General features: G+C 36.0%; 18 protein-coding genes, 1 non-coding gene and 2 pseudogenes across 36 annotated transcripts; 13 read left to right on the top strand and 8 right to left on the bottom strand.

The window, feature by feature from the left end:
• The first annotated feature begins 16,843 nt into the window (after window positions 1-16,843).
• Window positions 16,844-21,252, top strand: LOC122277322 (ethylene receptor 2-like). 2 transcript variants are annotated; one of them, XM_043087289.1, is made up of 4 exons: window positions 16,844-17,493; window positions 17,627-17,774; window positions 17,914-19,801; window positions 20,245-21,252. In XM_043087289.1, the coding sequence occupies exons 3-4, from the start codon at window positions 18,050-18,052 to the stop codon at window positions 20,785-20,787; spliced, it is 2,295 nt and encodes a 764-aa protein (XP_042943223.1). In that variant the 5' UTR covers window positions 16,844-17,493; window positions 17,627-17,774; window positions 17,914-18,049; the 3' UTR covers window positions 20,788-21,252. The 2 variants fall into 2 exon arrangements, with proteins under 2 accessions (XP_042943223.1, XP_042943217.1); XM_043087283.1 differs by lacking the exon at window positions 17,627-17,774.
• Window positions 21,253-37,987: 16,735 nt separating this feature from the next.
• Window positions 37,988-39,610, bottom strand: LOC122277311 (AT-hook motif nuclear-localized protein 20). Its single transcript, XM_043087271.1, has 2 exons — window positions 39,358-39,610; window positions 37,988-39,080 (listed from the first exon to the last, which is right to left on the bottom strand). The coding sequence occupies exon 2, from the start codon at window positions 39,012-39,014 to the stop codon at window positions 38,196-38,198; it is 819 nt and encodes a 272-aa protein (XP_042943205.1). The 5' UTR covers window positions 39,015-39,080; window positions 39,358-39,610; the 3' UTR covers window positions 37,988-38,195.
• A 12,366-nt stretch (window positions 39,611-51,976) lies between these two features.
• LOC122277297 (bet1-like SNARE 1-2) lies at window positions 51,977-56,674 on the bottom strand. Of its 2 annotated transcripts, none has more exons than XM_043087251.1 (6): window positions 56,537-56,674; window positions 54,234-54,390; window positions 53,570-53,626; window positions 53,434-53,493; window positions 53,246-53,331; window positions 51,977-52,386 (listed from the first exon to the last, which is right to left on the bottom strand). In XM_043087251.1, the coding sequence occupies exons 1-6, from the start codon at window positions 56,551-56,553 to the stop codon at window positions 52,359-52,361; spliced, it is 405 nt and encodes a 134-aa protein (XP_042943185.1). In that variant the 5' UTR covers window positions 56,554-56,674; the 3' UTR covers window positions 51,977-52,358. The 2 variants fall into 2 exon arrangements, with proteins under 2 accessions (XP_042943185.1, XP_042943193.1); XM_043087259.1 differs by lacking the exon at window positions 56,537-56,674 and adding an exon at window positions 55,402-55,617.
• Window positions 55,810-60,722, bottom strand: LOC122277270 (protein PSK SIMULATOR 1-like). Of its 5 annotated transcripts, XM_043087233.1 has the most exons (4): window positions 58,404-60,722; window positions 56,849-57,033; window positions 56,537-56,753; window positions 55,810-56,279 (listed from the first exon to the last, which is right to left on the bottom strand). In XM_043087233.1, exon 1 carries the CDS (start codon window positions 60,313-60,315, stop codon window positions 58,573-58,575), a length of 1,743 nt encoding a protein of 580 aa, XP_042943167.1. In that variant the 5' UTR covers window positions 60,316-60,722; the 3' UTR covers window positions 55,810-56,279; window positions 56,537-56,753; window positions 56,849-57,033; window positions 58,404-58,572. The 5 variants fall into 5 exon arrangements, with proteins under 5 accessions (XP_042943167.1, XP_042943159.1, XP_042943149.1 ...); XM_043087225.1 differs by having other exon boundaries at window positions 55,810-56,309; window positions 56,537-57,033; XM_043087215.1 differs by having other exon boundaries at window positions 56,537-57,033.
• Window positions 60,723-67,916: 7,194 nt separating this feature from the next.
• Window positions 67,917-68,547, bottom strand: LOC122277259 (uncharacterized protein At4g14450, chloroplastic). The gene has a single exon (XM_043087202.1). The coding sequence runs from the start codon at window positions 68,471-68,473 to the stop codon at window positions 68,144-68,146; it is 330 nt and encodes a 109-aa protein (XP_042943136.1). The 5' UTR covers window positions 68,474-68,547; the 3' UTR covers window positions 67,917-68,143.
• A 12,602-nt stretch (window positions 68,548-81,149) lies between these two features.
• Window positions 81,150-82,001, top strand: LOC122300405 (protein FAR1-RELATED SEQUENCE 9-like). The gene has a single exon (XM_043111039.1). It carries the CDS (start codon window positions 81,150-81,152, stop codon window positions 81,999-82,001), a length of 852 nt encoding a protein of 283 aa, XP_042966973.1.
• A 7,150-nt stretch (window positions 82,002-89,151) lies between these two features.
• Window positions 89,152-93,366, top strand: LOC122277251. The gene is made up of 5 exons (XM_043087190.1): window positions 89,152-89,405; window positions 92,355-92,469; window positions 92,586-92,675; window positions 92,766-92,864; window positions 92,988-93,366. The coding sequence occupies exons 1-5, from the start codon at window positions 89,338-89,340 to the stop codon at window positions 93,087-93,089; spliced, it is 474 nt and encodes a 157-aa protein (XP_042943124.1). The 5' UTR covers window positions 89,152-89,337; the 3' UTR covers window positions 93,090-93,366.
• Window positions 93,367-95,240: 1,874 nt separating this feature from the next.
• Window positions 95,241-105,295, top strand: LOC122277203 (1-aminocyclopropane-1-carboxylate oxidase homolog 1-like). 3 transcript variants are annotated; one of them, XM_043087142.1, is made up of 3 exons: window positions 95,241-95,896; window positions 101,752-102,073; window positions 104,932-105,227. In XM_043087142.1, the coding sequence occupies exons 1-3, from the start codon at window positions 95,355-95,357 to the stop codon at window positions 105,181-105,183; spliced, it is 1,116 nt and encodes a 371-aa protein (XP_042943076.1). In that variant the 5' UTR covers window positions 95,241-95,354; the 3' UTR covers window positions 105,184-105,227. The 3 variants fall into 3 exon arrangements, with proteins under 3 accessions (XP_042943076.1, XP_042943061.1, XP_042943068.1); XM_043087127.1 differs by lacking the exon at window positions 104,932-105,227 and adding an exon at window positions 102,212-102,733 and having other exon boundaries at window positions 95,250-95,896; XM_043087134.1 differs by lacking the exons at window positions 95,241-95,896; window positions 101,752-102,073 and adding exons at window positions 102,453-103,698; window positions 104,453-104,774 and having other exon boundaries at window positions 104,932-105,295.
• Window positions 105,296-116,117: 10,822 nt separating this feature from the next.
• LOC122277193 (1-aminocyclopropane-1-carboxylate oxidase homolog 1-like) lies at window positions 116,118-119,916 on the top strand. The gene is made up of 3 exons (XM_043087116.1): window positions 116,118-116,711; window positions 118,459-118,780; window positions 119,387-119,916. Exons 1-3 carry the CDS (start codon window positions 116,170-116,172, stop codon window positions 119,636-119,638), a joined length of 1,116 nt encoding a protein of 371 aa, XP_042943050.1. The 5' UTR covers window positions 116,118-116,169; the 3' UTR covers window positions 119,639-119,916.
• A 16,667-nt stretch (window positions 119,917-136,583) lies between these two features.
• On the top strand, window positions 136,584-139,520 carry LOC122277192 (annotated as a pseudogene).
• Window positions 139,521-142,076: 2,556 nt separating this feature from the next.
• On the bottom strand, window positions 142,077-142,150 carry TRNAN-GUU. Its single transcript has one exon. It is a non-coding gene; the product is annotated as a tRNA-Asn (tRNA).
• Window positions 142,151-142,236: 86 nt separating this feature from the next.
• LOC122277222 lies at window positions 142,237-146,147 on the top strand. Of its 3 annotated transcripts, none has more exons than XM_043087169.1 (4): window positions 142,240-142,776; window positions 142,902-143,047; window positions 145,708-145,744; window positions 145,863-146,147. In XM_043087169.1, exons 1-4 carry the CDS (start codon window positions 142,768-142,770, stop codon window positions 145,893-145,895), a joined length of 225 nt encoding a protein of 74 aa, XP_042943103.1. In that variant the 5' UTR covers window positions 142,240-142,767; the 3' UTR covers window positions 145,896-146,147. The 3 variants fall into 3 exon arrangements, with proteins under 3 accessions (XP_042943086.1, XP_042943103.1, XP_042943095.1); XM_043087161.1 differs by having other exon boundaries at window positions 145,680-145,744; XM_043087152.1 differs by having other exon boundaries at window positions 142,237-142,776; window positions 145,708-146,147.
• Window positions 146,148-148,960: 2,813 nt separating this feature from the next.
• On the top strand, window positions 148,961-154,060 carry LOC122277242 (annotated as a pseudogene).
• A 1,574-nt stretch (window positions 154,061-155,634) lies between these two features.
• LOC122277175 (1-aminocyclopropane-1-carboxylate oxidase homolog 1-like) lies at window positions 155,635-160,176 on the top strand. 3 transcript variants are annotated; one of them, XM_043087075.1, is made up of 4 exons: window positions 155,635-156,255; window positions 156,739-157,060; window positions 158,594-159,183; window positions 159,846-160,176. In XM_043087075.1, the coding sequence occupies exons 1-4, from the start codon at window positions 155,711-155,713 to the stop codon at window positions 159,910-159,912; spliced, it is 1,524 nt and encodes a 507-aa protein (XP_042943009.1). In that variant the 5' UTR covers window positions 155,635-155,710; the 3' UTR covers window positions 159,913-160,176. The 3 variants fall into 3 exon arrangements, with proteins under 3 accessions (XP_042943009.1, XP_042943016.1, XP_042943026.1); XM_043087082.1 differs by lacking the exon at window positions 159,846-160,176 and having other exon boundaries at window positions 158,594-159,308; XM_043087092.1 differs by lacking the exons at window positions 158,594-159,183; window positions 159,846-160,176 and adding an exon at window positions 157,593-158,058 and having other exon boundaries at window positions 155,643-156,255.
• Window positions 160,177-161,795: 1,619 nt separating this feature from the next.
• On the top strand, window positions 161,796-171,851 carry LOC122277142 (CASP-like protein 5B3). Of its 6 annotated transcripts, none has more exons than XM_043087056.1 (4): window positions 161,813-162,405; window positions 169,756-169,888; window positions 169,989-170,129; window positions 170,574-171,851. In XM_043087056.1, the coding sequence occupies exons 1-4, from the start codon at window positions 162,275-162,277 to the stop codon at window positions 170,586-170,588; spliced, it is 420 nt and encodes a 139-aa protein (XP_042942990.1). In that variant the 5' UTR covers window positions 161,813-162,274; the 3' UTR covers window positions 170,589-171,851. The 6 variants fall into 6 exon arrangements, with proteins under 6 accessions (XP_042942997.1, XP_042942990.1, XP_042942956.1 ...); XM_043087022.1 differs by lacking the exon at window positions 170,574-171,851 and having other exon boundaries at window positions 161,824-162,075; window positions 162,215-162,405; window positions 169,989-170,537; XM_043087048.1 differs by lacking the exon at window positions 170,574-171,851 and having other exon boundaries at window positions 161,824-162,075; window positions 162,211-162,405; window positions 169,989-170,537.
• A 15,182-nt stretch (window positions 171,852-187,033) lies between these two features.
• On the top strand, window positions 187,034-189,879 carry LOC122277132 (WAT1-related protein At5g07050-like). Its single transcript, XM_043087011.1, has 8 exons — window positions 187,034-187,169; window positions 187,268-187,519; window positions 187,834-187,896; window positions 187,981-188,097; window positions 188,194-188,425; window positions 188,958-189,116; window positions 189,195-189,346; window positions 189,501-189,879. The coding sequence occupies exons 2-8, from the start codon at window positions 187,311-187,313 to the stop codon at window positions 189,655-189,657; spliced, it is 1,089 nt and encodes a 362-aa protein (XP_042942945.1). The 5' UTR covers window positions 187,034-187,169; window positions 187,268-187,310; the 3' UTR covers window positions 189,658-189,879.
• Window positions 189,880-190,860: 981 nt separating this feature from the next.
• Window positions 190,861-193,627, bottom strand: LOC122277137 (transcription factor bHLH104-like). The gene is made up of 5 exons (XM_043087015.1): window positions 193,431-193,627; window positions 193,185-193,256; window positions 192,473-192,550; window positions 191,982-192,144; window positions 190,861-191,237 (listed from the first exon to the last, which is right to left on the bottom strand). Exons 1-5 carry the CDS (start codon window positions 193,529-193,531, stop codon window positions 190,989-190,991), a joined length of 663 nt encoding a protein of 220 aa, XP_042942949.1. The 5' UTR covers window positions 193,532-193,627; the 3' UTR covers window positions 190,861-190,988.
• Window positions 193,628-226,172: 32,545 nt separating this feature from the next.
• On the bottom strand, window positions 226,173-227,826 carry LOC122277128 (RING-H2 finger protein ATL16-like). The gene has a single exon (XM_043087008.1). The coding sequence runs from the start codon at window positions 227,361-227,363 to the stop codon at window positions 226,305-226,307; it is 1,059 nt and encodes a 352-aa protein (XP_042942942.1). The 5' UTR covers window positions 227,364-227,826; the 3' UTR covers window positions 226,173-226,304.
• Window positions 227,827-242,398: 14,572 nt separating this feature from the next.
• Window positions 242,399-243,315, top strand: LOC122303093 (ethylene-responsive transcription factor ERF096-like). Its single transcript, XM_043114658.1, has one exon. It carries the CDS (start codon window positions 242,520-242,522, stop codon window positions 242,925-242,927), a length of 408 nt encoding a protein of 135 aa, XP_042970592.1. The 5' UTR covers window positions 242,399-242,519; the 3' UTR covers window positions 242,928-243,315.
• Window positions 243,316-249,287: 5,972 nt separating this feature from the next.
• LOC122303086 (ethylene-responsive transcription factor ERF098) lies at window positions 249,288-249,773 on the bottom strand. The gene has a single exon (XM_043114643.1). It carries the CDS (start codon window positions 249,771-249,773, stop codon window positions 249,315-249,317), a length of 459 nt encoding a protein of 152 aa, XP_042970577.1. The 3' UTR covers window positions 249,288-249,314.
• A 25,043-nt stretch (window positions 249,774-274,816) lies between these two features.
• Window positions 274,817-275,821, top strand: LOC122277123 (ethylene-responsive transcription factor 1B). Its single transcript, XM_043087003.1, has one exon. It carries the CDS (start codon window positions 274,874-274,876, stop codon window positions 275,597-275,599), a length of 726 nt encoding a protein of 241 aa, XP_042942937.1. The 5' UTR covers window positions 274,817-274,873; the 3' UTR covers window positions 275,600-275,821.
• The last annotated feature ends 12,537 nt before the right edge of the window (window positions 275,822-288,358 follow it).

The raw sequence follows: 288,358 nt of genomic DNA, 5'->3' as shown, positions 1-288,358 counted from the left end.
TCAAAGCCACATAAGTATGGTTGAGGAGATGTAGCTTACCATCACCATTGAGGACTGTCAGGGCTGCCTCACATACATCATCTCCTATAATATTCCAAGATTGCTGAAAAAAGCAAGCCCCAAAGCCGTTTGGTCCAGGAGACTTCAGTGGCCCTATCATTTTCAGAGCTATCTCAACCTCAACTCTGGTGAACTCCCTCTGCAACTTCTCATTCATGGAGTCTGAAACTCTTCGATCCATTGCCCTCAAGCAGCTATCAATATCCTCTCTTCGTGGCTTAGCAGTTTTATAGACCCCCGAATAATGGCTTACAAAAGCTTTCTCAATATCTCCCTGAACATTCAAAAAACTGCCCCGAGGGTCCACTACTGACCTTATTTGATTCCTGCTCCTCCTTTGATTGGCACAAGCATGAAAAAATTTCGTATTCTTGTCCATTAGCCTATACCAGTCCTTCTTAGCCCTTTGTTTCCACTTTGTGTCTTCCTGTTCAAGCAAGATTCCCACTTCTTTCTTTTGTCTCTTCAGCTTCTCATAATTCAGCAGACCCTCTTCTTCATTCAGCTCTTTTATTTCCTTTGTAAGCTGAACTATTTTCCTTGGTCTATTTCTATCTTTCCCTTTATACCATTTAACCAATCCCCCACTACATTTTTTTAACAGTTGCTGGACTCTTATCACAGGATCAGTAATCTTTTGACTTCTATCCCAGACTTGCTTCACCACATCCCCAAACCCCTCCTCTTTTAGCCAGCTAGCCTCAAATTTAAAAGAGAAACCTCTTCATAGTCACTAGCAATGGTGCATGATCTGAAGTTCTAGCTGGTAACCCTTCCACCCTTACCTCCCCAAACACTTCTCTCCACCTATTATTCACCACACACCTATCCAGCCTCTCCTCAGTGAATGAGTTACTCCAAGTAAAGGGGTAACCACAGAAACCTGCATCAGATAGTCCATTATTCACTAAGACCTCACAGAAACTACCCATTTGTGCTTCAGCTCTCTGTCTACCACCTCTTTTCTCCTCTTGGCTTGTTATCTCATTAAAATCCCCCACTACACACCATGGTAACTAGCCCTTTGGGTTCAAACTAGTTAACAAATCCCATGACAAGTGTCTTTTCCCTGTTTCAAGGTGTCCATAGAACCCTGTAAAATACCATTCCACCTTTGTTTCTTCATACCTAATCCGTGCATTTACATGCCACTGAGAATAGCTCAAAACTTCCACTTCATTTTCTTTTTTCCAAAACAATGCTAAACCTCCTCTCCTCCCCTCTGGATCCACCACCAAACACCCTTCCATTTTCAACCTGTTTTGTAAACCTTCTATCCTGCTCCCTTTCACCTTAACTTCAATAACAAACACTAATTTGGGCTACTTTTCCTCCACCATAAGGCAAAGGTCCTGAACTGTTCGAGGGTTCCCAAGCCCTTGACAGTTCCAACAAAGGAGATTCATAATGCTTGGCGGGGCTGCCCAGCAGTCACCGCCAATTCCTCTTTTCCAGTAATCACCCCTCCCTCTTCCTTTCTAACCTTCTTCCCAACCTCCATTCCTTCACCATCCCCCTCCTTACCTTCCTTATTCTCCTCCAATACCTCAATGGGCCGTTTCACTCCCAAGACTGGTTGAAAACTGCCCTGACTGTCAATTAGCTCCCTTGCCCTCCTCTTCCAACTACTTTTTTTAATTCCTTTTTTCTTTCCCATTCCTTCTCCCACACTCACCTCCCATTTCAACCTCAACCCTTCTACCCCCACATCCAATTCCAAGGGACACTGAGCTGCAGAATTCACTACTGCATTAACACAAACACCAGATCTGCCCCCCGTCCCGACAGAGTTTTCCAACCTCAACTGATCCAGTACTTTGTCCCTTACCTCTACCACTACATTCTCCTTATTTTTCCCCTCATCCCTTCCTATCTCACCCTTTCCCACTCCCGAACTCCCCTCTCGACCCACAGATGAACTCCGGTCTTCAAAAGAATCTCCAACCCCCTCCTCCTTACTTTGGTCTCCTTTCCTTACCTGTTTCTTCCGAAATACAACCTTTGCTCTAAGCCATGGTCCATATGGTTTGTCCACCACATCCACCTCTGTGCATTCCCCTTCCCCGTGGACCATTTTGCCACAATTAAAACAAATTCTTGGTAACTTCTCGTACTGGAATGGAATCCAGCACTTTTTTCCATCTATCTGCATTGTTCTCCCTCGAGCCACCGGTTTCTTCACTTCGCATTCAACCTTAACTCGCTGCATTTTCCCCCAAGCTAATCCATCATCCTGTACATCTACCGCGGAGACCTTCCCAACTGTGTTCCCAATCTGCACTCCCATTTCCTCATTCATAGATCCCAGCGGTAGGTTGTACATCTAGATCCAAAAGAATTCTCGTTCAAAATCCATTTTGCTCACTTGAGTACTCCCATCAAAATCCTTCAGCACAAAAACAAAGTTATCGAATAGCCATGGACAGCCTTCCATAACCTTCTTCTTGTCACTAGTTTTAATGAAAGAAATCACGTAACAGTTCACTCCAATCTCTTTGACCTCTAATGGCTTCCCTACCTTCCATATTTTCTCCATTGTAGTCCTCACTACCTCCCTTCCTATCCGCCTCTCAGACCAGATTCTACCAACGATACTCCGTGCTTCTTTGTCCTTCCCCCAATTCTTCTCCCCCTTACTCACCACGATCGGACAGATTTCCTCCTCGGAAAGTTTCATACGCGCCCATCTCTCCTCCATCTCCTCCATACCTCCCCTCTATCCACCACCGTGAATAGATACTTCCACCCTCCTCCGTCGTAACAGAAAGTACTTCCTTCGCTACACCTCAAAACGCTTTCGAGAGAAAACGGTTGAGAGCAGAGTTATTTTGTTGTCTTTTTCTTGATCCTCCTTTTGGGATACGTATCAACTGTAAAGAGAGAAAAAAGTAATAATACGAGAGAATTGAATGGTCAATACCATTGAATTGAGCTTGAGTACGTACAGCCTGATCCTGATCCTGATCATCATAATCATGAATTGTCTAGTTAAAATTAAAACTGATATCAATATAACAGATCAAGTATTGTTAATCGCATAAACCTAATGTACATGATCACTGTAATATTCCTAGTTAGTCATTGAGACTGAAAATAATTAGTCATATATCCTCTTCCTTAATATTTAACTTGATCGGTTCCAAGAATGGCGGGGAAGTGAACAGTATCCGACAACATTTAGGGACTCTTCCCTGCTTCGTTTGTAATTAACTTTGATAGGTTCAAATTATTCAATTTATAATGCACACACACATTTATATGTATATATATATATATATATATATATATATATATATATGTGTGTGTGTGTTATATTTTGTGAACGGGCGAGGCGGGTAACTAGCTAGCTAGGTTCCCCTTGAATACTATAGTAGTACCTGGTAAATCCTGCATCCCACGAAAATTGTTTTCAAGATTGAATTGCTGTTAGCTAGATACATATGTGTTTTGTACGATTTGTAGCATGCAGCTGTGTTGATGGGTTTTGATGGCTATTTTTAGGGCTTGGGTGGCCATGATGTGGATCGGGGGTGGTGTACGTTGTTATTAATTAGGATAGAAGTATATATGTACCATATCCTCTAGATGATCTATTCTTGAGATACTAAATAATTTCCCCTCAATTAATTAATACGGATTTTGTAGTATATTTAATATTTTATTTTGTTTGAGAGAAGGTTCCAATTGAATTCATGAGATGGGGCTTCAACTATTTTGAGTTTTATCCAAATAACATTACAAATTAGAAGACTTATAAGGAAGAAGACGAATTAGCAAATTAAAGGATATATTTTGCCAACAAATATGAAGTCATAGTACGGTTGTTTAATGCCTAGCAAATCAGGAAAAAAAATGAGGTTAAATTGTCTTCTTCTATTCTGGACAAGGCAAAGGCACGAGGGAGATGTTGTTTGGTTGCAATGATCATAGTAGACAAGGTGGTCAATAGAGAACCCTTTAAGATGACTATGTCATGGATTTGGCAAACTCATATATTGATATGGGTGAAAATAAGTATTTGATTGAGTTTCAAAAGGAAGAGGACTTGCAGAGGGTAATCAATGGGAGGCCACAATCTTTTGATCAATGGCTTGTGTGTTTGCAGAAGTTTGATGGATGTTTATCTTCAAATGAAGTCCCTTTCAACAAGGAAGTCTTCTGGTTACAAGTTCATAATATCCTTTTGGCATGTATGACACAAGAAGTGGGAATGATGATTGATGAATGTGTTGGAAAAGTGGTGAAAGTTAATGCAGATTAGTGGAAACTTGGATGGGGAAAGTTCCTAAGACTGAAAGTAGAAGTAGATATCACAAAAGGTGACTCTGATGAGGGTACTTTTTTAATCGTTGGTGGCCAGCAAACTTGGATCCAATTCAAGTATGAAAGGCTGTCAAATTTTACTTTAAATGTGGGGGTGAAAGCACTCTAAGAAATCCTGCCTCAAAATGACAACAACTAAAGGTGATGAAGCAAGTCAGTCCCAATATGGCCCACGGTTACATGCTCTTGCTACTAATCTAAGTGGGAATAATCAAAAGAGATATTGTAGGACAAGAGGTCAAGCCGAGAAGGAAGGGGATCATCAACAGCAAGTTAGTGGAAGCGACAGGGATGATGTCCAAAAAGAAAAGTCCTCATCGCATGAGCAATTTCAGGAAGTTACGATGGAAGGTTTTGGTCAAAAGGGAAGAGATGCAGATAAGGAAGGTGAGCATAAGTGAAGAAAGGGAGAGGATACAATGTTTTTTGAACCTCCGAGAATGGGGGTATTGGAAAAGGAAACAATTTCCAAAATGGACGAAAAAGAGGCCAATAGGGAAGCCAACCTTTCCAAATGTGAAACTGTTGCAAACAAGGAAGGTCTTAACGCAGTGGTGGCATATACTAATCCTAGTCAAAGAGCTTACATAAGTGGGATCCATCAATCGGAATCCACGTTGGCATCCCAAATAAGTTCCTTAGTTCAATTCTTGGCTGACTAGGTTCTTGTTTTGGAAAGATAAAAAAAGAAGGCCTATTGGAAAATAGAAGCAGGGGAAAGGTTCTATGCAAATTTTATTAATGAACTTTGTGTAGAGCCGGGTCAATGGTAAGGTCATTTAAGTTATTGCCTAAGGCCCCCATCCTATATAAGGCCCCAAAAATTAAAAATAAGGTTTTTTTTTTTTTAAAAAAATAAAAAATAAATAAAAACTATTTCATTAAATAATATTTTAAATAAATTTTATATTTTTCAATGTGTGCAAGGCCCCATAATACTAAATTTAATATTTAATATAATGAATTACTTATATTTTAAATAATTTTTTAAGATCTTGCTAAATTGAGATACAAAATTTGCATTGAAACCTCATTTTAAGTTGTAATATTCAATATAAATCCAAAAAAATTTTATTTAAATATTTTAAATAAAATCTCATTTTATTGAAAATTTTGAAAATATTTTATATAATAATTTATATTTTATTCTATTATAATTATGAATGATTAACTTAAATTTTGTCTTATGCCTCAATTTGTATTGAGCCGCCTCTGCGTTATGAACAAGTGGAGGATACTAGTGCAAGGAAAAGGAGCAGTGAAGCAACAAAGGAAGATACTTATATCAATAATGCTCTTAAAAAACAAAAATGTGTGGGGATAGATGGGATGGACTCAAGTGATACATAATTGGATAACAGCTCCACCAACTGTTATGAATTGTTTAAGTTGGAACTATTGAGGGCTTTAGAATCCTGAAACAGTTAGAGATCTTCACCTTATGGTGAAAAATAAGATCTCAAACTTGTTTTCCTTATGGAAACAAAGTGTAGAAAGAACAAGATAGAGAAGTTAAAGAAGAGATTACAGCTGGAACATAGTTTTGTAGTGGATTGCAGAGGTCTTAATGTGGGGAATGCTTTCTTATAGAAGGATGATGTTGATGCCAAACTGGAGTCCTACACTCCTAACCATATTTCTCTTAGAGTTAAAAATGTGAGTGATGAAAATAACTAGATACTCACTGGTTTCTATGGAAGTCCATCGACTATTAAAAGGTAGGAATGTTGGCAACTACTCAGAGGTTTGAAACCTACTTCTGATTTGGGGTGGGATTTTAATGAGATCTTGAGCAATAGTTAGAAGTATGGGGAAGCTTTGATACCTTATAGACAAATGGAGAATTTTAAAATGGCAGTGGATGATTGTAGATTGAGTGACTTGGGTTGGATGGGCAACATATTTACTTGGTCTAATAATAAATATGGGGATGGTTTCACAAAATAAAAAGGCTTGATAGAGCATTAAGTAATAAATTATGGTATGAATGGTTTCCTAAAAATGTGGTCCATACCTTACCTACTCAAATTTCTGATCATTGTCCTATTCTTATCAATATGGACAATGATCCTAATGATATGATCATCAACCAAAAACCATTCAGGTATGATGCTAGCTAGGCACAAAGAAATGAATATGCAAAACTTATTGAGGATGAGTGGAGAAAGCCAAGGCTAGCACGCAACAAGCTCAACTATAGTACTGAAGACTAGAAGAAATGTCAGCATAAATTGATGACCTGGAGTAAGTAGCAAATAGGTAACTCAAAGAGAGTAGTTCAAAACAAGTTAGCACAGATTTCCAGTTTGCAAAAGTTGAATAAAGGGGATGTGACTAGTAGGATTAAAACACTGCAATGTGAAGTTAATAAGCTCCTTGATCAAGAAGATAACATAAAGTGGAAACAACGTGTCAAACAGAGATGGTTGAAGGAAGGGGATAGAAATACTAAATTTTTTCATCAATGTGCATCTTAAAGGAGGAATACAAATATGATAAGAAGACTGTTTTGATGAAAATGGTTAGGAGATTACATCACTAGAGGAAATCTGTCAGCAATTCGAAGGATTTTTTAGGATCTCTTCACTTCCTCAAATCCAAAGAACATTGAAGAATGCTTGGCAGCTCTGCATGATAGAGTGAGTGAAGACATGAACAAAGAACTGATTAAACCTTATACTGTCCAAGAAATTGAAGAAGCATTGTTTTAGATGAATGGCTTGAGTTCACCGGGCCCTGATGGCTTTCCAGCAGCCTTCTATCAACAGCATTGGAGTACAATGGGGGAGCATGTTAGTGAATCGGTGATATTTGTGCTTAATTCTAAACGAAGTATTGATGACATTAACAACACTTTTATTGCTCTTATTCCAAAGAAGAAGAACTCCGCTAAGGTGTCTGATTTCTGGCCTATCTCTCTATGTAATGTCATTTATAAGCTTATTTCCAAAATCTTAGCAAATAGGCTGAAGAAGGTCTTCTCAAGCATCATCTCTCAGAAACAATCAGCCTTTTTTCCTGGAAGGCTCATTTCTGACAACATCATAGTGGCTTTTGAGACAATGCATTCAATGAAGTGCAAAATGGAAGGGAAAGAAGGATATATGGCAATGAAGCTAGACATGAGTAAGGTGTATGATAAAATTGAATGAAAATTTCTCAGATCAGTGATGTGCAAAATGGGGTTTGATTCAAAGTTGATAGATTTGGTGATGAACTGTATTGAATTAGTGACCTACTCTATATTGGTAAATGGCCGGATCCCACAAAACTACTTCAAACCATCAAGGGGCATTAGGCAAGGTGATCCCTTACCACATTACCTTTTTAATCTGTGTGTTGAAATTCTGAGCACTATGATTAGAAAAGTTAAGGATGATAGAGTGATTACTAGGGTTCCTTTTACTAGAGGAGCAGTTAGACTCTCACCCATTTTTTGCTAATGATAGCCTCTTATTTTGCAAGGCTAATTATATAGAATGGAGTAGGTTGTTCAGCATCTTGAAGGCCTAAGAAGAAGCCTCGGGCCAAAGATTGAACCTAGAGAAGACCTATATCGAGTTTAGTAGAAATATAGCCAAGGAAACTCAAGATTATCTTTTCAGAATTGCTAGTGTAAGATCAACAATGGCATATGAGATATATCTTGGGTTTCCAACAATAGTGGGAAGAGCAAGAGAGAAGTCCTTTAGAAGTATCCTGGATAGAGTGAGAATGAGAATAAGCAGTCAAAAGGTTAAAACATTGTCACAAGCAGGAAAGGAAATTTTCCTGAAGGCTGTGATGCAGGCTCTTCCAACATATGGCATGAGTGTTTTCAAGCTGCCTAGCAATTTGTTAAAGAATATCAATAGTGTTATGCAAAATCTTTGGTAGGACAGCAAGAGGTTGAAAGGAGGATTCATTGGATTTCTTGGAGTATTGTGGGGTAAGTTAAATCAGCAGGTGGTATAGAATTTCGAGATTTGGAGGGCTTTAACCTTGCTTTGCTTGCTAAACAAGGTTGGAGGCTGATTCAACACCCTTATTCACTAGTAGCTAAAATTTTAAAGGCCAAGTACTTTCAAGAGTCTTCTTTCTTGAATGTTAGACTGAGACAAATGCATTCTTCTATTTGGAGAAGTATTTTGGCAACTAAGCATCTAATTGAAGTTAGAACTTATTGGAGAATAGGCAATGGTGAAACAATCATTATTTGGGATGATAAATGGCTTTCAAAGCTTACACCATCAAAGGTTCATAGTCCTTTAGTGCTACTAGACACAAGGCCAAAGTTAAGAAACTGATTGTAGAAGGTGAGAAGCAACGGAGAACTGAGTTGGTGGAACAGGCTTTTGAGAAAGAAGAAGTAGATTTGATCATACAGATTCCTTTTAATTCCTGTAATAGCCCAGATAAGATTATTTGGAAATGGACCTCTATTGGTATGTTTACTGTGGAGTGCCTACCACATGCATCAGGAACTAATTTTGGTAGTAAAGGGTCAGGCTTCGATCAGTAATAGATTTCAAAAGGTGTGGCAACTGATTTGGAGCTTGAATGGTACTCAAGGGGATAGGGTTTTCCTTTAGAGAGCATGTTTAGCTTCACCTACCCATATCAATTTGTTTAAGAGGAAGATAGTGGATCATCTAAAGTTTCCTATATGATCAAGAGAAGAAGAGATTGTTGTTCATGCTGTATGAAAATGTGAATCTGCTAAAGATGTGTAGTGTCAATGCTAAAAAAGAGTCCAAAAAAGTTATTTCCCTCACAAGAATCTGTTGCAACTAATAGATTGAGGCTATGCCAAATACAATGGAAACTGATTTGTTGCAGGAGTTTACAGTGGTAGCAAGAAAGATATATATGGTTGAGAAGAAATGAACCTATTTTCAATAAAAAAAATTCAACCACCTAACAAAGTAGTGAGTGCCGCTAATCAAACACTTCAATTGCTACATGAAGTGGAAGAGCAAAAGAGTCACACCTCAGAGTCAAGTAGCAGTACTGCAGCATCGTGTAATCCTCCTCATTTGCACACTTACAAGTTAAATTGAGATGCAATTATAGATAAAATTTAATCTAGAATTGGAATTTGGGGTTGTGGAAAGGACCATGCAGGAAGGATTATTGCCACTATGAGGAAAAGCATGTGTACTTTTCCAAATCCATTATTGGCTGAAGCATATGGAGCATTGCAAGCAACAAATTTTGGTCTGGAGTTGGGACTAAGGAAGATTATTTTTGAAGGAGATTCACTTCAAATTATATAGGCCTTGAAAAAGAAGACACTATGTAGACTAGTGCAGGAATGTTTGTGTTTGAAGCTAAGGAAAATTTACATAATTTTGCTAAAGGGGACGTTCTTCATGTTAAAAGGAATGTCGGCTACTGAGTCGGTGGTCCTTCTCTTCTCTTCGAGGCAGAGTAAGGTTCAGTTTCATTGAGCTTGTAACAGAGAGCTAAGATTACAAACAAATTCCTGTGAGTTGAACTAGTATAGTAGAATGGCTATGGAGGTGGAGGAATTAGAAAAGAGATGGGAGAAACTTAACCTGTCTAAGGAAGAGAGTGATGTATTCCTAGTATCATCTGAGGGAATGAAAGATATGGAAAATAGAGGAAAACTATGTATTGTTGGAGGGGTGATGTCAGACAAGGGAATCAATCGTGAAGCATTTAGAATAACTATGTCAAAAGTATGGAGGATGGAGGGATGGGTGAAGTTTAAGGAATTGGGGGATAACATGTTCTTAATTGAATTCCAATTTTTATCTGATAAGGAAAGAATTCTTGCTGGCAGACCGTGGTTTTATGATAAAAATTTGCTGTCATTACAAGAGGTAGATGAAAAAACTCCAGTTGGTGCAACACAGTTCACATATGAACCTTTTTGGGTTCAACTGCATAACCTTCCCATGTCTGTAATGAACGAAGAAGTAGGAACACAATTTGCTTCTTCAATTGGAGAGGTAATAAGAGTTGATGCTGATTCAGAGGGTGTAGCATGGGGGAAGTGTCTCAGAGTGAGAGTAGCTGTAAATTTACATAGGCCACTTGTGAGGGGAAAGTGGCTGCAGCTAGGGAATAAAAAATTTTGGATATCTGTCAAATATGAAAGATTACAAAACTTTTGTTATCATTGTGGAATTCTGGCTCATAAGGGAAGAGTGTGCTATAAACAAAGAGACAATAGTCAATTGGAGAATACAACTGCTCTACAATTCGGACCATGGCTTAAGACTCAACCTATGACATCTGCTAACTTGGATAATCGAAAATATGGGGGTGTAAACAACTCAGCTCAACAGAAAGAAAGACAAAAGAATGAGGAAAATAGTGAATACTCTGAAGAGGTGAAGTTTGGTAAAACTGAGGGGGTAGAAGGGAGTGGATTTGAGGTTACTAAGTTGAAAAGCAAAATCAAAATAGAAGATCAATCAGAGGAAGAGAGGAGCAACACTGAGGAAGTCACTATATGTCAACCAAAAAAGCCAATAGATGATACAACAGAAGGGGACTTACAATGGGAAATGGAGCAGGAGATGTATAAAGAAGAAATAGACAGTTTACAAAAGCAAGCGGGTATACCCATCTGTAGTAAGCCTAGTGAAAACAGTGGGACTGAATATGTGAACCAAATTGCTCCTCGAGTAGGACATTACAAAAATAGTGCCACATGGAAGAAAAAGGCAAGGGAGAAAAACAGTGGAATAATAGAAACAAAAGAGGTTGGAAGCACAGAAAAGAAAAAGAGGGTGTTATTCAGTCAAGAGAAGAATGATAAGAGTTCAAAGAAGAGAAAGGGAGATTCAACAACAGAATTGAACAGGCTTAGTCCTGAGTTGGTGGAGGCTGCTATGCAGCTCCATCAACAACAATGATAGGCCTTAGCTGGAACTGTAGAGGGCTTGGGAACCCTCATACAGTTAGAGAGCTGCATCGGTTAGTGAAATCTAAGTGTCCTAATTTTGTATTCCTAATAGAGACTAAATGTGGTAGAAATAAAGTAGAAGAGATAAGAAATAAGGTGGGGTTTGACAGTAGTTTTGTGATAGATAGTAAAGGTTTTAGTGGAGGTTTGGCTTTTTTGTGGAACAGCAATGACAACTTCAACCTTGAATCATATTCCCAGCAACACATATCACTTAATTTGAAGAAGGAAGAGGTAAACACAGAAATTCAGTTCACTGGATTCTATGGTAGCCCGTATACTGCTAGAAGGAAGGATAGCTGGAATTTAATGAAAATTTTGCAACCCAGACAAGACAAACCTTGGTTCTGTTTTGGAGATTTTAATGAGATTCTTCACCAACATGAAAAGAAAGGGGCAGCTTTAAGACCTTACAATCAAATGGAGGAGTTCAGAGAAACAATGGAAGCATGTGGTCTGTCTGACTGTGGTTTTGAAGGACAAAAATATACCTGGAACAATAACAGAGAAGGTAATCTTTTTACTAAAGAAAGATTAGACCGTGCCTTGGGAAATTTGCCTCTAATAAGTGTCTTTTCTGAGATAAATATTTTTGGTCAAGTTGCCTACACCTCAGATCATTGCCCTCTGGTGATGATTATGGGAAATGAAGCAAGACAGGCAATTTTAATAGAAAGGAGAAGGGAAAAGATATTTAGGTATGAAGCAAGCTGGAACCTAAGGGATGAATGCAGCAATCTGATAAATACAAATTGGTCTCAACAACAAGAAGGGGAGGGGAATCAGATGAGGCTAGTTCAACAAAATCTACTGACATGCAAGGAAGGACTGATCCAATGGAGCAGGACTACTCTAAGACACAACAATAGGGAGATACAAAGGAAACTAAACCAGATGGAGAGGATGCAGTGCATGAACATGGGATTACATACTGTGGCTTTAAAACATTTGCAAAAAGAAGTTGATTGCTTACTGGAAGAGGAGAACACTAAGTGGAAACAAAGAGCCAAACAAAATTGGCTAAAAGATGGGGATAGAAACACAAAGTACTTCCATAAATGTGCAAGCCAGAGAAAAAAGACTAATGAAATCAGATCTATCATGAAAGAAAATGGTGAAGAAGCTAGAAGAATGGAAGAAATCTCAGAAATCTTTGGGCAATATTTTCAGCATCTATTTACTACCTCCAATCCAGTTGGCATCGAATCTTGCTTAAATCAAATGGAGGAAAAGATTGATGAGTCCATGAATAGAGATCTGTCCAGAAGTTTCACATCAGAAGAGGTCAAAGAAGCTTTATTTCAAATGAAACCTTTGGGAGCTCCTGGACCAGATGGTTTCTCAGCAACCTTCTATCAAGAACATTGGGACATCATTGGGAGAGAGGTGACTAAAGCTGTTCTAGAGGTACTAAACTCATCTGGGGAGGTTAGCAAAATAAATGAAACTTACATTGTTCTCATTCCAAAGATTAAGAGTCCAAAGTCAGTGGTAGATTATAGGCCTATTTCTCTGTGCAATGTTTTATACAAGATAGTCTCCAAAGTAATTGCAAACAGGTTGAAGAAAATATTACCAAAGATCATCTCACCCACCCAAAGTGCTTTTGTTCCGGGTAGATTGATTCTTGAAAATGCCATTGTGGCTTTTGAAACCATGCACTCAATGTCTATAAATAAGAAGGGGAAACATGGGTATATGGCATTAAAACTAGATATGAGCAAGGCATATGACAGGGTAGAATGGGGATTTCTAGAAAAGGTGATGGTGAAGTTGGGTTTTTGTGAGAAATGGATAAAGCTGGTTATGAGATGTGTTTCATCAGTATCATATTCCATTATTTTAAATGGATCTTCTCAAGGCTTTTTTAAACCATCTAGAGGTATTAGGCAAGGGGACCCTTTGTCCCCTTACCTTTTCATTCTGGTTTCTGAGGTGTTAAGCTCGTTATTGAAACAGGCTGAGATAACAAAAGATATCACTGGTTTTTCAATGGGAAGAGGAAATGTTAGCATAAGCCATTTATTCTTTGCGGATGATAGCTTGTTGTTTTGTAGAGCAAATGCAATGGAGTGGTCCAAGGTACATGGTATGCTAGATCTATATGAAAAGGCATCGGGGCAAAAACTAAATAAGGATAAAACTTCTATATTTTTCAGTTCTAATACAAGAAAGGAGACAAGAGATTACATTATGGCCATTGCTGGAATCAGATCAACAAGGTGTTATGAAAAATACTTAGGATTACCTGCTTTTATTGGTAGATCAAGGAAAAGTGCTTTTAACAATATTCTGGATAGAGTGAGAAACAGAATTTCTAGTTGGAAGTCAAAACTCTTATCTCATGCAGGGAAAGAAACTCTTTTGAAAGCTGTTATACAAGCTCTTCCCACATATTGTATGGGTGTTTTCAAGTTACCAAAATCTCTTTTAAAGGAGATTAATAGACTGATGAGTCAGTTTTGGTGGGGTCAGAAGATAGAGGAGAATAAAATGCATTGGGTATCTTGGAATCAAATGGGGAAAGCTAAGAAAATTGGAGGATTAGGATTCAGAGATCTTGAAGTCTTTAATCTCGCCCTATTAGCTAAACAAGGGTGGAGAATATTACAACATCCAGAATCATTAGCAGCTCAAGTTCTAAAATGCAAATATTTCCCAAATAATCAGTTTTTGAATGCCAGAATGGGTTCTAGGCCATCTTTCGTGTGGAGAAGTATCTGTAAAGCAAGGTTCATAATTGAAAAGGGCTCTTTGTGGAGAATAGGCAATGGTATGAACACAGAAATATGGAGGGATAGATGGCTGCCACAACCAACATCATATAAAATTCAGGATCCTGTTAATACTTTGCAAGAGGATGCAAAAGTAGCTGAACTTATCAACCATGAGAATAAGCAATGGAGGAAAGAGGTAATAGAAGACATTATGGGATCTGAAACTGCAGCAATAATTCAGAAAATCCCATTAAGTCAGACTGGGGCCAGAGACAGATTAATATGGTTGGGTTCTAAGGATGGGAGCTATTCAGTGAAGAGTGGTTATCATTTTCTGAAAAATATGCAAGACAATGCTCAAGGACAGTCATCGAATGAAAGGCAATTACAAGAAAGATGGACATGCTGTTGGCAATTCAATATTCCACAGGCTGCCAAAGTTTTCATGTGGAGAGCATGCTTAGAGGCATTACCTACACGAGTTAACTTACATAAGAGGAAAATTCTGAAGTCACCTATGTGTCCTATCTGTTTGAGTGAGGAAGAAACTGTAGAACATGCTTTATGGAGCTGTAAATCTGCAATGGATGTTTGGAGTCAAGGACCAATTGCAATACATAAAAGTTCAGACAGAGCAGAAAAGTTTAAAGATATATTTGAGAAACTAGATGCAAAATGTGAGCAGCAAGTTATGGAATTCTTCACCATTACTGCAAGGAATATTTGGCATAGAAGAAACAGGTTGATATTCGAGGGTCTCTTCCAACATCCAACACATATAGTCAATCAATCCAAACAATCCTTGGAGGAGTACAAAATTGTTCATAAAAGAAGCAGAACAAACAATAGAGGAAGGCAAATGTTAAATACAAGTTGGAATCCGCCACCTGCAGGTTTCTTGAAGATCAATTGGGATGCTGCAATCTGTGAAGAGAAGGGTATTATTGGACTGGGTTTAATAGCTCGTGACCAAGGAGGACATGTGGTAGGCACAAAGAAAATAACACAAGCTGGTTTTAATGATCCTCTTTTGGCTGAAGCAATAGGAGCATATCAAGCAGTTAAAATGGCTATGGAAATGGGCTATATTTGTGTTTTATTTGAAGGGGATTCATCCCAGGTTGTTAAAGGTATCTATTCTCAAGTAGAAAGATGGGATAGAGTGGGAATGATTTTCTCTGATATTAAATTGCAGCTAATGGTTTTCTCTAGTTGGAAGTTTCTGTTTATTAAGAGAAGTGGAAACACTCTAGCTCATAACTTAGCAAAATCCTCTCTTAATGAGGAATCAGATGTAATGGCTTTATTGCCAGAATGTAGTCATGTAAACTCTGCTGTTTAAGGTTTATAGAGATGTATTTGATTTCAAAAAAAAAAAAAAAAAAAAAAAAGGAATGTCGATGTTCTTGCTCATGTATTGGCAGGAGATTTGCAAGCAATAAACCTCCTCCACGTATTTCAGATTTGATTTAATGTAAAAGCTTCAAAGCTTCTTTGAAAAAAATCAAAAAACAAAACAAAAAGGATTTAAATCTGGCTTAGAGTTAGAAACTAATAATATTTAAATTTTTTTCTAGTTAAAATTGCATTAATTAAATATAAGAATATAAGAAAAGTGGAAGCTGGAGAGTCTGATCCCATGCATGATATTTGTTGCTCAGCCATGATTTTCATATATATAGTCCAATTTGGATGTAGTTCAAATGGGGGCTGCGTGTATAACGGTACGTACGTACCCCATATTACTATTCTAATGCATGTGGTTTATAGTGATATAAAAATTCATTACTTCTCTTAGATTCGAATCGGATGATATTACCCCATATTATGGTTACTGACAATATATAATATCGACGCGAACTGGTGCTCACACGTCTTAGGAATGGAATGAAGCAAGGCAAATTTGACAAATTTGAATTGCGCAAGCATGTGAAACTCATGTATCAACCCTTGTACCTGAGTTTTGAAGATCAGTTGAAATAAAAAAAAAAAAAAAAAAAAAAAAAAAAAAAAAAAAAAAAAAAAAAAAAGAGTTTTGAAGATCAGTGGCCGATCGAAGAGGGCATTATAAATTCTATATTACAATCCACAGAGAGCCAAGAGGGGTTGGGGGGCGAGAAGGGAGGCCTCCGATCGATCGGAAAAGGGGAGTCGGAGTAGGAGCTTAATTACATGAACTTCGGAGAGAGATATATGAGAAGAAGAATTAAAGGGAGATCAAGGGAATTTATTTATTGTCCTTCAGTTCTGGGTGTGTGTGAGAGAGAGAGAGAGAGAGAGAGAGAGAGAGAGAGAGGGGGGGGGGGGCACTCGACCAGTTAAAAAACATGAAATCCGTGAACACCTTAATTACAAGTAAACAACAAAAGCGAAGAAAAATTCTGAGATGCTGCACAGCAGAAAGGGCAGTAGTAATGTGTGACGTGAATGGGGGGAGTGTATGATATTATTCCAAGCCAGGCCACAAGGACTCCCATTCCATCGGAGTTGGACCAAGAAGGACGTTAGCAACTCACGCGCCCTCACTGCTATGTTTCCACCGCAGCTCTACATTTATGCCACGTTTCCCTGCGACAAATATTTTATAAGGCCACGACCACAGGCGGGTTTGGTTTCGTAAAGCAAAGAGAGAAAGAAACGTTTCAGAGAGAAAAAACCAAAAACTAAAAATAAAAGGAAAAACAATTTACTTTTTTCTTTATTTTTTTTTGGGGGGGCCCGGGGGGACTGACTCGGACGTTATGTTTCGAAAGAGCGTCCAAGTTCTCTTCATGTAAACCCCCCCCGGGTCCCACACCACCTCCCCCACCTTGTCCTTCTTCTCTCCTTTATTTTCTCTCCCACCCCTCCCCCCAACGAAACAACGGCGCGGAAAACCCCTTCTCTCTCTGTCTCGCTCTGGAATTCTGCTAAGCGTATTATTTTTGGGTTCGTCTGGGAATTTGGAAACGAGGAGAGAGAGGCGCAGGAGGGAAAGTTGAGGATGGAGAATATGAAAGGGTCATAATAGTAGAATTTACTTTTCTTTTATTGCCATAAACAGGTAGCTGAAGATTAGCAAAGAAAAGGAAGTAAAAAATAAAGAGAAAAAAAAAAATAAAGTCCCTTTCGGTTTTGGCTTTTGTACGTGCTTCAGCTAGTAGTGAAGGACCTGCGGCTTACGCGGCCTGGGCCGGCCGGTTACTTGGTTGTGGGATTGCCGGGTTTGATAGGCGTATTGGGATTTGTTTGTGTGCTTCTTTCACGTTTTAATCCAATGGAGGAAGAGGAGGCGGTAGTGGGCGCGCTGGCGGGGGAGGGGGATTTCTGACATGGACGGTGTGGATTTTGTCCTCTCTTCTTGATGAAGAGAGAGCAGAAAAGGATTGGATTAATGGGCTGCAGTGTCTAAAGCCTCTGCATGTGGTGGTGAAGGAGGATAAAGATCCGAAGCTGCGCTTGATTGCAAAATCCGTAGTTGTGGGTGTGGCTCTTCAGGTACGCTTTCTACTTCTGGCCTGCATTTCTGGGTCTTTTCCGGTCTTTTGCGTTGTAAAGGTTAGTGGGTATTTCTCCGGTTTCTAAAATATTTTCTTGCTTGTGGGTTTTGTTTTTATTTCTTTCCCGGAAGGTCTGTGGCTTGGCTTCTTCTTTTGGTATATTATTTCGGTTGAGCAAAATGTCGTCATCTTCATCACTGTGGTATTCAGAAATTTACTATAGTATCAAAAAGTTATATTTGACTGATTAAGGACATATTTTGGAGAAGGAGAGTTAAGGTAAATTGTTCGGCTTTAAGAAATAAATAGCTTTTATAATTTTTTTAGGCTAGTTGGTGTGTCAGATCTTGAAGCATTGCAGTTAAATTCTTCAGATTTGTAGTAAGTATCCTATTGTGTTGAACATGTTCTTTGACAGGAAATGAGTATTGACGGTTGGAATCTTGAGGTTATAGTTGAAGACATTTCTGTTACAGAGAATTAGTCTGTACTGGGGGGTTTGGACGATTCAAACTTTATTGTTAAATGGACTGAAGAAGCAGTCTTTGGATGCAATGTTAAAGGCATTGGCATCTGGGCTGTTGCTTTTACTGATTTTTTTATCGGTATCTGCGGCTGATAATGAATTTCCCCGATGTAATTGCGAAGATGAGGGTAGCTTGTGGAGTTTTGACAGCATTCTACAGTGCCAGAAAGTGAGTGATTTCTTAATTGCTGTGGCCTACTTCTCGATCCCCATCGAGCTACTTTACTTTGTCAGCTGCTCGAACGTCCCTTTCAAATGGGTTCTCTTTCAATTCATTGCCTTCATCGTTCTGTGTGGGTTGACCCATTTGCTCAATGGCTGGACTTATAGCCCACACCCATTTCAGCTAATGCTGGCTCTCACTGTCTTCAAGATTCTCACTGCTTTGGTCTCATGTGCCACTGCTATAACACTCATCACTCTCATCCCTTTACTTCTCAAAGTGAAGGTGAGGGAATTCATGTTGAAAAAGAAGACTTGGGATCTAGGACGAGAGGTTGGAATAATAATGAAACAGAAAGAAGCTGGATTGCACGTTCGGATGCTTACTCAAGAGATTCGGAAATCGCTTAATAGGCATATGATTCTGTACACAACTCTTGTGGAGCTTTCTGAAACTTTGGGTTTGCAGAATTGTGCAGTTTGGATGCCTAATGAGGGTAAAACACAGATGAACCTGACACATGAAGCTTATGGGAGGAACTCTTCAGATACCTATAATTCTTCTATATCAACTAATGATCCAGATGTTGCAAGGATCAAGGGGAGTGATGAAGTGAATATCCTTAGTCCTGAGTCAGCACTTGCTGCTGCAAGCAGTGGAGAGTCAGGTGAACCAGGACCCGTGGCTGCAATTCGAATGCCAATGCTTCGGGTTTCCAATTTTAAAGGGGGAACTCCTGAGATGAGACAGGCTTGTTATGCAATATTGGTTTTGGTTCTTCCAAGTGGACAACCTAGATCTTGGAACAGCCAGGAAATTGAGATTATTAAAGTTGTTGCTGATCAGGTTGCCGTGGCTCTTTCCCATGCTGCACTCCTTGAAGAGTCCCAGCTCATGAGAGACAAATTGGTAGATCGAAATCGAGAATTGCAACAGGAAAAGATGAATGCTATGATGGCAAGCCAGGCAAGAAATTCCTTTCAAAAGGTAATGAGTGACGGGATGAGGAGGCCAATGCACTCAATTTTGGGTTTGCTTTCAATGTTGCGGGATGAGAATATGAGCAACGAGCAGCGAACTATTGTAGACACAATGGTGAGGACCGGCAGTGTTCTATCAACCTTGATAAATGATGCAATGGACAATTCTAGGAAAGATAGTGGAAGATTTCCAATAGAGATGAGATCATTTCACTTACACTCCATGATAAGAGAAGCAGCTTGCCTCGCAAAGTGCTTGTGTGTCTATAAGGGCTTTGGCTTTGCAGTTGAGGTTGAGAGGTCACTGCCTGATCATGTAACGGGTGATGAAAGAAGGGTTTTCCAGGTGATTTTGCATATGGTTGGGAACCTGTTGGATGGCAACAATGGAGGGGGATTTGTGATACTCCGGGTTTTCTCTGAGTCTCGAAGCCAGGGAAGGAATGATCAGAGATGGTCAACCTGGAGACATAGCTCCTCTGATGCGGATTTATATATTAGACTTGAGATTGCAATAGAAAATAGCAGTTCTCAGTCGGAGGGTTCAGTTTCAATTGCACAGCCTGGCGGTGGGAGGTACACCAGTGATGGTCTTGAGGAGAGTTTGAGCTTCGGAATTTGCAAAAAGCTAGTGCAGGTGAGAATGATAGGTTGTGTCCACTCTTGCATGTGATGTTATTGAGTAATATAAGACTCAGAAACACTTTTCATTTTCTTATTAATGAAATTCTTTAAACAAAAAAGATAATTTTGAAGAAGGTTTCCGCTTGTAAATTCTTTGATTGGTTATAAAATTGAAGACAAGTTATTCTTAAAACAAAGATATTAGCTGCTCTTATGATGTAAACTTTTTCATGTATTGAGACTGCTTGGAAAGAATAAGGTTTGATGCTCTTTTGGATACTGTGGTACTTCCAGTTCACATGATTTGTTGGCGTGCAAAATTTCTTAAAATTTGGGGGACTCTGGTAATCATTGTTGCGATTGTTCCGTTTGTAAAGGGGTCACTGCAGTGTTGGCGTACAAAAGTTCTTTAAACAGTTAATATTTTTATTGTTGACCACTCTTTTATTGTTGCAGTTGATGCAAGGCAACATATGGGTTGTCCCAAATCATCAAGGTTTTGCTCAAAGCATGGCACTTGTTCTTCGGTTTCAACTGCGACCATCCATTGCAGTAGCCATCTCAGAACCTGGAGAATCTTCAGAGCACCCACACTCTAACTCTCTCTTCAGAGGCTTACAAGTTTTACTGGCTGATGATGACAATGTGAACAGGGGTGTGACGCGAAAACTTCTTGAAAAGCTAGGTTGCATTGTCACTGCTGTTTCTTCTGGATTTGAATGCCTTAGTGCTATTGGCCCTGCAGGCTCTTCTATCCAAATCGTTTTATTGGATCTTCACATGCCCGAGTTGGATGGGTTTGAAGTTGCAATGAGAATTCGGAAATTTCGTAGCCGTAGTTGGCCACTGATCATTGGCTTGACAGCAAGTGCTGATGAAGACATGTGGGAAAGATGTATGCATATTGGAATGAATGGAATCATTCGGAAACCAGTTCTGCTGCAGGGTATTGCCAACGAGCTTAGAAGAGTCCTGATGCAGGCAAACCAAGTTCTATGATGAGTCTGATGAGACAGGCCGTAAGTTATGAGAATTGCAGCTGTCAGAATTCTTTCGCATCTCTTCGGGTTCATGATAAAATAAGCAAACAACTTTATTTGGCTCCCCCAGTACCCGTACAAGCTTCCAGCACAGAGATGTTATTATACACAACATTCATAGTCAAAATGCCATACAAAATTAGGTCACTTCATTGACGTACCTCTACGTGTTTGAGTTTTGTTGTATTGCATAGATAGTTTCGTATCTAATCTCAGGTAATTAAAACTATCTTCAATACACCCTTCTAATTTTTTCTAAAGTATCTTGGAAAGTGTATGAAGTTGGTTTGCAGGTTTTTCATACAAGCGATAGAGCAGCTAGGAGACATTACCGTACAATATCTTGAGCAAAATATGCTACTTTGGAATGTTTGTTGACGGGTATCTGAAAATGAACCAAAATGTATAGTTATCTTTGCAGAAATTCTTTTCTTCAGCTGGTAATCAATTTATTGACAATGATAGGAAGGCTGTAACTTGAATTTGTGAAAATGGATCACGGTGCTTTCCTTGAAAACAAATTATAGGGACTATCGTTCGTAAAGAAGTTCGATTCATTGTACCATAACTTCTGTTTTGTGGCTAGGAGAACCTTTTGTTTTCGCCAACTATAATTCATTAGCGTCTTGGCATGCAATGCAAAACGATCCGAGGAATATAAATTGTTACTAATTGTTGTATTATATTTGTCATCTTAGTAATGCAAAAGCTTTTTTATTTAATTTCAAGGCCATTGTTACTTCTTGTTGGTTTAATGCGTGCAAAAAGATAAATCATCCAATGCCTTATTTATTTTTTCAAGGCGATGTAGTAAAACCGACAAGGTATTAGTTAATCCAATGCCTTATTTTATTCGCTGTTGTCCCTCTCAGAGAGAGAGAGAGTACTAAAAGCATGATGACAGTATTCCAGGTCCGGCAGCAAAAACAGCTGACACATAATATGCGTAATAAAAACACCTTTGCCCAGAGAGAGAGAGAGAGAGCGCATAACACTTTCTGTTTCAGTGGTAATGAAGCTATAAAACAAGGTTTTGCATAAGGTAAGTAGATTCAAGGACAAATTAGCTTTGATAACACATTAGCCGTGAATGGCGATGAAATCTAGAATATACATGTACGTACGGGCGCTCCCATCTAAGACTTTCGGCAGGCTTCGTTTAATAAATTGGTTGTATAAGCTTCTCTTAATAGTTGCAAGATGCCATTATTTCCATAGATAATAGATTCGAAAGATACGGCCGGAGACTATGGCCGGGGGGGTCGATTAATTATCTTCGTTGTGGTTACTTGTTCTCTGAAACCATGCAAAGAATATCAACACGTACATGGCCTCTTTCCTTTTTGTTTCACTTTCATATTTCGTGGACCCTTCACATACCCCACACGACACAACCCCCTATCAACCCAAGTTGGCTTTTAATATTTCGGACCCCCCAAAAGGCCAAAACAGGAGCTTCCTTTATTATTATTATTATTTATTATTCTTATTGTATAACACCACTCACCGCAACCAGTTAACCCCAAAAAGAAAATTTTCATCGATCACCATTATTATTTCTCGGCGACTTGACGTTTACATCCTTCAGGACTATTGACTAATTCTCCCACACATAATTTGTCATTTGCCATCTATCGCTTTTGCCTATGATCTATCAATTGCTACTACGTTTCTTGGAAAAGTGGTATTAGGTGGTGGCTCATTTTGAATCATTAGGTTGGTGAAATCCTTGTCAACATTATGCCATACATCTTAGGCATATAAATCACTCTCCATGAATCCTGCCCAACACCCACTTCTAATTATTCCCCAAATCCAGTGGGCGGTTAAAAAATAAATAAAAATCTTTTATCTCTCTTTTTAACTTTCTTCAACGCAAATAACGATGTTTTTATTTAATCCAAATTCATAAAATCTAAGGTACATATTCAGGTCAAATAATAATAATAATAAAACATATGAAAGCAACTCGAGAAACTCTAATGGCAATCAAAATCTGAAGCACATTAAGCAGCATGTCTAGTAGTGGTTGCATGCATGGAGATCCAAGATAGAAAATAGCATAAAATGTGTATTGTGCTGTTGTCTATTGGGAAGCAACGAGTTGGTCAAACCTGTTGGTTCGAAGAAAAAAACCAAATAATTTGATGTTTGTTGCTTTGGGGATGACGATGGATGGGCATCAATCCTATCATGCAACTTGTCCAAAAATTGTATTGCCTAGTAAACATCCACTGTCGGATAAACTAATAAACAGTTCCAGGGATTTGTTTTATCTGGAAACAGAGTGTTATGCCAGGGGCCATGTATCCCAACAAAAAATAGGATAAAGTTGGACTTCTCATGCATTGGGTTGCATGAAGTGAATCTAGAGTCCTCTATTCTTTACTTTTTTATTTGTTCTGCGAAAAGTGCGTCCTTTATTAAATCTATTATTTCTTTTTGCAGCTAAATCTACTACAACTTGGGTGGAAAGGGAGAAAGAGATGGGCTTACATACCTGTTACCTCGAGCCCTCATGCCATTACTTTAAAGTCTTTATTCGTGGGAGGACCCAAATTAAAGTCTGAGTGAAAGGGCTCTGTATTTTGAAAAGGTTTGACAGGTTAAAAAAAAAGATATTAGAAACGCATAGGATTGTGTGTGCCTGGAAGATTGATTGGTCATAATTTCAAGATTGGCATAGAGTGCAAATTACGCAACTAATCCTGAAAATCAATTTAATCCAGTTTATTTACAGATTCATATGTAGTTTGTCTTGTAGCAGGTCCGAGCAGCGTCCTGACTCCTTCCTATTTCCTAAGGTGTCAACACTCGTACTAAAACATGTTCTTGCCCCAATAATATATAGATATTCTTAACACAATTTTCTTCTCCGTTTTTGACAAGTAGAGATAGATTCTAAACTTGCTTACAAGCAAATTATCTTAAAAAAAGGTAGAGGTTTCTGCAGCGAGTAATCTCGACTTTGCTTATAGTCTATAGATTAATGATACACCGTTTGATTATGACTGGGCCTAGCCTCGTAATGGTTTCAAGAAAGAGTTCGGTGGCTCAAATTGCTAGCAGTCACAGCCTCCATTTTTTAATTGGTTAATTGGCCACTGGACGAAGTTGCCATTTCTTTTCCTCTTTTGCCAGACGAGTTTCCGGACTCCTGAAAGTCCGTCGTAATTAATTAAGATTATTGTAAAGTGTAAGGAAGTAGTACACAGTGCTCAAAACTCGAGGTATATTTTTTTTTAAGGAAATAAAAAACAATATGATTGGCGATTTGAAGACTTATCGGACCTTAAATTTTAAAAACCAGTGGGACAATCAACGAGATCTAAAGATTTTCTAGGTACACAAATATGAGATTCATACCAAGAATATTAACATTACAATAAAAAAAATTTAGGCCCAAAATACTAATAAATTAAAGAAGATGTGGGCTGATGCATCATGCAGTGCTGGTTTTCTAACTTCTAATTGCCTTGGGTTTAAAAGAACAAACAAATGTAGACTAGATTGAGGGAGTTTTGGCATCCAATCCAAGCCCATTCAACACACAATTTCCTAATTAAGCCCCATGTTAAAAACTTCAAATGTCGAATATAAGCCTCTAATTGGGCATCTCACGTAATGAATGAGCCCAAGTGTTTGAGGTTGAAAAACGACAGCATTCGTTTAGCTTTGGGATTTAAAAGAAAAAAAAAAAAAAAAAAAAAAGTTTATGATTCCCGCTGCCCAAAATTAATTGTATCAGAAGAAAAAAAGAAAGTAAACGACGGAAATAGAAAATAAAAAATGGTAAAAACGGAGGCTTGAGATGAGAGAGGATCTTATCATATAATTGTTAAATACCATTATATTTAAGCAAGTGCTAAGATAAGTAAGGTCTCATGCTTGCAATATCTATGCAATTTCTTCCCCTCGATCCAGTTGTTTTGTTGTTTTATAAGTAGGAAAATTTAGTAATTATTTTTGAGTTTTGCTATAAATAATTATTTTTAAATACTTTTTACAAATTTCATTTATGTAATTAATTAAAACAGTTAATTTATATTAAAAAAAATGATGCGCGCAAAAGTAACTACACAGAATTTTTTATTATTTTTATAATAATTTGATCAGATTATGGTCTGATCAATTAACATTAACAACGCTGGCCGGCAAGGACGTCGATTGATGTGGCTGGCCGGCATGACCAAAGGTCAAAGACTAATTTGGTTGGACCAATTATATTTGAATTCGGACTTAATTATTAATTAAACTAGACTAGCAGTAGTAGTGCATGCATGTATATATATCTGGTACTGATCATTCCCAACTTTACTCCCCCATCGTAAGCAACAAGGAAATAAATCAAACACATGAGAAAATTGGGAATTAGCTAGAGAGAGCTTTCTAATTATGTTTATTTCTTCAACAAATGGCCGTATTAAAGTCGATGATATAGTTACATGCATGCCAATTCGTCAATCTATGATAGACTAATAGCTAGGGAGCATGCATGCATTTCGAAAGTGGAGTAATTAATTAGGATAGATTTATTGAATCAAGTGATCATCTTTTTATAATAACTTATTATAACAAATGTTTCACTGATTAGAGATTCCCAAGCAATTTTTTTCCCAATACATCATATCTAAAAACTTAAGGAAGTCACACACGCATATATATATATATATATATCTTTATATATATAAAGTGGCTATCTAACGGAATTTTATTGGTTTAACGGTTTTTGTTGTTTTACCGTTAAAATTAACGCCGTTAGTTACATGAATAAATTAAAGTGGCTCTCTCTTCTTAAAAGTTCTTAATTTTTTAATCTCTCTCTCCCCAATCACTTATGAATAAATTCATAATTATTAAAATTCATGCAGCATGCATAATCCTGTAACCTATGCATTGATGATCATTTATTTATGAGGTATATTAGATATCTATATATATATATATATATTCTATTATATATATCTATATAAATTATATAAATATATATTCTATATTCTATTATATATATATGATCTTTTATATAAATTATAATTTATATATCAATTTATTTATGTGATTTAAAATTTTTATTCATTCCTTATATAAACAAAGAGAAATGTAAAATAATTAAGTTTAAATATATTTACCAACTACATTTATGAATACAATTATCCTAATAAAATATTATTTATTTATCAATTTAAATTCATTATGAAACATTAAAATCAAATAATAATATCTTATAAAAACCTTAGTATTTTATTTCTTTATAAAAATTATGTTACTTTTTAAAAATAATCGCTTTATTAAATTAAGAAAACGTGCTATGCACGTTCCTTTACTGTTAACAGTTTATCTCCTGTGCTGCACATGTTTGTTTCAAGATTCTTTTTTTTTTATAAATTCTAAATGCTTTAAAACTGATTTAAGTCTATTTTACTATTTGATGTTAGAATTTATATATTTTTTTCTAAAAATATTACATTATTATTCAAAATTTTTTCTTTAATAAAAATAATATTTCTATACACTGGACGAACGTCCCTTGGACGTTGCCCAACTACTAGTATGTATATATATATATATATATATATAAATATAAATATACACACACAATTAGAAGTTGATTCCCGGTCGAGTAGGATGCCCCTATGCATATATATTTCCCTTTATTAATTCATATTAAATCCATACATCCACCCTAATGGTCATGTCACCCGGCCCGGGATGATACAACTTGTATTAATTTATAAACAATTTGCTTAAACAAATTATTGCAATGGTTTGAAAAAAAAAAAAACACATTTGTAATGAATTATTTGTCATGAAAATAGATTTATTTTGATAAAAAATAATCATTTTCACTAAGAATAACTGATTTCAAATAAACAACAATTTTCTTGTAACTAGCTAATCACAAGCGACCTCCAACCCAAAGTTCCATGCCTCATAGTCTCATATATACTACGTAGTACATACTCAGATGGTTGGTGATCATGACTATTCTCTATCTTGAGACCTATCCCATTCCCATGGTTTGCTACTTTGTTTCCTTCTCGGGCCAATCCAATTAAAAATTAGGATAAAGCAAGGATGACTATTAAATATACCGACTAGATGTACAAATAATTTTTTTTAATAATTTTTAAGCATCCTTAACTATTAAGAAAAAAATAAAAAAAATAAAAATTTACTAATAATTACTTCTTTAACTATTAAAAAAATAAAAAAAATAAAAATTTACTAATAATTACTTCTTTAACTATTAAAAAAATAAAAAAGAAAAATAAAAAATATATAAGTGAACATATTTAATAAATATATTTAATAATCATATTATCATTTTTTTAAAAATTAATTACTTCTCATTCGAAGAAAGAATTGAAGTCATGATGGTGGTCCTCATCGATCATGGAAACCATTAATCTTTTTGTTTTTTGAAAGCATAGAAATCATTAATCTTAAGGGTTAATCTTAATCTTCATTACTTAGTCATTATTAGTTAACACCGTATTCTAAGAGCAGTGCTAGCATGAGACAAGTTTCGAGAAGAGCAAATAGGTTTTTTTTTTATTTATTTTTTTTATCTTTTTAAAATCTTTTTATGAGAAAATTTTCACAATATTATTAAAAAAAATTTAATTATTAAATAAAAAAATCGAAAGAACTCTTTTGATTAATTATTTTTGACAGCATAAGAGTATAAAAAGGTTGTCTTCATAAAAAAAAGAAAAAAGGGCAAAAAAAAATGGTTGTCGTTACAGAGGAACCCGCGGATTTGAAGGGGCTGAAGAGTATTTGTGGCTGCCACGTGGCCGCATATGATAAAAAGAGTGGTCAACATTTCCGTTTAAGATTCGGACCGGTGTCCCATCTGGTCCCACCACCTCGAGAACCGATCTTGCCCCCTCTGTTCTCTACGTCATGTTTCCAACTTTTCACACGCCCTCTTTTACCGTTCGTTATTTTTTTCTAGGTATATGTTTACGAGGACAAATTCAGAAATGGCAGTATATAATTGTAATCTTTCATGAACGGAATATATTTTTTTTTAATGATGTTATAATTTTTTTTAAATATTTAAAATTATTTAAAAAATACATAAAAATAAACAAAATTAAATAATATAAGTCGGTGGCTGTAGACCAGTCACCCTTCAAGAATGTCGACACTGTTAATAACAACTTGCAGTTTCAGATCATAAGTACAGTTGCCATATTAAATTGTGGGAAGATGACATGATGAGCTCCTTTGTTGCAACTCGACAAGTTGTCATGCACTAGATCATGCACACAATTGTCAAACATTAATTGAGATATATATAAGATATTTTAATGAAGTGTTTTCCTAGTTATCACAAAGTAACAGAACTGCTCTCTGATGCATGTACGTGCATGCGTGACTACATCGATCGTGCTAATTAAATGATTAAGTGGAATGCATATAATTTGATGAAATGTTAACTAATTGGTTATGGGAACAGGTCTTTGGGTCAGGGAAACCTTAGGGAATTAAGATTATTCCTTAACCCAGAATTGGTTATGGGAACGCTACTCATCATTAATTGTAGCTAGCTAGGTCTGTGCCGGCCAATATATATATCGGCCTTGAAAGATAGAATTGTAGAAGAGTAACAGCTAGCTAGGCTAGTCATGGTCATTGTAACATTACTGTAGGGATGGTAATATATGACACGATCTATTAATTCAATATGAACATAATAAAATAATAGCAGATTTGAGTTTAATCTTAATAAATTTTGATCAAAATAAAATGACTCATTAAGATACGATTACTTAACGGATTAATAACAGGTCAACCCGTTTTGACCCATTAAGAAAATTAAAGTTACAATTATACTTTTTATATCTAAAAATGAAATTGTTGAGATTTTAATTTCGATATTTTTATTGTTTGGATTTTAATTTCAAAATTGTAGTTAGTTTTATATTTTTTTATAGATATTTTGATTTTAATATTTATATAAAATTATGATAAAGTTAATCAGGTCAAATGGGTTAATTTTTGGTCTGTTTAATTCATTTACATAAACGGATTGAAACGGATCAGGTCGGGTTGTGTAACCTATTTCGTAGTATTCATTAACGGGTAGTTTCGTGTCAATTCATTATGTTAATGGATCATGTTAGGATTTGATATTTTGATACGATAAACGTAACGGGTCGTGCTTGTATTGACCTATATAGTATAATAGACATACATTGACAATACAAACACGACACATTAACAAGATTTGACAACCAATTAAGTATTAATTCAAGTGTTAATTTATATATGCACGTGGTTGGTTCTTATAACACCCAATTTGACACGTACTTGTATATACAGTACTACTGGTCTTCTACAGAAAAACGGCCAAAACCTCTAAGAAAAAGAAAAGGAAAATACATACAGCCAAAACCATGAATTAGTGTATATATATACAATCTAACTCTATCTTCAAGCATGTTTGGGCACTAATGCACACGAATTAATGACATGGCATGTGTTCAATAAAACGGTGCATTGGGCATAAAACTGAGAAGCTGAGAAATGGAACAAGTTTGGACTCTATCTCTCTCGAACGTGGGAAATATAATGTAAAGAAAATTAAAAAGCTCTCTCTCTCTCTCTCTCTCTCTCTCTCTCTCTCTCTCTCTCTCTCTCTCTCTCTCTCCAACCTAATTTCTGTGCTCTCCTTCACTTCATCTTCTAGCTCTTTTTCTCCCAATCTGATTTCAGCATGTAGTGGACACATGCTTCATCTTTTTCCTTTCGTGTTCAACATTGTTGTCCCCTCCGAGCTTACATAAGAAGAAAATTCAAAACAAAGACCATGCAGCAGAGCACGGCACGACGGAGCTGTCGATTGGTTACAAGGAGATTGTGATAGCGGATCGCGGTGGTGCGGCGACACTACCGTTGATCTAAGTGGCTAAGGGAGTGAGAGAGAGTGATGAGAAAGAAAAAGAAATTGGAAAGAGGTGGCAGAGCAGGGCACAACGGAGCCATGGAGTGTGCAACAGCGGATCGAGTGGTGCAGCGACAATACTGTCAATCTGAGCGACTGAGCATGGGAGTGAGAGAGAGTGATGAGAGAGAAAGAGAGATTGGAGAGAGCGGATTGAGAGAGAAAAAATGGAGGGAGCTCAGCGTGTACTTACAGAGGCGGTGAAAGGGCCCAACGGTGATGGTGGTCGACGGAGGAAATGGCTCACGAGTAGGAAACTCTATTTTTGCATGGCTCGAACAGAGGAGCAGTGTTGGGATAGTGCTCTGTTTCAAAGCTTTGTTATGACTGAATATTCTTTTTACTTTTGTTCTAAGTGTACATCGGTGATTTTGAAAGAATTTTCATCTTATGATTTTTCTCCATTTTTTCCTCTCATAAACAAGAAAAAAGTGCTCAAACAATTACAAGCTTTTGATTTTAACAAATTTGGCTCGTCTGAAGAGCTAGTGTTAACCACAAGGTTACATTGACAGCAAAATCTGAAAAATGAGGGAGAGACATGATAGATCTAGGCTGAAATCGATTCTTCTCCTCCGTTTGTTCTCTCCTTTTTCTTTTTTCTTTTTCTACCTTGTTTTTTTTTTTAATCCCACCACGTAAGCAGGGTCAGCAAATTCGTCCATGATTCGCTTATACCTAGCAAAACTGATATATATATATATATGGAAAAGTACGCCTATTAATAAGGGTTATGTATATGTCTCTAATAATCGTTAATTTATTTATTTAATGCATTTTGCGCCCTTGTGGTTCAACGACATTGTAAGGATCGACTAGTCACAATTAATATGCGTGTATTTAGCTACTTATATAAAGTTGGATTAAAATATGTATCGATCGAATGAGTATATATATAATGTGTGTATTTAGCTAGTTCACTATACATGAGTAATGATATAATATTTTAATTCAAGTGATATAAGATTAGAAAAAAGGACATGATTTATAAGTGGAGCTATATATATATATATATTAAATTACTATATTACTCCTCTTTTTCTAAATTGCATATATACTAAACTATCACGTTTTTTTTTTTTTTTTTGGCGCTCCTAATTACCAAAACAAAGAATTTGCAAACCGCATCCTTTAGTTTGCACCTCACGCGCGTTTCAAAAATTCCCTTGCTAAAAATTAAGAATAATAAAATAAAAAGAACAGAAACAAAGAATAAAAACAAATAAATCTTATTTTCATCATTTATATATATATTTTTTTATTATAGCTGAAGGGTCATGTGTATATAAATACATAATTTGGTATTTGTAGAAAAGTCATTTTAGACAATTTACTAAAAAATGAATTATTTCACTAGCTATATGCAGGGTGCATATTGAAAGAATATGGTGTTTTGGGATGTAAATTATTCTTAACTTTGATATAGTTTGGGATGCAACTTTAAAAAGTAGTATTTAGGGTGTAAAATTAAGCTTCTCCATATGTACATTTATGTTAATTTTCACAATAAAATATCAACGAAACTCAATAAAAAAGTGAACTTGAATTTTTTATATGTGTGTGCACTAAATGGCATCTAAAACATTATACTCTTGTTCACGTAAAAAAAAAAAAAAAAAATTAGTTGACACACGATCTGAAAAATATGATTCCTAGTAATAGTTCTAATATTTTAGGTTTAAAAACATCTAGGATACATGTATGATCTTCAACTTGTTGGAAGTATAAGCTTGCCAACATCAAGAACAACATATTTTTCTTTTTAAATAAGTAAGTAATTGTTTAAGTAAAACGAAAATCAATATATACAATGTAACGACTCAAGATAGGCCTAAGTGCCTAGCCACATCTAAGGTCATACTGCAAAAGGGCTGATGAACAATCTAATTGGAGTCACTTGAAAATCATTATAGATATCAATAAAGTATCTCTCCTAAACAATATGGAATCTCATTGATCATCACCTATACTCACTCAATATGGTGTATCACATACAATAAATTGCACACTGAGTAAATTGATCCATGAGCCTTTTAAGTATGATACCACCTCTTCCTCTTAAGTGAGGATACAAATAGGAGGAGGATTAACCACTTGAAAAAGATCAAACCCTATAAGGGTGTTTACGGCATATTTGGGATATGCTATAGTTCATTTTACTCCTAGCTAGCTCCATAACTAGAACATTTGTAAGAAGATTCCTCTTATTCTTTTATTTTCTCAAAAATACCCATAAGGTGTCCGTAATTAGGAAGTAAATCATCCTCTACTTACTCCTTATCTTACAAATACCCTTAATCCTCTACTTGCCCCTAAAATATATGAGAACTTTAGACTTTGTTAGGATCAAGTGCTTAGCACTAAGCCAAAAGCAATTGTTGTTAGCAGAGGCGCAACTTTACTTCCTTATACAATTTAGCAGCACAGAGCCCCACATCTATACGTGCTGCGGGCAGGTATGAGGGGCTTTGCAATGCACACAGGGTGCACCAGTGTGTTGGGCTATCAAGCACAAATAAATTCTCATAATTCTAGCGAGTCCCTAAGGGAGATCGTTGGATCACATAATCTAACATATGTGATCCAACAGACTTATTTATTAAGCCTCCAAGTTGAATGATACTCTCTTCCCCCCCCCCCCCCCCCCCCCCCGCGCCGCGGGGAAACAAAAAAAATAAAAGATTTGATCCTCCAATAGATCAAATGTCTTCCTTTCTCAATTAAAAGAAAGCCCCCATTTTAGGCTATTGGTTGATCCTTTAGTGTCTTTTCCTTTAACTTTCCTAGTTACCACATCCTGGTTGCTATTATATATCCTTGATCTTCATACACATGACTCGAGGTGAATTGGTATGAGGAAACTTTGTAGTAGTATGCCCATGACTTTCATGCCACAATATTCTAGGGTTCTTTATCTTTCGACAATTATCACCTATTATAAAGACTCTTGTTCATCTTCTAACACGTCATTATTGCAAAAGTTGCCTTTTCACTCTCATAAAGAGATGTTGATCAATTTTCAAAAATTAGGTTAAACTATGACTCATTAGGTCTAAGACGACGTGTGCTCCACGACAAGGGCAAAGCAAGATTGAACTTCGGCATCAACGTAGACTTGAAAGGATAGCGAACATGTTCCGCATTTCTCTTTGTGATGTTTGCCTTTGCCCCATCCATTGAAACTTATTAAATTTCTCCCTCTAATACAAATGGTTCTAATGGGTGGCCTACATTTCATTAATTTAGACTTAGTGGATTCCCCCTAAACTATTGAAATTAAATATGAATTCTCAGTGCTATCTCACAAATAGCGATGTAACTTGCAAGAGGTAGTGTGCTTACACCTAGAAAGGGATATTAATTATGGATCAAAAGGGAGAATATATTTGTTTTTAATGGTGTTGGATGATGATTATATTAATGAAAGGGCTAATACATCATTGAAAGCAAATGGGTCCGTTGTTATTGCGACTTTAGCGTTGGAATGTTGTATCCAAGTTGCTAAGAATTTTATATTAAGGTTTATTAGCTATGACACGTGAATCCATGTGAAGAGGGTCCTCCATGCTGCTATACCTCTAGGATCCTTTCGGTAGAACACATCTCTTTTTGTGGGAATTGTTAAATTATCTACTACTATGATATCAAATTTTTTCCCAACTTTATAAACTTTGGAAATCTTTGGCTGGCTCAAGGAAGTGACTGACAACACACATATTTTAATCGATATATGGGAATTAATACCATTAATTTACTGCTTGTATTTTGTAACTTAACTTGTTTGCGAGTTCATGAGTGATAGTATATTATATATATATATATATATATCACGTGATCAATGAGTAAAAAAACTTTGTTATCCCTAATAATAAAAATATGCAAAACAACTCATGATTTTCTACTAATGAAACGATCATGCATCGGCCCGGCCTGATCCTATTTCGATCTTAAATGAAAATAAAAATATATATATATCAAATGAAAAAGACATTACATGTCCAATCTAGCACATCATGTAGCCAGCTGGTTTTTAATAAAGAACAAATACGTACATCATGTAACTACGTTGCGCAAAATCAAAAGTTGGTTTGAGGATCCTGAAACGTACTTTTTAAAAGTTAAGGGTATTTTAATGGCTTCTTCATCTTATTTTTTAAAATATATTATTAAAATTTATTTTTTTATTTTATATACTAATTTTTATAATATATCGTATATCAACTTAATTATTTATTTTTTCTTTATATCATTTAAATATTATAATTTTTAAAATTTATTATTTATTTCAAATATTTTATCTAATTATCAATGATATCTTCATATCTTTTTATATTTACAATATCTCCTCATATACAATATCATATAATTATATTCTATTTTAAATTAATCTAAATTTATAAGCTAAACCAAAATACAAATTGATTAAAAAAAAAAGAGATTATATTTATGAGACTATTCTCAAATTATATTATGAAAACAAGAATGGCAATACACAAAACAAGTACCCTTCTACTGTATACCCACCCTCTCATCCGAATATGAAAAAAAATGCTAGTCATAGAATGTAGCTACACTCGAAGGTGCAATATTTTATTTTTACATGAGTGATGCCATGAAATGTTATTATGATACTTTATTTTGAAAGTGCAATCAAAAGATCCAAAGAGGCCAGGACCTTTGATCATGAGCTAGGTAATCGGTAGACGCACCCGTGAAACCCAAAACTTATTCGGCATCAAACACAGAGGAAAAGTGCATGAATGAGAGAGAAGGGATGAAATGAAAATATGATAACTTTCAAGTAGTGGGAAAAGAAACTTAGAGGAGAGAGAAATTAATTTAAAATGTTTTAGAGTTATGAATAGTATCCTCTACGTACATCTAACGGGATTATAGTAAAATGTATAATAAAGATGAAATACAAAATTCATTGGAATGGACTTTAGAGCAACGTCACTTATATTTTACAAAAAAATATATTTTACAAAAGCTATTATGAATGCTCAATACTTTAATATGAATCAACCAAACAACTCAATTTTATCATTAAAGTGTTTTTATAGCTATCTAAACATTTTTTAAGTCTCCTAGCACAACCCAAACAAACCCGGCCTGAATTAAGCTAATGGCCCATCATGTGATTCCCAATATTGTCGATGATCCATTGCATCCATCTTGGGGAGAAAATGCACACAGCAACAAATTAATAGTAGTGTTAAGAGTAATGCTAGATATATTAATGAATTATGCAAGTACTATGCATTTTTTTTTTAAAAAGAGTGAGCTTTATTATTAAAAAATTAATTTTTTTTATATAAATTTCATATTTATTCAATTTTTTTAAAAAGTGCGCGCGACGTTTACATATTCTATTAATGCAAATATCATTTCTCATTATAAATTAAGCAAGTAATGTATATTAGAATTTGTTACTAATTAAAATATTGTGCTTAACTATATATATATATATATATATATATATTTAGTACTGTTAGTGATGATCACTTATATGCCTCATTAGTAAACGTGAAAGCTAAGATGTATCATGACCCGCAACTAAAATTAGAAATTGTTATAAAATGACCAGCATGTTTGTGGGTCGAGTAGTAATATATTCATTGTTTAAAAAAATGATGATGCAAAAATTAGGCCGGAAATGATTGCATGATTAACAAATCGTACGTATTAGGTGAAACGATTTTTGGCTTCCGAGAGAGCCTGGCCTGCATGAGGAATGAGGATCCTTTCTCAAAATGCACATATTAACATAACGTGATGCCCATAAATATATATATATATATATATATATATAGGTTGGATCGAAGAAATAAATCATACCCGAATTATCAAATCCCATTGCGTTTTCAAACCTAGCTAGCTATCTGGTACTACTATACCTTCAGTACGTAGACAAAAACAAAAATGCTAAATAAATTCTGAAGCTAAAATAAAATAAAATTAATAAAATCCCCGGCCGACTTATAAATTAAGAAGCTTGTTTATGGTAATTATTTGTGGTGCTCACATGTCGCAAATTACTTGTTAAAATATGCATATTTTATAATATTTTTTGTTAATTATAAAATTAGAACAGTACGGAAGTAGTAATATAATAGTACTACATGAGTTACTAGTGCTCATCGAATTATATATGTTTGTTAAAATATAAAGACAGTATTAATTGAGAAATATTAGGAGATGGTCAAATATCAAGTGAATAGATTAATTAAAAAGATACTCCGATATTATATCTATCAATTATCGAACCAGAAATATTAGAATTGCTTGATTTGCTGACTCAATAAAACAGCCCCTTATATATGATATTGTTCTAATTAGTTAATTTGGATCCGCCTTACTATGTTCATATTCAAAAGTAAAGAGAAAAGAATTATCAATAAACGGATTGAGTAATATTATCTATATATAGATAAGTACTTTAACCACAAAGAGATTATATAAAAATAAATCCACAATAAAACGAGTAAGAGCTAGCATGCCCATTAATGGGTTATGTAAAACCTATTGGAAATGTAAAATTTGAAGAAAATAGCTCAAAACGTACACCCATCCCCCTGATTATGTATTTTAATTTATAATTAATTTCCAATTTGCAACAATACATTCTCTACATCTAATGGATACTGTACAAAAATGTATAAATTTTTAATTCATTTCTCTCTTTTAACTTTTTTCTTCACTGTGGAAAAGTCACTTTATCTCATTCTAGTCTTGTGAGTTTATTTCGCGCCATCTTCCCAGCTTTCTCACAAGCTAAGTCTGGTTCTGCTGCTCGTCGAACTTTTACGATCATGATTTGCGAAGGGCTTCAAATCTACAACACAATTCAAACATCCCATTGTCTGCTAGAGGTAAAATTTCTGAAAAAATTCTCCCCGTTGCTCTTCCTTTTCTAAGTGGGTTTTGAGTATGCTTCAAGCTCTTCTCTCTCAATATCTTGAGAGTATTCTTTCACAATTATAAAAAATGAATATTCTCATAATATACTTTAAGAATATTTTCATTATATAATATTTTCTTTTTATTTTTTGAATTAATTTATATTTTGGTCTATCTTATAAGTTTGGATTAATTTAAAATAAGACATAATTATATGACATTGTATATGAGAAGATATTGCAAATATCAAAAGATATGAGAATATCATTGGTGATTAGAAAAAATATTTGAAATGAATAAAAAATATTAAAAAGTATAATATTTAAATGATATAAAAAAATACATAAACTGATATGTGGCATATTGTAAAAGTTAGTACATAAAATAAAATAAGTGAGTTTTGGTGATATATTATAAAGGATACGATGAAAAATTCATTGAGAATGCTCTAATATCAATATTCCGCAGATCGATACCATTCAATTTGCATAACTGAGCTCATTACTCCAACAGTTTGTGTCTGGCCATCCCCAGCCTGGCCTGGCCTGTCAAAACCTTATACATGGTTGAACTTTGCCTTTTTTATTATAAATTTATAAGCAGTATTTGTGTACGTAGGAGAGAGATTGCACCCTCAATTTAAAATCAGACGTTGCTTACAAAGTATTATAATCAAATATAATATTGTATATCTACTACTAAAAAATGCAAAACAAAATAACAAATGGAGTGGATATCTCCTCATGGGAATCGTTTTTGACAAAAGAATAAAAAATTAATGATATATTAATGGACAAAGAAATCATTGATACATTTCATACACAAATTCTTTGTTGAAATGAGACACACTTCAGCGGAAGGCTTCCCCAAGTGAAAGTATATTTCCTTTCATCCCTTTTTCCCTTTAGTTTGTGACTAGTGCAACTACAAACAACTTGCAAGCTTTATATATAGAGCAATCATTCAAAAACCCTAGTTTTCATACATGTTCCTCCAAACGACAACTAAAAATAAATACAAAATCGTATATTATAAAGCGATCAGATATTGCAAAGTTAAAACAGATCGACAAGAAAGTTTGCTGATTTGTGCAAACAGTAGTAAACAATATTCTAAGATAATGCCTCTCAAAAGACCTGAATTCCTTTATCTGCAAGTGTTAGCCGTAATGTCAGATTAAAATGCACACCTCAAATCAACAACAATACTACTAGAAAAATATTATATGCATATTGAATACGAAATCCAACCTAAAAAATGGATATCACGAACACTAGACAAAGATTTAATAATTCAGTTTGTGCGGTTAAAAAACTAAAAAGACAGCGGTCATATTTTTTTTATTGCAAACAGAGATCAGGATAACAAAGCTAGACAGATAAGAAAGCCTAATATACATTAAGAACACCCAGTAGTAGTGGTTTCTCTTCTTCCCATCTTTTCTATCTCCATTTCATTCCCTAACAATCAAATAAAACAGAAGAGAAGATTGATATATAATATCTCTTATGGATCTAGTAAGGGGGCCGTGCATGAGTCCAAGCATAAGCATCGTGCCCCATCTGTGAACCGTTGGGGAGTAGATTTGGTGTCAAATTATAAACAGGCAGCGATGAGGGATCGGGCAGCCCAGAAGGGTGTAGCTGTCCTCCGCTGCCGCTGCTTCCAATTGCGGGTGGGGAACTTCCTGCTGCGGCACCCTGACGCCCTCCGCTCCCCGCCTCCTCATCATCTTCGAGAGGCAATCTCTCGTATGTTGCAGTAGCAAACGTTGCGGCCATGACCATGACTGGTCCAGCTGCAACCAAGGAACCTACCACGCTTCCTCCCACAATCTGTCCCTGACCTCCTGCTAGGTACACCGTGAGCCCAGTCGAGCCAGGTCCAGGAAGGAAGGCACCAGTCAGAGATAGAATCTCAAACCTTCCGTGAAGTGCTACGACAGCGCCAGGTGCTGCAGGTTGTCTGAGGGTCACGTTGGCCACGAAACCAGTCCCACTAAGCACACAAACCCCTCGTTGACGCCTCCTAGCGAATTGCGCAATGCTTTCCGCTATGTCAGCATTCCCAGCCACCTCCATAACATGGCTCTTGAGCACGTTTGGGCTATCGCGGGTCACAAAGATTGGTGGTTTCGGTTTGTTTTTAGATCCGGGAGGCCGGCCTCTTGGTCTACGATTGCCAATCTCAACCGCTCCCTCTCTAGGCTCCTCTCCGTTGTCTCTATCATCATCTTCATCTCCTCTTTCACCGCTACTTCGACCGCTGCTTTCGTTCATGGAAATCTCGCTTTGGCGTTTGTTTAGCACAGAAGAATTTGCTGCCGGGTCCATGCCCGGCAGCCCCAATTGCCCTGTCCACCACGGATTCGCCAGAGTTGCAAATTCAGGCAACAAAAACTGGAAAATAAGGGGACCAAACAATTTAATTAGTCGTCTTGTAACGGGCGAAGATGGATTGCTCTTTGTCCTATTCACTTCTTCGAGAATTTTGAGCTCAAAACGTCATAAACAATAGTTGAACAAGAAACTAAAAGTATGGGTTCTTCTATGACCTAAAATAGTCACTACGAGGGAAGAGATCATGAGAGAGAAAGAGAGAGGGAAGAGGACGAGAAGAGAGAATTAGATTCAATTTGCGCAGAGAATCAAGTAAAGAGAAGGAAAGAGAAAAAACCCTTTAGCAAGTGAAGCTAAATTAATAAGATCAAGAACCCAGAAGAGATCGATCTCGGCTGAGAGGACATGGTACAGATGCAAAACCCTTGGTAGAATCAAGCACAAAGAGAGAGAGAGAGAATAAACAAAAGCACCAAGACATTTGTGTATTATATGTATAAACACTATTTTCTTTTTTGAGAAAAAAAAGTAACTATAAACAAAACAATCAAGAAAAATGTTTTTTCTCTTTTTTACTTTTGTATGTTGTCAGCTCTTCTCTGTTATGATTTGGGCAGCTATTTATATATTTTTTTTCTCCCATCTTTTTTCCCACTTTTCTAGTAAGCTCTGCTTTTAGGGCTCTTGGAAATTAGGGTTTCGTGGGGTCGCGTGCGCGAGGGCAGGTGGGGAGCACGTCGTTTTCTTGGGGCCTGACATAAACAAACGTATACATGATATATATATTAGTATGCCCCTCAATTATATATTATATGCTTCCTCATTTTGATAATATTTTTTTAAAAAATTTACTTTTGCTTATTAATTAAGTAAATGATTATTAGTGTATTTATAATTTTTAAAAAAAAAATATTTAAACATGTTTAAAAAGTATTTAAGATAAAAATTACGAAAAAAAAAAGAAACTGTAAGTTACTATAAGGAATTGAGGGATATAGTAGCACCGCCAATATATATATATATATATATAGATCAATGGTAGGAGGACCCAGTACCGTTACTGCTACTGTCTATCGATTGCTCAGAAAATTTTCCATGCCTCCCCTTGAACATGATCTTTGTCGGCTATTTTGAGTAGCGATAATATTTCACTATTATTTATTATTTTTATTTATTTTTTTAATATTTAATATTATAATATTTTTTTATTATTTTTTTATTACTATTTACAAAATATCTAAAATTACTTGATGACTACCAAACGCAACTTGAATCCTGCATGCGTCACATTTTTGGTGTGGCTTCAAGTGCATCCCCTTCCATCCATGTATATTAAAAAATGTGGTCTTTGGTCTATGCCTCTGCAAGTTGCTACAGATTGAAGTTTATAGCATAAATACATGCATATATATATATATATATAAAAGTTGGTTCTTGGCCCTATTTTCTTCTTAATATGCTACTAATTATTAGTACAAAACTTGCACGTGATGATGGAAGCTGTGGTTTAGATAACTTTATTAATATAGCCAGCTCCCCATGCGCCGTGGTATGTATAGTTCACCGAAATCTTCAATTTTTCGTTCGTAATTCTTTTATCCATTTGTGTGATAATTGCAATTTGCAGGAAGTTGAGGAAAATAGAAACGTGGGAGAAGTTGAGAAAATTAAGAGATGTTTTCAAGCTGTAGCTAGCGGTAGTACTGCTGTTGGGACTTGGGAGAGTCTACTTTAATTATTAATGTTTTAAAACAATAATTGACATTGCATGACTTACTAACTCCATTTTTAAAATCCAATATAAGAATTTAAGATAAATTGTAATTCATTAGTAAATTAACGCTATAAGAATCAAGAACTTATATAAGCAATTATGATGAGCTTTCTTAGGAGTTAGCTAGATCTAGCTAGATAATAAAATCTTACATAAAAGTCCAATATAGCAGCAGAAATATACACATGAAATTAATACGTGTACATGTTCTTCAGTGATCCATTGATAGAATTTCTTGTTTAAAAAAAGAAGAAAGAAACAATATATGATCTAGTACCTCGATTTTTTTCCAAATTACTCATGAAATGCTATCAAACAAGCTGGATGGCATATATAATATTTATCCACAGTGGACTCAAAATTAAAACACTCATCATGTACTGTTGACGGCCTCGATCGGTCTTCATATGATTTCTTCAATCAAACGGCCGGAAGTGTATCCGAGGTTGTAGAAAGGATAATTGGTTTATTAATCGCTTGGTAGTACTGTCATATTATAATATGTGATTAACTTCTAAAATTATTTGCTTGCGTTTAATTAGTTTAGAGAAAAACCGTTTAATCTTCTTAATTTGCTTGAAAATACGATAGATATATCATGATCATGGAGTTATTATAATTATTCGATCGTTCCCATCCAAGTATAAAGCTTTATGTGTATTATATAATAATATTGAATTAGGTTGGATTAGATGGTAGTAGTTGCATGTTCTAGTGTTCATTCAATATTGTTGTGTATTGCTAGCGTACTAGTAGTCTAGAACATGTAATATATATATATATATATATATATTAATGCTAGATACAGTCGGCTTAGGGTGTGCAAGCCCCACATACTCCATTTTAAAAAAAGTGAAGTTTACTATTAAAAAATTATTTTTTAATGAGTCTCAGATTTATCTACTTTTTACAAAGAGAATACGTAGAATTTGTACACCTTAAAATTATACATTAAAATTGTATCGACTAACATTACTCATATATGTGTGTGTGTTATGCGGGCGGAAGTTTCAGCTTCCATATATACACTTACAACTGAACTATATATCTAGCTAGCTAGATGAATCATGACTGATCAAATAGTGGTGTAGATCAGAAGAACTCTAATTGCAACCGTGCATGCTGTATTTTATTTATTTTATTTTTTTAAAATGGGAGATCAAGTTTACAAAGTATATACTTCGCTTTTTATAAAACACGTGTTATCCGAAAAAGAAGAAAAAAAAAAAAAAGATTAAAACTCTTGTCATGGATCCTTTTATAGTGTTTTACTGATTTTTTAGATAAAAATTCTTCCTTTTTTATATAAAAGAATTTTAGAAAATAGTTCCAAACAAACCCAATTATTAGCTGTCTTGCATGCCCGCACGGTTCAAACTCAGAAGTTATATATAGTTATGATCTTTCTCTGAAAAGAAAAATAGTATAGAATAATTAGAGCTATATCATGCATAATATATATAGCCTAATTAATTATAATCGTACTCGAGATATATGTAAAGAGTTTTGCTTTGGAGCGGATGTGCTATTCTCCTAGGATTAACAAACACAAATAACAAATGGACACGTAAGCACTCCACATAGTAAGTTAATGAGCCACATCAAAGGAGATTTCTAGCATATGATAAAAAAATAAAAATAAAAGCCTGAAATTTCTTTCTCATGCATGAGTTGCTGCTTGTGTTTAAATTTTGCCTCTCTCTCAGCTCACTCACTCCCGATGAAGATTTCTTTCTCCACTCTCAGCCGGTACGATTTTTTCTTCCCACTACTGTCAACCATTCGATGCCACTGGGACCATTTTGCTGCCTCAACCAGACCTCCACGGAGCATATATTAAATAAAAAGACCTTGCCCCTAACCTTCTATTCTGCTCATACAATATTCAAACAACCCAACAAGGATCCCCTCCCATGAATTGTAGTCTACTCCAACTTATGAGATGTGGCATTCTCACTTTCCAGAACAGCTTTGAATTGTAAAATTTGAAGGCTAACAAGAAATGTAGTCTGCAACTTATGAAAAATTTGAAGGCTAACAGGATTGTAAGATTCAAAGGCTAAAACTTATGCCAAATTCGTGGCGGACTTTGTGACTTCTCAGCCCCCAAAATTTGTGATTTCTCAACACAAAATTCACACAAGTAATTTTCATAAAGCAAATAACAAAAGGAAAATCAGTGACTTACCACCGCAATAGCGGTGAACAGAGAGATGTTCCCAACAACCGATGGGATAGAGAAGCGTGTGTTTGGGTCAAGGGAGGTTCTAGGTGGAGGGACCTAGTTTTATTGTTCTTGCCATAGACCCAACTACAACTGATAAAAGTCACTTTTTCACCTTTCTTCTTACTGCAGTTTGCAGACCCATGAGTTCCTCAAAATTCCTTTGATATGTCTTTTTTAAAAACAAGTTGTGTGGTAAATTTATCATGCAATGTGGAAGTTTATGGTGGTACTGGAGATGGAACATAGGTTGACAAATAGTTCATCTTTCTTTTTGACATTTCGGCATTTTTAATCAATTTCTGATGGGCTCTTAAGGAGGGAGGGAGGGAGGGAGGGAGGGAGAGAGAGAGAGAGAGGGAGAGAGAACACTTGTAGGTCTGCGTCTGGGAGTCAAACTCCAATAGCAGAATTATTCTGCGTGCTGCGATCTATTATTTTTTCCATAGGTGTCCTACATGGCAGGAAAACATTGGCTGCTGTGACTTGGGCATTTGCAGAATGACTTGAGAGAAGATTTTTCCATAGGTAAATAATATCATGCATGTGTGTGTTGAATAACACACCCTCCATTTGAATGACGTGATAAGACTTGTTTGTAAGAGATTTAAAATTTAAAATTTATCTTGTAAAACAAATCTTGCTATGTTAATAACATTGAGTGTGTGATTTACCCACCACCTTATAAATAGAATTTTTCATATATTTTAAGAGTTTTGAAAAATTATCTTGCATGGTCTAGCTTCTGAGTATGACTCGAAGATTAGGAATATATCTTATTTGTTGGTACTAAAGGAAATGTTAATAATATCAATATCGCATTTGTTTATTTTTCCAGCTGCATAAACGAATAAAGAAAAATGATTTTATAACAAAAAAAGATTAGAAATTTATGATTAAATGATGTGACGATATTATTATTATTTGTTTAGAGTATTGCTAGATGCTGCTATGTAGTTGTACATATTAGCAGCTTCTAGTAATACTCTAAACAGAATAATATCTAGATATGAATGCCACCACTGGACTATATATATCTTCCACTAACTTGGCACGTTGTGCAAGCAAGTGAGCTACCTCATTATTCTATCTATCAACATGGAGAACCTCATAATCTTGAAACCGTTGAAAGGGAAGATAGATTTCCACAACCAAAGGACCCTACTTAGAGAAATTAGGTTTCCTATATATTATAGCTTCAATAATAGTCAAGGAATCTCCTTCTAATATCAAACCAAAGATACCTACATGGAAAATCATATGTAATCCCCATAGATCGAGCAGCCAAAACTTCTATTACATCCACATCAAACATACCCACTTCTTTTTGACTCAAAGCTAACAAAACTTCTCCTTTATTATCCCTTAAAATGACTCCAATTCCTACATTTTTAGATTGTTTCAATAAAGGCCCATCAAAATTCAATTTGGATTTACCCGATGGTGGAGGCTTCCAAGATAGCAACCTCTCCTTCCTTATAATCAACTGATTAGATTTAGTAGTATTGAAACTCTCAACATACCCAAAACAATTACCAACAACCTCTTGAAGCACACAATCAGAATTTTGAAATAATCGAAGCTTCCTATATTTCTAAATACCCCACGGAATAGTGAGGAAATAGGAATTGTAAACGTATCAATTAATCCTATTAAATCCCACAGCAAAACCTCAAACTCAGTATCATGATACTGAGTTTCATATTCCACAATTTCCTCCAAAACTCACAGTTGCCTTGTGAATGGGAACTTTACACTCTCCCCTCAACATTTAACAAATCTAGAGCAAAGTGGTACCTAGACTTAACTGAATATGCTCCACTTTTATTATCGTTCCAAAAAAGTTGATCATCATACCAAGAAAGCAAAGTTTGAATTATTTGCTCCATCACAAAATGAGGACAACGGGCTATCAACACATCCTTTCAAGTTCTTGAATCCTATTAAACAACTCACTAGCTATTGAGTCTGGATGTAGAAACTGAATCCCATCTATCATGCCAAATATTAATTGAATTCCCTCTTCCAACTTGCCATATACACCCTTGAAGCAAAATTTTCTTTGTTGCACAAATGCTTCTCGAAACATATGAAGAAGGTTAACTCCTTAAATTCGACTTCAAAAGAGTTGTGTGAGGAAAATACTTTGCCTTAAAAACTAAAACAGTAGAGACTGAGGCTATGCAATAGCCGCCCCCCCTGTAAAGCAAGCAAACACAAATTAAATACCCCTAAGTTCTTAAAATCCATCCCTCCACGAAGTTTATTAGTACACATTTTATTCCAACAAACCCAACGTACCTTACATTTTGATCCACGTTGACCCCATCAAAACCAAGCAAACAACCTTTCTAAATCCTTACAAAAGGATTTTGGAAACTAAAAACATCTCATTGTATAAGTTGGTAATACATGAACAACTGCTTTTATTAAGATTTCCCTACTATCTTGTGGAAGTAGATTTTCTTTCCAGCCTTACAATTTTCTCCAAACTCATGCCTTTAACTCTTTAAAAGTATCATTTTTGGAACAACCAATGAATGAAGGGAGACCTAAATAATCGAAAATGGTAACATTATAAGTAGAGCTGAGCAAAAATTTCAAAATCTGACTCTGATTCTGACTCCGGACTTTGACTTTGATATTGTAGATGTGAAAAATACTTTTCTATATATTAATTATATATTTTTTATATAAATAGAACTTATATAGTTAGTTAAATTCAGTAATATACTAGTAAGTAGTATGAGTTAATTCTTATAAAATAATATGCTTATATTATAATATAAATAGACTAAATTGAATAATAATAGTTTAGTATATGTAAACAATGAACATCATAGTATTACTACCATGTAATACTAATGTATAATAACAGTAATGTAATAACATATAATGCTAAGTCTAGTATATAACTAAGTTAGAAATAAGTTAGACACTATTATAATAACATGTGATACTATGGTATAATAAGTTAATTAATAACATATAATTAAACACTATAGTACAAGTCTATAAAAGGAATAAATTAGACACTAGTATAGTACAAGTATAATACTAATGTAAAATAACACTAGTACAATAACATGTAATAATAAGTCTAGAATATAATTAAGTTAGACATAAATTAGACACTTTTATAATAACATGTAGTTAAATACTATAGTACAAGTCTATAAGAGGAATAAGTTAAGCACTAGTATAGCACAAGTATAATGAGTTAATAAAATGCAATATTAATGTATAATAACACTAGTATAATAAATTTTATTTAAAAATTATAGTACAAGTCGATTTAAATAGTAATTGTTAATAATCATTATTAACAATTAAATTGAGTAATAAAAAAATTTATAAGCACTATAAATAGAATGAGCAATACTAACAAACTATAGTATGATAACATATAATTAGACATTAGTGAATTAAGATTTACTAATAATCAATACTAACAATTCTAAAAACCATAAATAAAAAATTAGGGCTAAAGCAAAAATTAAGATTAAAATGAACTTTAAGATTTAAAAAGAACAGAGTTTACTTTAGGGTTTAGAGAAAAATATAAAATAAAATAAAAAGAAGCCCAAAACAAGGTTTAGAAACCGAAATACAGAGCAGGCCAACTTAAAAGGTGCTACCAGCCCAAATTCAGTCAAAGCGGCATCATTTTTCCTCAAAAAAATGGTGCCTTTTTACTAAATGGCATCGTTTTAACGACATCATGTTAATAGGAAAGACGACACCATTTTGACTACATATTCTAAATACGTTTAATTCTACCCAACCCACCACCCTCCGGGCGCGACCTCACCCTCATTTTCATCTCACTCAAGTTCTCTTAGAAAACCTTAGGTCCTAACTCAGCCCGTCACCTCTCTCTGTCTTCTTCCGCTGTGCGACTGTCGATCGACTCCCCCTCATCTTCCAACTCACTCACTCTCAAAGATCTACGATTTCGTTTAGGATATTAAGACATCAAGAACTGGTAGAACAACCAACACTACAAGCACTGTCGATCGAACGATGGAGCACACTGATATGAAACTGAAGCAATCAACACCCTCTAGCTCTAAATCTATATCTCTCAATTTGTGTCAATTTTTCTGGGTTTAATTTGTTGGTTTTAATATGAGTTTACATTATATGCATTTTGATTTTATTTTTTAGGTGATTTTAGTGATTGGGTGGTTGTGGATCCAACTCCACTCTAATTTCAACTTCGACTTGTTGGAACAGAGTCTACAACGGTCAGAGTCTCCGTTCCAACAAGTCGGAGTCGGAGTTGGAATTAGGGCATATTAACTTCGATTGAATATGTGCTCGATCAGCTCTAATTATAACAATAATGAAAAATGAGTTTATGTTTATTTATATATTTATGCGTAATTGAATTGGAATAGTAGTACTTGTTTCTCTTCTTGTTTATTTTATGTTTCACTCATTATTGATCAATGTGTTCCAAAATTTTATTTCACAATAGAATAATCTTTTTTCTACTTTGGGGCTCTATGAATATTTGAGTGTGAAGCCCAAAATGTTTTTGATCTATTAACTTCTGTAAAGGCAAAAATTGGCTAGGATTAGATGCCTAAATGATAAGATTTATCTTATCATTATTTGATTAAATTTGGATGAATGATAAGGTTTATCTTATCATTATTTGATTAAATTTGGATGAATGTAAAATAAGTATTGATTTGTATCTAAACAATATTGAATCTATCTAGAAGTTTTAGGAGTTGTTTAGATAAGTCCCTGAAGTCAAAATCGAGTTCTGATAGTTTTGCCCTTATCCAGAAGAAATCTGAAACAGAGTTTAGTATATATCAGAAGAAGTTATCACGAAATATTAACAGTCCGTCGGGACGCATTTTCGCGTCTGTTGCTAACCGTCAGCAGAGTCCTACTACAACTAGAACTCTTTTCAGACTTTCTATTTAAAGGGATTCAGTTTTGTATCTTCGGAAGGACTTTAAGCCACGAATTTTACAGAGGAGGTTCTGAGCATTTATGAGAGAAAATTCACTTGAGAATTTTTATGGGATTTTTCATATCTTCTTGAGTGTGATCGTGCTTTGAGTGTGAAGCAACATCGATTGGATTTCAACCTCTGGAGTTCCAGAAGGGAAGTCAATATTTGAAGATCGCCAGAGGTTCTGGCTGCTACTGCGGTAGAAGACAAACGGGTCGTTTGTCTAGGCAAGTAAGAGAGTCGAATTGCAAAGGTTTTGTAATTGATTATTGCTTGTAATTGTTCTTCAAATAATAAAATTGACTTTCCTGGGTTTGGCTGCCTCGTAGGGTTTTACCTTTAAAGAGTTCTTTAAAGGGTTTCCCTTCGTAACCAATCGTTGTGTTTTGCAAGTTTGATTATTTATTTTAAAGTATTTGATTCGTTTCATAATCTTAATAATTGAGATATAACTTATTTGTTCAAGGAAATTGGTAGACAATTTCGTTGTTTTACAGGGGTACGTTGGGAATTTCAACTTCAAAATTCATTATTTTTCCTTAAACTTTTTGGAGTTCTCACTAATAATCCATTTGAAATTGATGAGTTTTTTAATCGAATCATTCATATAATATATCAAAATAGACGAAACAAAGTGGCAAAACTTTTTATAAAAATAAAACCACAAGCAAATAATTCCAGGATATAAAATAATCATGTCAAATCTTATTTATTATTTTTATTTAGATGGAGTCCTTGAAAGATGCATACACACCGCTATGTCAACCTTGTGTCATTCACACTGCTAAGACGAAAATATTTGATTTACACTAGATTTGATTTTTAATCTGTTACATTTGAAATATTTATGTACGTTATATCAACTGTATAAAGAATGTTTTTCATACTGGTTTATAAGTAAACTATTTTAATTTTATTTTAATAGTTGATTGGGTTAATAACTGAAATATATTAAAAAATAACTATTTTATGTGTTTTTTTAATGTAATAAATTAGAGAGAAAAAGTAAGTAGGTGTACTCCCTCATAAAATCCTCCCCTCCAGTTCTCAACTCTGCAGTCGAATGTCCGCATTCGCAGAATGAGGTGACCAAGTGCCTTTAATAGGCGCCGTAGAAGACGTGGTGGTGAAAATAATATAAAATTCCAAGGGGTAAGATGCGTGAGGGAATTATCGTGTCCGTTAATTTTTTTCAAATGCGGCTGTGAGCGGCTGATATTAAAAAACTATTACTTTTTTTCATGTTATTTCCCTAGCTAGCTCGCAAGAGCGGTGGACATTAAGTGTTTGGACTTTGAAATGGTGGCCACACTAAGTACTGTTTGCAATTTAATATTCACTATGTATATGAATTAAAAGGCTGCAGCCATGATTTTCTCAATTGACGATTATTCTTATATATATATATATATATAAATACTTTTTTATATAATATATCTTAACTAATTTGGAATCTATATATAGGAGTGATACACGTGGTTCATGTATTTTTGAAACGTTTACCTAATCTCTAATTTTTTAATAAAGAATAATATTACTCATCATCTCTTTTATTATCATCCTTGCATCATTTTATAATGTGATATTAAATTATTAGAGATTATTTATTATATTTTATTTGTGAGCATATCGTTTAATGCACATACATCAAGGGATATTGTTGAGAAGATTATGATAAAAATGGTTATAAATAGATTTTTCTTTTAAGAAAACGATCGAATATGATCATGCAAATGGCCCATGACATGCATGTTCGGATTCACAAGTCTTGTTGTCAACTATAACACTCATTAATTATTTGATATAATAAACTTAATTCATTAAGTAAATAATGGTAAGAGTTTCACATAAATTTTTAGTGAGAAAATCAATACTTGTAACACATCATGATTCATGAGTTGTGAAATTTATATTAATGACTATAATATATATATATATATATAGTGGAATTTGAACCAAAGCTTGAGAAACAATGATCATGGTCTACTATGTATATTAGATGGAATTGATAGGTCATTAGGGTAAAGTATAGTAATCTTATCACAGAGCACCCCATATGCGAATTATGAATGAAATGACATCATTATCAAAAGTTGACATCATTAACATAATACAACTGTAGGTTTGTAGGCAAAAAGCGAGGGAGGTTCAAACGTGGGAGCGTCATGAGCTAGAATAGTATAAAGAGTACAGGAGATTCTTAGCTTTGATTCCAGTTCTAGTACTAGCTAATTTACCGCAACTTGCATGGTTCGATTTGCCATACAGACGTAGCTTTGCCAGTAAATTCAGAAGCTGAAGTTGCCTGCAGCCGGATATCCAATTGTTGCTTTGACATGAATGATCATGTTGGATGCTTGTAATTATAATATTCGAGTATATATATAGTAGCTTTTCTTTTCCTCTCTCTCTCTCTCTCTCTCTCTCTCTCTCTCTCTCTCTCTCTCTCTCTCTCTCTCTCTCTAAATAATTTCAACAGAAATTATAATATTCGAGTACATATATAGTAGCTTTTCTTTTCGTCTCTCTCTCTCTCTCTCTCTAAATAATTACAACAGAAACATAGAGCACGTACAATGTCGTTGTAATATCCACAACATGTAGTTGAAGGTATTCTATTGTACGTGTCCAAGTTCCCGCGATGTAAGAACGTATATGCATACTGCCATATCCACAGTAGAATATTTTAGAGGCAATTAGGGACTGGTAATAGTACTACTCAGTATTCTGTCTTCTAAAGACAAAAGGGGTTCCAAAGTAATCCTGTGTAATCTTCGTGCTCCTGCCCTAAAATCATGTCTATATATATTACGTTTTGGTAGCCTCATTCATTTTATAGCCAAGTCATCATATATGTATATAATATATAAGGGGTAGGTAGGCTCCCAGTTAATGAGTAGTTCACTGTATCTCATAGATGACCACCTCTCTGCATTAATTACTCTGCACGAGTTATGTACACCATCGATTCATCCAAATAAGGTAACCCCTATATTACCCTTTATATAGGATAACAATTTGGGGGACTTTAGATTCCTACAAATTAAGTACCTGCATGCAAGGGGTTGGAAACCCTGCAATTTCATTAAATTCGTAAGACTCTACGCAACTTTTGTTATACCGACCGAATGAGATTAAAACAGATCTATAACCCAATTCTGCAGGCACAAAAAATAAAAAAATAAAAATAACAATAAATAAATAGAAAGAGTGAGTTTTGGGCCTAGAGTTGGTTGAGCCCGAAATCAATCTTGGGGTTACGCGTTTGAGATCCAACAAGAATCAAATTCAGGCTCCATCAGTAGGGGAACATATTGCCCATTGGTTTGTAATACCTATCACCTTGTTTCCAATTTCAACCTCTCGGGCATGCATTGGGTATATAGGCTATACAGACGGAGATAATTCCGGTGAAGCAAAAGCGTGATCCCCAACCCCAATCTAGTTGGATGCCCAACCAGTACTAGAACAACTGACTGATAAAGACCCTTTCTTTCTGTAATTGGCCAGAGGAATTTCGCAGGGAAGGTGGGATTCAACGTTTCTTCTCTCACTGAAACAAAATGCAAATGCCGCTATAGCATACCGCTTGGGCCAACATGCACCAATATAATAATGCCTAGTGTGTCAGTGGTGTGGCCTTTGACCTTCGTATGGGAAATAACTGAAGGTTAAGGATCCAAGATAAAAGATGGATGTGAACACAGGCGATTGTGGCAGAGTTGAATTGGTTAGGGTTTGTATTGGCAGTGTGCATAAGAAATGAGGATGGCGACTACAAATAGGGGAGAATGCCAAGAGACGGGTTGGGAGGATCCAACGGAGATTTCAAGCCACACGTGGCTCAGTGGTTGGTCTGTTGGGTTACGGTAAATTCACTTCAGCTCGATATCTAAACTTCTAAATTTTGAAATGGCCTGTGTTGGAATTCGAATGCATAGAACCAGGGTTAGGTCCACAATATCTGGGCTGTTGAAGTCAGATCCTTAGATAATCTAATCAATTTATGAAGAAATATTGGGGGAAGAAGCTATGGGAAATCCTCAGTTTGCTTATTGGCCTGATTTCAGTCCCTAATTAGAAACACAATAAATTCTATTTAAAAAAATATATATTGTCTTTAGATTCGACGCACAGCTTCAAAACCCAATCAGCGGGAGGCAGGCTGCCTATACCTTCAGCCACTGGCCATTGGAGCTAACATAGAACCTCTGTCAATCTTGTGGCAGAACAGCAGAGAAACCACGACTCGATCCCATATCAGTTTCTTGTCAGAAGAAAGAAAGGATTAATACACGGTGATGCACATGTTTTGTACTTCACAGCATCCATCGACCAAGGAGCAAAATGGATTCTTAACAATAGACTTCAACCAAGCATGAAATATCTGAGGACCCTGCAAAGAAATAGGCCAATCAGCATCAAACAGACAGAGTTGTTCAAAATACTCAAGAGTCAAGTTTCATCTCGATGTCTAATTATTATGCAAGAAAATTGATACCACAAAACCTATATTACAGTTGATCAAAGAATAAGTATCAAGCTCTTCATGAGTGTGACTATCTTCATAACACAACGTCAGCATGCACGGAATTATCAAGGATGGCTACTAATGAAGCCCTAAAATGGCATTCATGCTTCTCACTGATGCCTTGACACGGCAAGCATGGAAACATCAGAGGATGCTGCTAATGAAGCCAAAAAAACAGCATGCAACTTCTTCCAGATAACAAGCATGACAGACAGTGGCATGTAAAACTTGAAATTCAAGCGCGCCCCAAAAAGAAAACTAGTTTCATGATGATCAAATTCGAGTTTGGAAAATTTTTCAGTCCAGATTGTTAAGGAAAGCCTATAACTAGTACTGCAGTAAGTAGGAATTATTGTATCGAAGATTAAAAAAGAATTGTAAGTTTATAATTTAAGAAATTATTAGACTCCCAGAGTTAAACATAAATACATCAGAACTCCATATAATTGGCAATTGAGTATATAAACCATAGGAGAGACGATTTCAGTCTATCAAAAAAGTCCAAATATTTCTGTTGCAAGAAACATACAGTTAAGAAGATAGCATACCATAGAATAGGTGAGTGAGTATAAATACCATAGTTACATAGTATGAGCATCTCCACGGAGGTAGACCATTGAGTTTACAACTTTCAAATAAATTTAAATAATAATTGATATACTCGTCCCTTTTGTACGGCATACAATTTGCAAATGACACTAATTACCACATTACAATTATTTACCTCATGAGATAAAATATAACTAAGAAGGAAACCACGAAGCATGCAACAAGAGTACATGTTCTCCTGTTTGATTTCTTCTCAAATACCTAAACAGCAATGATATCACCTTAGTCAACCATTATGACAGCTCTGTAAATAAAATAAAACAAAAGACAAGCAAGGTGGTAGAGTAGATCTTGTCCATGTACCATTTTGAACCGATCCATGGTTCCTGACATTATGCCCCTTGATGAATCCATGTCGTTACCCTGATTTTAAATAGAACTGGTTTACAACATAGATGAAACAACTTTCACTCGTATGGGGTGTCAGTAACACACTTACCATTCGGTCAAGCAGGCGATTATGACTCTCCACCTCCTCATGTATATCCCCTGTTAACTGTTGGTAGGTAATATATCAATAAGAAGTTATTTTGTAAGGAAATTACATCTAAAAAGAGAGACTCTAATCCTTTCTCTGATCAACTAACTCATTAATACACCATCGCAGTTCTGTACAGCAGAAATAATGGCAGTTTCAGATACAAGTAAGAAAGCATGCAGTAATCTGCATAAAGGTGCACAAATATGTAATCCTACATAGTGACAAAAGAAGGTTTGATGAATTTATCTTTTGGAGAGTACTACACAAGCATGAGCCAGGTGACATGGCATATAGAAAACTGTGCCTGTACATAATGTTGTTCAAAACGATGAGCATGCTTTCAGGGCAACTCTTAAAACAAATATTTGCTTCCATGGTAGTCCCCAACAATATTGCCCTAAAGAATATATAAACCACAAGGAATTTATCCAATGAATGAGCACTGTAAAACATTTATGCATGCTACTGGATATATATGTTTTTTTATACGTATGCATGCTACTGGATATATTGGGATTGCTAGGATTATAGATGACAGTTTTGGAGACTCTATTCATCACATGAAACTCATTGCCAGAGAACTCACCAACACTGGTCATCCTTTTTCCTATACCGAACTTACTTTCTTAAGAAATATAACCCTATCTTGCAGACTATCTACAGCATTCTCATTGTCATGATCATTAGTTCCATGGGAGTGTGATGAGGACACCCTAAGACCACCTTCCTCAAGGCCATCAAAACCATCAAATAGAGATGCTCTGGAAGCACGGTGCTCCCTGTACAGAAAGAAATTAAGACATAATTATGAACAAAAAATTATACCATACATTATGATGGTTATCTTTCTGTTTACATACACTTAACAGAGACTTCTGCAAAACAAGGAAAAAGCAGTACCGGGAAGATACCAATTTCAAATGCATATCGATATACAGATAGCTTTTGAATTACCGTAGGGTTTTTACCGTCCAACATTTCATAGAACGGAGTCTTGCTCCCACAAGAGAAATGTTAGTGAGAAAGTTTTAACAAAGAAACCCACTTAATGCATCTCCTGCTTTCTAATAAAACTTTTTGATAATTTTACACTCCAGGCAGACTCACATTTACATGCTTTCACGTACATGTTTAAAAATAATCGCAGAGGAATAATAAAAAAGCTATAATAGCTTGACACCTGTTGTCAAGAGATTCCCAACCATCACATCAATAATAATCAGTCCCGACTCCCCACCCCCCACCCCTCCCTTTCCCTTCCCTCTCTTCCAGGTTGTGTTGTTTCTTTTGTCTATTCTCCTGTGTCGTGCTTGCAATTTTCCCTAAATGGTTGATCGCGTTCAGCCAAACTAATGCAATTCTAGATTCATACTAATCAAGGAACGAAAATCTGAATTCAACAATACGCGAGTGACCGCGTTTATAATTTACGGATAATGTTGCATCAAAGAGCATTGGTTCTCGACAACCTCAAGTCTAAGTAAATTCACTCCCCCCGATCCCTACACCTCTACTCAAAATCAAAACCAAAATTAAGATTTCAATAACCCACATCTACGAGAAACTCAATAAGATAGACCTGAATTAAGCAAAAACAGAAAAACTAAAAAGAAAACAATCAACCGAGTTTGTTTGAAATTCAGATCTTCATAATCAAGAAAATAAAGCAAAACTACAGAGAATTTGAAATAAAATCAATTGAATATGAGGTTAATTGCGTCACATTGCGTTAAAATGTTAGATGTGTAAAAGAAAGATGAATGTAGCGATAAAAGGATTCGCAGCAGAACCTTCTGGAACTCATTCCTAGAAGGATTCACAGAGTCGGCGTTCGTTTCTGCTTCCAAGGTTTCAGATTTTGTGTAAGAATTTTGATAAAACTGACGGGCCGCGGGTGACGAGCCGAGTTCAGAGAGCGGCCGCAGAGGTTTTACATACCCGACGCTCCGTTTTTTTTTTGCCAAGGAAAACGAAGGAAAAGAAAATGTACGGCATCGGTTCCTTTCGGGTCTAGCTGGTGGCTGCGTCAATTGTGTTTCGAAGCCCATTCAAATTTCAAGCCCGGCCAGGTTTCTAGGCCCAATCAAATAACTAAGATCTTATGAGGTTAAAGCTGTTTATCTAAACCAAGAGATATAGACCAATGAAATAGATTTTATTATTCAGAGGAATACTGATCACACTAATAATGTAGCAGATTTTAAGTCGTTTTATATATCAATACCCTTAAAAAAATTGAGCTAGGTTTGTCTATTTTGAAACTATACGAAACATTACTCGCTATCCCATCCGAAAAAGAAAAAAATAAATAAAAAATACATAATTTGCTAAACACGATTGCCTCTGCTCTGTTTAAGAAAAGAAAAACTGCAGAATATCTAGTTTCCAGTAAAATGAGGCTATATTATAATTTATACAACTGAGAACTCGGGGGCTAACTTTCAGTGTGTCAGAAATCCCCACAAAAATTAATGACATCCAACCACAAAATTGAAGGCTATTGTATTATCATAGTCAATGACTCAATGCCCTCTTCTACCAGCTTAATGCCACGTGTTGGCACATGCTTTCCTTGTTGGACCAACCAAATTCATTGATTATCTTTTAGGCTGAAACTTGGCTCCACGGTCAAAACCACAGCTCCTTCATCCTCTGCCTGTTTATTACACTACCATCAAATGATTTTGACTCAATTTTGCTGTCAGCATTTTATAAAGGAAAACGTCTATTAAAAATTTAAGCAAAAATTAAAAAGCAAAAGAACCCATTTTGCTATGCACTACAACCAGAACCATAGGAGAGCTTGCTATGAGCCTCTTAAAAACTCATACACAATTGATATGAGATCAAAAGTAACACGCATATAAAATGTATCTAACAATTTATGAGGGTTTCTAAAAAAAAGAGAGAAGAAGATTAACTAACTTGAATTCGCATATCATTCTTTACAGGTCAGATGGCATGCAGTACTTTCATATGAATTTTGACTTCTCAGATGATCATGTAATCGTTGGCTATTGTTCACCAAATGGGGACAGCGAGTGGGCTCTGCATTGCTTATTAGCGACAACAACAAGAGATGATGGAGGTCAAGCCACGCAGGAGATGGTGGAGGAAAGAAGCTGTGGCGAGTGGATCCGCTCTGCAATGTTTTGGTTAGAAAGAATTTTGCTGATGTGGTCAAAATGCTGGTTGTTTATTTCAAAATATCAATCAAGATTAATGAAATCGAATCACCTGTAATGCCCTATACATTGGAGAGGATCCGGATCCCAGTGTCAACGGCATTTACACTAGAAACGCAATGCCAGGACAAGCAGAGACTAGAGGTCATATCACAATATGTAACTCAGCCAAGGCTAAAAAGTACCAGATTTCAGGCGGTTACTCGAACAATGGTACATAACACTTCTTCTCAAACCCTAAAGGATATATATGCACATTGTTCAATATATATCCATCCTACTCATGCTAAAAAAAAATTATATTAAGTCTCCGTGTTGTAAAATTGGAAAAGGAAAATTAACCTTTCGCAAAACGCATTTGTTCTCCTACCCATTTGGATTGCAAGATGTTCTTATATCATCTCATCTCAACATCCAAACACCATAAACGCAAACACTTTTCAATTTCAACTTTTTTATCTAGTCATTACCTAATCCATTACAACTTTATCAAACTTTCAAATAAAAAACAATTCAACTTTTTCAAATCTCATAACAAAAATTATACTAAAAAATTATATTATAACAATATTTTTATTCAACTTTTTCTTTTTTATTTTTCAAAATCCCATAAAACATCTTAACTCAAACCATTTCAATATTATTTACAAATTATTTCACTACTATTTACAGATCATCTCATCTCATATGACTATCCAAATGAGGCCTAAGGATGGTATCCTGATAAAAACATCTTTCAATATGAAATCATAAAAATATATGAATGTTTAGCTTGGGATAAGAGCATTGGAGAACATACTCGCCCTTTTCATATAAAACTTTTATAATGTATGTAGTAGAAAACTATTCCAGGTCCTAGTAAACACGTTCATTTATTTATTTCATAAACAACCAGATATAAAGGAAGATTTGCTTAATATTAAGAGGATCAGAAGATGTCAATACAAGAGGATTAGAGGAACCAACCATACTAAAGAGATGTATCAATTAGATAAGTAAATTCAGGACACCCGAGTTCCAAGATGATAAAAGAGCTTTCAAGTATAATTTCTGTTACTTATACTAAAAGTTGAAGAGAATTTATTCAATCTTGTATCAAAGCACTGGTGGACTGATATCTCCTTAGGAGGGGATAAAAATTGACACTTACAATAGCGGCATAGTAACCACACAATTCGATTGGTACGCTGAGGGCAAGTTTTCTACAGAGCGAATAACTATTCAATACATAACTTCAAAATCCAGTGAAAGAAATAGTTTTAGCTACAAGTTTTAACACCAGTAAGGATGCAAGGGTTCCAAGATGATTTCAAGATGTCATCATTCGTAAAAGAGGCACGCACCATACGGGATTTCACACAAGTCATGTGCCGAAGTGAACATGTACATAACCATTATATAATAAATGATATGACTCCAACCATTATATAATAAATGATATGACTCCATGCATAAGAAGTAAAAATTGCAAGCAATACTGGCATTTTGAAAAGGAAAAACCACTGACTCATGTATACAAACATATATACAAATCTAACGACTAAAGAAAACGATACTTTTGCATAAATAATTGGAATTATGTACTTCAGAATTCAAACTTCTTGTACCTTGCAACATGATACATTAGTAAATCAGTCTTCAACAATAAAAAGTCTTCAGTGTACGAAGATCAGATACTCACATCCTGTTGAACTATCATCTGTGAGTTCATTGTTGTATCAGGAACTAAGAAAAATGCTCTACCACCCAATTATAGATTCATGATATCCAATTTGGTCAATGAAGGTAAGTAGCTCCACATTGCAATTGCCATTCCATGCAATCCTCAAAATCAAAACTGCTGGCACAGTCTAGTAACGCATTTTGCTGATGCTCGTAGCGACATATGTAATTCAACCCAACTAGAAGCTCACATACTGCTGCCTCTGTCTTTTCCCTATCGGCAAAATAGAGTGTCTGAAGCAACAGAACATTTGTCCGCGTAACAATTTGGTGTTGCTCAAAATTTCGCTCACTTTGCCACCTGATCATATTATGTGCAAGTGGCGCAAGCCACTTTAGAATGCCATCAAGATTGTCCTTCCAATCATGGGCAAGAGGAGCGTCATATATTGCCAGATTCTTGACATAGGACTTGAGATTAGACCTCAGAGACATTCTTAAGCTCGTAGGTAACATCTGATACAACTCATCCCTAGCTTCCTCGCCCACAAGATGAGGGTAGCGAAGCAACTTCTCTATGATAATTATGACATTTGCATAATGCAAGGCTAAAGCAGAGCCTCCTACGGTGGTGGAAGGAGCATAGACCGTCAACCGGCTCTTGGGACCACTTTGCATCACACCAGACTTGTATTCTTGTTGATCCCCACTAAATGGAACACCAGTTTGGGATCGATTAACATGATTAGAGTAATTCACGAGCTCTCTTTTCAAACCAGCATTGCCAGAGATACAAACTCTTGAAACTCGGCTAATCCGGTCGTCTCGATCACCGTCATCATCGTCATCATCAAACTTGGAAACCGAACTGCTTAAGCTAAGGCAATCCATGAAAAGCCTCCCGGGGCTCGTTCCACACGGGAAACTAAACTCTTCAGGTCGAAACAGTGCTACCTCACCCCTCCGAGAATCAAATTGAGACTTGTAGCTTGTCACCTTTTTCTCCACCGAATGGCTCTCACTACTCCTACTGAGAACCCGTTTCAATGGCTCCGCGCCCGAACCCGTCTGGAGACGACGATGCATATCAAGCCCACTTTGGCTGGTCTTCGTTTTCATTGCAGGGTCCCCAAAGACGATACAAATCCTAGAGTATATTGTGCACACCGTCCTGGCCAAGAGCTCCACAACCTTATCGTACGTCTGGTTCCAAAGAGAAATCTCCTTGAGATGCCTCACGTCCTGCCCCTGCCATATCAGTTTCTGCTCGAAAGCCCTCTTACTCTCCTTGTGCTGATTGTGCTGGAACTTCTTCGTCGCCTGCTCCAGCTCATTCAACACCTCCATTTCAGTGTACAGGTTCGCCGTCGCATTCACAAGCCTCTCCATCTTCCTCACCATTCCCTCCATATCCTTCACCAAAAACCCCAATTCCCTCACATCAATAACCCCACTCACGACGTCCCCATACACGTGCTCGAACCCTTGCAAGGCCGGCTCGATGCATTTCTTGCCCAGCCTAGACACCACGCTGGAGACTCGGTTCAAGTCGTCGAGCTTCTCCGACTGAGCGAGCTCCAGAAGGTGGACCTCGTCGGAGGACACCAGGTTCAACACTCCTTCGGATTTCAAGACCTTGGTCTTAAGCTTGGAGATCTCGGAATCGGTCAGGGATTTGTGGAGAAGAACGGTCTTTGACATAACGGTGGCTACCTCGAAGGAAAGGATGCCTATGGTTTGCTTTGGGACATTGTTGTTTTTGGGGCTCTTCCTCTTTGAAGGTTCAAGAAGGAGCTTGTGTCTGATATTGGAGCTTACCTGACTACCTATCTTTACAATCCAAGGCTCCGCAACCATTGCTCCCTTCAACCCCAGGATTAAAAAACAAAACGAAACGAAACGTAGAAGCGCAGAATTCAAACCATAAAAGCCAGATCTGTTGTAATCATATATCGGTACACTACACTCGCGTGCTGTAGAAAAGTGAAGGTGAAGATAGCTCGCGTGCGGCGCATTTGAGTAGGCGTGGAGAAGAAAATGGGCGTGCGAAATCGAGACACAGAAGAAGAAGATGGGTTGGCTTGTATGGTTAAACAATGACAGCAAAAGGGTTCTGACTGAGAGCCGCACACTTAGGGAGTTGGGAGGACTGAATGAGAAGTGGTGAATGAATGAAGGAAATGATTTGCTTCAAAAGGGATTTGAAAGTGGTCCGTCCGGTCCGACGGTGAAACTCCCTTCCCTTTCAAAGTACAATATTACCTCTGCTACTCTCAATATTGTTATTATTACTTTCAAGATATTTGACAGATTTCAAAAAGTAAAAAGCCATCTGCAATTTCCCTCGTTGAATATTTGCTGGTACGGGTAGTCGGACCTTCTTTTTTCTTTAAACCAACCAATATTTCATGTCTAATTATCAGTAGAATTTTACCAATTTTGAGATTTTTTTTTTAAGAGGGAAACGTTATTCTATTCATTTATATAACCGATAATCATAACTTCTTATTTGAGAAATATAAGTTAAATTTTAACTTTTTTTAATTCCTCAACATACAAATTCTTTTATGGCTAGAAGGGCCATGTCATGCACCTCTAGACTAACCATATGAGAAATAGGTTTTTATTTTAGATTATCGTCTAAGATATTACACAAAACTTTCACTCATATGAAGTGGATCACAAACTCTACAGAACTCTAGTACTAGAGATAATATTTTTTATTTTTTAATTTTTTTGAAATTTTATTTTTTCCTAATACAATCTAAAACAAAGAAAACTGAAAATACATGAAAAATACAAGAAAAACTTAAAGAAATCACAAAACAAAACAAAAAATCGAGGTTGTATGGGTGCGTGCAGTGCCTTGGAAAAATGGCAAGCAGCAAATCTGAAACGCCGGTCACCCTGTACCCCAAACAACCACGGGTGGCAGCAGAAAACCTCCCTGGACAGATACATGTAGCTCATGCGCCGCCCATTTTGGCAAACTCAAACTTCTTCGTCCATCTAATAGATCGGCGCCTTGGACATCTGGTGGTGTGGGGCGTGTTTTTCCTGATCCCTGGAGAGCTATAGATCGATGTTACGTCATCCTCAACTTAAAAAAAAAATAAAGAAAAACAAAAGAAAGCTTAGAAAGAAAAGGGAATGAAAAGGAGATGAGGGAGGAGCTGAAGCTCCCCCTCCGTTAAGCAGATCGAGCGCTTGGTTTTTTTGGAGAGAAGTTAGAGAAAGAAAATAAAAATTAATTCATGACTGGCTTTAATTTGAGAGATATATTATTGAACTTCATAAAAATGGTTAGAAAAAAATAATACATTATTTAGACAAAAGTTATTCAGATGTGTTCTTATTTTTGTTTATTAAACTGGCTTGGTAGATTTAAATAATTATTTGAACAAAATCTTTTTAAAAACTTTTTCTACGTTTTTGTGAAAGCTGTTTCAAATTTTATGTTTTTTACAGTAATCTAAATAAATAATAATAAATGCGAAGGGTGAGAATCAGGTCAGTCCAAAAATTAATTAATTCCGATTTTGAATATAAACATAGTTGATTAAAATGATACAATTTCTGAATTGAATTTCATGTTGGATCGGACGGACAAGTTTGAGAGAGAGACAAAGGTAAGTTTTTGTTTTCTTTTTCCCTCTCAGGTAAAGGACAATTTTTAGCTCAAATCTCTGGATCAAGTATTAATTGCTTTTGGTTTTTCTTCGAAATTCTACGTTTGCTGCTCCTAAGATAATGCGAACTTGCCACTGCTACATCTGATCTTTTTTCAAATATTTTCTAGCTCAGGTATCAAAAGCCACTGTAATGTAACAGGTGGAAGAAAGGACACGTTACATTCATACTTGGATCGACGCCCTTCCCAGTGGGAATGCATCAAACTTTGGTTGGATTTTACTTGGGGACCGCGTTCAAGCATTTGAATCTGGGCATGCAATATGGCATGAAGAAGTGGATCAAAAGCACGTTTGACTCTCTAATCTCCCTCCCCATCTCCCCCAAATTAAAAGTCAATTTAGTAGGCAAACTGCTATGCAATTTGGAGTTTTAATGTCAAAGCGTACACATATGGCAGAAGGAAGCAGCTTGTTTGTGTTTGAATCTTAGTTAGGGAAGCGTAAAATCTTCACTTATCTCAAAGTTTAAATTGTAGTGTGCCCATCATGCATATGCTGCTGGGTCAATCTGAGGAGGAACTTCTGTGGTTTGCAGGAACTGCAAATTACGAGGAAGAGTTGGTGTGGACTAGCATTGTTAGTGGTTTAGAAATATGGTAATAGTTGGCTTACAAGTTTGCGACTAAAGTGTTGGGTTAATTTGCTTTAGGTGTCACTTGCTCCTCTTCCAGCGTGATCCTGCATGCATTTGCCTTGCAAAAGTACAGCCAATATGGGGGTGTGTTGGAAGTTGAACTTCCCCTAACAACTCATGATAGTTCCCTTTCCTTCGCTACTTTTTCCTAGGCACAAAAGAGAAGAAAGAGCAAGAAAACAAAAGAATCAATTAAAGTGACGTGAATATAGGAAGATAATATAAAATGCTTGTATCTAAAGTCCCTTTCAAGCTTGTAGCTTACAATTTAAGACTACATTGGATTAGCGTTGTGAATAATATATATATTATCTTGAGAAAATGATCGTGTATTTGGATGAAATGTGACCGGCTAGGAGGGGATTTGTCAAAAGGTTGGACTAAGTGGGAGTTGGTAGCTTGTTTTCCTTGAGACAGAGCTTACGTATGGGCAAAGACCAGCCACATGGAGATTCGGTTCATTACAGAGAGCAACCAAATAAATGACAAGAAGAAAGATGGGGGGGAATCAATTAGAGAGTGGAGGCAAGTTCACTGTGAGAAACAACTGTTATTATCGTTATGAAGAAATCTATGGAAAATTTAATGTGATGTATTTTGTTTGTTTATTAGGTAATTGGATGGTAGCGCGGCTAGGCCTACGTACCCCTTACTTTGGCGACAAGGAGAGAAGAAAAATTAAGAAGACGTACAAATCTAGTATGAAAATTAGCCATTTTCCCAGCCCCTTACTTAATTGGATATTGAGGTGGGCGCTTTTTCATTTCAAATCAATGGTTAAGTTATGTTCATTTCTGGACCTAGGAGGGAACCCTGAACAACATATCAAAACTCCTGTGCATGTATGTCAATTCATTCAAATGGAATCATTGTATATGAGTATGATTGCATGTGCTTGTAGAGACTTTTATTTAGGAAAGAGGTGGGAAAAGGATCATAACAAGGTCTTCAAAGATACGTTAGATAAAAGAAGACGAGAGGAAAAAGAGGCCAGAGAGGTTGATGCTTACGAATTCCCGCGCATAATATATAGCATGTTTTGTTTGTCAGTGTCGTATACGTGAAGGTGGGGGTGGGTTGTGCTTTTGTCTTAAGATCTTAAAGAGTTTTTGACGCGCATTTGACCCTATCAACCCCAGCTGCAGGTCATCAATAAACTTGTTAACAAACTAATTAATAATATCAATTGACACAAAGATACATACGGAACAAACTCATTCGATAGTGACATAGCGGCATGTTTTTTGCGTAAGAGATTACGTGCATTCATAAAATCTCTCGAGTTTACATATTTTGTGGGCTTTAATTGGCAAAAGTTTTGGACTCCTCTTTTCGTTTGAGAATAGTCAATTCAGTCCTAAAGATATTAGGGTATTGGGTAAGGCAGCAATCAGTTGTCGATGTATTTGGGACACAAGCCAGACTCGGCCCAATCTTAGCAGGCCATTACGACTCAAGCCCCACTCTAGTATAAAACGAGCTGTACTAAGCCCAGCTCCTTGCAGTTAAAGGACTCCTGGGAACCTCCTCAGGACCTCAACTACCTGCCTATGTAGTCCCTCTGTAGCTCGTTCATTGAACCACTCTGGAGTCTGCACTCAAACACGATTGAAATGAAATCAGGCATCCAAATCACGTTTTCTTTTTTAACCTACTGTTGTCTCCGGTTATCAGATATACGGAAATACCGCACTTGGGATATTATTTATATTTTCATGGCTGCTCTTTCGTTCTACTTTGGAACTCTCATAAGACTGCAAACTTTGAAACTCAACCTTATGCAATATTTTATTTTTTATTTTTTATTTTCTCTAGTTAAGAGACTGGCTGGAGTTTAACGCAGCAAATAGCAAACCCTCTAGGATCTAGATTTATCGCGAATAGTCAGAGACGACAAGCGCTGTATGTTTTGCATATTTAGGTTGACGTTAAATGTTTGGTCTTGGAGTTTCTAGAGTTTGCTTTTTCTCTGAACTGGTCTGGATTTGAGGTGTCCTGGCTCTAGAATTCCCCCAATCTGTCCAGCAACAACGACTTTTCGCCAATATTAAATCAATGGGCCTCTGGTTGTTACTTGACAGACAAAGTTTCTGAAGATGAACCACCGCCTGGTCCCTCCAACTGGAAAATTATGTCCCATTTGAAATTAACTGGCATGCAACACAACTTATAATATAGACTAATTAAAGAGAGAGAAGAAACGCGGCACTTAATTTGAATCTGTGTTCACCTTCAAATCTACGCTCTTGACATCATTGAGCGGAGATTATAAACGAGTAGATAACCTAATTAATCTTCTAGCTAGGATTCATTATTAATCCTGGACACCAATCATTTCTTCACGCCATTAATTTAATTCTTCAGCGTTAATCCAAAAACAACGTGACAGCGATTTTATGCATCATGGAATTATATTATAAAATGAACCCCTTAGTTCCCTCAATTTTTTGACCTTTCAGACCATGATTTAAAGGGGGGGAAAAAAAAAAGAATGCTACATGAAGAATATTTGACCATATTTTTGTATTTTGGCAAAATATATATACATATATATCTGTGACCATTCAATTGAGCATGCATGTATGGTGTAGAATTAATTTGCCCCGTTGAATATCTTCCTTTCCTTTATTAAGAATCATTTTTGTTGCATCTAAATTTATAGTGTTTTCTCGTATATTAATGGGTCCTAGCAAGTTTGGTCTGCCAACTGTTGCTTTGAATAATAATGATCTTTCAAGTACTGAAATGTCAGAAATGGGCCGCGCTAATAATTTTTGTTTTTATTTTTTCACCGATGGTAGGTAGGCATTCATAAATTGCTGTAAGCTGAGATTGAACATAAAAAACGCAAACGAAACATCGAACGCTTTGGAGGAGTGTCACGTGCAGGATTAATGCAGGCTGGAGGCAGCAGGAACTACTACTGTGCAGAGCATTAATTCAAGAAACAAAGTCAGAAATTAACATATAGAATTATGCAGACATCATGCATGTGTTTATGCTAAAAACAAGCTTATAGCATACAGGAATCTGGAAACACTTTTTAACATAGAATATGGGGGAAATGGCAATACGTAGAAAGCAAGCAAAGTAAAGCAAAGAAAACAGTAGTTAATTAAAAGCATTAATTTACTTGGGAATTACCTCTTGCAATTTTGGGTATTGTGATAAGTAATGTTTATAAAAAATTTTATATGCAGTCATTTTTACGTATTTTTTTATACATTTTAATAATGTGATTGGTTATGTATTAAAAAAATTAATACAATTAATCACATTTAATCACATCAATAGAATGTATAGAGAGTATGTAAAAGTGACTGTATATACTATTACTCTTATTTTAAATTTTAAAGAGTGAGATAAATTGACCTTATTTTTAATATTTTAAAATCAAGGGAAGGCCGAATAATAGATCGATCACTGAGGACCACATTTTACCCAATAAACTAATAAATAATGCTATTATCAAGAAAATAAATAAATAACATTGAAGTAATTTTAAAATAACACTAGTAATTTATTAAAGATGAGAAGGACCAATTAAGCTGCTTGGCATGCTTGCTTGTAGATCAGACAAAGAACAGTTATCTATATGCAAATAGAATATATATTTTCTGGCGTAAGCTTGATGTTTGCTTTTATTAATTTAAACATGCATTATTGCTTTTTCCAACCCTTTTGGTTATTCTGAGTGCGACCATTGGAATCGGATCATATCGATCTGTAGATACTGAAATAAATAATAGACGATATTTGGTTCTAAATAACAAAAAAGGGGTGTGAGAGTCGGTACATAGACGGGTCAACTGCATGACAATTTGAAATAAAACAAATTATTATCACACAATTAAACCTACCCAACAGTGACCTAACTTTTAATGAGGCCAATAAAAAAAAGTAACATAGAGCCAAAGATTGTGAAATAAAATAAAGATGCCATATTGCTTGATCGATTTCTCAAAATGAATCCATTTAGCCCATTTGGATGTTTGAGATGAGTTGAATTATTTATAAATAGTAGTAGGTTAAAATGGTAGATCGGTGAGTTTTGTAAGGCCTACTTAAAATTAGTTTAGATATGTTTAATCATTAAAATGAGTTTAAATGTATTTAAGAAAGTTGAAAAAAGTTATAGATCTCACGTATAAAAAAGTGTTGAGTTGAAAAATATTGTGAATCCCACATATAAAAAGATTTTGAATTGAAATGAATTTAGTAATTTAAGAGTTAGATATTTAGAACTTTAATCAAGACTATAAGAGAGTTTGGTGTGATTATTTAATCAAGAAAACAAATATGTACAAAGTTGAACAAATATAGCGAGATCTAACTTAAAAGAAGACTAGTTTACTCTCATTAGTGGCTAATCATTGTTATTATATAAACATGTATAAATAGTGCCACACACGTAAGCATAGTTTGTGAACACTTTATATAATTATGTTTGAAATTGAGAATATTCATGTATAATAATGTTATTTTAATATAAAATTTTATTAATGTTTTATTTATTTGAAACAAAAAGTTGTATGGGTGTAATTTTCTTTGTGAATAGTAACTCCATTCATAATCTAAAAAATACAATTCATATGATTAATAATAGCACTATAGCAGCACCACAAGTCTTACCTAAATTTCTTATCTTCAAATCACTTCAATCAGTGTGAATAGAAATACTAAATTCAGAATAAAGAAGAAAATTAAAAGCTCGTCTTCAAATTACAAAGCAGCCTAAAGAGAATGCCGATAACAACCTCCCTCCAGCTAAATTCACTGTCAATCAAATCATTGGCCGCAAATGAAATTGTAATAACCACTCGGTAGCACCATACGTATCTCTCCTCGCGGATGATTGATTTTCTCAGCTTCCAATCACTCAAAAGGCTTCCATGGGGAAAAAACCATTGAAAGAAGTAATGATTGATTAAATGGTGAAATAAAATAGACAAATGCAAATCCTTACAAAGAAAGAAGTTAGTTCCGACCCAGGAAAAATCCACTCAAAACAAGTGATGATGAATAAAAGAATGGCTTGTCATTTCACTGCAATTATGCCATGCCGCACTATCTCCACCCATTGGGTAAAAGTAAAACAATGCCAAAAATACGAAGACGATCAAGGAAATTCGTTTTGCGAACCCAATTATATTAAGAATTCTTTGTACAGCTTACACAAAATCAATGTTAACGTTGAAAAAAGAAAAACCCATCCCCAGGCACACCGTTAGACTTGCATACTATTTGCCGATCGTACAATCCTATTCTTCCTATCTCCTGTTCTTTTGCTTTTTTTTTTTTTTTTTTTGGGTGGGCCGCCCGGGGGGGGGGGGGGGGGGGGGGGAAGGTCCATTCCTCTCTACACGGGCACAAACGGCCGGACACGCGGAGCCGGCTCGTAGCAGAAGGGAGCCGCGGGGTGCTGCCACCTCTTGAACGACACAAGTTTCTCCGGCTCTGAGCACAGCTGCCTCGACTCCTCCCTCGGCCTCATATCCACCGTCCGATCAGTGACCAACTTCGGCGAAGTCGGCGACGCAGCAAGCGGCGACAGGAGCGGGATGGCCACATTCCAAGTCGAAGAGGGAGTGCTGATCTGCAAGGACGCCGGTGCTCTCCGTTGCAAGCGGCTGGGCTGCCGCCGGTTTGCCACGCAGGCGCTGGATTTACTTCTCTGTGAATCGGCCATGGATGGTTTGCTTGTGTGGGTGATTTTCTCAGGGAAAGTTGTGATAGATACACGTTAAATACAGGAGGGAGGTACGTGGGGGTATATTATATATATAGGGGTCTGCTGAGGAACACACGTTCCTGGGGTCCAGAAAGAGTCAAAAGTAGGCAAAGGAATCATAATATGTATTGTAACGCTCGGCTCGGCTTTCCAGCTTTTCTTTGTTGTTAATGACTGATTCGCCATTATTTTTTACTTTTTTTATTTTTGTTGACCATATGTTCCCTATCCGTGTTTTTATTTTATTTATTAGATTTTAGATTTGAATTTTTCGAGTTCTTCGACACTTTGATAGATTTACTTGTTGAAAAATAACATTTTTCTATATTTTACAACTCTATTTTAAATATATGATATTTTTATAAATTAAACTTATTTTTAATAAAATAGCACAATTATATTAGTTAGTTATAAAATAAACTGTCAAACAGTTATTAATTATTGATGTATCATTACTGATTATCTGTTATAACTAAAAATATAATTTTTTGTAATTTCTTTTTTCCACCGTATTTTTAGCATATAAGTTTTTTTTTTCTAATCATTCTAAATAGGGAAGTGCTTAAACCATAAAAATATTTTAAAAATTAAATTCATAAACTGTGATGATTTTATATGATACATTATATATTCTATAATAAAATATAGATTTACAATCTGACATACCATATAAAGTCACGTCAATTTGTAAATATATTTTTGTGATATTTGTTTGTGTCTATAGTATTTATCCTCTAATTATAGTCATGATTAAGTCTCACGTATATTATTTCTTTATGATTATAATGAATAAATTATATACGTACAAGATTATAACTTACAATTAAACATTTCTCTTAGTAATTATAAGAGGATGACATACCATTTTGATCTAAAGCTCAACCGATGTTCAACATCATGTCTAGCACGAGTTGGGAGTTTTTCTTTTCCTTTTTTCTATTTATATTATAACTTTATTGTAAATGCCCTATAAGTTTAAAATCAAATATGGCATTGGATGTTCAATAGCACTCGGGGTTTTTGTCCTTTATTATGAACAATAATTTATTTAAACACTACTAATTGACAATGAATACTGAAAATATGGTTTTTGTAGGTGTGTGGAATTTTAACATTTAAGTTTGTTGATATGATGCGAGATTTGATATTACTGTTGAGATCGTGTTTCACGGCCCGAGCAGTTCCACAAAACCTACGCTTGGGGGACCTGCAAGAAGAGCAAAAAGGAGACTTCGATGGAGTTTATGAATCCTCCGATGACAAAGTCAGTCGAAAACTATCAGGTGGGTGAAGTGTTGAAGTGAAAAGAAAAAAATTCACCACTCTCGTGGATGGGTCGGGGTATTTATACATGATTTGGACTCTATTATCGAGGGGTATCATGGGGTGTTAGGCTGTGTCTGGGTCAGACTTGCCTCACCTCTGCCGCTACAGTGTAATGCCATGCTGAGGTCATGTCATCCCAAAGGTGCATCGTCGCTTGTTTGTGTCTCCTGATATGCTTTAAATGCAATGTGTCTCTAATTAGGATGCCCATGACCAGGCATGTCGAGTGGCCGGCATACCACACAGTCTCCTGTCTGTGTACCTTATGTCAGGTCCTAACTCCCTAATGCGGCCTAGGGTGGGCTGAGCCTGTAATGGGCCCCTTGATCAGCTATGGGCCTTGACCTAGGGGCCATTTAGTGAGGCAGAGGGAGTTATTGAGGTGGGTCGTGTCCTTCCTCTTCCAACTCCCCATGTGTGCCGTCAGTCGGGCCCCTACCCCAGGCTATGACTGATTTCCTCATTCACTTTGGTTTGGGGTTACCAGAAGGTTCTAGGTCGGGCCGTTGGGCTTGGGGCCCGTTTCCCTTCACAATTATTATTACTATTATTTTTCTACTTGAGATTAAGAATATTTGTGTAGGTTAGTTTGTGAACAAATCACTTCAAACTTTTTTTTTTTTTTAAATGGAAACTATCATAATTCATTTATTAGATAAACTTACATCCATAACCGAACATTATGGGATAATGAAAATTATTATTACATTAATTAGACTATAAGAGATAACACTCGCTACCTAAACAGAGATTCAATCTTTACAAAAAAACGTCAGAGAAACGAATTCTTTTTTTATTATAATAAAAAATAAGGAAACCAAAAAGAAAAAGAGTAAGGTATATGTGAAAAAAGATAAATTACAATTTAGACTAACTCTGATAAATTTTAGAATCTGCGATGGTTCGTGAAGACAACACACTTGTCTCGTTTCAGTTATAAATGTTAGATCTAAAATGTCTGATTGTGGTGAGTCTGGCAATCTGGCACATGTGTCGAGAAGAGTTACCAGAAGAAAACCACGTGTAGTAGTTTTGCAAAACCAACACTTTCCTTCGAACAATTTTTAACATGTGAATTTGCTTGTGTCGTATGTGTCTTTTAAGAGTTGTTGGAAAACTGTAAATTTTTTTATTTTTATTTTTTTAACCTTAAAGAGAGTAAAATAAAACTAAATAAAAAAAGTATTAATAGATAAAATGGGTGGATGAGAAAAAGAAAAGAAAAAAAAAATGAGAGGGAAGTTACCCCTTAGAAGAGAGAGAGTGAGAGAGGGAGAGAGAGAAAGAAGAGGTGCTAGCTAGGTTTCTTAACATTTCTTCTGAAATTCTACATCAAACTTTAAAAAAGTGCGAAAGGGAGCAACTTTTTCTATAATTTTGATTTATTTTAAGAGGAAACGACAAGAAAGAAAATAATATATTGATCAGAAAAAAAAAAATAAACTACTATGTTTTTTAAGCTACCCTAGCATTAGAATAATTAATAGGATTTAAGGATATATTGAGATATTTTATTGATGTAATGCATTTTAAATTACTTTCTATATCAACCAATCAAATAAAATCCTAAAATCGAGATTCTCTAAAATCCCATAGAGATCGACTTCTAACATATAAGTTTCCTCAAATTTAATAATTATTTCTTAGATTGAATAGTTTATATATTATAAGAAAAACATTTAAAATTTGAGTATGAGAATAATCTGTCTATAATAAAGGATAAAAAGATAAGATCCGAATGGATTGAAATTCTGGAAAATAGTGTATATTATTAGTTCATATCCATCCATGCCAAAATATTTGAGTTTTATTAGAGTTTTTTCCCCCCATTGTTATTATGTTCGTATTTGCATCTAAAAAATAAAAATTATAATTTATTGCCACACAAACTTGACCATTTCGCAAAATGGTAAGAGTTCCTTCTCTTTTTTTATTTTATTTTCGAAATATGACATTATTAAAAGGCTGTTTTTCTTTTGTTTCTGTGGGCCGAGTCTAAGCTGGGAAGCTGAGCCGAAAGTAAAACATTTGAAGCCAGCCGAGCCGATATTGGAAACCATAGTTTATTATATTAATAAAAAGGGTAACGTTTACATATAAAATACCACATTACTTTAGAGTCAAAGCCGGAGTTGGGTGCGTTTTTGACGGTTCCTTTAACGGACCCCACAACCCAAAAATCCATGGGTGGGTTTTTGGTGGTCTCTAACTTGTAACTCTCGCACAGTCCCAACCCCACCACCGGGTTTTGACCCTTTACGCTTCAAACGGACGTTACGATCACATTCATTCGTTAATTAACTCCTCCCCCCCCCCCCCCTCCCCCCCCCGCCCCGCGGGACAAAACAACTCACCGTAGATTTTGTTTAGCCCCGTAGAAATCCAACGGCTTAACGCCCGATAACGTGGTCAATCCTCAACCTTTTACACGAAAGCTATGTTCGACACGTGTGTGGCCCCCATCTGTTGTTATCTATAGTCTTGTCGCTAGGAATCTTGTACCGTCCTTAAAGCATCCTTTTCGAAATAAGTCCTTCTAATTTCAATTATAATTTTATGCCGGTTGTGACGTAATGACATTGTGGTATTTAATTTAAAAGCCTTTTAATTTTTAAAATTTGGTTAATAAATTAAATTGCTATATATCAGCAACATCGATTTTGTAAATAAGACTTTTCTTTTAAAATACCATTTATAATTTTTTTTATCATATGATGGAACATATGGTTTGATGTACGCGTAACGCGTAAAATACTGTGATTTTTCTTTTCTGAGAGTAAAATATTGTACATCAATTGTTGTAGTAGAGAAATCCTGGCCGTTCGAAAATCATTCGCTGCTTGCGTGCTTGGACTTGTTTCATTATTCCTACAAGGTGTCGTGCCCAACGGCAATTCCGTTTTAGTAGTTTGCTAACGTGGACCAAATCTAATATATATAAAAAGAAAAATATAATTACAAATATAATTATGTATTAATTTATATATTAATGTGATATGATTAGTTAAAAAATAAATTTTATTAAAAATAATATTAATTTAAATTTTAAATATAAATAAATTAATATTAATACATATATTAATACGTGACTGTACTCGTATATAATAAAATTCTATATAAAATATAAAGGCTACGGCTACTTGTAGAAAAGAACTGGTAACGGCGGTGTGGTCGGCCTCATTAAATAACCCAACTCAAATAGTGGTGTCACGCAGCTTTGCAACTACTTAAGTTAATAATAATTATAATGTTGGTTGAATACCTTTTCCCAATGAACATTGCTTGGGGGCACCTTAGACATTTCGGCTTGATTGTAAAATTAAATTGTAATTCATTTAATTTAATTTAATTTAATTTTAAACTGAATTTAATTTTAAATTATTAAATTCATCTAAATTTAAAACTTAGGATCCTTAATTTTTTTTAACTCATTATATTTTTATATTTGAGATTTATAATTTTTTATAAATAATAAATTCTACATAACTCAGTCTATTTATTTAATTCTTTATTATTTATAAAAAAATTCAACTTAACTCACCTTAATATTGAAACCCAACTTTAAAATCAAGATGCTCTATTTTTTTTATTTTTGGTTTGTTTTTGTCAATTTTTCCCCTGTAAGCCGCGAAAAATTCTTCTTGTTATCCTTACACTTCACACACCAAATTTATTTTAATTTTTCTTTTTATTTTTTCTATAATAAATATATAGTATGTGAATAATAAATAAAATAATTTAATTAATTTAATAAAAATAAAATAAAATAAAAAATAAAAAAATATTTTAATATATAAAATATATAATATAAGATAATGTATAGCATTATTCGTAAGCCGCATGTGCGGCGCCTAAAGTTGTTTTAAAATAAAGTTTGTACAATGGCTAGGCAGAGGAGCTGGAATTCCGCGACATCCTAGGCCCAGCCCAGTCAATATGCTTTTTAGGTTAGGATATCAATTAGACTGACTCTGTTGGATCCTCGAAAAACCCAATTACATGTGTTGGTTTTAAGATTTTGACCCACCCCAATCAACATCGTCTTCCCCGGCATCATTGCTGCCAAAACTGATTTGGATAAATTCTGGACAGTTTCGACACTTCAACTGCCAAACGGAGGAGTACAACTTACCTTTCTTTACTGACGAGACTTCTCACACCAACTATTCGTTTTTGTCCAATTTGTTGAGTTCGCTTCTCTTCAATAGCACTAGATTTCATCACGGTTGCTAAACTTATTTAATCGTACAGTTAGGGTGAGATAAAATATTTTATTAAAAATTAAATAAAATATTATTATAATATTAATTTTATTTTAAAATTTAAAAAAAATTAAATTATTTATTATATTTTATATAGAGATTTAAAAAAGTTATAATAATAAAATGATATGAAATAGTTTAGATTTGAATAAACAAATAAGATCTTATAATTTCATCCCGTCCTAACGTACCAGTCTGATGCCGGAGTTCCAGGAAGTTAATTCTTATTACCTATAATTAACTTCAACATTTTGAATATATTCTCCATATCCAATATATTTATAAAGACTCTACATCAAACATAAATTTCTCTAATATAATTAACTATACATACAAATTCATCAAATTCTCAATACAGTAACTCAAATAAAATAGATCAACTTATCCACATGTCTCAATTAACATAATAAAATGAAAATAGCTTACATAAGTCTTCATAATTATCTAAATATACTGAAATCCATTTACAGAATAAATAAATCCACCAACAATACTAGTTCCTAGGTACTTAACTACTATCCTCAGCTAATCTTTGCCCACGTACTCTATTACTGATCCTCAACTGAACTATCAAAAGTCATATGAAATATTGTGAAAATAAAGGAGGGAATTATCACTTAGTAAGTACAGTACATATATTAGTATGTAAATATGAGCATTTACATAGTTCAAAATAGGAAACAAGATATTTACTTTCAAAATACAAAATCAAACATGTTACAAAATATGAGAGCAAACTTTTTAGAAGACATTCTTATTCCAAAATTCATTTGGCATATTAAAATTTGAGACATTATCTTCATATCATATCAGAGCATCATATTGAGACAAATATCATGTTTAACCCATATGGTAGGGTTATAAACTACCATTATACTCGTGGCTGAACCGTATATCATATTTAACCACTATGGTAAGATTATAAACCACCATTATACCTGTGGTAGGGCCGTATACTACTATTATACCCATGGCAGGGCCATAATCACTATTATACCTGTGTCAGGATCGTATACCACTATTATACCCGTGGCAGTGTCATATACTACTATTATATTATTGGCAAGACTGTATACCACTATTATATCTATGGCAAAACTTTAACGTAAACAGAACAAAAACAACATTGGAACCAGATGATATTCGGATACATAATCAAAATTCATGACAAAGTTTTCAAATGACACATTGTATCAAAATAGAGTACTGAATAGCTCTAGATCATTTCACATATTCAAAATATCAGAATCAAAGCATCTTCATTTAAACAAAGTAAAACTTTTTGGATCTTATATTCACTAATTTTACAAAGTTCAAAAACAAAATGTCAAAAATAAGTTCATGTCTATACCAGTCATTACAAAAATACTTTTCTTTTTCATATTGATTTCACGAGTAATGCAAAACAAATAACTAAGATTGTTTTGACATTTTTTTTCAAAACAAAACATGCATATTTTAAAATCAACCTCAGTCTTTTTCTTTTATACAACATATAGCATAGGAACCTCGTTTACCTGACTGTCATATATTATCTACATCTTGAGTCCGCACTCTAGTCGCATCAAAGTAACCTAAATAAAAAATTAGTCTCTCATAAGTAAACATCAATACCCGCACAAAACTTATCAATAAAATTTTCACAAGCTTACACTAACAAAACACAAGCCTCTAACCAGTTAGTTTATAACCAATCCAAACAGTCATATCTCTCATTTAACCAACACATAATGTTACAGTAGTCACTCCCCACGTGTCACAACAAAGCCACCACCAAGCAAATACTTCAATCCAACTTGATCAACCCAATAACAATCAAATGGTAAACCTGGCTAGCTCCATATCTCAACCTAAACAACCATGCTCATTAATCCAAAACAACCACCATTCACTTTGATATCCAAACACAACAAGCCTACTCCACTCCAAAACTCCACAAATTTTGAGACCTCGACAAGCCAATAGTAATCCAACAAGTAGCATAACATTTATAAATTTTATTTAAACATATCCTACACAAAATATCCAGAAACTTCTAACCATCACAACACACACATAAAAAAAATATCAAAGATGTAACCTAATATCATGGATCTTTCCTAATCCTGTGTATGTGGCCCATGGAATTTAAGAGCGCAACAACTATGTTTACGTAGTTGGAGACGTCCTGTGATACAAGGTTGTAATGTTAAAATTCTCTCAAACCTTGGGTAACATACACAATGGCTAAAATTGAAATAAGGCCTTACCTACGTTGGTGAGGGGATTTCAACGGTTCCAAATAGCCAAGATACACATCGGCGGAAGGGAGCAAATCACTGTCAAACAATTTTCTTGCGTGTGGTGAGTAATAAGGGTGCATAATGAATCAATAATAACAAAAACTACCCAAAGCTCAGAGACTCACCATTGTAGGACAGAAACCGTAGCAACAAAGACCCTCAAAATTTAATGGTGTTGCACGGCTTGCAGTGGGGGAGAGAACTGAAAATGAATACAAAAAAATGAATGTATAACTCTCGAGTGAAGGGATGAACCAATGGAAAAAGAGGTGGAAATAGGCTTATTGACTTGGAGAGCATCCGACAACAGTGATAACAGTGGTGGGTGGCACTGCTCGATGGGGAAGAACAATTCGTGGAAAGGATTTTTGAGTGAGAGTCAAAGTGTGTGCGTGTGAGTGAAATGAGAGAGTAAGTGAGTCTCGTTGAGTGCGTAAGTGTGTGTTGTGTGTGTGTGTGTGTGAGAGAGAGAGAGAGAGAGAGAGAGAGAGAGAGAGAGAGAGAGAGAGAGAGAGAGAGAGAGAGAGAGAGAAGCAGAGATGCAAATCGACAGAGGGATATAGATGAATTGGACTTACTTGCTTTGTGTAGGTGGTGGAAGGCATTGACGACGAGCTTAACGAACGGCGACGATAGTGAGTATCCCCCAATTGAGAATTCGCAAGGAGAGAGGCAGAGAGCGAGTGAGAGTCTGTTGATTGATGAATTTTGACGAGAGAAGAATTGGTATAGACGTGGGAGGTTTGCATCAGGGTGGATGGATTCTTGGATCGTAGAAAACTAAGAAAAATGTTATGTGTAACCGCCTTGGGGAATCGGCGCCCACATGGATAAAAAACTCAACATTTCATTGGACTATTCCCTCTCAACCTCTTCCTTTTTTTTTAACTCTATTCCCATTCCCACGAAGGCCCTTTCCCATGAAGCCAACCCTTGCCAAAAACTTCTGAATGAGTTCTGTAGCCTTGGAACAAAGCAAACTGATCCACTGAAGTAAAAGCCCTGCAAGACCAAGGAGTGGGAAGAAGCTAATGGCAATAGTTCTTCCAAAAAACATTGATTGGAAAATGCGAGATACATCTGTAAACCATCTGCAAATGTTTCTTTCATACGTAAACCATCTGCCTTGTATTTCCTTGACAGTAAATTAAGTGTTGTTTGTTCAAATTTGAGCCTGTATGAAGTGATGCCGTTGAAACAAAAACTCTATTTTTGGGGTAAAATCTGAAAGCTTTTAGATTTGAGTTGCGTTTTCGTGAATTTTATCTATCACGGTGATGATTTGATGATAGTAGTAACGATTTTGTGTTAAAAATCTCAACTCTTGTTTGAAAGTTTTTGTGTTTTGCCTCAGATCTAACAACATGAGGAAGAAGCTCGATACTCAATTTTCTACCACTTGGATTAAAAAGATAATGCAAGTTGATGAGGATGTTGGGAAGATAGCGTTGGTGGTGCCAGTTTTAGCTTTTGAGATCCTTAAAATTTCTCAACAACCAGAAGTGTAGAGGAGAAAAGAATTTTCTGCATAAATCTTTCTAAGAAAATAATCTTAAACATTATATTGTTTGAGGGAGCTGTTTGAGAGAGTCGAGGTTGTCGGAACACTCTGTAGAGAAGAACAACAAGTGGGTGATGAAGAGCAGAGACTTTGAGTCCATCTTGTGAGAGAGAATCACTAAATCAAGTTCCTAAGTTTTTAATTAATCAATTCTTCTATATGCAACCGGATTTGCGGAACCGGTGCGACATCGGCTGACGTGTACTGCCACGTCATCTAAAATTAAAAAAAAAAAAAAACAAAGCTGAAAAATGAGAGGGAAATCGAAATAGAAGGATGAAATGTGGCTGAAGCAGAGAGAAGATTCAAAAAGGGCCGAACTTGCTGAAAAATCTCGTCAGAAAGTCGCCGGCGTTGGAGCCCGTAGGCTGGTGAGGTCGCCGTCCGTCACTTGTTAGCCCCATTTCCCTCCAGCCCCCAACTTGCAATCAGTTCAACCCGCGACACTAGAAAGCTCGGTAAGTCAGAATGTTCTGGGTTTATCGCAAATATGAATCTTTATTTTTTTTTTTTCTGTTGTATTCTTTCCGTGTAGATCCGTGTAGACAAACCTGGATCCTTATTTAGTCGAACCTGGATCCGTGTAGACGAACCTGGGTTTATCCGTGTAGATCCTTATTTAGTCTTGCTTTTAGACAAACCTGGAGATCAGTCCGTAAGCTAGTACAGAGTATAAAATAAGGAAAAGTTTATTCTGAGATTCAGTGCAGTTTTTTTTTTTGTATTCTTTCCTTTTTGAGAAACCTGATTTAGTCTTGCTATTTGGTTACTACATATTTTTTGGTCTGTAGTAAGGATGTTTACGGGTCTCCAGTTTTCGGGTGTTGATGAGAGTCCTGTTTCAGCTTACGGGAAAGAAATGATAATGCTTATTCCATTACATCTACATCTCTATTTTAATTTTTACAACTACAGCATACATGGATTTTGATGCCATAATAAATTTGGTTCTATGATTAAATTTAAAGTTTTTAATGAGCATGAAAATCTGTTAACAGTAGGGTAGTTGGTTAATTAAATTTTTGGATGAATTCATATTTGCTTCCCACTGTAGTATTAAACCGTGTGGCTTCAAGCCTCTTAACTATATCTAATGATGGTGAAAACAAATTTATAGCTATTTATTGATCTGTCTCATGAGCAATACCTGAACTGAGCGTCTAAGCAAAACAGATTTTCCCCTACATAAATTGCTTTATGAATTAAAATAGAGCATGCCACTGATTATTTAGAGATCAAATCCCACGGTGAGTAGGATTAATATTTAGAGATTAAAGAGGGAAAAACAAGTGACAAGACATTTGAATGTTTGCTAGAAGAAGATTTTGACAACTTGGTAAACCATTGCTATTGACAATTCATTTGCCTCCCTCTTAGCATGGGAAATGGAAAAGAAGACCTGTGTAATGCAGAGCCATCTAACTCAAATCCCCCACCCGCGGTATGTTGTATTATGTAATTTATCGAAAACATCATTTGTTTAGTAGTTGATATTTTATTGTCAAAATTCATCAATAACTTATATAATAATATTTTAGGACATACCATCAACGTGTCCAAACATCCCGAATTACATGCACGGTTACTATGGACCAATGCCTGCGTGGTCACCAGCTTTTTTATCATATCCTAGTGCCAACCAATATCCAAGCAACCTACAGGTGATGATGTTATATCAAACATGTTTAATTTTAATATTTAGAGATTTTTAAAAGAGTTTAATTGCATTGTTTTTTTCTTTTTGCCAGCATGGTGGTTACCCATTTCAACATGGCATGGAAGACCCGGTATCTCGCATTAGTACAAGCTCTAGTACAAGCAAATTCCAAGGTATAGAGGATAATAGACCCGATGGTTGGGAAACCGAATCGCCATGTACATCCTCTAGAGTTGATGAATGTGTTGCGGATAGACCAGATGCACAGGATAATAGACCCGATGGTGGGGAAACTGAAACCCCCACCACCAGTGCCGGAGCATCTGAGAAAGTGCAAATGGATGGTGATGGAGTGCCAAAGTCCAAGATGGAGTTTAATTCGTTAGAAGATTTAATGAGTTATTATAAGGAATATGGTAAGAAATGTGGGTTTGGGGTGATGACAAAAAGGAGTGAGAGGGGAGAGGATGAGACTGTTAGATATGTCACACTTGCCTGTGCCTGTGGTGGGAAGGCTCGGAATCGAATTTTGAACGTTGCCAACCCTCGTCCGACAGGAAAGACAGAATGTAAAGCAAAGATTAATGCCTCAAAAATTGCTGATGGAAAGTTTCGGCTGAATACAGTTCACAATATCCATAATCACAATCTGAGCCCAAAAAAATCACGCTTCTTTCGATGTAATCGAGAAGTAAGTGAAACTGTAAAAAGAGTCATTGATACAAATGATATGGCTAGGATCCGTATGAATAAGAGTTTTGGATTTCTTGTTGTTGGTGTGGGTGGATTTGAGAACCTCCCATTTTTGGAAAAGGATTGTCGTAACTATATCGACAAGGCACGACATCTACGACTGGGCGTAGGTGGTGCTGGGGCGCTGCAAGACTAATTTTTAAGAATGCAGTACAAAAATCTGGGGTTCTTTGCATTGATGGACTTGGATGATGATGGGAGGTTAAAGAATGTATTCTGGGCAGACCCCCGGAGTAGAGCTGCGTACCAATATTTCGGTGATGTGGTCACATTCGACACCACATACCTGACGAACCGATATGGGATGCCCTTTGCACCATTTGTTGGTGTAAACCACCATGGGCAATCAATTTTGTTGGGAGCTGGCTTGATTTCCTTAGAGGATACTGAGACCTTCGTGTGGTTATTCCGGACCTGGTTGCAGTGTATGGATGGTATAGCGCCAAAGGCTATTATCACTGATCAAGACAGAGCGATGAAAAATGTCATTTCAATTGTTTTCTCCGAAAGCCGACATCGATTTTGCCTTTGGCATATACTTAAGAAAGTCCCTGAAAAGCTTGGAAGCTATGGTTCCTACAAAACTGGAATGAAAACTACACTAATGAAATGTGTGTATGACACCCAAACTCTGGAAGAGTTCGAAAATTGTTGGGATCAGTTCATCACCACGTACAACTTGCATGAGAATGTGTGGTTGAAGAGTCTATACACTGAGCGTGAGTATTGAGTACCGGCATTTTTGAGAGATGTTTTTTGGGCTGGAATGAGTACAACTCAGCGGAGCGAGAGCATGAATGCCTTTTTTGATGGCTATGTTCATGCTAAGACAAACTTGAAAGAGTTTGTCGATCAATATGATAATGCCTTGAAAAAGAAAATTGAGAACGAAAATGTAGCGGACTTCCCCTCATTTAATGTCACAATTCCCTGCATCTCTATATCTCCAATTGAAAAGAGATATCAAGATTTGTACACCAATGGGAAGTTTAGAGAAGTTCAGCAACAACTTGCCCGCGTCATCGACTTGGACCTAGTTTTACTCAAGGTGGACGGTACAGTAAAGACCTATGTAGTAGAGGATGAAGTTTGTCTCGAAGAGTTCATGAAGTTGGTTACACATTCAGTCCAGTTTAGTCAGGAAGATACAGGTGCTGCAAAGTGTTCTTGTGGTTTATTTGAAATGAGGGGGATAGTGTGCCGGCACATCTTCGCTATTTTCAAATGTAACGGGGTTAAATCATTGCCAGATAGGTACATTTTGGATCGATGGAGGAAGGACATCAAAAGAAGATACATGTTAATCCATAGCAGCTACGACACAGTACATCAACGGGAGGATTCTATTGCTTATTCTAGTCTTTTGAACATCTGTTATAAGATAATTACTCATGCTGCGGGTTCGAGAGAACATACTTTGGATGCAATTAATAAGTTGCATGCAATGATTGACCTCTATTTTGGCAATTTGGATCCCACAGCACATGCAAGTGATACCGCAAATGTTATAGCAACTGTTGGTTCTTCAAAACAAGTTCTCAGTCCACATATTGTCAGAGGGAAATGGAGACCCCTATCTCTGAGGAGAGCATCCAGGATGGAGAGAGACTTGCGAAAAGTTAAAGAGAAGACCAAGCAAGCGTAGGGAAAGGGAAAACGCAAGCAGGTGCTGATATTCTATTTGATTTCTCCATAATAGATGCTTAATTTTTTTATTACTACTTGAAAAATTTTATATCTTATTTTCAGCAAGACGGAGAAGATATATCAGTCGTAGACGTGTGCAAGAATTTATTTGGTGTCGTGCAAGTAATATATTCCATTTAAATTTATATTTGAATTATAAGATATTTGAAATTCTGTTTGAACATCGTATTAAGCATTGTTTTAAATTTTGCCTGTGCCGTATAATCAGACTAAGCTTGAAAGCATACCAGCTGCTAACCCCATAGGTGCCCAACCCGAAGAAAGACTAATGCAAAGCCAAGAAAGTGTACGTGAATCCCAACTTGTGGTATGGATGATAATTTTAATACTAAGTTTGACATCAGATGGTGTTCATGAATTTTATTGGTCTACAGATGCAATTTGGGTTGGTTGGATCACAACCGCTAGAGGCTATATTGGATGGTTCACAACCACGAGAATGATTCAAATGATTGTCGTGGGTATGCCTTTCCGTGGTTAAACATGCTTAGGGTGTTTTTTGTAACAGTTTTAATGATTAGGGTGTTCTTTGTGAGTTTTAATGAAGGATTTGGCACCAGGCTTAATTCATTTGTTTTCCCTGTAGGTTGATCCCGTGGTGTACCAGCTACTGACAAATTTTGTGATGAGTTGGCCATACAAAAATATTTAAGTTACACAGATGTGAATATTAATCTTGTTGTTGGTGGTATTTTGGGAATATTTATACTTGTTGGTGTAAACATTTAATTTTGCCTTTGATGATGAGGGGGCAATATTAAAGCAAGTTATTTATTGAGGTGGTGAAAATTTTGTCTTGCTATTAAGAATCTATTGTTGATTATAAGGGATTATAAATTTGTTGGTGGGGACGGTACAGGACGGTACTTTGTTGTTGGGGAGTAATATGAAAATGGTTTATTTGAAATTGGTGGGTAGGTGGTGAAAATTGGAGATGGATGCTTGAACAGAATATGGGATTTTATGGCGTTGGTTATTACCAGAATTCTGTTTGATTGAGTTGGTTCTGTTTGAACTTGTAAAAATCATCAATGTTTTGGTCTATATGGTACTCAAGTTGGATTGGCAACCTAGCCAATGAGAGGCCTCTTTGATAACAGAATATTATTGCAGGGAACATCTTTTGCTATAAAAATACTGATTATTCTGACTTGCATGCAGCGGGAACAAGTTCTCGTTGGATTTTCTTTAATCACGCATTATCTTTCAATTTTCTTAGTCGATCATCCTATATCTGTAAGCAAGGTAGTATTGCTTATTCTAAACATTGACTTGTTCATGCAAGAATTACATCACAGCCCTTTGCACGTTTTTTTAGAACATTACAGATGTTGATTTTAGAATTCAACATCTGAAAGCACAATTCAGTTTATGAATGAATTCTAAACATCCAGCAAGCAAAATTCTAAGGTCCCTCTTAATACAAGAGCCATACATGTTAATAACAGAATTCAGGTCCCTAACATGTTAATACCAGAATTCAATACAACAATCATCAATAACAGAATTCAGTTCCCATACATCAATAACAGCATTAAGTACTCAGTTTAGAACAGAATTCTAAACATACAACAATAACAGAATTCAGTTCCCATACATGTTAATACAAGAGCCAACGTCCAATACAAATTAAAAGTACCACTAATGCAATCCCACAAGAATGTTTTCCCAGTCTCTGCTCCCTCTTCATATCAGGTTCTTGTGTCTGCCGCAGCAACTCCTTCTCAAGGTGATCCACCATCTTACGCAGGTCAATCTCCCTTTTTTCGAGGAGGTCGACTATTTTTGAGAGATCTTTCTCCCTCTGTAACAGGTCATTGATTCTTTCTTGAAGCTGGAGCTCAGTCACTTGGTGATGATCTGCCCACTGGAAAAACTTGCAGAAGGGTAATCCCTAAGCATTAGAACACAATTAGTTAATGAACACTGAAATAAATGTTAACAGAAAAGAAACTACACTAATTACCTCTGTGTTGTACTTTGAACACCCTAAGAATGGCCGGCCAGGATTTTTTGCTGTAGTTGAAAATTTCAGTGTGGCTTTCACCCCACAGCAGCACAATGGTTGCCCCGTGGTACGTTTAGCAAAAGATGAAGAAGACATGGATGAGGACGATGACATTTCTAAGATGAACCAAAGAAGAGAAAGCAAAAACTAATTTCCCACAATTAGTTAGTAATATATATATATTTCAGAAGAGAAAATATTAGTGCTCAAAATCCAAAACTAATTCATCACAATTATTTGGTAAGAAAACAGTGTATAGTTGGTAACAACGCAAAATATGCTATTATTTTGTAACAAAACAGTGTCTCCATAAACCTATAAAACAAACTTAGTCCCACGGAACATAGGTTTGAACATGACAAATGATTCCAAGATTCCCAGTTCATTTGACACTTGACAAATCAATGGCAGTACATTAAACATTTAGTGAAAAATATCATCATTAAAAAATAACTATTCAAAAAGAAATGTTTATAATAAGCTTTGTTCATTCATAATGATCCCACACCTAGTTTTTCAATTCATGACCTGTCATCTCATTTATAGCTACAAATTGAGTTATGGATTGAAAAACTAGTAGTATTACTTCAAATATTGAATAAATTTTTATTCAACAGTAGGGTCTAGAGATCAAAATTTTGAGTTGAACCAATAATTGTTTTCAAATGATGTTCTGAATTTTGTTTTAAATATTCAAAAGATATATAACATTTTTTGAAATTATCAATTATGTTTGGTTGACTCGACGCAATCAAAGTAGATAAACAAATCAAAGTGTTTGTGTGGAATTGACCATGAATTTTGGTTAGGCATGTCAAATTTGGGTTAGGCCGATTAACTTGGATCAGTTTATTGTCAATTCATAAATACTTTCGATTTTAATGACCTAATACTAACCCAACATGACACAACCTGATTGTAAGCAACCTTCACTATCATTGATTAATTACTACAAACCCATCTCCATCTACACATTCAGTTCTCATACACTAATTTCACATTATTGTGAAATTATTATAACTTAGAGGAGGAATAATACAAAAAGGGACCTGTCAACCACAAATTAATACACATTTTCAACAAAAAGGACCTTTCAACCACTAATTCATATACATTTTCAATAAATGAAGCAGAAGACATTCACTTGTTAGCTAATGCAAGAAGTCTACAATGGAGTGTCAAACGGGCATATCAAATTTAATAGTATTATTATAACAAAAAAACAAAAAACAAAAAAAATAACAATGACACATGACCAAGTATGTATAGCATGAGAATGTTGGAAAAAAACCAAAACATATCAAAAGGAGAAATCTAACCTGATTTGAAACTCTGTGTTAGGGTTAGATTTTTTGTCGATGTTAGGGTTAGAGTTTGGGTTTGGGTGAAATGTGGGCTTCACATTTCAGATCTAGTGGAGAAGAGGACAGGGCTTTGTGGCTCTGGTTCGTGGGTTCAAATCGGGTTTGTGGTTCGTGGGTCTTCGGTACGAGATGGGAAACGTGGGTTTGTGGGTCATGGGTTTGAGTGGAAGACGAAACCCAAGTGACTACGGGGACTGCTTTCTGACCGGGCTTTAGATATCAGATCTGGTGGAGAAGATGACAGTGCTTACAGGCTCTGGTTCGTGGGTTCAAAACGGGTTTGTGATTCGTGGCTCTTCAAAACCAGATGTGAAGCTTTGGGTTTGTGGGTCTACCGAGGAGAAGACGAAGAAGAAACTGCCGGCGACAAGACGAAGAAGAAAGTGCGCTGCAGGCGACAAGACGAAGAAGAAAGTGCCGGCGACTGGGATGGAAGGACAAAGACCAATGGAACGGGCTCTTCAAAACTAGATGTGAAACTTTGGGTTTGTGGGTCTACCGAGGAGAAGACGAAGAAGAAAGTGCCGGCGACTGGGATGGAAGGACTAAGACTAATGGAACGGCGATTGGGATGGAAGGCAGAATGGGAAAGACGAATGGGGAAGACGATGGGAATCGGGAGGGTCTCGCAGTCGTACGTGTGTCGGCTAGTTTGAAAGTGAAAAGCAAAAGAAAAGTTGAACGAGCTGGGTTTTCAATTAAAATTAAAATCTAAACGGCACCATATTGGAAACGTGCCACGTAGGACACGATGACGCCGGTTCCCCAAGACCGGTTGTACGTAGCAAAGTCCGGTTATCACCTCCCTAAATTGGCATCGTTTGGAGCTTCAATGCTCGGCCTCCCGTGGGGGGGCCATAGGTGGAGGCCTTTGTTGCTCACCTTTTGAGCTGGCCTTGAGTGTTAGAATTGCATTGTACTGATCATGCACAAAAAATACCAGCAAGTAGCAACATGGTATCAACCTTCGGTAATCCCTCTAATTAATAATGTGTTCTGCTGATCATAGACAAATTAAACATACTAACATATAAGAGTTTTAAGAAACGCTTGGAATTAATTACTTCCTTCAAGAATCTACCAATGAGAGATGCCACATACAGTGCATTATTATTATTATTATTTTTTTTTTTAAAGAAGCGTAACTTTCTCACCTACTTCTAGATAAAAAAAATAAAGAGTTTTGCTACATACAAGTAAAGTCGCGCACTAATCTGCGTACTAATACTGATGTTTTCATATTTAAAATTTAAATTAGCACTGTTTTCAATAAAATCTACTTTTTGACCAATTACAATAAATTAGTACACATATTAGTACACAATCATGCTTGCAACTAGATTTTTTCAAAAATAAAAGGGTACGTGAAGCCTGATCCAAGTTAAGACCCCTCCTCCCACCGCATCTAAGTTATAATCGATTCATAATTAACTGGCCGACATACTTCATACTTGGAGTAATTGTTAATTTCATAACGAGCTACGTACCTACTCAAAATAACAATAAATGGCATTTGAATGATATATATATATATATATATCGGATGATGAGATTCATCATTATTCATTGGATGTCGGATCACGTACGAGCTGACTAGTTTTTGTGTTTTAGAAAATTTTCTTTGATAATGAGATAAATAAAATTAATATATGAACCTAATTATATACGGTATTTAATGTTGTATGTGCCTACTTATTAATTATTATGTTTAAATAAACTAATACTAAAATAATGTATATAAATATTAAATATATTACATTAGAAACTCATTGCCCGGCCACTACCGTCTCTGATAGCATGCAATCGATAATACAGACATCGTGAATATATATAAAAAAATATGCAGTAAAAGATCTACACATAACGATAATAAGTACTAGTACTCCGAAAATTATAAGAAAAATAATTCTAAATTAATAAGTATTGGATGTATCAAACCGTCAAATATTTTCTAGGAACAACGTCATGGGCAGAATAATCTTGGATAGCATCCAGATTCATTCTTAATTTTAATTTGTACGTGGGCTGTTCATTCACGTGCAGCTGCATCAGATGCTCGATCGATGAGATGGGATGCGGAACATTTTATTCTGCATTGCTGGGTTTCTGATCTAAAACAAAACATAACAAAAATAAAATATATATAGAAAAAGAAAAGTGTAGAGAAGGAAAAATACGTAGTCTGTAGAGAGGTCGGCCACAAGCCTGGAATAACGGGTTCCAGGTAGGAACGTGGTGAAGTATATGCCTGGCTGTCTGGCTGTCTGGTTCATTGCTTTTGTACGAAGTTGACTTGGATTTCAAATCTCGCAAATTCTATGTAAGTGCCTGTGAATTGGCAACCTTTTACCTTTTTTTTTTGGTTGTTGTTTTTCTTTTTCTTTCCGCCCATGCACTATATATTTTCTTTACATATTAATTAATGTGGGAGAGGCTGATTTATTTTATTTTTCCTTCGGATTGCTGATCATGTTCTTGGCAAACAAGTACAGTTTGCTGAATGCGATTTGATTGTTTAGCTAATTTTGTTGGCGTTCATGGACACATGAATTAGGCCAGCTTCAACCTTCAAACAAAACAATCATGGGTCTTTTTACCATTCATGCTGCTACCAATTCATGGAAAGCTCGCGACAACTACATTTTACCTACTGAGGAATGCGGTCATGATGTTCAAACTGGTTGAAATGACTTATATTAAGATAACAAAATAAAACTAGGTCTAGATGCGATTCATGTTTAGTCATAAATTCTTATATAAATTACTCCTCTTACCAAATATTTCAGACAATTTCTTAGAAATGCATGCATGCCCTCAGTCATTCATATATGGAAAGACTGAATAATAATCTTCTGGGGTCAAAATCTACTTGTTGTAGTAATTACATAGAAAGGGTTGGTGGTTTAATGGTAAAATTCCACGTACCACACGACATTTTGTGGATAGGAGAGTACTATGACTAAAGTCTTAAGATCATGATTCAAGTCGTCATAAGTCATACACAAATCTTGATTAATAGCATGCTTATCAATCACATTAGTTAACTAATATTTTTATTATTTATTTTCTTATAATTAATATGATCTTACTATAAATGACGTGTTTAGAAATATGACTTTATATAAAATATAATTACGAATAATAATATTATTAAAATATAATAAAAACTATTTTAATTAAAAAAAATTTATAAAAATAAATTTATAAATTAATATAATTTGACGTGATAAGTTAAATTATAAAATTATTTTTTTATTATAAAATAAATATAATCTATTATATGAAATAATATTTTCTGAACGTAATACTTCTAGAATGCTCTTGCTACAACCTTTATTACTCCCTCCTGATTACACTTTAGTTGGATGAATGAACGGCCTGTGATTGATATTAGAATCCCACCTTCGATTGATTAATGGCGAGCTGGGGAAGAGAAGGGTGAGGGCGCCCTCATTGTAGAACGTACGGCTCGTCTGAGAACAAATCAGATACATTCAAATGTACACACTCAATTCTCGCCTCCCCATTCTGCCACGTAATCAATAATAAATCGAATCCAATGAATCCCATTGGCTGATCATACGTGTTACCCTTCATATTCCACCACTGCGACGCAATTACCGCGAGTTTAACCTCGTTAGCGCACACTCGCGAGTACAACTACTACGCAGGACTTTTCGTTTTTATATTATATATAGCTTAGGCTAGCGAGAGCGGTATAGCCGAAATTTGCAGACCCAATTTAGCCGGCAAAAGCGCGCACACGCTTCTCTCTCTATTCATTACGACGTCGTTCCTTGTCTTGCTCATATTATCTCTCCTTGTCTGTCTCCGGTCTTTTGATTCAAACCGAACAAGTTTCGAATCTCTGTCTTCATTTTTCGAGTCCCGTCCGTACAGCTATGGCCTTCGTCTCGTTCGTCGGGAGAGTCCTCTTCGCCTCCGTGTTCATTCTCTCGGCTTATCAAGAGTAAGCTCTTAGATCTGCTTTTTTCTCCTTTCCTCATATTTTTGTTTCCTTTTAGTGTGTGAGATATGCTCTGTTTAGCTGGTGAAAATGTATGGGAAATGAGACGGGCTTGTTAGATAGTTGATTTTTCCGGTGTTCGGGGTTCGGGAAAGTATAAGTTTTTACTTACGGGACTCTGAAGCGGCCACTTGTAAATCAAGAACGCATGTTCTGTGTGACATATATTTAGACGTGTTTGTTTTTGTCTTTTTAATCTGTTTTCGCGATGAAATAAATAAAGTTGTTTCTGTTTTGGGTACTGGTTGCTATAGAAAGAGTTATTCTGGTAGAAAATATAGGGGTTTTGAAACTGCTTTATTGGGTGCCTTGCTTCTGCTGCTTTGAACTTTGAAGCCATTGGATCTGATATAATTGATAATCGATCTAGACTTTTATCATTGGAATAGTATAATCTGCTACAACTCCTCTTTCACGAGTTTAGAAACTAGTGGTTGTAAATTTTGTTTCTCTGGCCATCCTTCTCTTTCATTTTTTTTTTATTTTTTTTATTTTTTTATTTTTTCTGGTTGATATTTATTTATTGATGTTTCTGATATTCTTGTTTATCAACGTTTTGTTTCCATTCATTGCGAAAAGCCTGTCTGTATTCTCGATCTGCGCGTTTGTGGTTTCTTTTAAAAGAAAATTGTGCAATTATAACGACCTTCAGTTTGTGGATCTAAAATAAGGTTATGCTTTATAGAGCTTTACATATTTGCTTGAAGGACTGGACCAGGCGTTCGCAATGATGTACTGATAATGGGTTTAGTAATGTTTATTATTATATTTTTGGTTGACTTGTCTTTTCATCATAAAACTTTGTATGATTTTTCCAGAAATTGATCTTGAAAGCCACATGAGGCTTCTAGTCAAATTTGCAGAAGTTGACGTTCTAACAGACGACTGACTGGTAGTCTGGTCATTCAATAAGTTTAGTGGATTTCATTTTACAATTTGATCAAAATAAGACTGCAACTTAACCTTACCAGAACTTTGGTGACGGCAAGAAACTGTTTAATTAACAGTAATCATTGATACTGAATTCTTCGCCTTTGGCACCGATTCCTCATCTGTGATTAATCCTTTGGTTGGAGGTGGGGAGTAGAGAAATCGGCCGCTCAGGTGGTAAAGGCCTTAGGCTCGATGGTATGCTTTGCTCAGGTCTAAGGCTCAAATCCCCTTGGGTGCAAACAATCTTTAAGGGCAATCGGATTGAGAGATTTTTCTCTTGAATTATCCGAGGTATACTTGCGGGAAATTCCTTGCCAATAGACTGTGCACCCCTAGGATTAGTTAGGACACTGTTCTCAGACACCTAGTGCCAATAAAAAAAAAAAAAATGGGTTGAGGCCCTAATCTGGATATTTTCGTATCTTGAAATCTATATTAGGTCATAAGCAAATTAAAAAAAAAAAATCTATATTAGGTCTTTTCCCTACCTTGGAAACGTTGAATTTTTGAATACTGTATTGAGTAATAGGCTCTGGCTGTTGTTTAAGATTTATATGATTGCATGCATCATCTTAAGTTGATAGAAAATGGTATTGATGTTTATGAAAGATACTCTTTGTGATGAGATTTCTGATTGGGAAGTCATGGAAGTCTTCTCACTTCAGTATTTTCTTCAAGAGGAGTAAGGTTCTAGTAGAGAAAGCTATTTGCAACATGTTTGCTTCTCTTAGTTTTAACATATTCGATTTTTACAATTTGGTGTTATAGAATCCTTTTTGAAAATAATATGCATTACGGTCATTGGGTCATAATGGTTTGAGATTGGATGTTAGTCTTTGGAAAGCTTCCTGTTTCTTTGGAACGTTCACTTGGACCATCCATTATGGTTTTCGAGGTTACTAATCTTCTTGCAGTATATATAAGGTGTTTTGATTAAAGGGAAAATAATGTATGGATCTGGAAGAATCATATTGATTTCAACAACAATTAAGTGCCAGTGTGCCCCTTTTCCAATAAAATCAAACCTATATGGATTAAAAGAGCAGGAGAAAGAATAATGAAGTATTCTTGACACTTGTGATATAATTTGTAAACAAATGCATGGATGTCACCTGGCCATGGGAGGAAATAGGAATGTTTCGCAAACATGTTCCTACCAAACAACTGGTAATTTAAAGCAATTATTTTCTCTATAGCAAAAGCATTTTTAACATATCTTAGGCTGAAGGACGTTTTTCAATAATTTAGTGAGCCCCCATCAGTGTAATATGTTCTTCACTGGTGCTATATGACTTTCTGCTGCTGTGCTTTTGTTTGTTAGGTATATTCACGATTTGTAATGTTCCAGCTTTGGGGTTTGAAATAAGTTCTTTATATGTAGGAAGAGTTATATAAAATGAGACAGTATCCCAGATCTGACATTGTGGCGAGCAATTAAACTAGGCAATAGTTTATCTTCCAATACAATTGGTGGGTTTTTGGACCGGCCCAATGGGAGGTTTGTGTTGCTGATTTTTGTGGTACAATTGAAGCTGCCCTTGAAAATTTTCCTTAGATATATTTCTGATTTTTTCCTAGATGATGCCTGATATCTTAGCAGAATATACGGGTGCTTTTGTGTGATTAGTCTTATTTAAGATGATGTTGCCAAAATAGGAGTCTTTGTGCTTGGTCCCACCAAGAACAGGGGGTGCAGTAACTTCCGTTGTTTGAAACATAAAAGGCACTTTTAAACTTCTAAAAATTTTAGATTACATAGTCTATTACATATTATGTTCATGGAATTATATGAATTGGCATATTGAATATTATCACTCAACTAATTAGCAGTGGCATTTAGCTTTAAATTGTTATAACTGTCCAAAGTGTACATATCGAAATCTTGCAATGTATACTATCAATTCTTGGAACAAAATGATTGTTCTTGGGGTTGGATCAAATTGTTGTTTCCACGTACAGGTTCAATGATTTTGGTGTTGATGGTGGACCTGCAGCAAAGTATCTGAGACCAAAATTCAATGTTTTGTCAAATCACATATCATCTCAGACTGGGTTGCAACTGCCAGAAGTTCAAGTAAGAGAGGCCTTCTTTTTCATTTTATCATCTTGCCATTTTGTTTCTGTATGGTCAATTTTCATTTGCGTTGTAAATTTATTTGCACGAATTGTGACTGTTGGAGTTATTGGCAGACTAAACATTTAGTGGCTGCTGCAATAGCATTGAAGGGCTTTGGGGGTCTTCTTTTCATCTTTGGCAACTCTCTTGGAGCTTTTCTTCTGGTTTGTAATCTTTGCATTCCTCTTCTTGCTTCGTACCTTCAGATCCACTAAAATTGCAAGTATTAATTTGTTGTTATTTTACTTGTACAGCTTCTGCATCAGGCAATCGCTACTCCAATATTGTACGACTTCTATAACTATGATGTTGAGAAGAAAGAATATACCCAACTCTTTCTGAAGTTTACACAGGTAAGAGTCTTGCTGCGTTTTGATTAGGCTTGTCACCTGGTAAGGGAAAGCCGGGGTGGGGGTAATATATTTTCTCATGTGAATTGTTAATTAATCTTTTCCTTTTGTTTTGGTTTTTTGCAGAATTTGGCATTGTTGGGAGCATTGCTCTTCTTCATTGGAATGAAGAACTCCATGCCAAGGAGACAACTGAGGAAAAAGGCTCCCAAATCCAAAACAGTGTGAATGGAAATTTTGGTAATAGAAGGGTTATGCAAGTTGATCGGTTCAACGATGCCGCTGTATTGTTCAGGAACTAATTTTGTATGTCATTCAGTGCTTCTCTTTCAAAAGATTAGGGTTACGGATTTGGGATAAAAAAAAAAATCCATCTTTGTTTTGAGGGGTGCTGTTTCCTATTGAGCCTATTTATGGACATTTCAATTTTGGTTTTGAAAGATTTGCAATCTATGGATGTGTCAGAACTTGGATTGATTAACTGGGTCGGATATGGTGTTTCTTATATTGGGTGCTCTGTGATTGTTAGTTTTGAATCCTTGGCTCTGCCTTCCTTGCAACCAACAAAAACAAAAGGTTGAGAGGAGCCAACAATTCTCGATTTCATTTAGGTATCCTCCCTCAAATGCTTTGATGAGTTTTGGTCCGTTCCTAAATTTTTTGAAGGTTGGTCAAATAAATATCGAAGTTCATTTTTAATCGAGGCCTTTCGAGCTTGATACTAAAAAGACTTGTGACCTCTACCGCTCAATTTTGGCTATTTGGCTACCCAAAGAAGCTGGTTTCCGAACTTAAATAATCTAAACTTTTCCCCTTTTGGCTTTCAGTCATCTGAAAGGTGACGAAAATTTCCTCGAGGAAAAAAACAAACCGAGTAAATAACACCCGATGTAGGCAGAGTTAACGAACGACTTCAATTGACGCATTGTTTACGAGAAAACAAAAAAGGATTGAAGAAGGATGATATTGAGTCTTTGACTACTATTGGCATGTCTTGTTCGTAAATCTTAGTATATATAGTTGTTAATCTGAATTCATTCAAACGACATTATGGATTTAAAATGTATGTAATGCCTAAGATGCTGTCGGAGTTGTTTATCAGATAAAAGATTTAACGGTATCAATTATCTTATAATCATTCGTACCAAGCATATATGCAATTATGAAAGATGTACGCATAGCATATAAATTCCATAATGTTCAATTATGAGGTTTAAACAGCCTACGATGTACATGTTTAAACTCGATCTTCCCTCCACAGTGGAATCAATTTGTAGATTCTTGATGCTTTTATTCGTTTATTTATTTTTATCAAGGTTGGATGTATGGTTGCTTGATTTATAGTGGTGCTCGAAAGGTGATTTGTTGTTTAGTTCAGTGTGTTTATTTAGAGCTTGAAATGGAAGTAAAGAGCAGAAATTAGAACAATGAGAGAAACGATGAGGTCCCTGTTGCCTGGAAAGTGAAGTCTCCTTTGCCTAGAAGCGGGAATTTTCATTGCCTCATGGGGCTTTCTTTTACCGTGGTAAATAGAGGACGAGAAGTTGGGGAAGTTAAAGTTGAGGTCCCTGTTGTCTGAAAGTAAATTCTCCTTTGCTTCTATCTCTTGCATTTCCTCAAGGCAAATGCTAGAACCACACACGAGAGATTTCGACATTGTAACATTTTTTTTAATTAGTAATTAAGAAAATATTTTTTTAATGATATTGTAAATTTTTTTTAAAATATTTAGAAATATTAAAAAATAAATAAAAAAGGTATTTTTTTTATTTTTTTATTTTTATACTGTTAAAATCCCCGTGTGGCTGTAGAGCCCCTCTTCCTTGAATATAAGTGTCTCCCCTTGCTCTCTCTCCCAAGTCCCAACCTTTTCTAGCTGCTTTTCCTCTTATTTATATCTTTTCCTTGTCAGCTTGCAGCCTCCAATCCTTGACATAAATCAATAGGACGGAATTATTGATAATTAAGGTAGCCGTTACAGTGTAATAATGTTAAATATAATTATGGATGGTATAACTGTTATATATATTTTTTTAAAAAGTAAGATTTATTATTAAAAAATTAACTTTTTATATAAATCTTATATTTATTTATTTATTTTTAAAAATATTATACGACCCTTGCACATACTTCTCGTGCTTTTAACATTTCCCTTACCAAAAAAATATTAAAAATAAGAAACGATCGAGCGGTATAAGAGTTCCATCGAGATTTAAGTAGTGTGCAATAATGCAGAGTCAATAGAGTTGGTCCAATGACACATACAATGAAGTGGAATTCCACGATCTAATATTCGGCTCCCGGTGCATTGGATTCTGTCCCGAAAGTCAATAGAAATGGGCTGATTTATTTTATGTTGCTTGTCCCGTCTAAGATACAGCTAACCTTACCAGAAAAATGATGCTCTTTCCACTCATATATAATCGGCACCATATACTTTGCTACCTAAAAGAAATTCAAGAGCTCTAGCAGCTAATTAAACAAAAAGGAAAAATGGTGGTCACCAACACATCTGAAGTTTCGGCCTCAGTTGAATCTGACTACGACCGCGCAACTGAACTGAAAGCTTTCGACGAGTCCAAGGCCGGGGTTAAGGGACTCGTAGACTCTGGAGTTACAAAAGTTCCTCGGATATTCATCCGACCACCCGAGGACTTGGACAATCCTACCGATCCCAACAAGCCCCAACTCAATATTCCAGTCATAGACCTCAAAGGGTTCGATACAGATCCAATCCAACGTAAAGAGATTATCGACAAAGTTGGAGATGCGTCGGAGGCATGCGGTTTCTTTCAGGTGATCAATCATGGTATCCCTGATAGCATCATGGAGGAAATGAAGAATGGGGTACGCAGGTTCTACGAGCAAGACAACGAGGTAAAGAAAAGATTATACACACGCGACATCACGAGAAGCTTGGTGTATAATAGCAATTTTGATTTGTATCATTCGTCTGCGGCTAATTGGAGGGATACTTTTTACTGCTTTATGGCTCCTAATCCTCTCATGCCTGAAGAATTGCCTGAGGCGTGCAGGTACGCGATGACTTGAACCTATATATATATATATATATATATCTTTCCAAAGTCCAAAAATCTAGGCCTGTACAGTACTCTGTTTTTTTTTTGGAAATAATTCCTTGTACTTTTCATTAATCTTCTCTTCTTACATCTTTGTCACTCTTCAAACATCCTTCTATACAAACTGGGACATCATCAATTCATACAATTTCTTCATCTATAGTTAGAGCTTTTTTTGCTAAAGTATGTGCTACTGTATTCTTTTTCCTAGTTACAAAATGTATACTCCACTCATATTTATTCTTAAAATGAAGTCTAATGTCCTCAACAATAGGACTGAAAGATGGTAGGTCTTCTTCAGCTTCCTGCACAGCCTTCACCACTACTTTTGCATCACCTTCAAAGATTGCTTTCCGAATGTTTAAATCTGTGCAAAGATCCACTGCCTTCCTTAGTGCTAAACATTCTACCACAGCTGCATCCATCACGTTTTATCTCTTGTCACACACTGCAACCAAAGCCTCCCCATGTTCATCTCGAATCATGATCCCTATACCCATTCTGTGCTGTTTGATATCCATACATGCATCCCAATTCACCTTAACATAGTCTTTTGCTGGTTTTTCCCATTTCAAGCTTTCTGTCAGATCAGATTGAATTGCTACCTGTTTAGAATTAGTAACCTGTAAATCTTTGAACTCTTGTAAAGCTGCCCTTGTGAAAATTATCTCTCTCCTTGGGCAGGCTTTCCTTTCCTCAAAGAGCCAATCATTTCTTCTAAGCCAGACCTTTTTGAACAACACAACAACTTCCTTCAGTTAGTTCTTTGGAATTCTGTTCTTAAGCTTTCCCCACATGCTCATGAAGTCCTTCTCAGATCTATCCCATTTCGTAACACCACTTTCATCATTCCCCTATATATCATTTGCTGCAGGGCACTCCCACAGCACATGCATTATGGACTTCACTTTTGTTTCACAAATAGGACACCCCATATCCTCTGTCACCTTTCTTTTATGTAGGTTTTCTTTTGTTGGCAACAGGTTACTGGCAGCTTTCCAAAGAAACAGTTTTGTAGCATTAGGTACCTCAAGGTCCCATATGCTCCTCCACCTTTCATCTGCTTTCTTCTCAAGAGATCCTTCACCTTTATTTCTCTCTTTTATCTCTAAGTCCAGGAAATAAGCACTACGAACAGAAAAAACACATTTTTTGGAGGGACCCCATATCAACTTATCCTTCATGTTGCCTCTGCTTAGAGGGATACTTAGAATTAACTCAGCTTCATCTTCTGTAAAAAGAGTTCGAACTTTTACTTCATCCCACTCCTCTTCCTGAGTATTAATAAGTTCTTCTACTTTAGAGTCTTTCATCATCTGGTTTACTGGGATTGGACATCATAAGATATTGGTTTAGGTATCCATTTTGACCCCCAGAGTTTAATTTCCTTTCCATCCTCCACTCTCCATCTCAAACCTTCTTTCAATAGATTTCTAGCGTACCAAATACTCCTCCACGCTAATGATGGCTGAGCTCCTAGTTTTGCCTCCAAGAAACTTCTATTCCTGAAATATTTTTCTCTATACAACACTGCTGCCAATGAGGATGGATATTTGATCAATCTCCATCCTTGTTTAGCCAGAAGGGCTGTATTAAAGCTCTCTATGTCTCTGAACACGATTCCTCCATTCCCTTTCTGCATACTCAAACCTTCCCACTTCCTCCAAACTATTCCCTTCCCTTCCTTCTGCTTCCCCTACCATAATTTTGAAAACATCACATTAATCTCCTTGCATAATCTGTTGGGTAATTTGAACACTCCCATAGTGTAGGTAGGGATGCCTTGGAGAACATCCTTGATTAACACTTCTTTCCCAGCTTGAGATAAGAAAGTGTTCTTCCAATTGAGCATTTTCTTCTAAATCCTCTCTTTTATGCTTCTAAAAGTATTAAACTTTGACCTCTCTACCATAGTAGGAAGGCCTAAGTACTTCTCATATGTTCCACACACAAAAGATTGACTAGCTTCTTGAATAGCCTGCTTATCTGCATACTTGGTGTTTCTACTGAAAAACACGGATGTTTTTTCTTTATTGAGGAATTGCCCCGATGCTCTCTCATAAAGCTGCAAAACTTCTTGAATCTTCCTCCATTCCTCAATGTTTGCTCTTCCAAATAAGATACAATCATCCGCAAAGAACAGATGATTTATGCTAGTTCCCTTTCTAGCAACTTGGACCCTTTTGGTAAAAGCCCTTTTCTCATAATAGTCAAGTAGGCTACTTAAACTTTCAGCACAAACAAGGAAAAAATCTAGTGATAGGGGGTCACCTTGTCTCAATCCCCCTTGAGGCCAAAATTTGCAACCAGACATCCCATTTATTAATACTGAATAAGAAACAGTTTTAACAAATTTCATCACTAACTCCACCTATTTTGCACAGAATCCCAATTTTATCATCACTACCTCCAAGAAACTCCATTTCACTCGATCATAGGCCTTAGACATGTCTAATTTTAGAGCTATACTCCCCACTTTCCCCTCCTTCCTCTTCCTGATAGAGTGCAACAACTCAAATGCCACCATAATGTTATCATTAATTAATCTTCCAGGCAAGAAGGTACTTTGAGTAGGTGATATTATCTCAGCTAAAACATGCTTAAATCTATTGGTAATGACTTTAGAGACAATTTTGCACATGACGTTGCATAAACTTATAGGCCTATACTCGATTACTTTCCTGGGCGAGTTTGTTTTTGGGATCAGTACAATGTAGGTATAATTGAGTTTTGGGTCTATAGAGTTACCATTTAGGACTTCCAGCGCAGCTCTGCTCACTTCTTGTGACACAATGCCCCAATGGTTCTGGTAAAAATAAGGCCCAAGACCATCTGGTCCTGGGGCCTTTAAATGGGCCATTTGCTTCACTGCTTCTGCCACTTCTGCTTCTGTAAATTCCTTTGTCAGCCTATCATTCATCTCAGTTGTGTCTCTGCAATTCATGCCTAGTAAGCACTTGTCTATCTCATCTACTCTGGCTGTGAAGATTGAAATAAATTCCCAAAGTATCTTTTGAAAACTGCCTCCACCTCCTTGTGTCCATTAACCATTCTGCAATTCTCATCCTCCACTTCTTTTATTCAATTTCTTTTCCTTATTTGATTAGCACACGCAGGGAAATACTTAATATTTCTATCCCCATGCTTATACCAATTTCTTTTAGCGCGTTGCTTCCACCTGAGATTTTCTTTTTCTAGCAGTACATTCATATATGAGGTTACCTTCCTAAGTTCCTCCACATTACTGCTGCATTCTTTAGCTTGTAAAACTTTTAATTGTTTCGTCTTTTCTTCCATATATTTCCTCTCCCTCTGTCTCATATTCTTGCTCCATCTTTGCAGGACTCTTCTACTCTGATTTAGTAGGTCTATAATGCTCTTAAGCTCCCTCTCATTCCTCCTCTAAACGTCAGTCAGAACCCCTCCACAATCCTTATCTAGAGCCTAGTTGGCCTCATATTTAAAGCTCATTCTCTTCTGTTTTAAAAGTGGCTTATTCCCATAATTCTGTTTGTTTAGATGTACTAAAATAGGCTTGTGATCAGAGGTTCTTGCCACCATTACCTCCACCCATACCTCAGAGAATAGATCCCTTCATTAAGGGTTTGCTACTGCCCTATCTAACATTTCCTTTGTAAAAATTTTATCAGTATGAGAATTGCTCCATGTGTACTTGTCCCCCTTCCAGCCCAAATCATTAAGGTTTCCCACACTCATTACTTCTCTAAACAATTCCATTTGGCTCTTGGGTCTAGCCTTCTCACCCCATTTCTCATCATTAGTTAGAATCTCATTGAAATCTCCAACTATAAGCCACCCCTCATTCCCTTTTGGTTTCATGGTTTTTAACATTAACCAAGCCTCTTTTCTTCTAACTATTTCAGGTGGACCATAAAACAGGTCAGGAGCCATCTAGTCCCACCATCACCTCCCAACCAAGCATTTATGTGTCTTTGTGAGAAATTTGCAATTTCTAATTCAACATTTGAATCCCATAATAGCATTAGTCCTCCCCCTTTCCCAACAGCTTCCACAACAAAACATCCTTCACATGCCAACCTTCTCCTTATTCTTTTGCTTTTCTATTTTCTGATCTTAGTTTCTATAATGAAAACTATTTCGGGTTTATTCTTCTTTGCCATAGAGTAGAGATCTTGAACTGTCCGAGGGTTCCCCAACCCTCGACAATTCCAACTTAACAGTTTCATAATGATTGGCGGGGTTAACACTCAGCCTCTGCCATTACCTTGGTAACTTCCCCTTCTACTTCACCTTTCCCTTTCTTGTAACTCCTATCCCCCATCATATCTTCCACCTCTCCCACCCCTCTCTTTTTTTGTGTTTTCTCTGCCATACCAGCCCCTACTGGTTTAATTTTTGCCCTTGCCCTCCTCTTCCATACCCCTTTCTTTTTTTCTTGTCTCCCCTCACCCATATTTACTTCTGCCTCAATTAAGTTTGCTAGAGTTTCATCCCCCTTAGCATACTGGACAGAGACCTCCTGCAACAAGCTGATACTCTCTTCATTTGGTCCTTCTATAGCAACCAACGCCTTCTCAACATTTTGGCTCGTTTCACTCAGACCCCTGCTCACCTCCCTCACCATAGATCTTTCTTTCTCTCCTTCCTTACTACCCTGCCTTTTCCCACTCTCCCACTTACCATCCTCAGATTCTCCCCTTCCCTTACTACCCTCTTCCTCAATTTCTTCCTCAATTTCCTTCTCCTTCCTCCACCAACTTCCTTCATCCTCTCTTTTATTCATATTACTGAACCCTCTATTTCTTTGTGCCTGCACTGCCCTTAACCATTGCCTGTATTGATTTTCCTGTCCTACTACCTCCCATCCTCCTTTGCAACCTCCCTTCTCATGTTCAGTACATCCACAAGTGAAACAGATCCTAGGCATTTTCTCATAGCTGAATGGAACCCAAACTTTATGTCCTTTCACTATCAATGGTCTGCCTCTAGCCATCGGTTGAGTGATGTTCATGTGTATTTGGACTCTCAGATGGCATCCCCACCCACTCCCATCTTCTTGTACATCCACCTTCTCCACACTTCCCACTGTACTTCCTATTTGTTCTCCTCGCTTTTCCGTCATACATGATAAAGGCATATTGTGGAATCTCACCCAGAAACTTTCTAAGTTAAAATCCACTTGTTTTAATGGTGTATCCCTAACATAATCTTTCAAAAGCAATAGTTGGTTATCAAATAACCAAGGTCTTCCCGCCCACACCCTCATTTTATCAGCAACATTATTAAACACTATGGCAAACACATTTGGACTAACCTCAGTGAACTGAGCTCTCCTGCTGATCTTCCACAACTTTGCTAGAGTGGTTTCCAGTACTTCCTTGCTTATTAGTCTTTGCGAACAGAATTTTCCCAGTAGGGTTCTTTGCTCCTTCATTAACAGCTCCCTCAGCATTTCATCATCGATCTCTACGGTTGTTTTCTCCTCATTTAACAATCTAATTTCCTTCCATTTTTCTGCTAGGTCCTCCATTGCTTTCCTCTCCAAGATGCTCATTCCACTGCCAAAAAACTTCCACCCTTTCCACCGCAAGCAGCCCTTTTTTACTGTCCCCTAACCGCTGTACCCCTCCAAAACCTTCCCAACAACGGCCTGGACACCACCTCCTGATTCCCTCGCAACCAGTATAACCGTCTCACGTGCCTCTCTCACTCCTTCCCTCCACTTCTTTTCCCAAGAGAAAACAAAGGAGACTTGTACAGTACTCTGTTAACATATTATATACGAGGCATTATAGTTTATTCTGTATGATTCATTGATGGAATTGCAGAGGTGTTTTGATGGAGTACTCGAAGCAAGTAATGAAATTAGGCTTTTCTTTGTTTGAGTTATTGTCCGAAGCTTTGGGCCTGAACCCAAACCATCTCAATGAGATGGACTGCGCTGAAGGTCTGGCAGTCATTTGTCATTACTATCCAGCTTGCCCCCAGCCAGAACTAACCTTGGGCACAAGCAAGCACTCTGATAATGACTTCCTCACAGTGCTTTTACAAGACCATATTGGAGGCCTCCAAGTTCTTCATAACAATCAGTGGGTTGATGTTCACCCTGTGCCTGGAGCCCTAGTTGTAAACATTGGAGATCTTTTGCAGGCAAGTCTATGGATCTGCTTTCTCAATTTTACTCCCAACTTCTAAGAAGCAATTAAAGGAGCCTCTCTTCTACTTGTTGTTTTTCAATCTTTATCGATCCTAGCTAATGCTTTTCTTTTCTTGTATTGGAATGTTCAGCTTATATCAAACGACAAGTTTAAAAGTGTAGTACACAGAGTACTGGCGAGCAATGAAGGCCCTAGAGTGTCGGTGGCATGCTTTTTCAGCACAAGTTTACAGCCATCCTCGAAGCTGTATGGACCTATCAAAGAGCTCTTATCGGAAGATAATCCACCGCTGTATAGGGAAACTACAGTGAAGGACTTTGTTGACTACCTCGCTACAGATCGCATTGATTCTCCTTTGCGCCATTTTAGGCTGTAAATTTGATTGCAGTGCAATGTTGGAGATGCAGATCTGCCGGCATTAGTGGCTTGAGATTTGAATTTTATCCAGTTGAATTTAAAGGAATGTATAATTTGAGGCCTGGACTGTGGATGGCCATTGAACCCCAAGGTAATGTGATGTCAATTTCGCATATTGGGCACACATGATCCTCCTCAGTCCTCTCGGTAATTTAAGAATATGGGCAAGATTTAGTTGGATTTTCTAAATCTCCAAAATAAATTCTAATCCAATTGACACGCTGGTTTTGGGGTACGTAAGATATTTTTGTAAGATTTTGTCTATTTTTGGATTTAAACAGAAATCTAAAAATATGATTGGACGAGGTTTTGTACAGTTAAGATCAGGATTATTAGTGTACAACTATTTTACACCTTTATAATAAAATAATATGTTCTTAATTCAATTTTTTTTCTTAAAAAAAAATTAATATTGTATAATGTGATTGTATATTAGTTGTGTATTGGTCATCCTTACCACTTCTGTTTTTAAGTTTTTGGTGGTATTTAAAGAATAATTGATTTCTTAAAAATTCTGGTCACCCTGATCATCTCTTTTTAAATAAAAAATAAAACCTCTTCTCTATCTATCTCATATCATCAGATTCTTCTGGTCCTAATTTATATAGTACATATAAGATCCGTTCTCTGGAACTTCAACGGTTACCAAGCTTAAAAGAGGAGGAAAATGGTGAGAGACGAAGTTGCAGACTATGATCGAGCAAGCGAGTTGAAGGCGTTTGATGACACGAAGGGTGGTGTCAAAGGACTAGTAGATGCTGGGGTTATTGAGATCCCTCGTATATTTTATTTACCACCGGATTGCTTCGGCAAGATAAACTCAGTACCTGACGTTTCTGATGAAACCGAGTTGAGCACCATTCCTGTCATAGACCTCGAAGGCATCGAGAAATATGTAACAAAACGAAAGGAGGTTGTGGAAGCGGTTCGTGATGCATCAGAGACGTGGGGTTTCTTTCAGGTGGTGAATCATGGGGTCCCTGTGGATGTTCTGGAGGAGATGAAGGAAGGGGTACGTAGATTTTACGAGCAAGATACAGAGATTAAGAAAGAGTTCTATACCCGTGATCCCATGAGACCGGTTGTGTACAACGCTAACTTCGATCTCTACCATGCGCCCACTGCTAATTGGAGGGATACATTTATGTGTTCTATGGCTCCCAAACCCCCCAAGTCAGAAGATCTTCCAGCTCCATGCAGGTATGTACTCACGTGTACGTCCTCTGCAATTTGTAATCTTTTCTGGATTATTATTGCTATATTTTAACAACGACTTTCAATCTCGATTGACCATCTATTTTGGTATTTTTGGATTATTGTTTAGGAGTGATTGCGGCAATCATTTTTTTGAGTTAAGTTTTTAGAATTGATTGCCATCATTTTTAAACGAGATGTTTGAAATCGACTGGAATTGGTCAATTGAACTGAATTTGCAAGCGGGTCAAATGGTTTGGACAATGAGAAGAGATAGTTTTAAATAAAAGTTGAATAAAATATTATTAAAATATTATTTTTAAATATTATTATTGTTTTGAAATTTAAGAAAATTGAATTTTGTGTAAAAATTTAAAAAAATTATAATGACGAGATGGGATGAAATATTTTTACTATTTAAAATGAGGCTGACACTTCACTAAAATCAATTCGATTTTTGATTGATTCAAATGGAATGAGTTGAATTGATTTGAATTGAACCCTTATTCTTTTGCAAGCCACGGAACAATTTATTCATATCTTTGAATGAGATATTTGAGGGTGATGTTAAATTGGGTGATATTTTGAGAGTATTGTGTATGATGTTCTCCTAAAAAGTTGAATTGTGAAGCACTCTTTTTCTTTTAATAAATTACATTTCATTTTTAATAAATACTTTCATGCAATTTTACGTCTAACATAGAGACCGAAGAATAACCTATATCACCCTCACACACACATGTATATATACGTGCTGTAGAGATATACTAGAAGAGTACTCGAAGCAAGTGATGAAGTTGGGGATTTTATTGTTCGACCTATTGTCGGAGGCTCTTGGGCTAAACTCAGAGCACCTAAATGGCATAGATTGCGCTGAGGGGCTCATGATTCTTTGCCATTACTATCCGGCTTGCCCACAGCCAGAGTTGACATTGGGCGCAACCCAGCACGCCGACAATTCCTTTATTACCGTGCTTCTGCAAGACCATATAGGTGGCCTCCAAGTTCTTCACCAGGACAAGTGGATCCACATCCCCTCCGTGCCTGGGGCTCTTGTTATCAACATTGGAGATCTTCTACAGGCAAGTCTTCACCCAATTCATCATATTTTTAAATGCATTTTAGCTAAATTTATTGGTATTTCTCAATTTGGATGCATGCTTCAAAATCAAGACTTGCCTTCATTTTCTGTAGCTGCTAATTTGTAACTCTTTTTTCTTGTTCCTCTGGTCTTTCCAGCTTATAACAAACGACAGGTTTAAGAGCGTTGAACACAGAGTATTGACAAGCCGGTCAAGTTCGAGAGTGTCTGTGGCAAGCTTTTTTTGCACAGGTCTTCGGCCGACCTCAAAAGTTTACGGGCCCATCAAGGAGTTATTATCAGAAGACAATCCTCCAAAATATAAAGAAACTACGATTAGAGAGTATTCTACCCACTACAAGAACAAGGGCCTTGATGGAACTTCTGCGCTGCAGCATTTCAGACTTTGAACTCTTGCAAGAGACATAGAAAAGTGTCAAATTGAATATATATGTTTTGATCAGTTAAATTTCCAATTTACTTTTCAATCTTGTTTTGGAGCTACTCAATGTGGCACTTTTCTGTGGTTATTAATTAGTATATTTTATTATGAAAAGAGTTCAATGTTGGGGCCCCAAGTCTACCAACCATACATATCTAAGAGTGTTACAAGGGGCGCTCAACAAACTCATATGGAATTCCTTCGCATCGACACTTCACATCCCCGCATGAGAACGCGTAAAATATATAATTAAACGAGGAAATGTAGAATTAGACTTCGAATTCAGACCTTGACTTGATATAATATAAAATTACTATTTATTTTAAAAGCTTAAACGGATGAAAATATATAAATTTAATTATTTGTATTATATTATTAACAGATTTAGTTGATTCAAATTGAATTGATTAGAAATTAAATCGATTTTAGTCAACTTTTTGAATCATTCATTGAATTATTTTGACCGATCAATTTAGGCCAATTTGTGCCAAATTTTGACCAATTTGAACGTATTCAAAACTATATTTATTTTTAAGTTGTCTAATAAATAATATATATATATTTTTAATTTCTTGTACAAAAATATGATAAAACAAAACATATATTACCATTTTTTTTTATCATTGTATTCAATAAGAATTGCAAAATAATTAAAAGATAAAGTACATAGTTTTTTATTTTCTCTAGTTAAACAAAGAAATTAAGAAATGAATGAGTATTTTATATTAAATTTATGGTTGTACATTAAATACTACATTTGTCATGTGCTTATAACTTAATGATGTTTATCTTCTTTGTATATGAGAAAAAAAATGTCGACAATTGAAGTTGAATAGATAGATTACATATTGATTAAAACTATTTATATTCATATTATATTTTTATTAAAATTAGTAGATAAATTGATATTGTTTACTTTTTTATAAATGATATTAAATATTTGAGTTACATTATATATAATTTTTAATATATTTTTAGCAATATAAAAATAATCGATTTAAAATTATAATGAGTCGCTTAATTTAATTTACTGAATTCTTCGATTAATTCATTCGATCTTTTTCGGATTCCAATTTTTCGAATTTTTGGTTTATTACAGTATTCGACAATGACGGATGTTCTCCCACAAGCCATTATTGACTTCAAACAATCCTATATAGCCTACCAAATGTCAGCACCGATTGACCTGGTTTATGGTCTATGTGAAATGGATTTCTTTAGATTTTTGGTCGCTCTCTCCATTCCGAAAATAAAGACTTTTTATGTTTTAAAAAAATAAAAATAAAAATAAAATAAATATATATATATTTTTTGTCTCCTATTACGCACTGCTGGGTCTTCATTTATACAAAAGTTTATCTTATTGAGCAGAATTCCAAGGATTACGGTGACCACTGACCTCACAAACGAAGGAAAATCATAAAAAAAAAAAATATTGGAAAGATACGTTAGAGTACATCATACACAACAAAATGTGTACAATCAATGATCGCTCTCTCATAACTCATCATTTCTGTTGGATGAGATGATGTGATCTGATGGAATTCAATGGCCGACAATGATATGGAAACGATCCCGTATATATATGTACCAAACATTTTGTGCCGAAAGTCATGAATATAGCACGTAGACTCCACATTATTAATCAATGATAATCGTAGTACTCAACATATCTCGCGGCTGCCGTGTTTTTAACATTCTCATTGCTAAAAACAATTAAAATGAGGAACGATCAAAGTGGCCCAACATTTTACCAGGATTCAAGTACTGGGCAATTCCCGTGATCTAAGATTCCCCCCCTCCCCAAAAATTCAATGGTGCATTGGTTTTTGTCCCGAAATTCAATAGAAGTGGGTCAATTTAGACTGTATTTTGATGTCGAGGCGATCTCAATTGATCAAAATTGATAAGTAAATAATAATATTTTATAAATTTTATTGAGATAAATTTAAACGTAAATAAATTAAAATATATATTTAAATATATGAAATAATTAAGTAGAGATAAGTTTAACTATTCATAAAAATAATAATAAATTTTATCAATAATTAATTTAAGATAAATTGAATTGATTTTGATAGCCAAATACAACCTTAATTATGCAGGATGTATTGTTTATAAGATACAACTAATCTTGAACTTTACATAAAAAGATAATGCTAGGGTGCACACTGAATATGCACGCAAGTCAAGGATAAATGATTTTTTAAACATTCTTGACTATTAAGTAGGAAAAATAAAAAATTACAAAAATAAATTTATTAATAATTACTTCTTTAATTATTATAAAAAAATAAAAAATAAAAATATATTAGTGAGCATATTTAATGAACACATTAAAGATTCATATGAACATTTTCTGTCCTAAAATTATGTACGTATACGTCCTTTTCAGTCCTCTAATGATCTGCACCATATAATTTAGAAAAATCCTAGAGCTCTAAATACTTTTTTCAAAAAAAAAAAAAAGGAAAATTGATTGATCTAGCACTCTTTTACCGTTTTTTATAACTTTATAATAAATTAAAGATAATTTTATAAAATTAAAATTTATTTATAATAAAGTGACATATTTGTATTAATTAAATATAAAATAAATTGTAAAAAAATTATAGATATGAATAATGATAGCCTTACTATTATTTTATTATTTTTTTTAATTTTTTGATTTTTTTAAAATTTTCTTTTACTTAATGATTAAGTAAGTAACTATCACTAAAATTATATATTTTTAAAATTTTTTTTAATGACTAAAAATATTAAAAAAATACTTAAAACAAAATAATAAAAAAATAAATATACTATAAATAATAAAATAGAAATAAAAGAATAATAAGTATATGATTATATACGATTACAGGAAAAATGGTATCTCCTAGCTAGCTATCTATACTTTCGGGCCTCGGCTTTGGTTGAATCTGAGCACTGCAACCACGCATGAGCTGAATTGAAAGATTAAGATTAATCCGGCCACGTAGACAGAAAGGGACACGTAGACCCTGGAGTTGCAAGTAAGTACTTCCTCGGATATTCATCCGGCCACACAGTGACACGAGACCTTCGACAATCGTACGAATCCCATCGAGACCCTAATTACAAATTCTGGACAAGTTAGATTTGTAGATAGTATTAAGATAATTTAAATTAATGTTTTATTAGATTTTGAAGAATAATAAAAAAAAATTGAATAAAAATATTATAAAATAAAATTATTATAAAATAAAATTATTATTAAAATATAATTCGTTAATATAATTTTCAGAAACGCTTTGGATCGGAGGATCTTATAAATAGAGAATAACGGAGGCCAATCACAGTTTGCCACGTAAGAGGTACATTTTAAAGTCTGTACTGTGCGATGTAGGGAATAAACCGACTCATCTTCGTTGCTTTCGTGTTGAGCTGAAACTGGATACCTCTCTCTCTCTCTGAAACCCTAACATTAAATCTGAAGCTCAATCGGAAGCAAGCAATGCAGAAAAATCAGTTTATCCCAAGTTCATCAAGGTTTCTGTTTTTACTATTCTCGCGTGCTTCTATCATTTTTCAGTTGGTGTTATTTTGTCTTCTTTCAAGCTTGTTTATGCGTGAATATTAGATTCACTAGATTTACAGTAGGAATCCCATGGGTCATGATGGGTAATGACTTGAAAAAGTGTTCCACATAAAAGGGATTTGATCTTGTAAAGTGTCTTGCAAACAAGCTACTACTGTAAAGGTGTTTTTGTTAAAGCAAAGGTGCAGATCTTGTAAAGTGTTGCAAAAGTTTTCCGCATTAATTAGCCCAGGTGCCCTATCTTGCAAAATGAGTTTTATTCGATTATATTGTAAATGTCTATTTCTTGTTATCTAAATATTAAACTTGTATGTATCATTAAAAAGGTTCCTATCAACCATGAATAATTTCAATGTATGATACTTAGAGGCACTATTATTACTTGAAAAGTTGCTAGTAAATTGATAGGATCTTATGAAACAGGCTATTGTTTTTTTCACCAATACCTTGGATGAAGAATAGTCACTTTGTTTTTGTTGTAGGGTTTTGGCTTCAATTTCCCACGGTTCAAACACCGACGCACCTACAGTTAAAATCATGGTATTAAATATGTTTGGTAATATTATTTGGATTCAATATTGTACATATAATATTCAATATGTAATATATATAACATTGTTTTATGTTGGATGAAGGATTTTGGATAGAGTTCGGATAGTGATGACGTTGACATAGTAACGAGTAGAAACTGTCCACAAGGCATTGTAAATGAAATATTTGAGGATGAAACTGTGGAAGAGCAATGTGATATTAGCATGGGAGATGGATTGGACATGGAAGACGTCGTGAATTTGGGAGATGGTGATGGAGATGGAGTGAATGTAGGAGATAGAGTCAATTTGATTTCACTTCCAGTAGTAGAAATTTTGAACCATTTGTTGGGAAAGAATTTGATGGGGTTGAGGATGCACAAGCATTTTATAAAACATATGCAAGATGAAAATGTTTTGCAATGAGGACCAACCATACGGTATTATCGAGAGAGGACAGAAAATTACAAGGAGTACACTATGTTTGTACAAGGGAAGGGTTTAGGCGTGAAAGTCTAAAATAAAAAAAAATAAAAAAAAAACTCTCGAACATGCTGAAATAAAAATTGGGTGTAAAGCTACTATGTGTATAAAAAAGGATGGTGAAAGATGGGTAGTATGCAAGTTTATGCCTGAACACAATCATGATCTACTCACACCAAGAAGTACCAGCTTGCTCCGTGGGCATAGAAGAGTGACATGTGTGCAAAAAAACTCATTCTCACTTTGAATGAGTCCGGAGTACCGACAAAGAAGATAATGTCGGTGTTGAGTAAAGAATCATGTGGTGATTTTAACATTGGTTGTATTAGTAAGGATGTCGAGAATTATTTGGAAAATAAAAGAAAAAAATTATTTGAGGAAAGAGATGCACAAAAGTTGTATGCATACTTTCTTGATCAACAGTGTAATGAACCTAGATTTGTGTACTCCATGCAGGTTGATGAAAACGGGTGTATAGGAAGTTATTTTTGGGCAGATGCAAGATCAAGGTCTGCATATCAATATTTTGGTGATGTTGTGACGTTTGATGCGACGTATCTCACAAATATTTATAAGATACCATTTGTGCAGTTTTCAAGAGTTAATCATCATCACTAAACTATAATGTTTGGTTGTGCATTGTTAGTTAATGAAACAGCTGAATCTTATATATGGTTATTGAGAACATGGCAGGAAGCAATGCTTGGGCGTGCCCCTTCAACTATTATTACTGATGATGACAAAGCCATGATCATGGCCATTGCAGAGGTACTCCCAAATACAACTCACCGGTTGTGCTTGTGGCATATTTTACAAAAAATTTCAGAACATTTGGCACATGTCTACAACAAGTTTCCTGAATTTTCAAAAGAATTCCGTCATTGTATTCACGAGACAATAACATGTGATGAATTCGAGGAGGAATGGAGTTCAATAATGGTGAAATATGATCTAGTTGGTAATGATTGGCTACAAAATCTGTATAATCGACGGGAGAAGTGGGTTCCAGCTTACTTGCGAACCACATTTTGTGCGGGTATGTCAACCACACAAAGGAGTGAGAGCATGAATAAATTTTTCAAGAATTATGTTCGTTCAAACACGATAGTGAGTGATTTTGTGCATCAATACGAGAAAGCCTTAGATGCACACTATTTTAAGGAGAAAGAGAAGGATGTGAGAATGAAGTCAACTAGAGCGGTTTTGAAAACATGTTGGACAATTGAAGAAGAGGCGGCAAAAGTGTATACTAGGAAGTCTTTCGAAATATTTCAAGATGAGTTATTTAATAGCCAACGATACAAAACTACCAAAGTTCAGAAAGAGGGTGAAAGTAAGATGTATGAGGTGGCACCTAATGGCAAAAATAAACATATTTATTATGTGAATTTGGAGAGTAGAGAAGCGAAAGCAATATGTACATGTCATATGTTTGAGTTTATTGGTATTGTTTGTAGGCATATCCTATGTGTCCTTGCAAAAAAATCAAAATTAAATGTGTTGCCTTCTCACTATGTGGTAGAGAGATGGATAATCAACGCTAAGAGTCGAGCAATACTTGAAATACCAGTTTTTGAGGGGCATGTAATGACACAAGAAGATCCGGTAATGCGAAAAAATAAGTTGATGATGCAGTTTTACGATATTGCAGAACTTGGCTCACAATCAAGTTTTAGAATGAACCACCTTTCTCTTGTCGTAGAGAAGGTACACAAGGAATTGCTTTTGATGGAAGATGTTGGAGAAATAAATTTAGAAGCCGGAGAAATGTCACGTAATGATTCTCCTATGTTAAGATCACAAGTAATTTCAAATTTTTCACAAACTGTACAAGATCTTCAACGAGTGCCAACGAAAGGAAGACCGAAATCTTTTAGAGCAAAGAACCCAAAGGAAACTCAAGCAGTGAAGAAAAGGCGTTGTAGCATTTGCAAGATTGAGGGTCATACAAAGAACAATTGCCCTTCGTTGGGGTATAGTACTTATCTAAAAATTTTGATTTTGTTTTAATCTAATAAGTAATGATTTTTATGTTTTTATTGTCTTCCATGTAGGAATCTTGGGAACATAAATGAAGAACTTGGCTCACAAAGGGTGGATCTTGAAGAACATGTGACATGAGGTTGGTGAATTAGTTGGGTGTTGTTGAATTTATGTGTTTATTACCATGTGTACTTATTTGATATTTTTAATGCTACAAGACTTCAATATGGAAAGTGATGGTGCTGTTGAATTTTTGGGATCAATGTATTTGGATCTATTTATTTGATGGTATGTATTTGGAGCTATGTATTTGGTACTTTCTATTTGGAGCTATGTATTTGGAGCTATGTGTGTACTTGGTAATATATGGTTTTGACCTCTATGGATTTGGTACAAATTATTTGGTAGTATGTATGAAATTCTGTTACTTGTGATTCAGCAAGCTTCCATGTAGCAAGTGTATTTTTGTGATAATGTAATTAGATATGAACCCAGTTGCTATGTTTTTTTGTGCTCAGTTTTTTTTTTTTTCTTAGTCCAGGTGCTCTGTTTTTATTATGTGAATTTGGTAAGGGAGTTCAATAATATTTGAGGCGTGAAACTTCCCAGTATTCCTATCTGTGCATCCGAGTATTGAGTTCTTTTTTATGTTTGTTGCTTTGAGAAAAGTGACATCAAAAGGGTAATGAATTTACACATCCCAATTAAATTTACTAGATTATATTGCAGAGTTTCGGAAAGCCAAGATGAGAATGATTGTGCTTGCTGACCCACTCAGTTGTAGACACTTCTAGTTGCTTTATTGATGGCTTGCAGAAATATTTGTTATTTTGTTTGAGACAATGAAAACAAACTAGATTGTGTCCAAGAATTGATTACTTTTAATCACATCGGTCTCCAAGAATTGATTACTTTTTCTTTGTTTTTGGTTTTACGAAAGCGACTTAGACATGATGTCTCCCCTACACAATGAAACTGATTTTTTTTTTTTTTTCATTTTCAAGAACCCCCTGTTTTGATCAATATTCACAACTTCCCAGTTCAATATTCATAACTTCAATTCAATATTCACAGCATCCCAGTTTGACAAACATCTCCAAGTTAACCAAAATACAGACCACAACCAACAACCATCAACCAATATACATCAAGCTCATTTTCAAGAATTACATTCATTGAGCTATTTATCGTTCAAACTTCAACATAATTACAGCAAAAAGTACAACAGTACAGAACCATAACAAGAATAATGTCCTCTTATACTTCTTTTTCATAGCTTTAAACTTTGCTTCTTCAGCCAGCCAACGTTCTTGATTGATCCTGTCATTTATTCTTTGAGCTAACTCCAATGTCATTTTGCAACAAGTGTTTTGTTCTATTTCAAAATCAACCCATTGAAAAAATGAGTATTGTTTCTTCATCTTATAATTCGGACAATTAAAAAACTGTCTGCCAAAACTAGTATGTTTGGTAGAAATCCTTAACTTTGAAGGAATTCCACAATGGCAAAATGGCCTCTCCAAAATAGTAGCTTCATCTTTTGCTCTTGAAGTACAAGAACTTGAACTAACATTGCTGTCATAGTCATACTGCATTTGACAAGGACTGAATCAGTAAATGGCAAGTACTAATTATGTATTTTTAGTGCTAACTTAAGCTAATAATGCTAATATGTATTTTGAGAGGAAACTTGTTTATTGGTGTCATCATTTTAACCTTGTATGTTTCCTCTACTCAGAATTATAAATTGTAACCTAGCTAGCGAGTGCTAACTCCAATATCTTTACTATCTTACAGAATGCAAAGTTAATAAGGGGCATGCAATATTTTCTGGGTGAGATAGGAAGCTAGTTAAATGAGAATTGTTTAAGATTGTGTATAGGCTAGGGTTTCTTAGTGTCAAACGAGACAAAATACTTATCAAAATTTCTTGCTAATATTGATTTAAATGCAACATACAAGTCGTGCAATATAAGAATTTGTTTCAGATGAAGTACATTACTATGTACCGTTGTTCCCTACCATCATATGTCATCATTCATCCACAATATTGAATCCTTTTAGTTGAGATTCAAAGAAGGAAGTATAATAATTACAAATAAAAATTAAAAATAAATTATCTCCAAAATTCAAAGCGTTTAAAGTAAATGAGTGTTGGACAGAAAATATTTATACCGTATGTATTCATCCTTTCTTAAGTTAACCATATTCCACAAGCAGTTGGAAAAAAATAATTCAACGACCAACTCCAACGCAAACAATCCAAGAAATAACCCACAAACAGCTGAAAAATAGTAAACTTACATTCATTCTGTTTTTCGTGATTTCTTCTTCGATTTTATTGAGATCGAGAGGGAGAGGGTTTTCGGGTTTCGATTTTATGGAGATCGGGAGGGAGTGCTTTTTTTGGGTTTCGTTTTTATACAGATCATGAGGGAGGGGGAGGGTTAGGGGTTAGGGTAAAACTAATTTTATGGGAAATGATTTCATGGATGGGTTTCGGTGGCTAGAGAGATGTGTACTGCAAAGTAGAAAAAGCAAAGAAAAATAAAAGATGGCTGCAAAGTAGAAGGTGGAACTCGTCTTCGATCATACGTAGAAGATGGTTTGAAACAGAAAAGACTGGGTTCGGAAGGGAAGCTTGGGTTCGGAAGAGAGAAGGGGGACTTGTTTCAGAAGGGAGAAGGGTTCGGAAGGGAAGTCTGGGGAAACAGAGAAGATTGATGGTAGTTGAATCACATGAAGAGAGAGGTTGAGAAGGGGGATTTGTTTCCCTGCATCACGGCAGTCAGAACCTGTTTCTGTCTTTCTGACGTGTCTATCACCTATTAGCCTCCGTTAAATGCGAGTTGTAGGATTGTCCGGTTTTAAGTTATTCCCTATAATTTTTATTTAAAAATTTGAAAAAATTGAATTATTTTTATTTTTTGTTAAGAATTTTGAAAAAATTATAATTATTAATTTTAAAAAATTGTAATAATTAACATTTATGTTTAAATAATATTTGTGAAGAAGATAGATGAGATGAAATAAAAAAAAATTTTAAGATAAAATTTTTTTTCCAAAAGCCCTCACTATTCATGTTATAAATTTCAAACGTACGCTTCGAAATATTTCAATCCAACGTAAAGTGATTATCGATAACCGCGTCGAGCAAGCTTGTCCAAAATTTATATAAACAAGTTGAATAATGTTATTTTATCCTTTTATTTTTATTTTATTTTTTGAATTTGAGTGATTATATATTTAATTTTTTTAAATATTTTTTTAGAAAATGACTATTAATATATTTTTTTAAAATTTTTTTAAAAAATAATTAAAAATATTAAAAAAAAAAGTGAGTGCTGCTTGTGAGTTTTGCTAGAGCACGGCACCCTTGCAGCACTCAAAACAAGTTTATCTGTAACTACGTACTTATAAAGATCTGCTTAAGAAAATTTTATAAGATTTGGTCTATGTTTTGAACAGATCAATCTATAAATATAATTGGACGAGATTTTGGACACGACTTCAAAGATTATTTATAAGATTAATTTGAAAGGTCAATAATGCTAAAAAAATATATGAGGGAATATATATGTTTAAAAAATGAGAATTGCTATTGGAAAGTCCTTTCACCACACATCTAAATGGTATAATATAATTTATAATATTTAAATTTTAAAATTTTATTTTTTGATTAAATTATGTCACGTGAATATTGTGTGTTGTAAAAAATTTCAAATAGAATAATTTTTTTAAAAAAATTAATAGTGACTTTTTTTAAGATATAAAATTAAATAATAAAATTTATATTTTCTTATTAGTTTTAAAATTTTAAAATAAATGATAATTTTACATATTCTCAAAATAGATGTTATAAGTTTAAATTTAAATTTTATATTCTATCTCATTTAATTAAAAAATAAAAAAATTTAAAATGTGTATGGCCCAATCATTAAAAAAAAGTTTCACAAATTCAACCTATTAATTGAAACAGAGTTTCGCGAGGAGTATTAAAGATAAAAAAATTAAATAATAAAGTCTACTTTATACTATCAAATTAAAATTTTAAAATAAATAATGATGCTGACTAGTTTTTTTGTCGTTTGCATAGTTACGACAACTGGATCATAAATAATGGTCCAGCTCGTTATCACTAGCGGTGCAGGTGTTAATTTATACAGAATTATTAGATGTAGTCGTGTAAGTGGAAGGTAAACTGTTTCCTAGAATGAATAAAAAAAAATTATATAAATTTTATATTAATTTATTTTTTTTAAAATGACTATATGCTGTTTGTATAATTACTATAAATATCATTTGGTAAGATCCGTTCTCCCCTTACGACTATAAATATCATTTGGTAAGATCCGTTCTCCCCTAACTTGTATTAGATCAGTTACCAAACAAGTGGAGGGAAATGGTGAGAGCCGAGGTTGCAGCCGCACCCAAGCCAGATCACTACGATAGAACAAGTGAATTGAAGGCTTTTGACGACACAAAAGCCGGTGTCAAAGGGCTAGTGGATGCTGGGGTTACAGAGATCCCTCGTATATTCCATTTACCACCGGAGTACAGCTTCAACAATAACTCAGTTTCTGATCATGACAATCAGTTCACAATTCCTGTCATAGACTTCGAAGGCATTGAAGAAGATGTAACAAAACGCAAGGAAGTTGTGGAAGCGGTTCGTGATGCATCGGAGACATGGGGTTTCTTTCAGGTGGTGAATCATGGGATCCCTGTGGGTGTTCTGGAGGAGATGAAGGAAGGGGTGCGGAGGTTCTACGAGCAAGATACTGAGATTAAGAAAGAGTACTATACCCGTGACCTCATGAAAGCGGTTGCGTACAACTCCAACTTCGATCTCTATAGTGCACCGTCTACCAATTGGAGGGATACGCTTGCGTGTTCCATGGCTCCTAATCGCCCCAAGTCAGAACAACTGCCAGCTCCGTGCAGGTATATATATACCTGGTATGCAATTTATAATTTTTTGGATTATTGTAATTTAAAAACGATCTCATAGGTTTGCATGAATTTTTAATTGCCTGATCATTGCTCAACTGAATTATATCATACGCATCCAGTTTGAATTAGGAAATTAAAGAATCTACCAAGAATTGTTTAATGAGATAATGGGTTTCGTGCCTTAAGTTGATTATCTGAATAATACAGGGTTGTATTTGTTTATTTTACTGTTCAATGGTTAGCCAGGGCATGGAATTAATGCGTAGGAGTGAGTACTCGTAATCCTTGGCTTATATTTAAATGCTATTCTATTTTTTGATTTATCACCTAATTTATGAGGATTGTGATCTTCATCTTATCCACCATTCAAACGGTTCTAATTCGTATCATGTGTAGCCCATAAAAATATCATTCAGATCAACATGACAACTCCATATTTTTTCTTTGGATATTATTATAGCATTTTCTCGATGCTGGGGATGATTTGTGGACGGTGGTGCTTACGGTAGTGATACACATCTATGGCTCGACCAAATAAATGAAATACAAAAAACAAATGAAATACATATTTTACATAGTTCAGTAATGTAGCATGAGTCCCCATGGCGTGGGGGAGAAATTTCACCATGAAAGGAGTGAAATACAAACTCTCAACTCTGGGTTTTAGGTCTCTTTCGCACAATATTTTTGTCTCAAAAGAAGAAGTTGAAGAAGTAAGAGGGAAAGAGAAATGAGGGGGGTGGGGGGGGGGGGGGGGGGGGGGGGGGGGGGCGGCAAGATTCAACCCGTCCTTTCTCTTTGTCGTGACCTACCTCCTCTTTTGCCTTGCTGCCCCATGCATCTAACCTTTTGTCCTCCATTGCACTTTTTCTTTTTTCAAGTCATGTCTAGTTTCATATTTAGTTTTTGGCCTTGATTTGTCACGTTAACATCGTGTTTCGCATGCTCTTTGCTGGGTTTCAGAGAATTGGGCCTTTATTATTGGGCCTGCACAACACAAAAGAAGAGGTTTGAGGAGGGCGACCTAGGGATGGGAAGCTTCCGATACCAAAATTAGTAAGAGTTGCAAATGTTGGCCAATAAAATTTTAGAGAGAGATGGGGAGATTCAGAGAGAGTTTTCCTTGTACTTGAATGTGACTATTTATACCGGTGCTCAGGGGCGGTACCAAGCCTCTATGTCTTCGTGGACACTTGCACCCTTTTCATGATTCCTTACTCAGTCTCATTAATGCAGCGCGCCTCAACGGTAACACCACTGATGCAGCGCTTGACTTTGGTTAGGTTGCCATTAATGTTGCATTGTTCTTGTCTGATTTGGCCCTACTGTCTTCTTCTGTGGCCTGTTGATGAAGTTGTGATAGAGATTTAAGGGTTTTCCCTTACTTCGTGCTTGTCTATATGGTCAGGTACTCGAAAGTCGGATGTTGTCCAAGGAGTTGTCTGGTCAGCGCACCCCTTTCTTAAATTTTGTCTGTGGGTTGGGCTGATGGGACTCCTTTCTGTCGGGCCATGGACCTTGCCCCTTTCCCTCCTGATCGGGCTGTTGCCAGGCCGAAGGCTATGAGGGGAAAATCCCTTACTTGTCCCCTATAGATTTCATAAAAATTGAACTACGAAATGCTTAATTTTTTTACTCGATCACCGGCTTCTAATAAATATTTGTTTTTAATCTGGAGACTTTAACATTTACGTAGAGACAGGAGAATGACATGTGCCATCTTAATAAATACTTGTAGAGACATACTGGAAGAGTACTCCAAGCAAGTGATGGAGTTGGGGATTTCATTGTTCGAACTATTGTCTGAGGCTCTTGGGCTAAATCCAAAGCACCTAAATGGCATTGATTGCGCTGAGGGGCTCCTTATCCTTTGCCATTACTATCCGGCTTGCCCACAGCCAGAGTTGACATTGGGCACAACTCAGCACGCTGACGATTCCTTCCTAACTGTGCTTCTGCAAGACCATATTGGTGGCCTCCAAGTTCTTCATCAGGACAAGTGGATCGACATCCCCCCCGTGCCTGGGGCTCTTGTTGTTAACGTTGGAGATCTTCTACAGGCAAGTCTCTTCACATGAATCTTGTACATGTTTTCTCGGTATCAATTGTTATTGGGGTTGGACATCCTTATTGCATCTTCTTTTCCTTTATTTTACTAATGACATGCCCTTCATATGTGTCAATGCATTGTAATTACATGCGTATAATCTGTTGGTCTCACGGACATTGCACTTCCAAATAGTTGCAGATTCCACCAAGCCAGGTCATTGGCTTGAGCTGTGCTCTTTACTCGTCGTCTCTTGCTGGGGACCTTGTCATTATATATTATGATTTATGGAAGTGAACAGTCTAAAGTACAAAATTTAATAACGAGCTGTTGTTCTTATCTAAGATATTGGCGATTGGAATTGACGTTAATGTCATGGGACCCAGGTTGGTTCTGCTTTAGTGTCAGAACTTTCTCATTTAAGAACTAATGAGAACATTCTACTTTTGATACTAATTAAGTACTAGTGATACAACACTTCCTACTTTTGTTTACTTCAATTGGTGTGGTTCAGTTAAATCTCTTGGTATTTCTCAATTTGCTCCAAATTCAAGACTGACCTTCATTTTCTGTAGCTGCTAATTTCAATTTGTTAACATTTTCCCTTTGGTTTTTCCAGCTTATAACAAATGACAGGTTTAAGAGCGCTGAACACAGAGTCGTAGCAAGCCGGGCAGGTCCAAGAGTGTCTGTGGCAAGCTTTTTCTGCACAGCTTATCTGCCTACCGGAAAACTTTATGAACCCATCAAGGAGTTATTATCAGAAGACAATCCTCCAAAGTATAGGGAAACTACAATAAGTGATTACTGTGTCTACCTCAAAACAAAGGGCCTTGATGGGACTTCTGCACTTAAGCATTTCAGGCTTTGAACTCTTGTAAAGAGAGATGAAAAAGTACCGTTAGTATGAATGTGGGTTTTTTGGGTTGGATTTCCCAATTTCCCAAATTACTTAGTATGTTTAATTGCTATATTAATATCACAAGAATAAATGTTAGGGTCCCAAGTCTACTATATAAAGGAGTGTTACAAGGGCAGCAACTTTAATTATATGTACTCTAGAAGCTCTTTTATTATATGTAGCCTATAAACTCATATGGCAGTCCATGCGGCAATACCGCATAAATAAAAAAGATTCATACGGACAAATCGTGTCTCTTTAGTGATGATCGATATGTGAACTAATTAGGAGGCATGTTATCATCTTTTGGGTTTATTACAGAATTCAAGGTGAATTTTTACATTTTTATAATTGAGACCTAGATTTTAATTTTCACAAATTGGTTTTTTGAATTTAAAACACTCACAATTAGATATCTCAATCAATTTTTCGTTAGTTAACAATTTCACGTGACGTTAGTTTGAAAACTCATACATCAATTTATAAAAACTTTTCCAAACTCTTGCATAAAATACAATAAATAATTTAAACTTTTTAAATAAAAAAATATTAAAAAAAATATTATAACAATATTTTATTTAAGTTTCAACTTTTATGTTATCTAATCTCATCTCTACTTATTATCCAAATCTCTCAAAAAACTCATTTATTGATCGATTTCATAATTAATCAGAATTTTTTAGTAGTCTAGCTAAGAACTATTGTCTAAATTAGTCATTTTGAGAGTAATCGCAAAATAAATTACTGTTATTACTGTTTGATGATGAATTGTATATTTCTTTTTTTTCTAAATCTTTGAGAAGAGAGTGTGAGCTCTAACAAGATTCTCAATAATTTTTTACCCACATTACACGAAATAATAAATTGAAGTTATTCTTGGTATGTTTTATAATATTAAATATGATTCATATATAAGTTATTTTTATAATTTAGGGAAATAGATACTATTGAAGTTATAATATTAAATATTATTCATATACGTGATAAAAATATATATATATATATATATATTATTCATATATAAGTTATCACGTCCACTAAGACATTAATACAAAGAGACCAGTACTTTTTAGTGCGATACGGGAGTCCGATCCCACCGATCTTTCTTGCAGCGAATGCAGCCACGACACGGAGGCTATTGAGACGAACCTACGTGCGTCAAAATGTTTAATCCAATATCGGCAATGATGGATGATCTCATAGATACACCGGAGTCCCGGACCATCGTTAACTTTAAACAATCCAAAAGCCTCGTAAATGCCAGCTGACCTGGTTTATAGTCGTCGTGAAATTGATTTCTTTAGATTTCTTGTCACTCTCGTTATTCTGAGAAAAAAGTTTTCTTGTTACTTATTACATACTAGTACAGAGTACTGCTCGTCTTAATTTATGCAGCAGTTGGTCCGTTTGAGCAGAACTTCGGCTGATATCGAACAAAAGAAGAAAAATGGTTTTGCAGCAGTGATGAAGTTACAACCACACTAAAGCCGGCGTATAGGAAAAATGATACGGCCACAAATAAATAAACTCATGATATATATACTCACGTGGTTTAGATTTATTTTAGGATAAAAATATTTCTATATTTTAATATATCACGTTAAGATATATACATTAATTTATAAATTAATTTTTATTAAATACTTTATAGCATTTTTCTGAATAACATAAAACAAGTGAGTAGAATGAGAACTTTTCATCAAAAAAAAAGCTGGTGTCGAAGGACTAGTAGATGCTGACGTGTACTTATTGAGATCCTTCCCATATTAATCTATCAGAAAAGAGCACTGCATCTATGGAAGAATGTAGTCCGAACTCTTATTTAATGTAGCACTTTTTTTTTTTTTTTTTTTTTTTAAATCACAACATCATTTAAAAAAATTTACTTAATCATTAGGTAAAAAAAATAAAAAAAATCATTCAGTAAACAATTTGGGACTCAAAGCATTTCTCATTAGAAAATAATACTGAACAGATAAAATAAATCAAAAAACTGGACCGATTGATGTGGCACGCTAAAACAAACAAAGAATAAAAATAAAAACAAAAATGAAAGGCATGTTTGCTCCTCGTCTCTTCATTTGAAAGCCCTCTCTTTATGAGGGAAAAACAAGCTAAACCCTCTCTTCACCGCTTACCCTGAGCTCCTGTCACCGCTCATCTCTATGTTGGGATCCTCGGTCTAAACCCAAAACACCAAGTCCTCCACGCCAATGGTGGCCTTGTGATGACCGAATCTTGGTTCCTCTCTTGCTTGGCTTACGTGCAAAGGTGGTCAATATGACCACTTAGGGATGGTGGGGTTAAGTGTTTAGGCTAAGATGAGTGTATGGAGTGATGGAAGATGAAGGGTTGTGTGGTTCAAGGGTGAGGGGCGCACGACACAAGTGTGTGCTAGTGTAGGCGCCACTTGGAAGATGGTTTAGGGTTTGGAAGTTGTGTTTAGGGTTTGGAAGATGTAAGATGGGTGGCTAGTGTAACAGTCCGCTAGAAATTTAACGGTGAAATTTCTATTGGTTTTAGGAATCTCGTAAAGATCCGATAAGTTTTTCACTAATCTATTAATCGTATAGTTGATGTTATTACTCACTATGGTATCAGAAGTAGGTTTCGATTATTGGAGATAGTTAGAAAGTTTTAATAGGACACATGGAAAGATTTTAGCCACCTTGCTCTTCCAAGTATACTCTCCATTTTTTTGAAAAATAGCCTAAGCTGATTTTGTGGATATTATTGGATAAAAATAAAAATAAAAAGAAATATCTTGAGATAATTTTCGTGAATATTATTGGGTAAAAATATTTTGAGTTGATTTTTATAGATATTATTAGATACAAATATCTTAAGTTGATTTTTGTATATATTATTGGATAGAATATTATGAGATAATCTTTTATAGATATTTTGGGTAGGAGAAAACTACATTCAACTCTCAATTCCAGCCTTATCATCTTCTTTATCTCGTCCATAAGTAGCTCCAGCCATCACCTACAAACTTATCTTCATTTACACGTTCCTTTAAAAGAATATCAAATACTTTCTCTCGGACATCTTTTAGGAGTTCTATTGCACGCCCATTTCGAAACTTTTGTAAGTGTTTTATCATAAAATCTCATTCATATAAGTTGTTCCTTTTTGAGTCTAGTTTACATGGATATCTTATTTGCCCCATTTGAAGATCATTTGGTCAGTCAAATATTATATAAACTAAAGAAAGGTCATTCTGGGAGATAAACTGGAGAATATGTTATAGTTTGGATTTTTTGACCAAGCTAATGGATAGATATTGGTCCGAAATTTTTATGGAGTATTGTTAATATGTATATGTGACTATTGGTTGAGGATTTTTGCATGATTAAAGGTTTTGATGAAAGATTTTCTTAGATTTAGAAATTTAGAAACTGGAAGAAGAAAAACAGTTTCTGTTTTGAGAAAGTTTAACTCTTTAGTGGTCTAAACCTATTCTAATGACTTTAATAATTTTATTGGAGGATCCTAAACATATTATATACATGTTATATTATTATTTTGAAAATATGTGATGTTAGTTTCAAAGATATGAAATTTTATGCAAAGAGATATTCAGATAAGCTAAAGTGTGGATATTCTTGGCTAAATTTATGTTTTGGTTAATTTCTAACCATGTGATCTTGAATTAGAAGCTTATATATGTTTTAGGACATCTTTTTAAACCATGTGATGGTTTGGTTTGAAGATCATATATTTATAAGTCATAGATCAAGAGATTTATCAAAACTAGTTGAGGAAAAAGTTTCTGTTTTTAGACTAAGTGTAAAACCAAAAACTCCAAATGTTATTTTGTGATTTTGGTGACTTTAGTTTGATGATTTAAAGCATGGTTGATGTTAAGATGATATTATGAATATATTAGAAGTAAGATTTGATTTTTGAAATTCTTGGAGATGTTTTGATTTAAGGTCAAAACTTGTGATCCAAATACTTGGATCTTTTTACAAAAAAAGTTTGGTGTTGATTATTAGATTTTTCTAAATGAATGTTTTAAGTATGGTTTTGAATTTAGGATTGGAAGATGTTTGTTGCAAAATTTTGGTTTAAGCATGAGTTTTGAAGTTGGAAGGAATTGCAACAAAAATCAAGGGAAATGACCTATGGATGTTTCGGCCATATTGTGTTTTCTATAGTTGTGTTTTGTTTTAAATTTTTCTAAATTGATATTTAAGTTTAGGACAAAATTTACATGAGGAATGTAAATTTTGGAAACTTCTGGAATTAGTATGCAAAATCCTTAAGTTATGGGTAAAATGATCATTTTCCCATATGTAGAGAGTAAAATGAAAATTTTACTCTTTAAGTTAGTATTTTCCATATTTCAAATTATTAGTGATTTAGTTCTAACTTTTAGAATCACTAATTACAGTTCCTCGTGATCGCACTTGAAGTTTTATAAGAAACGCGGAGATCGGGGTAAGTTAGCTTTTAACTTACTAGCAGTCTATTATGTATGTGTGCTAAGTAAAGGAACTACAGTGTATGTATGTATGTTATCATATATGTCATGCCATGCCAAGTTATCACGTAATTGTCTATTATACAGAATTTATTCTGTCATCAATTTTTATCTGTTACCTAATATATTCTGTCATGTATTACTGTACATTACAAGTATGTCATGTTAAATTTGTTGTCTATTATATGTTATGCCATATTACGAAATGTTTCTATCTCAAGTTAGTCATGTATTTCAAGTTATGTTCAAATCACGTTATGTTACGTCAGGGTTCCAGTCCTTTCGTATTCCAGTCTCGTTTCATCTTGAGTACATTCAGTTTGTGTAGAATACATGGGGCCACAACAACTGTGGAGTATGTATTTAACTGCATTGTGATGTGTAGAATATATGGGGCCACAACAACTGTGGAGTATGTATTTACACGTAGAATACATGAGACCACAACAACTGTGGAGTATGTATTTTTCATGTTAAGTCAAGTTTGCGTAGAATACATGGGGCCACAACAACTGTGGAGTATGTATTTTTCATGTTAATTTAAGTTTCAGAGTAAACTCATACTAAGTCAAGTTTCAGATCAAGTTCATGTCAAGTCAAGTTCAGTTCGTATTTCAATTTAAGTTATGTCAATTATGCTATGTTATACGCTAAGTTATGCTTTAATTACTTATGAATTTGATTATACATTTATGTTTTTACTGTCATCCATGCATCATTAGCATGTGTGGAAGTTTTTTGTTAACTTGCTGAGATTTGTAATCAAATCTCACTTTAGTAGTCCCAACTACCATTCCCCCCGAATGGTAGATCTTGTTACAGGACCTGAAAGAGGATCAGGAGCTGACCAACTAGACACAGTCGACTGAACGACGGTGCGTCGTTAATGTTAATATAGTAGTTAAATTACTACTTGTACGATGGAGTTGCATCTCCAGTACTTTTGGATCATAACTATTTTGGACTAGTGTTGTGATCTTAGTTGTTCAATAGGTTTTTATGTATGAAGTATGTTTTAAGCATTTGAGATATTTTCAATTTGGTGCATAGTATTGCTAAAGAAAAAAATTTATCCGCTGCGAATATTGCATATTGTTAGATGCATGTTAGGAACATTGCATTTTATATATCATGAAAGGTGGTAGATAACCTTGTGTTGCATGTCTCGACGCTTCAAATGTCCGTTCGATCCCAAACGGAATTTGGGGGCATCACAGCTAGGATGGAAGATGAGTGATGTGGAGTGGGCAAGCTAGGGTTGGCCGAATTTTTGGTGATGGAGGGATTTTAGGAAGTTTCCTAAAATCTTGGAAGTAAAACTTCCTAGAATCTTTGAGATGGCCTTCCTAAAATCTTGGGATATCATGGAGATATGAATGGCTAATTATGGGAGTGATTTTAGGGATCAATTAGGATTCCTAAATGATAGGAATCTTAATTGGAAAGTGCGGTGGTCGGCTAGGGTAAAATGGATGAAGCAATCAACTATGGAAAGTTGACAAACACTATGGTGGGCGATTTTGAGGGGTTGGACGGATTGAATGAGCCAAATTAAAAAAGAATCACCTCAAAAACAAGGATGAACACAATGAAGAACATGCATGAACAATGAAGAACAAAATGAAGAACACTCAAGAACAACGAAGAACACTCAAGAACAGTAGCAAAATACTAATGAACTTGAATGAACCAAAAACATAAACAAGGATAAATCACTACTTGATTCACGGATTGCACAAGTAATGAATAAATCTCATATATTGATAAACACAACTTGGATTCACGAATTGCACCAAGTTTGCAAGAACAAGATAGATGAATCACACTTATTCAAAGAATTGCAAAGTGTGATTCTCTCTTTGGGATTCACGAATTGCACCCAAAAAGCTTAAGTGCAAAGGCACCAGTTTATGATCTCTCAAACAATAGTCTTCCCTCTAGGAGTTTGCCAAAAGATCTTAAAGCAAATGAAGGAGATCCTATTTATATGAAAAACAAATTGGAAACCCCCAATAGGTTCCTAGAAAATAAATAAATAACAAGATAATGGCCATGGACCAAAGCTAGCCGTGGCATGCATGGCCCATGGTGGGCTAGGTGGTGCACGGTGGTCAGGTTGGTCCATGGTCAGGTGGTGCGGTCATGGCTTGCTGGGTGGTGAGCTATGGTGGCGCGCGGCATGGCTGGCTGATGGTGAGCTAGGGTGGTGCGGCATGGCTAGCTGATGGTAAGCCATGGTGGTGCACGGCATGGTGGACATGGCTTGCTGAACGTGAGCCATGGTGGTGCACGACATGATGGGCATAGCTTGTTGAAAGTGAGCCATGGTGGTGCACGGCATGATGGGCATGACTTGCTGAAGGTAAGCCATGATGGTGCACGGCATGGCCCAGGCTGGTGAAACTTCTCAATGTAATGGTGTACTTTTCCCTCTTGTTTCAACTTTGCCAATTGCCCATGATGGTTGACAATTGGTGAAGGTCCAAATTGTATCAAAAATTCTTTTTCAAAGGCGGTCCATCCCAACCTCTTTTCATCCTTCTCATATTGATCTCTTATCCACCTCCACCACTTGCTAGCTTTTCATTCCAAGTAAAAATAAGCCGTTGACACTCTTTCTCTCCTTGGAACATCATATACACGGAAATAATGGTCCACCTTATCCAACCACTCATATGGATCCCCCCTATTGAACTTAGGGAAGTCCACCTTTGGTCTATTGGGTCCCCAGTCATAAGTCTGGTTTCCCCTCCTCTCATCATGGATTCCATCATCAAACCTTCTTCCATGATTACCTCCATTTTGGTCATAGTAGTGAGGCCTTCTCTCCTCTCGATTTTCATGGCCCAAAGGCCTCTCCTCTTCATACCCATACTCGGCCTCATGGTTATCTTCATTTCTAAGCATCTCATACCTCACATCATGATGTCTTCCTCTAGTGTTAGGACTTCTATGGTGGCTTCCACCATGAATCCACCTTTCCACGGCAACATCATCATGCTCTACATGTCCACCTCTTCTCAATTCAACTCTTGGTGGCTCATGCACCGCATCATGCAAAGACTCGGTCACGCTTGTCTCCACACCATCCACAAAAGCATCACGCCTTTGTGCATTATTCTCTTGCCGTGGGGCTTGGCCTTCTACAAGCCTTCTTTCAATTCTTTCAATACTCTCATGTGTTTCTCTTCTCATAGTCTCCATAGCTCTTCTATGCTCTTCACTATCACGGGTGGTAGCATTCATAGCCATTCTAAGTTCGGCCATAGTGGTGTTGACCTCACTTAGGATGTCCATGACTCTAGTGTTGACCCTTTCAAGTACCTCAATTCGTTCCCGGTTGGAACTCTTGATAAACTCGTTCTCTTGATTGCTTGTACTCATGATGCTTGCAAACTAGCTTCTTGAAACTCTTGTAAACTAGTCTTGCAAACTGAATTTTCTGGTTGGTGTAGCCTTGGACAGCAATTTGCACTTCAATGGGCGGTAGGATGGGCTCACAAGTCCAACCTTGAGTTGTCCACCTTTGTGGGTGGGCAACCCCTCTTGCACAAGCAAATGTCCAACCTTAGATCCTCCACCTTCTAGGGTGGTCGATCCCTTCAAGAACAAAACTTCGTCCTCTACCTCAACCCCCAAACTTCAATTCAACAGTTCACAAGCAATACAAAGTAATAATGTCGAGGTCCTCCATGGACCTCCCAATCAAATTCACAAGGTTGAGTTATTGCGTTGTTTACCTCTTGGAGAAGTGAGAACTTCTCAAAATCACCAAACAAGAATCTTCTCAATGAAAGCACCAATTAGTATTGGGGTTCTCGGTCTAGACCCAAAACACCAAGTCCTCCACGCCAATGGTGGCCTTATGATGACCGAACCTTGGTTCCTCTCTTGCTTGGCTCACGTGCAAAGGTGGTCAATATGACCACTTGGGGATGATGGGGTTAAGTGTTTAGGTTAAGATGAGTGTATGGAGTGATGGAAGATGAAGGGTTGTGTGGTTCAAAGGTGAGGGGCGCACGACACAAGTGTGTGCTAGTGTAGGCGCCACTTGGAAGATGGTTTAGGGTTTGGAAGTTGTGTTTAGGGTTTGGAAGATGTAAGATGGGTGGCTAGGATCAAAGATGAGTGATGTAGAGTGGGCAAGCTAGGATTGGCCGAATTTTTGGTGATGGAGGGATTTTAGGAAGTTTCCTAAAATCTTGGAAGTCAAACTTCCTAGAATTTTGGAGATGACCTTCCTAGAGTCTTGGGATATGATGGAGATATGAATGGCTGATTATGGGAGTGGTTTTAGGGATCAATTAGGATTCCTAAATTATAGGAATCTTAATTAGAAAGTGTGGTGGTCGGCTAGGGTAAAATGGATGAAGCAATCAACTATGGAAAGTTGACAAACTCTATGGTAGGCGATTTTGAGGGTTGGACGGATTGAATGAGCCAAATTCAATAAGAATCACCTCAAGAATAAGGATGAATACGCATGAACACAATGAAGAACATGTATGAACAATGAAGAACAAAATGAAGAACACTCAATAACAACAAAGAACATTCAAGAACAATAGCAAAATACTAATGAACTTGAATGAACCAAAGACATAAACAAGGATAAATCACTACTTGATTCACGGATTGCACAAGTAATGAATAAATCTCATATATTGATAAACACAACTTGGATTCATGAATTGCACCAAGTTGCAAGAACAAGATAGATAAATCACACTTATTCAAAGAATTGCAAAGTGTGATTCTCTCTTTGGGATTCACGAATTGCACACAAAAAGCCTAAGTGCAAAAGGCACCAGTTTATGATCTCTCAAACAATAGTCTTCCCTCTAGGAGTTTGCCAAAAGATCCTAAAGCAAATGAAGGAGGTCCTATTTATAAGAAAAACAAATTGGAAACCCCCAATAGGTCCCTAGAAAATAAATAAATAAAACAAATTAAATAAATAAAATAAATAACAAGATAATGGCCATGGACCAAGGCTAGCCGTGGCATGCATGGCCCATGGTGGGCTAGGTGGTCAGGTTGGTCCATGGTCAGGTGGTGTGGTCATGGCTTGCTGGGTGGTGAGTCATGGTGGCGTGCGGCATGGCTGGTTGATGGTGAGCTAGGGTGGTGCGACATGGCTAGCTGATGGTGAGCCATGGTGGTGCACGGCATGGTGGGCATGGCTTGCTGAAGGTGAGTCATGGTGGTGCACGGCATGGCCCAGGCTGATGGCCTGGGCGCTGAGTCTACAAGGCATGGGCTGGAGCCATGCGCTGGATGACATGCCTGGTGGGCATGCTACTGACCTGCTCCGCAAGGCATGGGCTAGAGCCATGCGCTGGATGGCACACCGCGAGGCATGCCACTAACCTGCTCTGCAAGGCACGGGCTGGAGCCGTGTGCTGGATGGCGTGCCTGTGGGGACGCCACTGGCCTCGCTAGGTGGTGTGGGGGCACACATGCATGCGCACAGATGCACGCGCAAGCCTGCACGCATAGTTTGCGCGCGGTCAGTAGCCTCCATGCTCGCCCGTTGTGTGTCATGGTTTGAGCCAAGGTGTAACAGCCCGCTAGAAATTTAATTAAGGAATTTCTATTGACTTTAGAAACCTCGTGAAAACTCTGTAAGTTTACACGAATCGACTAATCGCATAAATTTTAGCCTGTCAACATAGTTAGTGTTATCACTCACTATGGTGCCAGAAATGCGATTTTAATTATTTGAGATAGTTAAAAGTGTCAGAATACATTATAGTCTACACCACTAGGCTTAATTGAATATTTAGAATTTTTCAGTACTAAGTTTATTACGTTTATTTTTGCAGTGAATAGTAACCTCGGTAAATGTACTGAGCGCAGTGTTTTCAAAATCATAGTGTAAAATGTCCAAATTAGGTTAGCGATATTTTATTTGGACACTTGGCAAGATCTTAACCACACATAATGAATATTATTAGATACTTGGCACAAAGAGAAACCATTAGATGGAATTGTGAAGAAAATCAAGGTGTGAGATCATGACACCTAAGCAAAATACACATTTGGAAAATATCTTAAGAATAGAGATTTAAAATACACATAGAAAGATTTTAGCCACCTTACTTTTACAAGTCTACTCCACATTTGGAAAATATATTGAGCTGATTTTTATAGATATTATTGGATAGAATATTTTGAGATAATATTTTATAGATATTTTGGGTAGGAGAAAACCACACTCAACTCTCAAATCCAGCCTTATCATCTCCCTTATCTCTTCCATAAGCATCTCCAGCCATCACCCACGAACTTATCTTCATTTACACGTTTCTTTAAAAGAATATCAAACATTCTCTCTCGGACAGCTTTTAGGAGTTCTTTTGCATGCCCATTTCGAAGCTGTTGTAAGTGTTTTATCATAAAGTCTCCTTCATATAAGTTGTTCCTTTTTGAGTCTAGTTTACATGGATATCTTATTTGACCCATTTGAAGATCATTTGGTCAGTCAAATATTGTGTAAACTATAGAAAGGTCATTCTGGGAGATAAACTAGAGAATATGTTATAGTTTGGAGTTTTTGACCAAGCTAATGGATAGATATTGGTCCGAAATTTTTATGGAGTATTGTTAACATGTATATATGACTATTGGTTGAGGATTTTTGCATGATTAAAGGTTTTGATGAAATATTTGCTTAGATTTAGAAACTTAGAAACTGGAAGAAGAAAAACAGTTTCTATTTTAAGAAAGTTTAACTCTTTGGTGGTCTAAACCTATTCTAATGACTTTGATAATTTTATTGGAGGATCCTAAGCATCTTATATACATGTTATATTATTATTTTGAAGATATTTGATGTTAGTTTCAAATATATGAAATTTTATGCAAAGAGATATTCAGATAAGCCAAAGTGTGGATGTTCTTGGCTAAATTTATGTTTTGGTTAAATTTTAACCATGTGATCTTGAATTAGAAGCTTATATATGTTTTAGGACATCTTTTTAAACCATGTGATGGTTTGGTTTGAAGATCACATATTTATAAGTCATAGATCAAAAGGTTGATCAAAACAAGTTGGAAACAAAAATCAATAGAAATAGCATATGAGAATTTCGGCCCTATGGAGTTTTAATAGTTGTGATTAGTTTTAAATTTTTCTAAATTGATATTTGAGTTGAGGATAAAATTTACATGAGGCATGTAAATTTTGGTGACTTTTGGAGTTAGTATGCAAAATCCTTAAGTTATGGGTAAAACGGTCATTTTCCTACATGTAGAAAGTAAAATGGAAATTTTACTATTTAAGTTAGTATTTTTCCATATTTCAAATTATTAGTGATTTAGTACTAACTTTTAGAATCACTAATTACAGTTCCTCGTGATCGCGCTTGAGGTTTTATAAGAAACGCGGAGATCGAGGTAAGTTAGCTTTTAACTTACTAGCAGTCTACTGTATATGTGTGCTAAATAAAAGAATTACAGTGTATGTATGTATGTTATCATATATGTCATGTCATGCCAAGTTATCATGTAATTGTCTATTATACAGAATTTATTCTGTCATCAATTTTTATCTGTTACACAATATATTCTGTCATGTATTACTATACATTACAAATATGTCATGCTAAATATGTTGTCTGTTATATGTTATGCCATGTTACGAAATGTTACTATCTCAAGTTGGTTATGTATTTCAAATTATGTTCAAGTCACGTTATGTTACGTCAGGGTTTCAGTCCTTTCATATTCCAGTCACGTTTCATCTTGAGTATATTCAGTTTATGTAGAATATATGGGGCCACAACAACTGTGGAGTATGTATTTACACATAGAATACATGGGGCCACAACAACTGTGGAGTATGTATTTTTCATGTTAAGTCAAGTTTATGTAGAATACATGGGGCCACAACAACTGTGGAGTGTGTATTTAACTGCATTGTGATGTGTAGAATGCATGGGGCCACAACAACTGTGGAGTATGTATTTACACATAGAATACATGGGGCCACAACAACTGTGGAGTATGTATTTAACTGCATTGTGATGTGTAGAATGCATGGGGCCACAACAACTGTGGAGTATGTATTTAACTGCATTGTGATGTGTAGAATGCATGGGGCCACAACAACTGTGGAGTATGTATTTACACATAGAATACATGAGGCCACAACAACTGTGGAGTATGTATTTTTCATGTTAAGTCAAGTTTGTATAGAATACATGGGACCACAACAACTGTGGAGTATGTATTTTTCATGTTAAGTCAAGTTTGTGTAGAATACATGGGGCCACAACAACTGTGGAGTATGTATTTTCATGTTAATTCAAGTTTCAGAGTAAGTTCATGCTAAGTCAAGTTGCAAGTCAAGTTCAGTTCATGTTTCAATTTAAGTTATGTCAATTATGCTATGTTGTATGTCAAGTTATGCTTTAATTACTTATGAATTTGATTATGCATTTATGCTTTTACTGTCATACATGCATTATTAGTCTGTATGGAAGTTTTTTGTTAACATGCTGAGATTTGTAATCAAATCTCACTGTGGTAGTCCCAACTACCATTCCTCCCGAATGGTAGATCTTGTTACAGGGCCTGAAGGAGGATCAGGAGCTGACCAACTAGACACAGTCGACTGAACGACGGTGCGTCGTTAATGTTAATATAGTAGTTAAATTACTACTTGTACGATAGAGTTGCATCTCCAGTACTATTGGATCATAACTATTTTGGAATAGTGCTATGATCTTAGTTATTCAATGGATCTTTATGTATGAAGTATGTTTTAAGTATTGAGATATTTCCAGTTTGGTGCATAGTATTGCTAAAGAAAAAAAAATTATCCGCTGCGAATATTGCATAATGTTATATGCATGTTAGGATTATTGCATCTTATATGTCATGAACGGGGGCATGTAACCTTGTGTTGCATGTCTCGACACTTCAAATGTCCGTTCTATCCCAAACGGAATTTGGGGGCGTCACACAAGGCATGCAAGCAGACTAGCCATGTGACTGTCCTGACTCTTAATGGGTCGTGCCAAGATGTGATCCCGAGCAAATTTCTTGGGGACTGTGACACTCTCTCCCTAATCACAGGGTATAGAGCATCCCTCCAATGGCGTAATCATGGGTCTTGATGGCACAACTCTATAAATGATGCTCACATCATATCCATATCATTAGAAGTCAACAAAACTAACTTTGAAAATGAGGGTACGCGACATGGAGTTTCGTCACAATGACATTCATTATGATTGTTATTCGGTGTTTTCATTAGCCGAGCATTGAGTAAAGACAAGAGACTCAATTTTTATTTTTTCCCGTCCCAATTTGTTTTAAAGAAAGAACAAATTTATGGTGCAAAAATGAACCGGGTTCAAAGAAAAACAAATTCACCCGGGTGCAAAAATGATGCAAAAAAATTATTTTCATTTTAGTAGTATTTTCTTTTTTAAAACAAGAACAGACTGACCCAGGTTCAAATTAAACAAATTTCATAAAATATGTACAAAAATTTGAGGGGCTAAACAGAAATATAGAAATTCATAATTCTGGGTTGGAGGCGTATGGATGAGGGGATGAGGGAATTCTGGTCTAGGACAGGACGGAGTCACGAGGGATGGGCAGAATAGCCTTAGGGATACAAGCATCAGGGGATTTTGGATTCGATTTTTTTTAATTATTAGTCATGCCATGTATATCGGTTCTTTCTATTGGTTTAACAATTAACATTATCAATGATTGCCAAAAACAATTAAAATAAGAGCCGATCAAGTGGTATAAGATTTTTTTTTTTTTTTGTCAGGATTCAAGTACTGGGCAATAATATATGTTACAAGTCATGTTTAAATTAAGGAAAAATCTAGTTATAAGTATAATTGTATATTAATTTATACATCAATCTAATATAATTGATCAAAAAGTAGATTATATTAAAAATAATACTAATTTATATTTTAAATATAAAAAAATTAGTATTAGTATACGATTTTATTTGTACGTAATAATATTCTTAAATTAATTAATTATAAAATAGATTATTGGAAAGGATATTTTCCATCTGGCTCATCCTAAATGGACTGGAGCCCAACATTGGCTCTTACTATTTGGACATTGACCCAGTCCAATTTGAGTCTTACTATTATGAGACTTCAGAATCATCAAAAGGGTGTAGCCCATGAGATCATATTAGAGAAATAATGATACGTAACGCGAGATATCATACATAGGGAACATATGAGATTGGCTGACTCTGATATCCATTGTTATACTTAGTTTTAATGAATTACATTAGTAAGATAAATAGAGGATGTAGACGACCTTCCATTCTCTAATAGAGGACATTAGAAGTGACAATGCTGTTCATTGACTGTTGAGAGTCGTCCTGAGAGTCAAAGTGCTATGCCAAAAGCCACACCGCATTGAAGGCCCTAACCCAGGTCACCATATCGTATTCAATGTTCGGATTAAATTGGATGTGGGTGAGACAGCCTAAACTTGACACAAGGAACATAATGTTCCCTGGGAACTTAGTATAGAAACTCCCCAATTAGGTATAAAGAGCTTTTGTTAAACACAGAATACTAAAACTATCCATATATGTACAAGAAGACTAATTTAGGCATCGAAAACTCTAAGGACAACCTCGCACCCACCTTCTTCTTTGTGTTTATAGGTGAAAATCTCGACCTGAATTACTAGAACCTTTCTCAAACATATAAAAGACTATGTTAACAGTTATATATATATATAATAAAAAAAAAAAAATTGTATGAGCCTTATGGATATATCCGAGGGGTGAGATTCGTCCGGTCCAATTTTGGAAGGACCGAACTCATTCGGTCTGGTCCACCCCAAAAATGAAATATAATTTATATTATTTATATAAATAATTTTATAAATTAATTATATAATTTTTAACTAATACTAATATTTATATTAATAGTCTAATATGGTATTAAAAAAATAATACTAATAGCCTAATATTATTTAATAAGAGTATTACTATTATTTAATATAGTATGATATAAAGTATTAATAAATATGTGGGGTTTGAAGAGATATAGTAATACTAGTATATTACATATAGTATTACTATTATTACATATAGCTATTAGTTATAGTATTAATACTAGTGTATTATTAGACTATTAGTTATAGTAAATAAGTTAATAACTATTACTAATTTACTATATATTAATGGACTAATAGTATTAGCGTATTACTAATATATATATATTAATATATATAATAATATACTATATGTATATATTAAATATATCATAATTAATATATTAAATATATCATAATATAATTATATATCTTTAAATTAAAAAAATAAAAATAAAATAAAAATACAAAAGTCAAAGATGAACTAAACGGATCAATCCCACCATCTCGACCTTTAGAGAGTTCCATCCGGTCAAACGTACAAAAATTCTGAACCGATTCAATCCACAAAACCTCTCAGGCGTGACCCAACTCCCCATATATCATTAAAGAAAGGAAAAATCTTCTTGTCATCTTCACACTTCACACACTACATTTATTTTAATTTTTTTTCTATAATAAATATGTAATGTGTGGATGATAAATAGAATAATTTAATTAGTTTAATAAAAATAAAATAAAAAAATAAAAAAATAAAAAATAATATTTTAATATATAAAGTGTATGGTATATGATGATGTGTAACATTCCTCTTAAAAAAAGAAAAATGATATCGCTAACGCAACTAGCTAGTGTCAGTCTAATCCATTTAATTTTACTGTAACCACAAATATAACTGAATTGAAAGGTTTTGATGAATATAAGACCGGTGTTCAGTGACACGTAGATTTATGGTGAGATGAAAATTTTATAAAATATTAAAATATTTTTATTATTTTAAAATTTAAAAAAATTTAAAAAAATTTAAATTATTTATTATATTTTATATAAAAATTTAAAAATATTATAATAATAAAATAAAAATTTAAAATTTAAAATAAATTTTTTTTATTACCAAACCGTACCTTACGAGCTACAGAAGTACTTCCTCGGATATTCATCCGGCCACCCGAGGGCTTCGACAATCCTACAAACCCCAACAAGAGCAACTCAGTATTCCGGGGATCATCATAAACTTCATGAAATGATTCGATACAGTCCAATCCAAGCAAACTTGTCCAAATTTGATCTAAACAAGTTTATCTCTAGTTATATTACAAGGATCTTTGTAAGAAAATTTTATAAGATCTGGTCATCGTTTTGAACAGAATCGAAAATATGAATATTGGACGAAGCTCTGGAGACGAGTTCAGAGGATTATTTGAAAACTTGAAAAAGTCAACAATACTGAAATGTCTGAATATGTATATAAAAATTGAAAAATTATTTTAATCAGTTATTAGTTACCACTCCACACCATATATTCTATAGAAAATATTTATATATCTCATAAAAAATATCCTTATACTCTGAAAAAGCTATATGTGGTATGAAAACAAACAGCATAATAAATCCCAATACCATTAGGTCCGTTCCGTCAGAAGTTCTAGATCTGTTACCAAACAAGAGAAGGAAAATGGTGAAAGCCGAAGTTGAAGCTGGACCAAAGCTAGACTATGACAGAGCAAGTGAATTGAAGGCTTTTGACGACACAAAAGCCGGTGTTAAAGGACTGGTAGATGCTGGGGTTACTGAGATCCCTCGTATATTCCATTTACCACCGGCCGGCTTCGACAAGAACTTAGTCTCTGACCATGACAATCAGTTCAGCACAATTCCTGTCATAGACCTCGAAGGTATCGAAAAAGATGTAACAAAACGCAAGGAGGTTGTGGAAACCGTTCGTGATGCATCAGAGACATGGGGTTTCTTTCAGGTGGTGAATCATGGGATCCCTGTGGGTGTTCTGGAGGAGATGAAGGAAGGGGTGCGGAGGTTCTACGAGCAAGATACTGAGATTAAGAAAGAGTTCTACACTCGTGACCCCATGAAACCGGTCGTGTACAACAGCAACTTTGATTTCTATACTGCACCGACTACCAATTGGAGGGATACTTTTATGTGTCCTATGGCTCCTAATCCCCCCAAGTCAGAACAACTGCCAGCTCCATGCAGGTATATATGTTCTTGGTATGCAATTCATAATTTTTTTGGATTATTATAATTTAAACACGATCTTAAAAGTTTGTATGAATTTGTAATCTTCTTATCATTTGCACAACTTAATTATATCACATACATCTAGATTGAATAGAGGAAAAAAAAAAAAAAACCTACCCATCACTTTTTAATGAGATAATGGGTTCGTTCTTTAAGTTCTGATTAATAAAGGGGTTTTAATGTTTATTTTACCGTTCAATGGTTAGCCAGGGCATGGAATTGATAAGGCGTAGGAGTAACCTTGGCTTATATTTAAATATTATTCTGATTTATAAGGATGGTGATTTTAATCCTATCTTCCATTCAAACAGTTCTCGGATCATGGCCCATAAAAGATCATGCAGATCATGACAACTGGATGATTTGTTATAGCATTTTTTCGATGCTGGGGCTTTAGATGATTTGTGGACGGTGGTGATTTTAATCCTATCTACCATTCTATCGCTCGACCAAATACATAAAATACATATTTTACGTGGTTTAGTAAAGTGGCAGGAGTCGACAAGGCGTTGGGTCTCTGTTTTGCATAATATTTTTGTCATAGAAGTTGAAGAAGTGAAAGGGAAAGAGGAAAAAAGAAGAAGCAAGTAACGATTCGACCCTTCCTCTCTCTGTGTGGTGGCCTGCCTCCCCTCTCGCCTTGTTGCCCCCATCTAACATTTTGTCCTCTCTCGCATTTATTCTCTTTTCTGTCACGTACTTCGTCTAGTTTCATACTTCCATCTATTCTTTTTGGCCATAATTTGTCCCCTACAGTTGTATTGATCACTTTTGTCGACTCGATCCCCGGCCCCTAATAAATATTTATTTTTAATTTGGAGACTTCAACGTTTACCGTAGAGACAGGAGAATGACATATACCATCTTGATATATACTTGTAGAGACATACTGGAAGAGTACTCCAAGCAAGTGATGGAGTTGGGGATTTCATTGTTCGACCTATTGTCGGAGGCTCTTGGGCTAAACCCAAAGCACCTAAATGGCATTGATTGCGCTGAGGGGCTCTATGTTCTTTGCCATTACTATCCGGCTTGCCCACAGCCAGAGTTGACCTTGGGCGCAACTCAGCACGCTGATAATTCCTTCCTTACCGTGCTTCTGCAAGACCATATTGGTGGTCTCCAAGTTCTTCATCAGGACAAGTGGATCGACATCCCCCCCGTGCCTGGGGCTCTTGTTGTTAACATTGGAGATCTTCTACAGGCAAGTCTCTTCACATGAATCTTGTTCATGTTTTCTCGGTATCAATTGTTATTGGGGCTGGACATCCTTATTGCATCTTGTTTTCCTTTATCGTACTAATGACACGCACTTCATATTTGTCAATGGATTTAAATTAATTACATGCATCTAATCTCTCGGTCTCACGGAAATGGTACTACCAGAGAGTTGCAGATTCCACCAGGCCAGGTCATTAATTTGGGTAGCTTGTGTTGTGCTCTTTTTACTCTCTTATTAGTTATTTCTCTTGCTGGGGATTTTGTCATTATCATGGAAGTGAACGAATAATTATAGTTCTCAATTTATTAACGACGTGTTGGTCTTATCTATGGTATGGGCGCTTCAAATTGACGTTAAGGTCATGGGCCCATAGGTGTCATAATTAAGTACCAATGAGAACATTCTACTTTTGATACTGGCCCTTGGCACTATCATTTCTTGGTATTTCTCAATTTGGATGCTGCAACTTCAAGATTGGCCTTCGTTTTATGTAGCTGCTAATTTCAATTTGTAACTTTTTCCCTTTGGGTTTTCCAGCTTGTAACAAACGGTAGGTTTAAGAGCGTTGAACAGAGTATTGGCCAGCCTGGCAGGTCCAAGAGTGTCTGTGGCAAGCTTTTTCACCACAGGTCCTCTGCCGACAGGAAAAGTTTACGAACCCATCAGGGAATTATTATCAAAAGAAGTCACTCCTCCAAAATACAAGGCAACCACAGTGAGAGATTACCATATCTACTTCAAAGAAAAGGGCCTCGATGGGACTTCTGCGCTGCCGCATTTCAGGATTTGAACTCTTATATATGAGAGATATGAAGTATTGTTACCATGAATACATGTTTCGGCATGGATTTCGGGATTTTCCAAACTACTTATGTGGTTATATGCTATATTATCAAAAGAATAAATGTAAGGAGCCCAAAACTACCATATAGAAGAGTGTTACAAGGGCAACAACTTCAATTATATGTATCTACAAGCTCATTTATTATATGTACCTTGTAAAGTCATATGGCAGGCCATGCGGCAATATGTCAAAACCCCAAGGCAGGAGGTCACAGGCCGTGCCTTGACCAGCACCAGCCCATGCCAGGACAGCACGCCAGCAGCACTGTTGGCGTCGCTTGATTGCCCACAGACCGAGCCTTTGGTGAATGCTAGACCACGGTCACCCTCCATCAGGCAGCGAACAGTCGGCGCGCGCACGCAAGCGAGGTTGTCACACCACACTCAGCGTACGGCTAGACTGCACGCATGGGCTATGCGCACACACCGCGTGCATGCATGGGCCGTGCGTAGGCACAAGGCCCATGCATGGCCTAGGCACCCGCGCAGCGCACGCTTACACACCCATCTTGGAATTGACGGTGCGGCTGCCCAGCAGGCCCACGCATGCTGGTATGCCGCTCAACGCCCTGGTCTTGACCAGGGCCATGCTGATCAACGCCCTGGCCTTGGCCAGGGCCTTGCTGCTCAACGCCTTGGTCTTGACCAGGGCCATGCTGATCAACACCCTGGCTTTGGCCAGGGTCTTGCTGACCAACGCCCAGGCACCACAGCCTGGGCCATGCAGACCAACGCCCAGGCCCCACTGGCCTGGGCCATGCAGCAGCCTGCCATGCTTAAGCCAACCACGGTCCAATCCAGCGACTCATCAATAGTGCCCAGCCCACACAACCTGGGCCACACATGCAAGGACCATGGACCAGCCAAGGCTAACCCAGCAGGCCAATCTGAAGACCCACGCGTGCAAGCATGAAGCCTATGCTGTGAGTCATCCTGGCCACCCATGGGCCACTGACAGCATGAGGCCTTAATCAGGAGGCGTGGGCCCAAAACCATTTTCCCTTTGTAATCGTTTTAATTGCTTTCTAGTATAAATGAGGCAATAGGCTATCACTTAGTTTTATCTTTGAACATTTGGACGAATTTGGCTTGTAGGCCCCCATAGACACATTGGTGCTTTGTCACTTAGGCTCCATTGGGTGCAATCCGTGAATCCCAAAGGAGAAGGCTCACCCTATGCAATTTGTGAATCAGGGTAACCCATTCATTTCATTGTTTTCCTTTGATTAATGCATTGTTGAGGTATTTCAGCATTTTGGATTATGTCTATTGCATTACATTCGCATTTGCTTGCTGAGTATTTTGAACCGTTCGAGTGGGCATCGCTTAAGTCAGCCATGAGTTGCCATTGAAGGGCATTTGGTCTGCACCAGGCCACCCTGGTCGAATCTGGGACAAGGTCAGGGACAAGCTGACAGTTACCACCCACCAGCCAAGCCACTCGCCCAGCCCTTGCCACCTGTCTAGCCACAACCGCTCCCTACAAAGTAGGGGAGTAACCAACCATCCCTTAAACCGCTCAGCCATCACCCACTCGGCCAACCCACTTAAACCACCCTTAGCCACGTGTGCCTCATCATCAGAAGACACATGTGTGAGACTTGGTCAGCCCCCCAAGCAAGTGACACCTGTGCTTGACTTGGTCAGCCACCATCAGGAGACACCTGGTGCCTGACTGGGTCAGCCCACCAGCAGGAGCCACGTGTGCCTGACTTGGTCTGCCAGCCACTTAACCACCTGATCCCACTCACAACCGTTTTTGACGATTCAGCTCCTGCACATGCATGCATGCACGCACAGTCACTAGAATCTCGCCCACCATCAGCCACTGATCAACCATACGAACTCAGCCAACACAACCTATAACCATCACGGTCAAGCAAGTGGCAGCCCACATCGGTCATTGAGGAGCAAGAAGGGGCGCGGCAGCTTGGTGTCTAGGATCTCGACCGAGGACCCTATCACAATACCGCAATGATCTTTTTTATGGTTATCCCAATGACGATAGGCGGATCCGTACTTAGTTCCATACTTTAAGCTAAGCCTAGAAAGATAGATGGCTTGGAAAACTCTTTGATTACATGTTTCTTAAAGTCCATGATTCTTTAATTGACGATTCTGTTAAGATATAAAATAAATAATAAAATCTATATCTTTGTATTAATTTTAATTTTTTGAGATAAGTAGTAATTTTACATGATATAACAGAAGTCCTGAATTCAAATCTTAACTCTACATTGTATTCAATTGAACTCCTATAATAAAGATTGTTAGCATGAATAAATGGTTTGGGAGTTGGATTTCCTATTTTACTTCTCCAACTGGTTTTTGAGCTGCAAGATGTGGCCATTTTCTGTAACTTTTCCATTTATTTGGTAGTTTTCTGTTTCCTATCAACTATAGAATACATGGTTGCCTTTCTAGCAATGTGGATTTCATCTTGTATTGCCTATCGATCCCCAATCAGTTGTGTGGGTGTAGGTTTGTCACAGGTGGCTAGTACGAACCCGGGCAAAAAAAAAAAAAACTGAAGAACACTTCATTAGGTTTGTCAAATGAATTAGTTTTGAATGCCTTTATTAGCAGTAAGCAATCAACTATATGAATCGTCACATGTACTTAATTGGTGAATTTTGTGTTTTTGCCCCCTCTTTTGGTTTCCCGAGCATTAGAGTTGAGAAAGGAAAAAGATAGCGTTAACTGGTAATTCGGAGCAAAATCGCTAGAAGGAGGGCTCGAACCTCCGACCTTGTGGTTAACAGCCACACGCTCTAGCCAACTGAGCTATTCCAGCTCTTTGATGCTGAGGTTGGGAGCTACTGAAATTAATGGGTGACGTTTGGTTCTGTTTCCAGTTGCTTCGGCGCCCCATTATTAGTAAGGCGTTGACTTTGCTAAAGAAGGCGTTTGGCTCGACTGAGATTTCGAGAGGAAATTGATGACGCCTGGCTCATCTTTCATTATCAAAAGGAACTCCACTTTAATCAATCGTTTAGGTTGCTCTTGCTCCTATTAGGAGAGGAAAGCGGTTCTTAAGGAAGTGAAAGTCCCACTCTCGCTCAGGAAGAAGCCAATCCCGAAATCCGCTTATGGCAAGAAAGCTCAACTTCTGGACTATCGAAGGCGTGCGCTCCTCTCATCCTTCCTTAACCCCATCTCCATCAATCAATCGGAAGAGGAAGGGGACTGGGCTCGACACCAAAAGCACGATGACAAACCGCCATAGGTGGCATGGTTGTTTTGCTGCAAATCAATGATCAATCTTTTGGCGAGATGGGCCCCGGGTGGTGGCTCAACCCTCGTTTGCAATCAATGAAACTCATTCTTGAAGAAAACACCCGTCCGACCCCTGAATAGACTATCTACCCGACGTCAGTATTACAGAATTCGAAACATTTGAGTGATCGAGCAATGAGAACGGTATGCCTTCTATTTGTCCCTGCTGTGGGTTTATATTGCGATGATGCTTAGATATTTTGCCAAGGCAAGCTGATTTGTAGGTCGTGAATAGAATTTAAGAGTGTGAACTGTTTTCCCAACAACAGATGTGGTTGGTTGCGGCATTGTTTAATCCCTGCCACATGAAAATATGTTACGAGTCTACGGAGTCTGACGGCATACTTCTACAGGATCAAATTGGTGGCCTCCAAGTTCTGCATGCACGAACACGTCGTAGCATGCTTCTAAGCGGGTATATACTTGCCCCATTGAGTTTACTTCTATATATATATATATAGGGTGCCAGACAATGGGATGCCCTGGACCCAATGGGGTTTAGAGTTGAACAATTTCGATTTTACATAATAGAAATAATAAGCAAGCAGCACAAGCTTCTAACATGTAAAGCTTGAATATTAATCGAAACAATCATAGGTGTGTACTTCTTTAGTCACCGAATGTATATCCAATTTCTGCTATAGAGTGGTCAAATTTCCCGCAAGAGATGGTTGGTATTGGAATATTATCCAATTTCTAGACTATAAAATGCATGCATCAAACAATACTAACCTCGTATTCGTGCAGCTTATCACAAACGACATGTTCGTTATCGTGAGTCACAGAGTAATAGTGAAGCAGGTATGGCCAAGAACTTCGGTGTGGCTAGTTTTTTTAGACCCTATGTCCAGGCCGGCTCAAGAGTTTGTGGACCAATCAAGGAGTTGTTATAGGAAGATATCCACCCCCTCAATATATAGGGAAACTGACGCTAAATGCGCTAATACTTCTCCAAAGGGGTTGATGGCATCTCTCCATTACAACATTTTAAGGTGTGAAGATGTCATTTCACAGATATAGATTCAAGCTGTCTGTCATCGGTAGAACTATTCATGCTTCTTATAATTGTCTGGAAACCTTTTACCTGTGTCTTGTTAGTTGTTGCAGTGACACCACTCCACTATGCCCTGTCTATAATGTGGAAGCAAAAACATGATTGTTTATACGGGTGTGATGCATTATCTTCAGAGCTAGCTATTTGATTATTATTGAAGGAATAAGCATGCCTTAGAGCATTGGCAATGGCCTCGCCATTGCCCAATGCAAGTCCAAAACTTACACCCTTTTGATTATTTTCTTCTGATGCGCCCAATGCAAGTCCAAAACTTACACTCTTTTGATTATTTTCTTCTGCATCAGACTGGCCATTAAACAAAAGTTTAAGATTTCAACTATAGTAAGTCTTAGCCGCTCACCATACCTGGCGAGCTATTGTTTGTCCTGGATAAGTATATTTTACTATTTCATCAATCGTAACCGCTGTCTCTTTCCCTCGTTCTTTTCTTTTTCTTCAACCCACAAGCAACCTGGCGCTCTTCTCTCCCTCGCTCTTCTTCAACCCGCAAGCTTCCTCGTTCATCTCTCTTCTTTCCGCCGGTCGTCTTCTTCTCCATCTTCTTCCAAGCCAACCGTTAAGTCTTCCAGAGTCTTCCAGATCTTCTTCTCTGTGCATTTTGCTCTGAGTCTCTCCTCTCCCTCTTCTCTCATTTTTTGATCTGATTCTGATGTACTCCCTCTTCTCTAATTTTTGCAAGTGACAAGGGTTTTGATAAGATTAAGAAAGATTTGGCGTTGAGCAAGGTTGTGGTTAGTCATGAATTGGTATTGGGGGTTTTACGGAAGCTCGAATTGAGCCCTGGTGCGGTGAAGAGGTTTTTCGATTGGGTTTTGGAGAGTGAGAGTGAAAGGTTGAGCTCTAAATCTTTTAATTTAATACTGGGCATTCTTGGTAATAACGGGTTTGTGAAGGAGTTTTGGGATTTGGTTGAGGCTATGAAAAAGATGGATTCGGTAGTGATGTTGGGAAATTGAGGGATGTATATGCATATGGGTTAGTGGATAATTCAATGGAGAAGGTTTGTTTAAGGGTATGTAAAATTGTTAGGAGTGAGGTGTGGGGTCATGATCTGGAGATCAAGTGATTACAGGAAACTAAAATTTAGGAGGATATTTGTTCCTTATTTTGTTGTCTTCTTCTTGTTGATAAAATTCAGAAATTGTGTTTATCTTTTATTCGTAAGTGTATACCCTTGTTCATATCAATGTCAACTTTATTATTTTTGTTTGCAAATCTAATATTTAATATTCTTTGTTTGGTATTTGCCTCACATCATTTTTGCATAGAGTATTTCCCAGAATGAATGAATCGAATCATTGGGTATCTATGGTATGTTTCTGAACCTATAGCTAATTATCAAATATCGATTTTAACTGTAGGCTAATGTGTTTGGTTTGTTAGGCATTTTCAACATTCTCGATGTTTGTTTAGATCAACTAGCTAGGTTAGTATATACATTGGCTAATCTTTTATGTCTGTTCTAAGGTAGGAGTTGTTGTTTGTTGAATTGGGTTTTGAATGTTGTTTTCTTAACCACATTTGACTATCACCTATGAGTCTTAATCATGTTTTCTGCATCTAATATTTAATGATTGCTTCATGTTTAATTTGTTTGGTTCTGTAATTTTTCCCACAAATTAGAGTTGTAATAGGATGTCAATTCATGATCTTTTAGCAATTTGAATGGAATTAAGGTTGGTGAAGTGGCAGAAACTTAATATTAGAGGCCCTAAACTTATACATTAAAAACAGTTGTTGGGAAACATGGAAAATAATGTCATTAAAAATGGTTGCTACATTCCATTACGTGCATTCCATTTTTTTTTTAATGCTGATTTGTGGTTTTTGGTTCAGTTTTGGTATATTTGTGCCTTTTTACTACTATATTATTTATCGATGAGCTTGAAAACCATTAGAGTACTGGTGCCTACATTTCATCTATGTTATATTGTAGTATTTGTTCCTTCACAGTCCCCTTCATATTTTGTAGGCTGCTCTTACTAAACCATGTTTTGCAGCTATTTGATGGACATATCTTGTATGCTTCTTGTAAAGGTTAGTGTGTTGGACAGTTTGCCATGTAGCTTTATGTCTCTGTCTATAATCTCTATTTCATTTTCTTGTACTATAATTTCCATTCATGCTATTGATTCATTTGTTATGGTTACCTCAGCACAGAGATCAGGAACAATTGTCACATTTGTAATAATAGAAGTATGGATAGGCACATTCATTGTTGGTGATTCCCGTTGCATACTTGAACATGCTGAAGGTGGTATTTATATGGACTGTGTTGGTATTTTGTGGACTGTATTGGTAATTTGTATGAACTGTGTTGGTATTTTTGTGGACTGTGTTGGTATTTTGTAGACTGTATTGGTATTTGTATGGACTGTGTTGGTATTTTGTGGACTGTATTGGTAATTTGTATGGACTGTGTTGGTATTTTTGTGGACTATATTGGTATTTATATGGACTGTGTTGGTATTTTATAGATTGTATTTGTATTTGTATGGGCTGTGTTGGTATTTTGTGGACTGTATTGGTATTTGTATGGACTGTGTTGGTATTTTGTGGGTTGTATTGGTAATTTGTATGGACTGTGTTGGTATTTTTGTGGACTGCATTGGTATTTATATGGACTGTGTTAGTATTTTATAGACTGTATTGGCATTTGTATGGACTGTGTTGGTATTGATATGGATTGTGTTGGTATTGATATGGATTTTGTTGTTAATATTTATTCAATACTTTTGGAACTTTGAAAGATAAAAACATGCATGGCATGCACTGGCAGAATTTTTTATTTATTCTATTGAATGCGAATATTGATAGAGTAGATGCATTATTTCTACAAAGGCAAATACAAAGCATGCAGATTTAGAGAATATATTAAATGTATTTGTAAAATATAAAAAAAATTGTTAAATATTATTAAAATATATAATATAATATTATTATTTTAATTTTAGGATGACTAGTTCAATGTAGATTCATCTAGTCAAAAGTTAATGATATAGCTAAAAGTTGAGATTCTAGCCGAACTTTGGACTTAGCAATGACTTAGGCATTGCCAATGCTCTTAAGCATTCAGAATGGCTTAGCCAAACCTAAATGCAAACTAAAATTTGACTAACAATCATTTAAAAAATTCTACATTGAAAGACGGAAAAGGTAAATATTTTGCTTGTTAGCTATAGTAACTGTCCATATTGCTATGGTTACTATTTACCCTCAATTAAATAATTTATATTAAATTTTCACCCATTTTGTTGCTATATATATATATCTATTTTTTTTAATATATAAAATGAACTTCATTCACCCTAAACGGGACATTACAACTTTGACCGAACTTATAAAGTACAAATCAACTACAATCGATCATAGTTTCCTAATATATAAATTTTTTTGTGATTGATATGGTCATGTCTATTCTATAACTCTTATAGACCAAAAATTTGAGAGACATCATCATTCTGTCTAAGACAGTGCCCATAATCTTATATTTTATCTAAGACAGAGTAGGGGATACACTCTGTGAACATAGTCCAAGAGACAATTATTTTATTATTATATTTTTTTTATTTATCGTCCTAAGCAAATTTGTAATAGAATTAAAGATAAATGAGAAAATAACGAATTATAACTTAAAAAGTTATAAATTTACATTTTTAACCTTGAAAGAAAACAAAACACCAAATAAAATAGCTGAGGTGGTGTGTGTCCGGCATGGTAGATAGTCAAGTCTAAAAAAGACAAAGTTGCTAGTCCTAAAAATGCCACGCGTGACAGCACCAACTCATAAAGGAATCTTGAAGGTTGATAAGCTAGGCATCACCAGCTATGCGACTTTAGATGTGTTGGTGGTTTGTCCTTTTATTTGATTTTTTTTTTTTTAAATGTTTGTTAGGCTGATGTCCGTTTTGTAATTGGGTTACCTCCCCCTTAATAAGGTTAATAATTAATGAGATTTATTAATAAAACTGCTACGTGAAAAGAAAAAAAAAACCACCATTAAAAAAAAAGCTACCAGTCTTCCTTCAAAGTTCTTAAATTTGGTATTAAAGAAAGTCGCATGAAAAGGGGGTCCTGAGTGGGTGGAAGAGTCAGGAAGTCAGCAAGTCCTTACGCGAGTGGAAGAGACCCTCGTTAGGGGGCTGGGCCGCTGGAGCCATCTTGGTTTGATTTATATTCTTTTTTGCCTTTTTATTTTTTATTTTTTTTATTTAACCAAATGTCATGCTAGACAATTGTTAATTGGGTGATGCTATACCCACACAATCCTCACCGAACGGTGATTTTTCTCTCTCTTTTTTTTTAAAATACTTTAAATATTTTTAAAAAACACAAAAAAATTATAAATTTATTAAAAAATACTTCTTTGATCATTAAGTGAAAAGAAAATCCAATTAGTGAATTATGTCAGTAGATTTTGTAGGAAAGAGTAGTGTTTTCCTTTGTTAATTTGTGTTAGCTTCTTTTAAAAAATTTACTTGATAGAAAGGGCTGTGAAAGTCTAAAATATTTCATATAAAAACTCGGATCCTAAAGTTTTTTCTTTTAGAGGTGAAAAATCAAAGCATTTGTAACTGTTTTCTGAATTTTCTCAATAAACAACCACTGCTGATATGTTTACTTTTTTTTTTTTTTTTATTCTTCCCCTCCTTTTGCTCTCCGAACGCTTGGTTTCTCAGTTCAAAACTTCAAGGCAAGCGCTCAGCTTTCTGCTGTTGTTATCTTCTTTTTTAATAGCCAAGTGGTTGCAGTATTCTCCATCCATCCCGTTAAAAGACAAGAGGTGGTTGCAGTATTTGTTGAATAATAAACTTAATTTAGTAAATGTTAGATGAAGAGTTGTGTCTTTTGGTAGATTCATGAACTAGAGTGAAGGTTCATCTTGAAAGAAGTAATTCATGTATTTAGAGATTCATGTATTTGAGATATTTATGTATTTAGGATATTCATGTACTTGAGTGTTTATGTACTAGGAAAGTTCATCTTTTAGAGTAAATGCTAGGTGACTCTACAAGCCTATAAATACCTATGTATGCATTGGCACAAAGTAGGCCACTTGAAAAATAATTCAGTTAGAGAAATTTTAGAAATAGTCTATCCTCTCTTCCCTTATCCTCTCTTCCCTTTCTAGAATACTAGTTTTTCTCCTCCAACATTATTCGCTACCTATGTTGTCTTCTTATGGCGAGTCCTCGTACAAAGAAAGATTCTTCTGAGTCCAGAAGAGCGTTAGACAAGAAGCTGATCCATTGATTCATTGCAACACAAGAAAAAAGAATTTTCTGGTTGCAGAGCTCGATCAGCAGAATTTATTGTAGACAATATGGAACACAAATACGACCGGAGAAGTGAACTGAAGGCATTTGATGGGTCAAAAGCTGGGGTAAAGGGACTTGTGGATGCTGGGGTAGTAAAGATCCCACGGATATTCGTCCATGATGAGCAACATCAGCAATGTTACGACAACTCAGGTTCCAGCTGGGACCCCAAGTTCTGCATTCCGATCATAGATTTCCAAGGCATCAATGGAGATGCCAGTCTGCGTGCGAAGGTAGTTAACGAAGTCCGAGTTGCATGTGAAAATTGGGGTTTCTTTCAGGCAGTCAATCATGGAGTTGAGGTCTCTGTGCTGGATGAGATGATCGACGGGGTACGCAGATTTCACGAGCAAGAGCATGAGGTTAAGAGGGTATTTTATACACGCGATGAAACGAAAAAGGTGACATACAACACCAATTTCGATTTCTACCAAGCACGAGCAGCTAATTGGAGGGATACCCTATACTGTGCTATGGCTCCTTCACCACCCGACCCTGTTGAATTGCCCCAAGTATGCAGGTATAGCCTTTCCAGTACTGATTTTGTTTACAGGTTCGGGAAAATATATTTTGCAACCCCAAATATAAAATGTACACCTTGCAATCTTTAACTCAAAAAAAAGAAAAAAGAAAAAAAGAAACTGATAAATGGCACCATTGTCTTATTCTAGCGGTTAAGATGGATAAAAAATAGATGATGTTTTCCTTCTCACTCTAGTATTTGGGAATTGGGAAATTTCATTCATGTACTAGACCGATTTGCAGAGATATAACAATTAATTACTCGAAGAAAGTAATGAGATTAGGCCTTACTATACTCGAGTTGCTGTCGGAAGCTCTTGGACTTAAATCCAACCACCTCAAAGACATGGGTTGCGCTGAGGGACTTTATGTTTTAGGACATTACTATCCAGCATGCCCCGAGCCAGACTTGACTTTAGGCCTCAGCCGACACACTGACAGTGCCTTCCTCACAGTGGTTTTACAAGACCAAATGGGCGGCCTTCAAGTTCTCCATGAGAATCAATGGGTGGATGTTACCCCCATCCCTGGATCTCTGGTTCTAAACCTGGGAGATATGATGCAGGTAAGTAATTTCGTTCCTCAAGAATGAACCATGTTATAATTATCATTTCCATTGCAAAAGAAATTTATAAATGACATGATAGTATCATTCTCAATTTTGCATTTTCATTCTCAAAAGGTTTAAGAGTTCTCATGGGCAAATTTGCGAAGAAAGAAGTTGTATATGTAACTTCCAAGTGGCCTCTGTACATGCATATTGTTCTTCAACTTCAAATTTGGTTCAATTGTCAATATACTCGATACACTCAACGCTTGGACCTAGAAATAAAATCTATCGATGGCGAAAACATTTCTTTACTTTTACCGAGCAAGAGATCTTTTATTGATAAACACTCACTTTTGGAGGAAGAAAACGGTTACAAGACTTTCCAAAACCGTATTAACAATTTCAAATAGAATGCCAAACACATTCAAGACCTTCAAACAAACGTAAAAGAAGGCAATAAAACAGATTTCACCACAGAACGTAGAACATTTATTTCTTCTTTGAACAAATTAAAAGATATCAAGCAATCATATTGCTGGACTGATAAAAATGTAGCTTTTAGTTTTGATGTGTTTTTGTGCAGTTAATCTCCAACGATAAGTTCAAAAGCGTGTTTCACAGAGTACTGGCAAAGAATGTAGGTCCAAGAATCTCCGTGGCTAGTTTTTTCAGAACACATTTCAAACAGGAGAGTTATACCCCCAGGCTGTATGGACCGATAAAGGAGCTGCTATCAGAAGACAACGCTCCAATCTACAGGGAAACCACCCTAAAAGATTATGTTGCTTATATCTACTCGAAAGGACTCGACGGGACCTCCGGACTTGAACATTTCAAACTTTGAAGTCTGTCATCCCCGGACCCTGCATGTTTGGGCTTAGCTGCATGTGGCGGCTTATAGAGTTGATTATGGTTCATCTCCTTTCTTTGAGCTTCAACTCTGATCTTTAACGTTTGCTGCGAGTGTACTTTTGCAATTCCCAACTTTGCTCTGCTTGTCCATGCTCCGCTCCGTATTCTTTAGTGTACATCTCTCTTGTACAACGTATTATACCTATATTGTTGAAGGCTCGTGCATGGATTACTTGCAGACATTATGCTTTAGAACTTTGTGGTCATTGATGGGAGCACTTATTTTTATTATAACTCAAAAAAAAAAAAAAGAAGCAATTTAAGATAAAGACACTAAACAACCAGATGGAAATTTTTTTTATACACTGTCCAAAACAAGAACAAAACTCCATGGAACTAATTATTGCGTGCCTTAAGCTCTCTCTAAACTCACTCCCTTCCATTCATTCCCCTTTCTCCTCCCATGGTTTAGAAGTTGAATTATTTTTTCCCTCTCCCAGAGTGAGAAATTATCGATCTATTGCCTTCGGGTCACCTTCGAACGACACGCACTATACCACCAACATTCCTAGATGTCAGTGTACGAAATTTAAGAAATTACGTCTGAAAATCACTTCTGATTGTTTATCAAACTAGTATTGGGTTTTTTGATCGAGATCATCGTACGGACACCAAACTCACCGACTATAACTGAGATTAGTATGGTATGGTTGTCTGCGTGTAAAGTTGCTCTCGCCTAAATAAGAAACAAACATTCGACACGCGGTACCGACATGTCTCACAGTTTTCATAAGCTCCGTCATCAAAGAAAAATTTTATTGATAAGTTTCGTACATCACACAATTTTTTTCTTTTTTTTATTAAATATGTGATATTTAAATGATATATAAGAAAATTTAATTATTTTAAGAAGAACAAAATTTAAAAAAAATAAAATTAAAAAATAAAATTTTTTTTAGTAAGGCTTGTGGATAGTAAATCTCGTCATCAAATCTTACCTCTCTCTCCTCTGCTTCCCAAAACGTACAAGAAAAATGACGAGCACGGGCGGTGGAGAACCACTGACTGAAAATTTCATAAAATATGATCGGCTCGAAGAGCTAAAGGAATTTGACGAATCCAAAGCTGGTGTCAAGGGCCTTGTGGATGCTGGTATCGCCAGAATCCCCAGAATTTTCGTCCGGCCCCCAGAGGAGCTCGCCAGCGACCATCCCAATTCTGGTGACCCAACCAATACCCAATTCACAATTCCGGTTATCGACCTTGGCGACACCATGGGCAGGCGTGCAGAGGTCAGGGCCAGTGTACAGAGGGCCGCTGAAACAGCGGGGTTCTTCCAGGTGGTGAATCATGGGATCGCTAAGAGAGTGTTGGAGGAGATGTTGGAAGCCACGCGTCGGTTCCACGAGCTTCCAACGGAGGTGAAGGCTGAGTATTATACTAGGGATCAGGCGAAGAAGGTGCTGTTTGAGAGTAACTTTGACTTGTACCAGTCGAAGTTTGCTAACTGGAGGGATAATGTGTTCTGCGTTATGGATCCCGAACCTCCGGAACCTGAAGAATTTCCTCCTGTTTGTAGGTAGTTTGGGGATATCATGAGTCGATGTATCCTGATTTACATATATCGACTAAAACTAGCTATAGTTCTAGTATCTTGTTTCATTTTTCATCATAAATTCTCAGTTGTAATTACCTGAATTTTCTGGTAATATAAAGTTTGTGACCATCTTTAGAAGACTGGTTAAAGTGCACATGAAATTGAAGTTTATTGTTAAAAAACTGCAGTAGTTTTTTTTTTTTTTAATAGCTTTAGGACAATAAAATTGCTATTATTGAAATGACTCCTAATTTGCTAATTAGTAATTAGTATGCTCATTTATCTGATCTGCAGAGACATAACAATTGAGTATGCCAAGCAAGTCCGGAAGCTGGGGATCACTTTATTTGAATTGCTATCAGAAGCACTTGGGCTCACAACTGACCACCTCCTAGAACTGGATTGTGCGAAGGGCCAAGCTTTTCTTCTTCACTACTATCCAGCATGCCCTGAACCCCAACTGACTATGGGCACAAGCAAACACTCGGATCCTGATTATTTAACCATATTACTTCAGGACCATGTTGGTGGGCTCCAAATTCTTCATCAAGATCGTTGGATTGATGTTCACCCTTTACCTGGGGCTCTAGTAATCAACATTGGAGATCTCTTACAGGCAAGAGATTTTTTTTTTTTTTTTTTTTTTTTAATATTTCTTTCTCCTCTCAATGTTCACTTCATGTATATATGTCTGGGCCATATGACAGTCGCTAAGTAAGTAGAATCAGGATCATTTAGATTTCTTAGGATAACTCCACCGTAGATTCTAAAATACATCGGATTCATAATTTAGCTGCCGGCCGACTAGAATTTTTTGTCTTTTTGTTTAAAATGCTTTTTCATTTTTCGTGTACTAGTGGATCACACACACTGAGCCATTCTTAAGTACATAGAATTCAAATATCTGAAGTTTCTGAAAAAACCCGAGCTTTTCAGGGTGAACAATTATTTATGTTCATGATTGTTTGTCAATTGGTATGAGGATTGTTATGCTGCGTTCTTGCAGCTCCTGTCTAATGACAGATTTAAAAGCGTAGAGCATCGAGTTCTGGCGAACAGTGTAGAACCCAGAGTGTCTATTGCATGCTTTTTCACTCCCAAGCATTACCCGTCAAGAATTATTAATGGCCCCATCAAGGAATTGTTATCAGAAGATAATCCTCCCGTATTCAGGGAAACCTCAGTACAAGAACTCATTGCATCCTTCTATGACAAGGGAATTGGAGGGAACTCTACCCCAAGGGCCATAGCACGCTTCAAGTTGCAGCAGTCAACGGAATATTAGCAGATTATTCTTTAATCTAATATCTTATAAGAACCTACGTGAGATGAACAATCCATATTAAAACTCACGTTATTTGCAAAACATGCTAAACTAATAATTGTGTATGATATAAGATGCCTATGTTTTACTCCATGCTCTTGGCAAATACTTGTGTTCTCAACTTTTATGTTTTAATACCTGTTGTGTAGTAGCATGGAATATATAAAAAAGTATGCCGTTATTTCTAAAACCTGTTGCTCTTCTTTTGAATGTACTGATCAGCTAATCATCGTGGTAAATTGTGCCTCGGCTGAAACACTGAAAGTGGCTCTTTTTATAGGGTGAAAATGTGCTGTCTAATCCGTCAATACTAATTCAGAAAAGCTACTATAGATAAAATAAAATGATTTCATTTCCATGGGATTTGTCAACACCTACAGAAATTACATTGGATTCCTTAACATTTTTTATTACATTGGATTCCTTAACTTGTTCGGTGGCTAGGCACCGAACAAGTTTAATGCCAATTGACAGAGACGAGAAGGACGATAACTGCAGTGTATCGACAATGTTAAGAAAAGATCGATAATTCGTCTTTGACAGTGTTAAGGAGTGTGTGTGTGTGTTTTTTTTTTTTAATGAATACAGAGAGATTTTGAGTGACAAATACGAGCGTACCACATGTTCAATTAAAAGTGCAAGTACATGTTTTATCGAAACAGTCCTGCTAGGGACAGTTGGGAGTTGCAGTCGCAAAGGAGTCGTACAGTAAAACATGCCGCGTTAGCCAAATTTTTATAAATTAAAATAAAAACAAAAATAAAAAAAATGCAGAGAGCTCTTCTTCTTTGTGCTCTATTGTTTTCTCTTCTTAACAGAATATTGTAAAAGTTATGATGTTTTCTATTCTTGTATATTGCAAAAATGGTAGTGATCGGAGTTGGCATGGCCGGCTTACTCGCCGCTCGCAAGCTTAAAAGAGAAGGTCATCGGGTCCTCGGTCTTCGAGAAAAGCAGTAGGCTTGGTGGCACCTGGGTCTATGACCCACGTGTAGAAACCGACCCATTGGGTCTTGACCCGTCCCGATCAGGGAGTTTTCGACACCAACACCCAATGGCCCGCAACCATCGGGATGATCACCGACACCAATACCAATTGAACCTGTTCCCTTTACACATACACGACGAGAATGTTGCCAGTCTCTTTGACTCTGAGCCAGGCGCCAGCCTTAATAGCCTCCTAGCGGGAGCTTCATGCTCTGAGGACGATTGCCTGTTTGCCCCGCCGTCGCTAACTAATGCCAAAAGCGGATAGGATGACGAGCAATTAGGTGATGTTGTCGGTGGCAAATTTGACAACAGTAATACTGGTGCGAGCTCGAAGTTGGTTCATGGATTTTTTGGATTATCTATTTCTAGAAAAATAGGGTGGGGATCTAAGTGAGTTTCCGAGGATCTAAGTGAGTTTTCGGGTCATCGGGAGGTGTTTCGGTACTTGGAAGAGTTCGTTCTAGATTTCTTGTTGGTTGAGTAGATACGATTCGAGTGCAAAGTGGTCCGGATTGAACGAGTTCATGGAGTGAGTCACGAGCGCGAACACGAGAGATGGAAGAATGAAATAAATCGAAGTGTAAAATTCAAAGGAAAAAAAGAAAGAAATTGAAGTTTTAGCAAATATAAATTTAAAGAGAAACAAAACCGTCTCATTCCTACCACGTTGGCACCGATTGCAGGACGAGTCACCTTGCGCTTGCAAAAAACATTTTCCTTGACGAAAAGATAAAAAAAGCACAAGTAAATAAGTAGGGCCATGCGTCGACACGTGCCGCAGACTTTATGTTCGGCTAAATAAAATAATCTGTCATCCAATTGTTCTCTGTCCAAAACATAAACAATAATTATGGTGGTAACCGGCGCCGGGGAATCACTCACCGGAGATTCCCTCAACTATGATCGTCAACGGGAACTGAAGGCCTTCGACGAGTCCAAGTCCGGTGTCAAAGGTCTTGTGGATGCTGGTGTTGCCAAAATCCCGAGAATTTTCATCCGGCCGCCGGAGGAGCTCGCCAGGGAGAACCAGAATTCCGGCGATCTAACCAACACCCAATTTGTAGTTCCGGTCATCGACCTTGGTGATATCATTGTCAGGAGCGCCGATAAAGTTGCTGGTGTCCGGCGAGCCGCCGAGGAGGTGGGGTTCTTTCAGGTGGTAAACCACGGAATTCCGAAAGAGTTATTGGAGCAGGTGCTAAAGGCGGTGCGTGGATTCCACGAGCTTCCAAGGGAGGTGAAGGCAGATTATTATACGAGGGAGTTGATGAGAAAGGTGAAGTTTGGGAGCAACTTTGATTTGTACGAGTCCAGCTTTGCTAACTGGAGGGATACTTTGTTTTGTGTTATGGCTCCTGAGCCTCTTGACCCTCAAGAATTACCTCCTGTCTGCAGGTAACTTCTATTTTAGAATCACAGGTTCAAGGATTAATAGCTTACAGTTTTATTTGATCTCTCATTTCATTTTTGCATTAAGTTAATAGTGTTCGAACTAGGTATAATTGTTTTCAGAATTTTCAGAACCATCCAGTTTAGGATTATGGGTTTGTTGGATTGATAGATCATAACTGAATTTTGTCCCTTTGATTAAAGAGACACTCTGTTTCACTCCTTTTTTTAATTCCCAAAGTTTTACTGAAAAAATTATGTAGCTTTTCATTCCAATATTGACATCATGGTTAAATGAGCACCAGGCTGTCTTAGTCTAAAGTTCAGAGACGAACTTTTTCTTTGTTTGATTATCTCGTCTGGTATCCTACTTTTCCACATCATTGCTCCAAGCGTGTGTCATGAAGAATTATTGTAGATATTTGGAAGTCGCTGCCACCAGCATTATTTCTATATGAGTTTGGATGTGTTCTTTTATCAAACTTGCAGGGACATAACTATTGAGTATTCTAAGCAAGCCCGTCAATTGGGGATCATTTTGCTTGAATTGTTATCTGAAGCACTTGGGCTCAATCCCAACCATCTTATAGACCTGGATTGTGCAAAGGGGACTCTTATTCTCGGTCACTACTATCCTGCGTGCCCTGAGCCTGAACTGACCATGGGCACAAGCAAACACTCAGATCCTGATTTTCTCACCATCTTACTTCAAGACCACATTGGTGGGCTTCAAATTCTTCATCAAGACCGCTGGATTGATGTTCCCTCTGTGCCCGGAGCTCTAGTGGTAAACATTGGAGATCTCTTACAGGCAAGATTTTGATATTGTTAACTTGCTTCTTCACACATGCGCTTTTTACACACACACACAGATACACGTATTTATATCTCTGGACTCTATTTCATATTATCACTAACGAACAGTTTCTGCTAAAATACATTGAATTAACCAACAAGAAATTGTATTTTTCATGTCATTTAAAGATGCCTTTTCATTCTTGCAAGTGTGTAAAGCAGACAAAAAGATCCACATTAGCTACCTGGAAACGCCTTCTTTTCTTTCCTTAAAGGCATTGTATACAAAGGGTGGAAAGGAAAGAAAAACTAAATAGGAAATTATGGAAACCTGGTAGAATCATTTCTGATGTTTAGATAAATGTTATTACGCACATTTTCGAGTTTAAATTTTACATTTAGTTCTCACACAATGAGGAAATAATATGGTAATTTGTTTGTAATGCCCGGTAACTATTCGAAGTTATAGAGCCAAAATTTGAGGAGAACAATTTGATTTATTGCTGCTTATCAAATGTTTTTAGGATTGTTCTGTTGCACTTTTGCAGCTCATATCTAATGACAGATATAAAAGTGTAGAACACCGAGTGCTAGCAAACAATATAGGACCACGAGTATCTGTTGCATGCTTTTTCACTCCCCACCTTTATCCGTCAACAAGGATTTATGGCCCCATCAGGGAATTGCTGTCAGAAGATAGTCCCCCTGTATACAGGGAAACCTCGGTGCAAGATTTCGTTGCTTACTATGATCAGAAAGGACTTGATGGGATCTCTGCCCTAACGCATTTCAAGTTGCAAAGGGGATCTGACTTTTAACCTTTGTCTCTTAATGTAGTAGTTTATAAGAACCTAGGTGGCAAACATTTCAATTTTCAATCTACAGTTATTTACTAAATGTCCCACGGAAAAATAGATTGTGCATGATACAAGTTGCCCATGTTTTACCAGATGCTTGTTATTAGTAGAACCTGAGCAATTAGAATGATTATGATAACATGTTTGTTGCATGAAATCCTGGAGGCAGATCTCTGTGTGATGACAATATGCCTGTCTCTGACTCCGTCAGAAGTAAGAAATGCTCTTAAGATACTAAAATAACTTCAATAGGATTCTGGAATCATAGGAGACATTAGGTTCATTGGAGGCCTTGACATCTTACAAAATGTCTACTCTTTGCATTTGCATAAAAACCAGAAACAATCCATCAGTTTTAAACCTGCATGCAATTAATTCAGACCAGCACCAGAAAGGAAAAAAAAAGGGGCGGGGGCTTCAGGCCTCCAAGTAGCCAATCTTATCCCTTCAATGCTTGATAGTTCAGGTTCATACAAGCTTTCGACAGCTACACAAAATAATAAATTGTGAAAAATGTTGAAACATAAATAGCAGCTAGCTTCATGGGATAATCAAACACGCCGTAGTTGACCAAACTGCTATAGAAACTATTAAAATTTGAGCAGAAGTCCATCAAATGCATTTTTATCATTTGATATAAGATAACCCCTTTACCTAAACTACCGCGAGTGTCATCTATAATCTTATTACAGGACCGGCAGCAACACTGTTTTTCTCATTCTTCATCGGAAAAGATAATGGAAATCACAGCCGATGGAGAGGTTGCTGGGAAAACGCCATTAAGTAATGATCGTAAGAAGGAGATAAAGGACTTTGACAACACAAAAGCTGGTGTAAAAGGACTAGTAGATGCCGGGATATCTAATACTCCAAAGATATTCATTAGACCAGCCGACAAGCTTGCTGAAGAGCTAAGCAGCCACGGAGGTAGCGTTCAGCTTCCTGTCATAAGTCTCGATGGCATCCAAGGAGATGCAAGGCGCAAGGAGATCATTGCCAATGAAGTCAAGGAGGCTTCTGAGAAGTGGGGCTTTTTCCAAGTCGTTAACCATGGGATCCCATCATCTTTGTTGGGAAATATGATAGAGGGGATACGCAAGTTCAATGACCAAGATCTTGAGTTGAAGAAGGAATTTTATTCACGAGATCGCACAAGAAATGTTGTTTTCAACTCTAATTTTGATTTACGTCAATCGCATACCGCCAATTGGAGGGACAATTTGATCATAACTTCGCGAGCTACTCATCATTTTGATCCATCGGAATTGCCAGCTGTTTGCCGGTATGCAAGTTCCAATCAGAAATCTGCATGTATATTATATTTGCGCTAATGTTCTCGAGCAGGATGATGCTTAATCTTGTGTTTCTTGAAGTTTTGCTAATCATAAAACGATTTTTTCCCTTTTCCCTCTCGTTGCGAAAGATGTCTGATCTAGTTTGAACACAGCAATTTTTTGGTTTTTTGTGATTTTTTTTTCATTCATTTTTTTTATATTCTTAATTTAAAAAAAATCGCATCATTATTAAAAAATACTTCCTTAATTATTAAGTAAAAAATAAAATTAAAATAAAATTTGTTTAACGGGACACACAATCGAGATACTTTATCCGGACATAAAAGCATTTATCAGTAATTGAAGAGGATATTTATCACCTCTTGTAATGATACCATCCTAGTCCCTTGGTAATGATTCTTCACTGCGCATATTGAGGCTAAGAGTGTGGAACTCTACTGCAAAAATAAAAATAAAAAAGGACCTAAAAAGCATATGATAGGAACTCTAACAGCTGACTCGTTACAAAAGGTAATATTGAGGCGACCGTTTCAACCGTACCACATACCGCCTTAGGAGATGTTCATTTTTTCCCCTGATCATTGTAATAAAGATACTTAATACGTTTGTTACTCTGATTCGAAATTAATGTATCTTTCTTATGATGCAGATCGTATCAAATGACATGCTTAAAAGCGTTGAGCATAGGGTGCTTTCCAACCGCGTTGGACCTGTAGCATCCTTTTTCAGCGGAAGTGAACGGATGTATGGCCCAATCAAAGAGTTAATATCCAAAGATAACCCCTCTTTATGCAGGGACTTCCTGCTAAGTGAATATCATGTCAACTAACAATCCAAGAAACTTTATGAAATGTCTGGCCTGGATTATTTCAGGCGCTGAAGTTAGCACTAATATCCCATGATTGTACACGATTGAAGGTGTTGGTGTAAGTAGCTTGAACTTAGGTCGTCATCCTAGTAAGGGAGCTTTAGATGTTTCTCTTTATGAGGATAAGCATAGTCATTATGTTTGTGTTGGGAATATAATGTGGCCGGCCAATTTTATAGATACATTAGGAAGCGCTAGCCCCTCCTAAATAAGTAGAATTGGCTCACTTGATCATATTGACCGTTGTGTTCTGTGAGGCCAATGTAGTTATCTTCTCTATCCACAAAAAACACGTTTAATCTTCTTGCGGCCACCAATGTAAAGAGGATCAAACAACAAACACATCAATGGAGTGTTCATTCCAGAACAAGTTATGTATGTTTTTCGATAATGATTTTAGAAATGTTAATAATTCAGATAAGAATATTTTCCACAAATCTAACGACAGAAACTAAAAGCTGCAACTAATTCCCACTCCTCAATTACTCTGCAGCCACAAGGTTGGTCACTATCCTTGACTTTTACAAAAAGAAAATTTAATAGTTAGGATGAACATAGATTATTGAATATTGTCTTTACACCAACCTTGTTTTGTAGTGCTTGTACAGATGAGATGGCATTACACAAGTATTACATAATGTGCTATTGTGTAGCTTATCATATTGGCAGGGAGCTTATAAAAATAGAAAAGCTGATTAGGGTGTGTGGCCCTTATTGTGTAATTCACTTTTTAATTGGGATATATTCATGAAGTGACGGACCTGCTCTGGGACACATAATTTAAGGTCCATAGAATGTTAAAAAAAGGGAGAATCCGAAGCCGGCAGCAAGTGCCAAACTCAGGTTGGCAATCTAGCGGCCAGTTCAATGTCAGTATCATTTCGAATTGGGACCAACAATTTCACAGCTTCTGATTGAACACAAGTAAAGAGCAGGCTAAAGTTTCATCATTTGGTAGTCTGTGACAACAGTGAAAACGTATCCTATGTGATCCTAAACTCCCAGGGCCAGATTTGGTCATAAGCTGCACGTCTTCTTTAGTTTGGTTCGATCTAGTATCGATTTTCATTTTAAATCGGTTTAATTTTTTTATTTTTAATATAATATCAAACTGAATTGAATTGAACCGATTTATATTTATATTTTTTAATTTTTTATAATGTAAATTTATTTTTTATATAATTTTTATGTATAATATATATAATTATATATAAAATAATTTTATATTATATAATAAATTAATAATTAATATAATATTAAATTTTAAAATCATATATCACTATAATTTATTATATTAATAGTTATACTAATATTATATCACTATATTATATATTATAGTATATTATTATAGTCTATAATATAATTATAATATATATTATAATATACTACATTATATTATATAATATATTAAAAAATTAGACCATAATTAATAAAATTAATAATACCAATTTAAGAATTTAATCAGTGCGGTATTCATATTTTAAATTTTAAAATTGATATATATCAGTTTAATTTTAAAATATGTCGAATATCAGATCAGTTACGTCCTTAATTAAGCCGGGGGCGAAAAACGAAGTGCAAGGAAAGGAAAGAAAATATCACATTCTATTTCTTATAAATTATGCCATTATGGTAGAATTACGCCAACAATACTAACTGAATTACCAGAAATGAGCATGAAGGGGGGGCTGGTCACACGCGCCTCAATGGGGGCGTAGTGACACTTGGCTTTTCTTGCGGGGGTAGAGCATGCCAGATTGCCCACGCCACTCTACCATTGGCATGTACGTTGTCTGAAGAATTGAATAACGTTGTTCGGTACTCACTCGGTAGAGACCTGGCTCCGGTTTTGCTTTGCTGTCCCTTTTTTATTTATTTATTGGAAAATCTTGCTTTCATGTCCATTGTCCTCTCTCTCTCTCTCTCTGTCTCTATCACGGACACGCACTTTTGGGCTTTCCTTGTTCATGGCAAGTCACTAGCCGAGATGTAGATTGATACCAACCATTCGGTTAGGTTTCTGTTACCTGAATCATTTGCTTTCGTCGTGAGTTTTTCTGGTTCGCTGTCTCAGAAAAAAGTAGGTTGCAAAGCATTCGCTTTTGAGTTTTATTTTCCTGAAGATTTTGCTGTGTTTTTTAATAAGTCAGGAGATGGGTTCTTTCTCCAATCCATTAAGAATCTGAATTTGCTTTGTACTGGAGTGAAGGATGAAGAATTTTCCTGGGACGCCTGGGACTTTGACTGGGCTTGTTCTCAGGATTTCACAGTGCGTTTTTGCAGTAGGGTCAATTGCTTCTGTGGCCACCACCCACACTTTCTTCAATTTCACGGCTTTCTGGTATTTTCTCCCTCCTCAACTCTCAAATCTCTTATTTATTGAAGTAATTTTTCCTATTATTAATCTTTTTTTCAACACCTAGTCTATCGATTTCACCCTACTGTCTCTTCGGTTTAAAACCGACATGTTAATCTCTGAGTTGTGCCCAAATTTGTCATGGGTAATCTGTCCATTACAATATGATCTTCTTGCTTGGTGTCTTGAAATTTATGATATCACAGGTGGGAAAATGTTGTTTCGACATAGAGTTATGGCAGAGGACTCTATGCTCGAATTAGCTTGCAGATGGATTGGAATTGAGCTGCCGCTCAAAATTATGCCAACACATATTACTGCAAAAAAAAAATCAAAAACTCACTAGTGAGCTTCATTTCTTTGGAAATTATGACGAATCTTATTAATTAAAAAAAGTTAAGCATGTCTTTCGGTGCTTGGGTTTACTGGAACTCTTATCCTTGAATTCTACTGGGTGAAAGACCTGTCATCTAGTTTACTTGCGAACTCATCCGAGTTGTAACATGACTGAGTTCACTATAATTTGTTGACATGTGTCTCTGTAAAGAATAATTTTGCAAGTTTAATATATGTTCAAAAAAATTACTCAGGCAATCTGTGCTTGCCATTTATTATCTATCTTACAGTGTGTCTACATTCACCATATCCTCCTTCCTAAATGGTGGATTCTATGAAAGTAGGGAGGTTGAACCATTGAGAGTGTTGAATAAACCCTCCAAGTGTGAAATGGGTTTGGGTTTACAGCCACCCACCCCATTCTCACCAACCATCCACCCACCCACTCACCTCCAGAGGTGCTTCTGGTCAAGAGGAGTGGGTGTGTGTCCCCCCATTGCTCTCCTATAAAAGGAGAGCTCTGCTAGTGATAAAATGCAGTGGGTGAAGAGAGGAAGAGGAACGTGAGAGAGAGAAATAGAATTTTGTAGAGTGTTTTGTAAATCTCGTACAAATTCTATAAAAGAGGCTCCAGTGGATGTAAGCAATTTGCTGAACCACTTTAAAATTGTTTTGTGTGATTTTCGGACAGGCTAGAGGCACAACAATTGGTATCAGAGCTCTGGTTCGAGCTGTCCAAAAATTCAAGTTGCTCAAAATCAATTTTTGACAACTCCAGGGTGTTCCTCGCATCGAGACGAATCCATTGCCGCAAACGGAATCGAAAACGGAGGTCGGAGTAGCTCACACGCGCCCCTAGAAGGTCCGCGCGTGCACTGCTGTCATCCACGCGCCCCCACGCGCGTCGGAGGAGGAAGACGACTGAGCCACACGCGCCCACGCGCCCTCACGCACTCCAGAGGTTGAAGACGCGTGGTGGACACGCGCCTCACGCACCCCCATGCACCCTACACAGGTTCGGCGCGTGAACTTCACGTGCCCACGCGCTCCCCACGCACACATGCTGAAGCACGTGTAATACACGCGCCTACTTGCCGTCCACGCGCACTGTGCAGCGCGTGCATCCCACGCGCCAGACAGATCACAACCGTCCGTTTTTCAGATCCAATTTCAGCTTGATCTAAGCCATTCGGAGTCCGATTTCAACAATCAAATAGTGCTTTCCTACTATTTGGATCGTTCCGGACTCATCCGTACGGTTAGAATTTTGAAATTTTGAGTCTAAATTTTTTAAAATTCAAATGGAAAGATCTGGAAGAGACATGAGCTCTGAACATGCCAGTAGCTCAGGACGTCGGTCCACTGTGTCAAATGCCAAGTTTGAAGTTGAAAAGTTCGATGGAACAAGCAACTTCGGCATGTGGCAATGTGAAGTCATGGACGTGTTGATCCAACAAGAGTTGGATATTGCGTTGGGAGGAAAGCCAGATGATATGACTGATCAGGGTTGGAAGAAGCTTAATACTTAAGCTTGTAGTACAATCCGATTATGTCTTACCAAAGAACAAAAGTATTTTGTCATGAGAGAGACAGATGCTAGGGTACTTTGGCAGAAATTGGAGGATAAATTCATGAAAAAGAGTATTGAGAACCGTTTGCACTTGAAGAAGAAGCTCTTCAGATTCCAATTTCGTGAAGGTATTTCAATGTCTGAACATCTAAATAATTATAATCAAATTCTTGCTGATTTGTTAAATTTGGATGTTAAAATCGAAAATGAAGATAAGGCTTTACTACTGTTGAATTCCTTGCCTGATACATATGAGCATTTAATTACTACTCTATTGTATGGGAATGAAAAGATTAGTTTTGAAGATGTATCTAACTCTTTAATTAGCAATGAGTACCGGAGAAAAGATAAACAGGTACACCGAGATACATCAAGTGAAGCGCTAACAGCAAGGGGGAAACCACAGTCAAGGTATCCCGGAAGGAGGAAAGGTTTTCATTCGAAAACCCGAGCCACATCACGTGGTTCATCAGTCGGCAGAAAACTCGCCAGAGATGAGTGTTCCTTTTGTCACAACAAAGGACACTGGAGGAAGGATTGTCCCAACCGGAAGGGACAACAGCAGAATCAACCCAACACAGCCAATGTCGTGGACAGAGATGATGAGTCAGATTTTGCCTTGGCAAGTTCATCATCCATTTGTCGTTCTGATGAATGGATTATGGATTCCGGATGTACCTATCATATGTGTCCCAAGCGGGACTGGTTTACTGACTTCACAAAAATTGATGGTGGAGCAGTACTTATGGGCAATGATAGTGCCTGTAAGACTTAGGGAATAGGTAGCATTCGGTTAAAGCTGCATGATGGCAGCGTTAAGACTCTGACAGAAGTTCGGTACGTTCCGGACTTGTAGAAGAATCTCATCTCACTGGGATCTCTGGATTCAAAGGGATTCAGAATCGCCATTGAAGACGGAACTCTCAAAGTACTAATGGGAGTTCGGGTGGCAATGAAGGATTTGAGACGAGGAAACTTGTACTTCTTGCAAGGAAGTACTGTTGATGGAAGAGCTTCCACAAGCTGTGAGAAGCTAGATGAGACTGATGCTTACACCACCAGTCTTTGGCATATGCGTATGGGACACGCAGGAGAAAAAGCTTTGCAAATACTGGTGAAGCAAGGCTTACTCAAAGGTGCCAAGACATGTAAACTGTCTTTCTGTGAGCACTGTGTATTGGGGAAGCAGAGGCGGATCAGGTTTGGAACTGCAGTACACAATACATAGGGAATTCTTGACTATGTGCATTCCGATGTTTGGGGACCTACCCAAAATGCATCTTTGGGAGGTAAACATTGGTTTGTAACTTTTATTGATGATTATTCTCGTCGTGTGTGGGTGTATACGATGAAGAATAAAGATGAAGTGCTGAAAATCTTCATTGATTGGAAAAAAATGGTTGAGACTCAGACCGGCAGGAAGATCATACGGCTCAGATCTGATAATGGAGGTGAGTACACTTCAGACCCCTTCATGGAAGTATGCCGGAGAGAGGGAATTGTCAGACACTTCACGGTACGAGGTACACCGCAGCAGAACGGTGTGGCAGAACGAATGAATCGTACTTTGTTAGAGAAAGTGCGATGTATGTTGCTGAATGCTGGATTCAGTAAACAATTTTGGGCTGAAGCTGTGACCTATGCCTGTCACCTCATTAACCGACTATCAGCAGCTGCCAATAATGGGAAGACGCCCATTGAAATGTGGAGAGGTAAACATGCTACTGATTATGAATTTTTACACATTTTCGGATGTCCTGCTTACTATCATGCTAAAGAAAGTAAGCTTGATCCTAGAGCCAAGAAAGCAAAATTCTTGGGCTTTAGTATCGGTGTAAAAGGGTATAGACTCTGGTGTGTAGAGTCCAAAAAGGTAAACATCAGTAGAGATGTTACATTCAATGAATCTGAGATGCTTAAGTCACATAAGCATAAAGATTCCAGTGAAGGCAGCAGTGATGGTGAAACATCAGATGATTCACAGAGTGTGAAGTTTGCTTCAAAGAAGTTGGGAAAGCATGGACAAGATGAGGTTGATAATCCAGTCACAGTACCTCCAAGTCAACCTGAGTCAATAGCAACCAACAGACCGAGACGAGAGAAACGTGTACCGATACGTTATTCAGACTATGTGACATATGCATTACCAGCTGAAGGGGGTGAGATCCCAACCACTTACAGAGAAGCCGTACAGTCCAGTGAACAAGTTGAATGGACAAAGGCGATGAATGAAGAGATGCAGTCTCTTCACCAGAACCAGACTTGGGAGCTTATGCCGCTTCCAAAAGGAAAGAAGACAATTGGCTGTAAGTGGATCTTCAATCAGAAAGATGATCAAGCTGCTAAAAATGGAGTGCGATACAAAGCTAGGTTGGTAGCCAAGGGCTACGCTCAGACAGAGGGAATTGACTACAGTGAAGTATTCTCTCCTGTTGTGAAGCATTCATCTATTTGGATATTGTTAGCTTTGGTTGCACAATATGATCTTGAGTTAGCACAGTTTGATGTAAAGACAGCTTTCTTACATGGTGATCTGGAAGAGGAGATTTATCTGTCTCAACCAGAAGGATTCAAAGAAGCTGGCAAAGAGAATTGGGTATGCAGTCTGAAGAAGTCTCTCTATGGCTTGAAGCAGTCACCTCGGCAATGGTACAAACGTTTCGACCGCTTTATGTTGGATTTGAAATACACTCGTTGCCAATACGATCATTGTGTATATTTCAGAAAACTTGCAAATGGATCTTTCATTTATTTGCTTTTATATGTAGATGATATGTTAATTGCATGTAAAAGCAAGGGGGAGATGGATCGCTTAAAAACTCAGTTAAGTAATGAGTTTGAAATGAAAGATCTAGGAGAAGCACGAAGAATACTGGGAATGGAGATCAGCAGAGATAGGGTGAAAGGTACAGTTCACCTTACTCAGAAAGAGTATCTGAAGAGAATACTGCAACGATTCAATATCGACTCGAAGACGGAGCCGGTGAGTACTCCTATGGCCCCATATTTCAAGCTCAGTGCATTGCAGTCTCCTAAAATCGATGAAGAGCGAGACTACATGAAGAATGTACCATATGCAACTGTTGTTGGAAGCTTAATGTATGCCATGGTGTGTACACGACCTGATATCTCCCAGGTCGTTAGCTTGGTTAGTCGCTATATGCATAATCCTGGAAAGGTTCATTAGCATGCGGCTAAGTGGATTCTACGGTATATTGCGGGGACCGTAGATGTTGGTTTGAGGTTCGAGAAGAGTGAAGATAGTCTAGTAACTGGATATGTTGACTCAGACTATGCAGGTGATCTTGACAAACGTCGATCGACAACTGGTTATGTGTTCACTATGGCTGGAGGACCAGTTAGTTGGCGATCAACTTTGCAATCAACAATTGCACTATCATCAACTGAGGCTGAATACATGGCTGTAACAGAAGCCGTGAAAGAAGCTATTTGGTTACAGGGATTGGTAACAGATTTAGGCTTTGAGCAGCAAGAGGTTACCGTTTACTGTGACAGTCAGAGTGCAATTCATTTGGCCAAGAATCAAGTATATCACTCTCGAACAAAACATATAGATGTCCGATTTCACTTTGTACGTGAAATATTAGAAGAAGATGACATCAAACTTCAGAAGATTGGCACTGAAGATAATCCAGCAGATATGTTGACGAAGGTCGTCACAGGGATCAAGTTCCAACACTGTTTGGACTTGATCAGTATTGAACACTGCTAAGCACCCTCGGGTGCATTGGAGCGTATTCGATAGCAGAAGTCTCTCATGTCAAAGAATGTGGTGCATTCATTTGAAGAATGAATCAGTTTGTAAGCATCCTGGTATGGCACACTTGGATGGAGGGGGTGATTGTTGAATAAACTCCCGAAGTGTGAAATGGGTTTGGGTTTGCAGCCACCCACCCCATTCTCACCAACCATCCACCCACCCACTCACCTCCAGAGGTGCTTCTGGTCAAGAGGAGTGGGTGTGTGTCCCCCCATTGCTCTCCTATAAAAGGAAAGCTCTGCTAGTGATAAAATGCAGTGGGTGAAGAGAGGAAGAGGAACGTGAGAGAGAGAAATAGAATTTTGTAGAGTGTTTTGTAAATCTCGTACAAATTCTATAAAAGAGGCTCCAGTAGATATAAGCAATTTGCTGAATTACTTTAAAATTATTTTGTGTGATTTTCGTACAGGCTAGAGGCACAACAGAGAGTTCATACATCCTTCGTCATTTGATAATGATCTTGGATTGTATATATGCATTATTGGTATGATGTTATTCTAGCAAGGAGCACTTGGCATTTCCGGGCAGCCCTTCTGTATGGTGGTTGTGCATTATTGCCAAACAGGAAGAGGGATAAGATGGAAAAAGGGTTCTGTTTATATTTGTAATAAGCTCCATGGAACTATTGATGTGCAGGGGAAAAAAACAAAAAAGGCATCCGAGTTACCGGCTCTTTTCATTCTAATTGGTTTCGCCGAGGATGTGAGGACACTACTGCCTAGACAGCAGTATACATCTCTCTGTCAAGGCAATGTAGCTTTGCTGATAAAATTGATGAAGCTTTGATTTATTCATTTTGCACATATTATGCATCAGAACATAAAGAAGTGTCAGTCAAAGTCATTATACTTGTTTGGCAGTGTTTATGCTCCACTCTCAAAGAACTATTAGTTTTGGACCAAGTTCCATTAAGCATATGATGAGAACTGTATGCTCTTTCAAAACTTGACTTATTAATTGGTTATGTAGTTTATTAGCTCTTGAAATCTGCTCGAGGTTTAGTGTAATAATTACAATTTCTTTTTTAAGTATATTTATGATACCATTGCCAACGGAAATTTATGAACTTTTGATATGGAATCGTTTTTGCCCAGTAAGCCCTGGTTGGAATATGGAAGATATGTTGGGCTCCAATGCAGTAGCCCCCGTATAGGCTTTCACAATGTGTCTGGAACTAGGGTAAAGTTGGAACCACGAAACCATGATATGGCATTTGCATGAACTTTGTGCCTCAAATGGTCTCTTTACTATTCTGTTAGACTGTTACTGTATGATCTTAGGAGTTCCCATAAAGTATCTCTATCTATACCCTAAGACACTATGTTCTTTGTCACCCACATGATTGTACAAAGATAATTAGGGGCTCAGTAATAGCAGCAAAGATTGGATGAAATGGGCATAAGATCATAACACTAGGGCTCACAAAACATGGGTCCATGGGTGAAGTCAAGAATATCATCTAGGGGGGTTGGAGTTTTTTTTCTTCTTTTTTATTGGTGGGGGTGCGGGGGCTGGAATTGGCCGAGAGAATTAATTTTTGGGACAATAACAATTAAAAAAATGCCAGAAATGCTTTTAACATTTTGTTTCTGTGAACACCATATATAAACAGACGTAATGCGCTATTTTGTGCTGTAATTTCTTGCAGCTACCTGATTGCTTCAATGGGTTTGCAAGTCATCTGGAGCTTTGTGCTTGCTGTATTAGATGCATATTCATTGGTGAGCAAGAAGGTGCTGCATAATCCTGTTTTAGTTAGCCTCTTTGTGGTTGGAGACTGGGTCAGCCTCTATGAAACTTTGACCATGCTTGATTGTTTCACTTGTTCCAGAAGAGTTCTGTGTTTTTGGTGTTTGTCTCTGATAAATTTGAATATAACAGGTGACGGCAACACTGTCTCTTGCAGCGGCTTCTGCCTCAGCTGGCATTACGGTCTTGTACTTCAGTGACTTGGGCGACTGCAATGCAGGAGGAGAATGCCAAAAGTACCAGATATCAGTTGCCTTGGCATACCTGAGCTGGGTAACAACTGCAATTTCATCTCTCATTATGCTTTGGCTATTGGCTGCGGGTTAGACTTTTTGTTGAACATAGTCCACCGCATCTTCAATTTCACTGAAATCCACGTGTCCTACAGAAGTTTTGATCATTTGTGATGTTGATAGAAAAGGAAACACGAAGAACATTATTACAATACTCAACCATTAGTTTAATTCCTTCAGTTTTTCCCAGGTGGATTGGAAAAAGAGGTACAATTTGAATTTTAGTGTATCTTAATCAGAAGGTGGGAATATCGAAATGAGTCGAACTATTAATTTGTAAAATTACATTTTTGTTTTGTTTGAACTTGATTGTGATAGAAAAATTGTTTGGTTGCTACAAAGGGCCCTTGTAAGTTTAATGGGCCCATTTGTGTGCCTACTTTAGTCATGGATCTTTTGCACTATGTGGGCCGTCTTTTTTCAGGAAAATAGCTTGTAGACACCCAGCAGCATAATCGTCACGACTCACGCATCTCTTGAGTAGCCAGACAACCATGAGTTGCCCTAGGAAAATAGCAGACACAACATCTAAAGCTGGAACAGATTTTGCTGTTTGAGGATTGCATCTTCAGTTCCATCATGATTTATGAACAAGAAAGTAATCAAATATGGGAGGTAAAAAAGAACCTGTGAAAGGGGGAATAACTCAACCGGCAATATGTTTTGCCAATTGTTCTGTTCAATCTCCTTGGCAGTATAGCCAAATGTTCAGGCACTGAGAGGTCAAACATGAAAATCCAACCCAAAATGGTTTGTGCTTTTTCGTTGCAAGGAAGCTAAAATATATTACACAGACAGGGTAAGACACCCTGTTGGTAGTTTTGCTTTTCTATCAAATCATATGACGTGCTTAAATTATTCATCCTTACTCATTGTAATGGGAATTAGTGGGTAATGAATGGATTATGGAAACAGATGCTTGATTCATATACAGCAAGGGGGGGTTGCTGCTTTTTTCAAAAAGGAAGGGTTCCTTTGTCGCAAAGAAAAAATGATATTATCGAATTGCAATGGCAGTTTGTGGTAATCAGTGGCCAGAGAATTGTAGAGAGTTATGCCAACCGTGTTGATTGTGAAAGTATACCGTGGTTATCAAGCTGGAATGTAGTTGGAAGGGATGTGCATTTGCTATTTGCCAACCACAGCAAGTGGAAGCGGCAAAAGTGGGTCTGTGTTTGCTTTCAGACCCCAAAGGCAGGAAAAAGAACAGTTAAAGAGATCGCATCAGATTTGATGTTGGGACCGGATTTTACTTTAAATCTGTTCTTTTAAATCCTTCAGAAGACATGTATATGTAGGGTCAGCATCCTCATGCAGAGCAACAATCAATAAAGCTGCTAATTGCAACAATCGGCAACCAAAACAATCTTTGCTTCCCCCAAAGCTTCTTGTGTGTACAAAGTTGCTTGTGGCAAGCAGCCTCGACCACAAATGAACGCAAGTATACAACGTCCTCAGGCAGTGTGCACCACACTTCATTAAAGCTATCCTACTTTACCGAAACATTCTGAAAGCATTTTCCTGGAATCAGTTCGATAAATTCCATGACGCAACACTTCCATTCTCACGGATGGATTTACGTGAACGATTCCTCTGGTGAAGAAAGTAGCAAGGGAATCTGCACAGAGCCAATTTGTCTGGTTTCATAAACTGAACAGTACATGTTCTGGAATAATAATGCAAATGTCAAATTCTCTTACGACGCATTCGTATTTTTCTTCTTTTTTTAAAGGAATATTTAAAGAAATTTGTGAGTCTAACCCTTTCATAAAACCGGTTCAACAAGAGAGGGTTGCTCTTTACTTATAAATATGCCAAAGATCTTGTCCACATGCAATGTGGAATTTATTCCTTAATACTCTCATTTACGTGCAAGCCAATATTTTTGTTAGTCCTTATTATGGGATAAGTAGCGTGAGCTCCCTAGAAAACGCCATATAATACTTTTCACCAGTGGTTGACTTTTTCTCTCTGCTAGGTTTCCCTCTAAGCATCGAATGGCTGCCGCAGAGCCCCTCCTGGGCTTTTGGGCAACAGCTGGGAGGCTGCGATCCTTTGCAGAGTTGGTATATCAATCCTCGTCTCTGCTACCAGAAGTGGAAATCCCGATTCGTCCGCCGGAGCTTATCGATGGGGAGATTTGCATCATGTTTTCGAGGGAGGTGTTGCCCAGATGACTAACACAAGAGGGGGGTGAATTGAGTTGTATTAAAAAAATAACAATTATAAATCAAATATATAATATAAAATATAAACAAAATATGAAATAACAATAAATATAAAGAGTAAGGGTAAGAGAGAAACAAATTCAGTATGTTAACGAGGTTCGGCCCCACTGCCTACGTCCTCGCCTCAAGCTACCCCTTGAGAATTCCCAAATTCACTATTCAACCCCCTTCAGGTGGAAATAGAAACTTATTACACCTTTGAACAATATCGCTACAAAGGATCCGTGTAGAACACCCTCTACACTTGCAATCACCTTACACGTGGTGATTCAACTATTTCCCGTGTAGAATACTTTCTACACGCACAAGGGTTATACACACTATTTTTCTGATACAAGAGCTGATAGTGTGTAGGTTATCAGAAAACACTCCTCAATGAGTGAAATAAGAACAATACAGCCCAAACTATATCTCTCAAAATGAACAAGAATTAAGGCTTAATGCTTAGAGAAGAGAGAATGAAAGTTTTGAATGAATGTTGTATGCTCTTGGTGTTGTAAATGTGAGGCTCTCAAATGATCTATTTATAGGCATATAAGACTTCATATTTAAATTAAAAAAGATTCACATGTCAAAGACAACATCATTCACTTTTTCAAAAAATTCAAATAAAAGGTTCTTCTTTTTCAATTGTCAAAGACAACATCATTCATTTTTCAAAAGCTTCAAAACTAATCTTTTACTTTTGGCATATGACAAAAGGAGCACACTTTATTTTTCAAAAAAATCAAACCTAATTTTTTATTTTTTGCATATGACAAAAGGAGCACACTTTACTTTTCAAATATTTCAAATAAAATCACGTACCTTTTGCATAAGTCAAAAAAAGTATCAATCACTTTTGAAAATATTCAAATAAAACATGTACATGTGAAAGATGACAATCAATCATCTTTAATATTTTCAAAGTTCAACCCTTTAATCAAGGCATGCACATGTAAAAGATGACAATCAATCATCTTTCAAAATTTTCAAATTTAATTTTCAAAATATTCATCCACATGTGGAAAATGTATTTTAATGCTTTATGATAAAATATTAATTTTGAGCCTTAATCCTAATTTCAAATTTTTAAGAGATTTACAATATTACTCTATGACTTTAATGTGAATTTGTTCCCTTCTTGCTCATGCTTGTTTCCTTGATGTGCTTGACTCCATTGTGTAGACAACTTGAGCTTGACACTTCTTTATTCTTTGAATTTATTTGTTATCATTAAAATCTATGTGTATATATATAATTACACAAAACTTGAAACATTGGGTTCAACAATCTCCCACTTTTTGATGATGACAAATATTTGGTAGAACCTGAAACTTGTATTAATACTTAAACTCCTCCTGAGAATGTGCGTTAGTTTTTCAAGCAAAAGTATAAATATAATTCCAAGCATATATAACAAGTTTAGCAATTCAAACAATGTTAATGTTCTAGTCTAACACTTCTCCTCCTTTTGGCATCATTAAAAAGGATTCGCAACAAGTAAATGGACCTGAAGAAAACGGTGCATTAGTAGACACTATAGATAGTTGAAAAAAATAAATAAATTTGATCCGTCTATGACCCGACAAGTGTGGCTGGAGATTTGAAAAAAAATCGCCTGATGTTGTTGACAAACGAGATTGAAGGCTCCGATTTTCTAAAAAAATGTCATTTTCACCGATCGGGAAAAAATACATTGACTTGGATGATAGCTCGTCTGGTTCTTTATGCTATCTCTATAAAATCAGTCTTAAAGTTCATTCAATCCGTATCAAGTTTTCTTCTTATCTCTATAACTCATCTGCATTCCTTCAATATTCTCGTTTTAAGCCTTCTATTCTTTTCTCAATGACTTATTCATCTAACATTTTTCTAGATCCATCCATGAGGCATTCTGCACCTCAACCTCCTCTCCTTTCTGCAGCTGCCATTGGTGCCATGTTGCAGCAAGAAAATAATAATCTGACTAATAAATCAGATTCTGATGCTATCTATAACTTGATGAGTCTTAGGACTCGCTACTCTTCCTCTATTGTTGTTTTTTTCCAGCGGCTACAAGCCAAAAATCATGAAGTTGAAAAGCTCAAAGAACAAATTGTTGTATTTCAACGAATTGTTCAAGAGTCTCACACAAGGGAATGAATTATTCGGCAGAAGAATAAGCAGTTGAAATCTTTATTAGATTCTTCATTCCGCTTGTCGGTTCCCATGGATAAGAATGACATGATATTGTATGAAGAGAATGAGCGTCTCAAACATGAGGCTAAGAATCTCAAGCTTATGTAAAAATATTTAAAAAATTTATCTCTATTTTTATTGACTCTGGTCTATCTTTTAAGAGATATTCATAGCATGCATTATGCCTATTTCTCTTCTGATCATACATAATCTATCTTCTGGTAAAGGTTTTGTGAAAATATCTGCTAACTGATCGTGTGTGTTTGTGAACTCTAGTACTATATCGCCTTTCTGCACATGATCTCGAAGAAAATGATATCATATTTCAATATGCTTAGTTCTAGAATGTTGTATTGAGTTCTTTGAAAGATTTATAGCACTTGTATTATCACATTTGATTGGAATGTGATTATATATGAGTTTAAAATCTTCAAGTTGTTACTTCATGCAGAGAACTTGAGCACAACAACTACCCGCAGCAACATATTCTGCCTCAGCAGTAGATAGTGCAACAGACTTTTGTTTTTTACTAAACCAGGAAACTAGTGCATGACTTAAGAAATGACATGCTCCACTAGTGCTTTTTCGATCTATTTTACAGCCAGCATAATCTGCATCTGTGTAGCTGATTAGATCGAAAGATGTGTGCTTAGGGTACCATAACCCTAAGTTAATTGTACCACTAAGATATCTAAGAATGCGCTTAACTGCAATTAAATGTGATTCTTTTGGAGATGATTGAAAGCGTGCACATAAGCACACACTAAACATAATATCTGGTCTACTGGCTGTTAAATATAATAAGCTATCAATCATACCTCGATATATCTTCAAGTCAACTAGTTTACTGGATTCATCTTTATCAAGTTTAGTTGATGGGCTCATTGGTGTTCCAATTTCCTTAACATTTTCCATCCCAAACTTCTTCAGTAATTCCTTAATATATTTTGATTGATTGATGAATGTCCCACTTTTTACTTACTTAATTTGTAGTCCGAGAAAGAATGTAAGTTCTCCCATCATGCTCATCTCAAATTCTTCCTGCATAGTCTTAGCAAAGACTTGACACATATTTTCATTAGTAGCACCGAATATTATATCATCAACATAAATCTGAATCAAAAGAATATCATTATTTTCATATTTAATGAAAAGAGTTGTATCGATTTTTTCTCTTGAAAAACCTTTTTCAATCAAGAAACCACTGAATCTCTCGTACCAACCTTTAGGAACTTGTCTAAGTCTATATAGTGCTATTGTGAGTTTGAAAACATGATTTGGGGAAATATGATTTTCAAAACCTGGAGGTTGCTCAACATATACCTCTTCATTTATAAAACCATTTAAGAAAGCACTTAACATCTATTTAAAAAAGTTTGAAATCTTTATAACAAACATATGCAAGTAGCATTCGAATAACTTCTAATCTTGCAACTGATGCATATGTCTCATCATAACTGATTCCTTCTTCTTGATTAAAACCTTGGGCTACAAGTCGAGTCTTATTTCTAGTAATGACTCCGGACTCATCTTTCTTGTTTCTAAAATCCCATTTTGTTTCAATAATAGTATGATTTTTGAGTCTAGGAACAAGTGTCCAAACATCATTTCTTTCAAATTGATTCAACTCTTCTTGCATAGTTAGAATCCAAGATTCATCAATAAATGTGTCATCAATATTTTTGGGTTCAATCTGAGATGGAAAAGCAGTATGATTGCAAATATTTCTAAGAGATGATCGAGTACTTATACCTCGTGAAGGTTCTCCCAAAATTTGTTCCACTGGATAATCTTTTACAAATTTCCACTGTTTAGTTGCATCTTGTATTAAATTTTGATGATCTTTCCTGATAGTTCCATGCTGAACTTCTTCTATTGTGTTCTCTTTGTTGAGATTGAGACTTTCCGTGTATTTATACCTCCTATTTCTTCATCAATAGATTTCTTGGAGAGTAGATAATTAGATTCATCAAATACTATATGCATAGATTCTTGTACAGTCAAAATCTTTTTATTGAATACTCTATAAGGTTTACTATTAGTAGAATACCTGAGAAAAATACATTCATCAGATTTTACATCAAATTTGCCTAAATTATCCCTATCATTCAAAATAAAACATTTGCATCCAAATACATGAAAGTAACCAATGTTGGGCTTTTTCTTATTCCAAAGCTCATAGGGGGTTTTATCTAACTTAGACCTTAGCATAACTCTATTTATAACATAACATGCAGTACTTATCGCTTTGGCCCAAAAATAACTAAGCAAGTTATTCTCATTGAGCATTGTTCTTGCCATCTCTTGAAGAGATCTATTTTTCCTCTCTACTACCCAATTTTGTTGAGGAGTTCGAAGAGTAGAAAAATTATGCACAAAACCATTTTCATCACAAAATGTTTCAATATTTTTATTAACAAACTCTTTTCCCCTATCACTTCGGATACTTGAAATAGTATAGCCCTTTTCATTTTGAATTCTCTTGCATAATTTGGTAAAAGTATTATGTGCCTCATCTTTATGAGTAAGATAGATGACCCAAGTATATATAGAGAAATCATCAACAATAACAAATGCATAATATTTTCTTCCTAGACTTGCAACTCTATTTGATCCAAAAAGATCCATGTGTATCAGTTGCAATGGTCTAGTAGTGGAAATATGTTTCTTGATTTTAAAAGAAGTTTTTGTTTGTTTACCAAATTGGCATGCATCACAAATTTTGTCTTTAAGAAAATTTGTTTTTGGTAAACCTCTCACAAGATCATTTTTTGAAAGTTTAGAAATAAATTCTATGTTGGCATGACCTAATCTTCTATGCCATAGCCAACTAGTTTCATTTTGAGCTGAAAAGGAAATAGCATCTTGTGAGCTAATTTCTTCAAAATCGATTGTATAAACATTGTTATTTCTAAAAGCAATAAAACAAATATTACAATCATGATCATTCAAAATAATACACTTATCCATTTTGAAAGTAACTGTAAATCTTTTATCACATAATTAACTTATGCTCAAAAGATTATGTTTTATACCTTCAACAAGTAGAACATCTTCAATTATGAGAGAAAATTCATTACCAATTTTACCTATTCCCACGATCTTCCCTTTCAAGTTGTCTCCAAATGTCACGTATCCTTCTTCTTTAGATCTAAGATAAAAGAACTTAGTCTTGTCTCCCGTCATGTGTCTTGAACATCCACTATCTAAAAACCATTTGTTTTTGCTTGTGGATGACTTTATGCATACCTATAAAAAAAATTAAAATAATTTTTCTTGGTACCCAAGTTCTTTGGGTCCTTTATTTATTAGTATTAGAAGAAACAAAATTTTTAAGTACCTATATGACCCTAATAATCATTGTATGATTTCTTCTAATAGGACAAGTATGATAATTATAACAATTTCTATTACAGAAATTGCAAATAGCATGTGACATATATGAAGAATTTGAATGATTATAATAATATCTTTTTTTGACAAAATTATTTTTATAAAAAGAATTTTGATTATTGGTTTTTGATGTAGAAAGATTATCAAAGAAATTTTTATAAGGTTTGTATTTTTGTTTTGGCATATATCCCAAACTTGCATTGTCAAAAACACATCTTTGACTACCAAGAAGTTTTTTAAAATTTCTTTTTCCATTCGTAAAGTTTTCAACAATATTTTCTAAATCGGGTTTCTTCTTATTCAATTCAAAATTTTCATCTTTTAAAATGATACTTTCTTTTCTTAAAATATCAATTTCATTTGTTAAAGAAGAATTTTTCTTTCTCAAAGCAGTATATTTGATACCCAATTTTTCAAATTCCTCATAAACCTCTTCTAAAACATTTTGCAATTCTTCATATGAAGGATCTTCAATATTATCAAAATTTGTTACCTCAATGTCATCTTTAGCCATAAGATAAAGATTTGCTGATTCTCCATTACTTGCTTCACTATATAAGTTACTTGAATCATCATCCCATGTAGCTTTCATTGCTTTCTTACTCTTATTTCGATCTTTCTTTAATAGAGAACAATCTGGCTTGATATGACCAGACTTATTGCATTTATAACAAATTAAAGTGTCATTTTTACCTGAATCTTTCTTGGAAAACTTTTTGAAGGATTTCTTCAGAGGAGTTTTATTTTTCTTTAAAAACCTTTGAATTCTTCTTGTTATCATCGCAACTTCTTTATCTTTATCTTCATTTTCCTCATTTTCATCACTTTCACTTTCATGAGGAACAACTTTAAGTGCCAAACTCTTCTTTGACTTTCCTTCTTCTTCTCTTCTTTTCAATGTGTACTCATGGGTGATAAGTGACCCGATGAGTTCATTCATTTTGAACTTCTTGAGGTCTCTAGTTTCAAAAATCACTGTCACTTTTGATTCCCAGCGTTTTGGTAGAGAGTTGAGAATTTTTCTTACTATCTCCACCTTTGAATAAATTTTGCCAAGAGCTGTCAAGCTGTTTATGATGTTAGTAAAACGAGTGTGCATACTAGGAATAGATTCATCATCATTCATCTTAAACATTTCATATTCATGAGTAAGAATATAAATTTTTGATTCCTTGACTTGCGAAGTTCCTTCATAAGTAACTTCCAAGTTATCCCAAATTTCTTTTTCCGTAGCATAAGTCATTATTCTATTAAACTCATTTCCATTGAGAGCATTAAATAATAAATTCATAGCAGTTAAATTGAAAGTATAAAGTCTATCGTCTTCACGATCAAACTCTTCTTCTTCTTTTTTGACTTTTACTCCATCAACCACTTTTGTTGGAATATAAGGTCCATTTACAATACATTTCCAGATTTCTCGACCTTGAGCCTGAAGGAATATTCTCATTCTAACTTTTCAGAATGAGTAATTATCTCCACAAAAGAGTGGAGGCCGACTGCTAGATTGACTTTCACCAAATGAAGCTGAAATGTTAGCCATAAGATCTTAACTCAAAAGATAGTTAATCTTATAATAGAGCTCTTAGCTCTGATACCAATTGTTACTGATCATAGGCAGCACCTATGTCATCTAACAATTGTACCTACCAGACTAGCCGGCCACCGTCTCTACTGGTGCACCGTCACCCATGGTCGGAGAGTCTTGTTTCGGTGACACAGTCACAAGTGAGATTTCTCATGAGTGATCTGCCTGTATGAACAGTACATGTCAACTAGCCCTGATACCAATTGTTGCCCAGATGACTAACATAAGAGGGGGGTGAATTGAGTTGTATTAAAAAAATAACAATTATAAATCAAATATATAATATAAAATATAAACAAAATATGAAATAGCAATAAATATAAAGAGTAAGGGTAAGAGAGAAGCAAACTCAGTATGTTAACGAGGTTCGGTCCCACTGCCTACGTCCTCGCCTCAAGCTACCCCTTGAGAATTCCCAAATTCACTATTCAACCTCCTTCAGGTGGAGATAAAAACTTATTACACTTTTGAACAACACTGCTACGAAGGATCCATGTAGAAAACCCTCTACACTTGCAATCACCTTACACGTGGTGATTCAACTATTCCCCATGTAGAATACTTTCTACACGCACAAGGGTTATACACACCTTTTTTCTGATATAAGAGCTGATAGTGTGTAGGTTATCAGAAAACACTCCTCAATGAGTAAAATAAGAACAATACAGCGCAAACTATATCTCTCAAAATGAACAAGGATTAAGGCTTAATGCTTAGAGAAGAGAGAATGAAAGTTTTGAATGAATGTTGTATGCTCTTGGTGTTGTAAATGTGAAACTCTCAAATGATCTATTTATAAGCATATAAGACTTCATATTCAAATTAAAAAAGATTCACATGTCAAAGACAACATCATTCACTTTTTCAAAAAATTCAAATAAAAGGTTCTTCTTTTTCAATTGTCAAATACAACATCATTCATTTTTCAAAAATTTCAAACCTAATCTTTTACTTTTGGCATATGACAAAAGGAGCACACTTTACTTTTCAAATATTTCAAATAAAATCACCTACTTTTTGCATAAGTCAAAAAAAGTATCAATCACTTTTGAAAATATTCAAATAAAACATGCACATGTGAAAAATGACAATCAATCATCTTTAATATTTTCAAAGTTCAACCCTTTAATCAAGGCATGAACATGTAAAAGATGACAATCAATCATTTTTCAAAATTTTCAAATTTAATTTTCAAAATATTCATGCACATGTGGAAAATGTTTTTTAATGCTTTATGATAAAATATTAATTTTGAGCCTTAATCCTAATTTCGAATTTTTAAGAGATTTACAATATTACTCTATGACTTTAATGTGAATTTGTTCTCTTCTTGCTCATGCTTGTTTCCTTAATGTACTTGAATCCATTGTGTAGACAACTTGAGATTGAAACTTCTTTATTCTTTGAATTAATTTGTTATCATCAAAATTCATGTGTATATATATAATTACACAAAACTTGAAACCTTGGGTTCAACAAGAGGAAATTGAAAAATTAGCTCAGCTTTTTCGTTTCTCTCTAGTGATGAAATTTCTGCGCCAGAGACCATCGCTAGACTTGATTCACTCTTTCATGAAAATTCGTTGGGGTCTGGATAAGCATCCTGTTGTATCTAGCATGAGAAGACCACAAAACGTTTTTGTGAGGTTCTCCAATGAACCCGATTATCTTAAAGCTTTTTCCCGTGAGGTCTGCAATGTTGAGGGGTCTCCTTATCGAACTTTCAACTGGAGTATTGATTTCTCAGAGGAGCAAGAACCTTCCATGGTCCCTGTTTGGGTGTTTCTTCCAGGTCTGTCTCCAAACTTGAATCATGAATGCTTCCTTTGTAACTTTCTGATGCCGATTGGTTGATACCTTAGAAGGGATAACAGCACGAGATGTGCCACACGCACAAATGGTGCCAGGGTATGTGTGGAGATGGATGCTGCTCAAATTCCTATTCCAGGCTTCTGGATCGGTGATCACCGGTTGCCTTCTAGTCAGTATTAGGAGGTACATTATGAGAACTTGCCAGCATTTTGTAAAAATTGTCATTTGCAGGAGCATAACTCTAAAAAATGTAAAAAGGCTGAAAGTAAGAAGTTGAAAGATGATCAAAGAAAGAAGAAATGGGCTTAAAACAAATCTATAAAAGAGGGTGGAGTAAAAGAAACACGAGCAATATTAAGTTTGGAAGGAATTTCTAATGAAACAAAGGAAAAGGAGGGGGGCTGAAGAGACGGAAATGATGTCAGGAATGAGAACCAAACACAACATGAAGCCCCTTCGATGGGAAACCAAGAGCCGATACTAGTAATTGTTGAGGAGCCTGGAGAGAAGTCTTAGGAGAAAGTATCAAGTGGACCTCTGTTTTTTGAAGGCCGGGTACAAGAGGAAAATATAATTGCAGTAAGGACAAGTCCTAAGAGGGTTGTCGAAACGCCTTTGCAGGAAGATGCTCCTGATCAATTGGAGGTGATACATGTTGGAAACTACTCTAAGGAAGAGAAGTTAAATGAGGAGAAGGCTAGTGAACAAATTGGTTTTTTAGATGGTGAAATGGATACTGAGGTGGCTCATTTACAAAAGGTGCCAGAGTCATTATCGGACATGGAAAAAGGTGAGTATCAACAAGAATGTGATGAGGGTGTTAAATTAAGGAGCTCCAAAAGGGCTAAAAGCAAGCTCTCAAAATTGAACTTATGATTAAACCTATTTTCTACTGGAATATTAGGGGTCTTGGTACCTCCAGGAAAAGGTTTGGAAAATTAGTGTGGATGTATAAACCACAAATTGTTGTGGTAGCTGAACCATTTCTTAATGATAGTCATATGTGCCGTTTACAAATGAAAATGAAAATGATGGGTAGTTTGTCGAATGAAGCAAATGGTGGAAAGATCTGGATTTTTTGGGCTGAAGGTGTAAAAGTTAATGTATTGAAGACACGCTCCCAATCATTGACAATTAGAGCAAAGGAAACCAATGACTACTGCATAATGTCTTTTATTTATGCGAAATATCAATATTCATAGAGAAGAATCTTGTGGGACAATCTTCGCAGTATAAATCCAGGGATAGATCCTTGGATGGTTGTGGGAGATTTTAATATTATTCGAAAGGATGAGGAGTGTAAAGGAGGTCGACCTCGACATGCAGGGGAAATGGCTGATTTTAATTCCTTCATAGAGGACTTTGGTTTAGTGGAAATGAACCATGCTAGAAATACTCTGTCATGGTGTAATGGACAATATGGTCTATCAAGAAGTTGGGCGAGATTGGACAGAGTTTTGATAAACACCCCCTTGCTGTTAAGGTTTTCGGTTGCCTCTATGAAATACCTTCCTAGATTATCATCCGATCACTCTCCCATGATTGCATGGTTGGAAAATGATAACTCTAAATATGGTTTTTCCAACTTCAAATATCAGAAGATGTGGGAGACTCATGCAGATTTTCGGGATTGCGTTATCCGTTCTTGGGCTATGGAGTGTGGTGGAGTAGGAATGACTCGGCTTGCTCAAAAATTGAAAACTCTAAAATGTGCATTAAAAGCTTGGAATAAAAGTGTTTTCGGTCTAATTACAGAGAACATAAAGGTCCTGGAGGATCGGGTTGAGGCTCTAGAAGAAAGCTTGCAAGAAGGGTTTAATGAGGAGGTTGATTAGGAATTGATGGTTACTAAACTGGAATTGGATACATGGGTACAAAGAGAGGAGACTCATCTTTCTCAAAAAGCGAAGCAAAGTTGGCTAAAATCAGGTGAGGCTAATGTCTCTTTCTTCCGTGCTCTGAATTCAAAAAATTTTAAGGTTGTAAGGGAGATGAGGCTGAGTGATGGGCGCTGGCTAAAAAATCTGAAGGAAGTTCATGAGGGGGCAATGAAGTATTTTAAGGAGTTCTTGGGCTCTAATTATATTTGCAATCTTTCAAATTTATCAAACTTGGTTGAACCAATGATTACCGAGTGGGATAATAAGAAGATTATGGAGCTTCCTTCGATCCTAGAGGTGAAAGATGCAGTGTTCTCTATTCCATCGGATAGTAGTCTGGAGCCAAATGGTTTCGGATCCAGTTTTATAAATTCTGTTGGGAGCTTATATCTGTGGAGGTGGTGGAGGCGGTGCATGATTTCTTCCAAGGTAATCCTTTACCCAGATTTTTTTCAACTACATCTCTTGTACTTATTCCGAAGATCGCTAACCCGAAGAGTTTTGAAAAGTTCTGCCTTATTAGTTTGTGCTCAGTTTTTTACAAGATTTGTACTAAGATTCTAGTGGCACGTATCTCGCTGCTACTCTCTCGGTTTATTTCTCCGAAACAAGGCGTGTTTATCCCTAGAAGAAGCATTTTTGATAATATAAGCCTGACGCAGGAAATGACACACGACCTTCATAGGCTAGCTTGAGGTGGTAATGTTCTCATTAAAATCGACATGGCTAAGGCCTACGATTGCATTGAGTGGAGATTTCTGATTCATGTGTTATGTGCCTTTGGATTTTCTATGGAGTTTTGTGAGCTGATCAAAAGCTATGTGTCTTCTCCTTGGTTTTCGATGACCATGAATGGGATTTCCAAGGGTTTTTTTCAAAGGTGAACAAGGGCTTCGACAAGGCAATCCTATCTCCCCATACCTTTTCATAGTGGTGGAAGACATTTTATCTAAATTGTTGAAAGGAAAATTCCAGCAAGTTTCGATAAGACCTTATCATCATCACAGAGACGCCCCTCTTATTTCCCATCTGTTATATGCAAATGATATAGTCATCTTTGCTAATGGAAATAAATCTTCATTAAAAAACATCTCGGAGTCTTTAGAGTTGTATGAAAAATGGTCGGGCCAAAAGGTGAGTAAGGAAAAATCATTGATTATTTTCTCTAACATATCTCTCATGCTAGCGTCAAATGTTGCTTCGATTGACTTGTTTTTCTGAATGCTCTTTGTCGTTTAAATACTTGGGTGCCCCCATTGTCTCTGGAAGGCTAAAGGGTAACCACTTTGATGATTTTTTAGGGAAGATTAGAGATAGAATAGGAGGATGGCAAGCTAAACTATTGTCAAGTGAGGCATGGATTCTCCTCCTTAAACATCTCCTTGAGAATGCCTATCTACCTCTTATCTATTCTGCAAGTTCCAAAGTCAATTATAAGAACCTTCAATCGGTATTGCAGTAATTTCTTTTGGGGACTCCATGAGGGGAAGCTGAAAAAGCATTGGAGAGCATGGGAGGGGATGTGCCATCCAGAAAAAGAAGGGGGTATTGGTTTGAGAAATCTAGAAGATATAAAAAAAATTCCTACATATGAAGTTTGCTTGGAAGCTACTAACCAAAGATAATCTATGGACTCGGTTTTTCAAATCTAAGTATGTTAAAAACTCTCATATCTCTTTACTTAATCCCTCAGTAGGTACGGGTTTTTGGCGGATGATTATACGATGCATTCCTGAAGTACTACATTTTGCAAGATGGCGAGTCAAGGATGGCAATTTATCCTTCTGGTGTGATACATGGTTGGAGGATGGTCCACTTTGCAATGACTTTAGTAGTGTTGCAAATCTATCCCTAAAAATCAAATAATGCACTCGAGGATGGCTGGAATTGTGAGCTCATAAATCAGTTGGTTGGTCCTAACCGTGTGGAGCAAATCCTAAAGGTTTTGGGCAAGAGGAAAAATGGAGCGGATGTGCTGGTATGGACCCCATCTCCTGATGGGGTATTCTCCACAAAAAGCGCATGGGATTGTGTTCGAATCAAAATGCCAACTGATGTTTGGGCTGGCTGGGTTTGACATCCTTCTCTTCCTAAATTCATGGCTACTACTATGTGGAAGGGGCTCCATGGGGCTCTGCGTGTAGATGACCGACTGAGAAGAATTGGCATCCCTATTGTGTCAAAGTGCAATTATTGTAACCATGGAGCTTATGAAGATCTAAACCATGTGCTGGCTGAGGGTGAGTTTGCTAAATGTATTTAGAGAAAAAGTGCTTTACAGGTGGGAATGAATGTGAGGGAGGGTCGGTCTTGGAAGGAAATACTTGGTAGCTGGTTCAATACTGCTACTAAATCTTCTACTATGGGCAATCTTATTGGAATCATCCATTCTATTATTACTTGGAGATTATGGCTGAGAAGATGCAAAGCCCGTATGGAAGGCAGCGGCGAGTCCGTGGAACAGGTTTGGAGAAGTATTTACTTTTGGATAACCAGAATAGGTGAGAAATTAAAGGCTGGAAAAAAATTGAGAATAAGAGATGAGGTGATATTAAAAGAGCTGAATGTTCCTCCAAAAATGGTTATAAAGAAAACACCACAGGTAGTCAAATGGTTTCAACCATACCAGGGAAGATACAAACTCAATACTGATGGAAGTAGCCGAGGCAATCCGAGGCAAGCTGGAGGTGGAGGAGTAATCCGAAATTCCTCAAGTAACTTGGTTAGAGCTTTTTCGGTTTCTCCGGATTAAGGAACAGTTTCCTTTGCGGAATTCATGGAGGTCTATCATGGAGTAAAATTGGCTAAAAGTATGGGTATTGTTCAGTTAGATATAGAACTGGATTATAGTACTGCGATAAAATGATTGAAAACATCACTTTGTGGTTTATGGTATGTGGAAGACTTTTGGGTAGAACTGGCAGTTATGATGAGAAATATGAATGTAAATGTCACTCATGTTTATCGGGAAGCAAATGCTCCAGTAGATCTCTTAGCTAGAATGGATTCGGAAGCATGCACTAACTACTTGGAATTCTTTTCTAACTTACCTTGGAAGTTTCGTGGCCTACTGAAGACAGATAAAGTTGGACTGCCATATATACCAAATGGTTAAACTGATATTTTGTATTTGGTTTTTTGTTATATAGGGAGTTTTTGTATCTATAGTTTTCCTCCGCCACACGTGAGGTTTTGAATATAACCCGGAGGGTCCCTCCACCCTTTCATTAAAAAAAAAAAAAACAGAGAGAATAGCGTGAGCTCCCATTCATCGTGTAGTAGGCTATGATATTATGAAGAAATTTATGGAATTAACTCTCTCATAAAATCAGTTCAACAAGAGGTGATTGTTTATTACTTATAAAGATGCACAAAATCTTATTTACAGATAATGTGAGATTTATTCTTTAATAATATTTTGATCCAGCATGGAAAGAATTTGAGAAGAATTATATATCGTGAAAGATTTTGGGAAAGTAAAAAGAAAAAAGAAATTCATAAAATATAATTAATCAATAAATTAAGATTTCATATTGGCCAGGGTAGCCGGGTGAGAGAACGTTATATAGAGTCAGTTGTTTCAGGATCATGTACTGAGTTGATGCATGCCAAGTCAAGAAGCACTTGTACTGCTTTACCAATAAGAACGTTATATAGAGCCAGTCCTTTCAGGATCATGTACTGAGTTGATGCATGCCAAGTCAAGAAGCACTTGTACTGCTTTGCCAATAAGAGAAGTTTTAGTTCCACATTGTCCCAAGAATCTGACGTCATTTTGGCAAAATCTAGAGCTTTCAGTCAGGTTACTCATGCCGTGGTCCAATCAAGCTCTTAGAACATTGGGTTTACTGTTTAGGAGTCCATGTTAGCAAAGCAGGCATGAGAATATGCTATCCTGTCCACCGTGTCAAAGCTCAAGCTTTTAAGTCTGGGAATTTTCAGCGTATCATACTGAATTTGTAAGAGAACACGATACTAACAACATGCATAGAGAATCAATTAGTCCAATTCTTTCATCTTCTTCTATATTTACTTGTGCCTTTGTGTGCTCCTTCAGCTTGTGAAAAATCAAAGAAGAACAAGAGCTATTACAAGAGCTTATGGCACTAACGAATGGCTCTTTCCTCCAGAGCATTTACAGGAAGTTCAAGCCGCAACTCCTCATGGTTCTGGCTCAGATTGGATATACCTTTCTGTATTTTATTACAGACGCTTCCTTCAATCATGGAATGAATCCTCATGTCTATATTACTTACAGACACATTGTTGCTGGTGTAGTGATGTTACCTTTTGCCTATTTTCTTGAGAGGTATATATATTAATATACATATTATATGGTTAAAATAACAGATACAGAATGTCTGTGTAGAAATGCAATTGATAGCTTGATGATTTGAGACTCTTTATTATATTTTATTTGTGAACTAATCATCTGATGCCACATCATGGGATGATAAGAAAATAGATGATGAATAGATTTTTTTTTTTCCCGTAAAATAGCTTTATAAGTTATGAATAAGAGGCCTAAAACAAAAAACAAAAAACAAATGATAATAACACAAGCCTCTCAATGTTTCGAATATATCATGTTTGTAGCTATTGATCTTTAGCCCTCTCCTGCAGAAAAGTAAGGCCGAAGCTGACAGTAGCTCTTATGCTCGAAATCTTTGTCCTTTCTCTCCTTGGGTAAGGACGAATAACAAGTTTGCTTCCTAGTTACATGATGAACTAGTAATAATCGGCTAATTAAACGTCTTTCAATCATTGCAGGGTTGGTTTGACTCTGAACATGTATTTTGCAAGCTTAAGATACACCTCCCCAACCTTCGTTGCATCAATGGTCAACACCATAGCTTCCCTGACTTTTGTAATAGCCGTTGTACTCAGGTTGAAATGGTTCTTGACCGAAAAAATTCCGCTATTCTATTTAACAGATGTTATCATTATTTCCATCATTTTATATTTGATTGTATTTGGATGTAGGTTAGAGGTTCTTGATATTCGACATCCTCGAGGGATGGCAAAGGTTCTTGGTACCTTGATCTCCCTGGCCGGTGCAATGACCATGACACTGTACAAAGGGTCTCTAATGAGAAATCTATGGCAGCCTTTAATTCGTATTCAAGGGAATGCTGCAACCCACGAGAACTGGTTAAAGGGTTCTCTTCTAACAGTCGCAAGCTGCATAACATGGTCCATATGGTACATTATGCAGGTCTTTATTCCTATCTCAGAACTATAGGTTATGAGTTTTGCTATATACAAGTACAGTCGTGTACTAATCTGTGTACCAATATTGATTTATTCATACTTAAAATTTAAATTAACATTGTTTTTAATAAAATTTACTTTTTGACCAATCACATCACATTGGTGCATAGATTAGTGTACAATTGTGCTTGCAACTATATTTTTCCATAGTTTATTAGACTAGTTTCCTGCAGACAGTTTTTCTTAATAATTAGGGGACACAGTACCTCATTATTTTTATTATTAACTCTCATTTATGGTGAAAGAAGTTTCTTGCAGATTGGCTAAATAACTCTATGACAAGATTTTCATAGACATCCATTAAAAAAAAAGTAAGAATAAATGATCAAAAACAGACCCACGTCATTCAAACATAACGATATCTCTCGGTAACAAAAGACCTCAGTTCTCCCACATATTTCTATAGAATTTCAAATGAAGTGATATATGACTATACTGACATGCAACGTTGGTGTATAATCCTCTGGAAATCTTAGGCATTTACATTAAAAAGATATCCGGCCCAACTGTCACTGACTGCATGGATGAGCTTTATCGGAGGAGCACAATCAGCTGTATTCACAGTGATCATAGAACATAAACCAGCAGCTTGGACCATAGGATTCAACATTGACTTCTGGTCCACCATATATGGTGTAAGTATAAATAGTCTCCTAATGTAGAAATACAGATAAAATTTCGATAAAATCTAGATCATGGAGATCACATTACAGGCAATAGCGGTCTCTGGTTTGATCGTCTTCATTCAACTTTGGTGCACGGAAGAAAGAGGTCCAGTTTTTGTGACCATGTTTAATCCCCTTTCAACTATATTAGTAGCGATTCTGGGATACTTTGTCCTCGGAGAAAAACTTTACATGGGCAGGTAATTCTGCGTCGTTCTACTTCTATCTATATGCACTTACAGTTTATGCATCCATATGACCGCCATGCTTCACAATAGCTTCAATTTTCAGTTTTTACGAAGAGAGAAACAAAAAGAATTTGCTTATTCTAAACTTCATATGTGCATTGTTCAGCATACTAGGGGCAATCATCGTCATCCTTGGCCTATACATGTTGCTGTGGGGGAAAGATGGTGACCAACAAGTTCACAGCGACTCCAAAGAGCAACAGGAAAACAAGAAATTGATTATCACTTCAGCTCTTAAGGAAGGATCACAGTGCGAACCTTAAAGATTAAACCGTTCCCCTGATCAGTGTAGCGAAGTGTAGTTTGCATCAACTTCTGCTTCAGAAAAAACAGGGAGGACGAGAAACTAATGGACTGTTATATGCCAGAGCGATTCTGTACAGCAAATTTAGCAAGCAAATCAGATTGAGATGAAACTGAATATCTTCTTGTAACCTTCACCTCAGATCCCCCAATAAATCATAGAATATATATATATTCATCTACAACTGTCATTTTAGTCTTTTGAATTGTTGGCACTACGGTTCATACCTTCTTAGCAGATAACCTTGCATGTCTTCAACAATTCAGAGTCTTTTCAAAATCTCCACCTTTGGCAAGAAAGCAGAAAGGCTTGCAAAAATACCAGGCGCAAAAGTTTCTAGGAGAGACTTATGGTTGATTGCGCTTTAATCAATAGATCAGTTTACTCAGATGATTGAACTTAGAAGATAAAGTCCACCAGACAACACATTTTGCCAATGCTGCAACAAAATTACAATATTTGCAGCTCATTCCCTTATTGTGGCTTAGTTTGTTTTTACAAAATTTCTCAACTCCTTCATTTAACCATTACAACTTTCCCGAATTTACATACAAAATAAAATAAATAATTTAACATTTTTAAATTTCAAAACAAAAATAATATTAAAAACATATATTCTAACAATATTATCCTCCATCTCTCGATTCTCTCCTTCTAGGATTTGTTTAGCTTTTCTCAAAAGAAACAAACCATTTAAGGAAAATCTTTCGCTTGACCTTTCCAGATTTCATGGATTTATGACGCTAATATATGGAATGCTAGAAAAGTTCTCCATCAGACAGTATAGCAATATCTGCGTCAGAATTTTTCTGGTTCCGTACGTTAACCTCACCTGGATAAGTAATTTGTTGCCGAGCCAAAAACATGAGTTCACCCATTGAAACCTCACTGTAATTCAGCCTGGCACTCCGGTTTACATTTTCATAGTAAATAACTTTGCATCTCTTTGGCGAGTTAAGAAACTTTCACACATTTGGCTTTGGCAAGAAAAGAAAGAAAAAATAGAAAAGAAAGCTTGCCAATACCATTGAAAAGTTTATGGGAAAAAGACGATTATTTGACTTGCACTCAAATCATAGAGACGGTTAGCTAAAACGATGAAATCTAAAATAAAATTAAAAAAAAAAAAGAAGGGCCACCAAACCACACATCTGGCCAATCCTGCATGCAATTCCCAATAGTTGAACTTTGAAATAGGCCCTACTGAAACAGCAACTATATATACATGTTAACAGGTAACAAAATCTTGAATAATAGTAAAAGAATACAATTGATACCAATATCAAAAAACTATGCAGCAGGGGGCCTGAGCTCATGATCATGAGATGTATCACGGGCAGCTGGAGGCAAGTACTGCCACATTGGAACAAACCCATAGCTGGAAAAAACTGCCATCTTGTTTGGCCCAGCATGATATGCAGCTGGATGGCCTGGTATAAACCCAGCAGGGGGAATAGCCATAGCTTTCAATTGCTGTTCCAACCTTTCTTTATCTGCCTTCAGCACAAGCTTCTCTTCACGAAGTTCATCCTTCTCCGCCTGTTTGCAGAGGAAAATAACTTAAAAGTTGCCAGTATTGAGCCATCAAGCATTGCAAATTCATACAGAATTCACCTCCTTAATCAACTACATGCAGCAGAAAAATTAGAAATAAACTCAAATAATTAATCAAGCTATTACATAAAAAAGAATAAATATTTAATTTCAAAATATTGCAAAAGCAGGGACTCAGTACGTTTCAGTCCTTATTTTTCCTCCTAAACCTCCACCTCTCCCTTAAGATCTGTTTATGTTCTCCAAAGAGATACCAACCATTTTAAGTAACTCCAAGTCCTCTAAAATCAACGACTTCTATGCCAGGAGTATTTTCACGCAACACACTTGTGGGTATTCCATTTTGTTGATGTAAAGCATCTGCCAACGACGACTTCTTCGCACATTCAGATGCAAGTACGCGTGAAAGCTAGTGAACAGTTCATTACACAATAATCACTAAAACAAACAATTTCTATACACATAATTGATAAGCCAAAAATACATCAATGAACAAAGTTATATCCTCACTAAACACACATGAAAAGTTAAAAAAACACAATTTATTAAAAATATAGGACAACACAGTAACTGAAATCAAAGCAGAAGAATTCTCCCGAAAGGAATAGAATAGAATTCCTATTACAAACATGTGCAAAGCACAAGCAGTCAAAAGGAATGAGAAACTTCACAATGCAGAAAAATTATTTATTTTTATAAGTACAGCAAAATTATTTATATACAACTAACCTTTAGACTTTGTATTTCTCCCAGTAGTTTCTCATTTGTCTCTTTAAGTTCTTGAGATTCAGATCTCAATTGGTTCAAAATTCTGATTGCGTCATCAAGTATGGCATGCTTGTCAGTTTTGACAGTTCTCCCAGGATCCAAAACAGAACTCAACTCTAGAAACCTGCATGAGTCATAAACAAGACCTGGCCTTTCATTATCACCTAAGAGAGAGAGAGAGAGAGAGAGAGAGAGAGAGTATAAAATTTAGATGGCACAGAATTCCATGACTTCAAAACCCTTTACAAAGAATAGGCATTCTGATAGCAATCATTCTAGTGCAAAATGTACATTAATTTTAAATTAAATTTCACACAAGACAGCCAGAAATAATGGACTTCCTTTTTGGATAAACATAAAAAGGAAAACTAAATGGATATACTGAATGCTTAAACTCAACACCATATAAAAACCATGAAAATTAATAGAATCTGATGGAGTAAGTTGCTTGCCTGTCATTCAATCTCTCCCTTCGCAATCGCTCACGGCAAGCTTTAGAGACAGGCCTGCTGCATGAATCATTTCTCCCCCTGAAAGTTATTAGCATAAGAATTATCTGAGGATGTAAGAGCACTATGATACAAGCAGATCAAGTTGTCACTACCAAATATGGAAATGAAAAAAAGTGCAAACCCATACTATGCATCACATAGAGATGGCTATAAATGAAAGTGATACATGGATATTATCATCATCCAAGTTTCCAACTATACCCTTTAAACCACTTCTCGTTATTTGGTGATCAGACTCACGGTAGGAAACTGAAATTCTGGTAGCAAAACTAGAGCTCAGACTTCAGTGTCAACTATGCACTGAAACACTGTGTTCTAGCAAATTCATAAGAAGATAAATGAAAATACCCTATGCGATAACCAATTTTTATCAGCTGAGCTTTAATAAAAATTATTTGGGGACCGGAAAAAAAACACAACAGAAAAGAAAAGTTTAACTAGTACAGGATTATTCTCGCAATTTATCCTACGAATGAAAAAGAAAGAGGAACAATAGAACAGAACATTGGATTTTGCAAGATTATGCCTTGCTATTTATCCTATGAATGATAACGGAAGACAAACAACATAAGCTGGAGCTGGTAAGATTACAAGTCTAATTTTCGGAAGCAGCAAAAACAAGAACTGAAATATAAAACCATCTCAATAATACCTCTTCCGCGAGCAGTCTCTTTGGCCGCAATCTCCCTCTCGCCCAGACGAAAAATCAATTTCCACGCTAGCACTGCAACCATAGATGATAATAAACAATAATTCTGAAGAGAAACAATCTAAGAATTTCCGCCATCGAAATCTAGAATCCGAACCACTATTTATCATAGACTCGAGCAATGCGACATGGAATTCAAGGATAATGTAAAGAAAAGAAAGCCGTGAGGAGAGAAAGGAATCGGATTACCTATGATCGGGCAAACAGAATTCGGGGGAAGGGTTGCCGCTGATGAAGCTATAATCGAGAAAATCCCACGAGATACTGTCCTCTAACGACGATGGATCCATTTCATTTGGGTTTTGGGATTTTGGAATCGGGAAAATGGAATTCCAATCGCAGTTCAGGACTTTGTGGGAGCAGAACTAAAAATAAACTTATGGAGGAATTTTATTTATTTAATGTGTATAAATTCTGCGCAAACCCAAAAAAGAGCAAGGGACCACCAATAAAGTCCCACCACGTGGAGGGAACCTCGCCACCGCGTCTTTATTGCACGGAACTCATGTCTGCCGCACGTGTCAGGCGGGCCTTATTCTCAAGCAGGCAGATCTGATTCGGCCCAGGAAGAGGCCCACAAGTTACTGACAATTGATAAACAGAGAATAGGGTGACTTTTTTAAAAAAAAAATTAATATATAAATAGTTTTATTTTTTATTGACATCATATTTTAAGCTATTGTGATAAAAATGAGAATAACTGTTGTAAAGTAATATTGTTGTAAAATAAATTGTATGACCATCGTGAGTTAGCCGCAAAATGTATAGTGCATAGTGCTAGTATAGTGAGCTAGCCGCAAAATGCATAGTGCTAGTCGTAAAAGGCATAGTCCCCTTTGTACTCCTATATATATTGTTGAATCCTTTAAAAAATTCATAAGTTTTCATAACCTCTCTGAGCTCTATCTCTTTCTCTCTCATTTTGAAAGTTTTATAACACGTTATGATTTTCTCTTTTCAATGATTTCATAACACGTTATCAGCACGAAAGTTCTGACGATTTTGAAGCTAGTAGTCCTCTATTTCAAGTAAGTTTTTCAATATATTTTTGTAGTTTCCAAAATGAATATGAAATGTTACATTACTTAATGAAAACTCTATACTTATGTTCCTGATTTATATATGTAAAAAATGTCAAATCTTACAAAATTGGAATTTGTTGCTATTGACATTTCTGAGAAAAATTATTTATCTTGGATCCTTGATGCTGAGATCTATCTGAATGCGATGAACCTGGGAGATACAATTAAAGAAGGAAATCAAGGGTCCTTGCAGGACCGTGCTAAGGCAATAATTTTCCTTCGACACCATCTTCATGAAGAATTAAAAACTGAGTATCTAACGGTGAAAGATCCACTTATTTTGTGGAATGATTTAAGGGAAAGATATGAACACCAGAAAACTGTAATCCTCCCAAAAGCTCGTCATGATTGAATGCACCTGAGGTTGCAAGACTTCAAGAGTGTTAGTGAGTATAACTCTGCACTCTTTAAAATTAGCTCGCTATTGAAATTATGTGATGAAAAAGTCACTGATGATGACTTGTTAGAGAAGACATATACTACTTTCCATGCCTCGAATGTGCTCCTGCAGCAGCAGTATCGAGAGCGAAAGTTTAAAAAATATTTTGAACTTATATCTTGTCTTATATTAGCTGAGCAAAATAATGAGCTTTTGTTAAGAAATCACCAGTCACGTCCTATTGGTTCTATATTATTTCCTGAAGTGAATGGTACTAGATTTACATCATTTCCAGAGGTGAATGGTGCATCTTTTCAAAGAAAACGAGGGCGTGGACGTGGTAGGAAAAACTATAGAAGTGGAGGTCCTAGAAGTGACCACACTAAAATGGACAATAATAGATATACACCGTATCACCAGAAGTGGTTCAACTCAGAGAATGGCAAAGGTCTTCAAAACAAATTTTTAAAGAAAGATGAAGATGGATGCCATAGATGTGGTATGACTGGACATTAGGCTCGTGTCTGTCGTACAGATAAGCACTTGGTTGACTTATACCAATCTTCTATAAAAGAAAAAACAAAGAAATTTGAAACAAATTTTGTTGAACCATCATATGCTTTAAATTTTATAGATGGAGAAGATATTACAAGTCTTGATGTTTCTGATTTCTTTGAGGATTCTAGTGGTAGAGTTGATCATGAAAGTGTTCCTTTTTAATTAATTTATTTCCTTTATCTTATTATAAAATATTTTTGTATTCTGCAATGTTTTGTAGCAATCAAAGTTTTGTTTATTCTTTTATACTTGTTATAAATTATTAATGATATGATTTATCTGAGAATGGAAATGGAGCATCCCTGAAAAATCGCCCTAAATCAATAATTTTATTGAGTATCTCATATGAGTGATACTTGTACAAAAGCTCATTATGATTTATGCACCTGAAATTGCATAATTGAAATTGTGGAAAGAATATATATTTGAATAAACGTTTCGAATGCGCTCCTGAAGTAGCAATATCGAGTATGCTCGTGAAGTAGTAATATGAAATGCAAACGTTCACAATGTATTCTAAATTTGTATCAGGTCTTTCAGTGACTGAGCAAAATAATGAGCTTTTGATAAGAATCATTAGTCACGTCTTACTAGATCTATATCATTCCCTGAAATGAATGATAATGAATTTATATCATTCTATTCCCTGAAGTGAAAAGAATGATGCGAAACTAAGAGATTGGACGTGATAATGAATATCTTTTCGGGCGAGAAGCTCATATTGGAAAAGCTGTAAGCTTTCTCTTTGAGATGATATTATACAATTATTGAATCAAATATTATGATGCATCAAAAGGTGATATGATTCAAAATATTTGTATCTTTTTATGGTTATCTTGATCATCCAAAATCAATTACGATAAGTCGAATGATTTTCATATGGACGTCCATAAAAGAACCAGAAGATTCTTTTACTATAAAGTCTTACCACCAGAAGTGGAAAGAAAAATTTGCTTGAAATAAATAAGATGAAATTATTCGACATTATCTTGATTATCATATGTGAACCAGAAGTTCCGATGATAATTAAATTTTGAATGCAATAAGATAAAAATGTCTCATATTCTAGCTGCTAAAATCCCAGCGAGGATTGAAGTCCCTGTAGGACAATTAAGAAATTCAGCAGTCTGAAAGCATGTGAGACCTATTGATACAAAAGGTACTGCATCTCAAAAGAGAAAGACACAAATAATTTGGTGCTCTGAAGAGGTCATACCCACAAAACAAGCAATAAAGTCCATCCAAATTCTCTGTATAAAATTCTCCTATATAAACTCTTGAAGAGTGCCTCCTGAAAAGGTTTTTCATGAAAATGTCTTCCCTTGAAGAGGGACAGGTACTTGAAAATAACGAGATCTCGTTACATTTCATGAATAATAGAGAAATTATGGATAGAAATAAAATCGTTGTTGACAACGTATTTCCATATGAGATAGCAATTGACATTACTAGAAGTAATGATGAAAGTGAATCAAGAATCGTCAAAGAATACGACGTAAAATATTGGCCAAATTTGAAAGAAACAATTCCTGCAGAATTGATTCACTAGTAAAATATGATGCATCAGGACTTATAGTCCAAACACCTAAAGAGGTGATGCTTGTTGAATGTCAGTGGGTATTTATGGAAAGGAAATAAAAATGTGATATATAAATCACGAGTCAGTTTCTCAATTCCTGCAGAATTGATATCACTAAGTAAAAAGTGATAAATATAGACTTGAAATCTAAACACCTAAAGAGGTGATTTTTGTTAAATATCAGTGGATATTTATATACATGATATAAAAAGTCTGAAACTTTTAATATGAAAATGTGATATAGAAATCACAAGTTAGTTTCTCGAAGAAACAATATTGATATGATTTTAAAGTGGTTGAAATTATATTGAGATTTTTATTAGCTTGAAAGTTACCAAAAGTTTGGATATGCATGATTAAATGCATATTTATATGGATCATTGGATCATGATATATATATATATATATATGAAAATCCTTGAATGATAGAAAATGTCTGAAGTTTCTAATATGAATACATCTGGAAATATGTATTCTATCAAATTTCAAAGATTCTTATATGATCTAAAGTAATCCAAACGCAAATAGAAACAAACTATTATTGCAGTTTATATATATAATTTAAATGTCATTGAGGCTCCAGAAGAGCTCATGAAAACTGCACATATTTGAAATATAAATCTGAAACCCTTGCAGCTTCAAGAGGAAGATGGATGATGTTATTAGTCATGAAATACCATCTTTTAATACAATTAGTATTTCATATTCATATTATGGGTTTGATATGAAGTGTGCATTATTAAAGAAAAAATAAAAGGGAGCACACAGAACATCTACCAAAAGATAGAAACACAAATATGAATATTTGTGAAATATTATTTTATTATCTTGAAGCAAGAATTACAGAAATTTGAGGCACTTTGCCTCATTCTTCAAACGCTCTTGTTCTTCAAGAATCTGCATGGCATCCCTATCTAAAGGGGTGGGCAATCGAAAAGAAGATTTAAGTAAGGATTTTAAATTCCTATTCTCTTGCTTTATTGATTCTATCTTCATGTTGGACTCCAGAAGAAGTCCCTGAAGTATAGCAATATTCTCGTGGAGATTGTCAACTCCACAAGTTCTGGATTGCAGTTTCTGAGAAAATGCGACAATGGATGATGAGTATCGGGTATCGAGACTCACAAGCTCATAGATAGCTTCATTATCTGACTTATGAGTCAGATCATTATATTGCATGATAGCACATGTGGTAGAAGCAGGAACAGCTGATGAACGAGGTGCAGAGTACCTCATATATTGGCTATGAGAAGATCGCTGAGCCATTGTAGGATAAGAATGCAGAAAGAGATTGCAGAGTAAAAATACAGTATGATTACAGAAAAGTGAAGAAGATGAGATGCGAATGAAGATGAGCTAAATATCTCTTTTATAGAGAAAATTATGATACAACATCTCTCGTGAAGCAAGAGAAAAGAGACGAAATATAGCTTCATAGCTCTGCGGCGCCTGACAGCTGCGACGCCTGACAGCACGCCTGACACCTACAGAGGAGTTGAAAATCCGCGATGCTTGTCTAATCTTAAAAGGCTGGCCACCGTTTTTATTAAAAAATGAGGTTAGCGGTTTAATGTTGATGAATTCTCCACTAACTGTGTTATTTACAAGAACTCCATAAGAGTACAACTCCAGAAGAGTAGTGATGAGCAGAAAGATTCAGTTGTGATTATTTTCTCAACATGGATCAAGTCCACAGTTAGTTGGATGTACAGATGCGAGTTATCTTTCAGATACACACAAGAAGATCATTGCAATTCATGAGGAGAAATGTAAAATTAAAGTCAAGCAGATACGATCAAGTGATAATCTGGCAGATTTATTCACAAAAGCATTACCAACTGCAACATTTAAGAAGATTGTGCAGAACATTGGAATGCGGAGACTTGAAAACCTTTTATCGTGCACTTTTCAGGAGGAATAATGTCTTGAAAACTTATGCTGATTGTACTCTTTTTCCTTCGCTAAGGTTTTATCCTACTGGGTTTTCTTTTGCAAAGTTTTAATGAGGCAATCTTAAAACATTTTACGGTATACATGAATATTGTACTCTTTTTCCTTCGCCATTGGTTTTTTTCCCACAGGGTTTTTCCTTGGCAAGATTTTAACGAGGCATATTCTTTATATGTGGTCATCCAAAGGGGGAGTGTTGTAAAATAATATTGTTGTAAAATAAATTGTATGACCACCGTGAGCTAGCCGCAAAATGCATAGTGCATAGTGCTAGCATAGTGAGCTAGCCGCAAAATGCATAGTGCTAGTCGTAAAAGGTATAGTCCCCTTTGTACTCTTATATATATCATTGAATCCTTTAAGAAATTCATAAGTTTTCATAACCTCTCTGAGCTTTATCTCTTTCTCTCTCGTTTTGAAAGTTTTATAAAACGTTATGGCTCTCTGTTTTCAATGATTTCATAATAATAACAAAATTTAACCGCATCTTTAATGCTTGCACGGCCTAAATATATATATAAATACTAAATGGCCCTTCAAGTTGACTGAACTACCCGGAAAGTTGTTGGATCAAGTTGAGTAGAAGGGGCTCATTACAGGTTTTCCATTTACAATATGAAGTTTATTAGTTAATCATTTATTTTTAACATATGATAGCTTGCTGTTTTGTAAGACCAATGCTTTAGAGTGGAGTAGGCTTTGTGGTGTTCTCAAAGATTATAAAAATGCTTCTGAGCAGAGGCTAACTATGGACAAAACAACTATTTATTTTAATTGTAACACGAGGAGTGAAGCAAATGAGGCTATTTTGGCAGCTGCAGGTCTGGTGGAAGCCAAGTCTTATAAGAAGTATTTAGGCCTTCCAGCTTATGTGAGAAAATAGAAATGGAATGCTTTTAAACCTGTTTTGGATAGCATAAGGGCAAGAATACAAAGCTGGTCAATGCGGTTCTTATCTTACGCAGGCAATGAGGTCTTGCTGAAATCTATTGTGCAAGCTATTCCCACCTACTGTATGAGCATCTTCAAACTCCCAAAAGCAATTTTGAATGCTATTAACTCTTTAATGTAAAATTTTTGGTGGGGAATGCAAGGGGACAGATCTAAAGTTAAATGGATTCCTTGGAAAATTCTGGGCATATCTAAAGAAGAGGAAGAACTTGGCTATAGAGATTTTGAGAAGTTTAACGTGGCTCTCCTAACTAAGCAAGAGTGGAGACTCTTAAAACATTCAAATTCACTAGCTGCGAAAGTGTTGAAGACAAAATATTTTCATAGAACTGATTTTATGAAAGCAAAAGTGGGTAGCAACACTTCTTACTTATGGAGGATTTTACTGCAGGTAGGGAGATTTTAAGGGAAGGAATGTTCTAGTGTATTGGCAATGGTGACTTAGTCAGAATATGGCATGATAGGTGGGTTCCCAGACTAGCTTCTTTTAAAGTTCAATCATCAAGGAAGGTATTGGGAGAAGATTCGAAAGCTAGTTGTTTAATTGACTAGCAAGAAGGTGAATGGAAGATACCATTAGTGCAGGAGGTTTTTGATTCTGAAGAGACTGTAGTTATAAGTCGAATTCCTTTGAGTATTACTAATGCTAGTGACTTATTGACTTGGTGATGTACTAGTGATGGCAAGTTTTCTGTTAAGAGTGCTTACCATTTATTAGGCACAATGGAGACAAAGGATCAGGGTCAATCCTCCTATGCTGTCCAAAAGAACAAAGTCTGGTCCAAAGTTTGGAAGCTGGGAGTCACTAATGCCAATAGAATGCAACAATCGAGAGCTTGTCATGAGTCACTGGCTACAAAGTTTAATCTTTTTAAGAATAGGATAGTGGATTCTTCATAATGTCCAGTCTGCAAACAAGAGCCAGAGTCTGTTATGCATGCTCTGTGGTCGTGCAACTCAGTATAGGATGTGTGGGGTATGAGTTTAAGGAAATTGCAAAAAAGAATAGTTATAGATAGTACATTTAAGGGGTTGTGGATACACCCAATTTTTGTCCTGGAAGATGATGAACTTGATGAATTTGCAGCAACTCTTTACTAGATTTGGAAGAGAAGGAACAGCCTAGATTTTGAAAACAAGTTTTGGGACCCAGGGAAGATAGTAGAGGCAGCCTGAAATGCTGTATCAGAGTTCAAGACAGCAAATGAAACCTCTAATGCTATTCAGGTAGGAATTAGCCAAAGTGTTCCTAGCTGGAGCCCTTCACCATTGAATGTCTTCAAAGCCAATTGGGATGCAACTGTTGATAGAGGAAGGAGTAAGATTGGTGCAGGTGTAGTGATCAGGGATTGGGAGGGAAGAGTGGTGGCTTCTTTGAGTTCACCAAAATATTTGTTTCCAGATGCTCATCTGGCATAATCCTATGGAGCCTTGAAAGCAGTCATTTTGTGCAAACAGCTGGGCATTAAATAGGTTATCTTTGAGGGTGATGCAAAACAGGTTGTTATGGATCTTACCAGCTCAAACTAGAAAGGGACTTCAGCAAGAATTATTTTATCAGATGTCAAAGCCTTATTGCTTCACTTTGATAGCTGGTCTGTTGTTCATGTGTCAAGAGATTGTAATAGATTGGCTCATGATTTAGCCAAGGATGCAATTAAACTCTCTCAGGAGAGCATTATTTTGGGGGACATTTCCTCATGTATTCATCCATTGGTTCATGTGAGTTGAATAAAGATGTCATGTTTTCAAAAAAAGTTTGTCCAAGCTACCCGTCAAGCATGAACTGTTGGACATGTCCTTAATGCAATTGTATTTTTTTTTTAAAGAAAAAATTTTGTTGAACATTTTTAAATATTTAATACATATATACACACAAATTCACGAATAATAACTTGTTTAAATATTAAAAGAATTGAAATACACTAGCGATTAAATTCAAGAAGCAAACTAACAGTTTCCAATTCATATATATATATATAGTATATCAGATTGAAAAATGAAATTTTTATTTGAAAAACTCTACTTATTTACATAGCATTCCTTCAGCTACAGGTCTGGCTCAAACAAATGGATTGGGTTACTGTGCTGCTCAGCCTTTTTTTTTTTATTTTTTTAATATATTTAAATATTTTTAAAAAATACATTAATACACTTAAAATCACTTCTTTAATCATAAGTAAAAAAAATTATCAAGTGGTACACTTGAACAGTACCACCCAGGCAGCATAGTAGCTTTATGCCAAACAAAAAGAGGATAGAGAGAAATAACTGCTCAGCATGGTTAATGTTTTTTTTTTATAAAGAAGCTATAATAAGATAATCAAATGGCATGAGCTTCATTCTTAAGCTTTGTCAAGAAGCTCGTCCACGGAAGAAACAATAACCCCAGCTTTTCTCTTGGCAAATCGGATTTTATTTCCACCTTCAACTCCTGCGAGGTGTATTTCTTTATGACCTTCGACTTTGCTTTCATCATGTTGGGGAGTGTTGCGGCCGATTCAACCTCAAATCAGTGCTGCATCAGAATAACAATTAAAGTCAGCATTGTCTCAACGCATCTGCCCGTGGCGCCCATTCACATATATTTGAAATGTAAGGCTGGCTCTGGACATTTCACCATTGTCAAATTCATATTTATAGGTGCATCCTCATTTTTTTTAAAGAAAAATCCAATGCTAAACGCCTCTTAAACCAAGTCTAACGAACATGGATTTATAAGCAGGTTTAGCAACCAAATCGAAATATGGTACAATTTGTTCTCGAACATGGGGAACAATTAATGTTCAACAGTGTCAGTGGCTCTATTAGAAATCACAACAATTTTGTAGCACCTAACCTATAATGATTTTTGTGACGCCCCCAAATTCCGTTTGGGATCGGACAGACATTTGAAGCGTCGAGACATGCAACACAAGGTTACATGCCCCCGTTCATGACATATAAGATGCAATGTTCCTAACATGCATCTAACATTATGCAATATTCGCAGCGGATAATTTTTTTCTTTAGCAATACTATGCACCAAATTGAAAATATCCCAAATGCTTAAAACATACTTCATACATAAAGACCTATTGAGTAGATCACAACACTAGTCCAAAATAGTTATGATCCAAAAAATACTAAAGATGCAACTCCATTTTACAAGTATTAATTTACGTTAACTATTATCTTAACATTGACGTCGCACTGTCGCTTAGTCAACTGTGTCTAGTTGATCAACTCCTGATTCTCCTTTAGGTCCTGTAACAAGATCTACCATTCGGGGGGAATGGTAGTTGTGACTACCAAAGTGAGATTTGATTACAAATCTCAGTAAGTTAACAAAAAACTTCCACACAAGCTAATGATGCATGCATGACAGTAAAAGTATAAATGTATAATCAAATTCATAAGTAATTAAAGCATAACTTGGCGTACAAGATAGCATAATTGACATAACTTAAATTGAAACATGAACTGAACTTGACTTGACATGAACTTGATTTGAAACTTGACTTAACATGAAAAATACATACTCCACAGTTGTTGTGGCCCCATGTATTCTACGTGTAAATACATACTCCACAATTGTTGTGGCCCCATGTATTCTACACAAACTTGACTTAACATGAAAAATACATACTCCACAGTTGTTGTGACCCATGTATTCTACGTGTAAATACATACTCCACAGTTGTTGTGGCCCCATGTATTCTACAGTTGTTGTGGCCCCATGTATTCTACATAAATTTGACTTAACATGAAAAATACATACTCCACAGTTGTTGTGACCTCATGTATTCTACGTGTAAATACATACTCCACAGTTGTTGTGGCCCCATGTATTCTACGGAAACTTATTCTTTAACTGCTTAAATACATACTCCACAGTTGTTGTGGCCCCATGTATTCTACGTGTCACAATTGCTGTGTCTCACGTAGTGTATGCGCCATAATTGCTGTGACCCCATACATAAGTAATCAAGATGAAACATGACTGGAATACGAAAGGACTGAAACCCTGACGTAACATAACGTGACTTGAATATAACTTGAAATACATGACTAACTTGAGATAAAAACATTTCGTAACATGGCATAATATATAATAGACAACATATTTAACATGACATACTTACAACAGTGAATATTACATGACTTGACATACATGTAATATATGACATACTTAGCATGACGTACTTGTAAGGTACAGTAATACATGACAGAATATATTATGTAACAGATAAAAATTGATGACAGAATAAATTATGTATAATAGACAATTACGTGATAACTTGGCATGGCATGACATATATGATAACACACATATATACACTGTAGTTCCTTTACTTAGCACACATACACAATAGACTGCTAGTAAGTTAAAAGTTAACTTACCTCGATCTCCGCGTTTCTTATAAAACTTTAAGTGCGACCACGAGGAACTGTAATTAGTGATTCTAAAAGTTAGAACTAAATCACTAAATATTTGAAATATGGAAAATACTAACTTAAAGAGTAAAATTTTCATTTTACTCTCTACATGTGGGAAAATGACCGTTTTACCCATAACTTAAGTATTTTGCATACTAATTCCAAAAGTTTCCAAAATTTACATTCCTCATGTAAATTTTGTCCTAAACTTAAATATCAACTCAGAAAAATTTAAAACAAAACACAACTATGGAAAACACACTATGGCCGAAACATCCATAGGCCATTTCCCTTGATTTTTGTTGCAATTCCTTCCAACTTCAAAACTCATGCTTAAACCAAAATTTTGCAACAAACATCTTCCAATCCTAAGTTCAAAACCATACTTAAAACATCCATTTAGAAAAAACTAATAATCAACACCAAACTTTTTTATAAAAAAGATTCAAGCACTTGAATCACAAGTTTTGACCTTAAATCAAAACATCTCCAAGAATTTCAAAAATCAAATCTTACTTCTAACATATTCATAATATCATCCTAACATCAATCATGCTTTAAATCATCAAACTAAAGTCACCAAAATCACAAAATAACATTTGGAGTTTTTAGTTTTACACTTAGTCCAAAAACAGAAACTTTTTCCTCAACTAGTTTTGATAAATCTCTTGATCTGACTTATAAATATATGATCTTCAAACCAAACTATTACATGGTTTAAAAAGATGTCTTAAAACATATATAAGCTTCTAATTCAAGATCACATGGTTAGAAATTAACCAAAACATAAATTTAGCCAAGAATATCCACACTTTGGCTTATCTTAATATCTCTTTGCATAAAATTTCATATCTTTGAAACTAACATCAAATATCTTCAAAATAATAATATAACATGTATATAAGATACTTAGGATCCTCCAATAAAATTATTAAAGTCATTAGAATAGGTTTAGACCACCAAAGAGTTAAACTTTCTCAAAACAGAAACTGTTTTTCTTCTTCCAGTTTCTAAGTTTCTAAATTTACGAAAATCTTTCATCAAAACCTTTAATCATACAAAAATCCTCAACCAATAGTCATATATACATGTTAACAATACTCCATAAAAATTTCGGACCAATATCTATTCATTAGCTTGGTCAAAAACTCCAAATTATAACATATTCTCCAGTTTACCTCTAAGAATGACCTTTCTATAGTTTATACAATATTTGACTGACCAAATGATCTTCAAATGGGGCAAATAAGATATCCATGTAAACTAGACTAAAAAAGAAACAACTCTTATGAAGGAGACTTTATGATAAAATACTTACAACAGCTTCGAAATTGGCGTGTAAAATACCTCCTAAAAGCTGTCCGAGAGAGAGTGTTTGATATTCTTTCAATGGAAAGTGTAAATGAAGATAATTTCGTAGGGAGAGGTGGCTGGAGATACTTATGGATGAGATATGGAAGAGATGAGGCTGAAGTTGAGAGTTGAGTGTAGTTTTCTCCTACCCAAAATATCTATAAAAGATTATCTCATAATATTCTATCCAATAGTATCTACAAAAAATCAACTTAAGATATTTTTATCTAATAATATCTATAAAAATCAACTCAAAATATTTTTACCCAATAATATTCATGAAAATTACCTCAAGATATTTCTTTTTATCCAATAATATCTACAGTTTTGAACAGACGTTTTGTCCGAAAATATGAAAAAATGTTATTGCGCCATAAGACTTTAAATAGCCCTCCGAGTCTAATGGCACAAACCATAATACATTTTGACACTTCTAACTATCTCCAATAATCAAAAACACACTTCTGATACCATAGTAAATAATAACACTAACTATGTAGTTAGACAAAAACCTATACGATTAATGGATTCGTGAAAACTTATGGGGTTTTCACGAGGTTCCTAAAATTAATAAAAATTTCACAATTGAATTTCTAGCGGGCTGTTACAATTTTGCTAGGAACACCGCATCAATCTCAAGATATGTGAAGATGTTCCTCATCGAGTAATAAGCAGTGCCTATTTTATTCACGTGCATTTGACATGGCTTTTAAGGCTATACTGGAATATTAACATGACATCCATGAGATGGTTATGGAATTTCTGCAAATTAGCAATATGTTTCACTTTCAACTGTTGCAAATTGTTTTAGGGTGTCGTAGAATTCACTTCCTCGTACCAATTTGTAGCAACTTGCCAACTTCCAATCTAAGCAGTATTTCCGTTTTGCAAAAAATATTGCAATGGCTTTCCAATAATTCTCATTCTCTCAAAAATGAAACTGCATTTTTTACCAGCTCACTTAAGAGTTGTTTGGAAATAATTTTCATTTTGTTCCGTCTCATTTATTTTTTAAACATAATTTAAATATAAATACTTTCAAGCTAATCATTATAATTTTTTTAAACTAGTCATTATAATTTTTTCAAACTTCTAAATAAAATATAAAAAAAATTCAACTTTTTTAAATATCAAAATAAAAATAATATTTAAAATTTATATTATAATAATATTTTTTAATTTATAATATTTTTTATTCAACTTTTACTCTCTCATTTACTAAATCTAATAAATAATTAACTCAAACAATTTTTATTATTATTTATAAAATTTTCATCTCATCTCATTGTCTAAATATCCTCTTAATTGACTTCAATTTCAGGGATCTACTACGTAGGACCAGGTTAGAGATCAATCAATACAAATTAATGATAAATTACACATGATGATCCGGGACATACTCAAGCAAAGACGGGTATCTGGTTATATATAAATCAAATTGAAAGGATCATTCATTATGAAAGTGCACTTCCAAGAATATGACAGTCGCGACTGTAATCTGCAATTTCTATATAAAAAAATTGAAAAAAAATATCTATAAATAAGAGGGTTTTTTTTTTTTTTCTCGTCCAAGTAAGAGGTTCAGTCCACAAAATATAATAATTGAATATATTTAGCACAATTGAAAAATAACAATAAATAAATAAATCTACATTAGAAACACTGAAAATATTAGTTTTAAAGAAAAGAATGAAAAAAAAAAATAGGCTGAGAAATTTCGGACCAAGATTCTATTAAACAACAAATAGCAGGTACAAATGGGAAATGCTTGGGCCACCATTGGGGCTACCGTTGGGGGTTTTTTTTTTTAATTTTTATTTAATAATTAAGTAAGTATTTTTTAATAATATTATAATTTTTTTTCAAAAAATGTTAAAAAAATACATATAAAAAATTAAAAATAAAAACATACACTACAATTAGCAACTAGCAGCAGCTAACAGCCGTAGCCATAGTGCTACCCGGAAGAAAATGCACTGACAGGGACCCATTATACCATCTAGCACGGGTAATTTAAAATGAAAAAGTCTAGTTACAAGCAGATTTGTGTACTAATATGTACACTAATTTATTAAGATTGGTCAAAAAGTAGATTTTATTAAAAATAGTATTAATTTAACTTTTAAATATGAAAGAATCAGTAATAATACGCAGATTAATACGTAACTTTACTTGTATGTAATAAAACTCATTTAAAATTAGGCATAAAAAATATCAAATCTGTACCATTTCAAATCAAAGTAGAAGTAATCACATCACTGCGAGGAGCAACCTCATTACTAGTGTTTAAATTCAAAATCATGATAGGCTCTAATACCTACTTTTAGGGGAGACCGGCGCCTGGTCTCCACCGAATAAATTTATCGGATCGGTTATTTTTTAATTGGATTGAATCGAATTAAATTGGTTTGATCCGGTCTAAAAATAAAAAGATCAAATTCATTCAATTCGGTAAGCGGTTCAGAAATTTTTCATTCCGACCGAATGAAAAATTTTAAAAAAAATTTATATATATTACTTATAAAAATAATTGTATAAATTAATTATATATATCACAATATTACATAAGTATTATATTCTTTAATGTACATTATAATATATAATATTAGTATATATTAATATATTAACATATTATAAGAGTTATAGTATAAATTATAATATATGTATAAATTTATAATAGCATTAGTATAGTTAACTTAATATGTTAGTATTAAATCACTATAACTACAAAGAGTATTATTTATATAATATTTAATATAAATACATATAGTATTAGTAATAAGAGTATTACTATTATTTAATATAGTATTACATAGAGTATTAATAAATGTGCGGGATTTGAAGAGATATAGTGATACTAGTATATTATATATAGTATTACTATTATTACATATAGTTATTAGTTACAGTATTAGTATTAGTGTATTATTAGTTATAGTAAATAAATTAATAACTATTATTAACTTATTTACTATATACTAATAAACTAATAGTATTAGCATATTACTAATATATATATATATTAATACATATATAATACTACACTATATGTATATATATTAAATATATATATATATATATACATAACTAATATTACTAATATAATATAACTATACTAAATTACTAATAGTCTAATACTAATACAATTATATAGTTATACTGATCATAAATTCATAATAACTAAATCATTTTAAGTCTATAACTATATATATTTAGTATCAATGTGTTATTATATTCTTTAATGTATAACTATTAATTATAATATATAGTACTAGTATATATATTAATATATTTACATATTATAAAAGTTATAGTATAAATTATAATATATCATATATGAATAAATTTATAATATATAGCATTAGTATAGTTAACTTAATATGTAATATGTTAGTATTAAATCACTATAACTATAACTACATAGAGTATTAATAATGAGAGTATTACTATTATTTAATATAGTATTACATAGAGTATTAATCAATGTGTGGAGTTTGAAGATATATAGTAAAACTAGTATATTACATATAGTATTACTATTATTACATACAGTTAAAAAATCAGTACCTACTGCAAAACACAGAATTAAGCAATATTAATCTTAGGAATCTACTAAAAACAACAACTACTAAGATTTCCAAGTGTGCAAAACCATCAACTCTTCAGTATATTAACCAAAAAAGAAACTACCAAATATTTTTACTGTGGTGACCCGCTTTTGAGTGTATTTTCACTGAAGGGTTGTTTTATTTTAATTAATATATTAGTTTAGTTATTTTAATTTATTGTGTTTAAAATTTGTTTTTAATTTATTTGTTGTTGTGTTTTATTTCTTTTAGTCATTTTCGGTTTTTAATCTCATTTCGGCGGATTTGTTTTGTTTCTCGAAGTGAGGACTGGACCTCATCTCTTTCCTACATTTCTTTTTTTCCCTTTTTCCTTTTTCCTTTTTCTCTTTTCTTTTTTTTCTTCTTCTTTCTTTTTCTTTTTCTTTGTCTTCTTCTTTTCCTTCCTCCCGTGCGTCCCGTGCGACTCTCTCTCTCTACCCCTTTCTCCGTCCGTTTCTCTCTCCGCCCAGAACCACCGCCGCCGGCCGCCGTGTGGCACACCGCCCATACCATTCGAACCCCCTCCCTCCGGCGCACCTCCCCACCAATTCCCACCCCATCCGGCCAGCCATTTGGTCGGAAAACACCCTTGAAGCTCCACGGTTTTTAGCTCGATCCGCCACCGTCGTTCCACCTCCGGCCACCATTTCTTCACCACTTCATCACCGGTCCCTTGCCGTCCTAACCCACCTACTTTCGGCCTCCAACAACCACCGGAACAGCTCCCACGAGCTAGCTTTCCTTTTTGGGAAATCCGGCCTCTCTCCGGCGTTTTCGCCGCCACCCACGGCCAACCACCACTTCCAATAGCTTCACAATCATCGCTAGACCATTCCTATCGATCCCAAGCCCTGGTTTGTCCCTGTTCAAAAGTGGGTATTTCACAACCCATGGCCACAGTGATTTTTCACTGTAACGTTGCTTTTTCTCTGCCGTTTGCAACGCCGGGTGTTTTCTAAAATTACCGTATAGCGCTGTAAGTATTTTCCAAACCCTATTTTCAGATTTAAATATATATCGCTCATTCAATTTATTTTATCTGCTGGTTGGTTGTTTCCGGACTGAGTCCGAGGAGTTCGAGGGTCGGATGGATGGAGGACAGAGTTGCTTGATTTATTGTTTTATGGTTGATTGTTTGTTTTGTGCATTGATAATTGCATTTGCATGGTGCATGCACGTGTATTTTATTTTATTTGAGAAATCCTGTTTTGTTGGCGTGAATGGGTTTTCGGGTGCGTGTGTCTCACGAACCCAAGCCGGGATGGGTTATTATCTCGGTGGAGCTCCTCTGGTCACTCGGGAGTGGATAATACTGAGTGACATCCCCTGAGTTGTCGCTGGGCAACGACGGGAGTGGGGCTAGAGGATGGCCCGGCCAGGTACGCGCTGGGCGCGAGTCTGGGCATCACTCTACTCACCGACTCCGTGGCCCTTCGCTAGCGAGGGCTAGAGGATGGCCTGCCCAGGTACGCACGGGGCACGAGTCTGGGCATCGCTCGTTTAGGTGTCACATGCGTAGTTGTTACCTGCGGTGTGGCACAGAGCTAGGGTGTGCGGATGATCCCTAGGGGAGATCATGGTGCATGCATAACCGGATTGTTTTTATGGTTTTCGGATGTGGGCCATTTTCTGGGAAAATGGCGATGTTGGTTTTTCGAGGCTTTTGATCCATTTTCTGGGAAAATGGTGGTTTGGGCCATTATCTCAGATAATGGCGAGGCTTGGTTTTGAGGATTTGTTTTTATAGGCCAAATGGGTTTTTTGGCGTGCGTGGTAAAAATGTGGTTTTGCGGGACATGTACATTGGCTTTTCTTGCATCCATGTTGCTTGAGTTCTATGTGTTTTTATCTGGTGGTGTTTGGGTTTTACTTACCTGCGGTACCATTTTTGGTTCCATAACTTTTGGTGCAGAGTTCGAGGATGAGGAGGAGGAGGCTGAGCCCGAGGATGCGGCTCCGCCGGGTTGCTGATGTTATGCTTTGTATTTGATATTATATTATATGCGTGTTTTGTAATATTTTATTTATGTACGTTTTGGAATGGCTTTGTATTAAACAAGAAAAATTATGGTATTTAGTTATTGACTTGCTTTTCGCTGCGTATTTCTCGTGCACATTGTTGTTTTTGCACACACTTGGCACACGTTGTTAGGGTGGTGACCCGGGATGTCATCATCCAGACGTCTCGATTTCCCCGTGTCCGTGCGTGGGGATTTGGGACGTCACAGGTGGTATCAGAGCAGTTTGGCTCTGGGTAAAACCACATGTCCCGTAGGTAGTACCAGAATGCTTTTAAAGTTGTGTTTTAAAAATTATGTTAAGTACAGTTGTTTTATTTGTTTGAGTTTGTTTGTTTGTTTTTATTTATGTAGTTATGTCTTTGCAAGTTGGTTTCTTTTGTTTTGTGTGTGGTGTTGGTTTTATTTTTGTTGGTTTTATTTGTTTTTGTTTTCTGAAAGGGGGTCAAAGGTTGTGGTGGCAGGAAAATGGGGAGACCAAGAAAATCTACTCAGGAGCCACGGGACAATACCTCAAGAGATGACTCCACATCAGGGAGGTCCTTGGATGTACCCGGGAGGGTCCAGTAGCATGGTGCAAGCCGGATGCACCTATGAGCGCTTCCTGGCGCATAGGACTCCACACTTCACTGGAGAAGAAGATCCACTTCAAGATGGAAAATGGATCAAAGATCTGGAAAGAACATTTGAGGTGTGTGGTTGCACCGAGGCGCAACAGGTACTCAGCTATCTCTTGCAAGGCACGGTGTCTGATTGGTGGGATACCAAGAGAGTGATGCTGGAATTGGAATTGGGGTCTTTCGCTGCTGTGACCTGGCAGCGCTTCAAGAAGGAGTTTAATGACCGCTTCTTTCCCGCAGTGGTAAGGAAGCAAAAGGCAAGAGAGTTCTCAAATCTGGTCCAAGGGGGCGCGACAGTGGAACAGTACGCCCGGATATTCATAGAACTTGGGTGATTTGCTCCTCACCTTATCGCCACAAAGGAGATGCGAGGTGATCGTTTTCAGGAGGGACTACGCCCTGATATACGCCTTATAGTGGTCAGCCATCGGATATCCACTTTTCAGGAATTAATGGATGTGGCCACCCTGATGGAACGAGAAAATAATCTGAGTATGGGCTCCCCTCTAGGGCATAAGAGGCGGAGTTTTTCTGGTGAAGGAATCAGCTCGGGTTCGCCTCAGAAATTTGTTCAGCGGACCGGGACTCGACCGCAAGCATCCTCAAGTGTTCGCATGGGAGGACGTGTGCCCGTTTGCGGAGTTTGTAATAGAGCCCATGTGGGTGAGTGCCCTTCTGGTGGGGCTCGATGTTATAATTGTGGCCAGCAGGGTCACTTTGCCCGAGAATGTCCAAGAACAGTTCAAGGAAGCAGTGGAGGTAGACGCGGTGGAAGAACAAACCCGAGACAAACAGTGCAAGCCCGGGTTTATGCTATCACACCCGGAGAGGTGGATGATGAGGCGCCAGCGACCTATGATGCTGGAGTAATTACAGGTATGGATTACTTTAATTTTAAGTTGGATTTAATTTTTGGTGTATTTGGTTTCTTCTTTACTTTTTGGATTTCATGGGTTGATGTGTTTGGTTCAGGAAGAGTCCGTTTGTATGAGTTTTATGCTTGTACTTTGTTTGATTCCGGTGCGTCGCAGTCATTTGTATCTTCCACGTTTGCGCGGGTGTGTAATTTGGTCACGGAACCGTTGCCGAAGGCTATGGTAGTGGCTCTACCCGATGGTGAAATGGTGTGGTGTTCCAAGGTTGCTTTGGGATGCCCGTTAAATTTTGAGGGAAGGTTCTTGGATGCTGATTTGGTGGTGTTCAAGCTGTTGGGTTTTGATATCATCCTCGGGATGGATTGGCTATACCGATATTCTGCGAGTATTAATTGCAGAAGTCGGATAATTAACTTTCAGCTTCCAGATGGTGATTGTCTGGAATTTGCAGGGAGTAAGTTAAAAGAAAAGCCGATAATTATATCGGCGATTCAAGTAAGAAGAAAGATTGCATGGGGAGCGGATGCATTCTTGGTTCATATGGTGTCCACGCCATCTGAGGAGAAGTCGTTGGCAGACATTCCAGTTGTGGAAGAATTCCCCGATGTGTTTGTGGATGACTTGCCCAGACTACCCCCTGTTTGGAAAATGGAGTTTGTTATAGACTTGGAACCTCGAGCGGCTCCTGTGCATAAAGCTCCTTATCGCATGGCACTGGCTGAATTAAAAGAGTTGAAGACTCAGTTGCAAGAGCTGGTAGAGAAGGGATTTATTCAGCCTAGTACTTCACCGTGGGGTGCACCAGTTTTGTTTGTTAAAAAGAAATATGGAACCCTCCATATGTGTATCGATTATCGAGAATTGAATAAGGTGATCATCAAAAATAAATATCCTCTCCCGCTGATAGATGATTTATTTGATCAGCTTCAAGGAGCAGCCGTGTTCTCTAAGATTGATTTGAGGTCGGGATACTACCAGCTGAGGATCAGAGACAAGGATGTGCCTAAAACTGCTTTCAGGTCGAGGTATGGGCATTATGAATTTAAGGTGATGCCGTTTGGGTTAGCTAATGCCCCTGCTGCTTTCATGGATTTAATGAATCGAGTGTTTCGACCTTATCTGGATTCCTTTGTGGTAGTATTTATTGATGATATTCTAATTTATTCCCGAGATGTTGAAGAGCATGTGTATCATCTTCGTCTGGTACTTGGAAAATTGAGAGAACACCAGTTGTACGCCAAGCTCAGCAAGTGTGAATTCTGGTTGGAAGAAGTTAAATTTCTTGGGCATGTAATTTCCCGAGACGGAGTGGCTGTTGATCCTAGTAAGGTAGAAGCCATTTTGTCATGGCAGCGCCTGACTACAGTGCGCGAGATCCGGAGTTTCTTGGGGCTGGCCGGATACTACTGAAAATTTGTAGAGGGTTTTGCTTGCCTATCCGGACCTCTCACAGCCTTGACTCAGAAGAATATAGAATTTGTTTGGTCAGAGAAATGTGAGAGAAGCTTCCAGGAATTAAAGAACCGGTTGACGACGGCACCAGTGTTAGCGCTCCCAGAACCGCATAAGCCATTCGTAGTCTTCAGTGATGCGTCTAAGTTTGGTTTGAGTTGTGTCCTTATGCAGGAAGGACGGGTTGTAGCCTATGCATCTTGTCAGCTAAAGGACCATGAGAAGAATTATCCGACGCACGATCTAGAATTGGCTGCGATTGTTTTTGCTTTCAAGATCTGGCGGCACTTCTTATATGGGGAAGCTTGCGAGGTATTTACTGACCACAAGAGCTTGAAGCATTTGTTTTCCCAGAAAAATCTGAATATGAGGCAGAGGCGATGGCTAGAGCTAATCAGTGACTATCAGTGTGAGATCAAGTACCATCCGGGGAAGGCTAATATAGTTGCTGATGCTTTAAGCCGGAAGTCGCACTTAGAAGATGAAGCCGAGCCGTCAGATTTGGATTCGTTGCTTTGTGGGATGAGAAGGCTCCTTATAGAGAGTTCACAGCAAGAAGAGATTTTATCTTCAGTTCTTGATATTCGGGTAACTGATTTTGAAGAATTGAAAACTCTTCAAAGGAATGATCCGAAGCTGCTGAATATCCGAAAAAGAGTCAGAAAATCTCGAGGGTCGTTGCATTATAGCATGGATAATGATGGGATACTTCGGTTTCGAGATCGCAGAGTGGTCCCCAAGGATTCGGAATTCAAAGAACGGATCATGGCAGAAGCTCATGCGGCCCCTTATTCAGTTCATCCCGGCAGTACAAAGATGTACCGGGACTTGAAGAAAAATTACTGGTGGGATGGAATGAAGAAGGATATTGCCTTGTATGTTGAGAAATGCCACACATGCCGTCAAGTGAAGGCCGAGCATCAAAGACCTGCAGGTATGCTCCAACCCCTCCCTATTCCTGAGTGGATATGGGATGACATCACGATGGACTTTGTAGTGGGTTTGCCGAGAACGCCTAGTGGGAAAAATTCTGTTTGGGTGATTGTTGACCAGTTAACGAAGAGTGCTCATTTTCTGCCTGTTAATAACATCGACTCTTTGGGTAAGTTGACCCGCTTGTATGTCAAGGAGATAGTGCGGCTGCACGGCATACCAAAGAGTATAGTGTCAGATCGAGACCCAAGGTTTACGTCGCAGTTCTGGAAGAGTTTGCAGGCAGCTTTGGGTACTAAGTTGAAGTTCAGTACTGCATATCACCCGCAGACAGACGGCCAGTCAGAGCGCACCATTCAGACCCTTGAAGACATGTTGCGAGCATGTGTCATGGAATTTCAAGGGAGTTGGGAAAACCATTTGCCGCTCATCGAGTTTGCATATAATAACAGCTTCCATGCGACCATTCAGATGACTCCCTATGAAGCTCTCTATGGGAGAAAGTGCAGGTCGCCCTTGTGTTGGGATGAAGTCGGGGAGAGTAGGATAATTGGACCCGAAATAATTCAAGAAATGCAAAGCCAAGTCCGGATCATCAGAGATAAAATGGCGGCAGCTCATAGTCGCCAGAAAAGTTACGCTGATACCAGGAGGAGAGAGTTATCTTTTGAAGTTGGTGATTGGGTTTACCTTAAAGTCTCTCCCATGAGAGGTGTTAAGCGTTTTGGTAAGAAGAGGAAGCTAGATCCGAGGTATGTTTGCCCTTTTCAGATTCTGGAGAAAGTAGGGTCCGTCGCCTATAGAGTTGCTTTGCCAGAATATTTTAGGGATGTTCATGATGTCTTCCACGTATCATCCCTGAAGAAGAGCTTTGGACAGCAAGTACCACGCTTCGTCGACCCAGAGGGTATTCAGTTGCAACCGGATCTCACTTATGAAGTTGTTCCGTCGCAGATCATGGATTGGAAGGAGCAACAGTTGAGGTCCAAGACGATACCTTTGGTTAAGGTGGCTTGGGGAGATTCGTTAGCACAAGACTTCTCTTGGGAGCGAGTAGCGGACATGAGGGAGCAGTACTCATACTTGTTTGAATAATGAAGGTACTTAGTCACAGTTGGTTTATGTGCTTTTATGTGGCTTGCTTTAAGTGGGTGGTTGATCTGTAAATTTTGAGGACGAAATTTGTTTTTAAGGAGGGGAGGATGTGGTGACCCACTTTTGAGTGTATTTTCACTGAAGGGTTGTTTTATTTTAATTAATATATTAGTTTAGTTATTTTAATTTATTGCGTTTAAAATTTGTTTTGAATTTATTTGTTGTTGTGTTTTATTTCTTTTAATCGTTTTCGGTTTTTAATCTCGTTTCGGCGGATTTGTTTTGTTTCCCGGAGTGAGCACTGGACCTCATCTCTTTTCTACATTTCTTTTTTTCCCTTTTTCCTTTTTCCTTTTTCTCTTTTCTTTTTTTTTTCTTCTTCTTTCTTTTTCTTTTTCTTTGTCTTCTTCTTTTCCTTCCTCCCGTGCGTCCCGTGCGACTCTCTCTCTCTACCCCTTTCTCCGTCCGTTTCTCTCTCCACCCAGAACCACCGCCGCCGGCCGCTGTGCAGCACACCGCCCATACCATTCGAACCCCCTCCCTCCGGCGCACCTCCCCACCAATTCTCACCCCCATCCGGCCAGCCGTTTGGCCGGAAAACACCCTTGAAGCTCCAAGGTTTTTAGCTCGATCCGCCGCCGTCGCTCCACCTTCGGTCACCATTTTTTCACCACTTCATCACCGGTCCCTTGCTGTCCTAACCCACCTACTTTCGGCCTCCAACGACCACCGGAACAGCTCCCACGAGCTAGCTTTCCTTTTTGGGAAATCCAGCCTCTCTCTGGCGTTTTCGCCGCCACCCACAGCCAACCACCACTTCCAATAGCTTCACAATCATCGCTAGACCATTCCCTATCGATCCCAAGCCCTAGTTTGTCCCCGTTCAAAAGTGGGTATTTCACAACCCACGGCCACAGTGATTTTTCACTGTAACGTTATTTTTTCTCTGCCGTTTGTAACGCCGGGTGTTTTCTAAAATTACCGTATAGCGCTGTAAGTATTTTCCAAACCTTATTTTCAGATTTAAATATATATCGCTCATTCAATTTATTTTATCTGCTGGTTGGTTGTTTCCGGACTGAGTCCGAGGAGTTCGGGGGTCGGATGGATAAAGGACGGAATTGCTTGATTTATTGTTTTATGGTTGGTTGTTTGTTTTGTGCATTGATAATTGCATTTGCATGGTGCATGCACGTGTATTTTATTTTATTTGAGAAATCCTGTTTTGTTGGCGTAAATGGGTTTTCGGGTGCGTGTGTCTCACGAGCCCAAGCTGGGATGGGTTATTATCTCGGTGGAGCTCCTCTGGTCACTCGGGAGTGGATAATACTGAGTGACGTCCCATGAGTTGTCGTTGGGCGACGACGGGAGCGGGGCTAGAGGATGGCCCGGCCAGGTACGCGCTGAACGCGAGTCTGGGCATCACTCTACTCACCGACTTCGTGGCCCTTCGCTGGCGAGGGCTAGAGGATGGCCTGGCCAGGTACGCGCGGGGCGCGAGTCTGGGCATCACTCGTTTAGGTGTCACATGCGTAGTCGTTACCTGCGGTGTGGCACAGAGCCAGGGTGTGCGGATGATCCCTAGGGGAGATCATGGTGCATGCATAACCGGATTGTTTTTATGGTTTTCGGATGTGGGCCATTTTCTGGGAAAATGACGATGTTGGTTTTTCGAGGCTTTTGATTCATTTTCTGATAAAATTGTGGTTTGGGCTATTATCTGGGATAATGGCGATGCTTGGTTTTGAGGATATGTTTTTATGGGCCAAATGGGTTTTTTGGCGTGCGTGGTAAAAATGTAGTTTTGCGGGACATGTGCATTGGCTTTTCTTGCATCCATGTTGCTTGAGTTCTATGTGTTTTTATCTGGTGGTGTTTAAGTTTTACTTACCTGCGGTACCATTTTTGGTTCCGTAGCTTTCGGTGCAGAGTTCGAGGATGAGGAGGAGGAGGCTGAGCCCGAGGATGCGGCTCCGCCGGGTTGCTGATGTTATGCTTTGTATTTGATATTATATTATATGCGTGTTTTGTAATATTTTATTTATATACGTTTTGGAATAGCTTTGTATTAAACAAGAAAAATTCTGGTACTTAGTTATTGACTTGCTTTTCGCTGCGTATTTCTCGTGCATATTGTTGTTTTTGCACACACTTGGCACACGTTGTTAGGGTGGTGACCCGGGATGTCATCATCCGGACGTCTCGATTTCCCCGTGTCCGTGCGTGGGGATTTGGGGGCGTCACATTTACAATGAACAATATATTACCAAGTGTGCAAAACAGCAACTCTTCAATGCACTTCTCCCTCCTCCAGCTACGACATTTCATTCAATTCATTCCTATGTTTCTCTAGGATTTCAATTTGAATTGACTTGAAGTATTCTCGCTGCACTGCATTCATGTTATCAACATTCAATATCATGATTTCCATCTCTATCTTCTTCTTCTTAAGTGAGATTATCTCAGCCTTGTCCCTATCAGCTCGGCTTGCCGCTTCCCATCGCTCAATCATCGTTATCCTCCTATCACTTTTCATGTTACTTAACTTTTCATCGAATTAACTACGCGAAGACATTTCGCATTTACTTTTCCTTTCCCTTTCTTTTTCAGATTTCTTGCCTAGTGGCCTCTCCAAATTGGATTCTTATCATGGAGTAATCATGAATTCTTATCCACAATTGGGTAGACTTTTGATCTGTCCTCCTAATAGTGTCTATACTAATGTTGAGCCACCCTGATACAAAAAGGTTGTCTTCCTCTACGGTGAAGGACACACCCCGTTGGGATTGTTTAGTCCGTGCCCTTACTTGCCCATTGGGTTGTGTTACTTCAACCTCAGCCTCAATATTATCATGTAAGACACGAGCCATGGGGGACTATTAATACCTTCTCTACCACTTTGCAATAGTGTGGTGAAAAAGGGATCGTCCAATAAGTGTGAATCCATCTTTCATAAAACAATCAGCAAGTAATAAAATCAACAATCAGCAAGTAAGCAGAGGAGACAGTCAAAACAGTAAGTCAAAATGACTAAAAGAAATAGGTTGATTATTAACTATTTTGTTTAAACAGGTTCTGACTTCTACACACACACACAATAATTTAAAAATAGAAAGGTTGACTATTAACAATCAATAGTTTAAACAGGTTATGACTTCTACACACACACAACACTTTAAAAAAAGAAATTTTGACTATTAACAATCAATAGTTTAAAGAGGTTCTGATTTCTACACACACAACACTTTAAAAAAAGAAAGGTTGACTATTAACAATCAATAGTTTAAACAGGTTCTGACTTCTACACACACAATACTTTAAAAAAGAAAGGTTGACTAAGGATAATACGATACAAGCTATAACATAAAACCAATATCAATATTTTTTTTGCATCTAGAGTTGATCTGTTTATTAGAACTTCTCAACAATGCCAAAAGAGTATGTAGTTAGAACATGTGAAACGTTTGTAATAAGCTTGATCAACACCACCTGTGGCTTCACAGAGTCGAACATGTATTGGTATGTACTTGAATTTGCCTGGTTAAAGTCCTTCATTCTTTATCTCCAAAAGACATCTTCACAGATATTTTGAAAGATTAAAAAAAAAAAAATCGTTTGAACATTGATCTCCTCTCACCCAAAACAAAACACAGCTAAATCGCCACTACCCACTCTCTTTCTATTGAACATTCACTCAATATGCAAAAGGAATTATCCCACACCTCAACCAAACTCAGCATCAAACCTTATCAAGAAGAGAGGGGGCAACCATTTTTCAATCCAAATCCAATCATCGAAAAACAGAGGAAATCAAGCAAACCCTAACTATTAATCCCAAAATCAAAAACCCTAACTATCAATCCCACTTCTACATTTGTGTCTTAGTATAGTAACAACTGAGAAATCGATAGACATGAATCCAAGAAAAACCCAGAGCCTAAAAAAAATAATTTGAGAAAACTTACAGATCGGGATTGAGAGAGAGAGAGAGAGTGTGTGTGTGTGTGTGTGGAGGGGCGCAGCCGTGGGAGTGGACGGACGCAACCGTGGGTCGTGGAGGGGCACCGTCTATGCAAATCGAGAGAGACAGAGAGAAAAAGATAGGAGAAAGGGAATTCGGTACTGAAATGAAGGGACTAAATATTTCTTCCCACGTATAGTAGTTTCCCATATCCCGCTTGGTCGGTTGGAGTGAGAAAATAATATTTTATTATTTTGAGAATGAAAATGATCTTTTATATTTGGTCACTTAGTGTAGCAAAAGTCTATAATATTTTGAATTTTTCCAATTCAATGTGATGAATTTTTGGGCCAAATTATGTAAAATTTGGCCAAGCACCTCATTTGGCCAAGCCAATGAGGATGCCCTTAGATCTACAAATATAGAAACTCGGGTTTACAAAACAAAAACTTAGATCTAGTTAAAGTGAGCAACAACTAACGAGAGATGAAAGTGATATCCAAACACCAAAACTTAGATCTAGTCAAAGTGGGCAATGAGAGATGAAGCGATATACAAACTCTGTGTGTGTGTGTGTGTGTGTGTGTGTGAGAGAGAGAGAGAGAGAGAGAGAGAGAGAGAGAGAGAGCAAGTAGAGAGAAGAAAGTGATGTTAACGGACCTCGGCCACTGTAGTCACCAGTAGTGATGGAATTTGAATTTGAAAATTGAAATCCAATAGTTAAAGTCGGTTACGGATCAGACGGGTTAAATAACCGGATTCGAAATCGATCCGGGCAGGTATTACAATTTTATATCCGCCCGAATCCAGTTCAGGTGATTATCCGTCTAGATTTATTCGGATTTTGAATTTTTAACTAGATCAGAAAAAAAAAATTCGGTACAAATGCACACCCCAAAAACCAAGTGTATGGCCCAAAACGAACCTCAAAGCCGCAAAGTTTTATACTAACAACTAACATAACTACATCCTCTCAGTCACGGATAATAGCATCAATACCAACCTTGCATTCAGCTTTGTCCCTGAAGCATCACAGTTGAGCTTAAAAACACTTTGAGGATGAGCCTTCCAACTTGTTTACACAACCTCATGACTTCCTTTGGGATTACTAGAAGATCAATCAATCTATTTGAGTTCTTGCAAAAGCTATAACAATTGATGCACTAACTTGTTTGGATGTGTGAATTCATCTATGAAGACAAACTCATTTCTCATTTTCCTAATCTTCCAAGAGATAATTGAAAATTCTTCCAATTCATTCTTATCTAATAATCAACATATCCCCACTATGTCCTTGAAAGCCTGCCTTTGAGTCATGCTTTTTTGGAATCTGTTAGAGCATTGGCCCCACACATTTTGGGCTGAAATGTATTCCTATAAAGTTGCACTGTCTTTGATTCTTGACAACTCAAAGATAGGACATATTGAGATATCAATAATCTTTTTCTCAAGAAGGTTGGATCAAGTAGTGAGGGCATTTAAGCAAGCTTTCCACAGAAAAGGTTTTGCAAGCATTAGGGATGGCAAATGCCAAATCTTTGTCCAAACTTCTTTCTTAGCCTGCATGATAGAGGGTTGGTCTTTTGTACCATCTTGCAATTCTCCTTGTAGGTGATAAACACTTTTAACAGAGACGAGGCCATTGGTGGTGCATCTCCAAATCAGTTTGTCAAGTTTGCTGCAAAGACTAATAGGTATAGTTCTAATTAGATCATCTTCTTTTGTAGAAAAAATGGCATTCACAAGATAGATTCTATTGATTTGTGTCTTTATCAATACGTGTTGAAACCTTTGTATCTTCTTGTGAGGCTTGAAAGTATTAGGTTGAGGGATCCGCTTGTCAAACCAGATGCCAACTCTTTCTCCATTGCTTATTTTCCTAAATAGGCCTTCTTCGAGTAAAGGTCTAGCTGCCATCATACTTTGCCAAATATAAGAAGGGTTACTTCTTATTTTTGCTTGAGAGAAAGTATCATTTGAAAAATATTTTGCTTTTAGGACCTATGATGCCAATGATTTGGGATTTTGAACAATCCTCCAACATTGCTTAGCTAGCATGGCAATGTTAACTAAGTTTGATCCCAGCTCACCTTATGGATTCTATTCTCATGAACTTATGGACCCCACAAATAGTTCATCACAACTTTATTAAGTTTTCTGAAATAGTTGTTTTAGAAGTTTGAAGATTCTCATAAAATAAGTAAGAATTGCTTGGATTACATATTTAAGCAAAACCTCCTTACCTACTTGAAAGAGAAATTTTTTTTTTTCTAGTTACTCAATCTTATTCTCACCACTTAAAGTTCACTTTTAAAAGAGCTAGATCGAGATCTTCGTACAAGTGCCGGCAAGTCCAATTACTTTTAGAGTAGTTCACTGAGCAAAAAAACAAAAAAGATATGTTACCCTTTCCCCTACGCTTGAGCACATGGTCAAGAATCTGAAGGAAATATTGGTAGATATCTGTCAACGCTCAGACCCAACTTCCTAAAATCAAGGGAAACTAGCACTTTTATCTCATCATAATATTGTTTCTTTTTCAATTTGGTCATCCAGTTATCAAAGCTGTGATCACTGATTCACTTTATCCTCCAATTTGAAAAATAAATTGTAACTTACCTACCCAGCCAACTACTTGTTAAGATCTGGTCACTAGGTGGACGAAAATAGGTAGTTTAATTAGTACAATTTTAAATATTATTGTCTTAAGGAATACACAATTTTAAATAAAAGAAAAAATAGTTTGTGATGAGATATAGTCGATGGTCATGTTGCAAATTGAAGGATTACTTTGGGAGGGTAAAATATAAGATACTGTTTTTTTTTTTTTTTTAATAACCATATTAATTTATTAGTAGTTTGTCTCCTTAGTTTGATATATATATATATATATATATTTAAATTACCTCTAATAAATATGTGTATTTTTTGGGCGTCACAGTATTAGGACATCCCATTAATTAACAGATAGAACTGAAACTGAATTCAGGATTGACCCATATTAATTACAACTGAAACTGAACAAATTGTCAAATAGCACTTGGTCCGCTAGCTATATTAAGTACTACGTACTGTGGCTTGCCATTTGGAAACATGTTAAGATTCAGAATGAGATGATTCAGATATAGGATAAATGCTTTACAAAATTGAAAGGAATTCATCGATCGAGGGAGTACTTGTTATTATCCTAATTAGGATGATTGCTCCGAAATATTGTCAATACTCCAAAACTTCTCCAATAGGGACTATATATGGAGGTGTCAGTACATGTAAATCTTTACCATGTCTTTAGTGGTTATTTATCCATGTTGGGTTTCATTTATGCAGGAATCTATATGTCATGCCGATGCTGAGTCTTATGTCACCATTTCCATGAGCCCACCATATAAATATGGTCCTGCACTATATATGTATGGACCATGTTCATTCTGTTGACTAATTTCAACCAAGTCGAGACAAGTTGTCTAGGCATTAACCGATAGATCGAGGCTTTGAAACTTGACCAATCAATACACTACTACCGAGAAACTACTTTCTACAATTAGTGAAGGATTTGAATAATTAGTAAAGATGTTTAAAATTAGAAATAATTTTATTTGAAAGTCTTTATATTATATAATATTTATATAATATAATTTGATTTATTTTTTAAATTATATTATATTACATTAGTAGCATGTAATATAAAGATTTTCAAGTGGCATTACTCTAAAATATAAGATTGCTGAATAGAAAAATTAAATTATTTATATAAAGAAAAATTTTACCTAGTAGCCATACACCATATATTTACTTTTATTTTTTTTCTTGATTTTTTTTTAGGAGTGTAAAAAAAATCGACAAACTGGAAAATCGGCCCAGACCAAACTGGACCGGACCGGTTGTGCCGGTTTTGGACCGATTCAGTCCAAAACCGGTTTTCATAAATGAAAAACCGGTCCGGTTTCAGTTTCGGTTAGTTTTGGACCGGACCGGACTGGACTGATACTATTTATATATTAATATTATATATAATATATTTTATATTATATATAATTTTTAATCACATAAAAAATAATCACATATATACTAATACTAATATTCTAATATAGATTATAGTTATACTCATACTAATATAGTTATACTAAATCATCAAAACTAACACTAACATATAGCTATACTAATAGTCTAATATTAATACTATTATATTGTCTAATATATTATATAGCTATAACTAATACTAATCATCTAATATAGGATTATAGCAGATTTTTTTTTTTTTTTTACACTAGATTTCTTATTTTAGTTTTTGTTTCATAGCAGTTTTTTATATAGCGAATTTTGTTTATATAACAGATTTTTTTTATAAAATAGATTTTTTATATCAGAATTTTTTACATAGCAGATTTTTTTTTTATAAACCAGAATTTTTATAGTAGAATTTTTTTATATAGTAGATTTTTTTTGTAAAGCAGATTTTTGTAAATGGTAAACAGAATTTTTTAAATCAGTTTTTTCTTTTAAACAGAATTTTTATAAAAAATTTGTATTTTATTAAAACCGGACCAAACCTGACCGGAAACCGGTAAAATCAGAGTATCGGTTTAGGAAGAAAATTGGTGCGTAATCGGTTTTTAAAAATGCAAAACCGATGCCTATCAGTTCGGTCCTAGATTTTGTATAAAACCGGACCGGTTACATCTCTATTTTTTTCTTAAATATATGTGTAGTGTAAAATTGCTGAATATTAGAGCTTTTATGTAAAATAATATTATTAACACAACTAAAATATAATAATAATAATAAATTTTTTCACAATTAGCCAATGAGACACACAGCTATAAAATAAACACAAGTACTCAAGAGCCTAAAAAGAACTCTCCTCTATTTGAGAAATGAACATTATTCGAGACTTGAGAATGATTTTTTAGTCATAGATAAATAGATGATTATTGCAGTATGAAAAATCATGGACAATCGAATAAGAACCATTACCGACCATTTATGACCAAACTATATTCCTCCGCTCAACCAACAACATTATTGACAGAGGAAGCTGTTGGCTATATGATTGTTTCAATGGAAAAGGACCCCTCCTCTACTTCTTCCCAATCAATGGAAGGAGGCCTATTGCTTTCTGCACTTTTTTTCTTCTAACTTTGGATGCTCTTAGCTAGCTAGTTGGTCAATGCCATAGGTGGGCTCCTACCATTTAATTTTGAATAATATCAGATGTATTCTACGAATTTTGAATAATATCAGGTGCAGTCGTAGAAGTGTCCCCATTTTTTTTTTAAATAATGGTATTCACTATTAAATAACTAATTTTTTATATAAATTTCGTATTTATTTATTTTTTTAAAGATAAATACATATCACTTGCAAACTCTTTAACCGAAAATATCAACATTTTCTCTTTAATTTTTCCTCCGCCCAAGGCTTTAACATCATTTTATTTTTCTAAACAAGCATTTCATTGATAAACTACTTATAACATACTAGATTCAATAAGGTGTGAGTCTTTAATAATCATCACAAAATAAACAAATACAACATAAGAAATAAAAAAGAGGAATTTGGAGCTAAAAGTTTGGCTTTCACCCATTTTCCACCAAGGGAAAGCCACTTGAAGTTTTTTTTGTATAGTCTGATAAACAAATTATAAAATTACGACTAAATATCATAGTGGATTGTTGTATGCTGTATTTTGTGGGTCTGGACTAGCAAAATGACACTTTCGCGACGACTTTATCTTGATCCTTAGTTATAAAAAGTGGAAATATAATAAAGTAATAACTTGAAGATAAGTCGATACACCAGTATAGGACCGTCACTGACAGTGGAGGCGTGTATAGTCGAATCTAATAGTGGAGGCGCGTGTACTATACGGCTTTAACATCGTTATTCATGTGGTACCTCTCTGTTTCACTAAACAATGACACATGGTATGGACCAAATTATACTAAAGAGCATAAAGAAATTGAAGAAAACACCCAGGAAAAAAGTGTTGATTTCGGCAATGATGTCCGTAATCATGGCTGTTAAGTGATTTGGAACACATTAGACCAGCGCCGAGCCCCATGCCATCATATGCTGAAAAAATTCAAATAGAACTATTCTTTCAAATTTCAAATGAATGTTTCTATTTAATTAATTAAAAATCCTATATCCTCTCAATAGTACATCCGAAATCTCTAAATCAGAAAAATACTAAAGAAATTCTGAAAAAAATAAAAATAAAAATAAAGGTTTTATGGTTGTGAGTAAACTGGAAGAATGGAACTTCTGGATCTACTACCATGCCCAAAAGAGAAAAATGATCTTCGAACTCTACTACTGCAACCTTCAATGGGACTGACCTCACTGGCTTGTCTATTTTGTCTTAAAGCTTCTTGAATTGCTAAATAGAGCTGCCGGTCCGTGGATGAGTCCATGGAGAAAGACCTCCTGATGGGTTGGATTGCAAACTGATCATCTTTGCCTCTAGTATCGATGCATTCATCCCCCATGCTTGTAACCTTACCAAATTTCCTTCCCTTCTTCTGCACAATTCTCTGGTACTCTAACTTCCTCTGCGAAGGACTAATGGAATTAATAGTCGAAAATTCTCTTGAGTTCAGTCTCTGTTGGGTTCCGAGCAATGTTTGATTGGGAGAATAATCGTTACCCAATTCAATTACCACGAAGTCTTCATCGCCACCAATGGGATTATCGGTATAAGGAGTTGGGTCTTCAGGGGTGGAGTTTGGAGCAAGAACTAGATCGGTGTGGAACCGGGATGTGGCCGAAATGCTGGTTCTACAAAGTGGGCAATTAGCATTGCTTTGAAGCCAAACATCGATGCAATCGATATGAAATACATGGCTACAGTTTGGAATGATTCTTAGCTTCTCATCCTCCTGAAACTCATTCAAGCAAACTGCACACTCGCAAAAGCTCCTTTCTCCGAAATCTCTTTTGCCTTCTTTCTTGAACTGCAGTATTGGGATTGATCGGATCACAGACTCGTCGAGTCCTCGAGACTCTATCCCCAGAGAGTAGACCATCAAAGGCTCCTCACGGCGTCTTGAAAGCGAAAAACGTCGTAGAATATCAATACGATGCCAACTGAGGCAGCATTTGATGACAAATACGTAGTAGCTAACTAGCAAGAAAGCTGTGGCCATGATTCCTATCACGGCAATGGCTATGATGGGGAAACTGGTGTCCGAGGAATGCGCGGTGGGCCGAAAGATTGAGCTTCCGGGACTAGTGATTGGAGAAATAGCTTCGGAGCCATGGATCAGGTAGCGTTTGCTTAAAAGATCCATGACGGAGGGGGGATCAAGAAAATGCGAAGAAATCAGTCAGCTAAGATCTTGGATACATACAAAAACACGTGCAAAGATGCATTACAAAACGTAGATTTAAAGAAAGAAATAAAAGTGATGAACTCGGAGATATATTCTGGAAGAGGTAATAGGAACGAGTCAATTAAGGAGCTCAACCAGAGAGAAAGCCCACTTTCAATTTTGAAGAAAAATATATGAAACTATGAAAGAGACCCGAAAGGAATAATAAAAGATGCAGAGGCCAACGGAGAAAGGAGCAGAAGAGAAGAAACCCAAGTGGATATAAATGAGGGTTGCGTTGTGGGGGACACCAAAGCCAGAAAATTGCTCAAACTATTTTTATGTTTTCGGCTACTCTGAGCTCAGACTACGTAGTTGGAAAATTTCTCTCGGGTTCCCACGAGAAGTTTGACTAGAAAAATGCAGAAGTGCCTCGATTATTGTAAGTTTCTTTAATTTATCTAGTTTTATGTAGCAGAAACGCATGAGCAGCCAGAGCATGTACGTTGGCTTATACATCATATGTAGGCCTGGGCTCCGACTCCGACGGAGTCGGAATCGCCAATTCCGACCTCCGACTCCGACTGGAATCGGAACCGGAAGTGCACTCCGACTCCGACTCCGACGAGGAGTCGGAGTCCGACTCCGATCGGAGTTCGGAGTTCGGAGTTCCGATGGCTTCCGATCAGAGTTCGGAGTTCGGAACTCCGATCGGTGTTCCGGTATTGCCGGTCGGAATCGAGCTCCGACCGCCGCTCAATTCCGATTCCGAGTTTTTTTTTTTTTTTTTTAAAAATGATATATATACATATAATACATATTACATCTTTAAGAAACTCTTATACAATTGTCCAAAACATTGATAATAGTTTAAATGCTATTCCGAACATCTTCCAATACCAAAATAAAAACATCTTCCAATACATCTTCCAATACAGAGTTGCTCCAAAACATCCTAGTTTGTCGTTGGTGATACCTGAAATTAAAATAAAAGTCACAATCAATAAAAAGAAAAAAAATGATTCAGAAAAGAAAAAAATGATTATCATTTCTCACCAATATTTTTTAATCATGAGTTTATCAACTTGAACACACTCCAAGTATCAGTCATCGGCAAGTATGCTAGGATTCACAATTATATCTATGAAATCATAAAAAGTATAAGGTTAATAGATTTCTGAAAGTATAAAAAGAATTAAATAAATAAATTGAAATACTCAAACAAAGTTACCCGATTCAAGCTTATAGCTATCAGCATCAAAGCCAATGGTATCTAGTCCAATGGGCGTATCACTCAACCAATTCAGTGTGCAAACGAGGGCCTCCACAGTTGACGGTGACAATGAACTCCGGTAAGAATCCAATACTCGACCTCCAGTGCTAAATGCTGACTCAGAGGCAACTGTAGTGATTGGAATGGCCATCACATCTCGGGCAATACGAGAAAGGATCTGATACTTGGTGGAATTAACCTTCCACCAAGTTAAAAGCTGAAATGACTCGCTAGGTGCCTCGACCTCTTCCATAAAATACCATTCAATCTCAGAAGTACACTGCATAATATTCCTCATTGCAATGAGCTGATGATACTGATTCACAATATTATAACCTCGACGAGGTGGATTTAATGAGTCATCTGAGCTACGGTCATCGAATAGAGGTGTCGGCCTCGAGTGTGAGGTGCCCGCTGCGGATGAAGGCTGACCACTATTGTTGTAGTGAGAATATAAGTCATCAAGATCCCTCTTAAGGGCTGTAATAAACCGTGCAGCCTTCACTGCCCCCATTGTGGAATTTGCCCAAAATTCTATCAAGGCCAACTTATATCGGGGGTCAAGGATCACAGCCACAAAAAGTAATCTATTTATTTTCTCAACATCCCCCCAATATTTATCATATTTGGCATGCATCCTCATAGCCATACCAGATAATAATCCACATGAACCCGTACAACCTTCTTGCAAGTGGTAGTGAAGCTCTGAGAGCTCGCTGAAGAATAAGTTTGCAGTTGTATATGCGGATCCAGATATCCGCATAGTCATATCATAAAAAACTTGTAAAAATCTCACAAAGTGCCCCACACTAGTCCAATCATGTGTGTCTGGCGCACCAAGCCCCTTTCCTGCAGGCTCCAGCAAAGCATACTTAAGTGCCCCATCCTCGACCTCCATCCGCTCGAATGCAGCTTGGTACTTTTGTGCCACATCCAACATAAGGTATGTTGAGTTCCATCGAGTCGGAATATCCAAGCACAATGTCTTAGAACATGAAATTCCAAGCTGGCTTGCTATTGCCTTGAACTTTGACAGCCTTTGAGGGGAAGCCCTCACATACCGCACAATGTTGCGGACTCTGGTAATGGAATCATCAACCTCTTTTAACCCCTCACTGACAATCAGGTTGAGGATATGAGCACAACATCGAACATGAATAAATTCGTGGTTGCGGATGACATCAGCTTTCATACTCGTATTCCTCTTGAACCATTCAATTGCGGTGTCATTGGCACTGTCATTGTCAACTGAAATACATAAAACCTTTTGAATTCCCCAATCCTTTAAACAATCATCCATTAGTGCCCCAATTGATGCTCCCTTATGATCAATAATTTCTTTAAACCCAATAATCCGTTTTCTCAAATTCCATTCACTATCAATGTAGTGCGCTGTGATACACATGTAGGAAATGTTTTGTATGGAAGTCCATGTGTCAGTCGTAAATGACACTCTCTGGCTAGTGGTAGTGAACATCTTCTTCATCTCCGCCTTCTCTTTTGCATGCTTCTTCATACAATCCCGCATCACCATATACCGTGATGGCAATGGAAATCGTGGCTCAATAGTCTTGACAAACTTTCGAAAGCCTCTTTTATCGACTGTGGTAAAAGGCATCTCATCTTCAATTATCATCTCTGCAAGCATATCCCTCACCAATTTCTCACTGTATTGAGGGATGACCATCTTCTTAATCTGTGTACCATCAGTGGCCGTAGAAGCTTCATAACTGAGCTTGGTCTGATCAGTGGCTGCGCCTGCCTCTCCCTTCGACATTTTATATTGCTGGCAACCTTGGAGATGGGCTATTAAGACAGCGGTGCCTTGCTTCTTTGAATGACATTTGCAGAGTTGCCCACAGTGGTGGCATCTCGCCTGTAGGTTCTCAGGATTACCAGGAATCCTGGTAAAATGCTCTCATGTCTAGGACCTTTTTCTAGTATTTCGTGGTTGAGATGGAGTTGTAGATGGAGGTGGTAGATCCCTAATACCCATCTCCTCATCCTCATTAAACTCATCCTCATGGACCTCATCTTCTATGTCTACTGGCATTGGGAATCGGCTACTTGCACAAGAAGTAGCTGCTCTAGAAGTGGGTCTAGATCTCGGTGTCAGTGACGGGATTGTGGGGCTTGGATTCCCTTCTGACCTTCCACTAGGTGAAGCCTCCATATCTATCAAAAATAAAATAAAGTTGCAAATAGTTAATATAAATAGAAAAATAAAAAACTGGAAGGCACAAGCATACAATAGATCTAAAGCACTCAGTCGATTTTGTGGAGGTTGCAAGAGGTCTCAAATCTCAATCAACTATAACAGTATAACTTAGAAGTTCAAGTACTTTTCAGAGTTAAACTCAAAGATTATATCATATCTGTACTTATCAATAGTTTGTTTAGATTATATCATATCTGTACTTTTCAGAGTTCAAGTACTTTTGTACATGCATGCGTGCTTGTGCAGTTGTGTGAAGACCATCACAAGATTCACAACAGTGCCTCCAATATCGAACTTACAGAAGTTACAAACTCATGCCTCACAAGTCACGACTCACAACCCAGCAACCAACTGCAGAAAAATGGGAGGGAAAAAAAATAGAAAATCATTGTCGAAGACTCTCGAGGGGGAAAATCAAGATCACAAATGGAAAAGCTGAACGTTTGATTCAGATGACTTTTCAAAGTCAGGCTACATCTAGCTCAAATCTCCATATGTAGTTGAAGATTTGTGCATTTATGTTTTAAATGAGTAATACTGTAAATTAACACTAACATAACAAGATAATGAAGAACGCTAAGTCCTTGGTAAGGTTCTAAAGTCTCGTTATCAATTCCCGTGTATTATAAAGTGTAAAAGATGTTTATATATATATAGAAAGACCACTATATATAGATATATAGGAAAAGGAACCTCTATAGCTGCTCCTGCATTATTTTAGCCCCATTATTGGAGGTGTCCCTGTTGCCTTTTGGAAATATCCTTCCATTTCTCTCACACCAGATACAGTACTATAAATTACTATTAAATAATCTAAGTCAGCCACTAATTAAGGGAAGGCTTTTACATTTGAACTTAGTGCAGTACTCAAAATCAATGGGCAAGAGAAAATTTGGTGGCCATGGCCAATTAATGCTTCAAGGTTTTCCACTCTGCCTGATCCAGTACATAGGAAGAAGCACTTCATCTATTGAAAAAAGCCATAATAATTTGAGAAATCATTACTAGGGGAACTCAACTAAGAAAGCTTAATATTGATCTAGGCAATACCTATTAAGTTTAAGATCATATTCTTCCATGACCAAGAGTACTAAGTACCTCGAAAGCGCCTCCTTCTCTAGATAAAATTTCTCATCTAACCAAACCAAACTAGCTGATCGGTCACTACTGGTGCAAGTGATCCATACATATTTCAGTATATATATATATATATATATGTACAGTCGTCTTACCCCCACACTTCCAAGCTTCTAACACCCAGAACTCCTTTCTTTGATCAGAAGCATACCGCTTCCAAGTTCGAAGCCTAATCCGCAGAGCCTATACAAATCATTGACAAGATTACAGCAATTTTAAAATGTAACGGCTATATCCCAAAATTAAGTAATCAAATGATAGATAGATAGATAGATAGATAGATAGATGGATACGGAACTAGAGCTGATCATACGGAACAAGATTTACAAGCAATCTATTGGCTAATTCATGGCAATGCAAATAAGATTAAAAGCCAAACCACCCGTAAGCACTCTTAACCAAGAACTTCCCATCTATAGTTCATCTTCAAGTCAATCTATCTTCACTATCAAATATGCTTACTGGTATTTTGTACTGAGCAAGTGACTCGAGTGAGGCGTGGCGCCGTGGGGCGTGGGCAGCGGCACAATGATTCTGTGAAGACGGCGCCGTGGGCAGTGGCAGCGGCACAGATTCGGTTCTTTCAAAGGCAGCACGAAGAACAAATGCAGAGAAATTAGGAATTGGAAGACGAAATGAAGAAGAATGGAGAAGAAGAAAGGGGCGGCCGGCGGCTGAGTCGCTGAGCAAGGGATTGGGGATTGGGGATTCGGGATAGACGAAGTCACGAAATGAAGAAGAAAGGGATGCAGCATAGGTTTAAAATTAGGAACCAAACGACGTCGTTCCTATTTCAAGGAACGTCGTCGTTTAAGTTATGGGGGGGGGGGGAACAAAGATTCAAAATGACATCGTTTTGAATCTTTGTTTTTTTAATTTTTTTTAAAGTCGGAGTTCGGAGTCGGAGTTCGGAGTAAAAAATGGGCTCCGACTCCGACTCCGACCTCCGACCCCATTTTCGGAGTCCCTCCGATTCCGACTCCGTGTTCCGAACATTCCGACTCCGTCGGAGTCAGCGTTGGAAAGGAATTCGGCCGGAGTCGGAATTTTCGGAAATTTGCACACCCCTAATCATATGCAAAATCACCTCTTTTATAAATTCATTTTGCCATGCAAGCACAACTCCCATATTAACTTATACAAATTTGAGGTAAAATAATAATATTTTTTATATAAAGTTTGCAATTACCATGTATTGGTTTAATACATTTACGATTTTAATACAAGTAATTAATACCCAATACATGTACTCAAAGCTTGTGAGAGAGAAGTGCACGGATTTGATCTTCAAGTATATAAAATATTTGAGTAAAATATTCTTTAGAAAGTAAATGAGTAAAATATGTAGTAAAATTAAAAATATGTAAATATAAAATATGTAGAAAAAGAGTAGGAGGAGAGAGAAAAAAATGAATAAAATATATTTTAGAGAGTGAATAGTAGATCTTTATATTGTTCATAGCTATATAAATATTTAAAGATACATAATCTAATGTAAATGAATTTAGGCTCGTATTATACAAATGTGACTTTGCCTAAATATATATATATATATATATGCATAGACCAATATAGATGCTCTACTGTAAAAGAGAGAGAGAGAGATTACAAGTCGGACGGCTCTCGATCAGGAATCATAGGGCTTACATATTTGCATAATGCATACCAACTTCCCAAGAGGGCGGGTGATCATGATGCATGATTAAACAAGGTTTAAATGCTTAATGATCAATGACGCCAACTTTGGTAAGCCCAACACCATATAGACTATCTCATTGTTTGTGCCACTATTATTAAGACCTGTAGGTTCTATTTAGCACAATAATAAAATAGAAACAACTCATGTTGTTGGTTGACATTATTATTATTTTTGTTTAAAAAAAGACCTTTGGATTAACCCATAGGGTAATTTTTGCATTATTTTCTTTGATTTCTTTGAAAACTGACAAAGCATGCTTGTGATATCGGTGTACATTGCCTATTGTCCTGCATAGGTTTGTCATCAATGGACTATAATTGTATCTACATAGCGATTGACACAAGTAAATTAATAATTATAGCAAGAAGACAAACAAAGAAACACGAATTGTGAAAATAAAACAATGAATCCGTGGGGCATGTAGCTTGAATTTATAAAGATAATGAATCAAAAGATCCTGACTTTTCATGATTTCTTCGCCATCATCAATAAAAAAAGCAAAACTGTACAATTGTGTCATCATTCCCACATGCGAACCAACCACCTTTGAATCTCTTAACCCGTCCTGGCCAACTCGTACAGAGCATGGAGTATGTGCATGTCCGAGTCAGCTAGCTTTCACATGATCTTTACGCGTCTCCCCCGCTACTCCTATTTGAACATCTTGAACGAAAATCATCAGTCTAGATTTTGGGATAACATTCCAGCGGGCCCGGTCAGAACCCTTTCGTCAAGTAAATGGCTGATATAATTCACAGACAAGTCAGTACAATCCTAAAAGAAGACGCAATAAAAGCAAAACCGACACTATCTCCACACTTGCGTGTTGACAATTTGTAGAAAGACAAGCCGATTAGGTGAGAAATACAGCAACGGCCACTCCTTTTTCAAAAAGTTTTTGGTTCTGCCCTTTGCAGTCAAAGGTTGAGGCCTCTGCGAGAGAAACTTCCCCCAACTTTTTCTTTTTTTCAACACTTACTTTTTTCTCCAAACTTTCCATACCATTCAAGTTTTTCTTTCAAATCACGCCACCACGAACGTTATAGAAAGCTAGAAAGCTAAAAAGCTGAACCACCACACACCACCACCCCCCCCCCCCCCCCCCCCCCCCCCCCCCCCCCCGGGGCGGCCCGCAGAATGTTTCCATCGTTAAATATGCAGGATGACCAAAATTCGTTGGCAGGACTGAAAGTCTGGAACTTCATTTTTATCACATATTGCTAATAATACCCCATATATATGGACGTTAATATGTTAGCATAAAAAATAAATCAAATTAAGCTAAACTCTGTACTTTTCATGGACTAGCTGTATTTACCCGTTCATGGTTTGTAAAAGGTTCAGCAATAGTAAAAGTTGCTATATATATATATATATCAGGAATCAGTTAACATTTATCACATTTCGATTCACTATGCATGTGTGTGGAGCATATTATAATTTTTATTATTTCTAAAAATTTGTGATTTGTGTTAAGAAAGTATAATTTAAAAGTTTTGCCGCTGGTCAAACTATCATGTTCAGCTGGTCAAAACTGGCACCATTTCGTTGTAAGGTGTAAGTCAACTAACTTGCAGAACAAGATATGGCTGTCTGAGTGAGTTAGATTTGAAAAATGAGATTTGCTATTCAATGTATTCGTTAGTTTTATTCAATGTATTCGAAAAATAGTAATATTTCGCTGACAAGTTGTCTATTTGGTTACAATAAACAGACAATTAAGTTTCGCATCGACATTTCTGCAAAATGGTAGGGCATAAAATCATAACAAATTAAGGAGGGCATGCGTGCATTTTACCTCTGAGAACTAACAGATCAAGCCATCGTCACTACCGTAAAATGAATACATGTTTGATATCTAGATGTTTCTGCTGCGTTTGCTGCCTAAAATCAATCATCTTTACCAAATCACTAACACATTATTTAGATGGCACCTTATAAACTACTGCTGCCCATACCGAGGGCGAGGACGTTTACATAAGAAACTGTTAAACAAAAGGAAAATCAGTGCAAGTACAGATTATGTATGTAAAATTATAATATTTATCTTCTATGAAATTAATACGATAAAATAATCAACGTTGATAAACTCGTTGCAAAAAAAATAAAAAATACGTGTACACACACACACTCAAATCTTAAAATATTAGTTTAAAAAAAAATCTTAAAATATTGATGCCTTGTTCCACCACTCAGTTTGACCGCAATTTTTAAACCCCGACAAGCATATTAATGATATAATATGTATATATATTTGTAGATTTTGAAGGCCGGTAGAGCTAAGTAATTAAGAAAATTAATGAGTCGTGTGTGGTCTATCGTGTGCATTGTATATACATGATCTCGTTGGTGCTTCTTCCACGGGGGGTCTGAAATCACGTGGCTCCACGAGCTGGAACCTGGAACCTAAGATCTTACAGCGGAACACCGCCACATGTTTTCTTTCAAGCTCTTCGTGCATTTTTACATGTACCGGTTACCACTGAAACGCAACGTGGGCGAGGCCACGTGCTGTCATGTGTTTCAGAAGCTGTCCATACCGAATAGTTTACTGCACAGAAAATGTTACATACAATCATAAAATTGTAAATATCGTATAATTATTTTAAAAAAGAGTAGAGTCCATGATTAAAAAGTTAATTTTTTTTTTCACGTGAGTCTCATCTTAATTCATTTTTTTCAAAACGACTATACACCGCTTGCACAACCACAACTATAAATATTATTTCTCTTCCTGTACATTCTTATCTTTTACGGTCAACACAGTCTAAACGTTGACAGAATTTAGGATCTGTGTTGTTTTTTATCCTCTTTGTTTGTTTTTTTTTTTTTTTTTAATCCAAATGTTGAGTAGATTAAAATTCATTCAATTGTGCGGAATGTGAGTGAATAGGAATTCTTCTAATAGAAGGGAGATATATAAAATAGAATTTATAATATTTATTGAGAATTTTAAATTATTCGAGAAATTTATATAATAATTATATATATTTAAGATTCAATTTATGTGATTATTTTTCTCTCCATAGAGTCTGAAGGAAAACTCTGGTGATGAAATCTGAAAAAGATAGCCACGAATACTTTCAACCGCAACACTGTCATGTCATGTAGGTATCCCATAGAATTTAACATGAATCTAAAGCCCTTCTAATTTGAGAGCACTTATGTTCATGAGAAGACGTTGAATATCAACTCAATAGCGATCAAGAGTTGACGACATACTCGGTATGGTTTAGTTACACGCGAGATAGATGAAAATTATATAAAATATAATTTTTATTTTAAAATTTGAAAAAAGTTAAATTATTTATTATATTTTATATAAAAATTTAAAAAAATTATAATAATTAGATAAGATAAAATGAGATAAATTAAAATAATTTCAATAAAACTTATAACTAGACTATTTTCAACTTTAATCATTGCCTGTGTTTTAGTCCGAGTGGGAAGCTTGGAATATGAGAAATAACACAGAATAATTTTATGAGCTATTCTACTGATCAGCAATCCTACACTATACACTTGCTGAAAGAAAAAATTAAAAAGATAAAAAGTAAAAAGAAGTATGTGGTTTAGAACTGGTGAATAAAATTTTTTCTAATTTTATTGAGTAGATTGGGTTCTAGCTTAGTACTTTATTAGAATTTCTATTGCTAAGGATTTAGAAGCTAAGAAAAATGAAAAATCACTCGATCAATCTAGAGGGGGTGAATAAGTGTTATCCATATTTTCCGACCTATTTAAATTAATAATCAATCAATCAATCAAATCACAAAAAATAATCAACACATCAATTTTGATAACGAAGTAGAAATTCATTTAAAAAATGTCTTCAAAAGTTATTATGGAGACTCCCCTTTTTGCCCCCACCTCAAATTTAGCTAATAGCACCATCCAATCTCTTTTTTTGTTGTTGCATTTTCTGAGTCATATCTAAGTAACAGAGCATTAATATTTTTATGTAAAGACCTTCAACAACTTCACTAACGATTTTATTTAAGGGCATTTTCTAGGCAATAGCTATAGACATTGAACTCAGCTAAACTTTTTTTTTTTTTTTGGGTTTCATCATATTAAAGTATTTTATTTTTATTTTAAAACCCAGACTATTTTATAAAGAGATATACTATCGTCACAAAAAGATCTCATAAAAATAAATTTATAAACTAATATAATTTCAAATAAAGTCATTAAATTTATTTTATAATAAAATTAATTTTATAATAAAATTAATTTTATAATTTAACTAATCATATCAAGTCATCTTAATTTATAAATTTATTTTTATAAAAAAATTTTATACTTTAAAGTATTATTGTAGTATTAAATGCCTGCAGGTTATAGAGCCAGTCGACGGAGCATTGAAGTTTCAACTTTCAAAGTAGAAGTTATAAAAATAACACTTATTTTTTATGTAGGTCCCGTATTAATTTATTTTTTTTTTCACAACTATATACTGACTGTATTTACCAACTACAAAAAATATTCCTCCTCAAAAGTATCCCACAGCTCGGCGACAGGAGAGTCAGACTTGTAAACCGAACCGCATCTTGTTCCTGACTTCTGTCTTTAATCTGATTTGGGCCTTCTAGGCAATCATTTCTCATAAAAGGCCAGCCCAACACATTTACATTTTGCCGATAGAAGAGACAAAAGCCTCAAGTAAAGACGACCGAAATCTGGATTCAAACTTAGAGCCCTTTTCTTATTTTTGCATGACACTGGCGTTACATGGCTCTTGGGTGTTGGCTCCTCCCATTCTAGCACATGATTTGGAATGGCTCTGTTCTTGACCTTGTGTTGTTTCCTTCTTCAGCCTTATCTGCAAAACTTCCTCGAACAAAGTTTGAAAGACATACGTCTCAATGCCAAACAATTTAAATTCACTATATTCACTGTGTGTTTATGTTTGGCTTTCCCGTATCTAATTAAGGGATCAATGAAGCTATATATGTATAAATTTTAAACCGCAACAGACAAAACGTACAGCCCAGAAGAAGGACATGAAACTTTTTTCCCAGGAATGAAGGCAAAAAATGACGAACTAGATCATCCAAGTTCATTGCTTTTGATATTTTAACCCTACAAGACGAAAAGTGTCTTTGTCTAGTGGATTTTTCTGAAGGAGCTCTGCCTTTTAAATATTTGGGGGTACCGATTATTTCTGGGAGGCTTAAAGCCATTCATTTTGATGAGATGTCAAATATTAGAGATAGAATTGGAGGTTGGAAGATAAATTTGTTATCCATTGGGGCAAGGGTTCTACTTTTGAAGTATGTTCTTGGAAGTATGCCCATCCACCTTTTTTCTATATTGCAGGTTCCAAAATCAGTTATTGCTAAACTGAATAGTTTGTTTAGTAATTTGAACTTTTGGGGAGTTTTGGAGGGCATGGGAGGCGGTTTGTCAACCTGAAAAAGAAGGTGGATTGGGTTGCGTAACTTGGAAAATATACAAAAGTCTCTTCATTTGAAATTTTCTTGGAAACTTATGACGGAAGACTCCTTATGATCACAATATTTCAGAACCAAGTATATGAAGAATTCTCCTATTTCTCTAGTCAATCCTTCAAAAGGGACAAGTTTTGGAGAATGGTCATCAAATGTATCCCAGACATTTTCAAACATACAACATGGAAAATCAAATAGGGAGATACTTTTTTTTAGTATGTCAAATGGTTGGAGGAAAGTCCCTTTTTTGAACAGTACAATATGGTGAGTAACTCTAATTTGAGATTGAAAGAGTTTTTGGTTGATGATAGTTGGGATTTTGATCGTATTGGTCGGTTGGTTGGACCTAAATATTTGGAGGTGATTATGAGGTCTTTGAGGGGCAAGAAATCTAGAGCAAATGTTCTCATTTGACTACCTAATCCAGATGGAAAATTTACTACTAAGAATGCTTGGGAAGTGGTTTGAGTAAAAATGCCTAGAGTTTTGTAGACTGAATGGGTATGGCATTCTTGTCTTCCGAAATTTATGGTAGTCACTATGTGGAAGGGTCTCAATAATGCCTTGAGTGTGGATAATCGAATTAGAAAGTTGGGCTTCCTATTGTCTCAAAATGCAATTGTTGTGTATATGATGCTTATGAGATTCAGAGTCATGTCCTTCCTGAAGGGGAGTTTGCGAGACTTATATAGAAGAAATGTGCTTACAAATTGGCATGTCTGTGAGAGATGGATGGTCATGGTGGGAAATTGTTGCAAGCTGATATAATAGAGCAAAAAAATCGACCACAATGGGGAATATTATGGGCTTATTACCTTTTATTAATGTGGAGATTGTGGACTAGGAGATGTAAGGCAAGAATGAAAGGGATTGAAGAATCCATAGAATATGTGTGGAGAAGTATAAAATACCGGGTGACAAAGATTGGTGAAAAAAGTAAACTCTGGAAATATATTGACTCGTAGAGATGAATTGATTCTCAACGAATTGACTATTCCTTCTCAAGCTGGAAACCATAAGTAGATGCAGATTGTGTGATGGTGTTGTCTATTGGTTGGTTGATATAAAATTAATTTGGATGGCAGTAGTAGAGGCAATCTGGGAGCAGCAGAGGTAGGAGGATTGATATGAGACTCTAAGGTGAATCTGGTGACAACTTTTTCAATTTTTCTAGAACATGGAAATGGTTCTTTTGCTGAGTTTATGGCTGTATTTCATGGACTCAAAATAGCAAATGGTATGGATTTAACTCTTATTGATCTTGAACTTGATTCTAGTTTTGTTATAAATTGGTTGAGAAAAACAGAGCTTGGTCTCTGGTACATTGAAGATTAATGGGAGAAGCTGAAAGTGATTATGGCTGGTATGAGTATTCGCATATCCATGTGTATACAGAAAGAAATGCACCAACAGATATGTTAGCAAGGTTGGCTTCAGAGGGTTGCGCATCTTCTTGGAATTCTTATGCAAATCTGCCATGGAGGCTACGGGTCTTCTAAAAATAGATAAGCTTGGTCTTTTATATATCCGTAATAGTTAATTCATTTGTTTGATTTCGGGTAATTTAGTTTTCTGTAAAGGTTTATATCATGTATTTCATTGTTTTTTAAAGTTTGAGAATAATGTTTTTGCTAAGCATAAAGTCTTATAACCACTGTCTTCTTCTGCTAAAAGTGAGGGTTTATCAATATAATCTAGATTTTTCTCCTAAAAAAACAAAAAATAAAAAAATAAATCTTTGAACACCATCTACTTTTCTTTTCTTTTATTTTTTCCTTGTCCTTGATTCCGTTCCGATCATTTTACATTGATGTAATCATTGTATTCAATAATTTTCTCATTTGACTTCCACAATAACAAGCTAATATTTATTGATCCTAAAAACGTGATCTAATTAATTTCTACCATTAATGTTGTAAGACTCGTGTAATTGATTCATCAAGTTGGCCATCATTTCTCCAATTTTATGATCAACGAATAAACCCGTCTGTTCAAGCTTTATTATTGCATATTCACGTTGGAAATGGAAACAGCATTACAATATGTAAGGTCCCCGCCTTGCAAAAGGTTAGGTCCCCTTGCACATCACTCTCAATGCTGATCTGATCACAACACCAGAAGACATTCTGATGCTTACACCATCAAGAATCAAATTCTGTTTCTGGATTATGGAATCCACACATTTTAGAATACTTTTCTTCCTTTGTTTCCTAGCGTAGATCCTTAATTAATATATAATTATATAAGTGGTATGCTCAGGACCACCTAAATTAACCTTTCTATCACTACACCACTGACAAGAATACCAAAGCCAATACAAACCCCCATATACATATATATATATATATATACACACACAGTAAAGCTACGGTACCTCGTGAAAACCGAAGCAGAGTAATTAGTTGATGACATGGGGGGTCGGGGTTCTAGACGTAAGCTATGGCGGCTCCAGTTCACGCGTGTGACATTAACTAGGAGAATGATATACTACCAACTACTCTACAATTTATCTATTTCGTATTAAGAAATTATTTATTTTTTACTTTAATTCAAAATAATTATCCTAGGAACCGTCTAAAGTAAATAAATATATATTTAATACATAGTTGTAAACCAATTGTGATATAGTTGTTATTATATCATTTTTTGATTAATTAAGCTGGTAGAATACTATTATATTAATGTTTAGTTTATTTTTACAGATAAGATAAGATGATTTAAGATAAAAATTAAAAATTAAATAAAATATTATTATAATATATATATTTTAATATTATTTTTATTTTAAAATTTAAAAAAATTAAATTATTTATTTTATTTTATGTAAAAATTTAAAAAATTATAATAATTAAATAAAATGCCCAAATATCTGTCTTGTATTTGGTGGCAGAAGAATACAATTATTAATTATACAGAGATAGAACGGAGCGCAACAAAAAAAAAAAATAGTGCCATTACACAAAGAGAAAGGAGGCTTCTAAGTTCAGAAAGCCATCGGCTTGACCAGCCAGATACATTGGATTGGACTGATTAAACCTGTGATCTTTATAGAAGTTTCTCTCGAACACGTGCGTATTCTACGTGGCTAAATTTGAGCAAAAATTTTATATATAATTATTTTTATATATTTCTCTCAGACTTCGTTAATAAAATTAATTATTTATTTTATTAATATAAAATAACTAATTTAATCTATCATATACTACTGAAATGCATAAAAAAATACACAAGACTATAACTAACCCAACTCAAATTTGAGAGCCAAAACCCAGGTGCTTTTTCCACGCATATAAAAGCCCAACTCCCAGACAATAGTTAACCATGCAAACATAACATAGATGAGGACCCTCACAGAGGGATGAGTGCCATGGAAGACAAGGAAGGAGGCGAGGTCAAATACCGCGGAGTGCGGAGGCGGCCCTGGGGTAAGTTTGCGGCGGAGATTCGAGACTCAACTAGGCATGGCGCGCGGGTTTGGCTCGGGACTTTTAATACTGCAGAGGAGGCTGCTAGAGCTTATGATCGATCAGCTTATGCCATGAGGGGTTCTTTAGCTATTCTAAACTTTCCAAATGAGTACCCTTTAGCGAGTGGCGGCTCTTCTGCTCCTTCGTCTTCTTCGGCTGCGTCTTCTTCCTCAGGGCGTGGGAATATGGGGGAGAGAGGTAGAAGTGAGCATCGGCAGCAAGTTTTTGAGTTCGAGTGCTTGGATGACAAGGTGTTGGAGGATCTTCTGGATTCGGAAGAGAAAAAGAACAAGAAATGACGATCGAAGAGGGTGCGCCTCCTCCTCCCCCTTCTTCTTTTTTATTAAAAAAAAAAAAGGAAAGAAAAAAATAAAAAAAGAGAGATAGATTTGCTCTTGTTCTTGCTATGAATAGAGGCAAATATCATCGAATTTTTGTTTCCCTTTTTGGAGTGAGTTCTCCTCAAGCGAAAAGGGAAGCAGAACACTGGTGACTTCTCTTTAAAAAATAGGTGTGGTGTTTATAATGATTGTACTACGTACCCCGAAATTAAAACATCTGCATAAAATTTCTTTTGGGGTCCTTCCACTCCCAGCATTATAGCTTTTTAATCCCCAATAAAGGAGCTCATTGCAAACTAGCTTGTACATACTTCATAAAGAAAAAATAAAAATAAAAACTTGTCTAGAATATTGTTTAATTATTTTGCATTGGTTGCAATTGAAACAGAGAAAAGTCTGGTCTGTCTTTTCTTTGGTTATCAAATCTCGAAGCTGTCTTCTTTCAATTTCTGGGATTTGTTCGTTTTATTAAGAGGATTTTACTTGTACGGTTTCGGGGTGAACATAACTGTTACAACTCAACTGAACATGTCTCATGCTTGTTGGACGGACCTACTTGTTCTGAAACTTCAGCTGGCGTTAGGGGCTGTTTGGAAATGCTCCAACGAATGAAACAACAACTGGACATGAGGAGCCTAGTATGTATGACAATGACGGTTGCTTGTGTCTTATGGTTTTCTTTTCTTTGTTTTTTCTTTCCCTAGTCTCTGATTTGATTGTATAAGGTACAAGTGCAACGAACTCCAGGGGAGGAATCTTGGTGGAATTATAGCAGAGAAAATGCGTTTAAAGTCAAACTGGTTTGGTTTGGTAAAAAAAAAAAATTTGATTTTAAATTTTGATTTTATTATTATAATTTTTTTAAATTTTTATATAAAATATAATAAATAATTCAATTTTTTTTAATTTTTTTTAATTTTAAAATAATAATAATATTAAAATATAATATTTTATTTTAAACTCAAAATTTTCATCTCATTTATTAAGTAGATATTAAAAATATAGCTTGCTTCAACTGTGATAAATGTGATACATTGGGTGTAAGATTCTCTAGCCAGAATTACCAGTCAGAATGGTCTATTTGAGGACAGTTCCTTTTAATCGTACTCACATGAATTATCGATCTGGTCATCAAATGCCATATAAATTGAACAACAACACTCCAAAACCGAAGAACACATATTTTTATAAGAAACAGAGTGGGAAGCCAAAACAGCAATTAGAAGCATATATCAATAATAATATTGGCGCAAAACAGCGTACGACCACCATCAATCAAGGTGGTGCAGAGTTGTCTTCTCAGTTGTATTCTGGGTGGAGAAATCTTGGTAAGCACAATTATCGTGTGCCACTTCATGGTTCAAAGATGCATGCCAACGCGTCGAACCAACCTGCACTCATGTACACCTATCAAATCTATGAATTATGTCTAATGATTGAGATTGGACTAAAACATTATCCAATCATATAATTAGTTCTGTAAAGTTCAAACGACGAAAATGCATTAGGGAATATGTTTTTCCATAATAACAAATAGACTTTTGCCAAACCAGTAGAAAAACATAACAAAAATGAAAACAATCGCACACCCGAGGCACAACAAGTACACGATATTTACTGACTAACAACAGAGTAATATCAATAACAGCACTGAGATATAATGAAAAAACGTGAGTTCCTATGGTTAATATACCCAAGACCTGAAAACTTACTAAACTACTTCATGTTTTAAGAGGGCCCACTTTGGACTGAAGTTCTTATTAATTTGGACTATCCTTGAAGTGGTTTGAAGTCTGTCTCTGTTTTGATTGACGCCAACCCCCCAGCTTCATCTTCATCATTCTTTTGACGTACGTAGAATTGCCACGGCCAACCCATGTATATATACGATTTACATGCCTCCAGGCTTTTCTACGTTTCGACGTATGATTTTAACAGAATTTGAGATAGTTTACTACATGAAATTCTTCATCTCCACTCAAAATTACGTCAAGTATTCAATCTCTTCCATGATTTTCCCTCTTGATTTGAGCTCGATCCGTCAAGCTAAGAGCGCAAAGTCTTCTCAAGATACCTTCTCCAAAAGGCCATAAAAACAATCACAAACCGAGAATACCCATGGGTATCGTGTTTGATAGAACAATAGACTAACTCTTATACATTACAACTTATCTAACTACAATGGTTTCATGAGATACAATCTCTTAATGATATACAATATCAATACATACGGCCCTCTCATGATGCATGCATCTGATTTAATAATTAGATGTGTAGAAAGATCTATATATGGTTGTCCCGATACATAGCAGCCAAGGCGGGCTCCTGCTCATGTAAGCCAGGTTTACCAACCGAGCTTCCCAGCCTTCAGCACCTTTAAATATTGTCACCGCCATATATTCTCTCTTTCTATAGTACTACACAAAGCAAACATGAGTAAATCAGAAAGTGGGAAAATATTACATTTTGTCATAGATTTCCTCTTATATGTCCAAATCACAGGTATAATCGATCATACTTTATAAAATCCAATAACAATACCCCAAGTAACACCGCCCGAGTTAAACATAAAACTTATACCTAGTATGGTATCTCACGTACAGCTTTTGTTGCCGTATTATAGGATGCACCAGACAACCATGCACTGCCAGCTCATGTCATGTACTCCTTTTGGAAAAACATCGCCATAGACAGCCCTCGAAAGTATCACAGCCAAGAAGTACTCCTTACTGTTGTTAAGCCATATATGCTATATATATGGCAATACAACCCACCGTATATTTCTTGCGAGCAACTACTTTAAAACCTAGTTTCAACCTGACACCTTGATACCACTTAGCCTACAAGAGTGCACAGTCGATGCACCAATCTTCCTTCCCATCCCAGGCTGTCCAAAACTCGTGTACTAATTAACTATATATGCTAGTAATCAGTACCCTAGCTAGCTATGACCTTGTCCAAGCCTTTACTCTAATTAGTCCACATGCATAAGCGAAGGATCTGTGCATGCTTTGTTTATCAAAACCTAGTTACAACAAATATCACCACGCATATATATTCGGAACAAAGTCATAGAGAGTATTCATGAGCAAGATATATATGGTCGATCCAGCCTACACCATTCCTATATTTAGTAAGCACCAACAGCCAATTTAATTCGCACGAACACGACACCCACCGTGTCATATGCTGCCTTGCTTGGCTAGCTAGCCTACCCCAATCTTCCACAACATCGTGTGCATACTGCCTTGGAACGAAGCACAAGCCTGTAATTCCTGCAAGCCCATAACTGAGCTAACCTTCAAGTATAAGACCGAGTAAGTTCGATACTCTAGCGGCAAAGATCAAAACAAATTATCCACAAAGTTCCATATACATGCTAGTGGCAACATCGCTTATAACTGCCACCCCTAAGCTCCACTTAAGATATATATACTTAATTTAGTACCCGGCCCATCTCCTGCTCATGAGGTTCCAACAAAAAATCAAGGGAGCCAAATAATGAAATCCGAACACTCGCGCGTGCATGCGCCCGTCCGCGCGGAGGTGCCATATCACATAAATTTCGAAACCGACTGACTGTACCAATTAAATTGGTATACTAGCTAGCTGGTGGTGAGTGAGGTGCATGATGCATGCTCTATATATGGAGCCATCCACAAATTAAAACCACGTTACGATAAAACTCCACCTCTCGGTCTAAATTTTCATGATCAAACCACACAAGCGCGCATAACTCCTCAAAAAGTATTGATGCCTTTGTGTATAATTGGTCGTATATATCTTAATTTCAAATTAAGGTTCTATATATTAATTAGTCTCATATAAAAAACTGAAAGAAACTCTAATATCAATATTTTGGAATGAAAAATTAAGATCTTAAGTGAGAAATTAACAAGCGAAGAAGATAAATTAGTAAATAAATATGATATCACCCGCAAAAGGACAAGATATTGACGTAATTAAAAACAAAAGCCAATGTCTACAAGCACAGATGATTAGGAAAGAACGCTTCTAATAAAGAAGAATAGTACTTTAGAGACCCAAAGCATCAAACTATACACAAATTAATTACACTTTTTCGGGGACCCACTTGGTCCTAATCCTAAGAGTCCCCTCACTAAATATCCTAGTATCAAAACACACACACACACACATGTATATATGCAACTAAGTTCCTACCTATAACTCGTTCTTCACTTTCCAACATGCTAGAATTTAAGACAACTTACAACTTGGCGGGACGCTTTGATTCTTAATGTGGTTGATAGCGTCCATGAAAAACTACAATGGGAAAGATTTTGCAAAAGCTTACACAAAGAAGTCAAAGAAGAAAACATTAGTCTGTGGGAAAACTTTGGAAAATCCATTGAACTTAATGATTTTTCCGTTTTCCTGCCGGGGTGTTGGAGGAGATATATGTTTTTTAAATCGCAACTTTGCAGGTCATAATTCTAAAGATTAGGTGGATGATCAGGCTAATTATTAAAATTCAAATATATATATATATATAAATAATTTCTAGCATATATAATTCTATGGAAAACTTGAGTGTGTTTTGAATGATCATTTGTTTGCTTTGAATCTACTTAGGATGCAAGGGATGTTGGGTTTGTGGAGTATGTTGTTGGTGTGTGGCCAGATTTGATGACCCGACAAGGATGTGTTATATTTTTTTGGGCAGATTTTGAAGGAAAAGTTTTGGCACTATTTGTGATTAGAAAAAATGTCAGACAAAGAGTTTACTCTAATCTCGCTCAATAGCTTACTCGAACAAATATTGAATAGAGAGTTCGCTTGAGACGCGCTCGACACTCCTCTCAAGCATAATGCAGAAAAATAAAAATTAAAATTTCCACTGTGTAACACTATAAATATGTACTATAGTTTAGCAGGATCTGAGTGTTCTAAATAGTGAGATTTCGCTCCAAAGTGTATTTTGTAATTCTTCAGTATAATAAAATCCTCTACAGTTTTATAGACGTAGGCACGTTGCCGAACCACGTTAATTTTATATCATGTATTGATTTGCTTGTATTTGTTTTGTTTTATCTGTCATTGTTTTCACAACAAGGGATCGATCAAGAAATCTGAAATTATGCTAGGCATGATCATAAACTGGTTTGGAAGATCAAGATAATTAAGAATACTTGCTATACTGGGAGTTAATTGTATATATGATTTTATCGTAAAGTTTCTGTGTTTTTCATTATTAAGCCATCTATTGGTATAGAACTAGAGTTTCACATATAAATTTTTTTTAGATTTTGAGTTTTCATGATGTTTTCTCCCGGCCATTTAATCTAATGCCTTTCCTTGAGGATTCAAACTGGTTTTTTACATCATTCTCGTGTATCTGATGGAGGTTGATGATACCTTAATTAATTTCTTACTGTTAAAAGGAAATAACCGCGTTATCAAACGCAGTTGCTTCAATTTAGTGGAATTTGCCTAGGAAGACTCATGGAAGGAAGATTCAGAATGTATATACGAAGATAGTACTTTTGATCCCATATATGATCTATCTCCAGGACTAGTCATCTTTCTTCTCAAGTCGATTAACACAGTGCATACAATTTTGAAAATAAATTTGGAGATCGCATTGTTGATCAACTTTCACTATACTATCAATATCACACTTAACATTCAAGATTCTTAACCTTTATTCTGGCTTATCTTATCATGCTAATTTTATTCACTCGAACAATGGCCATTAGGGGAAGTTAGTTGAATTGCTTTATGGTTGGATGCGTTGATCTAATCTTCATACTTTTTCTTTCAATCAAGTTTGCTAGTTAGTGTTGTTTCGTATGCATTCTACATAACTCAATTATCCAAATGTTCGTTCGCTTTGTCAGAACTTCAATGAGAGATTTTCACTTGCTGGATTTAGAAGAATGTGGTTCTTTTATTTTTGTTTCTTTGGTCATCATCGTCATCTTCATCATTTTCTAACTTACTAGTTACAATTATTTTGTCCTTTCTGTTCCGAGTCCCATTCTATGCAAGAATGGTTTCTTCATATTCAAGACTGCATCAAAATAAAGTCGCTCTTGTGAAACTTAATAGTCAACAAAACAAACCCAAACCATACAGCTTGCATCAAAGCATAAAAAAAATCCACAGTAACAACGAACTTATGCCAGTTTTACCACTTTCTCCTAACGATTAAACCCTAAACCCAATTTATTTTCTCATTATTTTTCACTAGAACATGCGATGAACGTGAAACTATATATTGGGCAATGAAATTCACTGATATGGTTGAGAAAATTAGGACCTGGGACCTGGGGCGCGAGAAAAATAGAAATGGAGAAATTACTCAAACCTTATTGTCTTCTTCGATCAGCCTTGCGTTCGTTTCCTTTTCTCCTCTTCTGACTCAAGAAGGTCCTCCAACACTTGGTCATCCAAGTACTCAAACTCGAAGACTTGCCTTTGTTGTCCAGTGGATGAACTTCCCCTCTCAGAAGTACTCCCACTAGGAGCTGAAGAAGAAGTAGACGATGAAAATTGAGGAGGATGAGGTGGAAAGCCTGCGACTTGAGGATAATACTCATTAGGGAAGTTAAGAATTGCAAGGTGACCCCTTAAGTTAAATGCAGCGCGATCATATGCCCTAGCTGCTTCTTCAGCTGTATCGAACGTCCCAAGCCACAGACGAGCACCATGCCTTGATGGGTCTCGGATCTCAGCTGCAAACTTTCCCCATGGCCTCCTTCGGACCCCCCGGTAACGCACTTCTTCCCTGCCCTTCTCTTCTTTCTCGCGCTTCTCCTCCTTTCCTTTGCGAGGCTCTTCCATGCTGTGCTTCGATTTTTTATTTTTTTAATTAATTCCCCTCTTTTCTTAATAGATAGGGTAATTCCGCTTTGGTTTCAACTGGGTCAGAGGCGCGAGTCTATTTATAGGGGGGTCTGACTAAATGTGGATCCTCCTGAACGTGGATTGACCGTGTTGGTCTTTCTCGGAAGTTTCACTATGGCAGTGTAAAAATTCGATTCTTCGACTAAATCTTACGATGAAATTCAAAAGAGTTAGTGAATCTTTTTCCACTTAATAGGAATTTTTTTAACTATATTTTGTTCGGATTCTTCTGGTACATAGAGCCTTAGAGGAATATTAGAATTTGTAGCACTAGCATGAATAGTTTGGGACTATTAACATGAATTGAGTTTTGATGCTGACTTTACCATTTATATGTCACGTCTCCGGGACATGATATCGATACCACTATCACGACGATCATATAAAGTGTAAATGCAATGAAGAAATCTAGCGAGATTTTCACTTTTTATGGTAAACTATATACATCATTCTCTTACGAGCTTTGTAAAACTACAGGAAGCTCGAAATATTACCACTTCGGCCTGTTTTTTAAAAATTAAAATTTAAACACTAATTGAAGCTATTAAATATTTATGTTAATTTTAATTAGTTTTTTACTAACTCATATTATTACTTTGGGTGAATACAAATTAATTAAGCAGCCGAATATATATTGTTTCTGAAAATACATATGACCCGGTCAATTCTAGATCTAAACATGAGTTATCAATCCGAACTCGGAGGGAGATTGATATCATTTACCCATCTATTAATTTAGATCATTCCTTAGAATTATATTATAGCAAGTAAGTTTCTATATCAGTATATAGTGTATTTGTTTAATTGGTATATCAATAAATAGTCATATATTTATTCTTAACCATAATCTTTTAATTAAGCTAATACCATGATCTCCTCCCTTCAAATATATGTTAAAGGTTCGAAACCGTACGTTTCCAGATTCAACCGGTCGTAAATGAAAAAATATTTGGAGTTATAACACTTTTTAACGTCTGAATAAAGCTAAATTCAGATCTTTTCAACTTTTACTACATTCAATACGAACATCATGCTTATATATGTGTGTCATGTACATATATAATACAATATATACCATGTACAGATAATTTCATTCTTATTGCTGTACGGTACCCGGCCCTAACCTAACTAAACGGCGGCCGTTTACTGACTCCTGCAGGTAAATACCTTTACTATAATACTATAATATGAACTGAATTCAATTTCCCAAAGTGGGAAGAAAATGCCCGAATGGAACGCATTCCTTTATGTCATGTTATGAACCCTAGTTATGTGCTTTTACAACCTTGTAATTTCTTCTTGTTGGGATAATATGATATTGGAGAATCGAACTCCAAAATACACGTAGTACGTGCCCATGCAATATCTGCAACGCCATTATTTTACTGCAATATCACAGGCCGGGGTAGATGATCTAGAGCTAGTTCAGAAATCACACTCAAATTAAACTGATCATGATGATTAAGAAAAAAAATTTCTGTTTTCTGTTTTCGTTAAGGGTTGGTCTTAACTAGCCAGATGATGATCATATACAACGTTCCAGCCTTGTAATTAGTGTTCGAAGTTTATAAATCGAGGCATGCATTGTCAATGGTAATTAATTTGTTGTGCCATGTAATGATCTGTTTGAACCTTAAAACATGTTGAACCTTAATGATCTGTTTGTGTTCAAGTTACACTGAGGTTGAACCACGCTTCAAATTAATACCAAAATGTGTATGGCTGCATGCATGCATCTACAATTCTCCCAGATAACTTAAATTAAAGATTAATTGAGAGAGGTGCCGGTGGACTTTCTAATAGTACTGCACATGCTATGTATTGTTGTTATTATTTATTATAATATTATTATTAGTATTATTGATCTTTTGTTATTATTAATAATCTTAGTATTGGTGTTGTGATGTTATTATTTTTTATTGCTTATATGTGTTGTAAGTCAAACAATAGCTTTCATCATTCTGTTTTCTGAGGCGGCTAATTGTTAATGACAATTATGTTTCGAAAGTTGGTGTAGAAGGTTTCATTAAAATGAATATGGGGTCAGAATACATATGATGAAATGAGAGTTGGTCAACAGATGGCTCGCGTAAATGGGCCCAAATAAATAACGTTCAACGTAGGAGGACGCTTTGCAAGTTTAATCTAGGCTAAAAGCTTAAATATTGCCACGGCGACCAATTAGGTCAAAAGCCGGGCACGTGCTATTGCTCTACAACTTGACCTCATGCCCGCCCCAAAGCTAAGGCATGCACACGTTGCTTGGAGGCCAATTTACGTATAGCTCAGCTACGACGCCAGTACTCTAAATCTATCCTTCTTAACCTCCAAGGGCCATGAGGTTGGCCCTATCCTTCTTAACCTCCAAGGGCCATGAGGTTGGCCAGGAGATCTTTACTTTTTTTTCAGTTCTAATCGTTTGAAAAAGTAGTCGGGTCTTTTTTGTGTGTATCACCTAAAATCAAATGGCTGATATGAATCCACGAATTAGGGCAAAAATCATTATTGTTTTCTTCTCTTTTACTAATCATGATCTTTCCCCGATCTATGGTTTTGTACTCGTTTTTCCTCGGATTCGTGTCTGAGTGTCATTGTTTGGTGGGAGAGAAGTGAGATAATAGATAAAAGAAAAAATGCAAAAACATTTTAGATAGAGGTAATTGTTAATACGAATACTTATAAGTCGTAACGCGGTTCGTCACCTGCAAAAGTCTGATTGTACACAGCTTAATTAAGAAACTTCTATCATATGTCATTGCTGCTGTAATCTTATCAATCAATATTCCATATATGCAATCTCTCTGTAATACCCCTAAACTTTGGCAATTGGCTTGGAATGTCCTAGAACATGGCGACCAGACAGGACTGCTGGTCTCATGGCTGCCAACACTATTTCGGTAGTTCATTTACCATGGCAAGTAATTAATTAGCATCATCAGGGAACCTTTGCATCTAGCCGTTGCATGTCGTGCGAGCAGGTGTATGGTGATATTAATAATAAATTAGACGAACTTGTATTTGATATTTTCCTAGCTTTGTTTGTTTAAAAATAATGTTTTTATGACCATGCCAACATTTAGTTTCCTTGCAAGTTGCATGTCGTCCCCTTTGACACGTTCTTGCTAAAAATCATTTGCTTATTTATATATATACGCATAAACATATTTAGACTTTGGTGCCTTTCTAAAAAGGTTGAGTTGTCCTGCAGGAGCTTCAACTTGGCATATTGCAAGATCAACTCGTGAGACTGGCCTGTAAATTGATGCTGACAAGATGTGTATTGCACGGGTGCATTGGACCCTATGGCATTCTCAGTACCCGGCCGGAGTGGGAAAGCTCAAGATCATCACGTGTACTAAAAACTGAAAATGATTTCTGGCATTGCACGAAAGTAGTGTGTAAAAAGTTAAAAACTTTGAATGATGGACTCGTGACATGAAGTCGATCAAAGTGGCCGCATAACGTTTTCGGGCGGCCATTGTAAACAATGTGGCTTTCTTCATTAATTAATTAATCAAATCTCCATATATCGAACGTAGTAGGTGTTTCAAAATCAAATATCTGACCATATGTTATTCAAGATAACGAATAAGCAATATTGACAGAATCAATAATGCATGTATTTAATTTTTTATAGTCACAGAATTGATATTATGATAATTGGAGATATATATATACGTATATATTTATCTCCTATATGACATATTCTTTTATTATATATGTTATATTATTTTTCTATACATCTAAAAAATTAATAGCATGACGTTATGCATATAGATGATTAAAACACTCTCTGTGATTTACCCTTCAAGCTGCTATATATGCACATATGGACTTGTAAGCCGGGTACGTGTATGCGACGTTGTGTTGTGTCAAAATTACAAAACTAGCAAAAAGTAGTTCAATTCAATTAATTCTAAGCAATTATTGGATAAGAGTCCTTCTCAAGACGGTGAAAAAAAGAGGGGATAAGAGTCCAAAACGACGGGGAGAGAATTGGAATACCGGACAGGAGAGGGTGGACCCACGACAGATTCTGACAAAACTGGTTTAATTAGTAGTCGTCTTTAATATATTAAAAAATCTATTTATCTCTTCCGCACATTATATATTATATTTTATTTTTATTTATTATTAAATATGTAAAATATAAAAGATAAGTAAAAAAAATTAATTAGTTTTAAAAATAATAAAAATGCACATGTGCCCACTTTTGGTGGTCTCACAATTGCATTTGTATTGTTGTTTGATCACTAAACGTGAATCTTGGTTCCGCAATTGAAGCAGTTTACTAATGTTGGAGACCACCAAAAGTAGTCTAACGTACGTGGACCGCTAATGTGTCCAAAACTGAAATGCTTGATTTGATTCATCTCTGCGTATATGTGTATTAGTAATGTTATTCATTATATTAATTTCTATTTTTTTTATTAATTTATAATATGATATTATATAATTAAAAATTATTTATTATATTTTATTTATAAATTTATTATCTAATACTATAGCATAAAATGATGACAAGATCTTAAAAAAAAAACAAAAAATAGGTTTTCTCATATGTTCATTTCTCACGTTTACATCCTAATTGCGGATGACCAGACATTTTCTTAGGACAAGTGGATGCTTCACTATTATCTCATAATATATATACACACACACACACACATATATATATATATATATCAGTAAGGGCAACGTGAGAAGTATAGAGAAGATGAAAAAATAAATTTAAATAAAAATTGAACAAAATATATAGAGTAAAGAAAGAAGTATAGACTTTACATATAATTTAGTGTCTTAATTATTTAAATATATAATAATAACAGCGAGAAGTTTAAGAAGAATAGAGTTTGAGTGCTTATGACGTAGTTTGATTTATAGGATGTGCAGAGAGTATGTTGAGTTTATTCTAATGCAGTTGTTCATGTTGATTCATTTTTATGCGCAAATACATAATCTATTTTTGTTGTGGTCATATCCGGTTACTTTATTACAATTTGCACGGGATATATAGTGGAACTTCAAGGTGAAGAAGATGTTGCCGATTTGAGCTGTGGGAGGCTTCCGGCATCCCTTGAGATTGACTGCTTGCATCGGTGGCTCACTGTGTATCTTAAATTTCAGATGCGAGTGATCCTGTGAGTTCTCTTTTTTATATCTATTGTCCAAATGACTAGTACAAGAGGAGGTGAATTTAGTTATATTTAAAAATTAACAATTATAAATTAAATATAGGATATAAAATATAAATAAAATACGAATCAGCAATAAATATAAAAAATAATGGTAAGAGAGAAGCAAATTCAGCATATAAACGAGGTTCGGCCCTACTATCTACATTCTCGCCTTATGCTACCCTTTGAGGAATCTCAAATTTACTATTCAACCTCATTCAGGTAGAGATAGAAACCTATTACATTTGTTAGCAACACCGCTACAAGGAATCCGTAAAGAATACTCTCTACACTTGCAATCACCTAACACGTGATGATTGAACTATTCCCCGTATATAATACCTTCTAAACTCACAAAGTTTATACACACTATTTTACTGATATAAGAGCTTATAGTGGGTAAGTTATCAGAAAACACTTCTCAATAAATGAAATAAGAACAATACAGCGCAAACTATATATCTCTCAAAATGAACAAGGGTTAAGACTCAATGCTTAAAGAAAATGAAATAAAAGGTTTGAATAAATATTGTATGCTCTTGTTATTGTTAATTTGAAGCTCTCAACTGATCTATTTATATCCATATGAGACTTCATATTCAAATTTAAAAAGATTCACATGTCAAAAACAATATCACTCACTTTTCAAAAAATTCAAATAAAAATCTCTCTTTTTACAATTGTCAAAGACAATGTAATCTATTTTTCAAAATATTCAAACCCACTTTTTTACTTTTCGCGTATGACAAAAGAAGCATGATTTACTTTTCAAAATTTTCAAATAAAATCATCTACATTTTACATATGTCAAAAAGAGCATAAATCATTTTTCAAACCTACTCTTTTACTTTTCGCATATGACAAAATCAATATGATTTACTTTTTATATTTTTCAAACAAAATCATCTACTTTTTATATATATAAAAAAGAGCATTAATTACTTTTGAAAATTTTCAAACATGACAATCAATCATTTTTCAAAATTTCACATTTCATTTTTAAAATATTTATGCATATGTGGAAAATGTATTTAAATGCTTTATGATTAAATATTGATTTTGACCCTTACTTCTAATTTCAAATTTTTCAAGAGATGTACAAAATTACTCTGTAAACTTTAATGTAAACTTGTTCCCTTTCTTGCTTATGCTTAGTTTATTGATGTGCTTGACTCCACTTGTACAGAAAACTTGAGGTTGAGACTCATTTATACTTGAATTTATTTGTTATCATCAAAATCTATATGTAAATATATAATTATTTGAAGTTCAAAACCTTGGGTTCAACAATATCAAAGCTCCACTCCTTTTTGAATCCTACATACTTTATTTATTTATTTATCTACACAAGTAAATTGATCAATTATCACTATCCTGCTTACAGCTTAAAAAAAATTATCGCTATCACTAAAAAATCAGAGAATTCAATAAAGAAATGAATTGTTATTGATTTTTTGTCCCGCCTTCTCTCTTCAATGTCTGCATGCTGAAAAATTAGAATAACATTTCATTATTTCTATAGACTTTAATTGAAAATTTTAATATGTCTAATTTATTTTAGGGTATTTATTGTAATATTTGGTATGATTTTTTTATTTTTTGTAATAAATAATTACTTAAAGCAGGTGAGATTACGCTGCAGAAATGATAGCTCTTGAGAAGTAGAACAACCACATAGAATTTAAAAAAAAAATTAAATTTATATAATAAGTTAAATTTATTATTTAAAAATAAAAAATAAAAATATATATTTATAAATCATTTGGAAATACTTTCCCTCAACTTGTTAGGATGTTTTTTAAGTTAACTCTTTCGTCACTTGGTGGGGTTCTATATTTCTATTGTATAAAATTATGAATCATCGAATACAGTTACAAGATATTTATATTCTATATTTCTATTTTTATTTTATTTTTTTAAAAAAGCAAAGTCACAATACTTTATAATATGCGTTGAAATGAATTCATTGCAAGAAATAATTAATGTGGGCATGCATTGTTTAGGTTGAATTAAAATCAAAGTTAATAATATAAAATTTGGAACAAATATTTCTTCTTTTCAAAAAAATAAAAAACGAAAATGATTCCAATGGCTCTAGGCCTTGGATTCACCATTTGCTAAAATGGCAAACCAACAAAATGAATCCAATAAAGTAATGGATGGGGTGTAGTTTAGCACTCCTCTATAATATTATTTTTTTAAAATATAAAGAGATTATTTCAAAATTAACTTTATATATATATATATATATATATATATTTGATTCTTCTTTTGCATTTTGTTATAGAAAGTATTCATTATTATAAATATTTTAAATTAAATTTTCTCTTTAGTTGTTGATTTTTTATTAAAAATATAATATTTAAATGATAAAAAAATAAATTAATATATAGAATATTATAAAAATTAATATATAAAATAAAAAACAAATTTTAATAATGTATTTTAAAAAAATAAAATAAAAATCCATTAAAATTGATGATTTGATTATTTTATTTATAAACAAATCACGATAAAGATATCCATCATGCATAGTCCAAAGTGTCCAAAGTAAATGACGTGGGTTGTTGCCATTATAAGAAGAGAAATTAAAGTTGTGACAAATATCTCTTTGCTTTCTATACTTGCCGTGGACAAAAGATATATTCATAATAAAATAATGATCATGTGATATATCTCTGTTTTATCTTCTTATTTTTTTAAGTTGAGTAATGTCAGGAAATTGCAACCTTAATCATTATTATATCAAGGATCTATTATTGGTCTGCAAACTATTGAACCAGATCAAGATATGATTAAATAAAAAAATAACACTTTGAAATTCACTACAAAATTAAAGAAATGTTTTTGTGTATTGGGTACAAGAGGGATTGTATTGCTATATTTAATATATTTATCAAGATACTTTTGTCCTTTCTTGGTTGCTTTAAAGTAACCCACAGAAGTAACAAGTATATGTGCATGCATCCTTTTTTTATTTATTGATCGATGCCTGATGGATGTTTATCTGTTTGCAAATAAAATAATTAGAGTTTATCAAGATGTCATTTTTTTAATATAAATCATTGTACTTTAAAACAATTATTAACAAAACCTTTAAACTTCCAAAACCATTAAGATCTTATTTGAATTGGAAGATGAGATGAGTTGAGATGATTTGTGAATAATAATGAGATTATTGAGTTGAGATAAAATGAATTGATATGATTTTTGAAAATTTTGTGTGCTTGAATTGAAAGTGATATGAGATAATTTTAACTTTTTAGAGAGGAGATAGATGTAAGTCCATAAATGATTATATAGTGTTTATAATGATTTTAATTTATTTATAAATAATAATATTAATTTATAAATTACCTATGCAAATATAATTTTTATAATATGTTTCATAATAATATTATAATATGATAATATTTTAAAAATTAAAAAAAAATTATTTTTAATCGAGTTTTAATTTATTTTCTATTTATTTATTTAGTTTATTTTACCTTTTCTATGTGTTCAAATCTCTCTCTCTCTCTCTACAACTCAGGTTCAACAAGCCCACATTGTCACCGTCACCGCTACCCACTGGCACCGCCTCGTTCATGGCCACCTTGACGATGCTCTGATCCTTTCCCCACCATAGATTTCTCCCCGAGGCCCCAAATCCCCTCTTATCCCATGCCCCTCTCTCTCTCTAATTTCTCCCTCATGTCGTCACCGACGACTTTTCCACCCCAAGTCATTCTCTCTCTTCCTTCTCTCAGCCCTCTCTCTCTCTCTCTCTCTCTCTCTCTCTCTCTCTCTCTCTCTCGGATCTCACCAAATCCGTGTGCCCACCATGTGTTGCCGCCCATAGCCACCATGAGTACCACCACTAGTGGTCCCTAGCCTCCACCAAAGCTTCCCCTCTCGCTTATCGTCGATCTGCTCTCTCCCCTCACAAATCCTCCACCAAACATTCCTCATCCTCATGTTCATCTCCTCATAACAAAAAAAAAAAAAAAACTAAAGGTGAAAAAATGTTGGATGCGAGAGTGTATGCAATGAAGAAAGTGAACCAAGATATGCCTAGTAGTGAATGGAAGTTTTTCTTCAGCACCTCACCCTCAAGATTCGTTTGAACGAATGGCCAAAACTGAGAGAAAGGTATGAGGGACTCAGCAAAAACGTACACAAAGCAAGGGTAAAATGGAAAAGAAAAAATATTAGATGAAAATATTGTTCCTCCCTCATTCGCGTTTATATATAATAGTAGATATATTTATATATATAAGTTCTTCTATACGGTAACTCGACATCTCTTAAAACAAATAAAAAAATAAATATGTAGTATAAGATTGATGATTAGAATATTTTCTATATATATCTATATATATAAGCATATAACTGTAGCCAAAATTATGGATGCTTGGATGTAAGTTTTTCTTGAATGTTTTATTTTAATTTTTTAAGAAAATAGGTTTTATAAAAGTGGTAGGAATCCATTAAAAAATATGCATGATGAGAAAAGAGTATAGGAATGCTTTAAAACAATATGAGATTAGAATTTTGTAAATAATAGTAAAATAGTTAGATATAAGTATATATTGAATTTTGAAAAATGAGAGGGAAAAAACTGAATAAAAATATTATAAAATAAAAATATTGTTATAATATAGTTTTTTTTTTTTAAGAATTTGAAATAGTTAAATTATTTTTATTTTTTATTTAAAAAGTTTAAAAAGTTGTAATGATTAATTTGAAAGTATTTATATTTAAATTATGTTTAAAAAAAATGAGATACGATTAAATGATTAAATAAGATAAAATAAAATGAAAAATATTTTCAAATATTCTTAAGATCAATTTTTAAAAAATAATAAAGTATATTGATATTTTAATTAATGTCCGTCGTCACCAATCTCATAAAAATAATTATCTTAATGTTCATCTCTATAATCTACGCCATGTACGTGGCATGACTCTTGTGGCTATCTACCTGACGAGCTATAGATCGTGGGCCTGAAAGTGAAAATGATAAGTACTTGACAATTATAATAAATTTCCATTGTGGTTCGCTCCGTCAATCGGATCATATATGAGTGTTTTTTTCTTTCTTTCTTTCTTTCTTTTTTTTCTAATATTAAAAAAAGGTGAGAGAGTATTTAGCAACTCTATCTAGACGTGATTATAAGTGTTTCTCTTTGTTAAAAAATATCCGATTTGAACTATAGTTATTGTCTTAAGAGTGAGCCCATCACCATAGTTATAGTACTTCTCAAATATCTAGATAGTTCAAAACTCTTCTCATAACCTAAAAGTCGGGCTTCATTACTACAAATAATTTTAAATTAGATTCTAATTCGAATTCTTGACCTTGAAGTTTTAAAATATCAACTCATACTAACTAGACTACCACCTTAATGGCACGGATGATAAGTCATATCAAGTTATTTGTGTTGGATTCATTTTTCAGTCCATTAAAACCCGAAATGAATAATTAAATTGTTCAATCATCTCAATTCGAACTCAACATAGTCGTTTTACAACTTGGCCGAATATGCACATTCCTTTTATCTTTTCTTACCGTCGGATAATAAGGTAAAGATTATACCAAAAAAAAAAATTAAAATAAGTTCCATGCATATGTTTCAATCTAAGACTTCATTTCTAACCAGAATCACGTGGCAGGTCACTTGCCTTACGGAGTGATCCAAGTGAGCCTATAATCCAAGTGACCCATGATTTGAGTTTTTTTTTATTTATTTGTAAATTGTGGGTCACTTGGACAAACTTGTAAACTCAATACGAGATTATTCAACACGACTCGATTATTAATTAAACCAAATTTGAGTTGATCTCATGAATTGACTTAAACTTAGTTATGCCGAACCTTAATTTCGTTAGTATGTGTCGAGTCTCTGTTAGATTCTTTTTAAGTCATGTAAAAAACTAGCTGCCCTAAATATATAGTAATTAAACAATCTCCACTCTCGTTCATCCATGTCAGCATCATTCAGTCACAGTAGATCGATAATTGTCTGTTTACTTTCCACAACTTTAATACCTCGTTTAATTTTTCTAACGTAAGTCTATTAGTTTTCTCAGATCATCATGTGTTTTATTTATTTATTTATTACTTTTTTACATTTAGAGAAAGGGGTGTTTCGAACTCCAAACTTTCATTTTAAAATCTAAGAATTATGTCAATCAAATCACAACCATTTGCTTCATCATGTGTTTTTAACTTCGTGGAGGATAAGAAAGTTATTGAATTTTTTAGACAATATCTTCTTCAAACTGAGTTGGAGTAAGTCATTAATTTAGTGTGTATAGAGCTTGCGTGATGCACATAATTTTTTAAAAATTTAAGTCAAAAACTACTATACCTCTTTGTTTAAAAAACATGTATTTATCATATATTTAAAAATAATTCTATTACATACAGTCATTTTTATATATTTTTTATGGACTTTACTGATGCGATTGTCTAAAATAATTATTTTCTATTAAAAAAATGAGGTAACCAATCACATTAATAAATTAAACAAAGAGTATATAAAAATGACTACATATAAAATTTTTTATTTAAAAAATCTTAAAATTTTTTTAAATGAGTTTGAAGAAAATTCAATCTTAATAGATATTAAGTATATATTTTTATTTTTATTTAAGAAGCATTATTCATGAGCTTCTAATAATTACGGTTTCTTCCTTCAAACTCGCTTAGTCATTGTTTTACAGAATTTGTAGACCGTCAAAAGGACTAAAATACTTGATAATTAATTAACCGACATACGACTATATATACGCTCCTAAAATTAAAATGGCTTAATTCAGGCACCATTGTTTTGGGCCTCCGACCGGTTTAACGGTTCGTTAAAATAAGACCGGCCCACAAGGCACAAACCTTGTATCTCACACAGCAATCATTTTTGTTTTTTGCACATACGTACGTGATCCAATGATCTACATCCCACCCTCCTCCGAGGGAGAGGATCCTATTCCTTTGTGACTTGACACATGCTAGTTTGTACTCTCCTTCTACCATTTATCCATCGATTTCCTTCGATCCCTTTACTCCGATTGTGAGTTTCATTTTTAATCCCTTCTCGATGTTTCGGAGAAAAGGGACAATTCGCTATTAGGACCTCCACAAATGTGCTATCATCACCTACTATTTATATTTTATGCATTTATTTTCTATTTATTATTATGCATGTACGTTGAGCACTATATCTTCGCTATAAACAGCCATTGTGGATTTTGGACTACCTCATCTAGTCATGGATTATCTTAATAGACAAAAACTGATTCTTTCTTTTGTTCCAATCTGTTGTGCAATTTCAACATCAACATCTTTGTTTCCTCATTCTCATTTCCTCCCAATAGGGGTGGGTAGCGAGAGTCCGCATCCTGGACTGTATTTCTCCTGTCCCGCCCCCACTTATAAATATATATATTATATAAAATATAAATATTTATATATATATATACAAAAATATAAATATAAATATTTATAAATATAAATATATGTTTATATTTTACAAATTGTGTATATATAAATATATATTAAAATTTGTTAGACTTATTCACGAAGTATGTATTATTAAATTTAAAAATTATATAGTTTAAAAACTACTACCCTACAACTTATCCAAAAAATGCACTAATAAATTTAAAAATTATATAATTTTTAAATTATAGTCATATTTACAAAATTTAAATTTATAATTTAGATTTCAAAATATATTTTTAATCACTTTTGAAATTAGAAATAATTTTTAAATTTAGTGAAATGTAATTTATATGTAAAATAAACATGAGAGGGGTAGATTGTTAATCCACTAGGCGGGATGCGGGGAGGGGCAGTATGGGTAGCACTCCTACCTCCCAGCATAATACCTAAGTCATTAAATTGTCTAAAGAGAAATGATTTGTGCAGTCGGCAAATGCAGTCGGCGTGCAGTCGCTTTAAAAAAATGAATTAATATGGGATCTATATGAAAAAAAAAATTATTTTTATAACTTTTTTTTATTCATTCTGTACAACCACGAAAAAAAAAATATTTTTATAATTTTTTTTTATTTATTCCGTACAGCCGACTGCATACCAACTGTATTTGTCGACTGCGTCTAGCAAAGCCCTTGTCTAAACCACACATCGATGGCCAAGCTTATTTAGTCCCCATCTAGCACTCTTGAGGTGGCTCTTGAACACATCTCGTTGAAAGATTGATTGACTGCCACCCATCGTACATCTTTTGACGAGCCTTAGCATCAGCAAGAGTCAGAACACTTCGACAATATGGATCTCAATTATTAATATAAATTTTCAAAATTTCATTTAAAAAAAGAGATTAATCTTCATGATCCACTTTGCATAATACAAACCTTAAAGCTGAGTTTAGATATTGAACTAAGCTGAGTTATTTATGAATAGTAATGAGTTGAATTGATTGAATGAGTTATGTGGAACTCATCTAAAATAAGTTTAGATATATTTAGATGTTAAGATGAGTTTAGTACTATTTATGAAAAGTTGAAAACGATCGTGAGTCTCACATATAAAGAAATGTTGAGTTGAAAAAGATTGTGAGTTTTATGTATAAAGAGATTTTGAGTTGAAATAAGTTTAGTAATTTGAGAGTTGGATGTTTGGATGTTAGACTCAACTTAAAATTAAACTGAACTGAGTTAATTTCAATTGAATCTTACAACCAAACGGGAAGACCTGATTATGGTACACTACAAATAGAATTCATTTTTTTAGACAAAAATCTTCTCACCAAAAAACTTTGCTTTCATCCCTAAATATTATTTGGGATGAAAACAATCGTTCCAATGTCGTTCTAATAATAGTGTCCCAAAAGGTATTTTAGGATGAAAATATCAATTTCATCCTAAAAAAATCTTTTGGAACGAACTTGAACAAAATCATTTTATCGTGTTCAAAAGGAACTTTTTTCTTGGACAATTAAATTTCATCCCAAAATCACATTCGAACGGTACAAAATGTCAAATATGTTTGAATATGTCTTTTATGAGTGGTCGATCGATATCAGTCTATTCGATCAAATAGACTTGAGAAAACGTTCAAACAAACAATTTAATGGTTGAATAGTAAAATATGTTTGAACGTATTGAATAAAACATTCAACTAGACTATGATATGATCGAATGATTTATTATCATATGACGTTTGAACGTTTATTTCATGTTCGATGATTTGTTATGGCCGGAAAACACAAGGTCAAGATGTCTCTATGCACATCTCGGCCTTGTATGTAGGGGTGGGAAGCGGGGTCCCGCAACCTACTCAAGTAAGACTCTTATATGATATTGGAGTTCTATATAAGGTTAGCCTATGATACTAATGCAATGTACAATCTTGTGAACCAATCTCACAAATTTAAAAATTGATAATATAATTTTTATATTATTAGTTTTTAAATTATTGTTATATATAAATTTTAATTTACGATTTAAATTATATAATAATTTGGAACTACAAAAAATATTTTTAGACCCAATAGGATATCAGTACTCTTGAAGTGGGAGGGGGCGGGATGCGGTTGTGGGAAACACCACCCCCTGCATTTGGGGGGCGGGGTTCGGGGAAGGGGTGCCCCCACTCCTGCATATGGGGTGGCACCCCTACTTATTTGTGTATTATTTGTGGAAGAAACGAAGGAAATCGGTGGATTCCTTTCGTTTCAATGGCCACCGAGTTGAATCAGTTGTTGCTGAGCTTGATCCATAAACCATTCGAACGATGGTTAATTTGTTCAAACATTATGGACTCAAGTCTCAGACTCTCAAACAATTGAGAAACCGTTTGAACATCTGTTAATATGGTCTTCAAACACAAATGTTTAACGTTCGAATGGTTTAATCCTCTCAATAACGTTTGAACGGTTATGTAACTGTTCAAATTACTGTTGTAACGTTTGAACTCCTAGTGATTCGATCAAATGGTATAACACAAAACAATTTTAAATTATATTAATCAACATATAATTTTGTGAAGATTTATGAATCATATTTTATAACTATTTTTCTTATTTTTATTTTTTAAATTTCAGGTTGACATTGTCTTCTAAGGTAAGGAAGTGGCAGACCAGGGCAACCCTTTAATGAATCATACCGAGAGAGGACTATTTATTGGAGCGTCAGGTGAAGTCTCAGGATCTTCTTTGTGGGGGTCGTTCCTTGACATCCGTATTCATGGACACCAATCCTCGACTAGAAGGACGAAGCATGGGACATTGTTTCCTTTATCGATATCGTTTCTGAGTTTTATAAAGAGTTGGGTGGTTCTAGCTGAGATGAAAATGAGGCATACACAATCTCTGTACGAGGGGCTTCATTTACTTTTTCAGCAGACAGACTTGTTGATTTCATTGGTATCCCACGATTGCGCACTGCATATACAAACGTGATGCCTAGAGAGTCTACAGCTAATGGGAAGATGGCTGAGGATGAGGGCTCTGATAGAGATGGACTCGATGGCCTTGCTGATCATGAGATGAGGTAGTTGGTCCTGATGCTTCTCCTTATGATGGGATGAAAAGCATCAAACATGCTTATTTATTTGGCTTCTTCAAGATTATGAACTTAATCATCGCCAACAACATTAATTCTCGGCAGCACAAGATAAAGTTTGGCATGGATCGGGCGAAGTTTATGATATGTGTCGCTTGTGGGGTGTCTATCGACCTAGTGGGTTATATATTCATTAGAATTCGATCAGAGGCTTCCTACATTACGATGGATATATTGCCCTTTGGTATTCTGATCACATGATTTCTGCTACATGCCGAGGTCTTGACATATATTGCTAAGCGTGTTTGAGAGCCGATTAGACCGATCAACTTCTCCACCTTGTCACGAAGCATGGGACACTCGAGACTTCATCTCCGTGCTCTTATTCCAGAGCCGGTCCATATTCAAAGAGACGCACACCTGACAGATCGTAAAGTATCGGCTAGTGAGACATTCACATAGGCCGAGGCATCACACACTGTTATGTGTGATGAGATTGCAGATATAGTGCGTGTAGATATCCATGCACAGACATAAGAAGTAATTGATGCAGTACTTATGAAGATTCGTAGTACCATTTCTGACTTACGCACATATATTAATGCTAACATCTTTGATTTACATACAGAGATTGATGCCATATCTGTGACTCAGGTCACAATAAGTACTCAACTAACATAGTTAGAGACATGCCTAACTGTTGTCGAAGATGTGCTTAGAGAGTTGGGTCAGTAGAGACACGCCCATCTCTATATATGTTATTTGTATTTTTTTATATAGACAATATTTTATGTTTTGTAAAATTAATTTAATTATGAATGATATTTTTTTCTAATTTAATTGTTGATTTCTATTATATATATTATTTAATTGAAACTTTTTATAAAATTAATGTCACTGTTCAAACAGAATATATACCATTCGAACGTTTCTCCATTCCCACCAGATATTTCTGTAATAAATTACCATTCTTACTCTTTATTTTACGTTCGAACATTTATTAACCAATTAGTTTGATTGGTACAATAATAGGTTCGAATGGTAACTCAATTTCCCTCTAAATTTAGTGGCTTAACTCGACAATTTCTCGTTTGATCATATATAATATTTGTTCGAACATTGATTAACGTTGACGTTCGAACGTTGTTGTATATTGTTCGAATGCTAAGTCAATGTTTCACTGAATTTTGTCACTTAAAGTGCCAAATCGTCATTCAACAATTTATAATATCCGTTTGAATGTTTATTTTATTTTGTTTGAACATTTTTTGAAATGTTCGAACAATTATTTTATTAGAGATAAAATTTTTCATCCCTATATATACCATTGGAACATGTTCGAATGGTAAACACGTTTCGTCATTTTTTAAGAATAAAATTTAAATTTTATCCCTATATCTCATTTTTGGAGACGATTTTCATTTTGTCCCAAACAAAAATTGTCCCAAAAACAACTTTTTGTTGTAGTGGTAGCACCATCCCGCCTCATGTTTTCTTATTAATCCAGGAGTTCATACCATAGCGGATCCTGCATGTACTTAAAAAACCATTTTTTTTTTTTTTTTATCATTTTACTTTGTTGGGTTGAACTATGATTGTATTTTTAATAGAAGTCTCACACATCCGCTATTGATGAAGCTGGTATTTTCACAGGTAATGACTCAAATCTTGGATGAATCACGTTCAATAGATCTTCTAGATGGTTGTGTTAATGCTCTTTAATCATTATCTTGAAATAGAATCAATTTTATGCATTAGACTCAGTAAATGGTAATGTTTAGTGTTTGACTTCTTTGTGTGCAACGTGGTTATGTTTGTGTGCGGCCCATTATTCAATTTAATAAAGATTCGTTGCATTTTTTTTTTTTTTAAGATTTTTAATTAAGCTTGTCCTTTTTTTTTTTTTTTTTTTTTGATGAATTAAGCTTGTCCTTGATTGCTCTGGATCTAACCTGACCCTCTAATAAAGGTTTATTATATTTTGTATTAAAATCCTTATACAACTATCATACCGTATTTACTTATCATCTGAAATAAAATCCTTTACAATTTCCATGTATTAAATCGTATGTGATTGATTCTACTTTTTGCTTCCTCTCTATTTTTTAATAGTAATCTCCATTGATATTATATATGAGAATAAACACAATCATCTAAGCATTTTTGGGTAAGTGGGGGTTTTAAATCTTGACGCATGCATGTGCATATGTATGCACCAAGTAATAGGATTTATACGCACTAGAAGGCGGCGATTGCTGTTCACCATCTCTCGTTAATTAATTAATCTTCAAGTTGTATAAATGGCACTAATTAGACTGCAATTACAATATGTACACATTTTGGTTGTAAATAATATTATTGTCGAATCATATCATGCACGACTAGCTAGCTAGGAACGTACAACTTTGTCGTTCTTTTGAAGGAAAATGACTTTTTGAGTGGGGTCTTAACAGATAAGCTTATCATTTCACTGAATCATATATATAGGCAGGTACATTGAGCCTAGCCATGGCAGCCAAAATGCTCCAACTATACAAGACACGACAACCTAAGCTAAAGTTATAAGCACGTCATGGCCGGGGGCGTGCATGTTTACAATGTGAATCCATAAAGGGTTAAGGTAAAATACGTAAAGAGTGTGTTCATTTAGACTGAAACTCATGAAAGGGGGACCCATGTGGCCTAACAACTAATTATTTCTGCACTGTGTACCTTGACTTCGCCTAAAAGCATTCTCAATTTAAAATTTAGAAAAAAAGCTGAATCATCGTATCTATGATCGATAACTTTGTCTCACTTTAGAACTTTATGATGGATTTGATAGCCCTAGTTTGATGAAATACAGATTCATGTACCGATTACATCTGCAATAGAGAAAATGCTTAGCCCCTTAACAAGCACAAACTTTGCTTCTTGTTCATTCCCTCTCCATCTTTATTTTATTTTATTTTTATTTTTTATGTAAATGTTAAGAATATTTATTTTTGGTAATGGGCCATGGGGTACGTGTGGATGAGTACCAAAGCATACGCTTGGTTTAGATCTTCTGCCAGCGTGAAAAGGAAATTAAATATTAATTATATATGATCAAGAAACGGAACCGAATTGAGAAAAACAGTAACACTTTATGTCATTAAAGCTAATACATGCCTGATTTTGAGAGTATTTTCAATATCGAATTGAGAGGGGAAAATGACAAAGTTTTTTACACAACCATTAATTCTAATAATACCCAACTCACGTGGGGGCATCTCTTTGTCTAATTCAATTGCATCCAGCTCTTTGTTAACCGATTAAAAAATTCCTGGTCATGACTAACAAAGCATAGTTAAGATTCTAAGCACAACTAAGTTTATGATAATGATTGTAACGTTGTAGAGGGAATTAATCTACAACCATACGCGGTAAAACAGGGCATGCATGGATGGGTGTAAATATACAGGAATTCAGCTTCCTTCAAGAAAACCAAGTAATACGATCGAAAACGATACGTCAAAAGTGGAAGCATGCCAGCATAATACTGTATCTAAATACGAAAATGATAGATCAAAAGTGGGTATGTCGCTGTAAAACCCTCTGTTTTATCAAAACGTATAGGAGGAAGATTTAGGAGATTCTCATAAGTTGTTTTCACACCTCTCTCCCCTCTCTCTCTCTCTAAACAAAAAAAAAAAAAATCTCCAGATCTGATTTTCACCGGAAGATGACCTCCTCTCCTATTTTCTTAGTTTATTTTTCTTATTTCAAGGCCGAAACATCATATCTACAGTTTTATAACAACTGTCGACAGACACATGCAACACAAGAATATTCTCAGTTTACAAATCATTCAGAGGATAGTGGCAGTTTTGTGAAAATCACCAACTGCGACCCTCATAAGCTACGCCTTCCGGCAACTTTTTTAGCTACATGTGCTGGATCACCAGAAGCACCACCACTAGATCTTTCATATTTGACTTTAATTTTGTGATTGAAAAGAAAAAAACTTGGTGGTCTTCATGGCTGTCATAGATTTTGAAATCTATTAAAGTTGGTCTAAACTGTAATTATTTTTATTTCCTTCTTTATTGTATAGTTAAAATAAAAACGAAGTTTGTCTCTTGGATAGTTTGTCTGTAGAGGTGGAGTCCTCCTCCATTTCTTTGAATAGTGAGATTGAGTATCTGTTTAAACAGAGTGATGTCTCTTGAAAATTTGTCTATAGAGAATATCAATAGTAGTAAAGTTTAGACCAATCTAGCAATGTACTAGTGAAACTCCAAATAGTTGATACGAGGATATCTCTGAATGTATCCGGTCAAGGATGTAAGTTTATCTTAATGAATGAATGATAATATTTTCCTTAAAAAAAAATAGATATGTACCGGTATAATATTATATACATATATATATATATATAGTTTCGTATTAACACTAATATCATTTGATCTCTTAATTACAATAACCATGCTAAAATACATATAAGATAATTCTCGAGTTAATTAAAAATGGTACTAAAATTGTTGGAAAAAAACAAACATGTCAATTGCCATCCTTTTGAAGCGTCACGTTCTACGACTTCTGATTCATATAAACACTACAAGATTGGCCGATAGCCATGAAAGATATTTATCTTTATTACATCATCGCCATGTGTATAGTTGATTACAATATTGTTTTAAGGTGTTAAAATTCCTCATCATTATTGCAATAGTGTTTCGTTCACCAAATTAACTACAAATTAGTGGGCTTAAGTTGGAATTAAATGAGAATTGGTACGTGACCCTTTTATTCTGTTATAAGTCACTTGTCTCTCGCCCAAAAAGTTCAGAAGTACATACTCTACATCTTATATGTCAACTTATTTCTCTTCCTATGTTACAATTTACAAACAAACAGGTTAATCAGAGTTTGATATAAAGAGTTTTTTTTTTTAAATAAAAAGAAGTAATATAAAGGCTCAACTTCCATATTCGCCCTCTTTCACAATAAGCTACAAGAGATATAAAAGAGGAAGATACAAAGATGTGTAGGGTACAAGAAGCCAGCCCTTTTTATTATTACAATCCTATCATGTTGCTCTCGCTTTTTCAATTGTTTTCTTGAATCTTATATTTGCCTAATCGTATTAACTCTCTTAACAAAGTCTTTATTATGCGGGGCACGATTAGATTTTGTCTCCCAACAAAGTTAATTTTAATTTTTTAAATATTAATATTTTTCGTATTCATGATTTGGCCTTTGACAATATATTTTGATTTCATCCCTAGCTATCACTTATTTATTATTATTACTTCTCGATATTATTATTATTAGTATTATTATGTTTCTCCACTTATAATATCACCGAACAACAGAGTACAACTCGTCAAAACTGGAGTTCAAACTTAAGTACCGTAGAGTTCGTGAAAAAAACTAAAAGAAAGTATGAATAATTCTTTGATTACCAAAACCTTCTAGAATGCACCTTCGGGATTTTCTCCCTTTCCGGCGGCTTGATTAATGCCAAGTTTGCTATCATAATTAAACTTATCCTCGAAGTCCCTTATGCATGCAATTCACGATCATCTACAAATTAGTCTTAGCTACGATCGAATTACTCTATCCTTCCCTTTTGTCATGTCATGACTCATGATATTAGGTTACTCAAGAAAATCAAGTCTAGTGCCAAACCCCTTTTAACTAACATACATTTGTATCCAAACTTTTGCTGAAGAAAGCGGAAAGCTCTTCTTCAACGCATTGCTATAGGACTTTAAATCATTTGAAGTTGTCAATTATTGGTTTCATTTAAATGGAATCAAGATGAGACGATTTTGAGAATTTATACAATTTTTTTTTTTTTTTAGGAACAAAAAGTATTTTCTTAATTAAAAGATACTCTGATTATTGAAGTTGAAAACATTTTCATAAAAACAAAATTTTTGATATTTGTGAACATGGGTTTAGTTTTTTATGCTAGCATATGCTAATTGACAAGTTACTTAGAAGTTGTGGGTCCGAGGGTTCTGTTTATATACTCATTTTTCCTCCAATCCAGCTCGACTTTGTCAAACCCAAAATTTGATAAGAAAGAGACAAAAAGTAGCCCACCTGAAATACTGATCAAATTAAGAAGAGTATTGCTATTTGCCCAAATTAAATTTAAGTTTCTTTTAGTTTATTAAAAATAAAAAAATATATATTTAAAGTATAAGGGTATCCGAAAATACAAAAAAGTGAAAATTAAAACTTTACGTTCTCTCTACCATTTTTGTATATGTTCTTTTAATTTTTAATTTTTTTAACTTTTTAATAAATCACGTGACATCACGTAATATTCTCACATTAAGATCAGAGTCATATGAGCAATAAATTTTAGATGACGAAATATCATTATTCAATTAAGAAAAGTCATATAAATATACATAAATCCGACAGCAAGCATGGAACAGTGTAATTGTGGTAATGAGAAGGCGCAGCAAGTTGGGTTGAGTATGAAAAATAAGACTAAAGTCGGTAGAAAGGGCACGGGTGCATGCAGGGGGGAGTGGCCCGTGGGCCATACTCAACAGTGACCAAGTGAAATGTGAAAAATCCTTGAACGAACCATGTACCATGAATCTGTAACCATCATGCGTGGCCTACCGACTTAGTCAAAATAATTGTGATTGTTTTGGATTTTTTGGGCTTTACATTTTTTAGTTTCGTTTTTAATATCCCTTTTCATGGTGTTAGGAGTAAGGACTTAGGGTACGTGATGATCATATATCCAATTAGGACCACCCACGCTATATCATCAGAAAGCAACCCTGATAATCTGATCGATCACGTGTAAAAAAAATTAAATGCAGCTAATTTATTTTAGTTAATATTTGGAACAGAAATGACCTCGAACTTTCCTTTTCCTCCTTGAGTACTTGTTCTAATATTTTGTATATATTTTAATCTTTCTGTCTCCGTCGTCCTTTATTTCCATTAATAATAATTTAAAAAAAAAAGAACTGTCCATCCATCTTTGAATTTATATTCTTTGAATGTAAAGCAGAAGGTGGGAATTGTAATGATGTTACTCGTTTCTATTTTCTGTTCTGTTTTTGTTTTGCATGTTTTGGGTTAGATGGTTGTCAAGTTTGAAAATTCCCTTGCGTGGAGACAAAGGACGAGACCCCAAAAGGGATGCCTGGAAAAAGGACCATTAATTTTCTTCATAATCCTCGATTTTTTCTTTTTTTCTTTTTTAGGTAATGGGAACTTTGATGTTTTTGTTGTGCCCTAACATTATTCGTACGTATGTTGTTCTTGGCAATGCAGATGGCTAAGAAAAAACTAGCTGAAGGAGGAGGAAATCTAACTATCTTGACCCGTAGAAGAATATTCATCATCCAACTTGCTCCCTTAGTTATCATTTGTTAATTATCCTACATATCAATCCCCCCCAACCCCGGGGGCACTATTCGTAGGACTAATGCCTATATTTGAGGATGTTGAATTTCACATGAAAATAACATATATGCAACTACAGATATGCTAATGCCTATAGTACTGCCAATTGTCATCATATTTATATAGACACGGTGATTCGTCAAACTTAATAATTCAATTGGTGTGATCATATCTTTGGCCTTGTACGTAGTACTTAATTCCAATCATTCCATAATTTATTGTGGTTTCGCTCATGATTTGAACACATGATAATATCATCCTAAATATGCTATAACATTAACGGTAGATTATATTAATAGTTATAATGACATAGCATCTTACAATATGAAAAGATGTCGCCTCGTCTATCCACCAATGCAAATTAATGAGTTTTAAGTCTCCTTCCAAGAGAAATGATTAGAGAGTTCGTCCATCCAAAAATAAGTCAGAATTACTAATTTTCCACTTGAAGTTAGAGGAAATAAGTAATATAAGCATGGAATATGGAGTAGAAAGTAAATTTATTGTTGCATGCCAATAGTATGAAAATTCTAAGTTCGATATAAGTTTCTTTGGCCAATGTCCATATGTACAGAGATTATATACACATGGTAAAAAGAATTATCCCAAAATGGGATTTTTCCCAGAAGCTACATATGAAACTCTTGAGTTTCAAAGATGCCTTGGAGATGGACTAGGGAAGAAAAGAGTGGTCACTCTCAGACAATAGTATCCATTGTTTTTGGAGGACTTTCAAACTTGAACAAAATCTCCTAGTTTTGATGACTTTGACACATATCGTACTCTCTTGAATGGGGGCCTGTATCTAGACCTTTCAAAGAATCAATTTCTATTTCTTATTGAAAGGTAATTGTATATATAGGATAATGATTTTACATTTATGTCACCATCAATAAACAAGTCTCGAAGAAAAGTTTGGGTATTTAATTTGGGAAGTCACTGTCATTTGCGTGCTACAACGGAGGAAAGTTTTCGTTGATTTGGCAGCAATAAGTGATTTTTACTAAGTGATTTCACATGAATCCCATTCTCCTGCATGCAAAGGATCAGGAGATCGAGTGACGTATATAATATGGACTATGTAAACAAGAAAATGGTTGAAATGTCACCAATAACCATTTATTTCACTAGGGAAAATAAATGACTTTGAAACGCTGTTATTGAGGAAAATAAGATTCGAGAAGATGAGTGGCTTTGAAGAATATTTCAGGGGGTGCGTGACTTCCTTCTCAGCAGCAAATTTACAAACATCTTGTAACAGGACATGAAGTGAATGATTTACAACCATTTTAAGGTTCGCGTTTACAAATACGTGACACGAGACACAAATATTATATATTTGGCATAAATTAGATGAAATATAATCTAGTTTTGTGTGGAATGGAGCTTCAAAATCAAGGCATCGCAAAATGGACCAACCACTAGCATTTTAAGGGCTAAAATACTATTTATCGACGTGCCCCAACGGTCATTCGACGACCGATCGAGCTTATTGTCCGCATGATCTGAACAAGAACTCAACATCGCTCACGTGGGTGACACGTACACAAGGGTCCCACACAAGCCCTGAACGACACAAATGAGAAAGTGAGATCACAGGCTGACCTCACTGCAAATTGCACTTTCGAGTTCTGACCCAGCCGCCATGATTCAATTGACCCATGTGCTCAATTAGCCCATCTGGTGTGCAAACCAAGCAAATTATAATTAGATAACATCAAACAAATAACCCATAAAAATACTGGAAAGAAAGAAACAAATTAAATATAGCCACCAGATCCTGATCCTGCTGGACAACTTTTCCCCCCTACTTTTCCTATTTCTTTTAACAGTTTTACCTTATTATTTTTTTTACTATTTACTGCCCCAGTCCTTATGTATATAAGTGGGTGAGGTTTCGAACTTTCAGCTAACCACAACGTGGGCAATTGAACAAGAGTAAGACCCATGTACACAAGCACATTCAAAGCCGGAAACTCGTTCCAAAGCTCATTCATTCAAATGGACTCAACAATTTTCCACTCCCCAAATTCTGCTCTCTCACCGGAATCTTCCTTCGGGTCACCGGATTCTTTCTCTTGGGATGGCCTGAATTTTGACCATCCGAATTGTTGTCTTCCTTTCAATGAGAATGACTCAGAAGAAATGTTTCTTTTGGGTCTGCTTTCTAAGGCTAATTACCAACAAGCATCAGAGACATACTCGAACCAGATTAAGGAAGAAGAGGTTAGTTCTGTAGAAGAGGAAAACCCCAAGAAGGAGAAGTCCTATAGAGGGGTTCGGAGGCGGCCATGGGGGAAGTTCGCGGCGGAGATAAGGGATTCTACAAGGCATGGCATACGGGTATGGTTAGGGACATTTGACAGTGCAGAGGCAGCAGCTTTGGCATATGATCAAGCAGCCTTTTCTATGCGGGGTTCCTCGGCTATACTCAACTTTCCAGTTGAGAGAGTCCGGGAATCGCTTAGGGAGATGAACTATGGCTCCTCCGAAGATGGGTGCTCCCCTGTGGTGGCTCTTAAGAGAAAGCACTCCATGAGAAGGAAAATTATAAGCAAGAAAAGTAAACAGAGAGATGTTAGGATAGAGAATGTGGTCGTGTTCGAGGATTTAGGTGCAGATTACTTGGAAGAACTGTTGAGTTCGTCTGAGATTGGTAGGAGGTCTGGGTGAGTCAATTATATCAACCACTTCCCGGCCTCATCTTTAATTCCTCCAGTAATCTTCCAGCTGGCCTTGTGTTCTTCTTTTAATTTTTAGTTCTTTTTTTCTTTCTTCTTCCAAGATTTCATTGTAATGGTAGGGATCATGATCATGCTCTGAAGTCATTGAAATCTTTATCCTTTTTTTTTTTTTTGTAAAGGTCGAATTGATAAGGAATTTTGCAATAGCTAATTGTTGGGCTCAATTATATATGTCTATTATTAAATCATGAGGTGACTAAAAGTCAACCGGTATGGCGGAGTGGGACAAGCGCACCCGTGCAAAGAACGCATAGGAACGAGGTATATAGGCGATGATGAGGAAGTGCTCACAAGTCACAAGTACTTATCCATTAATCCAGTTCACTGCTAAACACATCATAATCATTTTTGGCAAGTATGTCTGTACGTGGTAGAGCCTCATTTTGCAGAAAGTTGTCATGTCCCATGTGTTGAAAATAAAGCGCGCGTTCATTATTTGCATCTCATCAGATGAAAGTGTAGTTTTTCATGCACGCATATATATGTATATATATATATAAGAGCTATCCATCCGCACGAAAAGGAGCAATAAAATTTCCTTCCGTCCCTTAATAGCTGCATTCTTTAACTTGCTTTGAAAGTGGTGGATTAGGATGTATCATGCGGTGATGGGTTGCTGTTGAAAGTATTAGAAAACAAAGATTAAAAAAGAAAAAAGAAAAAGAAATTGTTACGAGGAAGATTGGCCGGAATGGAAGAAGACAAGAGCAACTCGGAAGTGGCGGGCCATACAAGAACTGACTATATTCAGAGAGAGTTCTTCCGTCGCTCTCGCATGCTCCCTAGTACTCTTTCTTTCTTGGAAAATGCTGGGATGCCGCTGGAGCGGGCTGGAGTTTACCGCTCCCTCTTGTTTTTTTTTTGAAGTTTTTTTATTTATTAGTGATTAAAAAAATACTCTTCAATAATATTATAATTTTTTATTTTTAAAATATTTAAAAAATGATATATAAAATATATATATATATATATATTTTAAACTCCTAGCGGAAGCTCCGGCGGCGGGCGTACCACGTCCTTCTTTCTATGATCTCTATGCTCTGGACTCTGTTGTCTCTACTTTATTTGTCGATTTCATTATTTCTTTCTTTCAGAAAGTTTGAGGAGAAAATCCGTTCAAAAATCCAACTCCATTCATTGTGCACGCGGCGCCCTATTAGAAGGTTTTTAGGTCTAGTTCTATAATTCCTAGTGATCAGGCATACAATTTATTTTTAATCTTTTTATTAAATCAAACACCTCCAATTCTTGAAAAATAAATTATATTTTAATTTTTCATCCAACCTCAAAATAGACATCACAACTTTTACAATAAAATAATATAAATCTATTCAAACAACTTTTCAACTTACTTATATACTTTCATAAACTCCTATTTAAAATTTATTATCAAGATTTTTTTCTCTCACCTCTAAAACTAATAAACAATACATTTTAAAAAGTTATAAAAGATCTTTAATCACCAAACATACCATATTCTATTTTTACTGGACACGTGGACAACAAGCGTTACCGCATCCCAATGTCAGAAATGCTTTTTGCACCCATTTTGATGAGAATTTCACACTCGTTCAATCAATAGCCTAGGATGGGAGTTCAATTTTGAAATCACTCGGATCCAAATTAGTACAAAATGCCACTCTAAGGTATTTCACCACTGGTATCCCGAATCGTTCTTGTCTTAGCATTTTTTTTTTTTTTTTTTTTTTTTGATTAAAAGGAGGACGGAACCTCCACCAACTATATATATACCCTCACTTTAAGCGGAGGAAAACCTTTACACAAAAGCAGCCTTTACAGAAGAGAAAGACTTTACAAAAGCTAACACAAAATATACACTATCATGTGCATCTAAAACAAGCAGTCCCCATAGATTCAAGTCTCGCCAGCCCTCTCGTTATCCTTGGGAGTTGCTTCCATTCTGAGAATAAAGATGACTCACCCAAGGCACCCCTTCTAGCCAAAGAATCTGCCACTTGGTTGCCTTCTCTATAGGAGTGTGATATTGTGAAGTCAAAGTGCTGTAAAACAGCCTGCAGTTCTTCCCAGTAATCCCAAAGGTACCAAGCTGTGCATTTTTGCTTCCGTGTCCAGTTCACAAGAATTATAGAGTCACACTCAATGTCTATAGCTGTGTATCCCAGATTTTGACATAGTTTTACCCCTTCCAGTAAAGCTCTTAGTTCAGCTTCCACGCTTGAGGCATTTCCAAAATGTTTTGAAAAACCATAAACTATTTTTCCCCCACTATCCCTCAGAATACCACCCCCACCAGCTAGTCCTGGGTTGCCGAGGCTGCTACCATCCACGTTTAGCTTTAGTCTACCAGCATTCGGCCTCCTCCACTTGATAATCTTCACCTGTTTCTTCTTCACTATCACTGTATGAATACCTAAGTTTCTGATCATTTTATTATCCCAGCTGGTTAATTTCCGGGCTTTGATGATTGTATTGGCTATGGACCCTAACCAGAATTTAATATCTCCCCATACCTCCATGATGTTTTTATAAAACCCCTCCATTCTTGCTGCACAGCGCCAGCTCCATATTTTCCAGATTATTACACATGGCGTTAATCCCAGCAGGAAACCAAGCTGAGTTTTGCGTGAGGCCCTGTTAAACCAGATCTGAACTCTCTCTTTCCAGTTCTGTTGTGTCCGGAAAGGGACTCCCATCTCAGCTGATGCCCTTTTCCAGATACTTACTGCTAGTTCCCCTTTGCTTAGCAGGTGTTCCAAGTCTTCATTTTGCCTTTCTTTGCAGCAGTTACATGCCGACGCAATAGGAATTCCAATATTGCGTGTTTGTTCATCAACACTTAGGCAGTTAAAAGCTGCCCTCCACACACATATAGCTATCTTTTTGGGGAGAAATTTATGCCAGACCCATTTTGCCCATTCGAATTTCGGGTGCTTTAATCTCACTTCGTTCCAAGCTGATTTTGTGGAGAAGGTTCCACTCTTCTCTGGTAACCACACTAGCACGTCCTTTTCATCTTTTAATTTTCCTACAAGCTGTATTACTTCATTTGCCGTCTGTCTATCCATCAGTCTTTGTATTCTCTCGTCTTCCCATCTGTTTTTGTCTAGCAGGTCCTTTAGTCTTGTGTTTGGCTCTTCCACTTGTGATATCATTTCCGAGATAGGACCCCCTGGGAGGAAATTATCAAACCAAAGAGAGATGTTTCCTTCCCGTACTTTCCAACTTGATTTAGCCAGAACTTCTTTAATTCCTTCCTTAACTTTTTTCCAGAAATTAGATACCAGCTTGCTTTCTGGTCTCCTTTCTATGTGTCCATTTTTCAAATATTTGGCTCTGAAAAAATTTGCCCAAAGTGATTTTTGAGTTAGAATATTCCATCCGAATTTCATGAAGAGAGATTTTTGGGCCTCAGCAACGTCTCGCATACCTATACCACCCTCTTCCTCTGGGGCGCAAAGCTTCCTCCACGACCTCCACTTTCTTTTGCTCTTACCCCCTTGTTCACCCCAGAAAAAATTTGCAAAGAGACTATGCACCTTTCGGGTCACTAGTTTTGGCATATGTATTGCTGAGAGTAAATAGACAGGCATGCTAGATAGTACATGTCTCATAAGAATCATTCTTCCCCCTTGTGATAATAATCTGCTTTTCCAACCTGAAAGTTTCCTCTCAATGTTCAAAATCAATGTGTCAAAGTTTCTAGCCTTCAGTTTACCCTCCACTATTGGGACCCCCAAATACTGGAAAGGAAAATGTCCCTCCTTAACACCCGTTTCCATCAAGATCTCTCCCCTCCTTCTTCTTTTCAGTTGCTTAGAGAAGTATACTGCTGATTTTTCAAGATTAACCTTCTGACCAGACCACAGTTCATAAGTCTTTACCACCTCCATTAGGCACCGGATAGATCCCCTACTAGCATTGGCAAAAACCATTATGTCATCAGCAAATAATAAGTGTGAGATAGGAGGGGTTCCGCTAGGCTGAGAAAAAGTTAAGATCCTCTTCTCCAAAGCCTTCCTCTTGAGCAATCTTGAGAAGACCTCTTCCATGATGATAAACAAAATAGGAGAAATAGGGTCCCCTTGTCGCAGCCCCCTTTTTGCCTTGAAAAACCCTTTATAGGTGCCGTGCATCATGATAGAGAACCACGTCGATGTTACACAATTTTTTATCAACCTACAAAAGAAGTCCGGCAAACCAAAAGCTCTAAGAGTGTGGTCCAGAAATTTCCAGTTTACCCTGTCATACGCCTTGCTCATGTCTATCTTCATCAAAATGTTTCCTCCTCTATTCTTACGGTGTAGCAGCTTTACCATCTCTTGGGTGAGGGTGATGTTTTCCAAGATATTTCTTCCTTTCACAAAAGCCCCTTGTTCTGGCGCAATAGCATCATCAAGTATCAAGGATAGTTTATCCACTAAAGTTTTCGAAAAAACTTTATAAATCACGTTACATAAGCTTATGGGGCGGAAGCTATCGTAACTCTGAGGATTTTTAATTTTTGGAATAAGCACTAGAAAGGAAGAAGAGTAATATCTTGGGAGAGTTTGACCCGAGTAAAACTCTCTTACAGCAGCCATAACATCTTCCTTGATAATGCTCCAGCTTGATACGTAGAAAGCGGATCCAAAGCCATCGGGTCCCGGGCTGCTATCTGCCTTTATGGATGCAAAAGCCTGATAAATCTCCTTCTCAGTTGGTTCTGTTCTCAGGCTTTGTACTATGTTTTCCGACACAGCAGGTTGGATCAGTTCCTCCAAGCATGGTGTTGCAACATCCTCTTCTATCGTAAGGAAATCCTCAAAATACTTGACCGCCCCCTCATGTACTAGTTCCATCGATCCCAAAACTGTTCCGTCTGGTAGGTTCATGCTTTTAATACATGCATTCCTTCTACGTTGAGCCAATGTAGCATGAAAAAATTTAGTGTTCTTATCGCCCTTCTCTAACCAGATTTTTTTTGCTTGTTGGGCTAGTCTCATGTCCTCTCTTTTGTACCAAATATCCAGTTCTGCCTTGGTGATAAGGAGGTCTTGCTCAATATCCTCCGAGTAGTTTTCTTGGAGGATCTCCTCGTAGATTTCTTCCCTCTCCTCCAGTTCTTTGATTATTGCATCAACTCGGCCAAAAGTCTCTCTATTCCACTGCCTCATTTTCTGTTTAAGCCTTTTTAGTTTCCCGGCCAGATTCAGCAAACCTGGCTCCCACCTTATCGGCTCGTTCCATGAAATCCGTACCATTTCTAAGAAACTGTCATGTGATGTCCACATATTCTGAAATCGAAACGGCGCTGGTCCATACCTTTCGTCTACCTTAGTAAAGCTTAAAAAAATAGGAGAATGGTCCGAGGTTTTTCTACTAAGCAACCTTGCCGTGGTTTGCCCATGCTCATGCCCAAACTGAGTGTTTATTAGAACCCTGTCAAGCTTTGCCCAGCTTCTTGCTAAGCCTTGCTGCCCATTACACCAAGATAGTTGCTTCCCATCTAATGGTAGATCCATTAGACCGCAGCTATTAATGCACTCGTTAAATTCCTCCATTGCCGAAGCGGGTCTAGGTCTGCCCCCCACTCTTTCCATGTCATAACGAATTATGTTAAAATCCCCCAACACCATCCAGGCATCACTGGTATTCGACATGACTTTCAGATTGTCCCAAAGATCTCTACGCTCAGCTTGGGAGCACTTTGCGTATACAAAGGTAATCCGCAACTTACCCCCCGGGTCCACAACTATTGCCGTCATCGACTGCTTGTTGATTTCTAAAAAATCCATGTTTATTTCATCCTTCCAAACAACCCATATCTTTCCTCCTTCTTTTAAGTTAGAGCAATAGTTGGAGAACTGTAAACTTGCCGCCCACTTCTGTAACTTTGAGTCCTCCTGGAAAGGCTCTGATACAACCAATACCGAAACCTCATATTTCCTCAATAAACTCCTTAGTCTTCTTTTCGATGTGCCCAACCCCCTAATGTTCCACACTAGCATTTTTTCAATCATAAATTCAGTTTTTTTGGTTGGGCTTTGGCCCTTCTAGATTTCCTCACCAGAGTGTCATCTGAATTTTGTGGTCCTTTCTCACTTGTTGGTCTTGTCCCCGGATCTGATCGGTAATCTTTTTGTGTTTCCCTAACTATTTCTGTTTCTTCTTCTGATAGTATTGCAAAGCTATTCCTGCAAATCACAGCATCCTCTTCTTTATCGCTTTCGAAATCTTCCACGACAACCGTTTCCGTGTCTAGGGTAGAGCTGCATCCCACCTTTCGCATTTCCCCTTCTTCCACTTGTTCAACTAGTTTCATGTATTCTTCAAGAGATTTATCCTCTCCCACCACCTCCTCTATTCTTATGGAGTTGACAGTTTCCTGCACACCACCACTATCAAGCCCCTCTTCAACTTCTTGCGAGACTCCTGCCTCTTGTTCCTCTCCATCTTCCACAATCATTCTAATATTAGAATCTTGTTTTCCTCTTTCCTCTCCTAGTTGAGAGTCTTGTTTCTCTTCTGGCAAAGGATCCACACTTTCTTCTCCCCCCAAGGTAAGGTTCTTTTGTTTCTGTCCCACTTCCTTCCATACTCTCTCCTCTCCCCCCTTTTCCAAGACTTTCTTTCCTTCCCTTCTACTCATTCTGTTCACTGTCTCTCCTGTTCTACAAACCATTTCCGTGTGCCCCTGTCTAAAACACTTTTTACAATAGAAACCTTTTTTCTCATAAACTACCCGTTGCCAAATCTGTGTTTTGCCTGTAACCAGCGGGAAACCAGCCACTGGTTCTTCTAGTAAGTCTACTTCAACACACATTCTAGCCCCTGTTGCCCTCGTCCTATATAATGTGGCATTATCCGTTCCTAAAAATCTACCAAAGCGAGAAGCAAAAATCTGTAAAATATCCATTCTGTAAAGGTGTAGAGGCAAACCTGGAAGGTAGATCCACTGGGGAGCTATGGACGGTTCCTTTTTCACGTTGAAATCCGCTGTCCAGTTGAACAATCTGAAAGAGCATCCCGCCACATATCTTCCCTCCCTCGCCCAAGCATGAAGGTAGTCTTTTTCATTGGCCAGGTGGAGGAGCACGTGGAGTTCATCCATGAAACTTATCATCGGCACTTCAGAAAAACCCCAAGATTTGATGATTTGCAGGCTCAGTACGTCGATAGAAGGTCTCTTAGAGAAAAATTTTAGAACCAGAGCATATTTCAGCTCTTCAGCAACCCTTGAGATTTCCACCTCCGAGAAAACGAAGCCCAGCTCTCCAGAAATCAGTTCTGGCTTCCTCAACGGTATCCTAAATTTTGCCGTCGGAATCGGTCTTTGGAGGGCCTGAGCAAAGGATCTTCCACCCCCTGCGTGGCTCGTCTCGGCTCTGTCCCCGTCCTCCCCAGCTCCTCCCGTCGCAACAGCAAGCTCCCTGATCGGTTCAGGGATTCCTCCCCCACTCCCAGAAGCTCCCGCATGACCACCTATCATGGCCATCGGCAGCTGCCGCACCCCTCAAACCAACCCTAACCGGGTTTAACTTCCCTTTGACTCTCTCTGTTTTTGCCCTCTCTGTTTTCGCCCAAACGCCCAGTCGCCCGATTGCCCCCAATCGCCCAATCGCCCGATCGCCCAATCGCCCAATCGCCCTGTCGCTCGTTCGTTCTTGTCTTAGCATTGAATCGAGGAATATGAGACCAAACCAGTTTGTTGAAACCATTTTCTGATTTATATTTTTTCATTTCCTCGAATCGATAATAGTATATAGCTGAATTGGCTGGCTATTAAAGCTTTAAAAAAAAAAAAAGTTGGCATAGATGACATTACATGATCAATCGGCTTGAATATTATCCGATCAGGTCCACTTTCAAACCAAAAGAACATTCTTCCTGAAATAAGATGGTATTATGATATTTGTTGGAATAGTACAACTGCAATATACGACTAAAGGTCGAAAGTAATTGGTCTATAGATTTATCTTCACGTGGCGTCTCGAGTTATTAAAACTATTGTGATATTATTATTCATGTTTTCAAGTTCTCCTCTTCCTTCTCTTTTTCAAAGATATACAAATAGTTTTGCACTTTGAATATTCAATCGATCGGTAGTTTCCTCGAAACTGCACGTACAATAATTTAGTCTAAATAATTAATTACAGAAAACTACATGTCGGTAGGTATAAACGGACTCGACTCCTAACCTTGATATATGTATATGTCTGGTAAGATATTCATATTTGGGGGCTGAAGATGTTGGGTTTTGGTTCAATTAAATGCTCCGCATGTCCTTTTGGAAGTGTCACTACGTACACATTGATCAAATATATTAATTATCATTATTATATTTAAGGTTTCGGATCTATATATACACACACGTACATAGCAATTCATCTCATTTTTCATTTCTTGATAACAAATGAAGAAATGCCAAAAAAAAAAAATCCCACTCTCTCCGGTCGTTGTCCCTTGTAATCATCAATTTTGTAATCGATTATATATATCGACTGGTGTAATGCATTTTAAGCGAATCTCATTTTTACGTGGTTGCACAAAAATTTTATTTAAAATGTAAAATATTAGTGGATTATGGTGAGATATCATCAATGGATTATCATTGAAGATGACAAATTGTCCATTATGAAAAATACCGATGTTCAAAACTCTCAGGACTTTCCCAGCTCAACGGAAGACCTCGAAATTAACACAAACAGAACAGAGAAGGTAAGATTCAGCTATTGTATTTGGGAGGACATTCTTTAAAACTTGATCTGTAAATGCGTCTCACCATTTTGATATGTAAAACTTGATAAAACATTCTTTAAAATAAACTTTCAAAGAAAATCTTAATTTCAAACACATTCTAAAACTTAGAACAGGCCGCTTGAGGGTGAGAGGATCGAATAAGTAAATAAACTTTCGGTGGTTTCAATCTAGAAGAGTCAGTGATCTTGTAATTACTATTTCTTTATTAATTTTTACAGCCAACATTGAATATGGTAGTAGATGATAATTTTGTAGCATGCACTTGCTTTTATAGAGCATCGAAACTGTGGACAGAGAACAAATTCGGGATTTGTTTTATAGAATGATAAAACACTTTTCTTAACAAAAACAAAAATGATCTCATCCTCCAAAATTGTCACGTGAATAAAGTTCAAGGTCAAAGTCCTAGCAGAAACAAATCCGTTGGAAGGTATTGTTTGGTGGAGATTGATGGAACTTAATTAATAATTATTTAGTACTTGACCAATCATTTTAACTTTGATAATTGGGTTTCTTTACGAAATAGTTAATTGAACTTGGTCACCCTAATTTGTAAAGAAGGAACATGTTGAAATCTAAACAAATCTTTGATTAGTGGAACCCAACTTGAGAGAGAGAGAGAGAGAGAGAGAGAGAGAGAGAGAGAGAGAGAGAGAGCTAGGGTAGGTGGAGACTAAAATGTTTTATAAATTTAATCAATAATAATAAGAAGTCATTAGGTTTGAATAGAGCTCGACTAACATTGGATGAATTTTCCAAGGGATATGTTTTATTAGAAATTGAACGATCAAAATCTATCTATTTCTTTGTTACAATGATCAACATCGTCAATTACACTTAAATAATATGACATATTCAATGAAAAATTTACTAAATAAACATCAAATTTGTCTAAATAATGGACATAAATTTCATGCTCCGCGAGCATAGCCATTAAGACTTGAGCTCTTGAAGTCCAATTTACCAAATTATATAGGAGACATTAGGGCAACGCTATATATGGTGGTCTTTGTAGTTGGTATAGTGCATGGTCCCTGTTTCACGTAAACATAAAACTTTCCAATTGTCTATCTAAACACGTATGTTTGGGGTCAAAATGTAATAATCGAGTTTGGTCGAAATATCTAATTCAGCTCAAAATTTAATTTTTTTTAAAATTCAATTTCAGAACAAAAATATACTCTTTTTTAGTTGAGTCATAAGACTCAAATTCAGATAAGGTCAGATTGGGTAACTATTCCTACTTTTGACATGTCTAATATTAATTTATGAGCTTTGCTAGGTTCAAGTAGAATTTGTGCACTAATTTACACATTGATCATTTTTTTTATGTAAAAAAATTATAAAAAAATTTTTGAAAGAAGAAGAAAATTTTCTATTTCATGAAAATTATTTTCGCTTTCAATTCATATCGTTTCGTTAAACATATACTGTACAAATCAATATCGGTATGCGAATTGGTGCACAAAATATACTTGCAAGAAGACTTTTCCTTAATTTATTCCTATAATTTTTGGACCCTTTTATTTCTCCACTTCCATTTTGTCCCGCCTTTCATATAGCCCTTATTGAAATGTACATACACCATGGTCCATAGAGAGGGCTTCAAAGCTTATCTCGTTGCCTATTATGGATAGCAATTTGCTAGCCAGATATGCAATCTATATAGATAATACCGAAATGTGACCACATTAAGAGTGCTTGTTCAGGCGATAGCACGGTAGTTCCAATTATTCAACTTTCACCGACACGTGAGAATGATGGTAACAATGATATATATAAATTAAGCCTAGAAGCAACACCTTAACCAAAATCTTAAATGCTCAATTTTCAGTCACCATAATCTATATATAGAGTTGCATTTTAAGAAAAAAAGGGTCAATATTTCGTCTATAATTTCGCAGGAGGCTTTTGCTAAAATTTACAGCAAACAACCAACAAGAAGGAAAAAAATAATAATAAAAAATAAACTAAAAATTAAAGAGAGAATCATTTCAGAAAATAGGAGTTAAAAAGTAAAATAATATCAAATCCCACGATCAGATCAGGTAAGAAGATGAATTTAGGCATCATCTTTTAGATGGAGAACAAATACTGCTTTGTTAATTGAACTTCAACTCTTGTCGTCCTTCCCTCCTTATATTTATTCGTTGATGTCAATGTTTTCCCCCCTCTTGTCGGATGGCAAAAGCTGCTTAAATCCTCCTTTATGACTGTACTCGTTTGGCTTTATCTGTATGAGAATCATGTGATTATCCTCGACTGTCTGCAGACTGCACTAAAGTATCTTGGAATAGGGAGAGCATATTCTCCCTTTATCTGCGGAATGGGGACTGCCTATGGGCCCATTGTCACCGTCTAATTTAAATGAGATGAAAATTCGGATCCAAAATGAGATTTTATGCTAAGAATAACATTAATGATAGACGTGAAAGATTGATTTGACATTAATTGGGCTGTAATTTGGAAAAATAGAGTTAGATTTGAATGTTTGCCCAGGATTGATTTTTCTAGGCCTTTATTTTCTATGCACTTCTCGAGTACCCCTACTACAGCCATGAATTTCCTTTCGCTTTGTGGACATAGATTAACGAATGCTATTTCTATTTCTATTTGAAATTTGAGGCTTCAACATAAAATGAGGTCAAAATTTAAAAGACAACCAGTTTTTATCGGACGAATACGTGTCGGGACGAAATGACATGGGGACTAATGTGGGTAAAATTCTCTAGCCGAAGCCGGACAATCGTCCGACATCTCGTTTTGTCATGTTCCTTCCCAAAGTAGCAGCGCGCGGCATTTGTAGGCCCACTTTTGTACCATTAGATCTTGGGCTTTTATAAGTGATGCTTTTGAAAGCCTGCAACTTCTTTTTAAGGCTCCTAGAGAAATTCAATATCTGGCCCAAAAATTACGCTACTAGTAAGTTGCCTAATTGATTTCGAATAAGAATCGTGCTATACCCACCGAGTCTTAGGATTAGAGCTATAAATGAATTAGTTTATTTCATGGTCCACTCAATATTCATCTAATTAAACTCGAATCGAATTTAACTTGTAAAAAAAAAAACTATATCGTGAAATTAGATATCCATTCGATTAGTAAATGATACATATACGACTAAACTCGGCTCTCAACTAAGAGTCATTAAGGCCCACTCGTTTATTCTTGAATTGACTCATTAGCTCGACTTGATTAAAACACATTCATATATTGATAAATATATAACCTATTATATATATACATATTAACTAATAATATAAGCATACTACTTTTATAATTAAATATATAATACGTAACCTTATTATTTGTGCATATATATTGAATATGCTTTATAGCTATATTTTATAATCTGTACAATAATTAGTCGATAAGATTTAATAATTTCACATACTAGTATGTGAAAATTATATATAAAATAGATATATGTTATCATATTATGTGTATATATTAATAATTTATATATGCATATAATATATTGTTATTATGGATAAATATGAAATAGCTACATAATATTTATTTCTAAATTTTTAAAATCTTATAATTCAATAAAAATTCTACTTGTTAGTTGTACAAATTTAATATTAAATTTTTTATTTATCTAATTTATTAATTATTAAATATTATTCAAATTAATAAATTATCAACTCAAACTCGAATTAAGAGTTTAGTTTACCGAGTCAAGCTTGAACAAATATTAAATAAAAAGTTTGAGTTCAAGTCTTTTGAGTTGAGTAGAGTGTTACAAGCCAAAAATTAGCTCAGCTTGGCTCAATTACGAGGGTTTAGATAAGGCCAAATGCCCTTTTTGTCAATTCAATTTTTTATACCCTTAAACATTAAAAAAAAAAAAATCACAATATCACTAAAAAAGCATTCTTAAATAAATAAATAAATTAATTAATTAAAAAAAAATAGAAGAAGAAGTTGTCGGGAGAATTCATCGGAACCCAAGTCTTTTAAATGT

Source organism: Carya illinoinensis, chromosome 1, assembly GCF_018687715.1.
Source record: "Carya illinoinensis cultivar Pawnee chromosome 1, C.illinoinensisPawnee_v1, whole genome shotgun sequence".
Taxonomy (NCBI): domain Eukaryota; kingdom Viridiplantae; phylum Streptophyta; class Magnoliopsida; order Fagales; family Juglandaceae; genus Carya; species Carya illinoinensis.
This window is presented reverse-complemented; position numbering and strand designations above follow the sequence as displayed.

What these genes read in the sequence shown, in the direction of transcription:
- LOC122277128 (XM_043087008.1), bottom strand. Translation starts at nt 227,363, where the DNA reads ATGGATCTTTTAAGCAAACGCTACCTGATCCATGGCTCCGAAGCTATT.
- LOC122277270 (XM_043087225.1), bottom strand. Translation starts at nt 60,315, where the DNA reads ATGGTTGCGGAGCCTTGGATTGTAAAGATAGGTAGTCAGGTAAGCTCC.
- LOC122277137 (XM_043087015.1), bottom strand. Translation starts at nt 193,531, where the DNA reads ATGGATCCATCGTCGTTAGAGGACAGTATCTCGTGGGATTTTCTCGAT. An exon ending in TTCTGTTTGCCCGATCATAG is followed by an intron (nt 193,257 to 193,430) that starts GTAATCCGATTC and finishes CTATGGTTGCAG; the next exon opens with TGCTAGCGTGGAAATTGATT. An exon ending in AGAGACTGCTCGCGGAAGAG is followed by an intron (nt 192,551 to 193,184) that starts GTATTATTGAGA and finishes AATAACTTTCAG; the next exon opens with GGGGAGAAATGATTCATGCA.
- LOC122277259 (XM_043087202.1), bottom strand. Translation starts at nt 68,473, where the DNA reads ATGGCCGATTCACAGAGAAGTAAATCCAGCGCCTGCGTGGCAAACCGG.
- LOC122277222 (XM_043087152.1), top strand. An exon ending in CGTAGCATGCTTCTAAGCGG is followed by an intron (nt 143,048 to 145,707) that starts GTATATACTTGC and finishes CATGTTTTGCAG; the next exon opens with CTATTTGATGGACATATCTT.
- LOC122277322 (XM_043087283.1), top strand. Translation starts at nt 18,050, where the DNA reads ATGTTAAAGGCATTGGCATCTGGGCTGTTGCTTTTACTGATTTTTTTA. An exon ending in TTTGCAAAAAGCTAGTGCAG is followed by an intron (nt 19,802 to 20,244) that starts GTGAGAATGATA and finishes TTATTGTTGCAG; the next exon opens with TTGATGCAAGGCAACATATG.
- LOC122277203 (XM_043087142.1), top strand. Translation starts at nt 95,355, where the DNA reads ATGGTGGTCACCAACACATCTGAAGTTTCGGCCTCAGTTGAATCTGAC. An exon ending in GAATTGCCTGAGGCGTGCAG is followed by an intron (nt 95,897 to 101,751) that starts GTACGCGATGAC and finishes ATGGAATTGCAG; the next exon opens with AGGTGTTTTGATGGAGTACT. An exon ending in ACATTGGAGATCTTTTGCAG is followed by an intron (nt 102,074 to 104,931) that starts GCAAGTCTATGG and finishes TGGTCTTTCCAG; the next exon opens with CTTATAACAAACGACAGGTT.
- LOC122303086 (XM_043114643.1), bottom strand. Translation starts at nt 249,773, where the DNA reads ATGGAAGAGCCTCGCAAAGGAAAGGAGGAGAAGCGCGAGAAAGAAGAG.
- LOC122277251 (XM_043087190.1), top strand. Translation starts at nt 89,338, where the DNA reads ATGGCCTTCGTCTCGTTCGTCGGGAGAGTCCTCTTCGCCTCCGTGTTC. An exon ending in TGCAACTGCCAGAAGTTCAA is followed by an intron (nt 92,470 to 92,585) that starts GTAAGAGAGGCC and finishes AGTTATTGGCAG; the next exon opens with ACTAAACATTTAGTGGCTGC. An exon ending in TCTTTCTGAAGTTTACACAG is followed by an intron (nt 92,865 to 92,987) that starts GTAAGAGTCTTG and finishes GGTTTTTTGCAG; the next exon opens with AATTTGGCATTGTTGGGAGC.
- LOC122277123 (XM_043087003.1), top strand. Translation starts at nt 274,874, where the DNA reads ATGTACACAAGCACATTCAAAGCCGGAAACTCGTTCCAAAGCTCATTC.
- LOC122277193 (XM_043087116.1), top strand. Translation starts at nt 116,170, where the DNA reads ATGGTGAGAGCCGAGGTTGCAGCCGCACCCAAGCCAGATCACTACGAT. An exon ending in CAACTGCCAGCTCCGTGCAG is followed by an intron (nt 116,712 to 118,458) that starts GTATATATATAC and finishes AAATACTTGTAG; the next exon opens with AGACATACTGGAAGAGTACT. An exon ending in ACGTTGGAGATCTTCTACAG is followed by an intron (nt 118,781 to 119,386) that starts GCAAGTCTCTTC and finishes TGGTTTTTCCAG; the next exon opens with CTTATAACAAATGACAGGTT.
- LOC122277132 (XM_043087011.1), top strand. Translation starts at nt 187,311, where the DNA reads ATGGCACTAACGAATGGCTCTTTCCTCCAGAGCATTTACAGGAAGTTC. An exon ending in TTTGCCTATTTTCTTGAGAG is followed by an intron (nt 187,520 to 187,833) that starts GTATATATATTA and finishes CCTCTCCTGCAG; the next exon opens with AAAAGTAAGGCCGAAGCTGA. An exon ending in GAAAAACTTTACATGGGCAG is followed by an intron (nt 189,347 to 189,500) that starts GTAATTCTGCGT and finishes TGCATTGTTCAG; the next exon opens with CATACTAGGGGCAATCATCG.
- LOC122277175 (XM_043087075.1), top strand. Translation starts at nt 155,711, where the DNA reads ATGGTGGTAACCGGCGCCGGGGAATCACTCACCGGAGATTCCCTCAAC. An exon ending in GAATTACCTCCTGTCTGCAG is followed by an intron (nt 156,256 to 156,738) that starts GTAACTTCTATT and finishes TCAAACTTGCAG; the next exon opens with GGACATAACTATTGAGTATT. An exon ending in ACATTGGAGATCTCTTACAG is followed by an intron (nt 157,061 to 158,593) that starts GCAAGATTTTGA and finishes ATCTTATTACAG; the next exon opens with GACCGGCAGCAACACTGTTT.
- LOC122277297 (XM_043087251.1), bottom strand. An exon ending in GGGTTATATTTCTTAAGAAA is followed by an intron (nt 53,627 to 54,233) that starts GTAAGTTCGGTA and finishes ACCTACCAACAG; the next exon opens with TTAACAGGGGATATACATGA. An exon ending in ATCGCCTGCTTGACCGAATG is followed by an intron (nt 53,494 to 53,569) that starts GTAAGTGTGTTA and finishes ATTTAAAATCAG; the next exon opens with GGTAACGACATGGATTCATC.
- LOC122303093 (XM_043114658.1), top strand. Translation starts at nt 242,520, where the DNA reads ATGAGTGCCATGGAAGACAAGGAAGGAGGCGAGGTCAAATACCGCGGA.
- LOC122277311 (XM_043087271.1), bottom strand. Translation starts at nt 39,014, where the DNA reads ATGGACCCGGCAGCAAATTCTTCTGTGCTAAACAAACGCCAAAGCGAG.
- LOC122300405 (XM_043111039.1), top strand. Translation starts at nt 81,150, where the DNA reads ATGAATGCCTTTTTTGATGGCTATGTTCATGCTAAGACAAACTTGAAA.
- LOC122277142 (XM_043087022.1), top strand. Translation starts at nt 162,275, where the DNA reads ATGAAGAATTTTCCTGGGACGCCTGGGACTTTGACTGGGCTTGTTCTC. An exon ending in TTCAATTTCACGGCTTTCTG is followed by an intron (nt 162,406 to 169,755) that starts GTATTTTCTCCC and finishes AATTTCTTGCAG; the next exon opens with CTACCTGATTGCTTCAATGG. An exon ending in TCTTTGTGGTTGGAGACTGG is followed by an intron (nt 169,889 to 169,988) that starts GTCAGCCTCTAT and finishes TGAATATAACAG; the next exon opens with GTGACGGCAACACTGTCTCT.